Source organism: Dermochelys coriacea, chromosome 10, assembly GCF_009764565.3.
Source record: "Dermochelys coriacea isolate rDerCor1 chromosome 10, rDerCor1.pri.v4, whole genome shotgun sequence".
Classification (NCBI taxonomy): Eukaryota; Metazoa; Chordata; order Testudines; family Dermochelyidae; genus Dermochelys; species Dermochelys coriacea.
Genome location: NC_050077.1, coordinates 15,761,307 through 16,008,189, shown reverse-complemented (window position 1 = coordinate 16,008,189; position 246,883 = coordinate 15,761,307). Strand labels below are relative to the sequence as shown.

Below are 246,883 nucleotides of genomic sequence, written 5' to 3'. Positions count from 1 at the left end.
ATTATTAGCTTTAAAATTATGAGATTTTAAAAGAAATCACAACTTTTAAAGTATGTGTTCAGTTTTTTAAGCCTTTGAAGTTTGAGGGGAGCCATCTATCCCCAATTTGCACTGTATCATTTCAGGTTTATAATTCAGCCTTAAATACACATACATAAATGCAGGGCTCACTGCTGGCTACTTGGATGAGGATTCCACTTAGCTTTTCCTAAACTCTGAGCTGGGAAGCTACCATTCTATCCTTCTCCTTAGAGACTAACAAATGTATTTGAGCATAAGCTTTCGTGAGCTACAGCTCACTTCATCAGTATGCATCCGATGAAGTGAGCTGTAGCTCACGAAAGCTTATGCTCTAATAAATGTGTTAGTCTCTAAGGTGCCACAAGTACTCCTTTTCTTTGAACCTGAAACAATAGCTCTGAGATGTGTGAACTGCCCCATTCATTTCAAAGGGTTCTAACACAGATGCTCAAGTAAAATTACAGGTTTCAGAGTAGCAGCCGTGTTAGTCTGTATTCGCAAAAAGAAAAGGAGTGCATCCGATGAAGTGAGCTGAAGCTCACGAAAGCTTTTGCTCTAATAAATTTGTTAGTCTCTAAGGTGCCACCGGTACTCCTTTTCTTTTTTCAAGTAAAATTGTTTGCATTTCAACACTGACAAAATACGTTTAAATGTCAACTATTTCACTGCTCATCAAAGCATGTAAGAAAAGAGAGGGAGGATGATATTAGGAATATCTACAATCCATAATTAATTACTTTTTTAACACACAAATGAGTGAGCTCTGGAAAGTACTATCCTCCTTCCCCCAAAAAGTAGCCAACCCCAATAAACTAGTTAGTTTATTTAACTCTGTAGTGTAGACCAAGCCTTGGCAGAACCCAGCAAGGTATCCGATGCTTAAGGCTGTGAGTCTTTCATGGAAGTCACGAATTCCATGACATTCTGGGACCTCCATGACTTCTGCAGCGGCTGGTGCGGCTGACCCCAGGGCTGCCAGAGCAGCTGGGGCGGCTCCGGGGCTAGTTGCACCGGCTGCTGCTCAGGCGGCCCCAGGCAGCTGGTCCCGGGCACTGCCCTGGAGCAGCAGCCCAGGAGCAGCAGCAGTGCCCCAGGCTGCACCCCTGTCACCAGCAATAGTGGTGGAGCCCTGGACCACCCCCCACTCAGAGTAGCGGTGATAGTGGGGCCCTGAGGCACCGCCACCTGCCCAGAGCTGAAGTGGTGGCAGCAGGGCCCCGGGCTACCCCCACACAGAGCATCAGCGGTGGCAGGGGGACCTCGGGCCGTCCTCCCCACAGTGGCATGGGGCCTTGGGCAGCCTCCCCGCAGCAGCAGCAGCAGCAGGGCCCAGAGATCCCCCACCCCAGGATCAGCAGCGTCCCCTGAAGCACCCCCCCACCACTCCCAGCACCTAAGATTTACTTAGAGGTATTTTTAATAAAAGTCATGGACAGGTTACCAGCCCATGACTTTTTGGTTATTGCCCGTGACCTGTCCATGACTTTTATTAAAAATACACATAACTAAATCGTAGCGTTACTGATGCTCCATAAGAGCAGGTCAAGCTCAGAAAGCCCGGTGGAGCACAGAAGCTTCAGAAGCCAGCCTAAGCAGAGCTCATTGGTGTATTTGGTTGCTACTCAGGTTATGTCTACACTACAGAGACTATGTTGGCATAACCATGTCAGCATAGCCCACTAATGTAGATGCAGTGTACACCAACAGAAGGTGTTTTTTTGCAGAAACACTGCCTCCATAAATGGCATTAAGTACGTCAGCAGAAGCCCCTTCTATCAGCATAGCTGTGTCTATGCTGGAGGTTTTGTTGGGTTAGCTATGTCAGTCAGGGGTATGTGTTTTTTCACACCCTTGACAAATGTACTTATGCCGATAAGGACAAAGTCTCAGTTCTTTAGGTTAAGCCCAAGGAACACAGAGACCATGCATCTTGATAGTTTGAATATATATTCATAATCTACGGTGAATGCGAACAGAGAGCACCAATAGCTTTTTTTTTTCCAGATTTGACTGTTTCATGCTCCCATGCAATCTCCTATTCTTCACCTGCCCTTTGTGTTCACTTGCCTCTATATTTTTCCATCCTTTCCATCAGTTTCCTACAATTTACATTCTTCCTTTCTGACCCGCCCTATTCTCCTGCATCCCCTCAGTTTCTCTCTTGCCTGCACATTCCCCAACATCCCTCTTCTGTATTCTTGCTAGTCCACTTGTTCCCTATGCACCCCTACAGACTCCTTTCTACCCTCTTCACGCAGTCTCTCTCCTACTCCCCACATTCTCCTGTGCCCCTTGAGTCTCCCTCCTCCTCCTCCTCCTCACATTCCCTTGCCCCTTCACAGTTTCCTGTCAAGTTTCCTAACCTTAGAGCACCATGGGAGAAGCCATCTTTGTTGGTGGCATCCTGGCTTCTATTCCATTGAAAACAATGAGAGATGTCAGCTACTGAAGAAAATGGGGCTCTGAGTTTAGCTTACTTACAGATGAACTGAACAAAATGGGGCATAGTTCTCACTCTCTCTCACACACATATACACACAGACACATGAAGCAGATAATGGGGTTCTGAGGGATTCACAAAGAGTGGAGAATGGGGCTCAAACTGGGGTGGATCCTGCTGGATGTAAAACTACAAATTTTTTATTTGGTTGAGAATATAGTATTCTCAGCTTTCATTTTTCAGTCTCTAGTCTTTGTGTAACCAATGCAATGACATATATATGAATTTGCAGAGATAGCCTGAAAGAATAGCTCAGAGGCAGTGAGGAGAACTGTCCTGTTCCTCTTTATGGGTACATCTACACTGTGGATGGGATCTGTAATTCTCAGTTTGGTTAGACATACACATGCTAGCTCTACTTGAGCTAGAATGCTAAAAATAGCAGTGTGGCTGCAGTGGCTTGGGGTACTGCTATTTTTAGCTCACTAGCTCAAGAAGCAGAGCTAGAATGTGTATGTCTACCTGACCTGGAATTACACCTCCCAGCTACAGTGTAGACATGCCTATAGGGTATTAATTCAGATGAATTACAATAATTTAAATATCAATGTTAACTGTTTGTTAACCAGAACATGTAAGAAAAGAGAGAGAGAGAGATCATTATGAAAATCTGAACAGCCTTTTGTGAGTGACCTCTTGGTGTCACAAGTAGCTGGTGCTTAGGAGATAGTGGCACTTTTATCCTATTAGTTTGACTTGTAAAGCCAAAAGGCCAGAAGAGAAGATCAGAGCTAGGGTTGCCAGGTATCCAGTTTTCGACTAAAACACCTGCTCAAAAAGGGACCCTGGCAGCTCCGGTCAGCACTGCTGACTGGGCTGTTAAAAGTCTAGCTGGCGGTGCAGCAACGGCTGGTAGGTTTCCGGCCCGGCTCCATGCGGCTCCCAGGAAGCAGCCAGAATGTCTGTCTCCTAGGCAGAGGGGCAGCCCTCAGGCTGCTAGGTTGAGGCACACCTGAGCACTCCGCGTGCTGCCCCTGCTCCAAGCGCCAGCTCTGCAGCTCCCGTTGGCTGGGAAATGCAGCCAATGGGAGCTGGGGGGTAGCGCCTGCAGGCAGGGGCAGCACGTGGAGTGCTCACGCGTGCCTCAACCTAGCAGACTGAGGGACATGCCCGGGAGCTGCTCAGAACCCCCTCCCACACCCAAACTCCCTGCCAGAGCCCGCACCGCACACCCCCTCCTGCATCTCAACTCCCTGCCCCAGCCCAGAGCCCCCTCCCACACTCTGAACCCCTCATGTCTGGCCCCAACCCAGAGCACACACCCCCAGCATAAAGCCCGTACCACTTCACACACCCCAACCCGACAGCAGCCCAAAGGCCCCTCCCACACTCTGAACCCCTCGGCCCCAGCCTGGAGCCCTCTCCTATTTCTCAAACCCCTCATCCCCGGCCCAACCCCAGAGCCCACACCTCCAGCCTGAGCCCTCATCCCTCCCGTACCCCTGCCCCAGCCTGGAACCTCCTCCCGCACTTCGAACCCCTCAGACTCGGCCCAAAGCCCCCTCCTGCATCCCAAATCCCTCATCCCCAGCTGCACCCCAGAGCCTACACCCCCAGCTGGAGCCCTCACCTCCTCCCACTCTCCAACCCCCTGCACTAGCCCAGTGAAAATGAGCGAGCGAGTGAGTGAGCGTGGGGGAGAGAGAGAGCGACAGAGGGAGGGGGGATGGAGTGAGTGGGGGCTGGGGCCTCAGAGAAGGGGCAGGGTAGGGGCGAGGCAAGGGCATTCGGTTTTCCGCATTTAGAAAGTTGGTAACCTTAGTCAGAGCCCAGGAGGGACCTGGGGCCCATCAAGGGCAAACCAGTCCCAAAGAGTCAAACCTGGCATCCTAATTCTGGCATCCTAAGTCCTGCTTTTTCCCATGCCTCACCATACCCCACTCCTCAAAATGACTACCCGCAACAGCCTCACACCCCACCACGACTACCTACTGTACTCAGCTTCAAAACCCTGATTCATACCAAATCACCCAAATTCAAAATTTTAACTTTGACAATACTTTTCATATTAAAAAAAAACACTTTACCATTTGCCAGTGTCCATGTGTCTATAGAGATTATAGACCAGATCCTCTAATCAGGCTGCACCCAGCGGAGCCTATAGGTGTAGTCAGACTCCACTGAGAGGGAGTTGAGCCCAAGAAGCCCAAAGAGCATGCATGATCATATTTTGAACATGTGCACAATCTACCATGAGTGGTGTCTCATGTGGGCAGAGCTTATTCTGTTGGCAGAGCTTGGAAAAATTCCATCACCATTTTTTCTCCCAATCTGATCCCTGACTTTCATAGAGATTCTGACCTCACTTATGCCAAGTGAAAACTCAGAGTAATTTTATCATCCTGAGTGGAAATTTTCTGGAATTACAAGACAGCAGATTTTGGGTTCCAGGCTTGCTAAAAACTGTAGGTGAAATCCAGGCTCCACTGAAGTCAATAACAAAATTTTCATTTACTTCAAGACCAGGATTTTACCCCCTTATCTTTTGTTTGCATTTTGTCTAAATAGTCTTTGTCCACAGGTGTGTTGTTGTCACTTGTAACCTGGATCTGCTCCCCTTCTGGGTAGTCAAAACTGGCAGGGAATGCCTTGGCTCACTACTGATAGAAATAGTGAATGCCTTCTTCCTTATACACACTACTAAAACATTCAGTAAACCAGTCTGCTCTTTAAAAAACAACACTTGATTGCCAACAATGTAGCAAATTTACCATCTTCTGTTTAATCTCTCCTTCCTGGGCGATGTCATTGAGAAGATGATAGTGAACAAACTCCAGCAACACTGGCTTCTGCGGGCATCCTATATTGTTCAGCCTGGCTTCCTGTGAGGCTATGGCACAGAACACCACTGGATGACCTTGTAGCAATTAACAAAGGGGAAATAACAATGCAGATACTTCCAGATCTGTTAGCAGCCTTTGATATTGTTGATCATGATCTTCTGTTGACTCTTCTGGATGCTATGGCAGGAATCAAAATTATTGTGCTCAACTGGCTTCTTTCTTTCCTCTCCAAAGAGTTATGATGGACATTTGTCCCTTTCCCCCCAGAGCTTTGACATGTGGAATTGCAGAGGGTTCAATCTTGTCAATGGTCAACATTTTTGTACATCCTAGGGGATATCATGAGATGCCACAGGCTGTTTTGGCAATAATATACTGATGAGGCACAGCGCAGTATCCTTTATATTCAGGCTGGTCTACACTAGCAGGTTAGGTTGACCCAGCTATGTTGCTCAAGGGTGTGAAAAATTCACACCCCCTGAGAAATGCAGTTAAACTGATCTAAGTCCCAGTGTTGACGGTGCTAGTTTATGGAAGAATTTTTCCGTTGACCTAGTTACTGCCTCTTGGAGAGCTAGATCTGGTTGGTTGGCAGTCACTGCTGAGTGACATAGTGTACATCTTTGTTCTTTTGAGAGCCAAGTACATGGCCTCCACAATACTTTCATCCTCTCAACTTTGTGGAAACTAGAATTCAATCCGGACCCACTGAATGGCAGTTAGAAAAGGTTTTTACTTGGCAAGCTGCAACAGGAGTCTGTGAACAGAAGGTTATGCATTTAGGGATTAATAACAAGAATTTTAGTTATAAGTTGGGGACGCATCAATTAGAAGTAACGGAAGAGGAGAAGGACCTTGGAGTATTGGTTGATCATAGGATGACTATGAGCTGCCAATGTGATATGGCTATGAAAAAAGCGAATGCGGTTTTGGGATGCATCAGAGAGGTATTTCCAGTAGGGATAAGGAGGTTTTAGTACCATTATACAAGGCACTGGTGAGACCTCACCTGTGTGCAGGTGTGCACACCTGTGTGCAGTTCTGGTCTCCCATGTTTAAAAAGGATGAATTCAAACTGGAGCAGGTACAGAGAAGGGCTACTAGGATGATCCAAGGAATGGAAAACTTGTCTTATGAAAGGAGACTTAAGGAGCTTGGCTTGTTTAGCCTAACTAAAAGAAGGTTGAGGGGAGATATGATTGCTCTCTATAAATATATCAGAGGGATAAATACAGGAGAGGGAGAGGAATTTTTTCAGCTCAGCACCAATGTGGACACAAGAACAAATGGGTATAAACTGGCCACCAGGAAGTTTAGACTTGAAATTAGACAAAGGTTTCTAACCATCAGAGGAGTGAAGTTTTGGAATAGCCTTCCAAGGGAAGCAGTGGGGGCAAAAGATCTATCTGGTTTTAAGATTCTACTCGATAAGTTTATGGAGGGGATGGTATGATGGGATAATGTGATTTTGGTAAGTAATTGATCTTTAAATATTCAGGGTAAATAGGCCTAATCCCCTGAGATGGGATATTAGATGGATGGGATCTGAGTTACCCAGGAAAGAATTTTCTGTAGTATCTGGCTGGTGAATCTTGCGCATATGCTCAGGGTTTAGCTGATTGCCATATTTGGGGTCGGGAAGGAATTTTCCTCCAGGGCAGATTGGAGAGGCCCTGGAGGTTTTTCGCCTTCCTCTGTAGCATGGGGCATGGGTGACTTGAGGGAGGCTTCTCTGCTCCTTGAAGTCTTTAAACCATGATTTGAGGACTTCAATAGCTCAGACATAGGTGTGGTTTTTCGTAGAAGTGGGTGGGTGAGATTCTGTGGCCTGTGCTGTGCAGGAGGTCGGACTAGATGATCAGAATGGTCCCTTCTGACCTGAGTATCTATGAATCTATGAAACAGCAGTTTGTTGTATGTCCGTACAACTATGGTAATTTCACAATGGTACAGCTTTACAAAGTAATATGATCCATTTTAAAGGCCTACTAGTGGTTGATTTTGTCATTTCAATCTGTTACAGCAAAGCATTCATTTTAGAAGTCTGACAGTAATATTATCCTTGATTAAAACTCTATGGAATATTGCAACATATCAACAATAATTATTACTAAAAATTAGCAGTATTCTCTGAAGATAATTTAACTGGAGGAGCATTCTTCAAAGATATTTGTTCACATTGCGGAGGTAGAGCCAGTTTAAGTATCTCTCTATTGTTCAGGTACACAGAAGTCTCCAGTTGTGTACAAAACAACAGGCTTTTAATGTACAAACATTTATTTAACAAAACTAACTTCCAGCAATGACATCTGTCTGTTGCTATCTTCTTACAGCAATATAACAACGGACGATATGAAGGAAGAAGCTCAAAGGCTTTTCATTTGAAGAGAATTCCCGAATTCAGTGAAGTGAGTGGACGGATGGTGCAGAAAAGAATATGTTCTTAGTGAGGATTTTCTTTTTAGCTGTAAATGTTATTTTAGAGTTTTGAAGGGGACTTTATGCAATATTTCAGCAGGCAGCTTCCAAAATTTGAGGAAATGCACCAGTTCATTGAGACATACACATCTGATGGCTAGCATGGATAAATGGAATCCTGCTGATGCCACTCTGCAGATGGTCCCAAAACCTATGACCTCTACTTGGAAACCTTGCAGTTCAAACAGCTAATGGCTGTTTTGATCTGTGGAATGGCAGCTCGTGGATGACAGAAGAATTCAGATTTTTAAACTGCAGCATTTTCAAAGACTTACAATATCACAGAGCAGGCACGCTGAAGGATGAAGGTTTCTGACAGGGCACAGTAAGCTCCCTGTCAGAAAAAAAAAATCTGTTGAGTGTGAACATTAAAGTGAACCAGAGTACCCATTTTGAACCTGTATAATGTTCCATGAAAAGACACAAGCCATTAGTTGTAATGTTCAATTACAGGGTCCTGAAAAAGTGTTCTAATTAGTCACTTTCTCAGTTTGCTATCTGCTGACTTTTCAAGTTGAATAGTCCCCAGAGAAAGTGGTGGTTCCATTAGCTGCTTGTGTAGCTTGATACAGATGGCTGATGAGGACTACATAAGGTTCCTGCTCCTCTCTGATTTCTAAAAACACAAATCACTAACCACTTTTTTTTAATTAAAGAAAACACCCTAAGAAATACATAGTTAAACTATCAGGCAGTTTAGGTTAAATTTAAGTTTTATAAAAGTTTTGGGGAAAGTATTCTTTATTAATATTTATTATTTGCTTGCTGATTTTAATAGATGTAAACCAGTTATTGTGTTGATTAAACATGCCCCATCAGTATTTCCAACCCAAACATTAGAGTATTGTGCTACCAAGTCAGAAAGAAAAAAACTAACTACAAATACTGTTCAAACTAAGAGAAATTAAAAAAAATAAACTATATAAATTAGGGAAAAATAAATTAGATTTAAAAATATTCTTTCTGTTTTAGTAGTTCCAAGTGTTGTTATTAACACAAGTAGAAGTTTTGCTATAGGAATATATGATTTTGTTTCCATTCTTTTAAAAGACAACTACAGCAAAAATGTGAAGACCAAGATTTATTTTCTAGAATTAATTTTGTGTGTGTGTGAAGGGGATGGGGAATAAGTGGGGTAGTATGGAGGGATATTATACATAGAATCATAGGACAGGAAGGGACCTCAAGAGGTCATATAGTCCAGTCCCCTGCACTCATGGCAGGACTAAGTATTATCTAGACCATCCCTGACAGGTATTTGTCTAACCTGCTCTTAAAAATCTCCAATGATGGAGATTCCACAACCTCCCTAGGCAATTTATTCCAGTGCTTAACCACCCTGACAGTTAGGAATTTTTTCCTTATGTCCAACCTAAACCTCCCTTGCTGCAATTTAAGCCCATTGTTTCTTGTCCTATTCTCAGAGGTTAAGAAAAACAATTTTTCTCTCTCTTCCTTTTACAACCTTTTACATACTTGCAAACTGTTATTATGTCCCCCCTTAGTCTTCTCTTTTCCAGACTAAACAAACCCAATTTTTTCAATCTTCCCTCATAGGTCATGTTTTTTAGACCTTTAATCATTTTTGTCGCTCATCTCTTGATTCTCTCCAATTTGCTCACATCCTTCCTGAAATGTGGTGCCCAGAACTGGATATAATACTCCAGTTGAGGCCTAATCGGTGCAGAGTAGAGCGGAAGAATTTCTTCTTGTGTCTTGCTTACAACACACCTGCACCTACAGAATGATGTTCACTTTTTTTGCAACAGCGTTTTGTATGTTTGTAATTGATTGTTCCTTCCTAAGTGGAGTACTTTGCATTTGTCTGTATTGAATTTCATCCTATTTGCTTCAGACAATTTCTCCAGTTTGTCCAGATCATTTTGAATTTTAATCCTATCCTCCAAAGCACTTGCAACCCTTCCCAGATTGATATTGTCCACAGACTTTATAAGTGTTCTCTATGCCATTATCTAAATCATTGATGAAGATATTAAACAGAACCAGACCCAGAACTGATCCCTGCGGGACCCCACTTGTTATGCCCTTCCAGCCTTACTGTGAACCACTGATAACTACTCTCTGGAAATGGTTTTCCAGCCAGTTTTCCACCCACCTTATTGTAGCTCCATCTAAGTTGCATTTCCCTGGTTTGTTTATGAGAAGGTCACGCAAGACAGTATCAAAAACTTTACTAAAGTCAAGAGATACTACATCTACTGCTTCCCCATCCACAAGTCTTGTTACTGTGTCAAAGAAAGCTATCAGGTTGGTTTGACATGATTTGTTTTTGACAAATCCATGCTGACTGTCACTTATCACCTTATTTCTTCTATATCTTTGCAAATTGATTGTTTAATTATTTGCTCCATTTTCTTTCCAGGTACAGAAGTTAAGATGACTGATCTGTAATTCCTCAGGTTGTCCTTATTTCCCTTTTTATACACTGGCATTCTATTTGCCCTTTTCCAGTCTTCTGGAATCTCTCCAGTCTTCCATGACTTTTCAAAGATAATCGCTAATGGCTCAGTAAGCTCCTTAAGTATTCTAGGATGCATTTAATCAAGCCATGGTGACTTAAAGACATCTAATTTGTCTAAGTAATTTTTAACTTGTTCTTTCCCTATTTTAGCCTCTTCTGATCCTACCTCATTTTGACTGGTATTCACTATGTTAGACATCCAGTCACCACCAACCTCCTTGGTGAAAACCGAAACAAAGAAGCCATTAAACACCTCTGCCATTTCCACATTTTCTGTTATCTCCCCCCCCCATTGAAGGTAATGGGCCTACCCTGTCCTTGGTCTTCCTCTTGCTTCTAATGTATTTGTAGAATGTTTTCTTGTTACCCTTTATGTCTCTAGCTAGTTTGGGCTTGTTTTGTGCCTTGACCTTTCTAATTTTGTCCCTACATACTTGTGGTAGTTATTTATATACATCCTTTGTAATTTGACGTAGTTTCCACTTTTTGTAGGACTCTTGAAGATCTCCTGGTTAAGCCAGGGTGGTCTCTTCCCATACTTCCTATCTTTCCTACACAGTGGGATAGTTTGCTCTTGTGCCCTTAATAATGTCTCTTTGAAAAACTGCCAACTGTCTTCAATTGTTTTTTACCTTAGACTTGCTTCCCATGGGATCTTACTTACCAACTCTCTGAGTTTACTGAAGTCTGCCTTCTTGAGATCCATTGCCTTTATTTTGCTGTTCTCCCTCCTACCATGCCTTGGAATCATGAACTTTTTCATTTCATGATCACTTTCACCCAAGCTGCTTTCCACTTTCAAATTCTCAGCCAGATCCTCCCTAATTATCAAAATCGAATCTAAACAGCCTCTCCCCTAGTAGCTTTCTCCCCCTCCTGAAATAAAAAATTGTCTCCAATACATTCCAAGAACTTGTTGGATAATCTGTGCCCTGCTGTGTTATTTTCCCAACAGATGTCTAAGTAGTTGAAGTCCCCCATCACCACCAAGTCCTGTGCTTTGGATGATTTTGTTAGTTGTTTAAAAAAAGCCTCATCCAGCTCTTCTTCCTGGTTAGGTGGTCTATAGTAGACCCCCTACCATGACATCATCCTTGTTTTTTACCCTTTTATCCTTACTGAGAGACTGTCAACAAGTCTTTCTCCTATTTCCATCTCAACCTCAGTCCAAGTGTATAAATTTTTAATATATAAGGCAACACTCCTCCCTTTTTTCCCTGCCTATCCTTCTTGAGCAAGCTGTACCCTTCTATACCAATATTCCAGTCATGCATATTATCCCACCAGGTCTCTGTGATGCCAACTATGTCATAGTTATGTTTATTTACTAGCATTTCAAGTTCTTCCTGCTTATTCCCCATACTTCTTGCATTAGTATACAGACATCTGAGCTACTGATTTGATTCCCCCCTGCAGTTCTGTCTTGTCTCTTCTTTTTTCCTGCTATAACAGTCCATGCTCCCCCCAAATTCTGAACCTTCTCCCAGGTTTCCATGTTTTTGACTTACCTGTGGGCTTTGGTCAACTGCCCCCTTCAAACCTAGTTTAAAGCCCTCCTCACGAGGTTAGCCAGTCTGTATCCAAATATGCTCTTCCCCTTCCTCGATAGGTGGATAGATGGTTAGCAAGGTTGGCTTATCAGAATATTAGAAATGCAGTACTCTTTCACGGAAGAGAATGGAATGTACATCTCTTAATCTTAGCCAGGAGGTGCTTAAACAAACTGATTTAATTACATTATCATAGGCACTGACTCCGTGGGTGCTCCAGGGTTGGAGCACCCATGGGAAAATAATGATGGGTGCTGAGCACCCACCAGCAGCCCCCCATCAGCTCTCCCCACACCCACAGTGCCTCCCGCCCACCGGCAGCCCCTGTGGATCAGTGCCTCCCTGTACCTCCTACCCGCCATGATCAACTGTTTCGCAGTGTGCAGGAGGCTCTGGGAGGTAGTGGGGAGGAGCAAGGATGCGGCGTGCTTGGGGGAGGGGTTGGAACTAGGTGGGAATAGGAGGGGTGGGGGTGGAGTGGGGCCGGGAAGAGGCAGGGCAGGGGATGGGGCTTGGGGGAAGAGGTGGAGTGGGGGCAAGGCCTGGGGCAGAGCTGGAGGTCGAGCACCCCCTGGCACTTTGGAAAGTCGGTGCCTGTGTACATTATAGTTTAAAACAGTTATCAAAATGAGTTACAATACTGTTCACATTTCAACTGAAATACAGTATAGGCATGGACAAAGGAAGCAGAGAAAGGTTAGTATGTGAGGGAATGTTAATTATATGGGCCCAATCCTGCCAGTCCTTTTTCATAGAAGTAGTCCCTTTGATTTCAGTGTGATTACTTCTTTGAGTAAAGGTTGCAAGTTCAAGCCTATTACTTGTATCAGTTTGTGAGAGATATTAACCCAAATATTATGATTAGGGCTATAGTTGTAGCCTTGTGGAACCTGTATGGAATAGCAATAGCCTTGTGGAATTTACTTCCATCGTTGGGCAAATTTGTTAAACATCTGGGGATGCTGCAAAGTCTGGTCTCCCTGGCTTTGTCTGACAGGACAGCTGAGTTGGAGGAGTAGGAGTGGGGTTGGGTTAGGAGTTTAAATTCTGGGGGATTTAGGAGACGGAGGGTTTTGTTCTGTGGATTTAGATTTGGGTGTTGTCAAGATCTTCAGGGATCATGTCTTGTATCTCTGTTGTGAGGCATGTAGCACACTTTTGCATAATAAATATAAATTGATAGCTTGGTACAGAACTCTGGATGGGCACAACTTAAATATGTTTATATAAATTAAATAATATAAATATGGGGTGAAAACTGTGTCTTTTAACCTTTTCCCAACTCTTGCCAACCTCTTCATTAAATTGTGCGTTTGTCAAGAATCAGTGCTGACTGATTCTGATTTTCTGTTTTGTCTTTCTTTACTATAGCTCTAATTACCTTTGTCTTCTCTTGAAGGTGACCCATAATGGAAAAAATGCTTATGCCTACTTTGCTTTTTTTATACTGAACAAAGATCTGAAAGGGATTTTTTTTTGTTCGCCCACAAAAAAAAAAAAATTTTATTGCTTAGATTTTTACTTTTGAAATTTCAGGAATGTAAATTCGAGCCTTCCCTGGTTTTGCTAAAAAATGCAGTGCATGTCTCAGAGAGGAAGATTAACACTCTCAGCCTTGAAATGAAGGGGCAGATGTTTTAAAACTTTACCACAAGACCTTTTCACCTTTTCTCCCATTTGTCTATTAGATGTTTGAATAAAACAGGTGTTAACAAACAAAAACCCAAAGAATTTTAAACAGTATGATACAAATAACTTTCCTTATCAGTTAATCAAGTTTCACTTGGATGGTGTCCATAATGTTATAAATCTAATAGTTTTTCAGTCATCTACAAGGTTTCCAGGAAAAATAGGGTAGACATAATTTAAATTTTTAATATGAAAAACAAACAGAAAACCACCTTTCAAACAAACAATGGAAAAATCTTTCATGTCTTCTTTGTAGATTACAAATTAAAAAAAAGTGAAAGTCCCCCCCCACCCCTTTTTTTTTTTTGAAGGTCACCTTTAGAACCACCTTCTTCTGCATATAGCACCTGATTTTACAAGATGTAAATATGTGCTCTACATCAGAATCAATGCTGTGGTTTTGTCTTTATTTTATTGGTAAATGTTTTCCTTTTTAATACTACTTAGCACTTAGATAATATGTGTCAATATGCTTTACAAAAGCTCCAGTATAATATAAAGTCAAGTTCAAGGTCTTGGTTCTTATCTTCTAGGCTCTCAATGGCCCGGACCCAGCATATCTAAAAGATCACCTAAACTTTTGTGATGAAGACTGTGGTCCACACTTCTGCTCCCCTGGCACAATGGAACTTTCTAGCATAAGGATAAAGCTCATCTGTGTAGGGGGCAGCTGCTGTGGTGCCAGAACTGAGGGCAGCCAGCTCATCAGCCATAGCCATCAGCAACTGATAAGGGAGGACAAGAGGGGCCAGGTGAGAAGGCACAGAATATGGGTAGATGGACAGCATGGGGCACAAGAGGCTGCTGGGGTCACATAGACTGGGATTCAGAAGGGCAAATTGGGGGGACCAATTGGGGTGGGTGCTGAATGGGGGTTTTGGTGCAGGGCCACATGGGAGCAGGGGTGTCTGAGTGTGGGTGCAAGGACAATGGGGGTGGGGGGGTGCATGGGAGCAGGGGTGGCTGAATGGGGCTGTGGGGACACATGGGGATGGGGAGGGGTGTGGGGGGTATGTGATGACTGAGCGGGGGTGCAGGGACACATGGGAATAAGGGAATGCATGGGGATGGGGAGGAGGGTGCAGGGACACATGAGGACAGGGGAGGAAGGGTTGCTGAGTGGGGGTGCAGGAACACATGGGAATGGGGAGAGGGTGTTGGGACACATCAGGACAGGGGCAGATGTGCTTGACCGATTGGGAGAGGCATTGGGGAAGCTCCCCAACTCCCTAACAATTCCTACCACCCCCTTCCGAAAAAAAACCTGTTCCATAGTTCTGGCACTCACACCCAACAACCCTCCAGGTTCACTTGTAGGCTCTTTTCCAGCAATTATTTCCCTCTCCCTCAGCTCCTCCGTTACCCTGACTTCCCGAAGCCTTTGCGCTGCTTCTGAAGGGTATGAAAATACATTCTGTATTGTAGTTTAAATGAATTATTACTCAAAGTTCTGTATTAATATGGCTAGTAAGGAATCTATTTGTCAAAAAATATTTCCTGAATATTTTTTTTCTGTATTGTTACAGACATACTTGTTGACAGGTATTATGAAATAAATTACCAAAATAATTGAAACTGGTTTGATTATATTGTGTTATTTTGACAAATAAAATATACAGAATTTTGCAGAATTTTAAAATATTGTACACAGAATTTTTATTTTTGTTTTGGCATAGAGTTTTTAATTTTTTGGTACAGAATTCCCCCAAAAGTAACAGGTGGAGCAATATGGGGAGCTGAGAGCCTGGGCTTGGCACAGAGCCGACAGAGCGGGCTCTCAAAACCGGGCAGTCAGGCTCTCAGCTCAGAGCTCCATGTGGTGCTGATAGGGGATATAAGTAATGCAGTGTCTACACAGACACTACATTGTCCTAACTACATCGACCTAAGTGCTACACCTCTCGTGGAGGTGGAGTTATTTGGTCGGTGTAATGGGGGACTTACATCGGCGGGAGCAATGCTGTAGTGTAGATTCTTGCAGAGTTAGGTCAACATAAGCTGCCTTACATTGACCTAACTCTGAAGTGTAGACCTGGCCTGAGTAGGTTTGATTTATTATGGGCAAGAGAGAGCAGTACTAACACAGAGAGAGACACAGGAGGCAGTACATTACATATGCTTGTAATTTGTGCATAGTTGAAAATATCTGTGCTTCATACTGTAATGCTGTTTACTTGTTTCAGAGTAGCAGCCGTTAGTCTGTATTCACAAAAAAAAAAGGAGTACTTGTGGCACCTTAGAGACTAACAAATTTATTTGAGCATAAGCTTTCGAATGCATCCGATGAAGTGAGCTGTAGCTCACGAAAGCTTATGCTCAAATAAATTTGTTAGTCTCTAAGGTGCCACCAGTACTCCTTTTCTTTTTGCTGTTTACTTGAATCACAATCTTGTTTAGTCAGCACATAAATCAAGGTTTTGTGTCTTTCTTTTAATACTTCTTTTTTTTGTACAGATGTGGTAAATTCATTAGGAGCTGTTGGTGCTCGCTACCTCTCATTATCAGGCCATAATGTTTAATACCTTGGCATATGTTAATATCGCTGGGGATGCTGAATTAAATTAACTGAAGCATGGTTTTGGATAATTAAGGAAACATTCACTGTAATTAATAGTTACTGGAGGCACTGACCCTTTTTTGGGATCAGAGGCAAATTTTTATAATTGACAGGTTTCAGAGTAGCAGCCGTGTTAGTCTGTATCCGCCAAAAGAAAAGGAGTACTTGTGGCATCTTAGAGACTAACAAATTTATTAGAGCGTAAGCTTTCGTGAGCTACAGCTCACTTCATTGGATGAATGTAGTGGAAAATACAGTGAGGGAGATTTTATATACACAGAGAACATGAAACAATGGGTGTTACCATACACACTGTAACAGATTATACTTCATTTGTTTACAATAGGATTATATATGATCATTTTGGTTAGAATTTGTAAGGGATTAAGCTGTTAGCAATTTAAAATAATCGTGTGCTCAAAACTGGGAAAAGTTCAGTTTGGGAACATGGTTCAGGACATCACCATGTGTTTGGTAAAAAAGATTCCGTGCCACTTTTTGTGGAGTGACAGATACTAATAATTCTCACAATATTTTGATGCATTGAACTCTGCAAATATTATAATGGTTATATGTATTATTAATTTCTGCTACTGCCCATTATGTGCTAGGTGCTTTCCAAATAAAAAGGAACACCTCATGCACCAAAGATCCCAAATTGACCTGTCAGTATCTATATTCTCAAGTGTGAGTGGGACTAGTCTGTATCTCAGTACCCCAGTTCCAATGAAGGCAGCGTGCACTGGAATTATTCTCAGGTTTCAGAGTAGCAGCCGTGTTAGTCTGTATCCGCTAAAAGAAAAGGAGTACTTGTGGCACCTTAGAGACTAACAAATTTATTAGAGCATAAGCTTTCGTGAGCTACAGCTCACTTCATCGGATGCATTTGGTGGAAGAGACTAACAAATTTATTAGAGCATAAGCTTTCGTGAGCTACAGCTCACTTCATCGGATGCATTTGGTGGAAATTTCCACCAAATGCTTCCGATGAAGTGAGCTGTAGCTCACGAAAGCTTATGCTCTAATAAATTTGTTAGTCTCTATGGAATTATTCTGACGCCCAAGCCCCTTGAAGGACGCAGTATGGGATGGGATATCCCAACCCCCAGCATTACAGGATGTAGTATAGGGTGAGTATAATCTGCATGTCAATCTCTCCCCCCCCAGGAGTGTGTGTGTGTGTGGGGGGAATTAGCCAGCTCCCTGCCTCCCAGACATAGGTATAGGAAGCAAATTAGCCAGAGCCTCTATCCACCAGAGGCCTGTGGGGATGTGTTAGGGCCCTGGCCCCTAGGGCTGTGTGTTTGTGTGGGGGAAATGGCTGGAACAATTTGTATAGTGGGGGTGCTGAGCACTCCCTAGTTCCAGCACCTCGGGGCAGAGGGGGAACTGGTCAGCGCCCCCGATCCCTAGGGGTGCGCGGAGGTTGGCCGTCCGGCAACCCCCTTCCACACGAGGTCGACCGAGGCAGGCTCCTGGCGCGTCACGGCGGGACCCAGTAGAGGGCGCAGCCGGGCGAGCTCGGCCTGGAAGGAGCCGGTACGTTCCAGCCCCCTCCGCCCCCGTTCGCTCTGCCAGGCTGCGGGAAGCGGCGGGGCGTTGAGTCCCAGAGGTCCCGGCCATGTGGAGAGCTGGCGGGGGCGCTGCGGGGGAACGGCGGCCCAGGCTCCGGCCTAGGGCCACGGGGCTCCACCTGCCGCCGCCCGCCATCGAGTTTCCCGAGGAAGGGCCGGAGCCGCAGTACGACGGTGAGTGAGGGGAGCCGCCGTCCCCGACCCTGGCAGGAACCCGGGGGCGGGGAAGTGCCCCCAGCTGCCGAGGGGGAAGGGCACTGCAACGGCTCCCTCCCGCCCCAGAGGGATATTCCCTGCGGGGGCAGGGAACGGGGGCTTAATGTCCCCTCCCCGCAGCTCCTGGGGCACACCGGGAGAGCAGTGCAACTCCCCACCCCCTCCTCACAGTGGTGGGGCGAAATTGCGCCCCTTCGTCTGAGGAGAGTGGGGTACCCGCCCCCCCATGGCCCCACTGGGGGATGATACAAAAATCTCCCCGTGGCCCCTGTCATTGTCTGGTGGGGGAGGGGGGGTGATGATGAAATTGGCCCCTAGTTCTTGCAAGGCGTCAGGTGCCTGGTGGTAGGGAGGGTGACGCAAGAGCAGCGCAGCTGTCAGTCATTAATTCCGAATTCCCCCTTTTACTAAAAAGAAAAGGAGGACTTGTGGCACCTTAGAGACTAACAAATTTATTAGAGCATAAGCTTTCGTGAGCTACAGCTCACTTCATCGGATGCTGTTATGCTCTAATAAATTTGTTAGTCTCTAAGGTGCCACAAGTCCTCCTTTTCTTGTTGCGAATACAGACTAACAGGGCTGCTACTCTGACCCCTTTTACTAAGTGTCTGCCCACTTTGTCCTCCTGAAGTATTTCTGAGGGGGTCCTGGAGACTGTGTGTTTTCTGTAGGGTCTCCGTGGCCCCTCGCTGCGTCTTTCCTCTGAGTAGGGATGACTCGGGGAATCTGGATGTTTGATGTAAACTTTTAATGTGGAAGATCATTACTTCTCATTCCCCCTTAGAGTTATTTGGGTCTCGGTTTTTCCTCCATTTTCCTTTCCTTCTCACTCTCTTCTTGGCTTGTGTAGGGTGCTGCTGTCATGTCTGCTCGTTTTTTTTTTGTTTTTTTTTGTTTGATTCTCCTGGGTAGTATTTAAATCTTCTATCAAAATCATTATCCTGATCTTTTTAAAGGATAAGATTACTGTGAATTCTACAAAGCAGTGGAGACTGTGTTACTGAGCTGCATTGTGAATGTTTCATTTATTAATTAAGCAGATTTCCCCCCCCCCAACAGTATTTAAGGGGGGGAAAAAAGCTTTGAAATATTACTACATAAGAGGCCATACTGGTCACGTTAACGGTCCATCTAGATCTTGCCAAGTATCGTGTCTTCCAGCCGTGTCCAGTGCCAGATACTTCTGAGGGAATGAACATAACAGGGCAATTATCACATGATCCAGCCTCTATTATCCAGTATGAGCCTTAGGGACACCCAGAGTATGGGGTTGCATCCCTGACCTGAGGTTAGTTAATAGCCATTGAAGAACCTATTCTCCATTAACTTATCTAATTCTTTTTTTGGACCCAGTTATACTTTTGGCCTTCAAAACAGCCCCTGGCAATGAATTCCACAGTGACTGCGTTCTGTGAAGACGTATTTCCTTTTGTTTGTTTTAAACCTGATGCCTATTAATTTCATTGGGTGACGCCTGGTTTTTATATTATGTGAAGAAATAAATAACATATTCGTATTCACTTTCTCCACACCATTAATGATTTTTCAGACCATTATCATATTCCTCGCTTCATTGTCTCTTTTCCAAGATGAATAGTCCCAGCCTTTTTAATCTTTTCTTGTATGGAGCAAACATATATTTCTTGAATGGTTCACTCTTAGCTCTGAAGTTTATTATAGTTGGCATTATGGAGGGATGATTGCTGGATGTTCATGTCATAGCCAACTCGTCGTCTTCAGCAGTTAAGGTTTGACCCTGGTATCGAGTATTGAGAATATTTGCAAGAAAATTAACTGGAGATAGTGCTTGTCCCAGTCGTTTTTTTTAATGCTTGTAATTTAACTCTGTCATTTAATATTTATCTTTTTAAGATCTCACTTAGTTCCTTCAAAATTTCAACAACATCAACAATAAAACAGCTGTTTCCCTGCATTTTGTTCAAGGCTACAGAAATAGGCTTCAGGGTACTCAGCATGTGTTCAACATTTCTCTTAAGCCCAGTATTGAGAACTTTGTCTGTGCATTGACATCTATTTTTTCACAATTTTGTTCACAAACTGTCATCAGATTAGGCAAGTTCTTGATATAGTGCTCAAAACAGTCGACTACTGAGTTCCATCGGGCATCCTGTGGGAGTGTTAGTTTGGTTCTTTCCACTTTTTTCAGAGCAACTGCTGCATAGTAGTTGTTATGGAAGTATTTTGCAATTTCAACAACATTAGCTTTTATTTCTGGAACACTGAAGTCTTTGGCTAGGAGGTGCATCAAATGAGCACTGCAACCATATGTTGTTAGCTTGGGATCTCTTCTAAATAATTTCTTCTAATTTTGAATATATTTGCAGCATTGTCTGTGACCAAGCTACGTACTAGACATTTGAATTTTTTTTTCAGTTTGTTATAGCTTTTACTACTACTTCCTGTAAGTATTTGCTGTGTGTGCATTTCCTGATGTATCAGTTGTTTCTGTAAGGAAGACATTCCCTTTTTCTGTTGTCACACAAGCACATACAATAGGATCATTGTGGACATTGTTCCACCCATCAAGACTCAGGTTAACAATTTCACCCTCTAGATGTTCTGCATACTGCTCAATTTCTCTTTCATACACTTTATCCAGCAATTTGCCTGCGACATCTGCTCTGTTGGGTGGACTGTATCCTGGTCTTAATGACTGAACCGTGTTAATGAAGTGTGGGTTCTCAATCATACAGAAAGGAGAGTTTGTTGCATAAACAAACCGAGCAATTTTTTCATCAATTACCTCTTTCTGTAATCTGCTGGTTCTTATCACAAACTTATCTATGGTGATTTCTGGATGATGGAGATTTTTTTTTTCTTTTTGCTACAGGTGATATACTGTGGCTATGTGACATATATGATGTGATTGAAATGCTATCATTGGCAGATAACGCTGAAACTATAGAAAATGATAGTGATCTTGAAGATAGTCTTCAGAAACCTGTATATTGAGGATGGATTCTCCTAAACAAAATAAATCAATACAATTATTTAATTATAATTACCATACTTCATTTAGTATGACTCATTGCATTCATTGACACACAATACTACTTTAAAGGTGAACTTGTAAGAGGAAGATCTGCCTATTTCAGCTATTTATTTTTTATCACAACTGCATCTAAAATGATAATATCATAGAGTAACTACTATATTTGTTGTTCAAACATGAGAATTCAAGAATAGTCCAGAAGGAAGACAGCTGGTCCTTAAGAAAGGAGTATGAAATAAAAAAGTTTTCCAACCTGAAGATCCTGCATGTTCAGACATGTTCCTTTCATTATCTTCAGCACAGCTTCCTCATGAGAAGGAACACTTCTCATGATGTTGTTTCATTCCGGCAACCAGGCCTTGCATTTCTTTCTTGCACTGTTTGTATTTTGCACGCATGCCTGTCTTACCCACAGGTAGAGGAACTTCATTAAAATATTCCCAAACTGGGTCTCTTTTATGGCCTGCTGCCATTATAGATTTTTCCTTCTAGTGAGAGAATGGTATGGTAGATTTCAAATCAATGAAGGCTACACTCAGAAAGACCTCAAGACTTCTGGAATATGCTGCTCAAACAGTTTCACTTTTGTTTGTACTGTCTGTCCCTCCCTTCTCCAGACTTCTTCTTGTCCAGATCTATTCTGCCTCAACAATCTTCTATTCATTGAACTTTTTGAAACTTTTCACTTTCAGAGAGAGGTAAGGGATTGACTCTGTGTACACAAATTTGCAGAGGGACAATAGGGTGAGGTCTGTTATTTCTCACCTCTCTATATTTATTTATTTATTTTATTACCATTTTTGCTGTTAACAAGTATGTTATCTTTGGAGACACAAATCTGCAGTTTGAGAACTGCAAAACTAAGCAGCTCTGATGGTATCTTCTAGACTTAGCACTGAGTCCCATTGGACAGATGGAAAGATTATCCTAAATAATCTATACAGAAGCCCCTGGAACTGCATAAGATTGGGTCCCTAATCCATGAACTATTGGAACTCATTTACAAAACTTTTCTTAAACATTACATGAATATATATTGTCTCATACGATAGAATTAGAATTTATAATCCCTGTTCCATGATGAGATACATTATAGCTCAAAGATATCTTAATTAAAACTATCTTTAGCTAGGTTTTTTTCCTCAAAAAGCATTTTATCCAAAAAAATCCGATTTAAATTAAAAAAAAAAATCAATTTAAAAAAAATTGATTTTTATCCACCCTGGTTCCTAACATTCTGATTACTAGCTTTTTTTGACAGCTCCTGCACATCGAGAAGATGTTTTCAGAGAACTACCCACATGACTCTATGATCTCATTCTTGAGTGGTAACAGCTGATTTAAACCCCATCAGTTTGAATGTAGGGTTGGGATATTTTCCAATGTGCATTACTTTGCATTTATCAATATTGAATTTCATCTGCCATTTTGTTGTCCAGTCACCCAGTTTAGTTAAGATCCCTTTGTAACTCTTTGCAGTCTGCTTTGGACCTAACTATCTTGAGTAATTTTATATCATCTACAAACTTTGCCACCCACTGCTTACTCATTTTCCAGGTTTTAGAGTAGCAGCTGTGTTAGTCTGTATCTGCAAAAAGAAAAAGAGTACTTGTGGAACCTTAGAGACTTAAAAATTTATTTGAGCATAAGCTTTCGTGAGCTATGCATCCGATGAAGGGAGCTGTAGCTCATGAAAGTTTATGCTCAAATAAATTTGTTAGTCAGTTAGGTGCCACAAGTACTCCTTTCCTTTTTCCAGATCATTTATTAATATGTTGAACAGCACTGGTCTCTGTACAGATCCCTAGGGGACACTATTTACCTTTTTTCATTTCCAAATGTAGTAAATTTTTATCTTCAGAAGGAGGATATTGTTGTTAATATTTGTAATGAAATTGTTACATCATGTCTCACTTGAAAACAGGGCTCTTGGCCTAAAAGGCTGTTCTTGAAAACTCAATTTTATGTGGTATACTAAACAAATATTAGGAAAGGAAGCTTTGTAATTAAATTAGTATCTCCACTCAGATTGGGAAAGCCTTATGATGATTGTGTTGTCACATACGCTACAGTAAAGTAGTTATAGTTTATATTTATTTTAAAAATACATTTGTAACCATGGGGCAGACAACTCTGTGTGTTTAGACTTGCAGTGTGGGTGGATCCTAAACTGACTTTACTGTGCTGTTATAAATTCCATTTTGAAGGGATCGAGTGTTCCTGTTCATTTAAGAGTAATGAGTAATCTCTGAAGGTTTTTAAAAAGTATTTTTTTCCTCAGAGAACATTTATTTCCTAAATATTATGGTGAAAGGCACATTTAAAATGCCTAGATAGATAGATTTTTTTTCTCTTGTCTTTTAGTAGCTGCCAGCAGTTCATAGAACTACTGCTCCAATGATAAGGAATGGTTGATGCCGGGGCAGGCAAACTTTTTGGCCTGAGGGCTGCACCTGGGTTCAGAAATTGTATGGAGGGCCAGTTAGGAGAGGCTGTGCCTCCCCCAATAGCCAGGTGGTGTGACCTGGCCCCCCGGCCCCTATCCGCCCCTCTCCCTGCTTCTCGCTCCCTGACGGCACCCCCCCCCCGACTCCTGCTCCCCCTAAACCCCTCTGTTCCCTGATGCCTCCCCCGGCACCTCTGCCCCTGACTGCCCCCGCCGCTCCATCCAACCCCGCCTCCTTCCTGACTGTCCCCCCAGCATCACTGCCCCTATTCAACCCCCCCGTTCACCGCCCTCTGACTGCTCCGACCCTTATCCACACCCTGGCCCCCTGACTACCCCCCTGAACTCCCCTGCCCTCTATCCAACTCTCCCTGCCCACTTACCGCGCTGTCTGGAGCACTGGTGGCTGGCAATGCTACAGCCGTGCCGCCCAGCTAGAGCCAGCCATGCCACTGCGCAGCTCAGCGCACCGGGTCAGGCCGGGCTCTGCAGCTGCCCTTCCCCAGGAGCTCACAGCCCCGCCGCCCAGAGCATTGCGCCAGTGGCACAGAGAGCTGAGGCTGCAGGGGAGGGGGAACAGCAGGGGCGGGGTGGGGGCTAGCCTCTCGGGCCAGGAGTTCAGGGGCTGGGCAGGATGGTCCCGCGGGCCGTAGTTTGCCCACCTCTGATCTATGCCATGTTTACAGGCCCCCCCTTTTTTTTTTAAAACATGTTTGTGTCTAAACTCACCATACTGTCTAAATTCACTTGTATGGGGCATCCATGTCTTAATGGAACAGAGTGGCAGAAGGCCATACACAGAGAGTGGCATTAGAAGTGTCTGCACAGTGCACTCTGAGACATTGTTCTGTACAGAAAGCTGTAACGAAGAACTGGCCAAACTGGTTACACAGTTACAATTAGAGGTCAGTCTACACAACAAAAAAGTTTGCTGCTGGTAACCACTTTTTATCGTGTTTCACAAAGTCAGTATAGTATGACCCTTAAATTGTTTTGTTTTATTTTCAGAATCTGATTTACCAGAAGAACTTCGAGTTGTGAATGGTTCAGAAAAATGTTATTTCACTTCTACAATTGCGAACCAGCTTCTGCTTGTTTCTCTACTAGAACATCTTTGCCATATGTATGCACAAAATCCTGTTCATTCAAGATCTTTGTTCCAAAGTTAGTGAGAGTATCTACAATTTTTACTTTACCTTAAATTGATTTATTGTCATGTGTGCCTAAACATAAAATGCTACGTTTGTTTTCTGAGTTATGAGATCAGTTTGTCAGTTTACATTGGACTATTGGAAAATTATGGATCTGATACTGGACAAGACTGAGTGCCACTCGGACGGTTGGGAGCACCCTCAATTTGACTGGGAGTTTAGGGCATTCTCTACCTTCTAGAAATATGCAGGATCAAGTTGCAGAGAATTATTACTACTCTACTAAGAATTTTGTTTCACCAGCCTCCTAGTACAGTGCAAGAGAGGTAATAGGTGATATCACTAAGATGATTCTGAACTCATTCCACAGTCTTTATTAAAATCTGGTATTTGAACTATAAAAACAGGGAAAGCACAGCTATAGGAAAGGAATATAATGTAATAGAAATATTCATAAACATGTACACAAATTATATAATTCTCAGTATAAATTATGCAAAAGCAATAAATGTACCTGTATTATGCTAATCAAAACAGGATTCAAATCAAAGGAATCTTAAAAAAAAAAAAAAAAAAGTCAGTAAGAATATACCCTTAATTTCTATTTTCCAGTTTCTATCATCTAGTTTTAGTTTTAACACTACTCCAAGGTGAATATTCAGATAACTTTTCTACTTTACCAGCTCTACTTATTGTTGGAAGGTGCTGAACTAAAAAAATGAATTAGATTTCCCATGAACCGTGTTTTTGTGTGTGTCTATATGCACCCCGCTATATGTGATGGTGATTAAATTGTAGAGCCAAGTGATGCCCATTGTGGATCCATTTGGTATGTAATCATGAATCTTTTACCATCTCACCTGTCCTCTTCCCATTAATCCATTTCATTTGGGGCAACTTCTAATATTCCACATCTCCGAGCAGCTTTCAAAAACTGTCATTTAAAAAAAAAAAACAACTGACAAAGAAGTATTTCTCCTTCCTCTCAAATGTGGAAATTTCTGAGCAAAATGTGCCTCAATCCCAGGATGACCAATATTCAGATCTGCACTAGTGCCAGATTTAAAGTTTGATATCTGATGACTGTGCGTAGCTTGAAGTGCTGTTGGAAAAGTGGGGTCTCAGCACTTACTCCTAGTCCAGGATCCAAAACATCAGACCTAAAATGGCTGACACTTTGAAAGCAATTTTAGGCCAATTGTAAAACTTTTTAATAGTTCACTGTAGAATTGACTTGATAATTAAGATGCCTGGCTTTACAAGGGGAGTGATACAAAAATATTCCTGATTAAAAAGTGTGAAAACTCTATCCCTAGACAAAACCTTAGTTTTGAGAATACATTACAGTAACCTAAGCATAAAAAAGCTTTTCACTAACATTTATTTATTTAACTACAAACAACACACTAAGCAAACAGGAACATAGGAAACAGGTTATGGTTAAACTCAAATTTGGAGCTGAAATTCCATTTCTTTTGGGGTTTTCCTATTGGAATTTTCATGGTAGTAAAGGTAAGCACATACATAAGTGTTTGCAGGATCACAGCACTAGTATGTAGCAATTAAAATCTTTTATTACTTGATATGGCTTGATGTATCATTGATATTTTTGGTATAGAATTTTACGTTTCTGTGCATTTCCTAGGCATATTCTTAAAATAGTAAGAAAATAACAGACGAATATTTTCCTTTTTAAAATTTCTGACGACATCTAATTATACCCTTCTATTCTTTGTGTTTTAGCCTTTTAACACAACTGTTTATAAAAGTGCTCCCCTTATTTTGATGCAAGACATTTTGATTGAAATTTTCCTTTTTTGTGCATGTAGCTTTTGTTTTTGAATACTTTCTTTGATTAAACACAATACTAGTGCAATTAAGAAATGTCATTTTTAAAATGTTTTTCATATACAAGACTTTAGAATTAAACTGTTGAAATAAGAGTATATATATATATTTGTATTTACATGTGTGTGTTTGGACAAAGCAGTACACTGTGATTGTTGATAATTTGTAGACTATTGGTTTTTTTCCTCTTAGATTAAAATCTTCAATTCTACACAGTACATTTCCTTTACTATCTATTTCAAGACTAACGTACCTAAACCTACACCACTATCTTTATTCTCTATATCAAGACAAATAAAAACAAGTATTCTACCACTACTTCTAATATCTATTTCAGGATCTGTTTATCAGTACTATACCAATGTCTCTACTGTCTATCCCAAGGTAAATAACCACAAGTTCTCTACCTCTCCTTCTCTTTGTCAAGACAAATATACATAACCGGTACTCTGTCACTATGTCTACTATGACCCACTCAAGTGTTCTTTGTGTATTGATAATCCAGCACTTGACCCCTAAGAACTCTTGACAGGTGGAAAGTTCCCATTAATTTCATCCAATAGAGGTGAAGTTTACAAATGAGCTGGAGAGGAAGGGAAATGATTGGTTGTTACCTCATCAGAGTGCACCATTTAGTGACCTAGAATCCTGCCTATAACTTTAATATTAAATTCAACAGTTGTTCAACAACTTCCATTAATTACAATGTAATTTCTGTAAATATAGCTTATGTACATATTTTCAAAGAAATTTATCTATATGGATACCTTGCTGGGTTTGGTAACAGGCTGTTTTTGAGCTACAATGATCCAAAGAAAGAGGCTCAACATATTTCCAAAATAAGTTCCTTTTAGCTCATTAGGACTCCTAAACAGTTATAACTGCTTGGAACTCCTAAACAGTTCTGTGTGTGTGTGTGTGTGTGTGTGAGAGAGAGAGATATTGTTTGTAACTGTCACCAAAATTCCATCTCTACTCTTCCAGTGTGTAGTAATTTTATCAGGCCCAGGTTTTTATTCCTCATAATGGACTGCAGAATGAACAATTTTGAGAGAAAAATTGATCTTAGCTTAACTGTGGAGCTATGACCAATGCATTCTTTGTGTATTTACATGTACGTGCATATACATGTGCATACATACTGGGGGAATTAGCAAAAACGTTGATACTGCCACTCTTCACTAATAGCATAGCGCTGATAGCCCATGGTAATATGAGTCCTCATAATTGTGAACAGACTGGAATGCTATTAGCATTGAACTCTGAAAATACAACAAGGGTGCTTTATTTGTGGCAGCCAAGTGGGTGGCGTGGTGGTCAGATAGATAGTTTATTCAGTTAGGAAAGGAAGAAGATGGACACAAGAGACTTTTACCCTGAAGGTAGGAGGTGAAGGAATGTGGATTAATTTGGTCGGTGGGAGGGGATTTCTACAGGGTAGCTGTAGTTGGGGTGTAATTAATTTTGGTTTGGTTCGGTTCCTCACCAGAAGTGAGGAAAAAGGTATTAGGGTACATGTAATGGAATGCATTTTTTTTCAGATTCAGAATCTCTTTCGGTTATTGTTTAAAAATAATTCCTTATGTGGCTGTTCATGCTCCATCACCACGTGCACTCCAAGCTCCATGTTGACTGAATTATAAATTATCTTCAGTTTCAGTAATAAAGCATTTACTTCTGAATAAAAAGTACAGGTCAAGATGGTTATGTAAATACCCACATGTGGTGTTAGTGTTGGCATTTGTTCCCTCCCCTGTGCTAAAATACCAGTAATTGTTGCTCGGAACTTTGCTCATATTTATTTATATTGGGTGGGAAAGAGACTTAAAATGCAATTGGGTACCTAGTTACTGTTCTTGTTCATTGATTCAGTTGATTACTATAAATTGGACCAGGCTAAGAAGTAATGAGGATTAATGTATAGTCTGAGTATACTCACGAAAGCTTATGCTCAAATAAATTTGTTAGTTTCTAAGGTGCCACAAGTACTCCTTTTCTTTTTATTTAAAGTTGCAATTGTTTAGTTGGGTTTCCTGTTAATAGCCTCTATCCTGTTTCTTTTTACAGTAATCTGTCGGACATTCACTAGACTGGGCTTGCTCTCCTCTTTTGCCTTCTGTGATGAATTTAGTACTTTAAGATTGCAACATAATAGAGCAATTACTCAATTAATGAAAGCAGCCAATCAACAAATACTTGAGGTATACTTTAAGTTTCTTTAATAACCTTTACATTACTGAACCTACATGTTAGGATTTCTGAAGCAACTTTCTTTATGGAACTGTTTTCATATTTGGATTGTGTATTTTCGGAAGTCATATAAAATGGTGCTTTGGTTACACTTTGGTAGTTTGGGTGGGTGTGAGGGGAAATATCTAGATTTATAGATACAAATAGTAATGAAGTCTACAATATTCTTGCTTTATCAGGTCAAAGCTTTATTTTGTTCAGATTGAAATTTAGACATATTGATTTAAATCTGTTACATGTTTTCTTATTTAGAACATTTAGGAGAATAATTGGAATTGCTGTCCTGCTGATTTACCTTCTCGTAATGAAGTTCATATTTAACCATTAACTGCACATCAGGTTTCTGACTGTAAATAGCTTTTTAAAAAAGTTTTATATTTTGTTGTTTTATAGGAGCTTGACAGTGGAGATTCTCGCACAGTCAGGTATGTGTCCAAAGTGCTGTGACAAGTATTAAGATTAACTTTCTGTTTGAAGTTTTGCACTATAAAAATAATAGAATTCAGCTTTGCATGAAAATATTGCATTTGCGATCTTGGGTGTTATAAATTTGATAAAGTGTATTCAAAAACATAAGCTTACTCTTTAAAAGGGTAAAGATGGAGAGAGATTTCATATTGCATTTTCTTCATGTAGGGCATTGGGTTTTACTTGATGGGCTGCTATATTAAAGTTAATTTTTTTTAAATAGCTGAGACATGATAGCCCATTGCCGGGACCAAAAGCGTCCCCTTAATGTTTGGCCTTTGATGATGCTTGGTTCTCCGTATGGGATTCACAGTTAAATTTCTGGGTCTGTAAAGGAAATACAGACACCAGCTAGAGGTTATACACTCCACGCTGGATCTTCTGACCCTTCTCCTGGAACTACCGGAGAAATAGTCCCATTCATTTTTTTCCATTAAATAAAATAAGAGTTGTTATAAATGTTTCCTGCTAACTTTAGAATTTCAATGGAGTTTGGGTGCAGGCTGAAATTCTGACATGGGCATGATTATCATTATCTTGCATCTTAGGGAATGCTTTTTCAGGAATCTGGAATGTATTATGACAATAGTGGCTAGAGTATTGTTTTCAGTGGAGACAAAGACATTCTGTATTTATTTTGAAACGGTTTTTGGATCAGATGAGGGTTCTCCCCTTACTATTATTCTTTGAAGAGGGGTGAGATAAATTTCACAAAAGTTGTTGAAGCTTTTCTTTTTAAAGTCAAAATGTCCTACTTGGCAGCTGAAAAAAGGGGATTGAATTATTAAAGAGAAAATAGCAAGCTTTGCTCCTCCAGCTGTTGCAGAGTTAGCAAGTTGTGGCTGAGAGAGATTCTGTGAAATCATTCTAGGAAAACAGTTATTGCTGATAATGGCCTTTTGATATAAACAGTATAAATCATTTCTAATTCTCACTCTGCTAATCTGTAAAAAATAATTCTCATGTAACGTGCCCACTCCTCACCCCGAACTTTCACCCCCATTATCCAGTAAAGGCTTTGCTACTTTGCCTAAAATACACAGTAAAATATTTTCTAGTTTATTGTACAATGATGGTAAATATTTTAAACTAAACTAAAGTTATCAAAATAGGATCAAAGTTCACCTTGTGGTGCAGAATTCTTAGAAATTTTTTACCAAATTTTTCAGAATAGCAAGTAACTAATCTGCAAATGGGTTTCCTAGTAATTAATGCTAATTAAATATATTTTTTCTGTATTGCTTACAGCACTTAGGTGTTAACTCAGTCTCATGTAATCTCTTCAGCAGGTCATCTTGCACCACCATTTCAATAAGACTGTGTCTGTATTTGTACTTTTTGTCCAAATTTATGTCGTTCCTGGGTGTGAAAAAACACCCCATCCCTGACTGACCATAAGTTATATTGACAGAACAGTGTGGACAGCACTATACTGGCAGGAGACGCTCTTCCCACCGACATAGCTACCACTGCTCATTGTGGGTGGTTTAATTATGCCAGTGGGAGAACTCGCTTCCGTCAGCATAGAGCGGCTACCCAGGACATCTTACAGTGGTGCAGCTGCATTGATACAGCTGTGCCACTGTAAGGTCTCTAGTGTAGACATAGCGTAAATCTCCCCCTTGAACTTCACAAAGTATTGCTGTTTGGAACATTAACCTTCTTATTTACACACACTGTTAGCTTTCAGTTTGCACTATAGGGATAGTGTCATAGTACTTAGGTATTTTTCACAATGTAAATGAAGTTTCTGTGTCATTTCTATCTGTGACTTATTTAATTTTAGCTTGTGATTTAGTTTAACCAGTCATAAAATGCACTTTTTTTTTAATTAGTGAAAATGAAGTTCTCTTTGAAGCACAAACTTCACGTTACTTAAATGAATTTGATGAGATTGCAAGACTGGGAAAAGGGGGATATGGTACAGTGTACAAGGTATTTTTATCCTCTACTTTAACAGCTTTGTTAATAACTGTTTGAGATGGAATTAGTTCACCTGGGTTTTTTTGTTCTTAATAATAGGCAATAAAACAAATATGAATCAAAACTGTGTAAGAGGTTTTAGTTCTTCCTTTCAGAAGGGTGCTTTCTGAAGATTCCAATGCATTTTTGTCTAAAACAGAATATATTGTATATTTCATTTTTGTGGACAGTCTTATTCTTATATCTTGAATATGAGAGAACCCTTACTTCTCATATGAAGTACTTGCATTTATCTATATAAAATAAGCAGGGAAGCTTATTTTGTTTTAACTGTGGTTGATTAAGAAAGAAAATTATTTAAATTTTGAATATGGGTTCTACCAACCACTGGTGCAGAGTAACTATTATTTTTACTAACTATTTATATTGTAGTAGTGCCCAGAGGTGCCATTGTAGTGAGTGTTATATAAATGCCTAGAAAGACGGTTCTTCCCTCCCAGAGAGCTTACAGTCTTAGGACTTGATTTGCAGTAATGCTGAGCACCCATAGTTGATGCTGGCTTCTCTTGGAGCAGCGGATGCTGAGTTCTTCTGAAAATTAGGTGTCAAGTAACTAACCTCGTTTCCTCTGTCAGCCATATTATTATGTTGGTGGATATTTTATAAATCTAAAATACCTTCATTTTCTAAAATATATTTTATTTAGTTTCAGACTCATAAGTCATGTAACTGTCTAAACTATCTGTTCAACCTTGTATGTAGCTGTGACACTCTGAATACCTTTCCCAGACTTGAGGATGAACTCTTTATATCTCTAAAGCTTGTCTCTCTCACCAACAGAAGTTGGGCCAATAAATGATATTACCTCACCCTCCTTGTCTTTCTGAGTCATGTACTACTTGCCAAAGTTGTTTTAAAAATATTTAGTTGTGTTGTAATAATAAGCAAAGAACTCATTTCCTATCTAATGTTACCTCTCTAATGTTATAGCCCAAAGTCAGTAGTTAAAAATACAAAACATTTGTCAATATATCATTGGTGAGGCCATTCAGATCAAGAAGGAATGTTGTAGGTGGGGATCTGTAGTCTCAGTGAGCAGCACCCCATATTGAAGGGAAGGATGGCTGCAGTGATGTCTATTTCATTTTATGAAAGTTTTGACTCTTGTGCTGCTGTATATTAGGCAAAACTTGGGCACCTCTGCACGAGACATTTAGGGCCCAATCCAGAAGACCTCCTCTAATGTCATTGAGAGGTTATCTGAATAAAGAGTGTAAGATTTTGATTCTTAGGAAACAAACTGTTGTGCAAATGAGTTTTTGACACATTGATCTAAATTTGTGACATTTGCTTTTTTCTAACTTTTCCCTTTTTAAAATTATTTTCAGGTCAGAAACAAATTAGATGGTCAGTTCTATGCAATTAAAAAAAATCTCTTTAAGAAAGTAACCAAAAGAGATTGCATGAAGGTATGAATTTATTTTTCCATGTTCAGATTCTCTGTTTAACTCAGTGCTTACTGTAATTGATTCCTAATATAATTAGCAGTGGCATTAATGTTGGTTATGGCAAAGCAGTAAGTGGGCATATCTCCTATTTTATAAATTTTGTATCTCATCATATGTTTCTAAACAGATTTTATATTATTTTAGTGTGTTGATTTAGCCCCAGTCTGAGTCTAATATAAAACATTAGTCTGCAAGATCTGAATTTTATTATCCTTAATGCTGCAAAATAATAATCTGTCCTCAAATTCTTAAATTCCAGTAAGAGGTAAAATAACAGTATCTAGAAACCTTTGTTTTTTTTCGCCTTTGAGTTCATCTTACAGTCAAATTAAAGGATGATCATAAAGTTGCTTTTTCGTCTTTTTTTCAGGTATTACAAGAAGTTAAAGTGTTGGCTGGCCTGCAACATCCTAATATTGTAGGCTATCACACTGCTTGGATAGAACATGTTCAACAAGCATGTCCAAAAGGGGAGTATTGTTTGTTATCATTGTAACTTCATACTTCCCATAAGCATGTCTGTTCTATTAATTTGCAGAACACTCAACTCTCAGAATTGATGAAGGAACCAGAAATTTTTCCAAACGGTTTTTCTAGGAAGCATGACAATGGTTATCAGGTGCCCTTACCTACTGCATTGTCCTGATCAAGAGATTATCAGGGGTATAATGGTTAATTTAGAAATGCAGGACATCTAAATCTACCTATTAAAATATTTGAGTAGGATTTTGGGCGCTGCATAGGCTCCAGTTGAATCCAGTTTAAAAAAAAAAAAAAAAAAAAAAAAAAAAAAAAAGCAGCTCAGGCAAAGCATAGCAGTGTGGCTAGTTGTAGAAGGGACCCTGGGGGAAGGACTCACTTGAGACCTTTGGAGGAAAAGCACTGTGTATTAAGGAGGTTGAAAAGAACTTCATTTGATAACAGATTCTGAAATCACAGATCTGTGGTGGAATCTGGTGATCCCTTTCCAACATTCTCCTCTTCGTAACTGCCTCAGAAAACTTGAGAAAAATTGATGCAGTCCAGAACTATTTTAATGGCAAAATGTAAACTGCCTCTTACTTTGTTTTCCATATTAGGGTTTTTAAAATATTTGGTAAGATAAATTAAGGCTTCTGTGTAGCTTCTGAGCTTTCTGTTGGCAGAATCTGATTTTGAGACATCAACATCTGTCATTGACAGGGAGGCACGGTTTCTCTCCCCCTCTCCCCCCCCCCCCCCACACTTCTTCTCTACTATGCATCTCCTTTTGTTTTCCTTTTTCTTCGGTTTTCCCTATCTTCTCACGTCTCACCACATTACTTCTAGAATGCCTACTTCATAGCGCTATAACTCTCTCATCGTTCTGGCAAGGAGGTCTTGATGATCCTGTTTCCTTCGCATAGCACAAAGGTGGGCAAACTATGGCCCATGGGCCACATCCGGCCCATGGAACTGTCATGCCTGGCCCTTGAGCTCCCGGCCGGGGAGACTAGCCTCCAGTCCCTCCCCTACTGCCCCCCTCCACCGCAGCCTCAACTCGCCGTGCCGCCAGTGCTCTGGGCAGTGGGGCTGCGAGCTTGTGCCGGGCAGCGCTGTGGCATGGCTGGCTCCAGCCAGGTGGCACAGCTCCCAGACATGCTGCTCTGAGCGGCATTGTAAGGGCCGGGGGTTGGATAAGGGGCAGGAGGTCCCGAGGGCAGTCAGGGAGCAGGGGGCGGTTGCATGGGGCGGAGGTTTGTGGATAGGTCAGGGGATGGGGAACAGGGAGGGTTGAATAGGGGGTGGGGTCCCGGGGGCCGGTTAGGAGTGGGGAGTCCCAGGGAGGCGGGGCGGTCAGGGGACAAGGAGCAGGAGGGTTGGATAGGTCAGGGGTTCTGAGGGGGCAGTCAAGGAGTGGGAAGTGGGAGGGGGCAGATAGGGGGCGGGGGCCAGGCTGTTTGGGGAGGCACAGCCTTCCCTACCCAGCCCTCCATACAGTTTTGGAACCCTGATGTGGCCCTCAGGCCAAAAAGTTTGCCTACCCCTTGCATAGCAGCACTCCTGTGTATGTGTGTGTGTTACAGGCATGGAGGGAAGAATGCCAGTAGGAAAGAATACTCTGGAAGGTGGTGCCACGGGAATGCACACAGGCAACTTACTCATTGAGATGGAGAATACCAATTGTTATTTCTATTTAAAATACTTGTGAGATATACCTTACAACAGTAATGCGGACCATATAAGTATCTAGATTGATTAATAGATTATATGGTCTCCATCAGCTTAGAAAAATAGATGTTCCACATTTGTCTCAGAAACCTCTATGTATGGTAAGCCACCGAGTTACTATTTTTCATAAACATGGCGTTTGATTAATGTTGCTTCCAAAATAAAATAAAGGTGAACAAATTTCAGTTGCTTTCCATCTCTTTCACTAATTAAAATCCCCCTATTTCAGCATTAGCTGACATACTAATAATGCTTTCCTAAATATGAAAACTAAATTTAACATGTAAACGAGAACTCAATACATCCCTTATAGTGAAAGTTCCTTTTCCTTATAACGCTTGGTTTTTCTTATTTATTTTTTTTTTTTTTTAAAAGAGAAGTGTAAAATGTTGCACTTTTGAGGGCTGTTGGTTGGTTGAGAAATGCCCTCTATCATTATGTTTCCAGGGGTAAAAATATAGCAAGAATGAATGAGGTTATGTATTGGTAAAACCCCTGCTCTTCGTTGTAAGTTTTAGTAGTTTAATCAGTAGCTATACCTGTAATGTTAATATGCAATGAAATGTTTTGTAAAATGTGACTTTTTCTGTTCATCTAATAGATAAGACAGTCCTGAAGTTGCAGTCACTCAAAAAGTCTTCTGACCAAGAAAGTGGCGAGTAAGTGTTGCAGTGTTAAATGATAATATTAATCTGGGTTTAACATAGGGTCTTTCTCCATGTAACACTAAATGTTGTAGAGTTAAACTTGTATTACAGCAATATTACTTCCTTGTATCAAGTAGTGAACTATTAGGCATCAGTTATTCTTGTATTTGTTCCCCCTTTCATCAGTTGTCTGAGGGTGAGAAAAGGTCTAACATTCCTCCAGCTTGGGAGTTAATAGGGTCTATCACAATAGTATCTAACATTATTACTAGACATGACTTCACAAATTGTGTGCTATTCACCAACAAGATTCAGTTCAGATTTAGCATAATTAGGGAGGTAGAGGGTTTCTATTCAACAGAAAAATGTGAGGATTTGCCATCAAAGATGAGGTGGGTGGGAAGGGAGGAAATGTAATAGCAACACTTACCAGCTGGAAGGGACAAGATGCAACAGACATCTGTCAAATGATCACGTGGGGCTGTAGCTGCTTGTCTCTGCCAAACTGAAAAGGTCAGTTATCAGAAATAAACACTCGGAAGAGTCTTATAAAGGGTGACTCTACAATGACAATTGGGCAGTGGTAAGGTTTTTGTAGGGAAGGGGCAGAACTCCTGCTTCTGAGGGCAAAACAAATATTGGATATTATCCCAGTTTTACCAGGGTTTGAAATAGCCATATCTCTTTTTATAATATTTCCAAAATAAAAGCTGAAGTGCAATTCTGATGTCCGCCTCTTGTGGTTAGTAGGTAACATACAAACTGTATATACTTATTGATTCCTTTTCTTCAGAGACCTGTGTCATATTCAAAATATGGAAAGCAGCAGTTCCATTATCTTTGCTGACTATACCTCAGAAGAAATTAAATCCTCTGGATATAACTTTCTTGAGAATCAAGATGATAAATCAATGCAGCATATGGATATAACGAAAGATTTTACCCATGGAGATGGTGAAGAAAGAATAAAAACGAATAAATGTGAACCACTCACTGACTCACAAGAAAGTTGCACAAATAGTACTGCCAGTGGACCAGTTCATTTTAAAAATCATCTATCATATGGACTTCATTCTAATCTGAATAAAGATAGTATCTTTTCAAGTGATTCTTGCACTGAAGACGAATGCTCCCAGAAACATAAGTCGGTGCACAGGCAGTGTGAGGTAAATAAACCCCTCTTTAAATACAGTTAACTGATCTCTGATGTAATGATGTGTGCAGAGTAGTCTTAAGTAAGTGTGCCCTTGATTATAACAGTGAATTCTATAAATGGTATGACTGGGATTGGAGCCAACGTTGAGTAATTTTATCTCAATGTTGCTTTTTTGAGTGGAAAACATAATTATAGGGATGCTCACCACAAGAGTTGCCAAAATTTAGCATTAAAGAAAAGTATAATATTTGTCACTTTGGCTCTCTTCAGTTAAAATCATACATATCATTTTAAAAATCAGAAATGCTATTCTTGCAAAAAACAAAACAGAAAACCCCCCAAAACCCAAATAAGCCAAAAAACCTCCAACATTCTGCACTAGTGACCAATCCAAACATTGCTGACGAATGCATCTAAATGTGGTGTGTGTGCAAGTTTTCAGTTATCTTCCAGACAGGCAATGTCACTTATGGAGAAAAAGAGGGAAGCAGAAGCACGTGGAAAAGTGGAAATCTCTTGGTGAAATATAAATACTGAGGAGAAAGAGACAACTGAGTGTTTGGGGTGGGGGTGGAGGTGCTTAGCCATTTCAGGAAGGTCTCAAGGCTCTGCTGCTGTCAGAGTTCCCACATAATGAAATCTTCATTTTGGCATGGGAGGGTTGTTTCCAGAGATCTGCAGCTTTTATGGAAGTGTCCTCTGGAATTCCTGAAGGGAGATGCAAGGAAAGAGAAGATAAGGGGCAGTACTTTTGGGAGTGTCAGAATTTACTGGCTAGTGATGATAGGCTGGGTCAGGAGCCAAGAGTTCTAGGAGAAAGGGTGTTATGTGTGTAGAAATTAGCTGGTTAAGATTTAGTGGGGCTGGGTTTAGATTATGCTGCAAATGGTGAAGAGGGAGCGTAAATAGGGGAATTGAGGAGAGGTCAAGGACAGATCAGGGCTTGTGTTAGTGGGAAGTAATCTTCAGGGGACAGGAAGCATTGAAAGCGAGAGAGTTGGGTGAGGCATGAAGTTGATGTGTTGTGTATTAAATGACTTGATTAAAGGTGCTGGGAGATACATGGGTGAAATTTGAACTTTTAGGAAGTGGGGTAGGGAGGAGAGAGTAGGAAGTTGGAGAGAAGGAATCAGACATGGGCCATATTTTTGGAGGATTATCAGGGAAGTAGTTGCAGGACAGGAAGCAAAGATTTTATATATGTAAAACAAACCAAATAGAAGATACTATTAATTAACACGTTAATTTATATTTAATATTCATATTTCTGAGGACTTAGCATGTGTTCAGTTGTACGAAATGCTGCTCTTTTTCGTTCCACCCTTGAAAAGTGCACATGGGCTTCCCAAGCAGATCCTGCTAGATAAACATATGCCTTGTGGGCTGCAAGTGAATCCACAAACATCAGGAAATATAAATTCTATCCCCATTTTCTCAAAAAAACCAAAAACACCACTATTAAAAAATGTTGTGAAAGTGGAGAGAGTATTTGAAAGTAGATTTGTTTTGAGTTTCCAAAGTGGTGTTAATAACAAAACTTCATTTTAAAAAAATTAAAATGCTGTTTAAAGCTGATCATTTTACCTTTAAACCAGTGATATGTCTTGCTTCTCAAAATATCTGTTGTGAAAGTTTTTAAAGATGTTTGCTACAATCATCTAATTATCAAATGAACTAACACACTTTGAGAAACTGAATACGTAATTACATAGTCAATGTGCTAATAAATAATACAAGCTCTTCTGCTGTTTCTGCTCCTATTGAAATCATTGGCAGAGCCCCCATTGATTTCAGTGGTGCAGGATCAAACTGCCAAAAGACGGAGAAACTATGTAATAATATGATACAGCAGCTGTATGGAACCAACTACAGTGTCTTTCCTTATCAGTTGGGATATGGACTGCAGCTGGGTATCTATCAGATACGACATAATTAATATCTTAAAGGGACATTGTTGGGTAGTTGAGGTCCAATTTTAGGGTTTTCCTGTGGGTATATTAAATTGATAAATATGTTCATAAATTGAAAACAGTAATTGAAAATAGCATTTCAGCTCAACAGTGATCGCACCCAACCACTGCAGGGTTGTACTAGTGCATCATCAGAAAATGAAACTAACTATAAGGGAAAAAATTAATTGATTAGTCCTATCTGAATGCATTTTGCTCTAACGGCAGTGAGATCCAGTGTTATCTTGATTCTGGTATTACATTTATCAAAACAAGTATATCTTCCAATATTGATATTCTTATAAATTATTTTCTTTGGTCAGAATGCTTCCCTACATAGTCCATCTGAAAAAGAAAAAAAAAAAACAACCTAAAATCTTTCCATAGACTTACCCGGATACTCCTTGATATCTTAGGAATATCTGTCATGTTGTTGTGTTAGCTTTTATTATTTTATCATCATAATTCTGGGACCAACATGGCTACAACTACACTGTATACAGCTTGTATTATGCTTTTTAAACAGTTATTACTTAGTACCATTTGAGGAATAAGGAAAGCAAAATAATGATACGTTCTCTTCTCTCACCTAGAACACAATAAATTTAATAGCACTTTATCTGCCATCCACTCCGTACTCAATCTTAGTTTAAAACTGCAGATCATTTGTCTTGAAACAAAATTGTATAAGTGATCATCCCTTATATTACAGTGAAAAAATATGTACCAATATTTTCCTGTTAGATGGAGTATTGTCTGATGCTTCATATACAGATGCAACTGTGTGATATCTCCTTGTGGGACTGGATTGTTGACAGAAACAAAAGATGTGGTGAGCGAACAGAGGAATCTTCCAGTAAGATTTATAGTTTGTTTTTACAATATAAATACTTACAGGGCAAAAAAAAAAATGTATTTTGATTTTCTATTTGGAAGTCAATATGTTAGATTTTATACTTTATTGCCGGCAGTTAATAACATGGATTTTGGTTATTAGGTCCTTTTCCCCCTTTCATTCAATCAGAATAACAGTAATTTAGTAAAAAGAAAAGGAGTACTTGTGGCACCTTAGAGACTAACAAATTTATTTGAGCATAAGCTTTCATGAGCTACAGCTCACTTCATTGGATGAATTCAGTGGAAAATACAGTGGGGAGATTTATATACACAGAGAACATGAAACAATGGGTGTTACCATACACACTGTAAGGCGAGTGATCACTTAAGATGAGCTATTACCAGCAGGGGATGGGGGAGGGGAAGGTAGGAAGCAATCCTTTAGTGGTGATAATCAAGGTGGGCCATTTCCAGCAGTTGACAAGAACGTCTGAGGAACAGTGGGGGGATGGGGGGGGAATAACATGGGGAAATAGTTTTACTTTGTGTAATGACCCATCCACTTCCAGTCTCTATTCAAGCCTAAGTTAATTGTATTCAGTTTGTAAATTAATTCCAATTCAGCAGTCTCTCGTTGGAGTCTGTTTTTGAAGTTTTTTTGTTGAAGGATAGCCACTCTTACGTCTGTAATCGAGCGACCAGAGAGATTGAAGTGTTCTCCAACTGGTTTTTGAATGTTATAATTCTTGACGTCTGATTTGTGTCCATTTATTCTTTTACGTAGAGACTGTCCAGTTTGACCAATGTGCATGGCAGAGGGGCATTGCTGGCACATGATGGCATATATCACATTGGTAGATGCGCAGGTGGACGAGCCTCTGATAGTGTGGCTGATGTGATTAGGCCCTATGATGGTGTCCCTTAAATAGATACGTGGGCAGAGTTGGCAACGGGCTTTGTTGCAAGGATAGGTTCCTGGGTTAGTGGTTCTGTTGTGTGGTGTGTGGTTGCTGGTGAGTATTTGCTTCAGGTTGGGGGGCTGTCTGTAAACAAGGACTGGCCTGTCTCGCAAGATCTGTGGTGGTGGGTCGTCCTTCAGGATAGGCTGTAGATCCTTGATGGTGCGTTGGAGAGGTTTTAGTTGAGGGCTGAAGGTGATGGCTAGTGGCGTTCTGTTATTTTCTTTGTTGGGCCTGTCCTGTAGTAGGTGACTTCTGGGTACTCTTCTGGCTCTGTCAATCTGTTTCTTCACTTCAGCAGGTGAGTATTGTGGTTGTAGGAATGCTTGATAGAGATCTTGCAGGTGTTCGTCTCTGTCTGAGGGGTTGGAGCAAATGCGATTCTGTTGTAGAGCTTGGCTGCAGTCAATGGATTGTGTGGTGTGATCTGGGTGAAAGCTGGAGGCATGTAGGTAGGAATAGCAGTCAATAGGTTTCCAGTATAGGGTGGTGGTTATGTGACCATCGCTTATTAGTACCGTAGTGTCCAGGAAGTGGATCTCTTGTGTGGACTGGTCCAGGCTGAGGTTGATGGTGGGTTGGAAATTGTTGAAATCCTGGTGGAATTCCTCCAGGGCTTCTTTTCCATGGGTCCAGATGATGAAGATGTCATGAATGTAGCGCAAGTAGAGTAGGGGCATTAGGGGACGAGAGCTGAGGAAGCGTTGTTCTAAATCAGCCATAAAAATGTTGGCATACTGTGGGGCCATGCGGGTATCCATTGCAGTGCCGCTGATTTGAAGGTATACATGCTATGTAGACTCCCTCCTCAGTCCCTACGCTACCAGTACTCCCAGCTATCTTCGAGACACCACTGACTTCCTGAGGAAACTACAGTCCATTGGTGATCTTCCTAAAAACACCATCCTGGCCACTATGGATGTAGAAGGCCTCTACACCAACATTCCACACAAAGATGGACTACAAGCCATCAGGAACAGAATCCCCGATAATGTCACAGCTAACCTGGTGGCTGAACTTTGTGACTTTGTCCTCACCCATAACTATTTCACGTTTGGGGTTGTTCTTGTCAGCTGCTGGAAATGGCCCACCTTGATTATCACCACTAAAGGTTTTCTTCCTACCTGCCCCCCTTCCCCCCCGCTGGTAATAGCTGATCTTAAGTGATCACTCTCCTTACAGTGTGTATGGTAACACCCATTGTTTCATGTTCTCTCTGTGTGTAAATAAATCTCACCACTGTATTTTCCACTGAATGCATCCGAGGAAGTGAGCTGTAGCTCATGAAAGCTTATGCTCAAATAAATTTGTTAGTCTCCAAGGTGCCACAAGTACTCCTTTTCTTTTTGCAAATACAGACTAACACGGCTGCTACTCTGAAACTAGTAATTTAGTAAAATGTGTGTAGTCTATACAGATGAGGTGTTTGTAGAAGAGACTTAAAGTTCACCCAAAAATGAAGGGTGAAGCTATGCATGAGAAGTAGGACTAATCTGGAGAAGTAGAGCTGCTGTTGAGAAGGCCTGTCCCTTTTCAGTGAGCAGTTTAGATTATGTACATTTTGTTCCTTTTCCAGAACAATTTCAGTTGATCAGAATGAGCTATGTTCCAAAAGCAGGTGTAATAATTTTTAATTGTGGTTGCTTGGTCTGTTAAACATTAGTTTTCAACGACAAGGAGATGGCTTAATAGTTGATTTCTCTAATGCAGTGGGGTTACAACGCAATTGAAAGCTTTAAAATTTGTTCTTGAAAAAATGAAAAACATCCTACAGCATTATTTTGATTGACCATAGTGGATTTAGCATCTGGTCCCAATCAGAGGAGTTCTTAGATGGTGATGTCAGCAGGCTTCATTGACTGTTGATATCTAGAGGGACAGGTCTTTTAAGGACAGAGCATTAAAGATATGCTCTACCCCTTTCATAGTTAGTGTGAAAAGAAATCTGCTTAACACAGATTATTCTATAGAACTGTAAATCTTGAAATGAAAAATGTGTTTTTAACTTGATGTCTTATCAGAAGACTTCTGAAAACAAATTTTTTGTTATATTCTTTGCATGGAGTGAGATTTCCTACCTGCTTGGTTTTTATTTGTTTTCCCTTTCCACCCTTCCCTCCCTACAACTGGTCTTTTTGGTCTCTTAAATTAAGCAAGATTGGGCCTGTTTGAGAATTGGATAGAAGAAGTCCAGTATAATTTATTCTTAGTTTGAAAAAACATTGACAAAGACTCACACAAGAGGATGTTAATGAAACCAAGTAGTTATAGGGTGAAAGGTAAACTATAACCATTGTTTAGAAACTAAGAAACAGAGTAGGAATAAATGATCAGTTTTGAGTGTAGCAAAAGGTTAATATTGGGGAGCCTCAGGGTTCTGTACTATGAGCAGTGTTTAATATATTTATAATCTGGAAAAAGAGTTGAACAAAATGAGGTGGCAAAATTTGTAGGTGACTGTTTAGGTTAGTCAAGGCTAGAGAAATCTGAAAACCTAAAAATGATACAAGAATCGGCCGTATGATAATAGATGGGTTAGGCTCTATAAAGAATAGAGTGTAAAATAATACAGAAAATATGCCATTATATTAAATTGGCATGCCCTTACCTGGAATATTGTGTTCAATTCTGGTCACTTGATCCAAGAGATATAGCAGAAATAAAAGGGGCTCAGTGAAGGACAGTGAAAATGATTGAAGGCACAGAAAGACTTCTGAATGAAGAGCGACTGAAAAGACAGATTATGTAGTTTAGAGACGAGACAGGTATGAAGGAACATGATAGAGGTATACAGAATGATGAATGGTGGAAAGATGTCAGCATTTTTCAGCACCATTTTGTTGGAGCAGAGATCAGTGAGACAGGCACATCAGTGTTGAGAATTTCAAAGCAGTGAAAGGGATTTAGCCATTTCTGCTCCATGAATAATAGCAGATGTGAGGTTAAATCTCTTGCATTACTTTGAAACTCTCAACCCATGATTCTAGGAGAGAGAATAACTTCTTACCTGGAAGTTTTTCACTTTTATTCCTTCATATAACTTTTTTGGATCCTCTTTAGGAACCAGAGGACCAGGAACTTCTATAATTTTAACTCCACCGGACATTTCAGTCAAATCGAAGAGCAACCAATTTAACACCGATAAAAGTAAATACTATTTTTTACATAAGACATAACTTTTGACAGTTTCCATAAGCCAATTATCATGGATGCTTAGTAAGATTCAGAAGAGAATTAGACATGCGAATAATGAGCACATTAATAATTAGATGAGAGAGGATATAAGCTGTCTTTAGAGCTCATACACCAACCGCTATCTTAAAGAAGAAATTTCCTATTTACTCCATGGGAAATCACTTTTAACCTATGCTAATTTTATTTAGACTGTCTTCATGTTTGCAGATAAACTGACACACCATTTTACCATAGATTTATAAAGCATTTTAGTTTTAGCAAAATCAGCTGAAATAATTAAAAATTTTAAATTGTTTTAAGGTCCTTACCACCTTGTGGATGTCAGCTGGACATTAAAATTTTTTCAAGAGTTATTAGAAGGAGTATACTATATACACAGCAAGGGAGTCATGCATCGAGACATTAAAGTAAGTTGAAAAATTATCATTCGAGGATGCAGTGTGGCCTAGTGGATGGAGCACTGGACTTGTATTAAAAAGACCTGGGTTCTATTATCAGCTTTGCCACTAGCATGTTGGGGGTGACCTTGGGCAACTTATTTCAGCTCTCTGTGCTTCAGTTTACCCATGTGTAAAATGGAATAATGATACTGACTTCCTTTGAAAAATGCCTTATAAGAACGAGGTATTATTATTAAAGACAAGAAAGACCATTTTTGTTATGGAGGTGCTGATAGTGGCTCCATAGCTAAGGCTGAGCTGAGTTTTGCACTTAAAAAGAAGATTCAACCACTTCATGTATGAAGAATATACTGCACCATCCCCAAAATTACAGCACTTTATGTCAAAATGTATTTGCTGAAAATTTACAAGTAAACCTATTAATTAATTAGAGTTAAAATTAATTAAAATAGGTTCCTTTAAGAAATTTAGCACTGTTTGTCAGAATATTATATGTGCCAAATGATCTCAGGTTAGGCATTTTCTATCTATAAGGCTATGTTTTAGTCATGGGTATTTAGTAAAAGTCATGGACAGGTCATGGGCAGTAAACAAACATTCATGGTCTGTGACCTGTCCATGACTTGTACTATATACCCCTAAATCTGGGGCATGTTGTGGGAGTGTTGGCGGGACTTGCAGGCTCCCTACCTGTCTCCACACCTCCCCAGAAGCAGCGACATCCCCCTCCCTCAGCTCCTAGGCGGAAGTACAGCCATGCAACTCTGTGCGTTGCCTCTGTCCCCAGCACCAGCTCTTCAGCACCCATTGGTCAGGAACCATGGCCAATGGAGCTTCGGGGTTGGTGTCTGCAGATGGAGGCAGCGCACAGAGTCCCCTGGCTGTGCCTCTGCCCAGGAGCTGAGGAATGTCATTGCTTCTGCGGAGCCCCCTGAAGTAAGCACTGCCCATAGTCCTCACCCCCTCCCGTGCCCCAACCCCCAGCCCTGAGCTCCCTCCTACACCCAAACTCCTGCTGCTGCTGGGGCGGGAGGGGGCGGTGGCCCGAGCCTGCCCCAGCAATGGCCGGTGGGGTTGGCCACGGGACCACCTGAGCAGTTCAGGCAGCCCCTGGGCCAGCTGCGTTGGCCTCTGCAGAAGTCCCGGAAAAGTCACAGAGTCTGTGACCTCCGTGACAAACTCACAGATTTATTTATCCAGCAGACGGATGAATCTTAATTAGACCTGATCCAAAGGGTATCTTTTGAAACTACATTTTAGTATTAATGGTCTTTTTTTTTCTGTTTATTTTCCTTCAGACTTTGTTAAGGAAAAAAATTATTGTCTTCAGCGAAACTCACCAAAAATTGCTCTCTTTCAAAATGGTTATCTGCTATTGTTCTCAATGGCATTGAGGCCACATGCTGCCCTTAACCAAGATGGCCCCTGGTTCTATACACCGTCTTCTCACAGTACACCTCTCTGCCTCCAGACCGCGTAAGGGTTCACCGTTTTCCCTGAGGGCAGCTTGACTTTGTTCCCATTAAGAACAATGAGAGCCAAATTTTTAAAAAATCTAACAAATTAGAACTTTTGTCCTTACATCCTCCTGAGTAACCTTGATTGATGACAATAGATATAGTTATAAGATTATTGTTGACTAATTGGCTTTAATTATGAGAATTGGTAGAATGTCTTACTTGGTTTTTTCCTACTTAAACTGAAAACATAAAGATATAGACTGAATGTGTAATTTCCCCATCCCATTCTCTTGGAAGTTAATTGGCTGTCTTTCTAGATATTGTACTTAAAATCATGATTACACATGAAAAGTATTAGGTGTTTAAAAAAAACCCTGGATTATTATTTGAGAGAAGTTAAGAGCTGCTTCAAAGCACACATACAGTATTAATATGCATCCCTGATTCATGTTTAATTTTTCATCACACAGTTTCAGGATCAGCAGTTTCTCAATTCACTTTCTCATGTAGGTGTGTGTCACTGCATATATCACACACATTAATCAAATCTTCCAGAATCATTTATCTTTGTGACTGTTTGTTTAAGTCATGAGATTTATTTACCAAAGTTGTGAGTAGTCCTGATAGTTGTATACAGAATTCCACACAGTTACGGGAAGTTGTTTTTTCAAGCATTGTTTGTTTTTTTCCCCATATATTCTTCTGACAGTGATTTTGCAGATGTCTTGCAGAGACGACATGTTTTGTGATAATCTTATGAGAAAGTCTTTTTGTATTTGAAATTCTCGGAGCAGAAGTCCAGTGGGTAGATCTCCTTGATTATTGGTTAGCTTCAATGGGTATGAGAGGTTTAACAACTTATTTAACAGTGATATACATCTTAGATTTGACCTGTGTTGAAGAAACAGAAAAAGGGGAGATTGCCCTTGTCTTGTTAAAATATTAACATCTGCATGGTAATCTACGAGGAGATCAACTATTTCTTTTCTCCCTCCCAAGCAGGCATCATGAATAGCTGCTCGTCCTTCACAATCTTGAGTATTTACTTTCGCTCCATTAATTAATAGTAAACGGATGCAATCTATATCGGCAGCTAAAACTGTGCCTGCTTTAGATGATGCAGTACATGCTGCAAGCTGAAGAGCAGTTTTTCCATAAGTTGGAAGAGTACAATTAACGTTTGCTCCACAGGTGATTAAAGTTTCTGTTACCTCCTTGTTCAAATGCTCTGCAGCAGTGTGAAGCAATGTCTTGCCAAACTCATCTCTGTCATCTATGTTGGCACCATTCTCAATTAGAATAGATATAGCTCGAGAGGCTCCAGAGTGTAAGGCTAAATGTAAGGAGCTGTGTTTGTAGTTACTATCCATTTCAGGGTCTGTTTGAACTCCCTTTTCACACAAGATACGAAGACATTCTTCTGCATTACTCTGTGTAATTGCCAGGTTTCTCTGAAGTCTGGTCAAGATGTCTGTCCCAGTTATATAAATATTTGGCCAGTGTAGTAGTAGGAGATGAAGTGCTGTGTAACCTCTGTTATCTCTAAAATATAAAAATGTAATAAGTTAATTCTCTTAACTTCAGTAAACATCAAATGGCTTACATAAAGATATCAAAGTAAAACATTTTAAACAGCGAAAACAGTTTAGACTAGCATTGCTAAACTGGAAGGACATGACCTGGCAGTGGGTTCCATGCCATCACTTGAGAGAACAGCAAAATCTCTGGATCACTAAAACTCAGTAGCTGGGGTTGGTGACAGGCAGAACAGCTCCCTACTTACCCCAGCAGCTAGTCACAGAGTTGCTCCTCCGCTTCTCTCTTCCCTGCCTTAATTATGCTCAACTCTGGAGCTTGGGAAGGGAGAAGACTTCACAGCACCTAGGATCTTTGCTACCCCAGAGCTGAGCAAAGTGCAGGCATAAAGAGGAGTATGTGGGGAGGCAGGCAGAAACTCCTACCATACTCATGACCTAAATTCCACAATCCTTTGTGGTCAAAAGATTGTGGGATGGGATGATTCTTTGCTGTTTTGTGAGTGGCACATCAAAAAAGGTTGGGAACCACTCTGTTTTACATTATTTATTATTTGGGACTAACCTATTTTTGTCCAGTCCTTTGTCTTTCCCGCTTTGTTTTCAGTTTGAGATATGTTTTCTTCCTTCATTTATTTGTAGCCACAGTAACTGGCCGTATAGTGAGCATATTCACATTTTCTACCCTAATTTGTGTACTGTCCATGTTACCCTATGTCCCTTCAGTTATGTATTTCTGCATATATCAAATTAACTAAAAATAAAAAAACTCCACATTCAAAATTATGACCTCCAGAGATCTTGCCACATAGCGTGGAAAATCCTGCACATCAACACCTGTAAAAAATATAAGATCTTAATCACTAAGGGAGCCGTAAAATTATATTCCACTTTAATATGCAATTGTGCATATTCTTGATGGAGTGCCATGTGAGAGTGACTACAAATGCCCTACCTTATTTTTGGGTCAGCACCAGATTCCAGCAAACAACGCAAGCTCTTTTCTCTTCTGTGTTTGGCAGCTAAGTGAATTGGAAGAATAGACTGATCCTGTTTGGAACCAAAAATATGTATTTGTTAACGTATTTCTGAGTTTTGTAATCTACAGTCTGACTTTGCTTGAAGGTGAATTAGTTTATCTAGTACAGTTTGTGATAAGCACGTGCTAGCTGGATAAGGTTAGGTGTAACCAGTCTTCCTTAGTCCCTTGATAAATGAGAGCAGAGGGAGACATTTGCCTGAATAATGTTGGCATACTTGCTGTCTACATCTCAGATTGCAGAATTTGGTCCACTAAAGCATCAAACCAATAGCAGAATATGTTCTGCAGAATTTAGTTGCAAATAATACTTAAGAATTACTTGTATTTTTTTTAAAAGAACTCTGATTTATCTGCCTGTTGAACATTTGAATTTTAATATTAATTTACTTGAAAGAGCGTAGTCAAGTGTGTCCATAGTTAAGGATTGAATATTAGAAATAGGATTATTTTTCTAGAGTTGGGCTTTTAAGATTTCTAATCATTCATTGTTTGAAAAAGATAAAATCAAGAAATTTGGGTCACCTAGTATGTGTGTGTTAGATATAAAGCTGTGCATGTGCATCTGTCTGAGTCTAGTGAGCAGATGGGGTAAACATATCATCCTGAAATTGTCAGACAGACTGCCTTCCTGGGATTTCAGTCAAGCTGGTTCCATGAGCTATATGTGGGTTTGTGCTACCTACAGATTTAGGAGTATATTAACTTACATCTTACGCTTCTGCTTTTCTTCTTATAAAGCAATAACTGTAACAACATTGTAATTAAAGAAGAAATATCCCGTGTCTGTCCATGTCTTCCCGAATAAGGATTTTAGCTATTCACCTTTCTTGTTCTTAATAGTAGTTGTCTTCACCCCAATTCTTTCTGACAGTCTTGTAGTTTTCTTGGTAGTGTACACTATATCTTACTGATACAGACTGAAATAACAGGATTGTGTGTTCTTAGGAAGGCAGAGAAACCATCACCCAACAATGTTCCCTGTGTTTGCTTCTGACTTCTTGCTTTCTTTCAAGCTCCCCAATATGCTTGGGACAACCTTCCAATCAATATTGGCAAAAACATATTTGGCAACACTTAAAAAGCCACTTAGATTGATGCATACCATTTGAAATGCCCCCCCCCCCAGTTTTGTATTAATTCTATCTACTGTATTCACTTGTATCCTCGGATACTAAGTTTTCCGTGGGCAGAATTTTTTTACTTATTTGGCTTGATGGTAAATTGCTACATAAATAATACCCTATTTTTAATATGAATGGGAAAGTTCATATATTTCTTATGGGTAGTACAGTTAATGAGTTCCAGGCTGACTATAGTAGTGCATTTGTGCAGTGTTCCTGTACATATCTGGTATGTTCTGACATCCCTTCCTAATGAAGACATTCCATAGAAAATGGCTGACTTCTGTTTAATTGGAATTTATTGTAAAAATGCATAAAACACTGTCTTGGGGTGGTCCCCTGAGAGTCCCCTCAGGCCTTAATCACTCCAGGTCTCCATCACCACCACTGTATTTTATTGTATTTCATATTGACAGTGAGTCACCAGCTCCATTTGCTTCTAGGGAAGGGTACAGTAGCAGCAGCTAGTCCTGCCTACTTCTGCCTTTCTTCAGGCTCCCAACTCTTCCTCCTGTACTTCCTTCCTGTGTGCTTATACAGGCCTAACTGCTGGGATTACTTCTATCCTGTTAGCCCCTTGGCTGTACCCCTACTCGGTTAATTAACCACTGCCAAGTGCCTGTCTTTCAATTAGAGCTCAACTAATATAAATGACAGAGATAACTCCTAAGTCAGCACATCCTGTTACAAACACACTGGCTAACTGGGAATCTTGTGTACTAACAGTTCATAATTAGAGGGAAAATAACACAGTTAAGCAATCTTTTTCATGATGCCCATATCTTTTTGGAGAGTTGATGCCTTACTGCACAGGGATACACACTACTATCTAATGACATGTACAGTATGTACAGGCTTAAATGATTGTTCAGGATAGAGCTGTGGCTAGGTAAATGATGAAAAGGAAGGGGACAGGATTAGTAAGCCTAGAAACACTGGAGCTCTACTGATGGTTATCACTAATTCCATACTGTATTACACCCATATTTTTAACCCATTCCTCTTACTTTTGGAAGCTTAAAAGAGGTTTTTTTCACTGTTCAACATATGTATGGTTACACATATGTGGTTTCTGACATCCTAGTCCAGTCTCTCCCATCTTCATCTGGCCTTTCATATGGGAACTTTGTACCACAGCTTCCTTGCTGTTGGGAGTGATTTCTCTTAATTTATGCTTTGGGCTGGTCATGTGCATCAGGCAAACTGGGAGGTTTGTTAGTGAAATGAACCACTTGGCAGTGTGGGTGCAGCCAGTAAGTTGAGAGAAAGGCGGAGCTTCCTGACCCTTCCTCCTAGCAGCTGAGATTGAGAGTTTTTTGTGTAGATGTTCTTGTTGATTGTCTGGTTTTAAATTAAAACTCATACTTCACAATATTTTAATCAGTAGGATTGCAGAATACAAATTAATTAAAGAAAAAGGGAAGGAAAGGAAAGGAGAGTATTGGCTGATTTTCTTCTATCACAGTCTTAGTACTCAATTGGCTTCTTATACTGCAGCAGCAGGGAGGAAAAAAGAGGGCCAGAATACAGCCTGTGTCGGAGAGCTTGAGCAAACAGGTACTATGTGTAAGCTTTCTGCTGGTCGGTGACTTCTGCAATACTTACGACAATATTAATGATGAAGTGAGCGGCAGCTTTAACTCTGAATTTCACTGCTGTTAGTTTAGATGAACACTATCAAGTAGCCCTTGAGTTTGACAGGCACCAAAACTTAACATATCTTAGAAATACCATTTTTAATACATTTCTTAATTCTGAAAAATATGACACAAATCAGTTACAATGATAAAATTACCATTTGTAAGTGGGGTCTCTACCAGCAAACCTAAGATGTTTTGTTTTTATGATCAGTCATTTTTTTAGAAGGTATAGTATTGAATTTCACAGATGTCTTGTAGCTAGTCTGTTAATTACTTGACCATACAATTGAGTCAAATCACTGGGTCATAGTAAACTACTTTCTGGGGTTGTGGAGCTTGTGGGATTTATTCTGCCTCATATATTTATGAATGGGTTTTTTTATGGATTAAAACTGAATGTCAGATGGCTTTGTTTCGGTCAGGAATTTTTAAAAAGAGGAGCCTAATTTCAGGCACTCGTAAATCCATATTTTTAGACCCAAAATAAATAGTCTTGGTTATCAAGAGCTGAACACCCAGTAGGATCTAACCAGTCAAATATAGAGTTAGAAGCTCCCATTTTTTAATATTAAACTTTTGATGCTTTTAATGAATTAGTTGAGGAATTTATTTTGTGAATTTTAAATAGCATCTTAACTCTGTGGATTTAAAAATAATGATAATTTAGGTCAAATGGTTACCTGGATTGACAGTGTTCTTCTGCACGCAGAGTTATCCCAAACAATCAGTGGTTCATTGACAGGTTGGTGTGCTAGTAAAGCTTTAATGTTGGTGCTGTCATCTTTCATTATTGCTTCATATAGTTTTGCTTGGAGTGGCTTAAATCCCTTCCGCCTACAGGAAGAAAGGGAGTAAGTGAAAGGATCAGAGTCAGTTGTGGCTGTGCTGGCTCCCTTGGTTATGTTACCCATGGTAAGATAAATTTAGTTTGTAGTGAGAATACATGGCCCAAAGGAAAGGCAGAATTTTGGACTCTGCCATGGGAACTGTATCACTCTTTGTGATGTTGAAAGATGTCTGGTTCTAGAACAGATTTGAAGTCTGGTTTTAAAGTTACAACTACGAGCAGAATACTAATTGATATTTGTCTGGAATCTTGCTTCATATGTTTGTTGGACATAATTATTGTGATGTATTTCTAAGTATATAACATTCCCTCAGTGCTTGTGTAACATTTTAGAGTTGCTATAAAATTATCAAGATATTAAATATGGACAATGCATTAAATCATTCAGGGCTTCACCCCCTCACCCCCAGCCAGGGCAGGATTATTCTGTACAGTTCATTTATCAAGCAATAGGGTTTTTACTTCTCTTTTGGGGAATTGTATTGCATCCTAATACATTTCACTGTGGAGATCATTTTCTGGTATGCAGCCTAAATTTTCTATTTAATTTCATACGATACTCTTCTAACACACTAAATAATTCTCCTTTCTTGGTTTAGTTTATAGGTATTTTAATTTTTTTTTAGCATTTTCTATCCTAATGGTCATATAGCCAAATTTAAATTTAACATATTAAGATATTTTAATCTTTCTTCATATATCAATACTTTCTGCCTCCTAATCCCTTGTGCTCTTTGCTAGACTCTTTGCAATTTATCAGTGTATTTCTGATAATGAGTTACCCAGAATTGAGATGTGGTCACTAGAGCCATTTGGAGAAGAGGGACTGTTATGCTTCAGTATAGAGAGTCCACATTTTTTTTTGTTTGCTGCCATATCATACATTAAATGGTCTAAATTTGCTGTGCACTATCATGCTAGATCTGTTTGTCAGGTTTCCCCCTCCTGCTGAAGATCAGTTTAATATTATTTCCCCCCAAGTCTATAAGCTTGTATTTTTTCCAATGTTAATTCTTGTTTTGTTATTCTTTGCCTATGTTTCTTTTCTCTTCAGAGCCTCTGGTGTTGCATGTGTGCCTCCACTGATGTTCGCATCATCATCTGATATAACAACACCTGTGAATTTCATTTTTGCTCTCTTTTACTAGGTCATTAATGCAAATGTTAAATAATTAGTAATTAACTATTATAGGTGGTGTCTGGTTTTATCATCCTGAAGACCACAAGGAATATTACAATTTGTGGAACTTAAATAAAGAAACGTTACTTCAGAATACTTAAATTTTATTTTTTTTTTAAATGAGAGATTGATGCAGTCTATTTTTGTAGCCCAGAAATGTCTTTCTACATGGATCAGACCACCATGTGAAAATAGGAGATTTTGGACTGGCTTGCAGAGATATTATACAGGAAAACCCAAACCACTGGTTAACAACAGAGAAAATAAATGGTAATTAAAAAAACACATTAGGTTTTCAATTAAAAAAATACCAATGCATTATTGAAAGGATTAATGTTTAAATCATTATCAGTTTTTATAAATGAAACTGGAGACACTGAAGCAATTTAAATTCTGTTTCTTTTTTGTAGGACTAAAACATACTTCAGGAGTTGGTACTTGTCTGTATGCTTCACCAGAACAGTTGCAAGGATCTCACTATGATTTCAAGGTAGCGACAATTGTTTTTTCCTATAGAGTTTTAAAAATACTTTGGTGTGAAGTACTGTCTGCCCACTGTTTGTTGTTTTGATGTACTTTCTTTAGGTTAAGATCATGATTACCTTTGTCTTTGCTCCTTAAATACATCTTTTTCAAGAAATCATATGGCTTTGAGTCTTTTCAGAGCTTAATTTTAAGAGCAACATTTCTCTAAAAAGAAAAGATTAAAAATGAATGACTTAAATGTAATGAAACAAATGTATACTTTTTTTTTTTTTTATTAAAGAAATGCTTGTTAGTGACTAGGAACAAAACTCTAGGCCTCCTGTTGGGCAGTTACACTGTAGCTAGTAAAGTTTCCTCACTACTGGCTGTGACATAGGTTTCAGTTCTGCCTTTTTGTTGTGCACCTCCTGTGATGAGGTAGTTAATGTGTATGCTAAGACTTTCTTTAGCAAAGTGCCAATCTGTTAGCCTTTAGGATGCTGTGTTCAACAACTGAATTTGTATCCTAGAAACTGTGTACAACATTGAAAATTTTATTTTGAATATAAATATAACTGTAGACCTTTTTACTTTTTTCCAGTCAGATATGTACAGTGTGGGTGTAATTCTTCTAGAACTTTTTCAGCCATTTGGAACAGAAATGGAAAGAACCAAAATTTTGACAAGTTTAAGAAATGGCCATATTCCTAGTTCTTTTAGCAGCAAATGGCCAGTACAAACCAAGTATGTTAAGTTGCTAACCAGTGAGATGTCATCACAGAGACCAACTGCTGCTCAGCTTCTTGAAAGTGAACTGTTTCATACTACAGAAAATGTAAGTTATTTTAATGCAGGATAAAGAAAACATACAGCTGAAAAAATGCATTTATGCAAGAGGAACATAAAAAATTGCATTGTGCTGACAGAGCTTTGTTCTCCCTCTGCCTGTTTGCATGCCTTTGTTGCTATTTTTACAACTTAGAGGATGGTTTGAATGATGGAACAAATGTAGTGCTTTTCTGATTACTGTGCTTAGGACCACTGCATGAGAGTGGGCTGTTGCACCAGTGTTTCTAATCTTGACTGGTTTCGAAATATAAAGTTTTACAAATTAACACGCAACAATGAAAATAAGTTAACATATACAAGGTTTTGTTAGTTTTATCTGTTTCGCCAAGACATAATTTTTCAGGATTCTCACTGTTGTGCTTCTACCACAAAGCCCATCAGGAGATCCCTTACCACTTTAAGAAAAGGAGTACGTGTGGCACCTTAGAGACTAACAAATTTATTTGAGCATAAGCTTTCGTGAGCTACAGCTCACTTCATCGGATGCAAAGCTTGTGCGCAAATAAATTTGTTTAAGGTGTTTAAGGTTTGTTTAAGGTTTAAATTTCTTTAAGGTGCCACAAGTACTCCTTTTCTTTTTGCGAATACAGACTAACACGGCTACTACTCTGAAACTTACCACTTTAGAATTTTGATCTTTTGAGTCACTACTATGCTGGTTCAAGGGCTGTGCTCTAACCTCAGAAGCCCCAGAACATTTCAGTCATCTCCCTATAAAACAGTGGTCCCCAAACTGTGCGCTGTTTTCCCCACTCTCCCCTACCACTCACCACTCACCCCTACTCTAGCTCCTCCCCCATGCCCAGTTCAGCACCCAGCTCTGCCAATTGTCAGGGGTGCTGGAACAATTTGTATAGTGAGTGTGCTGAGAGCTATTAAACCAAACTGTAAACCTTGTATATAATGGAAACCACTTCAAGCTGGGGGTGCAGCAGCACCAGCTCCAGCTCCTATGCCAGCTGTACAGTAATGGGAGGGGGAATGTAGACAGATTCCATACAGGGAGCGGGTGGCACGTGACAGGAAACATTTAGACACTACTGCAAAACATAAGCCACTTGGTATTGCAGCAGAAAGAAAAATCCATCCCCTAGTGCTGTAGCTAACAAATGTCTGCTACTGGCATCCCTATCATCAGTGAAACTTGCATTTCTTCTGTTTGTAGAGTAAGTTAAATTTTCAAGGGGGGAAACATTTAGTTGGCTTGGTATATTAGCTAATGGCAAGCAAATATAAGAGGGACTTTTCCAATATATGACTTTTCTTAAACTGACTTTTGCTTTCAGGTTATTTGTAGTCTACAGCAGAAGGTGATGCAGCAAGAGGAAGAAATTGAAAAGCTTAAGGAGAAAATAAACTTGTTTTCAAGAGAAAGAGAGATAGAAGATGAGCACAAGAGGCTTGGTTCTCCAGTTTAAGTAGAGCATCAGTCAGACTGTATATACATGAGTAGCTCAGAATAACCTATACAATTATGTAAAGTTTTTTATATAAATTTCAAAATAGCTGTCCTGTGTCTGTACTTTAATGGTATTTTTCTTTCAGGTATAATTTAGTTATGCCCTGTCATATGTGGTTTCTGTGTCATTTCACTTGTTACTGTAAGGTCACTTCTAGTATAGATTGACAGAGCCAGAAGAGTACTCAGAAGTCACCTACTACAGGACAGGCCCAACAAAGAAAACAACAGAACGCCACTAGCCATCACCTTCAGCCCCCAACTAAAACCTCTCCAACGCATCATCAAGGATCTACAACCTATCCTGAAGGACGACCCATCACTCACAGATCTTGGGAGACAGGCCAGTCCTTGCTTACAGACAGCCCCCCAACCTGAAGCAAATACTCACCAGCAACCACACAACACAACCCCTAACCCAGGAATCTATCCTTGCAACGAAGCCCGTTGCCAGCTGTGTCCACATATCTATTCAGGGGACACCATCATAGGTTTCATGTTCTCTATGTATATAAATCTCCCCACTGTATTTTTCACTGAATGCATCCGATGAAGTGTGCTGTAGCTCATGAAAGCTTATGCTCAAATAAATTTGTTAGTCTCTAAGGTGCCACTAGTACTCCTTTTCTTTTTGCGAATACAGACTAACATGGCTGCTACTCTGAAACTTATAATTACATGTCATGCTTCTTTATAAGATGTAAATGTTAAGTACATTTGTCTATGTAATAGGTAGAAGGAATTCTGAACAAAACACTCCAAAATTAGCTTGCTAAAATGTTTCACTGGGTTGTGGGGATGCCTGGGCACTGCAACCTGGTGTAAGGGGTCACAGCCCTACTCAGGCTTGGTCTAACCATGCCTCCATCATGATGTGGGGAGCTAACCGGGCCAAAGTTTGAGTGGCACTGTGACCCTCTGTGCCAGGTCAATTACCACTGACATGGATTTGGCCACACTGGCACAAAGCTGAGCTATGCCCAAGTTTTAGTTAGGAGTATATAGTAAAAGTCATTGAGAGGTCACAGGCCTCTGACCTGTCCATGACTTTTACTAAAAATACTCATGACTAAAATGTAGCCTTAGTTATTGGCATTCTCCCTTAAGTAGCAGCCCCCCACCGTACCCTTGCCCCCTAGCTGGGTTACTGTCCATTCTGGCCCCTGCCCCCCCATAGGCCCTGTGAGGCTGGAGCTGTTTTTTTTAGAGGCCTCTGATCACACACCTCTCCCCCATTGCCAGTGCAGGGGAGCGCCTAATGTTTACATCTAGCATTTTAGCTCTAAGCTTCCTCCTGGATCCCTGTGTGGGATAGCTTGGGGTCAAAACATGCCCTCAACCCTTACAACCACTAGTCTAACATACAGCTGTGGCACCAAAGGCTACTGTGTTTATTTTAATCTCATACAAATAAGATTACAAGCAAAAGGCAACTGTGATATCTTTATTGGTATAAGATTTTACAATTGATAAAAGACTTCAAAAAACAATCTCACTAAAATACATTTTAGAGGAGACTTTCACAGCAGGCATGAGGTGGAATAAAACTACAGAATACCCCTCTGAAGAGTGTATACTCATTTTAATAGTTTAAGGGCACTGTTGAAAGGTGCCAAATTCTCACAAGACTTCATCCATTTCTGTACATTGGCTGGAACAGCATTAGAGCTACTTGTCTGCTGAAGTGCACACCACGCCACAATGTCTGCTACAGTCAGTTCATTTCCCCCCAGCCAGGATGTTTTGCCAAGGGTGGTGTTCATGGAGCGCAAGACTGCTGCTTTTTCTTTATTGCTACCTTCCTTCAGCTGGAAGATGGCTGTATCCACCCAACTGTCTATCAGAGTTGAAGTGACTGCATTATGCTTCTGGCCAAATAAGGAAAACAAAAATCTAGCAATATTTCCTTCTCCTTCAATGGGACACATGGCTTGAATGCTGAACTTCATCTGGGGCTTGGGAACTGAAATTAAGACAAAAATAAGAACACTTGGCATCACAAATGTTTACATTACATACAGGGAGACGGTTCATTAGTAGTAGAGGCAGGGTTGCTAGTGCTGCTTATTTAAAGTCTTCCCTAGAAGATCCTGTTTTCAGTTATTTATAACTTGCCCTGTTGGGTTGAAGTTTCTAGGTGTCTGTCTCAGTCTCAAGGTTTTTTTTTTTGTTTTTTTTTTTAATTTCAGCTGTTTCCAAGAATGAGTCTAGAAAAAAATACCTTTTGCTTCTGTTAAGTTCAGCCTACCTTTTCAGGAAGAAGTTCTAGCACTACCTCCTTCCTCCACTGCCCAATACTATGGAGCAGGGCCCTGAAGTTTGGGAAAGAGGAGGGCTTTTGCTGTGATAATACATCCAAATTTGGCCAAGTTCTAAGCCTTTGAAAAGTCACTTTCCACATGCTCAGTAGGGACTTAAATTTTAACAGCTAAATTCCTTGAAGATTCTGTTCTCAGTAGGCATGCTGCAGTTTGAGGCTGAGCAGAACTTTCCCTGTAGTGAATTCTGTACTGTGCTAGGTCCAGGAAACAGCCTAAGAGCAGGTACCTAACTCTCTCTCGTGTTCTCCATGATTCGTTGGGCTTAGGCAACGTGGAGGTGACGGTTGGTTGATTCCAATGAAGAATGCCAATGGCTAGGAAAGGGGCAGAGGAGTCTTTTTGCCCACTAGACTCCACTCCACAGAGCCTGGAATGAAATCCAGCATGCTTGAATGTAAACAAATATTTGAAGCTCTCAGACAAAGTGTCCCATCCCACTCTCAGGCTGGTACACAGAGAATACTTACTACTTCTATCAGTTACTCCATAAACTCCAGGGGCAGAGGTCTGTCAGGCAGATGTGAGGGTTCCGGCTCTACTGATGAATAATGCATGGATTCAAGATGATGCTATCCAACAGAATTTGTTGTCGGGTTATTTGTGTATCCCTTTCTTGCTTTTTGAATACTGCAACCTTAATTCAGCCCACTTGTACATATATATTATGGTAATCTTTAATTATATAATCACACTTTTCCCCACAGGATCCCGGCTTCGTTTAGTACTCTGAGCAGCTCTTCAATATTGCTTTCTTATTGCTCAATGCATGGCCCCATGCCTGCCTTACTGCATGCTACTCAAGAACTGTTTTTAAAAAAAGAATGATTAATTTCCTTATGAGCTTTCCCATGGTGCTTACCACTATAATAGTGGAGTGCCTTCCCAAATAATCAATTTATCTTAACAACCTTGTGGTACCTTAGAAACTAACAAATTTATTAGAGCATAAGCTTTCGTGGCCTACAGCCCACTTCATCGGATTCATAGAATGGAACATATAGTAAGAAGATGGATATAGATATATACACACATACAGAGAAGGTGAAAGTTGCTATACAAACTGTAAGAGGCTAATTAGTTAAGATTAACTATTATCAGCAGGAGAAAAAAATCTTTTGTAGTGATAATCAAGATGGCCCATTTAGACAGTTGACAAGAAGGTGTGTGGATACTTAACATAGGGAAATGGATTCAATATGTGTAATAACCCAGCCACTCAAGTCAAGCAGTACTGCGATGGGTACCTGCATGGCCCCACGGTATGCTAACATTTTTATGGATGACTTAGGGGATGAGAGCTAAGGAAATGTTGCTTTAAGTCAGCCATAAAAATGTTAGTATACCATGGGGCCATGCAGGTACCTATCGCAGTGTCGCTGACTTGAAGGTATATATTGTCCCCAAATGTGCAATAGTTGTGGGTGAGGACAAAGTCACAAAAGTCAGCCACCAGGTTTGCTGTGACATTATCGGGGATACTGTTCCTGACGGCTTGTAGTCCATCTTTGTGTGGAATGTTGGTGTAGAGGGCTTCTACATCCATCGGGGCCAGGATGTTGTTTTCTGACATCAGGAATCATAACATTCAAAAATTGGTAGAACATTTTAACCTCTCTGGCCACTCAGTAAAAGACTTAAGGGTGGCAATTTTGCAACAGAAAAGCTTCAAAAACAGACTCCAACGAGAAACTGCTGAGCTTGAATTAATATGCAAACTAGATACCATTAATTTGGCTTTGAATAGAGACTGGGCGTGGCTGGGTCATTACACATATTGAATCTATTTCCCTACGTTAAGTATCCTCACACCTTCTTGTCAAATGTCTAAATAGGCCATCTTGATTATCACTACAAAAGTTTTTTTCTCCTGCTGATAATAACTCATCTTTACTAATTAGCCTCTTACAGTTTGTATAACAACTTCTACCTTCTCTGTATGTGTGTATATATCTATATATCTTACTATATGTTCCATTCTATGCATCCAACCAAGTGGGCTGTAGCCCAAGAAAGCTTACGCTCTGATAAATTTGTTAGTCTCTAAGGTGCCACAAGTACTCCTGTTCTTTTTGCGGCTACAGACTAACACGGCTGCTACTCTGAAACTTAACAACCCTGTGACCCAGGATGTAGTTTACAGATGGAGAAACTAAGGACAAGAGATTAAGATAATTAGTATCCACTAATTTCAGGTCCCAATTTGAGATGCCTAGGACCTGTAGCACTTTTATATATTCAAAATAGCTGCCACTGATTTCAGTTGCATCTGAGTGCTTAGCACTTCTACAAATCAGAACCCAAGGACTTAAGACAGGCACCCAGAAAATGAGAAACACAAAATTAATAACCTATGAAATGTTTGGATAGACTCCAAAGGCAGCACTCAACTGCCATAACCATGAGACCGTCCTTCCTCTTCCTGCAATCCCAACTCATTCGCTATACACCTTCCTACCTCTGCAACAAATGAGGCAGGGGTTCTACTGACAAGTCTCCACTGCACACCCCTGACTCATCCCCACAGCAGGTCCTGTGCACTAAATGAGGCAGGGGTCCTGTGAAAAAGTAGGATGTGATTATGCAATTAAAGACCATCAAATGCATACACACAAAGGGGCCAAATTAAGGCTGCCGATGCAAAGTTCCTAACGTTTAAGGGCTTGACTTTGCAATGTTAATAATGTTTTTAATATAGTTTCTGTGTAGTATGAAATAAGTTTACTTTCCGTCATTGTTTCACATCTCCCTAACTGGATAATGCTACTATTGCAGTAGGGTTTGACCCTTAACCTTATTTAGAGAATCATCAAATGAGAACGCAGTTCACTACAAAAAAGACTTTCAGAATAACAAGAAAATATTAAATTAGTTTAATAACTTTTTGTAAAATTGATAAGAATATGAACGGAAAGGGAGCTAGCTCCAACTCAGCCTGGCTAAAATGGAAGTTCGTGGTGGAAGAGGAGTAGGCTTTTATGCCTCATTTATTGAAGGTATAAAATAATGTCACTAATAAGGCTTGCAGTCTTTAGCTTCTCTTCGATTAATTTCTTCTGGATTCCTATCCCATACAACTTTACTCCCAGATTTGATAACTGCAATATGCACTACTTCAGGAATCCTCCAGCTAGAGCAGAAACAGCTGAGAGGCATGGGTTAAGATGAACAGAACCTGTGCTCATTCTGGATAGCTCCCTGTTCACTTGCAGATGCAATTACACCTGTTGTCATCTTATTTAGGATAGTCTAGGACCCACTTGAGAGATTCCTTGTTGACCCTAACAGGAGTGGGGCAAATACCTGCTGTTAGAAGCTAACTTTAGCTCTACGTAGCCAGTGGCAGACCACATATTGAGGCTCCAAATGGTGGAATTCATTTCCTTTGACTAGTCCATCAATGGATAAGCTCAAGTAACAGTGAGGGCAAAATGCGTTTTATGAGCTCAATCACTCTTTAAACAAAAAAAAATTCTACTCACCTGCTCTATTAAAGGGTCTTTCATGCATGCTCAAGAGCAGCACTCAACTCAAGCCTACTCCTTCCTCACTTTTCTGTGTGTACACACCTGCCTCTGCTGTTTCATCTCTGTTGCTGCTGTTACTGGTATATAGGGTTGCCAACCGTCTAATCACAAAAACCCAAATTCCCTTGCCCCACCCCGTCCTGCCCCTTCTCTGAGCCCTCACCCCCATTCACTCCATCCTCCCCTCCCTCCCTGGCTCTCCCCCACCCTCACTCACTTTCACCAGGCTAGGCAAGGGGGTGCTAGGGTGTGGGAGGTAGTCTGGGCTTTAGGAGGGAGTTAGGATGCAGGAGGAGGTGTGGGGTCAGGCTCTGGGAGGGAGTTTGGCAGGTCTGCTGAAACAATTTGCATAGTGGGGGTGTTGAGAATCATTGAACCAAACTAAACCCTGTACATAATGGAAACTACTTCAAGCCAAGGGGTGCAGCAGGACCCCCAGCACTACTAGTTCCAGCACCTATGGAGTTTGGGTGAGGGAGCGGGTGTGGGGTCAGGCTCTGGGAGGAAGTTTGGGTGCAGGCTCTTGGCTGGGGCAGGGGACTGGGGTGCAGGAAGAGATCAGAGCTTACCTCGGGCGGCTCCCAAAAGTGACCAGCACATCCTTTTAGCAGTGGGTCTCCGCACACAACTGCCTGCAAGCAGCGTCCCTACAGCTCCCATTGGCCACAGTTCCTGGCCAGTGGGAGCTGTGGAGTCAGCACTTGGGGCGGGGACAGCACCCAGAGACCCCCTGCACTCCCCCAACCCCAGGGGCGCAGGAATGGTGCCAGCCACTTCCTGGAGCAGTGCAGAGCCAGGGCAGGTAGGGAGCCTGCATTAGCCCTGCTGCTGTGCCAGACTGTTAGTGCCCAAAATCTTCCAGTTTGGCTGAAGTAGCCTCTGGACATAGAGCGTGATTCCAGGAGACTCCTGGCAAAACCAGGAGGGTTGGCACCCCTACATTTCTTTCCTAGCTGAGGAAGAGCATGCTCGTGGAAGCTCCTTCCAGAGCAGCAGATGAGGGATACACCTGAACAAGACACATTTGAGTGTACACAAACTGTTGTCAAAAGGAAACACAGAAAAAAGGCTCTGATATTTCTTTTTTAGTAACCCTAGGAATTACTTGTAGCAATAGTAGGTACAAAATTCACATGGAAGTGTGATTTTTCAAATTGAAAGACCCTTTAAATGCTATGTTCATCTGAAGCAAGTGCCTGAAATTAGACCTATTTAACCATTTGCAAGCCAACACTCCCCTTCTGTAAAATCAGATGCTGTTCTTACCATTCTTCCAAATGAGAGTGAAGCCCAGCTGGTACTCGTGACGTGATTGTTTCCTAGTCTGCTCACCGAAGCATTTCAAGAGGTTTTCTGGCACACATTTCACTGATGAGTGTGTATGAATAGCTGATAAAATCTTATAATGCTCACACAGCAGACTGTGCAGTACTAACAGTGACAATGGAGGTTGAGAAGGGTTTGCATTGATCACAATATCTTTCAGAGCACCATAATCCTGCATCAAAAGTAAATAATATTTAGCAGACATTAATGTGTAACAACTCATTGCACTGCAGAGACATTCAATAAGTACATTTTGGTGTGGAACAAGAAATTTATCAGGCCATGTAGTTGTAAATCGTAAACCTTATAGCATTCCATTTATTTTTTAACATTTACAATATCTGCTTAAGCGACTTCTTTCCCCAGGAGTAATATTTCTAAAATTAAAAACACAGTGCTCATTATGAGTCAAAACCTGGTTCTCGCTGAAGTCCAAGGTAAAGAGTCCATTAACTTCCGCAGAACTAAGATTTAGTACCATGGCCATAATTTCAAGATCAACTACTCCAGCTTAGAGTTCTGTGATCCGGAGGTTTCAAATAACCCAAACTGAACAGATGTTATTTTAAAGAGCAGTAGTAGGTCTTTGTACATATCAGTTTTGAGTATCCCAAATTTTACTTAGCCTGCAGTTTTTTACCCTTCTTATTCAAATCTGGATGCAAAGCAAATTACTGATCACAGAGACCTCTGCACGAAAGGTAATTCTTTCACTGGACATGTATATTGATGATATACCAGTCTGGACTTGCCTTCCCAAGCATTGAATCTAGGTCTGCTGTGTTTGCAGTCAAAGGAGCATATTCATCAGCTTGGATTATATTTGTTACATCAAAGTCGGCATCTGGTGTCTGTATCATTTTTGAGAGCCCATCGACAGCAGTTTTAAGTTCATACAAGCGTTTTAAGATCTCTTCTTGGCGGGATTCAAGTGCTAGAAGTGATGGGTCAACCTCTTCCTAGAGGGAAAGGATTAGATTAAATTACATTTTCACTCAAATCCAATACTTCAATACAATTAAGGTACATCATTGAACGAACTGTGCACAAGTCTCATAGGAATTTATTTTGACACTAGTCACATCAAACCTTTCATTTTAACACACTATGGAGAAGTTTTAAAAATATCCTAAAGGAAATTCTTAAACTTATTAGTAACCCATGTCACTTCCACTGACTTTATGTGAACAGATGACTGCAAAATGAATTGTAAATATGCTCCTTATTTAAATGAAAAGGAGTACTTGTGGCACCTTAGAGACTAACAAATTTATTTGAGCATAAGCTTTTGTGAGCTACAGCTCACTTCAACGGAAGGGGTTTACTGAAATCCTATTGGTTAAAATATCTTAAGTCGTTTATTAAACGATTTTTGATCCACATGTTACAGCTCCATCTACAGAACAGTGATTCCAAGACCTAATCAAAACCAGATAAAAACTGAAAACCTACATATAAGAATTAAAAATTAAACCCTGAAGAGTTTAAGGACTTCATGAATACAGAAGCCTAAAGAACCAAGAATGACTTGCCAGCCACTTACTTCAACCAGTGACTTTCATAGTGATGAAACTCATGCTGATGTTGCAATATCAAAAAGCTTTAAATAAAAGTGAGTTCTACTGCTCAAACATAAGGCTTGAAGTCAGATCTGGTTCTTCCCAGAACTGTTATACAAACCCGAGCAAACTATTTTATCCATCCATGGTAGCTGGATAATACCTATCTTTGTGAAGTATTTTGAAGATCCTTAAAAAAAGTGGCAGTAAAAGTTTTAGTTATTACCAGGCAAGATATGCAAGATTGTTTCATGTTAATTTTTAATCCAGATTATTGGTTAAAAAATGCCAAATGGCAACAGGCAGCCTATACAGTGCATAATGAAAGTACTTTGGTGCTAAAGGCAAACACCTAATGTATATCCTTGTGTGTTATCTAAGGTGTGGCCCTTAATTCTTCTAAGTATGAGGAAAGAAAAAGCTACTATTAGTACTAAAAGTGAGGTTTCACCAAGAACAGTATGAAATACATTGTATGGGCTGGTCTGTATATCCTTTCACCAAAACACCCACATTGATTTTAATTCACACCTGTTGGTATTTTAATGCAAGTGGATACCAAATCTAACAATTAAATCTGATTTTCATAAAAATAGCTATTTCAAGTATGTGTAGTAACACTGCATTTCTGTAGAGGACATGTAAATAGAGAGGGTGAGGTACAGTAAATAGACTAATAATTCTCCAACTTTTTCTGCTTTGCAGAACACTGAAATATTCCCTCATGAACTATCTGGTCCTTTGCACACATCCCACCCATGACTCCCCAGGTTTGACTATCAAAATATTTAATCTACAGACTACTATGTTTATTTTACACTGTCCCATTTTTGCTATGCCACAGATTTTTGTACTGACAATTCATAACTGCTTTGTAGATGTCAGGGAAACAGAAGGGTCAGGCAACTGGAAAGGAAGAGGTGGAACATTTGGCACCCAGGTAGGCAAACTGGTTTGAGACTGTGCGTAAAGAATGTAAAATTGATGTCTGCTAAAATAATCAGCAAATAGTTGACAATGTTGACATTTGTACTGCCATATTTAGGTTTTGAGCAGATAATCCATTGAGATGCATAGGGAATTAACATCTCTCAGACATATTGTTGCAGACTGGTAGCAAACTCAGGACAACAATACTATCACTTTACACTTGATTCACGTTCTATGGTTCACAGCCATAAAGGCAAGACACAACATCTTAATTTCAAAAAAATAAAACAGACTCTGAAACACCCTTCCACAAAGAGAGATGGAGTCCAGGGAACGCCGAAGGCTTTGCCTATGGCTCTCTATGGCCCCAAGAAAGACGTTTTACCTTCTTCTCTCAGTTTCCCCCCTAGTAAAACAGAGACTAGTACGATCCGCAGAGGGCTTTGAGAGTACAGGTCCCACAACATTCAGCGTTCACACAGGCAGACCCCACGCCACTACGGGCAGGCAAACTTCACTGCTGACAAAGGAGGCCCAGCGTTATCAAGACGCTGCAGAGCACGCAGCCGGGCAGGCCGGGACAGAGCTCCGCCAGACGAAGGTTTCCCGGAAGTGGCCACACAAAGCAATGGTTGGCTTCCCCCAGTGCAAAAACTGAGGAGACCCCCCTCCCCCCCCCAGGGCTTGGGGGTTCCGCGGGCTGTCTGGATTCTCACCCCCCCCCCCGCCCCTCCACCCAACGGAGACGGGTCCCTCCCTGCGGGGAAGAGTCCACAGGGCCCAGCTCCAAGGGGCGCTTAGACCCTTCCCGGGAGGAAGCGGGCCGGCCTCACCGGGACAGGACGAGGGACCGCTCCCTCTCGGCGCAGGGAGAGGCAGTCGCCATGGCTGCCACGCGCCCCGGCCTAGAAGAAGCCCAACCCCCGCCGCTCCCAGCCGAGCCAGCCCCCCCCCCCCAAGCAGGCCTCCATTCCGCCCGCGCGCGGCGGCCGCGCTCCTCAGGAGCCCTCCTCTCGCTCGGCTCCTACCTGGTGCAGTGGCGCAGCGGCCGCCGGGCCGCCGTGCAGGTTCTGCAGCCGGTACATGCAGGTGGGGAGCCGCTCGGCCCGCACCGCCCCGTGAAAGGGCCTCACCTTGTACATGGGCATCGCGGCACCACAGCAGCCCCGCGCCTACCCCCGACCCTGGCTGACTGAGTCAATCACACTACGCTGCCACCGCCGCAGGCACCGGCCCAGAAGCTGCCTGCCCTCCATTGGGCCGTGGACAAGTCCCTCACACCAAAGCACAAGCTATTGGTCCAACTAGAACCCCCTCCCCTCCCAGCTCCTTTACCCTCATCCCACTGGTCAGAATGAGTGACTGATGCAACCAGGTGGATCTCAATAGGGCGAAGAGCAGAGATCCCTCTGCCGATTGGGCAGACCTGTCAGCCAATCAGTATGCGGGAAAATGGAGCTTGCTTCCGATTGGAGAATATGATTTCTTAGTGGCCAATGATCGCGCGGGGGTGGAGCCCACAGGAGTTGTGCGGCTGTGGGCTCTGGCCCAGGAGGCTTAACGTGGGCGCGTTGCTGGCCTGTGTCCCGGGAGTCCTGCGTGCCGGGAGCAGAGACTCTATGGAGGCCACGGCACCCTGGTGAGGCCCGTTCCCCGAGGTGGGGGGGAGGTGCTCGTGACTAGGAGGCGTCTGAGGGCTCCTCTCCCTGCACCCGGAGGTGGCTTCCTCTTCCCCTCGGGGGAGGCGCGCGCGGGGCCCTCCTCCGGCGGCGCGCGGCCGTGCCGTGCTCCCACTATGTCCTTTTGGCACCCCAAAGCTGCATCATCCAGTCAAACTAACACACGAAGGGGGGAGATGATACAGGGCTATACGATCATGACTGGCGTGGAGACCGTAAATAAGAAAATGTTATTTACTCCTTCTCAGAACACACGAACTAGAGGGTACCCAATGAAATTAATAGGCAGCAGGTTTAAAACAAACAAAAGGAAATATTTCTTCACAGCGGGCACAGTCAACCTGTGGCACTCCTTGCCAGAGGATGTTGTGAAGGAAAAGACTATAGCAGGGTTCAAAAAAGAAAGGTCCATCAATAGCTATTAGCTAGGATGGGCATGGATGGTGTCTAGCCTTTTATTTGCCAGAAGCTGGGCATGAGTGACAGGGGATGGATCACTTGGTGATTAACTGTTCTGTTCATTCCCTCTGGGGCACCTGCATTGGCCGCTGTTGGAAGACGGGATACTGGACTAGATAGACCTTTGTTCTGACTCAGTATGGCCGTTCTTCTGTAGATGCTTGGCATGTCTACAGAAGTGCTTTTTCTGTCAATGTAGTTAATCCATCTCCATTAGTGGCAGTAGATAGATCAGTATAAGATTTTTTCCATTGACAGAGGTGTTTCTACTTTGGGGTTAGGTTGACCTAACTATGGTGATCATGGGGTGAAATTTTTCACAGCCCTGAGTGATATAGCTAGGTCAATCTAATTATTTAGTGCTGGTCTACAGTAGAAACTTGTATCAGTATAGCTACATCTCTCAGGGTGTGAAAAATCCACACCCCTAAGAGACATAGCTATACTGACCTAACCCCCCAGCATAGACAATGCTTCGTTGATAGAAGAATTCTTCTGTTGATCTAGCTACCACCTCTCAGGGAGGCAAATTACCTCTATGGATGGGAGAAGCCTTCCTGTTGGTGTAGGTAATGTTGCTGAAGCTGTGCTGCTGTAAACGTTTTAAATATAGACATACCCTTAGTCTGTGGTAGGCTAGTGCAGGGTCCGTTCACAGCCTAGCTTGCTGCAAACTAAATGTTTGTGCAGACAAACCCTAACACTCATGAGACTGCACTGTAGCTGGCAGCCTCTACTTACTTGGTTCTTAACTGTGTGTTTTTAGTTGCCATAATTGTGGTGAGGGAAGTAGTACTGAATGATAGCAACCTTTTTCACATCTAATTCTTAATCGCTTTTTTTCTTTTAGTGCACAGCCTGCTAAAGCCATCAAGCCTATAGATCATAATTCAGTTCACCAGATCTGTTCAGGACAGGTTGTCCTGAATCTAGGCACTGCGGTGAAGGAATTGGTGGAAAACAGTGTAGATGCTGGAGCTACTAATATTGGTAAACTTGTTATTTTAATTTTATGTGAGACTAACACTTAGTACTCATAGACTGCTCTGTAACTTCTGAGTACTCTGCACCTGCAAACGGTTCAGAACAAATGCTTTGCATTTGACCAGGTATGTTTATAGCCATTTTACAGATGGGAAAATTGAGGCATAGAGCACTTGGGGTCCCAGTTCTACAGATGGATCTGTGGAGGCTGTACTACTTTATTTCCATGGCTGGGTCCAAAGTGAAGTTGCCCAATGTTATATAAAATTAATGGAATTACTATTGTGTAAAGTTAAGCACAGGCATAAAAGTTTGCGGGATCAGGCCTGTTTTGGAAGCTTGCTGCAGCATGTCCTACACTGCTAGAAAACCAAATGTAATCAGAATCTGACATGGAATCCAGCCTAGTTACCACCATTTGATGGCTGTTCAGTGGACTATCAGAAATTAGTTTGGTTTAAGTCTAGTTCCCAATGGACAAGTTTGCGCATCACAAAAATTATAGCCATAATTAACCTTAACTGATACTCTTATCAGAGATACAAGGTTGGTGAGGTAATATCTTTTATAGACTAACTTCTGCTGGTGAAAAAGACAAGCTACACAGAGCTCTTCTTCAAGATTCTGCAAGGAGGCCAGGGATCTGAATGGAGATGGAGACTCAACTATTGGTGTATCATATGTGAAGTGCTTCCTACATGTTAGAGTTCAGACATATTAACAAAGCAGTATGAGGAAGCTTGTGTTGCTGCTTATTCTTAAACTCTTCCAAGAAGCAGAGGATTTTAGGGTCTAGGCTGGCAACTTTTATGAGTAGAAAACTCTATTACGTGCATGAAAATTTTAAAAAATTGAGCTAATCTAGCAGAAAGCACAGGTTGATTTGGAATTGAATAACTTAACTTTTGAAAGCTGTGAATCTTGTTTAATTTGATTCAGAAAACAAATGGCTGTTGAAGAGTTTACAATGCATTATTGACTTTGTGATGCTATACATTCTTAATATTGCTCATGAACACTGAATGAAAACAATCTTTTTTTACAATTTTTAGACCTAAAGCTTAAAGATTATGGAACAGATCTTATAGAAGTTTCAGATAATGGTTGTGGAGTAGAGGAAGAAAACTTTGAGGGCTTAAGTAAGTTAAATTCTTCACAATTTATGTTTGCTCTAAATGTTTGAGAATATTTCTATTGTGTATAAACTCTGATTTATCTGTCAAACTGATAACTGCAGTGAGAAAACCACTTTTTTCTTATAAAATTCAAGTTTAATCTCTTTAAGAGGTTACTTAATTCTTCTAGAATGACACATGTTCCTGCAAGAGTTGTGGTAAAACTAGTTGTATTATTCATCCTGATGTTATGATTATGGTACGTACACATTTGAAGACCGGAACCTAATTATGCCTTAGAGTGGGGTGAACAGTGTGTGTATGTGTGTGTGGGGGGGGAATTGTTGCATATGCTTATTCAGAGTCTCAAGGAAATTTTGATTCAGCTGTGTTCATTACTCTTTCATGTTCACTTTCTTTAAAAGTTCAAGCAGTCACATTTTACAAGTATAACTATTAATGAAAAATGAATTTTAAGCTTGAATATTTGCTGAAAGCGAGCTTGAAATTGTATATTTGACTGTAAAATTTGCAATTTGTAGATTTTTAAGTCATCCAGACAGGAAGCAGAAACAATACTATGTGACTTATGTAACTAACTTCAAAAATGGCAAATATTCTCAACAAACTGTTTGCAAAGAATCTGCAGACCAAAACTTATTCACTGAAGGCATAAATAATTTGGAATTACACTGGAGAATTTTGCAGATTATTTGCAATCAGAAAACGGGAGCAAAAATAGTGAATAGTTGGTTAATTATCTACTTGACTCTATTATAGTTACATGAAATATAGTATATGCATCAAAGTTTTCTGTTTCTTTGGGAAGATACAAAATATACCTTCATACATCAATGTCATTTTGGAAAGATATGATACAATTATACATATTTTAAATACATTTTTCCAGCTCTGAAATATTATACTTCCAAGATACAAGATTTCTCTGATCTAGTGCATGTTGGAACATTTGGATTTCGAGGTGAAGCTCTGAGTTCACTGTGTGCATTAAGGTAATAATATTGTGCTTCATTAGTTATTAATGAAACAAGACTTTGGAAACTTGTAATTGGGTTATTTCTCAACTAAAAAAGAACCCAATTATTTGTTTTTCTCCTTTTATTATCTTATTTTTTAACTGGGTAAATTTGTTGGAATTAAGACCTCTCTGCAATACAAAAATAACAGTTTAATTAATTTATTAATTTAAGTATTAATTTATTAAATTGTTAAATTATTACTTACTTTATTTAATTTATTAATGATCCAGACCCAACAAGTCTGGACTGGATTAAATTGTGTTATAACTAGATTAAAAACAAGTTTACCTTGATATAGTAATCTGCTTAGTTTAAAGAATATTTTTGTAATGCAGTTACAATGCATGTGGATGAGACCAAACACTGCTGGGTCTCATGTTATTCAGTTGAACTGCAACCAAATTAACAATTGTTAAAATTTATTGTTTTGTTTATTATAGATATTCTATGGAATATATGTTCAGGGACAATCCATTTAAGCAGCGATTTTTCTTCTTACCACAAATAACTATAACTTTAAATGGAAAATCCAATAAGTAGTACATGTTAGAACAGCAATAGCTATGGTTAGGTGGAAGGTTGTCAATTTTTAAAGCATCCCTATCTAGTAAAGTGCTGAAGGACATGTGGAAGTGCATTCCTGAATCCGGGCCTACATTAAGAAAAAAAAGACTGTTCATATTCTAGTTGCAAAAAACCCCAAGATGTCCTTTGGCTCTTTTAATGTGCAGTATCCTTCATTGTAAATACAATGATTTATCATGTAAACATAATTAATTAGTGGAGGCTTCTGCAATTATTGAAGACTGAGTATCTTGACTCCTGCAGTTATAACAGTTAGATGTTTATCATGATCTCCCAGCATCCAGAGACATTTTAATTTTGAATAACCTCCTATTAACTTAGAAGTGGTCAACTTTCACAATTTACAGGAATCTATTGAAATATGTAGGACTCAGCAAAGCATTCTGTATAAACCTATATGGCTGAATAAATTGATCCAAATATCAGTGACTGATAAGATAATGTTTTGAAATTGACATAGATTTATCCCAAATTGCAAAGACCGCCTGAATCCATTCAGGATCCACAATCCTTTTTAGCTGTAAGTTCTGTATAAAGGAAACAAATCGTTCAGATAACACATAACTGATGCCCTGATCCTCCAAAGACATATGCACTTCCTTAACATTAAGCATCTGATTAGTCTTATTAAACTCACAATTTTAAAGTTAATCACATACGTAATGTTTTGCAAGGGCTATGTTTTGCAATGCATTTTGATTCTCAGGTGCTGTGCAAAGGCAAAGTATTATTCTTCAAACATTTGCTTTTTTGTAGTTTGTGACTCTTTAAAACTTTGTTTTATGATTTCTATTGAACTAGTTGCATGTTGGAAATACATTGCAGTGTTCCCATACAGTCTTGTGCATCATAAGTATAACAGTGTTTTGTGATTGCATTAGAAAAATAGTATCCAAGTAGCATGAAATCAAAATCAAAAGCCCAACATCATGGTCTATCTACAAGATGTATGTAAGGGATAAAAACTTAGATTTTTGAATTGAAACTAGGAAAATTAGGAAGGCCTGCACAGTGTTGTTTGTGTTTTTATGAATACTCTTGGTTAAAAATCTTGAAGGGAAAGTGACATTTGCTTCTTAGAGAACTTATTTGTGGTACGAAGTTTCAATCCAGAACAAATATTTATCTATTAGAAATTGTTACAAAATGGAATTAATAATGTAAACTCTGATTTAACCTTAATTAAAGTTGTATGAATGGTGCTGGCATAATGTGAATAGAAATACCTGAAGTTTTTGGTACTGTAGACGGGATAAAGAAAAGCTACTGTTTAATTAATAATCCTATTGCCTCTTTTTTCCTCTTCCAGTGATGTTACCATTTTTACTTGTCACAAATCTGCAAAGGTTGGAACTCGTCTGGTATTTGATCACAATGGAAAAATTACTCAGAAAACTCCTTACCCACGACAACAGGGAACAACTGTTAGCGTGCAGCAATTGTTTTATACCCTGCCAGTGCGGCACAAGGAATTTCAACGAAATATTAAAAAGGTGTAGTGAATTGGAAATTCTGCTTTTAAAAAATGTGATAACCTGCAAATCTAAATCTTGTAAAAATGAATACATATAATTTAAATACATATAATTTAAATAATTCTTTCCTTTATATCTTGGTAGACCTTAGTGCTAGAGAGAGTTAATTAGCTCAGACATTTTAATCTAGAACTTTATCTCTTTCAACATAAGTAATAAGATGTGGTCTAAGGTTCTTCTCTTTTCAATCTAACTTCTCATTAGTGGTACTAACATTTACTTTAAGTGTTGGTTTGATGCATCTAAATCTTGCATACTTTTTCCATCTGTTGACTCTACATTTACATTATAATATTATACAGATCTTTGTGAAATAATAAAATGGACTCTCCCTTTTGCCTTCCTTACATATTTTACACAGATTTTATGTAGAACTACAGTAACAAAACTTTCAAATTTGAGAAAGAAAGCAAGATAGGAATGAGCATTGCATAATTAAAATTTGAAAATGTAGTGTTTTAAATTATCTGCATTAATATATATCTTGTAAATATGATTTCATCTTCCTCTTATTTTTTGCATGTAAAAATCAAACTGTTTGCAGGGTTTCTGGAATTTGCAGCTCAATCTCAGAATAAAGCTATACAGCCCGGTTTGGAAGTGAGGAAAAAAATGTGATGTACACAAAGATAGACATTTTAAAATGTCTAAATAGGATAGCCTATTAATGTGTTTTCTGTTTCATAAAAATATTCAACTTTTGTTTCTTTAACAGGAATATGCAAAAATGGTCCAAATATTACAAGCATACTGTATCATTTCAACGGGAGTTCGAATTAACTGCACCAATCAGGTTGGCCAAGGGAAAAAACACTCAGTGGTGTGTACCACTGGAAGCTGTAGTCTAAAAGAAAACATTGGAGCAATATTTGGGCAAAAACAGGTAATACTGCACGAAAGGGAGAAAAAGCAGCTGCAAGAATATGTTAAAATCTAATTAAATACAATATGAATAAAGATGCTGTATAAACCATTATGCAGGAAGCTGTCTTAAGGTATAGGAGGGAAGGGTGTAATAATCATTGTGCTCTAGCACACCCTATAGTTTGAATAAGGCAAGAGAATGCAGTTTCCACAGACTGCTTTTTTTGTTTCTTGTCATAGTTTTACCTGCTTTGCAGAAAGAGAAATACAGAATGGTAGGATGAGCATAAATCTTAATACCTCTGTTGAGACTGGTAAAATTAGTATTCTAATAAGTGCTTGAGAGAGATTAAGGTTGGTTATCTGTTAATTTTGTGACATATGGACCACAGGTATCCTCTCCAATCCCCAAAAGCATAATTATAAAAATGTTAGCATGGTGTGCTGTGGAAGACTCGCTTTGCAGGGTGGAAAGTAGAAAGATGTCTGAGTTCTGCAACCTTTCGCTATGAAATTTAGAAGCTTATTCTTTAAAGTTGTGGGCTATCTTCCAAACTGGAATAGCAGTCAGCAGATGTAGAAATTTGCAGCTTCATGCTTAATAAATGTTTGCTATAAATAAATCTGTTATAACTATCTCATGGAAAGAAGTAGAAAAAGGAAGACGAAAGCAGTAAATGCACTCTTGCCTCCAGCCCTATGTCATAGCTACCAAGCATTTTTACTCCATTGGCTGGTGGGGTTGCTAATGAGTGATATTGTACTAAGTATCTCCTCCCATTCAGGGGTCCATTTGTGCTGTTCCCTGCAATGCTTCTAACTCCTGTTCCTCCTGAGAGTGAGTGTCCAGACCAAAATGTAATTGGATGTCCTCCATGGGTCAGCCAACTAAAATGTTAAGTTACATGCATCTGTTTTATATACTACTGGACCTTTAAGACCAAAGTGCTGAATGCAGAATCAAAAACAGAAATAAGTCCTAACTGAGAAACTACATTAAGATTTATTATTGAAGAAAATTATATCTGTGTTTCAGGTAACTTGTGTTTCAAATGGGATGTCTTATCAATTGTATTATCATTCATTCAAAACATACGAATTTATCTGATGACATTGTCTTCTGATATGGCATGAATCTTGATTGGCTCATTTATGGCTGGGAAGTCTGAAGCTTAATAAATAATACCATTTCTTCTGTCTTAAATATATTTAGTGAGTGAGTGTTGGCATGAAAGGGGGAGCGGAACACTTAACATTGGAGTTGTGTGTCAAATACAGGTTCAGAGGAAGAGTTTATTAGGGATTTACACTTTTGCATATGATCTTTAACAGTGTAACTGTAACCTGCTGTGTGTCTGAGGGTACTTCCTTCGTTCAGTCTGGCCAGTCAACTTTTAAAAAATATAATTACCATGTGCCAAGTTGGTTGTGATCCTGACAATAATAAAACAAGGAACTGAAAAGGCAGCCATAGTTATAATTGTTTAATCAATTATCATCCTTCTGACTGAAGTTAAACTTTAACAAAGGCAAAAATGAATGAAAAACCCACTGACTTTAAATCACTAAAATGATTTTTGATGTTCTTGCACCAAGGAATAGCTATGAATTTAAATTTCTTTCAGTTGCAAAGCCTCATTCCCTTTGTTCAACTACCTCCTAGTGAAGCTGTTTGTGAAGAATATGGCCTCAACTCCACTGATATGCCACAGAATCTTTATACGTAAGTAGGAAGCCACTGCTGTCAGAAATGCATTTTAAGATGGTAATTGATTTAAAGAAAGTCCAAGGTTTCAGGTGGTTTGTAGTGACTAGAAAACTTAGAAAAGCACAGTTGATACTTATCACATTACAGCTGTGGAAATAAATAATTTAGCTTGTTTTAAGTAGTTTGTTTCCATGTTACAACTCAGGATTAAGATGTAACCAGTTAAATGTAAGTGGAGAGGGAGGGATGGGGCTAATATTTCTTGGTTTACCCTAATTTTCTGCTGAATTAGTCACCACATGTAGTGTTCTGAATAATTATACATTATGGGTCAAATTGTGCCTTCAGTTATACCTGTACGTCATCACTGAAGTCAGTACAATTGCCTGGGTGTAAGACAAGGTAGAATATGGTCCAACTTGAGTAAAGTTCTTTTAAACTAAAAAGTGCAGTTTTTTTAGAATTTATAATGGTTAATATACAAGAGATTTATGAACAGCCATATAAATGCTTGAGTTTACCGTGTCTTCAAAATCAGTATCACAGTTGACTCTCAAGGCAGAAGAAGCATGAATGCAGCTTTTTCTGAAGTCAGTGAATGCTGCTCTTTCAGTTGGCCGGAGAGCTTGCTAGTGGTAAACTATTAGCTTTTGCTAAGCTGGGGTGAGGAGCAAAGCCACATGTAAGTATTTACTGAAAACATGTAATAGTTTTGGCTTTTAGTCTGGTCAGAAATGTTTCTCTATAGAACTAGCATTGACTCTTAAAAGTTTCTATTCTTCCTTTCTTCTATTGAGCCCTAGCCTTACAATATTAATATTAAACAGTATTACAGGCTTCGTTTCCCATTGTGATCATGGTGTTGGAAGGAGTACAACAGAGAGACAGTTTTTCTTTGTCAATCAGCGACCATGTGACCAATCAAAGGTACAGTTCTTAATAATATCGCTTATAGTTAGGCTTGGAAGGATTAGATTTTTATCAGTAGAAGCTGGTATTGTTGATTTCATCATACACAAACCAATACAAAAAACTTCATAAAAATAATCAGAATTTACAGATAGGCAAAATAAGAAAAATGTTGCTTGAGAACTTCGAGTGTAATTTAAAGATATTTACTTCATATATTTTCAAAGTTTGTGTTTATAACGGTTATAAAGCTTTAACTTTTTAAATCTCAGCCTCCACTCTCCCATAATTGTCTGATTCCCGCCCCCCATAACTTTCTGCAAATGTGAAAATTTAAGTAGATCAAAATCTAAATAAATGCTTAAAACCCCTAATTTTGTATAACCGTGAAAATTTTAATCAACAAAAATTAAAAAATACTTTAAAATAAACATCAATAATATTGTGTCAAAATTTATTTTAAAAAAGCAATTTCTGCCAACCCTGCTTACAGTTGCTTGATTTCCTCGTTTCTCTTTTCCAGTCTAGACCTAGTAATTGTTGTTACTACTTCTTTCTTTTGTATTGATCTAGTAAAGGAAAGATATAAATGTCTGGTGGTAGGTCAAAAGAGTCCCAGGAAATGACCAGATTAGAAACTTGTACATATAGGTCTTATCCTGCAAATACTTACTCACTTTAGCTTCTTTGTCTACAGTGGGACTATTTGTGTGAGTAAAGGTCTAATAATGTGAATAAGAATTTGCTAGATCATGCTTGAAGTCTGTTTATTACTGCATTAGATAACATGTATCAGTAAAGAATAGAAGTAAGTAATGGTATCACTTGTTCTCTGTGTTCTGTGCAGATTTCTAAAGTTGTGAATGAAGTTTACCACATGTATAATAAGCACCAATATCCATTTATCGTTCTTAACATTTGTGTAGATTCTGGTGAGTTCTTCTAATCAATCTCCATTAACCTTTGTAAAATGCTAGAAATAATAAATATATAACATATGCAATTGCATAACTTTAGAATCATTGGGGTTTTAAGTAGCTTTTGGACTAACTAGATTAGTACTTATTATTGTGTTGTGAAGATGTTTCTGATCTGTAATCGGAACATGTTCTATTATTGTTTGCACGCTAACCAGAAGTAACTTTCTATGTCAGTCTAGACCAGGGTGAAAAAGGCAGTCTGCTGGGTAGAATTAAATATTGTGGAACTTAAAATGTCTTGCAATGCAGAAGCAGTATTTTTCACCACCGTTGCTGGATCTACAGGTAGTTTTGCAGTTTTGTGTTTGCAGTCATATCCATATTACCAGTGGCTTTTGTTTTACTCTGTGAAATAAAGAGGGGAAAAATAAGGGAACTTCAGTCCAAGGATAGAAAGAACAAAAATATTGTATAATTTAATCTGAAATATAATTAATAGCTTTTCTTTATTTTTAGAGTGTGTTGACATCAATGTAACTCCTGACAAGAGGCAAATTTTACTGCAACAGGAGAAGGTTTTGTTAGCCATTTTAAAGACCTCTCTTGTGGGAATGTTTGGTAGCAATGTTAACAAACTTAACATCAATCAAAAACTGCTGGATATTACAGGTACATTAATGTTAACTGTGGAAGTCACTGTGGGTGTGGCAGATGTTGGAGAGCTCAGAACGATGAAAAAGATGTATTTTTAAAATTAACTTTCTGACAGCAAATATGCCTACTGACAAGCTTATTACCAGACTTCTAGTCCACAGTTTGTAGTCAGACTCCAGCAATGCAGAATATGTTGTCAAGATTGATTTGCTGTTAGTTTAAAACAAACAAACAAACAAACACAAAAAAACCCCACCACCATCGCCACACACATACACATCACACAAAAGATTTTCAGGCTTCCTTTATACATAATAAAAAAGCAACTTTGGGTGCAAGCCTAGTTTCTTTTTTATATTTTCCTTTGGTTGCCTTTAAGTAAATTTGGTGCTGGCCTATTTGCATCTCGGGAGATGAAGTCTCTTAATTATCCACTGATCAGATGTAGCACAAGCATTTGTGGTGCCAGGTTCCTCACTGCCCTCCATTGAATATGAGATTTATTAAAAATAAATTAATAAATAAAAAATGCTCCTGAACTGTCATCAAATGGTAACAGCTTTCAGCACTGCTAACCAGGGCTACGTTCAATCTGGTGACCTAGAGATTAAGGGTTTGTCTATAGTGGCTTGTTACCAATCTCTCACTTTCCACCTCCCTTCCCCCAAATGAGTCATTCAGTCCCCCAAATGTTTGATGTTCGTTTTGTTTTTTTAAATTGCATTTAATGAAAATCTACAATGTATTCCATTCATATTTTATTAGGTAACTTCAAAAAGATAGTAGCAGAAGAAACAGAAAAGCCTCAGACAGGAATGCTGCTTGATTTTGCAGCCCAGAATCCAAAGGGAGAAGAGAAAAGAGCAATGACTATTGTCAAATTAAGAGAGTCATTCTCTCTCCATCAAATGACAGAGAGCAGCTTTCAGAGCCCTAACAATGTCGGAAATCAACACAACTCCCCCGGGAAGAGAAAACTTATGTCATTTCTTAACACTTCAAGTCCTGTAAGGAGTCAAAAGTCCATCTCCAGCAAGGAGTCTGAACCTCGGAGGCAGATGGACTCAAATACATACTCAGTTACTAGCAGAGATTTGAGGAAGTTAGAAAATGACACAGATTCTGGATGTGGTAGCACCTCTGCGGAGTCAAATGTTGGCTTTAGTACTCCAGAAGTTGGTAGCTGCCTCAGCAATGAAAGTGCAGGCAGTTCACCTGAAGAAGAGTTCCTTATTTCAAAAGAGGAGCTTCAAAGTGTATATCTTGAAACTGTCGAACTTAGTGAGGAATTATTGGAATATGATGCCAAATTTTCAGGGGTTGAACATGAATTGACCCAAGTGGGTGAACAGAATGAACTGAGTGAGTTACCTCAGCAAGCCAATAGTTTTCCCCCAAATGTGAAGCGTTTTAAAATTGAGCAAGCTAATTTAAAGGCAGCCACCTGTCCAGAACTGAGGAGTGCTGAGAACAGTGCATCAGTGCCACACGTTGATGTACCAATTGAAATTAAAAAGAAAACTGTGCCACTTGAGTTCTCTATGAGCTCTTTAGCAGAAAGAGTAAAAAGGCTAATACAGCAGCAACAGAAAAAGGCAGAAACACAGAATTATAGAAGATTTAGAGCAAAGATTAGCCCTGGAGACAATAAAGCAGCAGAGGATGAATTAAGAAAAGAAATAAGGTATTTGTACCTTCTTGTTAAGGTATGTTAACCAAATGATAAACAAAGTTGATGAGAAATGTAGGTTAACAGTATTTACAAGAGAGCTTTGATCTGTTTGTTAATTTTGGAGATGTAGGTTTATATATGAATGACAAACCTACATTACTGTGTCAGCACCTTTTTGGCAATTTGTTTCATCAGGTAACTCAAGCTTCTGCAAACATATAGGTCCATGTAGAATATGGTAATGTGCATAATAAACAGCTAGTGTCTCACATTTTATAAACTCCTCTTTAGTAATAATCTGGAGTATGTTAAGTGGTGTATCCAAAAAAACACCAAACTTACAATTATTGAGGTATTTCTCTGGTGGTATTCTGCTGAGTGGAGCCCATTATTCATGTTGCCTCTTCTAAAATACTGTAAAGTTTGGGGTGGAGCAGCTTTGGAAAGGGACTGACAGATGGGGACTGGACAGTGAGGGTCTGAGACACAGATATTCTTGACAGTAAATATTTTGGTTGTCACTGGTGTAGAGAGGCCTACCCCTTCCTATTGAAAAGGAGGCAGATAGCTTTAAAATCTTTACATGTGAGTTATAGTTTATAATCTGTTTGTTTTTCTATATACAGTAAAGAGATGTTTGCAAAAATGGAAATCATAGGTCAGTTCAATTTAGGGTTTATAGTAGCCAAGCTGAACTCTGATCTCTTCATAATTGACCAACATGCTACTGATGAAAAATACAACTTTGAGATGTTACAACAGCACAACATTCTCCAAGGTCAGAAGCTGATAGCGTAAGTGTCTTTAGTGTGTTACTATTAACATTGGTTTGAAATAGCTGGAACCTAGTATAGTAAATGGATGTAGTGAAACTCCACTTCCAGTGAAGTAGATTGTAATGCTCTGGAACTTTCAGTGTGCCAAGTACAGTTTTAGTCACGTTGAACTTCTGTATGATGGGTTGGACCCCCCCCCTTTTCGGGGATGCCACCTGATGTACTGGGGTTTCATGAGCCCCACCTGTTCCACCAGCCTGGATTCCCTCTCCCTGTTTTGCTGAATTAGGCTCTCCGGCCTCTTGCAGCACACACACGCAGGTAGAGCCTCACCCAGCTGCAGGCACAGACTGAAGGCAGCTCTGTGTGAGAGGATTCACCTAGCACTCGTGTCCTCACCCCTTTTGGGGAATAAACCCAAAATAATACTGTCTTGCACTGTATAAAAAGAGTGCAAGCTCATAAAAATTCACCCTCTCCCTCAATATGACACAACTTCTTGCCCCCACCCCCAGTTAGAAATTGCACAAACTGGGTTTAATAATAAACAAAACAAATTTATTAATTATAAAAGGCAGATTTTAAGTGATTATAAGGGATAGCAAACAGAACAAAGCAGATTACTGAGCAAATAAAACAAAACACGCATACTAAGCTTAAGATCTCACAGAGACCGGTTTCAAGAAGTAATTTCTCGCTGTAAATGTTGTTTTAGGTAACTTGCAGAGTTCCAGTAGCTTAGAGTTCTAGTTATTTCTTCTTACAGACTGGATTTCTGTCTCAGTCTGGACTCACCCCTGCCTTTCCCTTCAGATTAGTTCCTTTGTCCCTTCAGGTTCTTTCAGCAGTCCTTCTTCTTTGATAGGCAGTGGAGGAGAGTCCAGATTAACCTCCTCCCCAGCCTTAAAAAGGATTTTCCTAAGGGGGGGGAACCTTTGTTTGATCCCCATCCCCCTACAGATGAAAAGTACCAGCAGTGTCCAAGGTGGTATTTTGTATCAGGTGTTCTTATCATCTGACCTGGTAGTGTCTCAGGAAGGAGAGAGATTAGTATCTTCACAGTCTTATTGTTTTTTCCTAATGGCCCATCGAGGCTGTGATGGCCAGTTGTCTGGTGGGTATCAAGATGTTGTAAATAACTTGAAAAAAGCCTTGAAGCTTAAGGAACAAGTTTAGTTGAAGATTAGTGTGGAATCTTAAGTAAATACATCAAGAAAATAAACATTTGGTATGAACATTTTATAGAAAAGTCTCGCTGGAATCTGACAGAAGAAAAGTGCATGAGGAAAGGAGAGTTTAGGCTTCAGTACATTAAAGCACTTAAGCACATACTTAAAATTTAAGCATGTGTGTAAGTACTTTGCTGAACTGGAATTATAGGACCAGATTCAAAGTCCTCAGAGTCTGTCCATTGAACTCGTTTGCCTTCAATCAGGCCTTTAGAGAGGATAAGGCAAGCCAAATGCTGGTACTGTGTTTCTGCAGTTCTCAAAAATTTTAAATTCTCCTGAACTAGGCTTTAAAGCAGTTGTCATGGCTTGGCAGTTGCAGAACCAAATTTCTGCTGAATTTCAGACTTGGTCACTCTGTATTAGAATTTTGGAATTTTATAAGCTTAATGCAATGTTTCACAGGAATTTTAATAATCATACTTATATAGCACCTTACATATTCAAAATGTTATCAGTATTAATTCCTACAGCACCCTTTAAGATAAGCCAGGCTCACTCTTAGAAGTGCTGAACATAAACCTGGGTAAAACCAAGAGAAACTATGGGGACATGGTTAAGGACAATAGTGCCTAAGTGTCAGAGCCAGGATTTAATTGTTTTTAATTCTGTTGTCATATTACACAACTTTGTAATTTGGTTTAAAATATATATATTTAATTTTTTCCTCTCTCATAGGCCACAAAATCTTAATTTAACTGCTGTAAATGAAACTATATTGATTGAAAACTTGGAGATATTTAGGAAAAATGGGTTTGATTTTGTCATTGATGAAAATGGTAAGTTTGGATCCAGAATCACTGGCACTAGAAAAGTTTACAGTTTTCCTCTTCTCGCTTGGTAGACAAGATTAAGTTGATAGAAGTTGTCAGTAGTATTGCAAAATAAGGTCTTAAATATTGACTTGCCATATTCAATGCATACTGTTTTTCTTTTATGATTCTTGAAAATATTTAATGGAAAATTATAGAATGCATATTTGTTATTTAAGAAATTGGATTGATAAAGAATTATATAGACTCCTCCAGTAATTCTTCTTAGCATGTGGTAGTGACCTAACAGACCCAATTGCCACTCCAAGAGATACTGAGTTTATTCTTCTTGCATTGCATTAGTAAAACCCTTGTTGGAATAACAAGGTTACATATAGGCAAACAAATGATCTGATAGAGAAGGGAACTAACAGTTGGGATTATTGGGTTCTCTTTTTGGCCCTAGTACTAATTTGCTCTGTGGTTTTGGGCAAATCACTTAATAGCTAAGTGCATCATTTTTTCATCTGTAAAATGGGGATAATACTTGTTTATCTCAGAGTCTTAGAACAAAAAGCACTATGTAGTGTAAAGTATTGTGTGCCGTAGAGGAAAATGTCTGTTATCCCTTGTGGCATTTTTCAAGAACATACAAGCCATGCCATGCACCATTATGCATTTTTAAATTTCAGAAATCTTCAAGGGTTGTTTTTTTTGGTTTTGCCTAAAATAGCAATGGTAATTAGATTTTGTTTGGAAAAATTTAATGATTATTTTTAGTTACACAACTTCAAAAATAACTTTAGACAGTCAGCTCTTTCAAGCTGTCCAGTTTTTAAAATGTTAGAATTTTTGTAAAATTAGAACATCTCTCAAAAGACTGTTTGCTAATTAAATTTTAGTACTCACATAGGGATCATTATGGATTGACTTACGGAAGGAGCATGTTTAATTTTTTACTTATTTGTCAAACAATAAACAAAGTGAAATGTTCACTTGCATTGATAAACTATCTTGCTTTTAAAAAAAAATCTTTCAGCTCCTGTAACTGAAAGGGTTAAGTTGATTTCCTTGCCAACAAGCAAAAATTGGACTTTTGGTCCACAGGACATAGAGGAGTTGATCTTCATGTTAAGTGATTGCCCAGGAGTCATGTGTAGGCCCTCTAGGGTCAGACAGATGTTTGCTTCTCGAGCTTGTAGAAAATCTGTAAGTGCTGCATTTGATATATATTTACTAGTATACACTGTATATTTAATTGGACTGTATGTTGCTAGTGGATTTTGGCACCTAAGACCCTTGGTCCTGATCCTGCTCTTTTGTTCCAGTGTAAATTAAGAGTAACTTCACTGAAGTCTCTAATTAGACCAGTTCTAGTACAGCTCAGGGCAAAATTGGGCCCTTTTTTATATGGTCTTAAATGAGATTTTGATTGTCTTGTAGGTCTCTCTATTTTAATGTCTTGCACAGTATCTTGTCTGCTGCTGTAATTGGAGAAGTACAGCTTTTGTGTAGCAATTTGCCATAAGGGAGAAAGAGGAAATATCATTGTTAAACTTTGTTTGCATTTTTGTTCACAGGTGATGATTGGAACTGCACTTACTGTAAATGAGATGAAGAAACTGATCACCCACATGGGTGAGATTGAGCATCCTTGGAACTGTCCCCATGGAAGGCCAACTATGAGGCACATAGCCAATTTAGATATGATTTCTCAGGAATAGCAGGCTCTTGTGTATTTTATTAGTGTTTTTTACTTTTAATTCATTGGCAATGTTATTAATCCACTTCTTTTTGAATTACAGATTTTATCAAAGAACTTTTTTATTTTGTCAAAGAAGTGACTGTTTTAGCCATCATTTTGCATATTTAATTACCATTTTGCATATTTAAACGTTACCTGAACAACACAGGCATCCTGTAATCTTTCTTTATTACTCCTATATAAAGACATACCAGAATTTACTTGTAAATACATTCCTTTTGTCATGGCTGGCCTTGCATATTACTTTTTTTTTTTTTGGTAGCTGAGATTTAAAAAATACACTTTTATATGGAAGTTCAAAACTTTAGGTGAACACTCTTTATAAAGACTATTATGGTATGACAAAGTAAAATTATACATCTTAGGCTATAGCGCCTCTTGTGTAATCGTTTCAAATAAATCACATTTGATGTATAGGTGAAAGTATTAAATCATATTTTCTCTTTTCGCTATTAATTGCAATTCAGTGTCAAGGTTTTTCTGATGTTCAGTTTAATGTTTAGTAGTGAGAAACGTTAAACAGTAGTATTAAGGAGAGGATGGTATGAATTGTGGACCTCTGACATCTGCCTCTGCTTCTTAAGCGGCATCTTACCATAAACATTCCTTCAGGAAAATTATTCCTTTTCTGAGAATGAAAGCAAGCAACCATCTATCTAACCCCCCTCCCCCATCAATGGTAAGGAATAATTAAGGCCATTCTAAAATTAGGACCTTCTTTCACTATAGAAACAAATACAGGTTACTGGTTACTTTGGAGCCAGGAGGCCAAATCCCGGGCTTATTGAAAGTCAATGGCAAAACTCTGATCTTCCGATGAAGTGAGCTGTAGGTCACGAAAGCTTATGCTCAAATAAATTTGTTAGTCTCTGAGGTGTCACAAGTACTCCTTTTCTTTTTGCGGATACAGACTAACCCGGCTGCCACTCTGAAACCAAGAAAATAGTGGTTTTGTTTACAGGGGTGTGCTAGGACACAGATATGTTTATATTTATAGAGGATGTTTGCAACCTTGCTTTTGTCCTTGCTAAGGGATAGCATGTGGGAATGCAAGGTAGAAGAAGTGCATTCACTGCGTGGCTATATTATTGACTTGTGTGAAGCTGAGCAGAAGCTACTTCAATCTACCTCTATTCCTTAGTTTCCCCGCAGAGGCTGTGGCATGAGGCGGGACCATGAATAAGTACTATGAGCTTATCAGAGTAAGCACTGAACAGCTTAAAGGGGGGAGAATAATCCCTCCAAACTTCTTCCAAAAGGCAGGGTGGGGGCTAGAGCCAGCTTCCTTTACGGAAGAACTTCAGGCCTCCTGCCCTATAGGGCAGAAATAATCTAAAACCATCCTCGTGGTGCACAAAAATCAAAAGGAAACGTGGGCCTGGGCCCCCTCGTAGAAAAATGCCTCCCCTGGCGCCTGCCTGGCACCACCTGTGCTGCACTCTGGGGTAGAAAAAAATCGTGCCTCCGCAGCTGCCGTGGGCATCGCGGGGGGCCAGAGGCGGCGGGGCACCTAGGGAGGGGCTGGGGCGCGGCGGCTACAGGATCCCGGTACTGGAGCGAGGCCGTTCCGGCAGCAGCAGGCCGGGGCCGCCGTCGTAGGCGCGCCTAGCATAGCCGGAGCCCCGCCCGCCGGAGGGGCTTGTACTGTCCCGGTACTTGGGGAGGGGGAAGTCGGCGGCGGTCCCTTTAAGATGACGTGCGAGTGGCGTTCCGCCCAGCAGGCGGTGACTATGGTTACAGACGCGGGACGCTGCGGCGGGCGCCGAAACCACCTCTGCTTTGCACGGGGGCGCCCCCGGAACTCTGGGGACTGAGCAGGGGGGCCCTGGCTTCCCGGCTGGGCGGTGGGCGGCCTAGCCCGCGTGGTGCGGCCCGGCCGGGGGCTGCGGCGTGCTGAGCGCGCCCGCCAGAGACCCTCGGGCGCAGCTGTTCCCCGGCATCTCGTCATAATTTTCCTTCCCGGTTTGTTGTGGGTGCGGGAGGACCGAGAAATCCAGCGGCGATAGAGTCGCCTCAGGTGTCGTGGCTAAATTGCCATCTCCTTCCAGAGAAGTTTTCTAGCTTGGAGAAATTAGTCTCCGGAATCTCCACACCCTGCTAGCCGTAAGGGAACGGCGGGAGGTTTGTAATTGTGTTCCGTCCACCACCATCGTCTCAACTAATATAATTTTACCCTTGCTTTAACCAAATACCCATGGGGGTTTTTAATTGCCCCCTCCGCCCGAATCATTCCTACCTAATACAAAAAGAAAAGGAGGACTTGTGGCACCTTAGAGACTAACACATTTATTAGAGCATAAGCTTTCCTGAGCTACAGCTCACTTCATCGGATGCATTTGGTGGAAAAAACAGAGGAGAGATTTATATACACACACACAGAGAGAACATGAAACAATGGGTTTATCATACACACTGTAAGGAGAGTGATCACTTAAGATAAGCCATCACCAGCAGCAGGGGGGGAAAGGAGGAAAACCTTTCATGGTGACAAGCAAGGTAGGCTAATTCCAGCAGTTAACAAGAATATCAGAGGAACAGTGGGGGGTGGGGTGGGAGGGAGAAATACCATGGGGAAATAGTTTTACTTTGTGTAATGACTCATCCATTCCCAGTCTCTATTCAAGCCTATTTCCCCATGGTATTTCTCCCTCCCACCCCCCCCCCCACTGTTCCTCTGATATTCTTGTTAACTGCTGGAATTAGCCTACCTTGCTTGTCACCATGAAAGGTTTTCCTCCTTTCCCCCCCTGCTGCTGGTGATGGCTTATCTTAAGTGATCACTCTCCTTACAGTGTGTATGATAAACCCATTGTTTCATGTTCTCTGTGTGTGTGTATATAAATCTATCCTCTGTTTTTTCCACCAAATGCATCCGATGAAGTGAGCTGTAGCTCACGAAAGCTTATGCTCTAATAAATTTGTTAGTCTCTAAGGTGCCACCAGTACTCCTTTTCTTTAGACAACCACATGGTTCTGTGGTTTTCACATAATCCTTTGGGGTCACAAATATGTGGCATTACCTTATTTCCACAAACTGTCATGTTGTGTGTTATAGATATCAGGTGAATCTGAAACCCATTATTTTCCCAAAGAGTATTAGTGGAATCTAGTGCATTCCTGCCACCCTCATTTCCCTAGAACAGTGGCTCTCAACTTTCCACACTACTGTATCACTTTCAAGAGTCTGATTTGTCTTGTGTATCCCAAGTTACGCTTCACTTTAAAACTACTTGGTTACACAATCAGACATAAAAATACAAAAGTGTCACAGCACACTTATTAAAAAATTGCTTACTTATTTTTACCATATAATTATAAAATAAACCAATTGGAATATAAATATTTACTTACATTTCAGTGTATAGTATATAGACCAGTATAAACAAGTAATTGTATGAAATTTTAGTTTGTACTGACTTCGCTAGTGCTTCTTATGTAGCCTGTTTGAAAGCTAGGCAAATATCTAGGTGAGTTGATATACCTATGGAAGACCTCTATGTACCCCTAGGGTACCTCTGGTTGAGAACCACTGTCCTAGAAGCTCATGAAATATCTAACACTTTTACTTTAAATACTTTTAGGAAATTATTGCCATACAGCAATAAAACTTTAAAAAATATTATTTGGGGGGCAATGAGGGGAGAGAAATCAGATTTTTATCATGTTGTTTGCTTTTTATGTTTTCTTTTCAGTTAAATGAGTTCAGATTTTGAAAACTAAACCTCTGACGTAAAAAATAGGCAAAAGAACCTGAAGCCTTTTGTTCGGAGGCAATTCAGTGGCAATGGCTAAAGATAAGAAGAAAGATGGCAAAAAAACAGAAAGGTTGGCACCTGCCCCTCCTCCTGCACCTGAGACTTCATTTGAAGGTATTTCTTCAGTTCAGCCGTCGTATGTCCAGGCATCATTGAATCAAGTGGAGGAAGCACAAGCAAGCCCTTTCGAATCCCAAGAAGAATCAAAAGAGGTGGAAGAACCTCTGATCCAAGAAGCAGCTCAGTATTATGAGGAGCCTATTCTCACTCAACTTATTGTAGAAAAGTATGTTAAAAACATGTCAGTTTAGTTAAAAACACATCCACTAGTTGAGGATTTATTATTTAAGTACCTGTGGTGTGCTTGGTGTTGTACAAAACATACTCATGGACATGGCTCCTGCCTTGTGGAGTTTACAATCTAAAAGGCAGGTAGACATCAGACACAAATGCACTTGCAAGACAAAGGATAGTGGTAACTTAGAATGTGTTTGTGTATGCACAAAGTAGTCTGCTCCATTTATGACCCACTGTGTGGTAGAACACCAGCAGACTGGCTGTGCAAGGGGTGTTGGCATAAGTTATTGAAAAGGGAGTGCCCATGGGGATCAGTCCACATGATTAGAGTTCAAGTGGCCTTAATATCCCATAATAGCAGTGCTCATCATGGATGGAGAGCTGTATTGCAGCCCTGTGCCCTGGCTCTAGAATCTTGCTTCTCCATCTCATTCACACTTCACTTGCCTGATTCCTCTTGCTTTATTTGGGTAAAATGAATTTCACTGTAAGTGTACATGCAGTTTTCTATATAAAGTGAATACACTAGTGTAATTACATATTTGGTGCTGCTTAACATTTAGGGTGAGGTGCATAATGCGCATGGGGGTGCCCACTTCCTGCCAGTACTTTGGTCATGAAAGGGGAGCAAGCCTGATGTTCCACCCAGTAGCAAGATACAGTATATGCTTTCACCCCACCTATTCCAGAATGGGAGCTAACAGGTGCTAACAATGTAATTTGGCTTTTGTCGGAAAATACCGGTAATAGTCATCATTTTTTAACTTCTGTTGTTTCTGGCTTACTTGTAGTGATTTGATTATTTCATCATTAGTTTGTTTTCTTTGTAGCTATGAAGGAGAAAAAGTCCATGGATTATATGATGGAGAAGGTGTAGCATATTTTCAGGGAGGAAATACATACAGTGTGAGTAGATCAGCATTCTGTTTATGGGTACATTTTTGGCAAGGCACTAAAGGTACGACTTCGCAGCCTATGGTAGCAAGGCTCCAAGCCTGGGTCAACAGACTTGGGCTTGTGGGGTTTGTGCTACAGCAGTAAAGGTAACTGCATAAACCTTGCAGCTCAGGCCTGAAGCTTGGGGGGGGGGGGGAGTTCATGGGCTTCAGTGCCCAAATTCCAGCCTGAGCTACAAGGTCTACACAGCTATTTTTAGTGTGAAAGCACAAGCCCTGTGAGCCTGAGTCTGTTGACCCAGGATTGGAGGCTGGCTGCTGCTTGCTGTGAAAATGTACCCAAAATGTAATGTAACAAATTCTTTCCCTGGAAGAGGACGTACTGCTATTCCCTTTGACTTCAGTGGGAACCGCACAGCTAAAATTTATGTGTATTGAATAGTGGATTCTGTACTTTATAAGGGCTGCTGACATTCAAAACTTAGTTCTTTTAATGCTGATAGTTAGAGGGGTTTTAATTAGAACATGTTACTTCTCCTCAAACTACTTAATAGCTATAGATGTAAGTTGTGATACAGGAATAAAAACAATAGAATGTGTATTATTTTGAAGGGCATGTTTTCCGAGGGACTCATGCATGGACACGGGACTTATGCATGGGCTGATGGAGTGAAGTATGAGGTAAAGTGCAATGTAAATAATTTTAAAGTATCATACAGCTAATTACAATCTATACATGCAAATTATAGGAAAGCATGTAGGTTAGATGATTGCAGGTGGCAACAGCAAACTTATTGTAGAGGCTCTGTATTAAATTTAAAGAACACGCAAAATGTAACTAGAGTTAGTTTGTGTTTTTTCTTGTTTGTGGACTGTGAACAGGTGCCTTTCCCAGCTTGCTCTACAAACATAGGGCATGCACTGTTAAGTCCAAACTTGCCTCTTTCCTGTGGTTTGGCTTTTTTACAAAAAAATCAACAATAAGATAACATGTGGTGCAACTCAGAACTTCCCCTTGGGCTTGGCTGCTCCTAGGGCCCCTCCTTCAGGACAACTCAGCCCACACCCTAGATACCCTCTCCCGCAAACGTTTACTCTCATCTCCCTTACATCCAGGAGGAGTAATGAGTACTGCTGTATCACTTGAGAGAGTAATCAATTTATAATTTAATCTCTTAGGGGAACTTTGTTAAGAATGTTCAGATGTATAATGGCAGTTACACATGGCCTGATGGCAGCATGTATGAAGGAGAGGTGAAGAATGGAGTCAGGCATGGCTTTGGCATGTACAAGTGTGGCACCCATCCAGTTTCATACATTGGCCAATGGTATGAAGGCAAAAGACATGGAAAGGTAAATAAGAAAAGCACTGATGAAAGTATCATCTGGACCAGTGACATCTAAGATGAAAGTCAATATAGAGGGCTAGCACAGGGCTTCTGCATCACTTATGTGGGGAACTTAAGTGGGACTCAACTGGTACATAAGCCTTGAATTATTCTAATGAAATATCTCTGATGTAGCATATGTTAATTAAAATTAGTAGTCCTGGTGGTGCAAGGCCTTCTTTTTTATTAAAAGGGATAAGTTGTGGGAACACCCCAACTTTCTGCTTTAATATTAATTAGTAAATATATATGTTACCTGTCCTTTTAGGAATCTCTAATTAGATGGTCACCAAGCTGATCAAGAGGTGAAGAACCAGAGACTATTTCCTAAATAGTGGCAATAATGGCACAAAATACTTTGCTGAAAGAGCAGTTAGCCAAATCCCGCTCCTCAAATGTGCTGAAGATAATAGCTTAAGTATGCTAATAGTAATTATGACAATAGCTAAGTCTTTAGTCTAAGTACTGTGGGATTAGCATGCAGGCCTAAATTTTCAAAAAAAGCTAGTGATTTTGTGTGTCTAACTTCAGATACCTTAAATTGACCTTATTGTAAGAGGTGAAAATCAGCACTTCCTGAAAATCAGGCCTTTTTAAGATGTTTCGAGTTGGACATCAATAAGTTGAGGCACCCCAAATCACTGGTCACTTCTGAAAATTTAGGCCCTTGCGCATCATCTCTAAGGGGCACTTGAATAGCACAGGCTGCTCTAGCTGTTTATCAACAGGCCAGTCTGGACGCTCACTTCTGTATGGCTGTGGACTTTTTAGTCTATCATAATCATAGTACTTGAGGGTGTTAAAACAATGTATTAGTGGATGTTTGTACAGAGTTTGAAATATGTAAATCTCTATAAGGACTACATTTTATTATTTATTTATTATCCAACCTTCCAGAACGTTGTCCCTGTTTCTGCTCAGTCATGAGCAATGGGAATCTTTGAGTATCAGATGTGTCTCAGAATCCTTTGTGACATTTGTCATGTTGCCTCATTTGAAGCACGTCTGTAACTGGTACAAAGGATTCTGGGGTACATTTGAGATCTGTTATTAAAAGTACCTATTGCAGATAACTGAGCAGACCAGAAACAGCATAATGGAGGAAGAAATGACACTGATAGAACTGTCCAGAGAAAGAGAACAGAACAAATAGGGCAGCATCCCAGTTGTGTCCTTTGCCTTCTGAAGGATGCCATTGCAGAGCTGGCTCTAGAAGTTAATGTGGAACTCTGGATGAGTCAGAATATAGCTGCTCTCACTGTCTGTTTACTGTAGTTAATAGATTCTGAGGTCAGAAGGGACCACAGTGATCATTTAGTCTGACCTCCTGCATAACACGGGCCATACAACTTCATTGAAATAATTCCTGTTTGAACTAGAGCAGATCTTTTAGAAGAACATGCAACCTTGATTTTAAAATTGCCAGTGATGTAGAATCCACCCCAATCCTGATAAATTGTTCCAGTGGTTAATTACCCTCACTGTTAAAAATTCATGCCTTATTTCCAGATTTAGTTAAGTCACATACATAGCAGATTCAGGCCAGAACGTGGAGCTCAAACCACTTTAGTGGCACTGATGAATGATCTCCTCCTGTCAGTGGACAGAAGATAGATGTCCATTCTCATCCTCCTGGGCCTGTCTGCAATAGTCAACAGACAATGAGGTACTGCTGTCTCACTTGAGAGAGGTTGCAGGGGCCCAGGGTAATGTGCTGATATGGTTTGAGTTCTCCCTGGAGGACTCAAACCATGTAGTGATGGGGAAACTGCACCTCCAGCCACTAGTCCTCTTGCTTGTGGAGTCCCAGAAGGATAATTTCTCTCCCTACAGTCCTTTTCAACATCTACATGCAATCACTAGGTGAAGTGGTCAGATATCAGGAACTCAGGTGCCAGAAATATCTAGATGACACACAGCTCTACCTATTCTTCACCACATATAACTACACCACTACCACCAAGATGGCCTTCAACTCATGAAGAACAGCCAGCTGAAGCTGAACCCAAGCAAGACAAGTGATGCTGGTCGGTAGAGGAAAACATTTGGAAGAGCCTGTAGCTATGGTGTAATCTCCTTTGGTTGAAGATACACACCCACAAAAAGTCAATTTGTTCTGTAGTCTAAGAATACTCTTGGGTTACTTGCTGACGCTGAACTCTCACATAGTAGCATCTACAAGTAATGCTTTCTGTCATCTCAAATTGGCTAGGAGACTGGCAGATGATGATCTGACCTCAGTTATTCATGCCTCACTCACTTCTCGGCTGGACTACAGCAATGTGACAAACCTGGGCATGAAGTTTTCAGCACGTAGGAACTCCAACTAGTGCAGAACCGTACAGAGTGTCTCCTCCACAACATAGGTCACTGCAAGCACATCAGACCTGTCCTTCACTTTCTTCGCTGGCTTCCTACAGAATTTTGAATTAAGTTCAAGGTCTTGGTCCTTATCTTCAAGGCGCTCCATGGCCTGGGCCCAAGATATTTAAAGAATGCCTAAAGCTCTGGGATGCCGACCATAGTCTCTTCTAGCACAGTGGAACTCTTTGAGTAAGAGTAGAGCTTGTCTGTTTGGAGACAGAACTTTCTTGGTAGCTGTGGAATGAACTCCCCCAGGAACTAAGGATCATTGTTTTGCTCCAAGCATATGCGTTTCTTTGACCTTGCCTTCTCTAACATAAATCATAGCAACACGTGTATAAAAATCCAAACCTCTACCAAAACAAAACGCTTCACTGCAAATGCTTCTCAAGATGGGGAGAGGAGGAGAGAACAAACACATAACCAATGTCATTCATATCACTTGATGTGTTACTGAAAGCTGCTCACATACTATGGTGATAAGGGCAGTATAAGAACCTACGGTATATAGAATAGAATAGATTGGTGAAAGCATTTCCAAAGGGTTTGAGGACACTTGCCATTGTTTTGCTAAATGTAATTTTTAACATTTTTGAACATCTAAATGCTTGGTCTCTCTTAGCATGTAGCTAATGTTGGTGAAAATAACCGGATTTAATTTTTTTAAATTTTAGACTCTCAGTTGCTTTTAACATAAATTGAGTCTTTTTTTTCTTAGCGACTATGAAGAGAAGGTTGGAATACAAGTGGTAATTGGTATATTTGGCATATACAGGGGTGAAGACAACTTTTTATGGCAGGGGAGGTGTTAGAATTAAAAAATAATAAAATTATAGCTCTTGACTATCACTTTGGGTAGTTTTGTACCATAACTAAATGTATCCACTTTTAATAAAGAGAGGGAAAACAAGCTTCTTATTTCAAACTCTGCTTTTTCTTTCTTAATCCAATCCCTAAATTTTGGGGTGAGCTGAAGCCCACCCAAGTTCCTACTTGTCTACGTCCATGGTATATAATGTTATGTGAAAGCATTCATGTGAATAGGTATTGATTAATTAAACCGCTCATACTCTTTGTTTCAGGGTACTATTTATTATAATCAGGAAGGTACTTCCTGGTATGAAGGTGACTGGGTAAACAACATCAAAGATGGCTGGGGGATAAGATGGTAGGTATAACATGTTTGTTCAGCACATCTTTAGAATTAATTTATTTTTATTTGGCAGACAGTCTAATCCTTTGTTCATGTACTGGCCTGATTCTCTACTGCCTTGCAGTTTGTGTAGTCATTCAGAGATATACAAAAAGGTGAAAATGCTACCAACTCAGAATGGTAGAATTTTATATTTCTCTTGCCGTTCTTTGCACAGGAATAAATGATTATATAAAGTGCCAAGAACGGTGAAGAACCAGGCCTAGTATATGGCTTTAATTTTTACTTGGGTAAACCTTTTTCTTCTTCATTCCTACTAAGAAAACAATTAAAGATAAAACATTCAAAGACTGGCAGCAGTAAACTGAAACATCTTTTCAAAAGAATTCTTCTTGATTGCATGGTAATACCTGCTCCCCTTCCTCCCCACACCCCCTCGTCACAAACAAATGAATTCTTTTGTGGGATTGTGCATGAGAGAGTGTTTTGGTTGATTGTTTATGGCATGCTCTCCTCAGACAAATTTTAGGATGACTGAGATTTTTGGTAATATCTTCTGAGGTTTGACAGATTGTGAAATCTTCATGCACTGATCTCAGACTTCACCACACAAATGCTGATGTGGATAAATTGATAATTGGGAGAGTTAATCAGCAATGTTTACATTTTTTACATCTGTACTCTGTTAGAGCACAGCCTTCTAAACCTACTGGACACCTTCTCCAATTACGGACAGCGAGTTAGCTTTCTCAAGACATGCCAACAAAGCAGGATGTCAGTGCCTATTTTTGTGTGTGTTGGAGTCTGACTTCAAAAGATACACACTGAGTCCAGTTTTCAAAGTCTGCTAAGCCAGCTGCCCTGAAGTTTTGCATGTCCCCTGAGACCTTTAAATTATTGGAGTCCTAATATATTATCATTGATATTTATTATTAAGTGTAATTAACTGGGAATGTTTTCCTTTAGGTAGTATATGTTGCAATCTTAAACAAAGGAAAAATCAGAATGTAGTAGTGTCAACATTGAAAATCTGTCCCAGTATTACTGGTTTCAGAGTAGCAGCTGTGTTAGTCTGTATTCGCAAAAAGAAAAGGAGTACTTGTGGCACCTTAAGAGACTAACAAATTTATTGGAGCATAAGCTTTCATGAGCTACAGCTCACTTCATCGGATGCATTCAGTGGAAAAATGCATCTGCATGCATCCGATGAAGTGAGCTGTAACTCACGAAAGCTTATGCTCAAATAACTTTGTTAGTCTCTAAGGTGCCACAAGTCCTCCTGTTCTTTTTCCCAGTATTACTGTTTTTTCCCCAGCAATAACAAGTAACTCTTGTTATCAATCGGTGGATTTAGGCACCCTAATTGCCATTGTACTGTTGAAAATCTTGTCCGTTATTGTTTGTGTATATGATAGCTGAGTAATTAACTTCTTGATTCATTTGGTTTCTTGCAGTTATAAATCTGGAAATATCTATGAAGGTCAATGGGAAGAAAATGTGCGCCAGGGGGAAGGCAGGATGCGATGGCTGACGACGAATCAGGAGTATACTGGGCAGTGGGTAAATGGCATACAGGTGCTACATCACTTTAATTCAATACCTGACTCTCACACTGGTACGATTTAGCTGCATTGATTCATACAGAAGTAAAGAAGCTCAATTAAATTCTGCTAATTGTAGATACAGGAGTGTTCTACTCATAAATTGCTTTTCATGTTATTAGTTATAACTAGCAAAAGTCCAATATTAAACCAAGCTGCTGACTTGTTCTTATGAAAAGGTAACTTAATTTTACACACCAACCAAAAGAAAATATAAACCCTTCCCATAATAAAAATCAAATCTTTTTGGCTGCAGGATATTTAGAAAGGGGCTTTAAAGTGAAAGCTTAGGGTTGGTGTAAGAGGAGGGCCTTACCCAATCAAGCACTGGACCCTGCCACTACCTCATTTCCCCCTTCTTGGGCTTCCCTTAAACTGCACCCAGCCATTCAGAAGTCAGATAACACCTCTTCTTGGGGTCTGGTTTATTAAAACAACATCATAAAATATCAACTTAAATCAAAACAAATCTTTCCCTGACTCTACATTTCCTTAGGCTGGACTCAACTGTTCTTTCTCAAAACCCAGCTTCTGCTGCTTGATGTTTCCTCAAACCTCTTCCTTGGGAGACTTCTGCTCCTGCCTCTCCATCTGGCTGGTGTGGAGTGCCCCCTTCAAAATCCTTTCCCTGGACCCTGGGTCCCTTTCAGAAGTCTTCATACTCTCTGCAGGTCTCCCTCTCTTCCTGAACTGAGCTGAACTGAAACTCCCTTTTATCAGTCTTAAAGCCTATTATGTTGGGGAGGCAGCTGGCAAGGTGGGTCTGAGCCTAACTCTCTTACAGGGCCAGTCTGATGTTTCTCCCCACCCCCCAATTAATTATAGAGAAACAGGTTTTATATTTCATATAAACTTCAGTGAAAATAAAATTGTTTACATATATAGGTCATTTGTATAGCTGATTTTATTTATGCTAATGTAGACCTCACTCAATTAATTCTTAAAATACTGAATTTATATACTAGGCTATAAGACTGTTAAAAGTGAAAATATCACCGAATCTAAGCGGTGACCTGAACATCTAACTCCCCAGTGTCCCCTCCTGTGAAAGAACCCATGGAAGTAGGCTGGGGTTGGTGTAAAACTCCATTAGATTCCCCTCACCGAGTCTTCCCCCATCATTCTGTTGGGGTGAGCGTTGGGGTGAGCTGCTTCTTTTCACCTCCACATAAAATGAGCAGGGAGTTTGGCTCCAGAGCAGCGCAGGTCTCCTAAGAACTGATTCTGGGACCCTGCCCTGGCTGCTTGGCAGGGCTCACAGACTAGGGAATGGCGTCTCTAAACTGTGGCCAATTTTCTATAGGAGACCAGGATGTGTTGAATTAGTTCATCCCCAGTGCTGCTACCATGCCTCCTGGTGGACTTCGTGCCCTGAGTTACCTGGTAGGAGCTAAGGTAACCTGGAGCTAAATCAAGCCCATTTAGTTGAATTAGCAACAGTCACCCTAAAAAAAACAAAACAAAAGTCTAGGTAGTTCCATTCCTTTGTATGAATTTAGATCTGCACCAATAGTAGCTCTTTGGAAAGTTCTTGTAATGGCTTGTCTTTTTTCAGCATGGCTATGGTACTCACACCTGGTTTCTGAAGAGAATGATTGGGTCTCAGTATCCTTTGAGGAATGAATATGTAGGAGATTTTGTAAATGGGGATCGTCATGGACTTGGAAGGTTCTTCTATGCCAGTGGAGCACTGTATGATGGAGAATGGGTTTCCAATAAAAAACATGGCCTTGTGAGTATCAACAAGTGATGGGAAAAAAAAGATAAAAATGCAATTAGGTCTCAGTCTGCTCTGTATAGCAAATATCTAAGTTTCTGTAAGGAAAACCATGTTTTCCTTAGTGTATTGGAATGCACACGCTGATGTCCATGCCCAGTGAAGTTGATAGGAGCCCTTCCACTGACCTCACTGGACACTGGATAAGTTCCAAGTGAAGGAGCATGTCTTGTATATGGTGAAATGTATTTTAACATAAAGCTTTTCAGTGTAATAGGCGTGTCTGACATTATCAGCCTTTTGGCTGATAAATGACCATTGCCTTCTGTTGGCCTTCTGGCTAAGGTCACTTTTAATGTCTGATGCACCTTCTCACAGGGGACTCCAAACTGCCTGTGAACAGGGGTGGACTCCAGCTAATAGGTTGTTTCCCTCTCCAGCTATGGTGATCACAAAGGGAAAAAATCTGGGGACACATTGTTAAAGTATGTTGAAAAGCTGCAAACAATTTAAGCATAGTGAAAAGATCCTTATTCCTCCGATGTTTCAGAGTAACATTTAGCACTTATATAGCACAGCAGCAGATTTTCATTGGTTGATCTCAAAGTACTTTACACATGCAGATAAGTATCATCCTTCACTTTGTACTATCTCATATATTGCAGTTTAAACCTGATTTAGATCAGAAGGAAATCCAAGTGCTTGCAAACATATTTCTTTTCTAATGATCTTTTATTAAATGTGCAGATTTAAATCAAAATGAAACAAAAAAGCCCCCCCCCTCTCTCCCTCCCTCTTCCCCACCCCCACCAGGGGAGATTTGTCTTCAAGAATGGGCGTATTTATGAAGGAGAGTTTATAAATGATCAAATAGCAGAGTACCCAGCTTTTCAAGTGGATGGAATGAATACGCAGGATCTGAGTGGCATTTGTACACAAAGTCCCTTTGGCACTGGTGAGCAGTTTGAAGTCATGGTGAGGAAAGTAGATAATTTCTAGTCGGATAGTTCACATTTTATAAAAGTTACACATTTATTGTGTGAGACTGTTCTTTATTCATTGAAGAGTCATACACATTTCCCTATGAAGGATCATTGATAGATACATGAGAAATTTTAATTACTAACACAAGGTTTCACAGGAAATTGAAGTTTTAAATTGTAATGTGTTCATAAAAGAATTAAAATTTAACATCATAAATGACAATTGATTTCCTGTTGGTTTAGTTTCTCTAAGTTCCTTTGCACCAGCCCAGACAGTGGTGACAGGAAAAAGCAAAGGTCTTATGTTATCGTTCCTCCTATAAAAGTGCTACTTGGCTGGCTGCTCAGTTAAGAAATAGAAAAGTAAGGGCTTGTCTGTACTATATGGTCACTGCAGCAGCACAGCTATGGCTCTGTAGCTATGCCGCTGTAGCTCTGTTGTGTAAATGCTTCCTAAAGGGCTGGTAGGGATTTTTCTGTTGCTGTAGGTAATCCGTCTCCTCGACTGTCAGTAGCTAGGTTTGTGAAAGCATTCTTCCATTGACTTAGCCGTGTCTACACCAGAGCTTAGCATAGCTGTAGCAGTTAGAGGGGTGAATTTTTCATGTACACCAGAATTTTAAGTGTAGATCAGGCCTAAGGGCTCTCACTCTGTTCTGGACCTTGCAATGCCTAGATAGAGAATGATGTAACACACATGCATAAGATTAGGGGGGGAAATCCTGAGGTGTGGCCAAACTGGATAGGACAAAGGTCAGTATGTGTGTGCAAAGGTGATTTTAAAGCTCATCTTTGCACTGTCCTGATTTGGCAGCCGCTGTGTACGTATGGGTCCCCCTCAGATAAATTTTTATTTTTTGAGTCTATGCCTATATTCTCTCAGTGATGTGGGAGTTTAAACAGTGTTTTGTTTTTCATAATGTTTTGCAGTTCCCTTTTAATAGTTTTCTAAAATACGATTTCCTAACAAAGATTTTTCTAACAAGGTCAACTTCTTCCACCCACCTTACACCTAGGAAATGATGTTGTTTAATTATGTATTCCTCTTTACTTCCATGCTTCTTTTTTTGCTCCATATTATGGCATTTAGAAGATTCTTTAAAATGAGTGAGTTCTCATCCAAGCCACATCCTTAATGCATCTAGATGCCTTTGGAAACACTGCAACATGGACATTTAACAAGACATGATGTTAACATGTTCTGTTGCACTTATGGAAGGCGGATATGGGTCTTTAATATGTATTCTGTTAAGATAATGCTAAACAATTAAATTTTACCAACTGGGGTACTATTCTTCTTTTCTTTAAGTCAATGGAACTGGGAACAAGATAATTGAGGATATTATTTTATCTTTGTATATATTTTATTTTTATTTTATTAGCCAAAGATAAATTGTTACTTTTGTTACTTGGTAGAAACCATCAGAATAGTTGATGGCCCAGGTAATACCTCTGTGTTGGGATCAAACATTGAACTAGACATATCTTCATTGCTGAACTGGTTTCCAGAGAAAGACAGACAGGAAGAAATGAAACAGGTAAGAGCCTGCACACTGCTGACATTTTTCAGTTTTGTTGCTGATATGTTTCATGTTACTTATTTTATTTTATTTGTGTGTTCTATACAAGTCTGTGTATTAAGCTATGATCTGAAAGTCTGCAGGCAATAAAAAACAAAACAGAAGCAAATGGACTGAGCAATGCCAAAGAGTTGGTGTTCTGTCTTGTTGAATGTCCCATAAAAAGCAGTTAAACAGGTTACGTTAACTTTACTGAAAAGGCATTCAATATTTCCCCTACAGGACATGGGAGAGGTTAGGTTGGGGCCTTTGTGATAACATTCCATAATGGTACCAAAGGAGCATAAAACTCCACACGGTCAGCTACGTTATGTCAGATTGACAAATCTGAAGATTAAATTCTTGGCTAGGGACTGTCTTTTATTCTGTGTTTGTACAGTGGGACCCTGGTCCCTAATTGGGGCTTCTGAAATGCATACAAACAACACAAAGTCCTTATCTATCCACAAAACTGGTGCAGTTCAGGCAACAGCAGGGCAGGTTTCCCCACAATTCCCTGACAAAGTCTCTTGTCCCTGACCTGTGGCAGCGACAGGATAGTTCAGGCTCCATGCCTACCTAGTTTGTAGTCTTTATGGTGCAATTGCCAGAAGGGTTGCCAGATAGCGAGATAGCAGTGGTAGGTTTTGGGATGTGGATACTTTTCCACTGGGAAATGGACTGAAAGGATCAAACTTCTTTCTCATAGGACAGCAAAGGGCAATCCTATGTTAACAACTTTTGGCAGTACTGTCCCTTGCTGGATTTAGTAAATACGTCAGCTGAGCTGAGGTTATTACTTGTCATGAGATTAAAACTAATGCATGCCATTTACTGTTTTGTGTAGGTAGAATATGCGGTATTGAGACATATTACAGAACTGAGAAGAATCTACAGTTTTTACAGCAGTTTAGGCTGTGATCAATCTCTTGACAACACCTTCCTGATGACTAAACTCCAGTTCTGGAGATTTCTAAAGGATTGCAGGTTTCATCATTACAATGTAACCCTTGCTGATATGGACAGGATACTGAATGGTTTGTATGCCTGTAGATTGACTATCAGAAGTATATAATGGTTAGAGTTAGGGACTAGGAGTCTGAGAATTGGGTTCTATACACAACACTATGGCTGACTTGTTCAGTGCCCCTGGGCAATTTTCCTGTTATCTGTGAAATAGGCATAAGATGATTCACTCATGTGCTTTGGGATCCTCAGGCAAAAATAAGCACAAAATAATAACACTCATCAAAAATGTTTTAAAGTGTTATCTTAAAAATCATACTTCTGTCTGAATTATATTCCTTATTGTTACAAGTAACACTTAAGGTGACTATAACTGAAAGAGATTAAAGAGGAAAGAAATCTTTTTTTTTTTTTTTGTTCAGTTTGTTTACTTCGTGTGTTCAACACCAATTTTGTGTATCGTATGCGTCACTGTTCTTCTGCATAGCCAGTTAATCGGTCAGCTTCACCTTCTTGCTGTTGTGGGTCTTTGTGACAAGTTGTAGAGGCACAACCTGATCCTTGCTACACAAGGGGTTAGCTCTAGCTTTGTTTTTCCTGCCCTATGCTCATGTGCCTACGGGAAGAGCTCTAAGAAGGGTTCCTGAAAAGGCAGAAATCCAATGGGGCCTTGCCCATCCAAGTCCAATTTCAGGACCAGGTCCTGAGTGATTTGCCCAAAACTACAGGGGCATTTTGAATTCTCCCCTACCTTCATGACCCTGATAGGTGATGCCCTGTTGGCTTGCTGACTTGGAAGTAGTGCTACCTCTAGTCTGTTTCTTCTGTGAATGTTGGATCAATGTGGGAGATCATAGGAAGATGAGAGAGGCATATTGGCACATGTGGTGATAAGCTTTTTGTTGTTTATAGATCAAACTGATTCAGTTAGTATTGATAATAGAGATTCTTTTCTTCTATCTTCTTGTTTTAGAAGATAAAACAACACCTGAGGAGGTGCATTCTCCATATGAGACTTTGCTGCTAAGAACATTTTTGACTTACCTTATTCATCTAGCAGTCCATATCTATGACAAAGACCACAAGTAAGTGCTTTTACTTAGTTTTAGTGAGAGTTGCCCAAGTTTCAGTGTTTGACTATTATATAATTACTAGATGGTAACCAGTCTCAGAATAAGCATGATCAATCTTATTCTTCCTCTGTCCCCTCTCCTTTTTCTGACCTTTCTTCTGCTCCTTTCTCTCTCCTCTGCTAATGCCCTGTCCACAGCTCCCTGGGGTGAGTGGTTGGATTCAGATCTCAGGAGAAAGTTCTCCCCTCCTTTTTCTGACTTTTTTTTTTTTTAACCAGTATTGAATTATTTAGGGACTGTACATGGCATGCATACATCAGTTTCAACTAAAAAGTGGAGTCTGGCCTTGTGATTTGGCTTCAGTCTGGGGCACTGCCATGCAACCCTCCCCTCAAAAAATAAAATAAAATAAAAAATTCCCAGCTTACCTTAAAATTCTTACTCCTAAGAGTGGTGGAGCACAGGCTTCATACAGATATAGTATAACTTCCAGAATGTCATTGGCATATGAGTGCCTTTGGCTGGTGAGTAATACTTCATAATGGGTAATTATATGAAATTTTATTTGTATTGCTTTATGTAAAATATAGTAGATAATCTGTTCAGAGGAAAGGAGGAAAAAGGAAATACTGACTTTCAGATGGATTTGTGCTCCTAAGATATTTAGGCATTTTGAAAATCCCATCCAATATGCGTGTAAATTGTATAAAAGACATCCATTGCTTTGGGCTTCAGGAAAATAAATAAATTTTCTGGAGCTTCACAATGTGACAGCATTGCAAATAGTCCCTCAGGATAGAACATAGTTAACTGAAGAATTTGTCAAGGAAAATTCCACACTATAACTTTTACAGGATAAATATCCAGTGTTGCACTTGTGAATCAAACAATGTTCCATAATACCTACTGTGCAAAAAAGGAAGTTGTAATATAAAACTTTGTTTTAACTGTAGAGATAAAGGTCCATATCTCTTTAAGTGTTTCTCAAAAATGATGATGAAGAACATTATTCCCAATGCCTGTCATATACAAGGTAAGTAATGCAACACCTTTCTGTGCTAAGCAGAATCAATTGCTGTTAGTGGTAATTAAACAAGTTTTATTTGAACTTCTGTATTTTCCCACTTCACTTCTACAGGGATTTTATTCTGTGAACAACAACAAACTATCTGTGCAATTAATTACATAGATAAATGCTGGGAGATATACAGGACTTATTGTAGACCAAGCACCATACCTCCTTATGAACCCACAATGAAAATGAGACACTTCCTCTGGATGTTGAAAGTAACAATCTTATATACTTTGATTTATGTGTCTAGGTACTAATTTATTTGACTAGTTCACAATGACATTTTTAAACTCTTGTCACCAATGACCTGCTATTGAAAACACTTAAGAACTTGAGTAACTATTCACATAAGATATCCTATTGGCCTCAAAGATATGGTTCACAAGAATAAAGTTGCTCACATGCTTAACTGTATAGAGGATCCAATTCCAAATTCTTTGATTCCTCTATGCCTTAAACTTATTTTGAGTGTTTAATGTTTTTAATCAATTTAAATATTTTCACTAACGCTTTTTAAAATCTAGATACTAATTGTTACTGATTAAAAATTAATGTCTGCAGAAGTCCAAGGCTGACAGATTCAGAAATAAAATAACATTCAATAAACAATATTTTTAAACAATGTATTTATGTAATTTGAAGTTTGGTAAAGCTTGGACGCAGGATTATTTCCCAGAGCCTTGGAATTTAGGGACTGATCCAAATCATATTGAAGTCTCCCACTGATATCAGTAGGTTTTGGATCAGACCCTTAATGATTAAAAATCAAGCCTGCTTACACCTCTGGAAATCAGCTGCATGCTTGCAAGACTCCTCTGTATTCCTATGGGGAACACTTACTGATTCACCCCTTCTTTTATGCAGAGTGGAATTAAAAAAAATAAAACTGGCAGACAGAGAAATGGGTAGCTGTTAGGTGTATCAAAGTCAGCAGGTGCCAGGGGATAGTTAATTGATGAACTTTCCTGAACTTTGGGTTTAACATACTGTAAAAGTGAGTACTAGCTATATTGAAGTCAATGGCAAAAGTCCTATTGACTTCAGTGAGGCCCCGATTTTATCCTATATAGCATGAATTATTTTGTGAGAGACCAATCCTGCTTCCATTGAAATCAAGGGGAATTTTGACATTGACTTCAAAGGGAGCCAGATCAGGTCCGTATTTGTAAATGTCTCAAGTACTAGTAACTTTTGACCTTTTTGACATACAGGATTTAAATATGCTAAGCAAACAATTAACTGCTACAAAAATTGTGGAAATACTGGTAAAGGACAATCCTTTTGTACGCGATGGAGATGACTGCAACTTACAGCATGAGGTATGTAAGGAAAAAAGTACAAACAGTTCATGATGCAAATCGTCAGCAGGTAATTGCTACAGGATCAATTACAATTATTTTTAGAAGCTGTCAGCAAGTAGAATTGTACCATCATACCTTCCAGAAGAGAAGAAAAATAGCGTTGTTTATATTCAAGAAATGGAGCTGATCATTAAGCATCCCATCTTGATATTCCTTTGTTCATCATATATCATCTGGGTTATTTTATCTCACATATTTGTCATTGTTCCATGGTTTGCTCATTATCATGCCTTTCCTATTACTGAATAGTTAGCCACAAGTGTGTTCTCTATGCCCTATGACTGCACACTGGATGTCTGAGATGTTTTCTGAGAGTACAACAGTGCATAGAATGAAATTCAGCTCAGTCTGGTGCAGGACTCTTTGCACCACTTATTTTCCATGGGGGAATTACACAGGAGAGCACAGATTGAATGGCTGCACTGGGAGGTCTCTGCACTTCTTGCTACTTAGGAGCCTTTAGACTGGAGCATCACCTGAGTGATGAGATCCTTAATCGTGCAGATCTGCTGGCCCAGGAACCCTGAACCTGGGGTGTAAAGCAGCAGTGCCTGCACTTCCAGCCTACAAGGCTGGAGTAGTGGCTGTGTAGGCTCTCAGCCAGCCTGCAGGTAGAGACTTTCATCCCCTCAATCCCTGTAGGAATCTTTGCATTCAAGTGTGTGCAGGGTTGGTGAATTTCTCTCCTAAGGTATTAGTTTTCACCCAACGGCAGTCTGCTGTAATCTACAGTATTGAATTTGTTATAAATACCTGTTTGTGGTGGCTTGGATGGACGTAGTTTGTTTTATTATTAAATAATCCATTACATGCCCATTACTGTAGACTCTAGGCACAATGCATACAACAAAACACCGTCCATTCCAGACAACAATATAACCATTCCCCTGTCCACCAGATAGAAAAATATCCCTGAGCCTTAATGCCACATGTAGCAAAAACTTAGCCAGGAGGATGATGCAATACTCTATTATAATTCAGTTGTATGCAATGTGAAATACTGTATTTACTAAAATTTACAGTGAAATACTGAAGTACTATATTCTATTATGACATTAGCAAGCTCATGTCATAATAGAATATAGTAATGTAATAGGACTTTGGTTATGATTAGTTTTCCACAGAGAAGAAGGGTCATGATCATTATTGATTATTAGGCCCTGATTCAGTAAGCTCTTTAAGCATGGTACACATGAACAATCCAATTTAAGTCAATGGGACTGCTTATGTGCTTAAAATTAAGCATCTACTCAAATGCTTTGCTGAATCAGATGCTTAGTCCTCAAAGAGGAGATTCTACAGAAATGAAATAATTATTATTTTATTTTATTTTATTCTAGTTGGTTTTTCTTGAATTCTTTGAAGCTCTTCTTGACTGCGCCCTGTTATATGTTACCAATGATATGATTAAGCAGCAAGTAGATCTTGTAAATCAAGAAGGAAATGGTTATAGAACTGAAGATTACACAGAAGGGGCACGGCATATTCTGCAGCTCCCAGAATACTCCTCATTTCAGGTACTAATGATGTAGAACTTCGTATGCTATGTTATAATTTAATATATATATTACAGTAAACATCTAGAGGTCTCATTAATGGACCAAATAGTTCTGGGTTCCATGCAAACATGTATGAATTAGATCCCTCTATTCCATGCAAACATATAGTCCCTGCCCCAAGGAGATTACAGTTCAAGAAAATAAGTGACACACAAAGGCTGGGAGGAAAGGGATCCAAGCAAATGTATACAATTTTTATATACACTTACACTTTTTTCCTGATAAATTCTGCATATGTAAAGTATGTGCAGCCCATCTGCCCCTTAAGCCACTATTAATTGGCTGATTTCCTGTAAGCATTTTGGCAGAGGAAAGTGGCCTTTCAGATCAGTTCAGAGAAGGCGTAATTGGCAGCATGGAAAAAGGCACAGATATTTGTGTGGGAAGCTGACAAATGGGTGGACATTGTTGGAGAGTGAAGTTTACATGACAAGAGACAAGTGTCTATCTTCCGTAAAGTGCAGCTCTGTTCTAAAAAGTGACCCTGTAAAAATGGCATTGTAGATTCTGTTTTCAATTAGTCTCACTGTTTCACAGTCAGCTAGATAGTTTTTTTTTTTTTTTTAAAAAAACAGTTAAAGATTCTACAGATCAAATGATGCTTTCAGTGACATCTGTGCAAAAACACTGACAGCACTGGAGATGGCCTGGGGTAGCAATGCATAATTTGGTTTATAGAATTTGGTAGAGGGCATAATTTGGTCTGTAGAATCTTTTATTACTAGCAGTGATGCACAATGCAGAAGGAACCCAGCTTGATTCTCAGAGCCTAGGCTGAATTTGCAATGCTGTTAGTTAGGAAAAAAAAAACAAAACCCTCTTTACTTGCAAAGTGAGCAATTTCTACCTGGAAATTAGTGGGAGACCATGAAATCCACATATACATTTTTAGAGAGTGTTGTGAAAAAGGACTTCACCAGAATAGGGTTCCACCATAGGTGCTGGAACTAGGGGTGCTGGGCAGGCTGCCGCACCCCCTGGCTTGAAGTGGATTCCATTATATACAGGGTTTACAGTTTGGTTCAATGGCTGTCAGCACCATAGGCGCCGACTCCGTGGGTGCTTTGGGGCTGGAGCACCCATGGGGAAAAATTGGTGGGTGCTCTGCACCCACCAGCAACTCCCCACCCCAGCTCGCCTCTGCCTCCCCTGAGCGCCCCTTCCCCACTTCTCCTCCTAGCTCCCAGCACTTCCCACCGCGAAACAGCTGTTTCGTGGCTGCAAACACTGGGAGGGAGGGTGGAGGAGGGGGGAATGCGGCACGCTTGGGGAAGAGGCAGAGCTGGGGTGGGGATTTGGGGAAAGAGTCCGATAGGGGCAGGGAGGGGACGGAGTTGGGGCAGGAACTATGGGGCAGGGGTGGGAGGGGGCGTGGGGTTGTATCGAGGCAGGGCCAGAGACCTGGGGGGGGTCGAGCACCCACCGGCACTGGGAAAAGTTGGCGCCTATGCTCAGCTCCCCCATTATACAAATTGTTCCAGCACCCTGGGTTCCACTGTATGTAATACCCAAACACAATAGCTACATTAGACACACAGAATGTTTATTGCTTCCATTAGCCATTTGATGCTTTGTTGTCATAGCTGTCTAGCTATGTTGTAAGCTATATGTATGTTGTAAGCTGTATGCTGTAGCTAAGTTGTCTAGCTTCAGAAGGCATAAACCATTTGCCCATGTAATTTCATGCTTGAGTTTGATTTCTAACATGATAAAGTTACAATACCATTTTCAAAACTGTACTGGATTATGCTGAAAACGCCATCTCTTTTGTGTTGGTTTTGTATTAGTCCATTCATAGCAGAAGTATGACCAGTGCTGAGGTAAGCCATGAACCCTCTGAGACAAATCACTACTACATTTCTACAAGGTCTTCAAGCAAGCTAGCACAATCACCTGATAATAGAATAAAGAAATCTGAGGTCAGTAAAACAGGTGCTCTGAAAAGGAAAGTGAAAGGACCATCATTTTTTGCTTTTTCAGGCAGGGGGCAGACAGGCTTGACTCTCTCTCTTTTTTATTTTTTTTTTAAAGTTGTATGTAGTTTTGAGATCTAAAACACATTTGAAGAAAATCTGGCCCCACTGAAGTCAAAGTGAGTTTGCCCTTTACTTTAATGGGGCCAGGATTTCATCTGTTGTTAATAGAATATACGTGTGTGCTGCATGCATGTGTAGATCTAAAATAGATATATTTACATTTGTTAAACAAAATATTTGCTTCGATTACTATCTCCAAAGACTTGTGTTTAGAATACTGTCTCCTCTACAGCAGCTGATGACATAATTAATAACTAAAGCTGGAAGGAAGCACTGAAGAGTTAAATTATAGATAAACCTTCGTGGGGCACAGAAGTTATAGCTGGGACTAGTGTGGCAATGGGGAGCCAAGCTTCAGATTTAGTTGCATGCAGGGAGCTGGGAACTGGTCAAAGAGACTTGGAGGCATCAAGTAAGATCACTCTAATTTTAATTTGTTGGTATTTCTGAAAGCACATATTTTCAATGTTTAATTTCTGAAAATGGGACCTTCTCACCATATCTGTTTCCTGTGTATATTTTGGGTCTCAGCTGCTTATTTAATGATTAAAAAATAAGCTTTTACTATTCTTTCCTCCTGTTAACACTACAGAGTTAATAAAGGTGCACAAGCAGGAGTATGTTCATTCTCTCAAAGAAGGAATTCCAAAACTACATTCCAAAATGGCAGGGTTAAATTCTGCCTCCAGAAAACCTCTGCAACTCTGTTGTTACTGCACAAAGCTATGTCTCCAATGCAGTTGCACTGCTGTAACTGGACAGAATTTGGCTTGCAGAATTATTATTGTTGATGTAAATATGTATGTGTTTTAGTAATAATAACCACCTCCCCTCATATTATGAGGTGGAAAAATTTCCACTTGACTCTCAGATCCTATGATATGTTTGCAGCTCTGGCATTTAGTAAGCAGACTAAACTTCATAGAGAGTCACTGAGAGACAATAGACATGGAACCCCTCATTGCCATTTGACAGTTGCTTGTCAGAGGGGAGGACAATAATGTAAGGCTGCATAATATGAAATTTGAAAGGAGGAAGATCATATTTTCTCACCATTTTATTTCTCTTCACATCCTCCACTAATCTCTCTCTTTCCTTAGCTGCACTTGTAAAAAGTTTCTGGAGACAGTTTCTCCTACTGAGTAATATAATCAGTAGTGGAGATTCATTACTTTACTTCAACAGGACAGGATGACTAACGGTATCAATCAGTTACCTCAGAAGGACATGTGTAAGGAAATGACCTCTATTTTCAATAGGGCTCCAAGGAACATGGCAGCCATCATCTGTGAGCCTGTGGTTCAAGAAGATTCAGCTAAAAAGCCTATTAAAAAGCTACTGTAGATGGCTGCTTTGGTAGGGTAGCATGGTCTAGTGCACTGAGGATAGAGCTGGAAATCAGGCACTTCTGTGGTCTCTTCCTAACTCTTCTGTTGTTTTACTGTGTGGCCTTGGACAAGTCACTTAGGCCCTGATTTGGCAACTGGCTCAGCACAGACACATCCTTGCAATTTAAGCGGGACTCCTATGGGCAGTGGGGTGTGTCCACGTGGAGCCAATTGCAGGATTGGGGCCTTAATCCCTCTGTTTCCCCCTCTGTAAAACAGGTATAATCCTAGGTTTCAGAGTAGCAGCCGTGTTAGTCTGTATTCGCAAAAAGAAAAGGAGTACTTGTGGCACCTTAGAGACTAACAAATTTATTAGAGCATAAGCTTTCGTGAGCTACAGCTCACTTCATCGGATGCATTTGGTGGAAAAAACAGAGGAGAGGTATAATCCTATTTCCTTGTAAGATATTACAGGAATATTGTTAGGTTTGATTAGCTAATATTTGTACAAGAATTTGAAAATGTAAAACACGACATGTATAGTTCCAAGTATTATTAAATATTGACTACAGCAGGCAGGATTGTAGAATTGGCTGTACTGAGGGCGTCTTGTGTCTTAATGTAGTAGCTGCTGCTATTCCAAAATGCTTTGTGGATGAAAACATGTGCGAGAAAAATGTAGAAATTCATAATTATATTTGTGATTTTTGTTTTCATTCCAACACAAGGTTAAATCCAAGGACTCTGCAGTAGAATACAGAACTTCCAGACAGACTTTTAAATCCACTGAAAAAGAGAGAGGTGAGTACTACAGAATAGCTGTTGGCATCTATTACTGATAGTGGGGGAAAGAGAATATGGCTCTCACAAGAACAGTCCTCCTCCCCTGAGTTAATTAAAAATGTATCTTAGACTTCATACAGTGGGGTGTATTTTATTATGGAGTGAATGACTGCATTCAGTTTTACATTTAAAGTGGGGTTTAAATCCTTTAATCTAACATTTAATTTCACACATTTGTACCATTTCAATCAGGAGGACAAGCTTGAATTTCCAAGCTCCTTTTCACACTACATTGAGTTATGGTTTCAGAATCCTATCCCTCCTTATTGAACTTTTCCCCGTGAGTCTAATGTTTCTTTCGGATCCCTAGAGAGAGTCTGAACAACCCCAGGCTGCTCATTCCCCACACTAGCTAATCCTGCACCAACTCAGTGTGCTTTTGTCTAGACAAAATGACCACACTTACTGTTTTCATCTTCATCCTAGAAGCCATTGTAGAACATGCTTCCGCCATAGCCTTCCGGGCACCAAAGGAAGGAGCTGGAACAGGTGAGAGGAAGGCTTGCTGTGGGCAGCAAGGGGGGGCAGGTGCTGGTGGAGGACTGGGGAAGTTTTCCTCAGGTCTACTGCTGGTCAGTGGTTTGTCTGGAGAGTTGATCTAGGGAGAGTGACCACCTAAGGGAAAGGGGCGTGGAGCTAGGTACCAGGGCAAATGCACAGAGTATGCAGGGAGGAGGAGGCGGCAAGTGGAGGTGGGGCTGAGGAACACCTCCATGCCACTGGGAAACAGAATATTTCCCTGCCTTCTCCACCTGAGGGACTTGGAGTGGAACCCCATGGAGTCCTGATGTTTTGAGCCGAGCATGTTGAGTGACAGTGGGCACTCCTCCTGCAGAACTAGCAGGTCCCTGGCTCCTCACGCACCAGCCAGTCCATGAACTAGGTAGTGCTTGTGGGCTGCAGCTTGAGCAGTCTTAGGAGCCTGACAATTGTTAGGTTCTGGAGGTTAAAATGCCCCTCCATGGCTTGCTATGGTTCACAGCACAGGGTATTTCTACCCCTGCCGGCACCATGCTCCAGCAAGCCATTAGAGATCATCTCTGGTGCCTGGAGGTGCAGCTCTTCCCCGTTAGCCTCGCCAGCACTCTTGAATTCCCTCCCTCCCTGATTTTTCTTACCCAGCACACTTTTACCATTTTTTTCCTACCAAAACACTAAAAATCCAGGAAATAGGCAGTTAATGGCACCGTTAACGTCTAGACCAGCCTAGACATACCTTAACCAGCCAGCTGAACTGATAAACTCCCCCACCCTTTCGCTTGCAGCAAATAGCCACCTGTACGGCCCACGTACTCTGAATTATATTTGCAGGCACACCCTTAACTCAAGACTTCAGAATTTTTAATGTATTGATCAAATATATTAATCTGGCTGGGGTCAGAGTTAAGATTTTCAGTGTGACTGAGGGATGGATGTGTGCATTGTGGGTGATTGTCTGACGGGCAAGGGAACATGTTACAGAGGTGACTAGCCAAGTGCATGTGTTTGAGTCTGTTTGATGATGGGGTGGTAAGCTCTATGAACAAAAGGCTGGTCTGAATGGGAACATTGGCTTACCTGGTGGTTTCCTTGACTTTTAGGGATTGTGTTGCTAGTAAATTCACTAGAGCAATGTTAACTTTGCATGAATTTGTCTGTGTAGAAATTTTTACAATCCTTTTGTTTCCATCAAAAAAACACACACATCCCTAATACAAACAGGACATGCTTTACTCTACAGTTTACATCACCTACTGACCTCCTGGAATGAGTAGTAGTAAAGCCTTTTGCAAGAGCACATCTGGATACTCTGCAAGAGTTTGTTCAAATACTATAGCTAAATGTCCTCCAAGTGTTTCCTGAGTTTGAGACTGCCTTCTGTACCACTCTATTGTCAGTTCAGCTCTTGAGCATCACACAGCTGAAGCTTGTGCTCATAAATTGTATTGTAAGGTTCATGATTAATGATAAAGTAGCGTATTGTAAAATAATATACTTTTCAAGCAAAAAAAAAAAAAGCTTTTCCCTTTCCCTTCTCTGTCCCAGCCACTTCGAGATGAAAACAGAAGTGTAAAACCAGCACAGTTGTTTTCTGACAGAAATTAGCTTTTCCCCAGTACAAAATTCTATGCAAACTGTAGCATTAGTTGGACAGATAGGTGGCAGTTTATATTTACCTAATACCGAGACATAAAAGGTTTTTAAAGTATTTAAATGATTTATTAGTATATATGATGTTTCTTGGGGCATCCAGGGCTGAGAGTCCTCTTACCACCACCTGCTTCCAATGTGAGGGAATCTTGTCTGTACTAGCTGGGTGATAGCTTCCTAAAACAACCAGCCTGTCAGCCACTCTAGCCATTTCCTGTGGACTACACGAGCCTAGCAGGTTGACAACAGGTGCATCCCAGCCTCTGAGTCCCTTCATTGTGTCCCCCTTTGGTATCCAACCTCTAAACAATCACTGGATGTCCACAGAAATCCCAGATCTTCTGTTCCCAAAGGAGCAGTGTTCCACAGTTTACTAGTTTTACCCAAGACCACCATTCCTGTATTACACACAGCACTTGTGTTCAATTATAAAACACAAGGGAAATGATTTAAAAAAAATAGAGATTCAAATAAAAATCAATGTGAGAGATGGGAACGAAAGGTAACATATAAAGCATAATACCATTTTTAGAGACTAAACTTAACTCACATGGCATTCCCCTATCTCCTACAAGATAACCTACCCCAAGTTCTTTCCCCAGCATTTTCAAACAGTTTGGTTGAAATCCCTTCTCACAAATTCAAGTGTGCTGGCAGCTTGTCCTCACAGATTGAAGGAATATCAGGATGTCTTTCTGCACCCTCCCCTCCCCACAAATATATCAGAAAAGACCTTTGATGTTCACCTCCAAATAGTCTCCCCACCTCCCTCTGCTGTTTACCTCTTCCTCTTAATTTCTCTCTCAAGTCTCAGCTAGCTCTTCATTAGCATTTAACATAGAATGTTAATAGATTCCTATTGATCAATACAAAATAGTCCACTGCAGAGATAAATGTCTCCCACCATCCATCTGGAGAAGTTTGTCTGAAGACATGCTGCCTTTGAGTGATCTGCTTTTAACTACAGATCTAGAGAACATTTTTAATAGGTACACATAACTCCTCACATATTTTCCATACATACATCTTGCAGTAGTTATGATGACCACTGTGACACAGGTTTCCATTAAAGACCTTGCGTTGACAGGCTTTTGGTGAATCCAGAGGATTTCTGTACCCCTGTGTATCCCAGTGCCCTCTGCCAGTTGGCAGCATGGGTTCTTGGGTCACAGTATGTAATTTTATTTTCTTCCCTTGCAGTTCCAAATGTCACATTCTCCTCAAACAGAATGTACCAGCTGTCTGCTGATGAGAAAGATGAAATGTTAGTTCAGTCTTTGCCAGATTTGGATGCAGAACAAGGCAAAGTGCTCAGCAACCACATGAAAGAATTTGCAGGTAAAGTAGTTTTGAAGATCTGGTACCAATGGAAAAAAATTTAATTGAATAGCTCTTAATCCTTTAGGTTATTGTCACAAGAGGGCAGTAAAAGAATACCTAATACAATAGACAGGTTTCAGAGTAGCAGCCGTGTTAGTCTGTATTCGCAAAAAGAAAAGGAGTACTTGTGGCACCTTAGAGACTAACAAATTTATTTGAGCATAAGCTTTCGTGAGCTACAGCTCACTTCATCGGATGCATTTGGTGGAAAATACAGAGCGGAGATTTATATACACACACAGAGAACATGAAACAATGGGTTTTATCATACACACTGTAAGGAGAGTGATCACTTAAGATGAGCCATCACCAGCAGCGGGGGCGAGGGAGGAAAACCTTTCATGGTGACAAGCAAGGTGGGCCATTTCCAGCAGTTAACAAGAACATCTGAGGAACGGTGGGGGGGGGGAGAAATAACATGGGGAAATAGTTTTGCTTTGTGTAATGACTCATCCATTCCCAGTCTCTATTCAAGCCTAAGTTAATAGTATCCAGTTTGCAAATTAATTCCAATTCAGCAGTCTCTCGTTGGAGTCTGGTTTTGAAGTTTTTTTGTTGAAGAATAGCCACCCTCAGGTCTGTAATCGAGTGACCAGAGAGATTGAAGTGTTCTCCAATTGGTTTTTGAATGTTATAATTCCTGACGTCTGATGTGTCCATTTATTCTTTTACGTAGAGACTGTCCAGTTTGACCAATGTACATGGCAGAGGGGCATTGCTGGCACATGATGGCATATATCACATTGGTAGATGCGCAGGTGAACAAGCTTCTGATAGTGTGGCTGATGTGATTAGGCCCTATGATGGTGTCCCCTGAATAGATATGTGGACAGAGTTGGCAACGGGCTTTGTTGCAAGGATAGGTTCCTAGGTTAGTGGTTCTGTTGTGTGGTGGCTGGTGAGTATTTGCTTCAGATTGTGGGGCTGTCTGTAAGCAAGGACTGGCCTGTCTCCCAAGATCTGTGAGAGTGATGGGTCGTCCTTCAGGATGGGTTGTAGATCCTTGATGATGTGCACACGATCCATTGTCTGCAGCCAAGCTCTACGATATAACCGCATTTGCTCCAACCCCTCAGACAGAGACAAACACCTACAAGATCTCTATCATGCATTCCTACAACTACAATACCCACCTGCTGAAGTGAAGAAACAGATTGACAGAGCCAGAAGAGTACCCAGAAGTCACCTACTACAGGACAGACCCAACAAAGAAAATAACAGAACGCCACTAGCCATCACCTTCAGCCCCCAACTAAAACCTCTCCAACGCATCATCAAGGATCTACAACCTATCCTGAAGGACGACCCATCACTCTCACAAATCTTGGGAGACAGGCCAGTCCTTGCTTACAGACAGCCCCCCAGTCTGAAGCAAATACTCACCAGCAACCACACACCACACAACAGAACCACTAACCCAGGAACCTATCCTTGCAACAAAGCCCGTTGCCAACTCTGCCCACATATCTATTCAGGGGACACCATCATAGGGCCTAATCACATCAGCCACACTATCAGAGGCTCGTCTACCTGCGCATCTACCAATGTGATATATGCCATCATGTGCCAGCAATGCCCCTCTGCCATGCACATTGGTCAAACTGGACAGTCTCTACGTAAAAGAATGAATGGACACAAATCCCCAGCCGTCAAGAATTATAACATTCAAAAACCAGTTGGAGAACACTTCAATCTCTCTGGTCACTCGATTACAGACCTAAGAGTGGCTATCCTTCAACAAAAAAGCTTCGAAAACAGACTTCAACGAGAGACTGCTGAATTGGAATTAATTTGCAAACTGGATACTATTAACTTAGGCTTGAATAGAGACTGGGAATGGATGAGTCATTACACAAAGCAAAACTATTTCCCCATGTTATTTCTCCCCCCCCCACCGTTCCTCAGATGTTCTTCTTAACTGCTGGAAATGGCCCACCTTGCTTGTCACCATGAAAGGTTTTCCTCCCTCGCCCCCGCTGCTGGTGATGGCTCATCTTAAGTGATCACTCTCCTTACAGTGTGTATGATAAAACCCATTGTTTCATGTTCTCTGTGTGTGTATATCAATCTCCGCTCTGTATTTTACACCAAATGCATCCGATGAAGTGAGCTGTATCTCACGAAAGCTTATGCTCAAATAAATTTGTTAGTCTCTAAGGTGCCACAAGTACTCCTTTTCTTTTTGCTAATACAATAGAGAGAGTTTCACTGTTTAAAAAAAAAATGAAATAAGATGTTTAAGGTTCTCTTTCCATGTTTTAAAGTTTCCACAATTAAAAAACTCTAGATTTATTTTAAAGAAGAGTACTCCAAATTTACATAAAATGTTGCCATTCTCACTGAAGGTACATATTGTTATTTACACATGAAGAACTGTTCTGTCATCATTGGCTAGAGGAAGAAAATCCATATAAGAAACCAGAAGGCATTTGTGGCGGTTCTCAGGGTACCCAGGACTGAGAGTCACTCCCTGCCTTTAGCAAAATGGTGTCTGTCTTGTGGTAGCTGGCTGTCAGCTCCCTGACACCACCAGCCCTTCAAGCACTCTCCCCTGGGCTAACTTCACCTTGCAGGTTAACAATAAGTGCACCCTAATCCTTGAGTCGCTTTGAATGTTACTCTTGTATTATCCAGCCCCTGACATTAGCTACCCACCAAAATTACAGATCCTCTCCACCCAAAAGTGAAGCGTTTCACCTCAGTTCACCAGTTTTGCCTTAAGCCACTCCTCCTGTAAACTACATAGCACTTGTGACCATGTATAATAAAACAGAAGGTGGCTTATTTGAGAGAGCATAAATATTTAACTAGAAACAAGAGAATGGTGAAAACAAGTGTTTACAAAAGAATCATAAAACACAAGCCTGGGTCTACACGTATCAATAGTTACTTTTCCTAGCTAATAAAGTAGATTTTCCCCCGAAAGTGCAGTCTTCTGCAAAGCTGGCTGGTTTCACAAGAACCAGGACCAAATGTTTATGAAAGCAGCCTTGCTCGGCAGGGGTTTCTTCAGTGTTGGATCCAGAGTGCTTCTCCCTCTCTGTGTTGTACTGAAAACAGCATTTTGTTTCTGTTCAAGGTGTGGGCCAAGCTCTGTCTGTTGTAATGTTCCTTTACCAGCTCCAACAGGTTTTGATTGTTTAGTAGTGCTGATATTGATTTTCCATTGATAGTTGTAGGAGGGAGCAAAGGTGGTGAATTGAGCCTTTCATTACCTCGCCAGCTGATTAAGGAAGAGTGACAACTCCCTCTTGCTTGAACGCACCGTCACTTAAAGCACTGCATCAGCTCAGCTGTGCCACTGTAGAGCTTAAGTGAAGACACTCCTACAGACAGGAGAGCCTCTCCCGTTGGTGTAGTTAATCCACATTAGCGAGAGGTGGTAGCTATACTGATGGGAGAAGCTCTCCCGTCGACATAGCGCTGTCTACATTGTGGGTTAGGTCAGTATAACTATGTTGCTCAGGGATGTGGATTTTTTCACATCCCTGAATGACATAGTTATACTGCTATAACTAGTGTAGACCTGGCCTCAGGCACATTACCCCTTTGTTATTTCATTTCTACACCCAAGTCCATAAAGCATACTTTCAATATAAATATACTGTTCCTTAAATATTACCAGTATGTATATTGCCCAATGATTGTCTTGACAAGTTACGAGCTTTCTGTAGATACCTCACATGATATTGTATATAGATGAAAACTCTGCAAGATCTGTGTTGGGTGCAATGAGTTTGTCAGATCTGAAGTGAGAGCTGTTTACAAAGAATGGAGGACTTTTAGCCAGGGGGTCTTTGTATCACAGTATTTACATAATCTGTCAGATAGAAAAGAATTTGTATGTGGGGTTACAGTTAGTGCACCACATGGCACTTCTCATGAGCCTCTCTTGAGCCTCGCATTTCTCATTCACCTACATTGACTCCCTCTTGCCTACTTAGGGAGTCCTATCTCTGTTGTTCTTCCTAACTATAAAAGTCTTATATGGATGGACGGGGGGAGGGGCACAAACACAAGAGTACAAGCAGACAAGGTGGTTCAGCAACCATCTCTGTTATATTTTTTTTATAACAGCTGTAGCATGTTATTTTGTATGTATATAAGAGCAAGTCAAGTTGGACTTGAGATTGGATACCAGAATCCCAAATTGGGATGCCCTTCAAGCATGGTGCATTTTGTGTTGTGTCATAAGAACTCAGCATCCGTGTTAATTTTACTTTTGCTTTAAGTGTTTTTGAATTCTCTGTATGTTTTTATTTATATACCTTTTTTTAAGGGAAGGACACTACTGTTAGAGGGGCAAGTGCCAGCAGGAGTAAAACTGACCTCACCAAGCCACCAGGGGTTTCCCCATATCCTAGACCATACTATCTCCTCCTCACAAAAGAATATGCAGAAAGGGATGATACTTGCCTGAAAACATCAGTTGCTCTTTTGTGCCACATTGTGTCTTCTGGGACCCAATGCCTGCAGAAGTGAAAAGGGGATTTGCCTCTTAAAGGAGCAGAGGCTGGGCTCTATAGGATCAGCTGAAGACAGAGTTATGTCCATTGTTTTGCAGCACTTCTGACCTACCACACTTTGTCTTACCTGGCATCCTAATACAATCATTTTCCTACTCGCCTCTCATGCGTATAACAGCTGTAGATATGGATTTGCTGTAGCAGTAATTTAATACTAAACTAACACATTTATGCTGGAGTTCAAGTGGAAACAATAGGGTCTGACTATTCATGGCCTTCCAGTACAGAAGTCAGCAAGTGGCAACTATGCAGCAAAGGGAATGATGCTACCATATAGCTGCTACAGTCTACCCCATGTATTTTTGAACATTTCCTCCAACATGGCTCCCTTCCACACCATGCAGAGGAACAAAGCATATGCCTCTTATGAGCCTGGAGACCTAAAAAGTAGCCTAGCAGCTATACAGAACACACTTTTATTGTGGTAGCCATATCAGAATTTTGGAACATCCTGGATGGGGAGGAGTTGGGATGTATTGATTAAAATTTAGAGTAAGCCAAATATATTCTTAAGTAGGTTTAAACTACAATTAAAATGTAATTAGTTCTGTTACAGATAAATTAGAAAAAGCAAAAAACGAACAGAAGGAAAAACTCAACCTGTGGCTGAATCAGATGTACATCTTTTTTTGTGAACAAGTTCTTTGCTGCCTACAAGCATGCTCAAGTGGTGAAGGAAAATGTAGAAGAAAATAGGAAACGGAATGCTGAATTAGCCATACAGTTGAAAATCAAAGAGGAAGCAAAGTGAGTCTTAATTAATTTAAAAGCTTCATTTTACACCTAGAGACATCTAGAGTAAGGCCCTACACGAATACCATGTTCTTAAAGTTTTAGGAAATTGTCACTCTGCTCTTTGATAAATCAAAGCCACTAGCTACTTCCAAAATACTGTATTGGAGGACTGATTTATATAGTTGCAACCAGTAGATTACAGTAATCAATGTCTTTTCATTTGTCATAGAATGTTACAGAGGTTTCCTCAGAAAGAAATTGAGATGAAAAAGAAAATGTTTATGTAAAACACGTAACTACCCCTGGCACTTGGGGAAAGGCCCTGCATAAGAACTCTGATTACTTTCTTCTTTTCTGAAGCATATTTGGCAGCTATTTCTGCCTATCAAGAGCTAATCTCAATTATTTTAGCTCATTGCAATCTGAAAATATCACAACAGCGCATTGTCAGCAGGGGTTCACATGGGGTTTAACATTTTTCAAACCCCTGTGTAGAACACTCAGCTACTTTTGAAATCAGTCAGTTCCTCAGGGCTTAGGTTTCTTACATGGATGATTATTTTCCCGATGGCAGTGACTTCAGCTCACAGAAGGAATGAGTTTCAGGCCCTAGCAACTGATCCACATTGTATCATATCTTCCAAGGATAAGGAGGCATTGCAGATCCAGCTGACTTTCCTGCCATGGCCATGTCAACATTTCACTTTAATGAACCTTTTGTCCTGCCAACGTTCGTCCCACATAGATCATAATGAGGCCCTGTTCTGTGTTGAAAGTCATTGGTGGTCTAATTAGAGCAGACTAGGTGCTTGTCTCCACACACAAGTTGTATCACTTTACACAGGTACAGTTAAGGTGATATAACCCCTATGTGTGGGCATATCTATACTGTTATGTTCTACCTCTACAAGGACCTGTACACAAATATAACTGTCTACACTAGGGACTACACTAGATTGGTAAAAAGATCAGATCCCTAGCCAAAATAGTTATGCCCACTCAAACTTTGTGTATAACCGGTCTAAACAAACTTTACCAAACTCAGAGGACTTGGAGGTAAGGTCCCATGAGAAGAAAACTTAAGACAAAAAGTAGGTCAGGAGAGCTGGCAGTTTCTCAAGGAGACAATATTAAACATATACTATCCTGAGGGGAAGGAAATATAAGAGGTCAATATGGCTCCCTCAGAAGCTCTTTAATGACCTGCAAATCAAAAAGGAATCCTACAAAAAGTGAAAAAAGAGTACAAAAGAATAGCACAAGCACATAAGATCAAAATCAGAAAAGCTAAGGCACAAAATGAGTTACCTCTAGCAAGGGACATAAAAGGTAATAAGAAGAGGTTCTTTAAATATATTAGAAGCAAAAGAGCTACAAAGGAAAGTGTAGGTCCTCTACTTAGTGGGGAAAGAGAGCTAATAACTGATGACATCAAGAAAGCTGAGGTGTTTAATACCTGTTTTGCTTCAGTCTTCACTGAAAAGGTTAATGCTGACCAGAGACACAATGCAATCAATATTAACAACAAGGAGGATGGAATGCAAGCCAAAATAGGGCAAGACTAGTTTAAAGAATAATTAGATAAGTTGGATGTAGTCAAGTCAGCAAGGCCTGATGAAATTCATCCTAGTACTTAAGGAACTAGCTGAAGCAATATCAGAATCATTAGCAATTATCTTTGAGAACACTTGGCAGATCAGTGAAGTTCCAGAAGACTGGAGAAAGGCAAACATTGTACTATCTTTAAAGAGAGGAACAATTTGTTCCGGTATCTTTCCAGTTATCAATCAATTTTGTAGCATCTGGAGGATAACAGATTTATAAGGAACAGCCAGCATGGATTTGTCAAGTATAAATCATGCCAAACCAACCAAATTTCATTCTTTGATGGGGTTACTGGCCTAGTGAATAGGGGGAAGTAATAGTTATGGTATCTCTTGATTTTAGTAAAGTTTTTGAGTCTTACGTGACCATCTCATAAGTAAACTAGGGAGGTGTGGGCTAGATTAAATTACTATAAATTGGTACAGCTGATTGAAAGAGTAGTTATCAATGGTTTGCTGTCAAACTGGGAGGGTGTATCTATGAGGGTCTCACAGGGAGTCAGTCCTGGGTCCAGCACTAGTCAATATTTTCATTAATGACTTGGATAATGGAGTGGAGAGTATGCTCATAAAATCTGCAGACGACACCAAACTGGGAGTGGTTGCAAGCACTTTGGACAATCGGTCTGAATTCAACAAGCTGAAATTCAATAGTGACAAGTGAAAAGTACTGTACTTTACTCAGGAAGGAAAAATCAAATGGACAACTACAAAATGAGGAATAATGGGATAAGCAATAGGGCTGCTGAAAAGGATCACAAATTGAAAGGCAGTCAATGTGATACAGCTGCAAAAAGCACTGTGTATTCACTGATGTGTCAAATACAAGACAAGAGGTAATTGTCCCACTCTGCTTGGCACTGGTGAAGCCTCAGCTGGAGTCCTGTGTCCAGTTCTGGGCACCACACTTTAGCAAAGATGTGGACAAATTCAAGCAGGGGGCTGGACTAGGTGACTTCTCAAGCTCCCTTCCAGCTATACATTTTGATGATTCTATAAAGCACTGAGAAAGCCCACACAACTTTTTTCTTTTTACAGCTGTTAAGTGGGAAATGACTATGGGTAAAATTTGCATAAGTACCTAAAGCTCCTAAGTCAGTAAGTCTCATTAATTTTCAATTTGATACCAAAGTCTCTTTTGAAAATGGAATTTAGGGACTTAGGAAAATTTTACCCAATGTTTTCAGTGCTTTGCATTGCTATGATGTAACTGGTCTGAAACTGAGTGAGCCTTGGCATGACCTAGAGTCTTTGTCCACCATACCTGCCTAATGGGTGTTCCTATCACAGACATAGGCAAAGCAACTACACATTCCTTTCTTCATATGTTTGCAAAGCAATGTTGGTTGAATTAAGGCTCCAAAAGGGATTCTCTTTTGAAGTTGTGTGTGCTCCAGCACTTGTTTCCTAACCTTCATAAGAAATTTTTTTAATTTCAGGACATCCCTCATTTTCAGTTGGTCAGATATTTTTAAGTGGCATTTGCTTCTGTGGTGTGGGCTTATTCTATAGCTTTATGTTCTGTGCCTGATGAGAAGTAATAGTCCTCTCTTCCAAAAAGCCCTCCTGGTTCTTGCTGTAGCTGAGCTCTACTGGCTCTTGGAACATCTCTCAAGGAGTGAGACTCCTGTACAGAAGGTCTCTTTAGAGAAGGGAAAATTACTTACCTGTAACTGCTTCCCTGAAAATATCTTGCCAGATATCATCTGCTGACTTCCTGTCAAAACTTGGTTACTTATTGACATTTTTTCCCTTGTACCTTTTTCATTTTCTTTACTGAAGCACTTAAAAAGTATGCTCAGGCTACCCACTGAGATAACTAGTGATTTTTATGGGGTTTAGTTAAACCAGCATAACCAGGTGGACACTTCTTAGTTTAAAACTGCTTATATTGATTTAGCTTGCAACTGTACATTTACAGGTGCAAGTTAAACCCACAGAAGACTGTCCACTCAGTTACACTAGTTTAACCAAACAATTTAATTAAACAAATGCAACTTTGAGTGGAGATAAGCCCTTATAGTGATCTGGCATTAGTTTTCTTTTATGGGAGCTTTGCCTTCTGCATAATCAAAAGAATTGACTGGACTGTTCGGAGAGTAGTATTTATGCTCTATATTGGGTGGCATAGAATTACTATTAGGGAATCCTATCTCACATGTTCCACAGCTACCACTACCTTCAAGGGTCAAACAGCAACTGTGTGCCATTGTGCCAATGAGATGGTATGTTCAGAGAACCAGGATCACAGGTAAATAATTTTTTCCTTTTTCTTTTAAGAATGTGCTTGAGTAGAAAATTTGGATTATGCAATGATGCATGAAGCTTAACAATAGTTGATTGTGAAGTAGCAACTACACAGAACGCACATTTTAGGAAAGGATTAAAAGGATCACATTTTTCATTAGGTAATTCATTCTGCATGCAATTGCAGTATGGCTATAGTTACTTAAGCAAAACAAAATCATTTTAGCCTAGGATAAGTTTGCATGAATTTGCTGCAGTGGTAAACAAGTATAAACTTTTGTTTGTTTGTGTGTTCTTAGGCTTATCGCCATAAGGGAAGCAGAAGAGGCCAAAAAACAAGAAGCCACTGCTGCAGAAAAAGCAGAGACAGATAATGAAATGGTTAAAGAGTCAGGGGATTCAGCTCTACAGATGCCACTTCCTGCAAAGGAAGAAGTACTGATTCTGCCCCAGCCAGTCATTAGCAAGGTTTCTGCAGGTGTGAAGAAAAAGAAAAAGTAACTTAGGCTGACTGTTGTAAGAGTAAAGTCTGTGCTTGTTAACATTTTTAAGTATTAGATTTCCTTTCTAGGTCTGTATAATCTAAACATTAAAATATAGGTTCCAGGAAATGAATGCCAATACAATTATTTGTATTTGTTTATATTGGAGGGAAATTTAACTCTCCATAGTCTTCCCTCACATCCAAACCTCCCCCACACCTCCATTTACTGATATCGTGAGCCCCCTAGAAATTGTGGAGTGTGATTATATAATTGATTGTTACACAAGACTTGTGTAAACCTTTTGAACATACAAAGCCATTCTGTAAATGTACTGTATGCCATATTAGGAGACATTTTTCCATTAAAAGTTAAAAGATCATTAGCGTTTCAGGTTTGTTTGTTTGTTGGCTAACTCTTGTAACCATGTGACTGCATAGTCTGAATGGAATTTAAAACTATACAACCTGCATGAGGTTTTTGCTTATACATCTATTTTATGTACATTGGCATGTAAGGAACCCAGATATTTCGCTCATGTAAAGTAAACCTTTGGGCTTAATCCTGCATCATGTGATTTCAGTGGGACAACTACTAAGATCAGGCTCTTATCCTTTTTACTTCTTTTATTGTTAAAGCAGCAGCCTCTGTCAACTTATACAGGAGAGGAACAGGTTAGTTTACTTGTGTAGTATGGAAGAACTGGTGCAGTGTAGCTTTACATGCTTATGATTCTGAGACTACCATTTTAGGTAACTCAATATCCTTTACTGTGGGTGCCACTTCAGACTCAGATGATAAGAGTTAACATCAGGTACCTCCCCCTCTCTTTTACATGCTAATGTGTAGAAAAACAATTTAAATCCCCACACTCAAGTCCACTCTATTATGCAAGTGAGCATAGAAAGGGAACAAAAGGGCCCTTAAAATTGTAACAATTATTAATTTTATTGTCCAGTAAAATATTAACATAACAATATTAGAGAAATGGAATGGTACAGTTGAATTATCAGACTGGTTTTAATTAGTTTGCCCATAAATATTTTAAAATCTAAAAATCTTATGATCAGAGTTTACAGCTTCAGTAGAAATTTGATTCTTACAAAGCAAGTATTGCTTTACTATTGTCATTATTCCAGTCAATAATATGACTAATAACCCTTCATGTTAAACAAAAATGTGTCTGACATTTGTAGATTTTTTTTTTCACTAAATCAACCCTTTGCAGATCAATCCAGGAAGAAAATATTATTGAACTGTGTTGCACAAAGCTTCTTTACTTCTTCTGTTTAAAAAAAAAAAAAAAAAAAGAGAGAGGGATTTCAGAAACTGCACACAGTATCACAACACATTATCTAAACACCCTGATTTAAAAGAAGACTTAACACTAACTGTATCCAGGGGAAAAAAATACATTTGTTAGGATTTTCTGCTTTTAAAACATGTTCACTCTTTTAAAAAACAAACAAGTGTCCTGGTGCATATCAACTCCTTATTTCTATTTTTAGAAAGAGAAGGGTGGGTCAATTTTGTTCAGCAGGCTCAGTCTGAAAATTCACATATCAGTCTTTTCATGCCAAATATGGAGTTAGCTTCTATCCTGTTTTCACAGGAAAAAAAAAAAAAAAACTTGTTAAACAAGTCTTCCTTAATTATTAGAACAGGGATTCTCAAACTGTGGGTCGTGACCCTACAGTGGGTCATGACCCTGTTTTAATGGGGTTGCCAGGGCTGCCATTAGAGTGCTGGGGCCCAGGGCTGAAGCCAAAGCCTAAGTACTTCAGCCCTGGGTGGTGAGGCTCAGTTTACAGGTTGCCCGGGGCAGGGCTCAGGCTTCGGTCCCCCATTCTGGGACCATGTAGTAATTTTTGTTGTCAGGGGTCGCAATGCAATGAAGTTTGAGAACCACTGGATTAGAAGAAACATTGATTAATCTTAATCAGCATTATTTCAGTAAGGAAACTGATTTAAGTCTTTTGTTTTGTGCTCCCCTACTTCCTTTTCACAGAGAAGATTAATTTCCAGTACAATATTTTTAGCGATTGTTTTGTAATTTAGGTGCAACACTACAATTACGGTATAAACCAGGGATCAGCAATCTTTGGCATGAGGCCCGCCAGGCCAAGTCCTCTGGTGGGCCAGGCTGGTTTGTTTACCTGCCATGTCCACAGGTTCGATCGATCACAGCTTCTAGTGGCTGTGGTTCGCTGCTCCAGGCCAATGGGGGCGGCGGGAAGCGGCAGGCAGCACATCCCGCAGCCCCCAAAGAAAGACCAAAGGTCCATCTAGCCCAGTATCCTGTCTTCCGACAGCGGCCAATGCCAGGTACCCCAGAGGGAATGAACAGAATAGGTAATCACCAAGTGATCCATCCTGTGTTGATCATTCCTAGCTTCTGGCAAACAGAGGCTAGGGACACCATTGCTGCCCATCCTGGCTAATAGCCATTGATGGATCTATCCTCCATGAATATATCTAGTTCTTTTTTGAACCCTGTTATAGTCTTGTCCTTCACAACATCCTCTGGCAAGCAGTTCCACAGGTTGACTGTGTTGTGTGAAGAAATACTTTTTTGTTTTAAACCTGCTGCCTATTAATTTCATTTGTTGAACCCTAGTTCTTGTGTTATGAGAAGTAGTAAGCAACACTTCCTTATCTACTTCCTCTATACCAGTCACGATTTTATAGACCTCAATCATATCTCCCCTTAGCTGTCTCTTTTCCTAGCTGAAAAGTCCCATTCTTATTAATCTCTCCTAATACAGAAGCCGTTCCATACCCCTAATTATTTTTGTTGCCCTTTTCTGAACTTTTTCCAATTCCAGTATATCTTTTTTGAGATGGGGCGACCACATCTGCACACAGTATTCAAGATGTGGGCGTACCATGGATTTATATAGAGGCAACATGATATTTTCTGTCCTATTAACTATCCCTTTTCTTAATTATTCCCAGTATTCTGTTCACTTTTTGACTGCTGTTGCACGTTGAGTGGATGTTTTCAGAGAACTATCCACAATGACTCCAAGATCTCTTTGAGTGGCAACAGCTAATTTAGACCCCATCATTTTATATATATAGTTGGGATTATGCTTTCCAATATGCATTACTTTGCATTTATCAACATTAAATTTCATCTGTCATTTTGTTGCCCAGTCACCCAGTTTTGAGAGATCCTTTTGTAGCTCTTTGCAGTCTGCCTAGGTCTTAACTATCTTTAGTAATTTTATATCATCTGCAAATTTTGCCACCTCACTATTTACCCCTTTTCCCAGATCATTTATGCACTTTGTGCATTTGACAGCACTTTAGGTATAGCAAGTTTGTCTCCCCCATTTCTGTGCATCTTCCGCACAGAAGCAAGGAGAGAGAAAAAATTATAAATAGAGAAGTAGGGTTGTAAAAGCAGAACAATTAGCAGGAAGGTCAGGCAGGGGCAGATCTAGAAACAAACTTTTTCATCTCATAAAAAAACCTGTTTAGTTTTCAAATTGATATTGCTCCATAATGTTCTAATTTTTTATCCAAATAAATTGGGCTAAAGGTAATATTGATGCATGTTTCTTCATGTACTTTGTATGTCTTAAATTATAGTGTAAAAACAGAAGCAGAAAAACACTTTGGGAGAAAAACAGAATTTTAATACTAATAATCTTAATGACTAATTCCCTTTATGAACATATTTTGCCTTGACTTATAAAAGACAAATTCAGAAAAGTGGACATTTTAACCTCCTGGAAATATAATAATGCATTTCATTTATTAAATATTCCAGAATTAAATTTCAGCCGAGCACTCCCATTAATGGCAAGGCGTAAGATAATGGGCATTGAGTCATCATTAAGAACATCAACTTAAAGTCTGCTGAATATTTATGATGATTTTGTTGCCATGCAAAACATGGAAGAGGACTTAAAGCCCTAGGCAAGCTGATCTGGTCTAGCACAGAAAAAATCCCACATTAAGTGTATCTTATATAAAATACAAAGCTACAAATCCACTGATAAGCATTTTAGTAACACCAACAGCAAAAATAAAAAAATCCTTACCATTAACTTCAATCAGGTTTGCATTTTTTTGATTCAAAATAACATACAGTTCCCGTTGATCAGACTTTTTCCCAACCACCCAGTAGTCACTCATTGCCTTCACAATGATTTCTTCATCCTCATCAACTCTGAAAGAAATTGGATAAAACAAACCTTAGGAAAATTTGTACTGACATCAAAAATAATGAACTCGATAGGCAAAATAAATAAGTTACATTACAAACAACAATATTGAAGTAAAGAACAAGAAATAATCAGCAAATAGAGCAGCTTTAGTAATTGTTTAACTGTCCTAAGGGTTATGAATAAACTAGATGTGAACTGAATAGCTGATCTCGCAGGTTGCTGTGACATTGCATAATTGACAGAAAATCAAAAATAAGCAGGTATGCTCAACTCAGGAGATATAAATACTGCAAGCCAGTGCCAGCATAGCCTGCACAATCTCCATTTGGGAGAATTTAATCACAAGGAAGTAAGCCAACCACTTATTTAGTCTACTAGTCAACCAAACATCAGTGCTTTGAAGAAAACTGTTTGGTGTCCACAGTTGCCAACTTTCATGTGGTAGCACTCTGACTTTGACAATAAAGCCAAAACAAGCCAATCCCTAAGAACCCGAACACTCTATGTGACTAGATCCCCCTGGCATGCAGTCTGGGACTATGGTGGGCCCGCTGTGCACCCTGACTCTTTCCTCCCTAGCCCCTGCTTATCCCCCATAACCCTGCTACAAGCTCACGCCAATTAAGCTGAAAACAAGCTCAATTTCTGCGTTTTTTTCACGGGTTTGGCGTGTCTGTTGGTGTCTCTACAGCCAAAAGGAAAACAGTGCTTGCTGTATATAGTACACAGCATTATATCGGCTTCATATGGAAAATGGAAACAGGGAAGAGACTAAAAAGCAAATAAGCATTCAAGAATTTTTTATCATTAAACCAAGATTAAAGCAGGTTGGATGCTGGTTACTGTCTTACACAAGACTGGCATACGACACAGTGTTAATCAACATAGTTTTCTACAGTAATTGCAGACTTAGAAAGGCCAGTTATAATACACCACCTCTCTTCCTCTTCATTATTTTCAAATCCATCTCACATAAGTGACCAGATAGCAAGTGTGAAAAAATCAGAGTGGAGAGTAATAGTTGCCTATATAAGATAAAGCGCCTAATATAGAATCATAGAATATCAGGGTTGGAAGGGACCTCAGGAGGTCATCTAGTCCAAGCCCCTGCTCAAAACAGGACCAATCCCCAATTTTTGCCCCAGATCCCTAAATGGCCCCCTCAAGGATTGAACTCACAATCCTGGGTTTAGCAGGCCAATGCTCAAACCACTGAGCTATCCCTCTCCCCATATCGGGGTATCTGGTCATCCTAATTGCACAGTTTATTCATGTGGAGATGTTCTTATCTTCCAGCCATCTTTTCTGCTGTATGTGAATATCCTAACTCTGAAAATCATAAGAACATAGTCTCTATAAAACTCTCCTTTTTTCTGCTGCCCACTTCCTAGCTAGTGTTTCCCCATTTTGTCTCTTCTTCACACTCCTCTTTCATGTAAATTTTGCTCCTGTTTGTTCCCTCCTACCAGTGGCATGCTTTCTTCAAGAGCATTGATGGGAATATAGCATGGAATACAATAGCTCCAAGCAACACATGGAACAGCAAGCAACCAAACACAGACAAGCGTTGATTCCACCATCATAGGAGAAACTAATACATTTTTTTCAAATAAATACTTGGATTTAGTGTTTTATTATAAGCACTATTTTAAAGAGTTTAGTGTTTTAATTAGTAGGCAAATGTGGGATAATATACCCTCAAAATTAGGTTTCATCCTGATCTCTAATAGAGACTGACTTAAACCCTGAAGCATAAGGGTTGGTTATTAATTATAACAACTGTGGGTGTTCTCGATATCCACAGAAGTATCCAATCCCTTTTTGAAATCTAGCCCAAAATCTCAGGGACATGAAAATTCATGACAAAAACAGATCAGAAGGGTGGGACAGGACAGACATTTCAATGTATCAAACTGGCTACAGTGATACAGATAAAAGAAAAATCTGTTCTATATTACTTATTTCCCAATTTTATATATTCAGTAATTGTATGTATATATACATAAATGAAAAACCAGGATAATTCAGTAGTTGAACACTGCTAAAAGTTGAGGCCTATTTGACAGAAGGAAAAATGTAAATAAGATTACCTAGTAAAATCACTGTTGATATCACCTAGAATCTTCATGAGGTCAGGGTGAACGGATGTGAGTGATACACTGGGTGTTTTCCTCATGTGAATTGTACTTTTCTCTGCCAAGTTCATATGATTGAAATAGATAAACTTAAACTGAGGTTCCTTCTCAGACCTAGGAAAACAAGTTAAAGAACATGGTGACTACGTGGTCTTTGTGAAATGTGTGTATCTAAGTCGCTAATCCATGCACAACATGAAATCCATGATCAGGTACCTTATCATCATACTGAGACATCATACTGAGACATACATTACCATTAGGCTTGGCAGAATTTGATTATTTTTTTTTCTTATTTTGACCATTTATATCTTTTATTTTTAAGATTTTTTTTTTTTTAAAACTGTTGCTGGAAATTGAGGGGGCATGTGCGAAGGGTTGGGGTTAGGGCAGCTTGGCAGGGGGCTCCCTGCACAACTGAGAGGCCCATGACACCAGGATGCAAGGTGAGGGGGAGGCTGTGGTCCTGGCTCGGGGGAGCAGAGACCTCAGGCCAGGGCTGTGATGAGGATGAGAAAACCCTGGCCACAGGGTGCTGCTGAACAGTTCCGGACCAGGGATGGAGCCATTCAGCAGCAGGGTGACCTCCCCCATGGCCAGGGTCTTTGCCTCTTCCTCATCACAGTCCTGACTGGGGGTCTCTGCTCTGCCCCACCAAAACTGAACCCTTCCCCACACCTTGTGCCTCCAGGGATCGGGTGTCACCAGCTCTGGCAGCTCAGGGAGCTCCCTGCAGCCCTGCTGTCACATGACAGCAGGGCTACAGAGAGCCCCCTGAGCTACTACAGCGCTGGTGACGGGGGCAAAGAGGGCAAGGCTGCAATCCTGCCAACTTTTAGTGATCAATATTTTTTTTTAGTTGATTTACCAACATCTATCAATTTAAATTGAATCCTGCCATGCCTAACTACTTTTCAAGACCAGTGGCAGGGTTGACAGACTGTTTTTGGATCGTCATTGAAATGAAAAAACATTTAGACCTCCAAAACACTGACACCATAAGAGAGACCTACATAAATTCCTAGTACAGGAAAGAGAATAAAATTACATCTGCCTAATGGCATTTCCTGCTCTTACCAGGACCCACCCACTGGTGGGGGACATCAGAACATCTCCCTTTCTCTTTCACTAGCTCTTTGAGTTCTTCCACTGGCCCATGATCTCTCATTGGTGGGTTTGAACCCCAGCTGGTTGCTGGATTGGTTGGCTACTCTGGGGAGACAGCATATACGGAGTGGGGATCCTTGCTGCCTCCCTAAAGAGAAGTCAGCTGTTGACTTGGTTGGGTGCTGTATCACTAATTTGTTTCATAAGGGATTTCCCTAGAGCTGTACCAGTTTTTCATTGACTATTATATCCGAGATCAGGAAAAGCTTCCCCTCCTTCCCAGAATGGCCAAGCCAACGAGAGTTTTCCACCCTCCTTGGTGGATTCGGGCATGAGATGATCTCCCTTTCCCAGTTTGGTAAGTCAAGACTTAAATTTAAGTCATTGATACTGGTTTTGGTGATGGCTTCAACAATTATAATCAGGGAAGGTTTGCTGCAGCAGTTGGCACTTCAGGTTACATATTCAGTTGTTTGGAACCGTCTCATCTATGCTCGGCGTCATATGGCAGTTTACTCACTATCACCTTAGCAGACCAGCAAATGGCTCAAACATCTGTATATCTTGATCCCTATTATGTCATGCAGCTGCATTAATGTAAAAAGAAACCATATAAGGTTATCAGGGCACTGCTGCATTAAAATGTTAAGGGAGCGTTAATAAGATGATCTTCCTTTGCTTTAATCCCTCAATGACACAAAAAAACAAGTATTTAATGGATTTAATAGGTTGGCACCATTGCAAGCATATTTTATTTGACTCACTGCAATTCTGCCAGTTTAGTACAGTCACCACACACCAAAGTAAGCGTGTATGTACTTTTGGTATGATTGAGTCATCCTTAGAACAGCAATATTGTAGGAAACCAACAAATACTCTTCAAGACAAATATGCCTTTTGAAGAAAATATTCAGGATTGTAGGAGAAGCTAATAAGCACCTCAACTCTTCCCCCAAACAGTCAAGTGTGTACTATATAAACCTTGCCTGGGAATTTCCCCCTATTCTTGTACAGTGCTACCAAACAAACCATTTATATGGAACAACTGATTCATTGTTTCAAACATCCTAAGTGACAACGTTATCATCCTAAATACACACCTTCACTTATATTAGCTTGACAGCAGCAGACAAATGCCACTTGTCTAGGGAATTTAAACTCTTTAAAGTTTATAATCCTTCAATATAATGTGTCGGTTGGTTTAAACCATCATGAACTATACACTAACTAGGCTGCTTCCTTAAGCCTCTATCATGTAAATGACCACAGCTTCTCTCTGCTGGCCAACATACCATATGTGCTTAGATTAGGGCTGACATCTATGCTATCACAATCCATTACAGCGGTGCTATTATAGAAAACAGCACTTCTCTTTTAACATAAAAAACAAAAGGAACTAGAGAAAAGCAAACCCACTATGTAAAATCCAGCAATGATTTATCCTGGGCTTTTAAGAGTTAGACAAAAGGAATAAAGATTTCAATAACAGAGTCCCAGACCTCTATAGCCTTGAACTGTTAGTTTCTTGCAAGATGGCACAGTACTCTTGGTAAAGTATAAGACTTACAGCTGTATTTTGCTATCTAAATTTTTTGAGCTAGTGTGCATGTTGTTATAGATGAGGTTTATAGAGCTGCATATTAAGGTTGCCTGACACTTCCCATTATAACATGCTGTTTTAAGTTGCTTATAACTTTGCCAAACTTTAACAATTTGGGCTGAAATTTTACGTCAGGTGTCTGCCCCAATCTGAATTGCACTGGAAAATTTTGGTTCAGCTGATTCCAAGAAAGTGGTACGGAAAAAATGGTTTGCCCATATTAAAATGATTCTGGAAATCTTTTCTTTGAGAAATTATTGAAATTTGGCAGGGAATGGTCTTTGTGTTAGTAATGTGCTTTTTACCATCCCCATGAAGATCTGTCCAAATTTGACCAAGTTATAAGCCTTTGTAAAAATGTGGTTTGCATATGCTCAAAAGAGGCTTAGATTTTTAGCAACTAAATTCCCTGAAGAGTCAGTTGCACACTGGGCATGCTCCAGTCCAGGGCTGAAGGAGTGAAGCTGGACTTTCCATACCATTGCAGCTCTGTGCCATGCTGGGTCTGGGCACATGAACAGAAAGCAAGGAGACTGTCCCTCCTATGCTCTCAGTGACCACCCCTGCTGGACTCAGGGAGCACAGAGGAGGAGGCTATGACTCGAATGCAGGATAGATAAGAGCTGGGCCTGCCGTGGGATGGAGGGAAGATGGTTGGTGGGGTTGGACGGGAAAGATTGGGATTGGCTGGACAAGACCACAGGAAGCTGGGAGGGGGAGACAAACTGGCTAGGCAAGGGGACTAGGACCTGGAGCCAAGGAGGAAAAAACAGGGAGGGGAAAGAGACTGTGAACCAGTAGGTGAAGGAAAGGAGGTGAGGGGGGAAGGGAGACGTATCTAATGTGGAGCCAGGGTGTGGGGGAAGAAATGAGATTGGCAGAGCAAAGAAATTGGGACAAGGGGCTGTGAGCAGAGAATGGGACACAGATTGGACAAGGAGTCTAGGGAGAGAGACTGGGACTTGGAGCCAAGTGTGGATGTGGGAGGTGGCAGCAGAAGCAAGAGGTCAGTGTATGGGGGAGAGAGAGAAGATGGATGAAGAGCGGGAGCAGGGGAACTGTTATTGGTTGCATAAGGAGATTCAGGACAAGGAGCTAGCGGTGGGAGGGGGGGATTGGGAATGACTAGGCAAGGAGACAGACTGGGATGAGAAGCCTGAGGAGTGGAGACTGGGACTGGCTAAATGAGAAAAATGGGACTGGGATAAGGAGCCACAGGCAGGGAGAAGACAGGATTGGGACAAGTTGGAGGGGATAGAGTAGAAGGGTTCAAGCTTAAGGAGTGGGGAGGGATGAACAAGCAGAGGAGAATGCAAACCCACTAGACACACTCCAGATCTTGGAATGGAACCTAGGAGTCCTCAGTCTCACCATTCCTCTGCTGGCAGTAAGTACATGAAACACTGGCAAAGCTTACCATCTCCCTCTAATGCTGGTCCACATACAAGATGACAACCTACTACTGCTATCCATTACTATGTTAGCTCACATGGCCTGTGTGGTGGATCTAAACGTTCCAATCCTGCCGATCATCCAGGTAGTTTTCAATAGGATGCCACATGATGGAATTTCTTTTTTCAGTTTGCTTTTTAAAGATCTAGGAAATGCTAAAAGAACATTAAAGGCTGCAAAGTCAAGCACTAATCAGTTAGGAAAAGGGGTAGAGGGCCTGTAGGAAAAAAGTATTTGATCATGTAATTAAAAACAGTAGCATAATGCATAAGTACAAGGGGCAGAATTAAGGTTGCAGAAGCAACCTTAATTCTGGCATCTCCTAACTTTTGAGTGCTTGACTTGCCACCTAAATAATGTTATTTTAACATCGCTTTTTTGTGTCTACATGATATACAATATACAGGGAAAGGTTATGTAACGCACTGGCTAATGTGCATGCTGCTCTTTTACACTCCATACAATGTCAGATATCTGCAGCTGCCACCCTTGAGAGACTGACTTACGTAGGGTGATGCCTAATACTACTCAGAGATAACATTCTTCTTGAGCTCAAGTGGCAGTGGTCCTTCTAATATCAATATGGTCCATATCATAATATCTGAGCATCTGATACATACAAGGAATTTTCCTCATAACTCCTCTTGGAAGTAAGTAAGTATAATTACCTCATTTTACAGATGAGAAACTGAGGCACAAAAAAATAAATAAAGTGATTTGTCTAAAGGTGTCAAGACAGCCTGTGGCAGACCTGGGAATTGAACAAGGTCTCCCAAGTCCCAGCCTGGTGCCTTATTCACAAGGCTTTGCCTCCTCTCTGTAGAGAGGAACGTCCCAGGTTCTGATCTTGATACTGCATACTACACTGTCTGCATGTGCATATCCATGGATTTGTAATAAATTAAATTACACAGCCAATATATTTTATCTAAACTGAAAGTCCTCACCTGGTCTACTCAAAAATATAAATGTCATGGCCCTTATTTACCTAAATGAAAAATATCATCCCAGTGTATTTTTTTTTTTTTTTTTACACTATACACCATCAGTTTGGGAAAAACAAAGTCTCAGACAGTCAAGAGGAAGGTCACCACAAAGCTTGCTACACTGTCTATAGTCTGCTGTGACTGATTACCTGCTGCCCAGTTGGGCTTACAGGAAGGCACCTGCTGGGCGAAAGGAAGGGAAGGGTTTACAAAAGGGAGAGACAGCAGCAGCTGTTCTCCTCTCTACCTCCCTGGGCCGAAAGAAGTCCACAGGTAGCAGCCTTTCCCCTGCTGCTCTCTCCTCCATTATAAGGCTCAGGTGCCTGCCCTTCAGCCCAGCTGGGCAGCAGCTAATCAGCCTCAGGTGCATTGGAACCTGCTCCCACTTAAAGGGACCAGTCACACTGGCAGTGTGATGAAGGTAGGTAATCAGAAAGGCTCCTTTCCAGTTTTGGGGTTAGCCTTTGGGAAGATGTTCAAGAACAAGCCATCCTCACACAATGTTTCAGTGGCAACCTAAGTTTTAATTGAAGTCAGCCAAAAATGTTCACAAAGTGGAGGAACAAGACAATAAATGTACAGCATGTGGCCCATGCAAGAAAATCCTCTCACTCTTTGTCTATAAGTTTCTACAAGTGACCCTGGCGTTATGCAGAGCATTGAGGGAGCAGAGGATTATCGTCTACACTTATCTCTATTTGTATGATCCATTTAGAATTCTAGTCTTGCAAGAAAACATGCTGCCACATCAGTACATCTTCTCTAGCAGTTCCATTTTTTTTTTTTTTTTGCAGACGGAGTAGAGGAAAATGAATTGAATCAGTTTAGGCAGCACAATGGGCTCTTAAAGCTGCCTTAGCCAGGCAGCTGGGGATTCCCCTGGAAGCACAGAGATGGCATTAGCTGCTCTATGACACACTCTATCCCCTTCAGCCACAGGGATGGCCAGAACATTGCTGCACTCCGGCTGGTGTAATGGTACCATGGTTACTGTAATTTACAGCAGGCGTCAAATGTTACCCAGCAGCCCAAAGGATCAGAGGAATACAAAAGTGGTTTAAAAATGCCTCTACCCTGCTCCCAGTTGGGCCCTACACTGAACACAGCTTGGCTGGATACAAGGATAGGAGTAAGAGGCAACACTCTCTTACCAAGCTCATGAGTAGGGTGCCTGAAGAAATAAGATTGCCAAGGCATTATCACCTTTACCTTTTGAACAGAACCTCCTCTTGTCTGCCCAAATAATGATGGGGCCCCACAGCTGAAGCAGCCTTTGGGCCAGTAAATTTTCTAGTAAAAGGTACCAATAAACTGCTTATTTTATATATCTAAGATCTTAAAAGATTAGGTAGCACCTAAGCCTCAGCAATTTTATTTTTTTCAAACTAACTAGGAAATCAAAGTTAAAATGCCCCTTCCTCCCACTTTCCTGCATTCCATGGGCCCTATTTCAAAGAATCAGAGACAGAAACTCCTTCAGAGTAATTGGATTGTCTCAGAAGTTACAGAATCTACTGTTATTTAGACTCCTTATTAAAAAGGATCTGAAGAATTTCCAACTACTTGAGGTCCTGTCCACGTTAGCTTCAGAACAACAATAGGTACAACCAGTGTCCTGGTTCTGATCTGTGGATAGGACCTTAGAATTAAATACTAGATACTTCCACCAAAGGCAATGGGGAGATGCACACTCAATTTAAAATTTGCAAGACTCGGGAAGGAGGAAAAATAAGTCCTCGTTCTCCTGCTCGCACTCTAGAGGATACATCAATGTCCGTTATGCTGCTGATGTTACACACCCCAACAGAACCCCCATTGCAGACTGAAAGTGGACTATTGGAATCAGGTAATTTCTGTCTGCACATGAAAAATGACCATAAAACCCCATAGGAATTGCGTGACCACTGAGTCTGAATGCCCCTCTGCCCTAGCTATTTGGGGTAGGCAGGATATTCTACAGTTGTTGGACTTATCCTTTTAATTATTTGCAGGTTTCCTTTAAAACGGTTAATACTTTGATAATTAGTTGGGTAGGAAAAGAGTAGCAATTATAAGATTGTAAGAATAAACATGTGCAAAAGGCCTTGCCAAAAGCAAAATGAACCTTAATCACACAAGCACCTAAAAAAATTGTTACTTTTATAAAAACTAGTGCAGTTTCCCCAGGGCACTTAAATATGTGACAATGGAAGCTCTATAAATGTCTAAGATACATATGGAGAGATATAACATCTGATAAAATATACATGTTAATTCAAACATAATGCTCTTAAAATACGTACTCATATTGTTACCCTTATTGAAGCAGTCATTAAAACAGACTTTGAGCTACCTGGTGAAGGTTTGCAATAGGAACATAAAGATAGTACAAACCCTGATATCCTTTTGTTGATGTTGTATTGTTCACATATGTCTGATGCTAATACTGTGAGTTGAGGCCCAACAATGCTGTCCAGTTTACGGCAAAAATCCAGTGTAGGTTGCATTGAGGCTATGAAGCAGTTTTAAAAAGATAATGAGTTTTTTCCTAACAGTACATGAGGTCTATACTATTTTGTGCCAAAAAGGCAAACATGTTCTTTTGTAGCTAACTTTAAACATTTATAAGAATCTTGGACCATATTCTGCTGTCAGTTACACCCAAGAAATCTCATCAACATCCAGGGGGCTTCCATGGAGTAACTGAGGGCAAAATAGCATCCCTTTTATACCATCAAGCAAAACACAGTATAAATAATCTAATTGACTAAGAAGTTGGTGAAAGCATCCACACAGAGCAAATCAACATACAAGACTATAATAAATGAATATTTTGCAATAGCAAAATCAGACTAGATTTATGTTTGATAATGTTTTGGTAAGGAGATAGTACAGAAAAACAAAGTTGTCAAAAGAAAAGCATTTAATCTCCATGGTTTATTTCAAATCATACAAATATATACCTACCATCAATCATAAAACAGACAGCTGCACTCATGGCCTGAAACAAACCAAAACAAAAACAATTACAAATTAAATTTTCTTCCCTCAACTTCACCAATGCATTCACTGTTGAAGTCATTTATTGTATAGCAGTTAAATTTTGAAAATGCCTTAAGTCACAGTAAAGCTAGCATGTTAACAGTAAAACCTTTGCTCCCATGAGCCTGTATATGATACCCAATTTTCCATATTACATCAGTCCTACACAAGGTTTTTAAATCAGCTATTCATGGGGGCTTTGAGAAGTACTGTGCTACTCTGCAGGAATTTAAATGTAACCTGGCTAGGGCATTGCCTACACACAAAATTTGTACTTAATCTTTAACTAAAATCAGTTTTAAAATTCATTTAGTTAAACCAGTCCTAACCCACATGTAAATCTTTTTATAACACATATATAACCTTTTTAGCTTAGGGTTGGCACTGGTCAGAAGCCAGGGTAAGAGCTCTGAGAAAATATTACACATGGCTAGCATATTTTGCTTTCTGAGTTCACTGCTGGTAAAGCAACATGGAAAGAATACAGACAGACTTTTGCCAAGTTTGCATCATTTGGATTAAACCAAAACCTCCAAAAGAAACCCAGAGAATTCAGAAAAAGATTATTTGAAGTTTTAAATTTGAACTTTCAGACAGCTCCCTATCTGACTGTTGTAATCAGGTCCTGCCATATGCACCTTCCTGCATGGATTCAGAAATAAAACAGCAGTGTTTTCCTCCTGGCTGGATTCATAATACACTGGAATAGAAAGAGTTTGATACCTTATAAACAATTAAATGAAGCTCTTCATAAATGCCATCTGTGTTTACAAATATTTTGGGGAATCTGCATTTTGCTTCTGGATCATTGAGATTTAAAGGTCCAGTAAGAAACCTAAAAACCAGAATTAAACAGGACAGATATAATTCATTTTTATATTCAATAGAAAAACAATTTATAAGCACATGAACAATTTTTTAAAACAACTTTTTAAATACATGCATACATTTGAACACAAAGAATTTCTGTCTACCCAGTTACTTATATAACTCCCTATCACCGTAGTATCTGAACATGTGTCCATGTCAAATTACTAATTTCAAATCAATTGAAAGACGTAGGTCCCAACTTCAAAGAGACTACTCATGTTTAAAATTAAGCATGAGAGTAAGAATTTGAATGATCAGAGCCTTAGTCTAGAGTAAGCTTTGTGAGAATGCACAGAGAGAGGGTTCTTTTAGATCAAGATAAACAGAATGTTGTGATTCAAGACTGAGTTGCAAGTGATCAGTGGCCTTTCAACAGGCTTTTCTTGATCAAAGGTGACTATTGCTCAGGGAACCAACAGTATTTACCAACAGGGTCTCAAAAAAACCCTCAAAAAACTTAGTATGTTAGCATCAAAATAAATTTGGAGCTAGGGAAATAAAGGTTAAAAATATGTAGCTGATCAGGGAAACCCAAAAAATTCTCCAGTAGCTTTTAAAAGGAATACCCTATCAGTGATGACTACAGAATGTACTCTCTGGTACATCTCACTCTTCTGCTCCCTAACAATATATACAAATGTGAAAAACATCAGAATTTTGCAAGACTGAAGTGAGCCTAGAACACACCCTGATTTTACGCTCATGTTGAAGAAGTGGAAAACACCTAACTGGGGTTTTTTATTAAAGAAAGCAACATTTTGTGCTCTGGAAACGGGGGGCCAAGAAGGACCCAACCCTTCATTCAGAATAAGGTCACACACTGTGACAGACCATTGTTTTGCTCCTGTATGACAAATCTTATTGCTTGGGGAAAAGGAATTGGAGAAATACTAAAATACTTTCTGTACAACATGCTAACAGCAGCAAGAAGGAAATAGATATGCAGTAGATCTAAAGCAGGTTCTTCACATCACAGGCCAAAAATCTACATGGATTTATCCTCTGTGCAACCCCACTGAAGCCTATGGGGATTATCTGGGTGTTGAAATGAGTCCCAGGAATTCATTTACACTCCTACCAAAACAAACCATTCAGTTTTTATTCTATGTGCCAAAAGCCTAGCCTTCCTTCTGAAGGGAAGAAACAGTATAGCGTATGACGGATGATAAGAACTACCTTCCGTAGTGTTGTAGATTTCCTGGCATTTCTGCACGTATTGGGGAATCTCTTCCTGCTAACTGAAAACAAACAGGAAACAAACAGTTTGGGACATTTCTTTCCATTTCTCTTTGTTCTGCAGTAGCTAAAGAAACTGTCCACAGACTGCAGACTATACCTCCTTTGCTAGGAAAAACACCATTAATGCATAATGGGTGGGGCAAGAATAAACAATAATATTTAGAAAATTGGGCATTTTGGTTTTACATTTATTAATCTGAAAAAGTTCCATGTTAAAGTTTTAACTTTGATATATAGCTCTTTTAATGTAATTTTATGGCTCCTGTCATCATGGTATCTGAGCAAACTCTAATGAACTTATCCTCACACCACCATTGTCAAGTTGATAAGCATTTTCATTGTGCAGGTGGGAAACTGAGGCAGAAGACGATTAAGTGAGTTGTTCATGGTCACACAAGAAGTCTGTGGAACAGCCAGAAACTGAAACCATACTTCCTAGGTCCTAGTCTAGTGCCATAACTACAAGACCGTCCTTGCTTCCTCATTAAAATCTTAACATTTCTTATACTAACCACAGCACAGGCTACATCTCACGCTGATGTAAAGCTGGGCATGGTTGAACTGCATTTTATCTAGGTAACATGTTGGTCACTAGTCAACCATCCTAACTAAAGCTCTTAAAAGAAATCCTCAAATGATATCAAAACTGCAGTTTTAATACAGTATAGCTGTAGTTCAACATCCATATAATGTTTATCCATCTCTAATTTTCAGTTGTTGAATATTCTATATTATTTTTCTATTTGTTGTTTATAGTCAAGTCTACATATTTGCAACATTTTTGTTGCCTGCAGGGGAGTTGGCTCCCTTTTGGGGTACCTGTTGTAACCTGCTGCACAATTTGAATCCTTACTGCTTTCTAACATTCAGGTTTTCTACTGCTAAGGGAACTTGTGAACACCAACAGTGTCATCCAAGGCCTAGTTAAGCAGCCTTTCTGAAACTCCCTTGGGAAAGTACTGAGCTATCCCAGCTCCCGCTTCCTTAATATGATGCCAGTAGTGCAGACTCGCAATGAACCTAAATAAAGCAGAATCTGTAGTTTTCTGAAACGTTCACGTCTGTAATTTCTAAAACCTTACAAGAGCTCATTTAATTCAGTTATGGGAGGAAAGATGGTCTTGTGGTGAAGGTACAAAACTGGAGTGTGGAGACTTGTGTGCTAGCATGGCCCTGTCACAGGCTTTGGGCAAGGTTCTACTAAAGTCAATTAATATTTGTGCAGTGTATTGAGCCTCAGAGGCTATATATTTTTCATATTATACAAAATGTAAAATATTATTTAAATTATACTCTCTTCACTATACCCTGTCGATGTACCCATATAAATCACGTATTACATTTTTGTATATAACCATTACGCCTATTAAAATCTCAGAGGTGGCTGAAACCAATAGCATCAGATTAATCTGTAGCAGCATTAAATCTAAGTGCATGTTATTTGCTAATAACTCCACATGAAAATTATGCTCAATGACATGCTGTTCTCACATGTAATTGCAGTATACAAAAAAAGATCAGTAGAAATGCAAATTATTTAAGTCCCATTAGCCATTGTTAATAAGGATTGACTTTATTTGTTTATATATGAGTGAATTTAGTCCTCATAAAAAAAGAGAATTATGGAGCATGAAGGTCGGTGTTGTGCAATCCTTGCACAGCAGTACCTTGCACAGCTCGTGGGCCGTCAGCAGGTCGCACATAAGTGTGGTGGTTTTACCATGTGTATGAACAGATGTTCAAGACCATCGAATTAATTTTCATTTGACAAAACCGGCCACTTTCCCCCCCCCTTCTCGGGGAGAGAAATGAACAACTCATTCACAGTTAGCTAAAGTCCAAGCAAAATAAGAAATCTTTGCAGATTTGTTTTGTGCATCTCGCAAACTTAAATATCATGCAAAGTATGAAGACTACACATAGTATATTTAAAGTTACTACATGAAAATCTGTACAAGATAAATGACATACTGTACTAACCATTTATAAATGATTTGGGACTGTTCCTCCTTTCACTGGATGCAGTGGGAGTATAACTTGGCCGATAAAGAAAACACATTTTAAGCGCAAAGAGGAAGAGTTAAGGCTGACCTTTCAGATGTATTTGAAAATTTTAATATATTTTTCATCCTCTAATTAATCAAAATCAAGTGAATGGATTTCACTAAAATGTTAAAACAAGTCATCTTAATGGTGATGCCAAGGATGGAAAACTCTATCCCCAAAGATGAATGTTTTGGAAAATTACAAGTGTGTGAAAACAAGAGGATTACAGAATGGAGATGGTTTTGCGAAACTGAGCCACAGTAGTTACTAGCAGCAACTTGTACTATAACAGTACAAAAGGAGTGTTTTCTGCTCTCTGTATATAGAAAATTCAAATCTGATTAGTTTAATGGTTTTTCAGTTCAGGTGGTAGTTGTAAAAACATGACGACCCGGCAGAATGATTTACAAATGAAAATCAAGAAGATTGATTTCCACTTGGCAGACGTGAGCTGCTGTTCAGAAACTGTTCTGCTCTAAGGAATCTACAGACTTGCATTGTTTGTTTGGATATTTTCTCAATGCACATAATACCTAGGCACATATACAATTTTATAACACAGATAATTTTTGTTGAATAGAAATCCTGAATGTCAGCAAACCTGGACAAAGGGGAGAAGCAAGTCCAAGGTCAAGGACACTTCACTGAAAACACCAGTACCTTCTTAATCAAAAGCAGGGGACTGTTAGAACAAATGCATCTGTTAATTGTAACTGAGATGACATCATATGAGAAGAAAGGCAGTCTTTTTGAGGGAGCCAGGTCTCAAACTAATAGTTAGAGTTTCATAGTAGCCAATTGGAAACTATTGTATACTACAGAGCATGAGCAATTCCCTGTAGGATACTACTTAGTAAGCAGGGAGCCACACTCTGCATTAGCTGAAGTTTCTAAACTGTCTTCAGACACAGCCATGCTGGAGGTGACAAAGGCTTGGATCACTGGCAACTGTCATGTGCCGCTCTCTATTTTGCTGGTTTACAATGCCTCTGTTCAGACCTATTCTAAAAAAGTAAAAGTTGATTTATTTACTGTATTTTTGCTATTAACCAATTATCACAACTAGATTTAGAACTGAACTTGATTTAATAAGTGCCTTTTATACTCCATCTATACTAAAGCACTTTACTAGAAAGCAATTAAATACTTGGAGTGCATCAACGGGATAGGCAAATATACCATATATATATATATATACATACACACACACACACACTCTCCATCACAGCTCACATACTTGGCATGAACTTTACTGAGAAAGGGAATGTGAGCAAGGATCACAATCTTATGCACTTTGCATTTCCATAGCACCTTCCATTTGAAGAGCTAGAATACTATGCAAATATTAATGAATTAAGCTTTCCAACAACTATACAGTAAATATCACCTTCTTTATCTGATGGACAGGAACACCAAGACACAGAGGTGATATGAGTTACTCAATGTCACACAGGAAGTGAACTCAGATTTTCTGAGCCCAAGCTCTGCACTTTAATTTTTTTTTTTTTTAAAGAAAAAAATAAGGGGGGGGGGGTTTTGTGAGATCTTTAACATTCACCTGGCCTGTCACCAAAAGTGGCAAAATTAAGGCCTCATATAAAAGAAGTTTATATGAATACAGTACTGCATTATATTAGTTCACTGTATGGTTAGCATTTGATCTGATCCCAAGCTTTGGTATAGGATTAGAATCCATGATGTTCTGGCTTGGAAGCTAGAATGTTACCAACTGAACTGTACTGACAGTTCTATGACAATATTTATTCATATTTGAATAGACATACCTAAAGAATTACCTATCCTGGACTCTAAGTACACTTACCATCCACTAAATATACATTACAAAACCATTAGAGAACCTGAGCAGCAGCAGACCACCCCGGCTACATGCAACCACCAGGCAGAGTCATTACAAAACAAATCAATATATCACTACATCTTCAAATTACAAAAAAAAGCACCCCCAAAAAATACGTGCTCAAAAAGTAAGACTTTGTACTGTGCCCTAAAGGCCAAACATTTGGGCTTTTTTTGGACTGGCATATATGCATAAAGAATTAATTCCTAAATTGGAGAAAGCACTTTCAGAAACTTCCCCTCTTCTATATCAAAGGAGCTCCAGCTCAAGTACTTACTGCTATAGTGTATACAGCACAAGAAATCTGTGCAAAATATATGTGCTGTTCAAAAAACAACACATATCCATACCTCTGGCTCTATGTGCCTTGGAAAGAGGGATGTTGTGAGATATTTGTATAAAATTCTCATGTCATCTTGTTCTAAACCGCTCCTGGAATGAGAGGAAAAAAAATAAAGAAAAACAATTTCTCTAATGGCCTTCCTTCATGGCCAACATCTTTCTAACCAAGAGCTGGACAGGCCACAATTTAGAGCGTTCTGGCAGAATTAACTCAGTTCTCTTACATGACAATACACCAATTTATTTTGTACAGACAATTCCAGTGTATGTTTAATTTTTAATAGAATGCTCATTCCCCTACAATACTAATAACATATCCAGGTTAACAAAGAGATAAAATCATGAGCTATAAAAAGGCTTTTCCTAATTTATTAATCCATATTTGATTTCACAAGCAAATTATGTGCAGTAAATACTGGAATCTAGACAAATATAGGAAGACTATGATTTTTTAAAATAGTTTATAAATTATTTCTCACCTAAACATTGTGCACATTCTCTCCTCACTTCTTAGGAGCCTTTGAATAGGAAAACCTTGCCTAGCTACTCCTAAGTGAGATAGTATGCCATGTTAATAAACACCCTAAAATCAAACACAGCTGAAGAGGAGTTGTCCGTTTTAAATTACATTGATGCAGCAAACTCCATAAACTTCGTTTCCGCTAAAAATGCAATCTGTTGTAATATTTTCTGCAAATGAAGTCAGGATGGATCAAAAGTAGTTCTGATTAGCTGAAAAATGTACTGCTGTTCAATATTACTTTTCGGTTGTACATAACTTGCTTGTAAAATCAAATATGGATTCGTAAATTGTCTTTAGTTTTAAAAAGTATTTTTAAAAGCTGCTAATAGTGTTAATGATGTGAATAATTACCAGGAACCCTTATGATTAATAAGATTCCATACAAAATAATTCAGACGTTATGGTAATTCTGATAGTATCTTGTTCAGACTAGGTCCTTTTCCCCATTATATGTTTCACTTTTGATATGAAACTTATCAGTTTCAAATCTTCAGCAATTATTAACTTAGTATATTGGTTCATGCTATTAGAAAAAAAATGACCCATTAGAAATTGATACTCAGTTCTGTTTTTTGTAACAAACACACACATCACATTAAGAGCATGTGGCCAAATTTTGCTCCGATTTACAACTCCACAGATGTCAGAAGCGTTCTACAAATTGTGAGTTAGCTCAGAATATGGCCCCACGCAGTTTAACATAATGTGTGTATTTAAGTCGAATGCTAATGTCAGATTATCACATTTATGAAGTTTATGAATTACTTCTCAAAACTTTCCTTCTCTTCATGTAAAACTCCTATGATTCATAGTGTTTTCTCTTGGCCATGTTATTAGGGTTGCTAGGCATCTGGTTTTCGGCCAGAATGCCCGGTTGAAAAAGGACCCTGGCCGTTCTGGTCAGCACAGCTGACCGGTATGCTAAAAGTCCAGTTTCTGCACCGTCTGGCAATGCACAGCTCCCGAAAGCAGCTGGCATGTCCCTCTGGCTCCTAGGCGCAGGGATGGCCAGGGAAACTCCACGTGCTGTCCCTGCCTGCAGCACAGGCACCGCCCTGAGCACCAGCTCTGCAGCTCCCAATGGCCAGGAACTGCAGGCAATAGGAGCTGCAGGGACGGCACCTGTGGATAGAGGCAGTGCACAAAGCCTCCTGGTCCTGGCCGCTTCTGTGCCTAGGAGCCAGAGGGATATGCCGGCTGCTTCCGGAAACCGCTTGAGGGAAGAGCCATCCGGAGCCTGCACCCCACACCCTCTCCTGCACCCCAACCCCCTGCCCTGAGCCCCCCCCACACTTTGAATACCTTGGCTCCAGCCTGGAGCACCCTTTGGTACCCCAAATCCCTCATCCCCAGCCCCACCCCAGAGCCCGCACCCCCATCTGGAGCCCTCACCCCCCACACACACACTCCAACCCCTGCTCCAGCCTGAGTCCCCTCCCACACCCTGAACTCTTCATTTCTGCCTCACCCCAGAGCCCACACCCTCAGCCCAGAGAAGGTACCCCCTTCTACACCCCAACCCCCTGCCCCAGCCCGGCATTCCCTGCCACGCTCTGAACCCCTCGGCCCCACCTCCCATCCTGGAGCCCCTCCTGCACCCCTCATCCTCCACCCCAGCCAGACCCCAGAGCCTACATCCCCCAGCCCCTCCAGCACCCCAATCCCTTGTCCCAGCCTGGTGAAAATGAGCGAGGGTGGGAGAGAGCAAGCGACTGAGGGAGAGGGATGGGGCAGGGCAAGGGTGTTCAGTTTTCTGCAATCAGAAAGTTGGCAACCCTACATGTTGTGTGCTTAAGATTTCTGCATTAGTGAACTATGCAACATCTGTTTCAACTGCAACCAACATCCTCACTGCAGATGCTGACTTTAAGATAACAGAACAAAAATTCTCTGGTGTTGACTACCATCACCTCCCATTGATTCAGCCACTCAGTTGGACCAGGCCCCAGGATTTAAGCCCATCATTACTGATTGAGATCATTATGGCTTAGATGAAATGACTATAAGGTTCTGTTAAAAGGGATGACACATTGTTTATACATTGTGTGTGGATGCAAATTGTAACTGGTCATTCCAATCTACAAGAACAATCCTCCTTTTTCAGGAAAGATTGCGTGGGCCTTAAATATTTAAGAAAAAAAGGAAAACCGTTTAAAATATTAATTCTATGTCTCTTCACTTATCAACTGTAATCTCCAGCATCCATAAAGCATTCTCTTTCTTGTTGACACTCAAATTGTGCACTGTGACATTCTTGACAAGTGAATAAATGCAAATATCTAGCCATCACTGGTTATTTTTTTAAGACTTCTGTAATTTTCTTGGAGAAAAAAAAAAAAGAAAAGAAAAGAAAGTATGCCTACAAAGTTACACAGTGAGCTTGAACTGTGTTAAAACTGCGTCTCTGTCTCAATAATTTTGTAGAAAACATTGCTTAACAAATAAAAACTTGTTTGTCCTCTCCAAATATTTTCACACTGAGTTATTGCCACAGTTTTTATTCTCCAGATTACATTGTAAGTGAAAGACTTTTCCATGGGTGGCCAGCTCTTCCAATTTCAATGTGCATGTTTCTCAAAATGGAAACTATCCACAACTACTAGGAAAGGTTCTATACTCAACTGTTCTACATTCATAGATTCTAAGACCAGAAGGGATCATTGTGATCAACTAGCACAATAGCACAGGCCACATAACTTCCCCCAAAATAATTCCTAGAGCTGTTCTTTTAGAAAAACATCCAATCTTGATTTAAAAATGGTCAGTGATGGAGAATCCACCACGAACCTTTGTAAACTGTTCCAATGATTAATTACTCTCACCATTAAAAATGTATATCTTATTTCCAATCTGAATTTGTTTAGCTTCAATTTCCAGAGACTGGATTGTGTTACATCTTTCTCGGCTAGACTGAAGAGCCCATTATTAAATATTTGCTCCCTATGTAGATACTAATAAACTAATCAAGTCACCTGTTACCTTCTCTTTTTTAAGCTAAATAGGCTGAGCTCTTTGAGTCTATCACTATAAGGCATGTTTTTTAATTCTTTAATCATTCTCGTGGTTCTTCTCTGAACCCTCTCCAATTTATCAATATCCTTCTTGAATTGTGTACCTCAGAACTGGACACAGTATTCCAGCAGCAGAGACACTAGTGTCAAGTACAGAGGTAAAATAACCTTTCTACACCTACTCAAGATTCCCCTGTTTATGCATCCCAGCTTCCATTAGCTCTTTTGGCCACAACATCACACTGGGAGCTCGTATTCACCTGATTACCTTGCACAACCCTCAAATCTTTTTCAGAGTCACTGCTTCCTGGGATAGAGTTCTTCATCATCTAAGTATGATGTACATTCTTTGTTCCCAGATGTATACATTTACATTTAGCTGTATTAAAATGCATATTGTTTGCTTGCACTCAGTTTAGCAAGCAATCTAGATTGCTCTCAGTCAGTGAGCTGTCCTCTTCATTATTTATCACTCCCCCATATGTGGAGAATCTAGTTTCATTTATCACTAGCAATCTTAGTTCTATCTTTTCCCACAACATGAAAGGTCTGCCCTACAGAAGCTCCTTGGAGGCAGAGACAGTCTTTTTGGTGTGTGTCTGTACAGAATCTAGCACAATGGAGTCCTGAGCCATGATGAGGACTCCTAGGCACCCTAAGAAAATACTACTACTAATAAATACAGCAATGTCCCCCACCACCTTTCTACCCATTAGTCTGATACCTACCAGATGAGCTGATCATTGTAGAGAAAGGTAGTATATTTGACTATGTTCAGGCTTTCCTCCATCCTATTAATAAATGATTGGATTTTCAAATAAGTCATTTTGTCCAATGGAAAGAAGCTGATTCCACAAAAAACATCCAGCAGGTCACATGACTGTAAATGCAGTGTTTGCAAGTACTGAAGGAACAAATATAAAGGAAAGGAGGGTAGTTAATGGTTTTCTGAATATTTAAAAAGGTATAATAAAGCCTTTAAAATTAACATTTCAACTTAACCTTTTCTGTGTTAATTTTTGGGAGCTTTTGCTCCGTACCAAATCCTTAAGTGATAGCCTGTATATCATACTGCACGTTGACACAATTATTTAGGATGTTAGTTCACAAATCCATTTTGGAGGCATGGAGAAAATAGAGCCTAGCTAAATCTCATTTATACATATTCAGTATGATCAATGACAACTAAAATCATTAGCGAGGAGCAAAGATGTGCATAATGTCTTGCAGACAAATAAAAAGACAGGCTCCCTGCCCCAAAAAGCCAACAATCTAAGGCCCCAATCTGTAAGTTGTTGTATGTAGTTCTCCCCTGTACCAATGTGTGGCCCCCAATTACTTCAATGGGGTTCTGTGCAGGTGCAGGGGACCACCTGCTTGGAACAACTTGTGCAAACAGAAATCTAAATGCCTGACCTTGAAAAGCATCAAGCAACATTCTTCCTCTTTTTGCTTAAAAATAATCCTAAAAGAATTAAAACCCTAATGTGCTGTCCACTGCAACTCCTCTACTGTATAAACATAAGAGAAACCTGTTGGAGTAAGACGTATAGAAGGCTCAGAACAAAAATTTTATTTGCTGTACATGTTTTTGAAAATGTGGAAAAATATTGGAAGAGCTTGGTGTTGAGTGAATCTCCACTTCTTTCTTCTAGTTGTGTTGTGTGCAGGTCATACATTAGAATAACGGATTATGATATAAACCATGCCGAAATACTGGCATGCCAAAACTTGACAAGAAGTGATTGGCTACTTTTTAAGCACTATATGCATCTTTGTTTCAGCATTTCTATTATCCGTATTATTAAAAAGACAAAGTAGGGAGTAATGGTGCTGCTTTAAGATCACATGAAGAAGCCAAATTAAGATTGTTCAGGGTACTTCAGAAAAGCCAGAGAACAGTGATACAAAGGTAGCGTGGAACCAGAGAGCATCCAACAGTACGACCAATTGCACTACAAAACAATCCACCAACATATGCCACATTAGCAGATGCATGGATCTGATGACAATTATGCGTCTGTGATGAACTATCCCACAATGCACTTAAGCATGTTATACATTGAAGTTGTTTATTCATTTGAAGTTCTGCGGTATAAAATATGTAACTGCATACAAAATGTCATACTTACAGAAGTGCTTGGGATATGGCACATTACATTTATCACAAGAGAAAACACACTGACTGTTCTAGTTGGCACAAAAAATTGGGTACACAGCTGACAGTTACACAGCAGTGCTCCATTTACTCACAAGGAACAAAAGATTCTATGATCCTAGAAGTTATTTCACTACCCTACTATTTCTTCTAGTTATCGATATTCAGACGTACTATTTGGAGAAACCCTGCAGCGTACACATGATGTTCTACATCACATCTAATGCTGTATTATACGAAATCCAAAAAACGACACTATAAATATTAAAGTTGAAAAATCAGATACACAAAGGTAGGGGATGCAAGAGTTATAGTTGTACATAGGCCCCCTCTCTTTCATCCATGTGTTAAGATAGCCCTGCCCAGCATCAGGTAAGAAGTCTGTGGCAAAGCCAAACGAAAACTGCTCTCCTTAGTCCTGGTCCAGTGCCTTAAACTGAAGGGAACATTCTATCTCTTCTCTCCCACATTTTTTGAAAGTAATCTGAAAACAAAAATCCCATCAGTGAAATTCCATCACTGCATGTATTATCAGCAAAGTTGGAGCTAGAGGACTAACTGGTAACAGTAGTACAGTGTTCTTTTCCACATGGGGATTTGAGACACACTTTGCCATTGTCCGACAAAACTAAGTGGATGTGATTTGCCAAAGGCTTTGTAATTATGTCATGCAAATAACTCTATTAAAGAAAAAGTTCAATCATACTCGATTATAATTAAGGTTTTAACAATTTTCTAAACGTGGATATTAAGATGATTTTATCTGTAACAGATGATCATCCTATTCTAGCCCATCAAGCTATCACTCTGATTATTCAAATCCCTTCTAAAGAGTCTTACATGATGCATGTGAGACAATAATAATATTAAAAAAAAACATTTTTCAAACATTTTTATTTTCGCTCTAGTCTTCCCATTGCTGAGAGAGACACACAAACACAGTGGAAGCTCTTCCGTGCAGGCACTTGTGCATTTTATTTCCTTTTTGGTATCAAACATTGTCTGTACTCTGATAATAAACAGTAAGAACTTACCCGATGGAAGAATTTCTCTAATCTCTCTTTTAGAACCCTTACACCTCCATCTTCTATGGCTTTAAGGAATGTACCATTAAAAAGCTAATAGGTTAAAAAAAAAAAGCAATCTTAGTTGGGCAATTGTGTAAATACAGTACAATAGTTACTCATAACTTGATTAAAATCAGAAAAATAAGAACTAAATTGCTACCTACATAATTCCCGTTTCCCCAATTCCATACAAACTAACTAACCTAGACGACATGTAGCCTCAGCAGATTTGGGATTACCTCCTGTCAATCAAGATCTGTAATTATGTGAAGGAATTAATTTAAGTTTTCACAGAAATTGGGAATGGTTTTACTACTCCTATTACAGTGAACTCAAGAACAGCACTGACGACCACAAAAGCACTCTGTCATATCCTCCCCACTGCCACTACTACAACTCAGAAAGAAATGGACAGTATGGATCAGACTGGCACCCCAAAAGGAGTGAGTAATTTGTTATGCTCAGATAGTAGGGTGCAGAGGGTGGTCTATCTCCCTCTCTCAAAGGATAATCTTGTTATAAATCTATTACCCTTACCTTGTACATGCTATAGCACTGCTGTAGGACTGAACTGTAAACCTTGTCCTGTAAAACAGCCAATAATAGGTCATCATTCCAAGAATAGGCATAGTTCCAAATATTATGACTGACCTACAAATGCCATGCACATTCTTTTAACTATCACATGTAAGCCAGAATATAGAAAGACTAGAACATCTCTTACACAAATCAAAAACAAAAGCTCCTAGCAGTTACTGGCTATGGCTGAAAAAAGTAACTATAGACAGTACTCCTATGAAGTATTTTCTCAGTATACACATGAATTATTTTCTACTTCTCTTTCCTGGTTAAATGTAAATCTAACAGTATTATTATTATTAAAACCATAATATGTACTGAAAAAGGAACATGACTAAAGTAACAACCTATAACTGTCATAAATGCTGGGCGCTAGCTGGTCATTAGCGAAGAGTAGTTAGCTCAAAATCAGCTTTCCCTTCACTCTGCATAGGAGTTCAGGGCAGGTGAGGACTCCACATCTAGTCATCACTGGGCTGACATGTTGACCCAGACTAGATTTTTAATTTGTTTTCTCGCAAGAGGAGTAAGACTGGTTTGTTTTATTGGAATGATTTCTTTAAGAACACAATAAAGAATAAAAACATGATGCACAAACTTTAAAGAACATGATGAACAAACATTTTTTAAAATTATTCCATCTGGCCAATTACTCTGCCTGCTTACAGTTAAAGTGAAATGATGATATTGCAATGCTGAAATGAAGCCTCCTGGCAGACATGATATGTTTGATTTTCCAACAAAGATGATCAATAAATAGTCTTAGGATTGTAACAGAAGCTGCTATAGTTAAATTTAGTAAGGAAGATTTCTTTATAATCTCTTCAAACTGAATCAATGTTGGATCATTAATTGTATTGGCCTGTTCCTTGAAATTTCAATAGATCTCAATTTTTGTTATTTTTAATAACATTTCATTTCATTACATAATTTCACTGCTGTTCTTATTGTGTGGTTCTAAATTCCTTTTTGGATATTTTTTCCTATATCTGTCTCTTTCTTCCCTTTTAGAGTTTGTTGCAAAATGCTCTGTTCTACTTTATTTCCAGTTTGCAGTCATATTCTTAAATCAGTTTTACAACAGCCAAATGTTATAGATATAAGCTGAACTAAAAGACACTGCTAGCTATATATTTTTTTTAAATTACAACTAAAATATTTAATTAGAAAAGTAAAGGGAAATTAGAAAGAATAATTAAACATTACCAGTAACTCCTCTTCTTGATACTCAATGACTGGTTTTCCATCTTTGTAGTATTTTTCTATTACGGGATTCCGTACTACCTAGAAAGTGGAACAAACTGGCATCAGACAATGCAGAATGTATTTAGCAATTTTTAACATTTTAGGAAAGTATATATCATGCATATAAATACCATGACCATCCAGAAATTTTCTTCAGGTTCATTGAAGAACTGTCTATTCTTCTGAGTATGCAAAGATTTTGCAGGTTTTGATGGACTAAAGGTCCTGGAAAAATAATATATTTGGAACAAAATTTTAGGAAACATACAATTTGTTATACTGTAATAAACTATGCAAACAGTAATACTTTACTACCTTGTGAACTGTACTATAGCTTCACATAATCCAACATTTCTAATTTTTTCATTCTTTTCTACTTCATTTGGGTGATAAAAGAGAATCTTCTTTTCCTCCTACAATTTGAAATAAGAATAAAGATGACTAAATTTTAAACAGAATAGCAGAGATCCAAAATAAAGTAATTTTTCAAAATAAACTGTAGCTTCTTAAGTTTACTGAACAGAGTTTAAAAACTGTCTTATTACCAAATAGGCTTATATAATAGTAAATAAAAGTCATACACTGCACATTAACAAGGCCTGCCATCAAAAAAGTTCTTTACAAATGCAGTACATTACACAAGTTACACACAAGAATCACTTCATTTTCCTTTGGAATTTAGCTGAAGTGAAATGCAACTGTATAGTTGTACACAGGACCACCACAAATTTAAGGCAGGAAGTCAAAAATAAGTTTGCTTCTCAATATGTATATTTAACTCACACTCACAATGAGAAGTTTCAGAGTAGCAGCCGTGTTAGTCTGTATTCGCAAAAAGAAAAGGAGTACTTGTGGCACCTTAGAGACTAACAAATTTATTAGAGCATAAGCTTTCGTGAGCTACAGCTCACTTCATCGGAAATAATGTATCCGATGAAGTGAGCTGTAGCTCACGAAAGCTTATGCTCTAATAAATTTGTTAGTCTCTAAGGTGCCACAAGTACTCCTTTTCTTTTCACAATGAGAAGAAACTAGACCCCTTCAAATATTAAAGTTTGCCTTATTTCTCAAAAGAAAGCTTTTTATTTTTCTCAATATCTAGCAAAGAATTCAGGTGCACTACAAAAGTTAAGCACACTTGTTTTAAATTGTTAGCCTCAGGATTCAGCAGAATTTATAAAGAGAAAGCTAGTACTGTGATATTAGCCATGCAATTTGCTGTTGTCTACAATTTTCAATTTTAGACATTTCAAATAAATTCTAGTAAACAAGTACATTCTATAAACATTATTTTAGAGGTGGACACTATTAAATTTCATAAAGTTAAATGCTCCACTTTTTTTGTTGTAAATATTTGGAAAAGTACATTATAACAAATCATTGTACTGACAAAAATAACCAACTGCTACTAATATAGCATCTTACATCCCACAGCACTTTATAACCAGCGCACAAAATATACTAAAGGTATTACTTCATTTACTGTTGAAATGGAGACAAATCTGGAGTTATGTGGCAGTTGTTTAACAGTGCACCACAATAGTTCATCAGACATAGTGATTGGGGCCATACAAGTACCTACGTAGATTAAATCAGTATCCTAAATCTAACAAATGAAACTACAGGAAGATAGGTAGATAGACTGCAATGTATCAGATGGCTGTTTTAAAGATAGTATGTCATCTGTATTGTTCTGTGATAGCTTGGCAGATCAGTCTTCCATTACTATTGACAGTTAACTTACTAGCTTCATCTAGCTGCTCAAATGCTCAGTATGTATATTTACATCTTGATATCAATTTGACTCACTCAGAAATAGTACATAAACACTGTTGTTAACAGATACCTTTTGTGAAAACAGAAAGGATTCATCACGTGCATACCTACTCTCAGAGATGTTGGTTAATGAGTTAATGGTTTATAAAGCACTTTGTAAATAAAAGTGCTGTATAAACATTTAGCATTATTGTATGCACCTGGAACATCTAAACAGATGAAAGACTTCTGAAGGATCTTTTAAAAACCCTAAACTTCTAAAGCCCTGATCCTGCAAGCTCAGGTGCTCAGAACAACTTCTGTGCCATGGATTCCAACTCATTTATCTGCATATGCATTTATGTGCATTCTTTTATTTTATGTTGGGAAATGTTGAGAGTTTAACCTTGTTGCTGCAGGAATTTAATGGGTCAAGCAGCCTTGTTTCTAAATGCTAAAGTTTTAGCTATAGGGACCCCTCATCTTAAAATCATACTTTTTCCTGAACATTTTAATGTATTGTTAGAGTAAATACCTAAGATAACGGCAGCTGCATTTTCTCTATTTTTCAGTTTACTTTAGGCTTTGAAACAATACTTGGTGTCTAGTCAGTTTCAAGACTACACCTGCTTAGTCAGTTTCAGTTTCCCCTGTCTTTTGTGTGGGACTTTTACAGGGCAACAAACCAGAGGAAAAATCATTTTAAAAACAGAAGTATGTCATTTTAAAACCACAAATATTGGTAAGGTGATTCAAGGACAGTTGTAATACTGGAAACTTTTAGCTCATACTTTTAACCTGAACGGTCCCTTTATAGCTTGTAAAGGAGTACTTGTGGCACCTTAGAGACTAACAAATTTATTAGAGCATAAGCTTTCGTGAGCATCCGATGAAGTGAGCTGTAGCTCACGAAAGCTTATGCTCAAATAAATTTGTTAGTCTCTAAGGTGCCACAAGTACTCCTTTTCTTTTTGCGAATACAGACTAACACGGCTGCTACTCTGAAACCTGTCTTTATAGCTTGTGAGGCACTTAAGAACAGCCCTTCTCCATGAGTGCTCCATAAATAAGGATATTAATATTACAGGACATTTTGCTGTCCAGTGTCTAGGGATAAACAGAAGGGCTGGAGCAGACACCTGACAGCTGTATTGCATTAGCCTGTCTGACAGTGCAAACGTGAGAGTCCGAATGTCTTGGTGGTGCAGCGGCGTCGCAAGGCAACATCTCTGGTGTTTCACGGGGGTCCTAGAACTGCGGGAAGTCGGGCTGGGAATCACCACGTGAATGTTAGAAAGATGAGGGAACAAAGGGCGGGGGAACACCCCCCTCCCCCGCCGCCCCTCAGACAGACACACAGATGTGGCCCACTTCTCTCCCCTCAGGCAGCCCCTCCCTACCCCATCCAGACACGCAGACGTTCCCCTCCCCCCCCCAAGACAGACAACGACCTCAAGTGAAGAGCAACAGACGCCCCCACACGCTCCCTTGCAGCGACAGACACATCGCCCCCCTCCCCTCCCGCTAGGCATCACCCCTCCCACGCCAGCCAGACCTGCGCGGACGCACACACCGAGCCCAGGCTGCCCCACGTACCTCTCCCTCTCGGGGCCCCAGCTTGGGGTTGTAGATGAAGAAGCTAAGCAGGGCCGGAGCGAGCTGCTTCTCCTGCCCGGCTCCCCCCGCCGCCGCCGCCGCCGCCGCCATACTGGGCGCGAAGCGAGAGAGTCTGGGGCTGGCAGCCGCCACACACCATCGGGGAGCAGCCGGGGGCCCTCAGCCGGCACCAACCCCAGCCTCCCACGGCACTTCCGCCTTCCCCCTGCCCCGGAAGGGAAGGGCGCTGACCCGGATCCGCTCTATCTGCGCCCGCGGGCGGCGCTGCCGGGAGGAGCCAGCGCGACCCCCTCAGAGCTCCGCCGTCCGCACCGCTGCCGAGCGGAGGGCACTTGCCGGAGGCCTCCCCTCGCTCCCGCCCCCCCTCCGGGGCTCCTCCGTGGGGACCCCGCCCCGCCCCCGCGGACCCTCCGGGGCTCCGCCGTGGGGACCCCGCCCCGCCCCCGCGGACCCCGAGCATCTGGTAGGGCCCCTGGGAGGGGGGGACCCCCAGCGAGCTGAAAGCGGCTGCGCGGCCAGGCTCCCTTTCCAAGGGCAGCTCAGCAGAAGCCGGAGGGTCCCGATGGCTCCAGTTGCCTCTTTCCTGGGCTGTGAGGCCCTGACGAAGGAAACAGAGGCAGCCGGAGCTGAGCTGCCTCCCTTCTCGGCCGGCCGGGAGGAGGAACGTCGCTGTTGTGACACACTGGCGGGGGGGCTCGGGCCCTCCAGAGCTGGGGGCTGGCTAGGTCCCGAGCTGGCGGGGGATGCTCCCCGGGCGGTCTCGTTTGCCTCGGGCAGTTGTGCTGGTCTTGAAAAGTGGCATTGCCGGGAAGAGCGATTCTCTCGCTCGCTCGCTGTGGCTCTGGTCATGGGTCAGGGTTGTTCAGGCGGGGGACTGGCCTGAGCAGCGCGGCTGGAGAGTGGCGTTTCGTGCTGTAGTGGGATGCTGAGGATCTCTGGGGGAGCGTTTCCTTTACGGCGCTTTCAGGGATTTTGTGTGGACTAAGGAAGCTTAAAAATATCCAGAGCCGCACGGTCAACCCTGGTTAAGCTTTGATAAAGATAGAGGGTGAAATCTTGGCCCCAGTGAAGTCAATGGGAGTTTTGCCATTACTTAGCCGGACCAGGATTTCATGAACTTGAACGTTGAAAAACGTTGTGGTTTTATTCCTTCTCCTCCTCTTTTAATTATTTATTATTTGTATTGTGGGAGTGGCCAAAGGCCCCTATTAAAACCACTGAGCTCCACACTAGATATACAGGTAGACACTGTCCCTGTCCCAAACAGCTTCCAGTCAGAGAATCATAGAATATCAGGGGTGGAAGGGACCTTAGGAGGTCATCTAGTCCAACCCCCTGCTCAAAGCAGGACCAATCCCCAGGAGCTTACAATATTATCCTCACACATGAATGTGATTAGTAAATTCCGAAAGTTTTGAGCCAAATCCTGTCCTCAAGTACACTTCTGAAACCCTGTTTCCACACTGGCCTATCTGGGGGGGGGGGAATATCAGGTAGGAGAAGGGAAGTGATACTACCTCTGTATACAATATTGATGACATCAGAAGTGGAATACTGTGTCCTGTTCTCATAGCCATACTTTTTAAAGTATGTTGGAAATTGGAGAGTGTTCAGCAAAGAACCACAGTAATGATTGAGGTCTAGAAAACATGCCTTACAATGTCAGACTAAGGATTTCAATCTGTATATTTTATAGAGAAGATTAAGAGATGATTTGACCACTCTGTGTTAGTATAAAAAGAAGATGAAGCTAGACAAATTTAAACTGGAAATAAAGGGAGTATTTTGACAGTGAAGATAATTAACTACTCAAACAATTTTAGAGAGATGTGGTGGATTCTCCATTATTTAAAGTCTTTAAACTAAGACTGGATGCTATTCTCAGAGATGCTCCCATTCAACTACAGTTTATTAGGCTTGATGCAGAATTTTCGTGGTAGCCTTTGCAGTTGCAGAAGGTTAGAATAGATAATCATATGGCCCTTTCTGGTCTTAATTGTGTAATTAAGAGCAGAATTTTTCCAGTTTCTTTATTACGTGTGATGATGTCTGAGATGGCAAAATCCCAGCTTCAGTTAATCAAGCTGTGTTCACGAGTCAGGCATTTAAAAAAAAAACTACTTTGTTGCTTGTAGACAGATCTGGAGTCAAAAAAAAAAAAGCATGGTACCTCACAATGCCATTTTTACAGAGTACTGCACTGTAAGTTTGCAAGCAAATTGTGCAAGATTAAATTTAGAAGATCATATTTTCTGTGTCTGTTTCCCCTCAACTTCTCAGTTAGTTATTTTCATCATTGTGTTGTGTGCTGTCTTAATCTATTCTACTATTTTGTCCAAATTGTCTAACTTGTCAGAGTGAGTCTGGATAGCATTAGTCATGCTCAACTGCAGGTGATGGTTTCCCTAAAAATCCAGGGGCTGTTTCACCATTTCATTAGTTGAGTGTGGAGTTACGCAGGCATAAAACTGCAGTAATGTAGTGCTAAATCAAGTCTTTGGTCTTTACCCTAAGTAAGGGGCATGGATCAGCATTCACCTCACGCTCCCCGTTAGTGCCTGGGCTGGGGAAGCTAATGAACTAACCAGCGGACCAAATTCGGTGGTGAATCCTGGTTATGTGCCACCTGAAGTATGTTGCATATACGCTAAGAAGAAGACCCTAAGTAAGTGTTGTAAATGGGGTATTGGTACACGTTACTTTTTATACATGAGAAAGGAGTGTAATACCCATTAGAAGTGCAAATCTTAATGTAAACTTAACTATGTTGTCACTACTGACACCTCCACAATAAAATATTTCACCAGAGATACAAAAGAGTTGTGACCATATTTTCCCTACAGTCGAGGCTGCAATTAGGAGAGGAGACGTAGTAATGCTTTGGTACACCCAAATCTTAGCAAAGGACCCAAGACTTCCAGTGAGCCTCATCAGATTTTTAAACTGCTGTTTGTGGTGTTACAGAAGCAGAAGCAAGGGGAGACTGACTTCTTCCAATGCCAGGTCCTCCATGCAGATCTCTCTCTCTCAGCTCATCTTGAGCATGTTTCAGAACTGGCAGGAGAGGAAGCTGGGCATGAGGGCTACAGAAACACTCAGGGATTGAGTGGCACTGAGAAGAGTTGCCAGAGTAAAGACAGAATTAGGTTCTGAGAGTTTGGCCAAACATACGAAAAAAATATCCAGTACCACATGTAAGTAATCAAAAAGGCTGATCATTCCAGTTCCTTATTCTTCCACTTATAAAAAAAAATTAACATTAAAAACTTCATTCCAAAATGTTGCAGCTGCCAATTCATTTGAGAGATCTGACACAGCCTAGAAATAGTCAGAATCAAATATTTCCAAAAAAAATCCCAAAGGAGCATAATAGGTGGTGGTGGAGATTGGAACAGCAAGTCAGATGGGATGAACATTTCCCTTTATTGCTTGTTTAAAAACAAAAATGGAAATTCCAACGCTGATATGTTTGGTAATTCACATTGAAGTATGATCAAGTGCATTTTCCACCGGTGCAATTATTAAAAGTTTAGTAGATTGTGGATAGGTACTGTGTTTTTGTTCTGCATTTGTACAGCATCTAGCACAATGGGGATCAGGTTCATGACTGGGGCTCCTAAGCACTATAGCAATACAAATATTTAATAATAATACGGAAGGAACTATGTTGCAGAAGCATATAGGATAGGAATGTGGGTATGTATGGTTGTGTGTGATTTCTAAGATCGGTAGCATGTGAATGGTATGGATACTAATGTTTCCTTAACTAGTGATTTTCTAGATGTCTAGTGATTGTATTGACGGGAAATGCACTTCTGCAATCTTAACTATAACTCAACAAAGTTTTTTGTGAGGGATTTATCAAAATCTATGTTGAGTCTGTGATAATTGTTAAAACATAATGTAAATTACTACAGTCCTAGTGTACACATTAACAAGGCAGATGGAAACTATTATTGTGGTTCCAGTTTCATCCTATCTTAATTGTATGCACGGTAATACCACTCCTTGGCATTTGCAGAGTGTCATTAGATAGCTGTGAGTTTGAAATCTGATTCCTAGCCCTTCATTACATAAAATTAAACTATTGTACGCAACCTTTAGTCTGATACAGGAAATAGGAATATTTTTTATCATGTCATACTTTTAGAGGAGTTGACTGTTTCTTGCTACTATTTTGAGCATCTCTGTCAGCTGCATAATAGCAGACTTAACAAAAAGAATACTATAAATCACTCTGGGTGTTAGAGATGACAACTGTAAATAAATACAGCTGACAGGTCAAATAGTTATTTCATTGACAGTCTGTGGGCTAAAAGTATAACCAAAAGTGGGTGAGTCAGCAGTTTGGTATTGCTATAGCAAGTGGTTACAAAATAAGGCCCTGATCCTGGAATGAGCTCAAAGCAGGTGGAAACCTGAACCCACACAGAGCTGCTTATAACACTGTGGCTCAAGGCATTTTAGCTCTGAATGAGAAGATAATACATTATAGAGGGAATAGTTGGGCTCCATCTCCTTTTTCTGAAATGTCATGTATGTAACATGCCTCCCCCACATTTTGCATAAGTGTGATTTTAATTTTACTAAGATGGAAGTGGTAAGCTGTAAAAATAAAGTAAAAAGAAAAATAGTGATAATGAAAAGAAACATTCAGAAACCTTTCTGTTTCCCTTGTAAAGCCCAATATCGGGTTGGTCTGTCATTCCAACCCCTTCTGTTGATTTCTGTGACATTTGTTCTGAGGAAATTAGGAGATAAAAGATAATGAGCAACAGAAATCTTCAGATGTAGAAATATGTGGGCTTTCACAGTGTTAGTCTTCCAACAAATTTTGCATCATTCTCCAAAATCCTCCCTTTATATTTTTTTAAATGTAGTTTTTGGCTTGTACTACAAAAATATCCTTCACTGTGCAAATCAATGAATTGCTGCTTTGTTAATGTGGGGGGGGAAAAAAAGCTTGAATTTGCATTAAATCTATCATGGCTGACTGAGCTTGAATTAGGGGTTGTTGGATTTAAAAACAGCAATTTGACTATATCACATAAGGAAGGGTCTTTATTAGGTATTGCTCATAATAATGCTCATATTATATAATCTCTTTACAAGTCTGAAGTCCATAGAGGGTAAAACCATTATATGTTTCTCTTTAAGCTTATCAGTGAGTTAATGCCAGAGCTATGTCATGATTATATAAATGCTTAGTGTTGAGGAAGAAGACCCAAATGTAAGAATCCAGTCTCAGGAAGTGATATTTAGTAATTAAACAGTGTAATGTGTTTGTGGTATACAAAATTGTTCCTTATAACATCTCCAATAAATGTTTATCATTCTAACTTGATGACTCACTGTTTAATAAATTATATAACTGCTATTCCTGTTCGCTAATTATCTCTTCAAAATGTTAAAATCCCTTCTTGGTATCCATCCAGTGCACTGGGTCCCTATGTAGTAGATTAAGAATTACAATATAAATTTCAATATATTCACCTCAGCCCACACCCTCCTCAGCAACCTTAACAAAGAGGAAATAAAGATGAGCTTTGCAGTGTGTTCAGAAGGTTAACAAATTACTTACTGACTGTAAATCCATGTATCCTGTTTTCTGTGTCTAAGGAATCCAAATCTATATTTATTTTAATTTTTGTTTCATGTTTATCTGGCACTAGTTGCTTTTAAGACAGATTTACAATTTGTTGGTAATAATTATACATGAAATCTAAAACAAATCTGCATGAAGTTTTAATCTGGTACACATGCAAGACACAGGAGGTGGGCAAACTTTTTGGCCTGAAATTGGTATGGAAATCGTATGGCGGGCCATGAATGCTCACAAAATTGGAGGTTGGGGTGCAGAAGGGTTCTGGCTAGGGGTGTGGGCTCTGGGATGGGGCCAGAAATGAGGAGTTCAGGGTGCGGGAGGGGGTTCCGGGCTTGAGCAGGTGGTTGGGATGCGGGAGGGAAGGGTTCTGGCTGTGGATGAGGGGTTGGGTGTGCAGGAGGTTACTCCGGGCTGGGACCGAGGGGTTTGGAGAGCAGGAGGGGGTTCAGGGCTGGAGCAGGGGGTTGGGGTGTGTGAGGGGGTCGGGGTGCAGGCGCTGGGTGGTGCTTTCCTCAAGCAGCTCCCAGAAGCAGCGGTATGTCCCCACTCTGGCTCCTACGTGGAGGCACAGCCAGGCGACTCTGCGCACTGCCCTGTCCGCAGGCGTTGTCCCTGCAGCTCCCCGCAGGTGTTGTCCCTGCGGTTCCTGGCCAATGGGAGCTGCAGGGGTGGCACTTGGGGCAGGGGCAGTGTGTGGAGTCCCCTGGCTGACCCTACGCATAGAAGCCGGAGGCGGGATATGCCACTGCTTCTGGGAGCTGCGTGGAGCGAGGCAAGCCCCTGACCCTGCTCCCCAGCAGGAGTGCCAGAGTGGGGCAAGTCCTGGACCCCGCTCTCCGGCGGGAGATTGAGGGCCGGATTAAAACATCTGGAGGGCTGGATATGGCCCCTGGGCTGTAGTTTGCCCACCCCTGTAATATCATGTATGACTGCAGCACCAAATTCTAACCCCATACACCTGCATGTATCTTCTGTGGAGTGGACTTCAGTCAGAGTTGCACATGCAGAACTGAAACCCAAATTTGGCCCATTCTAAATGACAACTGATCAGTAATCTTAACCATCTGATACATTCAGGAGAAGTGAAAATAGTCAACCAGTATATGTCTGAAGACAACTGAAATTCATGTTTGCATGATGATAAGAAAATCCAGTAAGCTTATAAATTGTTGCTTATAAATCAATATTTTGATTCCCTCGGACACGGTTGGAGGAAGTCGGATTGTCTACTAACATTAAGGTGAAGGGCTTCCCCCCCCCCCCCCTTGGTATATTGCATTCATTTTCCCCCATTTAAGTAGAATGACAGCAATATCCAATGAGAGAATGCACAATATGGTTCTGACTGGGGGTGTAGCATGTGCTTAAAATACATTGCTGAATCAAGAGCCTATATAAAGAAAAGAAGTAATCTTGTAATACAAACAGGTAAACAAAGTTCAGACACCTTATGGACATTAATTTATCCTCACAATGCTTCTGTGAGGTAAGGAAGTAGTATTGTTTTTCTTTTACAGTTGGGAGACAGAGGCTCAGAATGATTAAGTGACTTGTCTAAGAGTCACACAGTGGGTCTGTGGTACTACTGGGCACTGAACCCGTTTTAGACACAAGATCATCCTTCCCTATGAAGTTACAGCAATAAATAGCATGATTTGGAGAGGATGTAAAACTGTGATAGAGAGATCTGACTTTAAAAGTTTCCTCCATTTCAAAAAATTCTACCAGTTTCTCTTTACTTAAAATGCAGGCTCCCACTGGAACCAGTAATGTTTCTCAAAATGGAAGACGGAGTGGTTGCACTAAACAGTACTATAGAGATTTTTCAAAGAAATGTTATACAAAGGTTTCTTTGAATGCTTATGCCTTGAACACTGGAATTTGGAGATAGTCTCAGAGTGTGCTGAGATATTGTATCGTATCCTCTCTCATTTGGTGTCCTAATGTCCTATGAGCCATATCCAAATAGAACTACTAAGAATCATATGATCAAATTAAAAAGTACGTTTTCATTTGGTAATCCCGAGCAAGATTATACACTCAGACATTTCACAGTCCTGGTACGTTGGTCAAGGGGAGGGCACGCTTCAGTGCTTGCTCTCAGTTGGAATAATCAAGGAGTGGTTGCAGAACTTGCAGTGCTTCATGAATTTTTCTACTCCTTGGCCTCTCAATTGGGCACAAGTACATTTGGAAATTTGACTGCATCAGTGAGCTTTTGGTGTGGACCATAGTAATAGCTTCTTCTTACCTGGAGGCACAGACAGTTCTGATTCCCACCTGAAGAAGGGAGCAGTCTGACCAGGACCCTGGGTAGTTTGTGTGTCTTACGTGCATGTACAGCTAAGGATCTAGTCTAGAGAAGGGGTTCCTAAAGTGTGGTACAGGTGTTTGGTGGAAGTGGTACACCCAAAACTCTTGAAAAATAGACAAAAACAAAACTCTTCCTGTTTCAAATGAACAGTTGTCACCAGCGATGAGCTGCCAAAAGCTGAAGAACCGGTTCCTTCACTCACTCTGGGTCTTCGGCAGCACTTTGGTGGCAGGTCCTTCACTGACTCCGGGTCTTCAGTGGCACTGAAGGACCCACCGCCGAAATGCCACCGAAGACCCGGAGCGAGTGAAGGACCCGCCGCTGAAGTGCCGCCGAAGACCCGGAGCGTCGCCAGATGAGTAAAAATTAAAGAGAGATTCTCAGGGGAGCCTCTCCAGCTGAGAGCTGAGGTGGGCCAGACAGGACGGAGTTTGCCCACCCTTTTAACAACCGGTTCTAAACCAGCTTCAAAATTTAACAACCGGTTCGCGTGAACCGGTGCGAACTGGCTCCACCTCACCAGTGGTTGTCACACAGGTTGCAGAGCACCAGAAAATGGCCAAGATGCAAACTATTCTTTAATGGCTGCTTTCAGACATAATGAATAAGTCTCATCAACCATTCTTCCATAGAAGTCATGTTTAGCGATGTATTGTGCACTGTGGCAGTGCAAATGGGTGCTGTACTCTCATCTGGCACTCAGCTGGCTGGCTTTCGACTAGGTAGGGAGTCCTGACATCAGAGGGCCCCCCACATGGGAAGCTGCTGCCAAGTGGGAGCTCCATCTGAGCTGTTTGGTCTGCAGAGGCTGCAGTCTGTTCCTTATAGGGCTGGGAGTCAGGATGTATGGGGAATTCCCTCTTGTCTCTCCAGGGAAGTTGAAGGGTGGGGGCAGTTGGTCGGGTCCGGTAGGTAAAAGCAGTGTTGACAACCTCAAGAGATCAAAAATCATGAGGTGAACACTGCAAAATCATTTGGTTGGTTCAAAAAAAAAATGATTTAAAAATAGAGATTATATTTTGTTTTTTCAGTCTGTCTTTTGATATTTGAATTCCATCTTCCCCTCCCCAGGCTGTGTGGCAGTTAGTGTTGCCCACTCTCCCAAGTGTGTTGGGTAAACTGATTTTGGCCCCTGCTGCAGGAGCTATCACCCACACATCTGCCTGCTCTCTGTCCAGCAATTAAACCTGTCCCTCAGTCCCCCCATCAGTTCACCCCTCCCCACCCTGCCATCCCCTATGTCCCTCAATTCAGCCCCCATGATCAGTTCAGCCCCCATCAATTCAAGCCTCCATCTGCTCCCCTCTTCAGTTCAGGCCCCATCAGCCTCATCCCTCTTCCCTCTGGGTTCCCCCCCTCAGGCCTTTGTTGGGGGGCTACAGCAGGGTCCCCTTTCCCACATCCCAAGCTGGTAAGCAGCTCCAGCTGCTCTTCTCCCCTACTCAGCCCCTTCCCAGATGGGGTGCTGGATGGGGGAGGAGCAGAGTCGCTGTCTTATCCTGGTTTCAGAGTAGCAACCGTGTTAGTCTGTATTCGCAAAAAGAAAAGGAGTACTTGTGGCACCTTAGCGACTAACAAATTTATTAGAGCATAAGCTTTCGTGAGCTACAGCTCACTTCATCGGATGCATTTGGTGGAAAAAACAGAGTGGAGATTGATATACACACACAGAGAACATGAAACAATGGGTTTATCATACACACTGTAAGGAGAGTGATCACTTAAAATAAGCCATCACCAGCATCCACAGCCTCAGAAACAACTCTGACATCATAATCAAAAAGGCTGACAAAGGAGGTGCTGTCGTCATCATGAATAGGTCGGAGTATGAACAAGAGGCTACTAGGCAGCTCTCCAACACCACTTTCTACAAGCCATTACCCTCTGATCCCACTGAGAGTTACCAAAAGAAACTACAGCATTTGCTCAAGAAACTCCCTGAAAAAGCACAAGAACAAATCCGCACAGACACACCCCTAGAACCCCGACCTGGGGTATTCTATCTGCTACCCAAGATCCATAAACCTGGAAATCCTGGACGCCCCATCATCTCAGGCATTGGCACCCTGACAGCAGGATTGTCTGGCTATGTAGACTCCCTCCTCAGGCCCTACGTTACCAGCACTCCAAGCTATCTTCGAGACACCACTGACTTCCTGAGGAAACTACAGTCCATTGGTGATCTTCCTAAAAACACCATCCTAGCCACTATGGATGTAGAAGCCCTCTGCACCAACATTCCACACAAAGATGGACTACAAGCCGTCAGGAACAGTATCCCTGATACTGTCATGGCTAACCTGGTGGCTGAACTTTGTGACTTTGTCCTCACCCATAACTATTTCACATTTGGGGACAATGTATACCTTCAAGTCAGCGGCACTGCGATGGGTACCCGCATGGCCCCACAGTATGCCAACATTTTTATGGCTGACTTAGAACAACGCTTCCTCAGCTCTCGTCTCCTAATGCCCCTACTCTGCTTGCGCTACGTTGATGACATCTTCATCATCTGGACTCATGGAAAAGAAGCCCTTGAGGAATTCCACCATGATTTCAACAATTTCCATCCCACCATCAACCTCAGCCTGGACCAGTCCACACAAGAGATCCACTTCCTGGACACTACGATGCTAATAAGCGATGGTCACATAAACACCACCCTATATCGGAAACCTACTGACCGCTATTCCTACCTACATGCCTCTAGCTTTCATCCAGATCATACCACACGATCCATTGTCTACAGCCAAGCTCTACAATATAACCGCATTTGCTCCAACCCCTCAGACAGAGACAAACACCTACAAGATCTCTATCATGCATTCCTACAACTACAGTATCCACCTGCTGAAGTGAAGAAACAGATTGACAGAGCCAAAAGAGTACCCAGAATTCACCTACTACAGGACAGGCCCAACAAAGAAAATAACAGAACGCCACTAGCCATCACCTTCAGCCCCCAACTAAAACCTCTCCAACGCATCATCAAGGATCTACAACCTATCCTGAAGGACGACCCATCACTCTCACAGATCTTGGGAGACAGGCCAGTCCTTGCTTACAGACAGCCCCCCAGTCTGAAGCAAATACTCACCAGCAACCACACAACAGAACCACCAACCCAAGAACCTATCCTTGCAACAAAGCCCGTTGCCAACTCTGTCCACGTATCTATTCAGGGGACACCATCATAGGGCCTAATCACATCAGCCACAATATCAGAGGCTTGTTCACCTGCGCATCTACCAATGTGATATATGCCATCATGTGCCAGCAATGCCCCTCTGCCATGTACATTGGTCAAACTGGACAGTCTCTATGTAAAAGAATGAATGGACACAAATCAGACGTCAAGAATTATAACATTCAAAAACCACTTGGAGAACACTTCAATCTCTGTGGTCACTCGATTACAGACCTAAGAGTGGCTATCCTTCAACAAAAAAGCTTCAAAAACAGACTCCAACGAGAGACTGCTGAATTGGAATTAATTTGCAAACTGGATACAATTAACTTAGGCTTGAATAGAGACTGGGAATGGATGAGTCATTACACAAAGTAAAACTATTTCCCCATGTTATTTCTCCCCACCCCACCCCACCCGCCACTGTTCCTCAGATATTCTTGTTAACTGCTGGAAATAGCCTACCTTGCTTGTCACCATGAAAGGTTTTCCTCCTTTCCCCCCCCTGCTGCTGGTGATGGCTTATCTTAAGTGATCACTCTCCTTACAGTGTGTATGATAAACCCATTGTTTCATGTTCTCTGTGTGTGTATATAAATCTCCCCTCTGTTTTTTCCATCAAATGCATCCGATGAAGTGAACTGTAGCTCACGAAAGCTTATGCTGTAATAAATTTGTTAGTCTCTAAGGTGCCACAAGTACTCCTTTTCTTTTTGTCTTATCCTGGTTTCTCAGAGTCGGGAAGGAGGGAACTGAGCTGGGCTCTTTGCTCTCTCCTGTGGGAAAGGCAGAGAGGAGAGACTTTGACGGCTTCTACAAGGGCTGGACTTCACCAGGGGGCTGATGCCTCTTGCGTCATCACCAGAGGGGCTCCAGTACCCTCTGAAATCCTGTCAGTCACAAAAAATCACTCGCATTGGCAGCACCGTAAAAGTCTGGCTACAGCCGCAGGGTAGCTGGCTGGATGTCAGTTGAGCTGCCTCCCAGCAGCTTGCCCAGCCCTCCCATGTGCAGCTTGCCCAACAGTGCAGGCCTCCGCGGGCCAAGCTTGGGATAGGGCTGGGCTGGAGCAGCTGAGGAGACAGAGGCCTGGAGCTGAAGCTGCCTGATGCCCAGGTAAAGCCTCACTTGCAGCCAAGACTTCCCCACTTGCACCCCTCCTTTCTGAGCTCCTTTTTCTCCTTCATGTACGCACCTACTTCTTCTTAAGGGCACTATTTTTTAATTCTTCAAGGGCTACTCAAAATGTTTTGTATTTTTCTTGATTTCAGTTTTGTGCAAAGGGCACTTTTGCTCATCTGCCACAATAATCCAGAGAATGAATTAGCAGGAATGTTGAAGTTACATGAGACACGTTTAAAGAGTCAAGCCACTGAATGTAGTTCAGTGGCATATCAAAATATAACAAGATATCATTTGTAAATGTAGTTGTGCCTTGTGATCTGAATAATACCCAAGACATAAATAATAATAGCGGGTGAACCATTGTTTTTCCTTTTAATGTACTGTCTAAAAACCTGAGGTGTTTAAAAAGGATGTTATTGAACATTTTAGTGTTCCTTAGGCAATTATTTTACTGTAATATCTGGAAATACTTAGGCTAAGCCTATTAAGGCCTAAATAAATGTGCACAAAAAGGAGAAATTTTCAGGTTGTACTACTTGAACCAATAAAGTTTGGAAACAGCTGGTCTAGAATATGGTCAGCTATGTGTGTGAGGATCTGGAAATTGCATGTCAAAAACCTAAATTGGGGAACTCACGTAGGAGATTTTGTGACACAGAGTTAAAGATATTGTCTGTGTGGATGCTGACATCCCCAAAGACCACAAGCCTGGTAAACTTTGTCATCATTCAGACACTGTCTTGATCAGCTCTTCTGGGAAGCCTTTGGTGTCTGAATGACTGTAGATTGACGAGCTTGGTCTTGTCTCTGGGCTCAAATATTATGTGGACACACTCAAAGCATTTAGTTCTGAGGGATTCTCTCCTGCATTTGAGTTTGGAGGGGAATAATGGACTTGCTCCTGTGCCCTCAGGTTCTTCTGATCTGGGTCTGTAATACATATCCTACAGGTTGAGATGAACCAGAGCTGGGGTGTGCAATGGCAGCAGGGTATGTTCTTTATTTTACATCTATTTCTTGGGCCAGGATAATATGATTATTCAACATCACGGCACTTTACTTTATTGCCAGTAAAATGGAGAATGGGTTTGTTTTTGTTACTTACATGTGAACTAGTCCAGTGTTCTTCTGTCATCAGACTGATTCCACTGCCAAGACATATTTCTTTTTCTTGTGATTGTCATGTGGCATTCATCATATGCTATCAAAAAGTCCATGGACCAGATCCTCAGCTGGTGTAAATAGGAGTAGCTCAGTTGAAGTAAATGAAGCTGCGGTGGCCAGGTAAGGATCTGGTCCCACATTTCTTAACATTGTTATGCTAGTGCTTTAGTTAAATAAATGTCCATTTCTTGTTGAATGTGTTAGTACAATTTATTAACAATAAAGGGGAAAACATGGCAACCTTATCCTCCCTCCACATGTGTACACAGTGTCCAGCTCCTCAAACAATTAAATGAAGCTGCGATTAAATGAAGCTGCTGTTCAACCAACCATATAAGCAGCACTTTGAATTTGTGTGTCTGTTTAAAAAGGATAAGATGACTTTGGTTGTATGATATTGTGCTCCCAAAGGAAGAAGAGATTAGAGATGTGGGAGAAAAAGGAACACTGGAAAAGTGCATTATATTTGAATTTGTATTAGTACTGCTGATTTAGGACATTGTGAATGATATGACTCCAGAAAAAAACCTTCATGTAGTACAAGAAAAGCTTAATTTGTGTAGAAGTTTGTGTTTCAGTGTGAAATGCATTTGAAACCATTGGGATATTTTCCAGTATATTACTTTCAATTGGCAACATACTGCTTGGAGGGAAAGATAATATGTGTGTGGCCCAAAACAACATCCCAATAATAGTAAGTAGAAGTGTTTGTAAACTGGATTAATTTAATACAGTTTCTGTGACTTTGCTGCTGTAAGATGTATATAGGTCCCTCTCCTAGGTGCTTTCAAAGATTCTGTATTTCCTTCCTCGGCAACAACTGATTACCTCACAAATGCTCTAGCCAGCATTTTCCCTCAATGTATTTAGTATTGGGAATGTCATCATTGCAGACACTGGGGGGAAAAGCATGGAATCCTGAACTCAGGTCTTTGCAGTAAAGTGGGGAACAGATTTGCAAATACAGTAGTTGGTTCTAAAATATAAACAAATACGTAATTTTAAGCTCGATTCTTTCATCAGCCCCACTCATACATCCCCTTTGAAGTTGCTGAGGTCAGCCTCCAGTGAGGCTTCAAAGATATGACCTAGGATAGAATTTCATTCTTAGTCTATTACTAATTTTGAATGTTAAGCATTTTGAGTAGACAAGACAAAGGTTTACAGTTCAAGTTTGAAGAAAAAGGTGCCACACCGAACCGGATGAGTTGTGAAAGTCAATGAGTCCATCAGAGATACACCAACTAATGCAGTGATTCTCAAACTTTTTTTACTGGCGACCCCTTTCACACAGCAAGCCTCTGAGTGTGACCCCCTTTATAAATTAATTTTTTTAAAAAAATATTTAACACTATTATAAATGCTGGAGGTGAAGCGGAGTTTGGGGTGAAGGCTGACAGCTTGTGATCCCTCACATAATAATCTCGACACCCAGTTTGAGAGCCCCTGATCTAATGCATCTGTCCTGTTTTCCTAAAGAATGGATGATTATTTGTTCATAAAAGTATTTCTCCAGCAGTGCATAAAATAACAGGCTTGGGGAAGGGCATTTTTCTGACACTGCAGGCACAGACTGAAAGTCTCTTGTGATTGGTATACAGGAGCCCTGAGCCATGTCAGCAGTAATTCCCCATAGATTCCTCCACACATTCAGCCATCCTCCCTGGAGAAAACTAGAGACCAGCCACCAGCGGGGAGGCACTGGAGCCTTAGAGTAAAAGGGCTTAGGGAGTACAATCTCTGGGCTTCTATGAGCTTGTCTACACTTACAGCGCTGCCTGTGCTGACAGGAGAGCTTCTCCCATTGGCATAGGTACTCCACCTCCTCAAGAGGTGGTAGCTATGTTCACAGGAGAAGACCTCCTGTTGATATAACATTGGACAGCCTTGAGCGACATAGTTATGCCAACATAAGTTTGTATTGTACACCAGGGCTATATCTGGGGGATTTTCTCACAATTCCATGGTTAGGAGGGCCATTTGCCTTCTCTGCGATTTTGAAGACTCCATGATACGACAATTTCTCTGCAGCCTCAAGTATGTGTAGGTTTTCTTCTGACTTTGTCCCTTCCTCAGGAGAACATGGTCCTGAGCCTAAAGTACTAAAACAAAATCAAGCAGAAAATTGTTATCTCCTATTTGGATAGTTTATTGTCCTTGTCAAGGGTCTGCATGATATTATGACAGCCCCATCCTGAAGCTCTTTCTTAGGCAAAAGTCCAAGAATGTTTTTTAATTGGAAGTCAGTCAGAGATTTCTTTCCCCCATGTCCTCCTGAATAAAAGCTGCAGGACTAAGTTTTTGACAGTCAACAGTTTGGTTGAAAATGTTGGGCTTGACCCAACAAGAGAACTTCCATTGACTTCAACATAAGGGCTGCCCATGGAGGACTGGTGGGGGAGTGGGAATCAGTATCTTTCAGAGATTAACATTTTTAATTTATGAATTCACACATGTTCCAGTGTGGTGGTCAGAAAGATCAAACACAGGCAGCAGCATGTGATGAGAAATTTATTTTTATTGGATAATTTTAAGGGCAGTGTCTGCTGTAATGTGTTCCTAGAACATGGTAAGATAGTCCACATTACCAAAAATCATTATTAACTGGTGCTTTGATACCTCATTAGAGCAGCAAACAAATAACAGACACTGTGAAGATTAATAAATAAACAAGGGGACTCCCTGATTTAGAGAGTTTTAGAGTATCATCCCTTGGAGATTCATTCTCCCCTTCCCTTTCTGTTTCTTTCTCTGTTGCCTTCAGTCCTTCAGGAGTGCACCATTTCCTGGAATTCTACCAAAGAATAATGGAGAAGTAACAGTAGCATTAATAAAAATAATACATTGAAAAAAAAACTGAACACTACTTTATCAAGAGCTTTGCAACTGAAAAGAGCATAAAATAATCAAGTGAAAGGAGCCTAGATGGGAAGTAAAAAACTAGAAGAAATATATAAGTTTTTGAACAAGCCTCCTGATCGTTATAAAGTAGGTTTCTCCTCCATCTCAGACTAACTGACAAGCATCATCCTGAGTCACGTAATTTTGGGACCATAGTCACCAGTACTGGGGTTTATTACCTGAATTGTTTCTCTCAGATTAATGCATCCAAGAAAACAGTCATGAAAATTTTCCCTCTTGAGGTTCACTATTTTATGGATCTTTTGGACTATTTGGGGGGGTTCACCAGACTAATTTCACAAGCCCGTTTTCCTGTAGTTTAAACCCAGACCTTTTCCCCAAGGTTGCTTTCGTTTTTAAAAGAAATACATGTTTTCCTATCTCAAGGAAAATCTGTGTTATGTATTAAAGTCACCACGAGCTAGGATGGCACAACTGAATGTCCTCTTTGTGGTATTTATACTATATTAATATTGTTCCCAATTCCCTTTGTCCCTCTTTTTCATAATCTCTTCTAAATGAAGTAGGAACCCAATAATATGTTAGTTTGAGTTAACGTCTGAAGCCATGATGTTTGAGTGGGTTTTAAATGAAGCAAAATAAGTTCAACCATCCCTATTTTTAATTGACTTTTTTTAGTTCATTTAGAGCATGATATTTCAGTCCTTGGGCAAAAATCCTACTAGAATTTTGCCTGGGTTTGATTGGGCCTTCATAGAAACATGGCAGCTTTTAGAACCTTGCAGGCCCTTAGATTCTGTGGGGATCCCTCAATCCCATCCACATGGGAGTAGATAAATTATTCATGAAATCCCATGATCTTACCCATGCACATTTTCTGTGGTACTAGCTTTCATTCCCTCTAGGGCAGGGATGGGCAAACTTTTTGGCCTGAAGGCCACATCGGGGAATAGAAATTGTATGGCGGGCCATGAATGCTCACAAAATTGGGGTTGGGGTGTGGGAGGGGGTGAGAGCTTTGTTGGGGGTACGGGCTCTGGGGTGGGGCTGGGGATGAGGAGTTTGGGGTGTAGGAGGGTGCTCTGGGCTGGGACTGAGGGGTTCAGAGGGCGGAAGGGGGATCATGGCTGGAGCAGGGGTGCGGGAAGGGGTGCAGGTTCTGGCTGGGGATGTAGACTCTGGGGTGGGGATGGGGATGAGAGGTTTGGGGTGCAGGAGGGTGCTCTGGGCTGGGGTCAAGGGGTTTGGAGAGCGGGAGGGTGATCAGGGCTGGAGCAGGGGGTTGGGGTATGGGGAGATGCTCAGGGGTGCTGGCTTCCAGAGACGCTTACTTCAAGCAGCTCCCGGAAGCAGTGGCATGCCCCACTCTGGCTCCTACATGGAGGCACGGCCAGGTGTCTCTGTACGCTGACCCATCCTCAGGCACTGCCCCTGCAGCTCCCATTGGAGTGCCAGAAAGGGCCATTGGAGCACGTAGGAGCTGGGGCAGGGCCATGCCGCAGCTTCCGGGAGCCACGTAGTGTGGCCCCCAACCTTGCACCACAGCTGGAGCACTGGAGCAGGTCCAAGCCATGTGATGTGTCCCCCGACCTTGCGCCCCAGCTGGAGTGCCAGAGCAGGGCCTAGCTGCATGGTGCGGCCCCCGATCCAGCGCCCCTGCTGAAGCGCCGGAGCGGGGCAAGCCCCAGACCCCACTTCCCAGCAGGAGCTTGTGGGCCGGCTTAAAACAGCTTGTGGGCCGGATCCAGCCTGTGGACCGTAGTTTGCCCACCCCTGCTCTATGGGAAGGAACAGGAGAGTTGTGGCTCTCCCATCATGCAGCAGGCTGGGGAACCTGCACACAAGGATATTCCTTTCATGTTGCTCTCTAGGGCCCCTTCTCCATGGCAGCCTGTCCTCTTCTTCAGCCAAGCAGCCATTAGGTGCCTGTTCATCTTTGCGCACCGCCTGTCCCAAAAGGGGAATAGAAAACACAGAACCTGGACATGTAGAAGTTACTGCTGCATTGGGCATTAAATCACACTGGAATCTCCAGGTGTTGGGGAAAGATGCTACTGCGTAGGGCAGCGATTCTCAAACTGTGGGTTGGGACACCAAAGTGAGTCACGACTCCATTTAGTGGGGTTGCCAGCGCTGGCATTAGACTTGCTGGGGCTGAAGCCAAAGCCTGAGCTGAACCGTCTGGGGTCAAAGCCTGAGCCTCACCGCCTAGGGCTGAAGCCAAAGCCAGATGGTGGGGCTCAGGTTACAGGCCCCCCACCTGGGGCTGGAGCCCTTGGGCTTGGGCTTTGGTCCTACAGCCCGGGGTGGTGGGGCTTGGGCTTTGGCAGGACTTGGGTGGGCTCAGGTTTTGGTCCCCTCTCCTGGGGTCATGTAGTAATTTTTGTTGTCAGAAGGGGGTCGCGGTACAATGAAATTTGAGAACGTCTGGCCTAGGGTGATCATTCCCCCAGGTCAGACCCCATCCTCACCCAGACACTCTACCTGAAATCCACAGCATCCAAACCTCACACGTAGAGGACCTTTTGTGGGATCTGGGGAAGGGAGATGATGCTACTTGATTGTCTCTGCCCCCTATTAAACTCACCCTGCATTGCTTCTGTGCAAAACAGACAATGGTTCGAATACTTCTCTCAGTTAAACTTTTGCAAATCCGGAATAATTTCGCTGACATTAATGGAGTTATTGCTGGTGTATGCTAGTGTAAATGAGCCCACTTGTATGTGATGCTGTGGTGATCTTGCCATTGTCTGAGTCTTCCTCTCATAGGTTTTACATTAATGTCAGTGTAGTCTCTAAGGTGCCACAAGGACTCTTTATTATTTTTGCTGATACAGACTAACACGGCTACCACTCTGAAATCTGTCCATTAATGTTGTCACTCCTGATTCACACCAGTTTAAGTGGGAAGAGAATCATCCCACTGTTCTGAACATAGAATTCCCATTGAAGTAAACAGGAGTTTTGAGTGAGCAGTAATTACTAGGTTCCATAGGATGTGTGGTCTGATCTTTTCAGCCTGCTTCTGCACAAGAGATTTCAAAGATGGGTCTCCAACATCATGCCCTCATTCTCCCCTCACACAGGTTATAAATCACGCGTGACTCCACCGAAGTCAGTGGAGTGACACTGATATAAAACCAGTGTAAGTGAGAGAAGAATGAGGCACCATAATCATACATTCTCCTGCACATTATTCAATATGTAAATAACTTCATACCTTCAACCCCAATTTTGCCATCCCCATCATGATCTGCAGCTGCCAAAAAAGTCTTGGTTTCTGAAGTAGTTAATACTCTGGCTCCGCACTCAAACCGCTGGAGGAAATACCTAGAGGAAAATATCCTTTGGGTGTGATTATCATGGAAGACAATTCTTTTTATGCCAAGTGCATTATCAAGCCAATCAGTTTCTATAAACAGATTATCTACACCTTGTTGCCAAGTCATCCAAAAAGAGCCTGTATTGTTTTGGAATTTAAAGCTTCATTTAATACATTCCTGCTTGATAAGTGCAGTCTGGGCATGTTTGATTGTACACTTTGCCAAAGCGCAGCCCTGGGGAATGACATTTTTCTGTACCTGCTCTCTCCTTTTTGCTAGTTTTTAGACCTTATTGTTTTCTCTCTAAAGATTCCCATAGGACATCATTCAAAATCAGTACAAGGATTTACCATACTTATATTCAGTATGACCCGCCTTCAGCTTCAGCAGAGGATGGTTTAGGACACAAAGTAATGCTGACCTCTATGAAAGTCTCTTACAAGTCAAAGAAACAAAGAAACCTCTTACTTGAGTTCATCTTCCTCAATAAAGCCGCTTTGATCATTGTCTAAGAGCTGGAAGATATCCTTGATCTGACTGCTGCTCTTTTTGGACATTCCGCTGAGCTGAAAGAATTTTTTGTGGCTGAAGGAATCGAAGGCTGGAGATAAACAATAAAAGCCAGGATGACCCAGGTCACTTCCATTAGCACTCCTTGTCTTAGCTTCAGATCCTGAACAGTCTGATCATGTTACTTTGATATATTAATTTTATTGTTTTAGATGTAAACAGTAGTTAAAAGGGGGGGGTGGGGAGGGGCTGCCAATACAAGAAACTCTAGGTGCCCTGTCAATTTAGTTAATCTTATAACGTAATAAATGAGCGTCTGGAAACATTAAAAAAATCCTATGTGGATAACATATAAATTCAGCCCACCATCAGCCTTAGTCCTGAGCAGTAACAAATTAACTCAGCCAGCCACTAAGACAACAAAAAAATCTCTTTTTCATTGTGAACTCTCTGGAAACATATCTTCAATATTCCTTGAAGACTGAATTAAATTTGTTACATATTTTACTGAATAACAGATTTATGTTTACCTATAGATTTTCTTACCTTGGCAGTCCCTCAGGGCAGCAGCAATATCAGAAGGGCTGAGGATGTCAGTGATGCTCATCTTAAACCTGGTCACAAAAAAAAAATTTATTGCAGACAAGTACAAGTGAATTGCAAACACATCCACAAGTAAATATGTCCCCCCAGTAATCTTGTTTGTTTAGAGTTTTATAACAGACCATTTTTAAATTAAATATTGTAACATGAGTATTTTAAGAGAAGAGAAGCTAATTAGTAAACATTGAAGCTACTTTCAGAGTAGCAGCCGTGTTAGTCTGTATTCGCAAAAAAAAGGAGTACTTGTGGCACCTTAGAGACTAACAAATTTATTTGAGCATAAGCTTTCATGAGCTACAGCTCTCTTCATCGGATGCATTCGGTTGATTGAAATTGATTGAAGCTACTGTTACTTAACATTTTTTATATCCCTATTTTAATCAATTTGCTTGCATGAACATCATTTTAAGTTGGCAACACATTTTTATCTGTTACCTACTCAATATTTAGGCAGGTCAGACAGATTTAAACTCTCCATGTAATAGTTAAAGTAACCTAACCACTAGTTTGTTGGAATGTGTGGCATTTAGCAATACACAAAAATAGGGCATGCAGAAGAAAAAGGAAACAAAAGAAGGTTTTTTTTTTCACCAGCAAGCTTAAAAAAGAAAACAAAAACCAGTACTTATCTACATAAGCTCCATCTTTATATAACCTCCAGAGATAAAACTGAACATCTTACACCATGAGCTACTGTACTTGCTACTGGCTCACTCTTGCACAGATCTGCTCTTTAATCTCGAGCTGGCTGCTCACCTTTTTGATTTTCCCAAGTAGGTGAAAAAAAAATAGCTGAAGAGATATGAGACAAAACAGTAGTGTTGTCTGGTTTGCCAGCCTGTCTTATATAAGATTCAAAAGGTGACAATAACCACTACTTAGGTTACCTTGTCATGGATCAAATGCTCAATTTGAGACCGAGCTCAAATTTCCTGTCTAACTAAATAACCTTTTTTTCTATTTATATGGTAAGAGAATACAAACAAAAGCAGCAAATTTTTAATAAATCCACATATGTGCTTAATTACATTTTCAACTCTGCTATCAAGACATAGTCTATAAACTCCAAGGACTTGGGATTTCCAAATAGCATCCAGATTTTAAAGTCACCCGCTGGAAGGTGACTCCAACTATCAGATCCTTAGAAAAGAAAAGCCAGTTTGGTTTCCCTAAGTCTGTTGACTTTGGGGAGGCTCAGAGGAAGTGAGAGATGAAAGATCTGAAGTGATGTGTCAGTCTGACAAAGAGAACTTGTCACTAGGATAGGGGAAAGGAAGACGTCCTTTGGGATGATCTTTCTACAGCAAGCTGGATTTTCATATATCTGAGCCATTTCCGAAATTACAGTGCTATCCCTGGAAAGGGACAGCGGGGAGACCAAAACCATCCCTGACAGCAAAAGCCAGCTAAACTAGGGTAAAAGTAAACAGGTTAGTTTTGTTATCCATTTCTTCCTTGCAAGACAGGATGGCCTATCTAAATAATCCATATGTAAATCATTTTAAATACATGGAATAGATAACAGATGTATTTTACAAATGACAGATTGGATCTTAGTGTGGCTATATACAAAAAACAACACAAAGGAATTTCCTTAAAGTGAAATTAGAATTGCAGGCACATAGCGGTGGTTTGAGTCCATATTAACTTTCAAGAACATTAGAGTTGAAAAGAAATCTCTCAAATGTTAGAAAACCTGGAACTGCAGAGTTCAGGTTATACTTCTCAAGCAAGATTCTGCTCATGTGATTAAGGATTATTCATGTGAGCAAGGGTTACAGGATGAAGACCACAGCAAAAGCACTTGAAGTGTTAGTTTGTACTTACACGTTTGTCAGGTTTTAGTACAGTAATTAATCTATGCATATATTATCCTCTTGAAGTGCATGCCTTACTCTTCTTAGTATTGGTAGGAATTGCTTAACATGCTGAGCAGAGAATATATCTCACAGGAGACAAAAGTCATACATTAGAAAGGAAATGACTATTAAATTATTATTACTTTTTTATATTGGTAACACTTTATATTTCTTGATTCCAAATACAGGTACACAAAAATTATGGTGCAATTACTCTGGCGTGATACTCCTCTGACTAATACTACGTAGATCACTAGTAAATCCACTGACATTCATGAAGTTACACCAGTATGAGATGAGAATCAAGCCTAGATTTATATAATTAATTATAATTTTTGTGTACCTGAATTTGGAATCAAGAAATGTAAAGTGTTACCAATATAAAAAAGTAATAATAATTTAATAATCATTTCCTTTCTTTATTGCCACACATTTTGTAAGAAGTCTTAAAATCACTAATAATTAGACACTTGCTTTAAATGCCTCTTTAATTTTGAACAATTAGTAACAAAATAAGATCTATCAGCTTGAATAGGGGCAGTTGATGTGAAATGACCTAAGTCCCATTTCCACCAGTTGAGGATCTGGCCCAAAGTAGCTACTCAGATATTGTTGTATAGGGACTAATTGTATTGTTTGCAAAACAGGGTCAATTCTATACACCGTGGGTAGAATATGAACAATTGCACTGTAGGCTAAATCCTGAAAGCTTTACTCAATCCATATTCAGTGAAAATTCCCCTTGAGGTCAGTGAGAATATTGCCTCAATAAGGACTAAGTAAAACTGAATATAGACTTCAGGATTCATCTCCATAAACAGGGTCTCATATGAACTATACCAAATACTGAACGCTGTCAGCAGGCTCTTTTCCTGTCTCTGGTCAACTGGAAAGCTATTTATAGTAATCATGGCTCTTTGAAACATGGGCCAGATCCTCAGCTGGTGCAAATCAATGTATTTCATATTATTTTAATGGAGTTATGCTGATTTTCACCATTTGAAGATCTTGTCTTGGTGTTTCATGGTCTGCCTATCCATCCTTTTAGCTCAGTATTTCATACTCATGTTAGTTTTCCATTTAAAAATTGTTATAGTCAATCTGTCAAAGGAAGCTGGGACTGATGTATTATGTATTTTCTGCAGGTTTTTCTCATAAATTGTCCCTTTCCCTTTCAGGTGGGTTTTGCATCTTTTTCTGTATCTTCCATTTTAAGTCCTCTTATGTCTTTTTAAGATCATGTGAAGTTTCACGTTATAACTTCCTTGCTGAGCTTCCTTCTCTTCATGTACTAGTGGGTTGCTTCTGAAATCTTGTTTGGATCTATTTCAGCATACAAGCATTTTCTTGCTAGAACTTGCACTGTATTTTTTAATCTGCTAAGGTGTTGCCATTGACTTCAGTGGGGCCAGGATTTGATTTCGGGACTTTACTGCAGGCTTCCTTTGTTTCCACTTGGATTCCTTATATGCTGCTGGCTGAACTCTTTTATTCTTAAGCATTTGATTTGCCAGTGGATACTAATTTGCAAGGAAAAGGAAATATAAATTGTATTGAAGACAACATCAAGACCAAGGCTATTATGGAAGACCTGACAAGATCTGGAAGACTTATGGTGTTCTGCCAGCTACCAAATCAAACCTACTCCCCTCCCCACCTTTACACTGAATTATGTCATGTAGCTAGTGTAAAAAATGAACAAAATCTATTTTAATGTTGCAGTTAGCAAAAACACTACACTAGTGGATTAAATTTCTTAGGGAGACCACCACATAGACATTTGCTTGTATAACATCCATGTTCAACTCCACATCTAAGGACCAAAAATTCAAATGACTGTGCCTGACTGTCTCATAAACTCTGCAACTTAGAGAACACAACATTTAAAAACCATTCACCCCAAGCAAAATATTCATAAACAATAAAATAATTGAAATGAGTTGTACAGCACAGTAAAAGATATAAAATAAAAGTAGGGCAACGGCTAACACAGAGTGACTGCAACAGTTAAAGATGGGGTTCTGTAATGTTTGAAATTCAACACCGAGACCAAATGTGATGCTAATCCTATCTGAAAGATGGGTTACAAAAGCCTAAAAGAGCTGAATTTCAGAATGAAGTTGATGTCACTGTATAGTGATACAGGTGAAAATCTAGAGTTACTGGTATTTATTTATTTATTAATGACATTCTTCATTTGCTTTCCCTCCACTACAGTTAGAATGAAATCATCATGGAGGAGTGTATCATATAAAGAGATATTTTAAATAAATAAATTATTCTACAGTACCCGAATATGTTGGTTTTTTTCAGATTATCTGATATCTCTTTCTCTTAACGCACCTACTTACATTTTAGAAGTGTAAGGTGTTTATAAAAATGAACTAAACCAAAAGGACAAAGGGAGATATTTTATAAAAATAATGTGCTGTCAGCGTACAAGTATAGAGTGGACATATGACACTTTAAATAATGAAACCATCTCTGAGCAATCGGTGATTTACATTAGCTAAGGAACTGGCCCTAGAGCAGTGAATTCTGTTTTCAGAAGTGCTTGGCCAGTTTTCTTATTAAGTCCAGAAAACAATTAAAGACATGTTAGTTGTTTCCTTTTGCTTAATAAGGATATTTCAGACCCCCCCATTGGCTTGTTTTTCTGGAGAGTTACCTGGTACATAACTTTCCCTCCATATTTGTTTTACTGTCTGCACCCATTTAAACACCGTGCTTTTGGGAAGAAACTGCTTTTTTGGCTTCCAAATTTCAGAATTAAATTGAAAAGTGCAATTCAGACAAATACAAAGCAATTCATATTGTGAAGTTCTAACCATGAAATGAATCTGCTTGCAATATAGTCTAAATAAAAGTATTAAAGCATATCTAGATAAAATATTTACAGAGCTATTTCCTAATCTAATTCCACTAACTTCTTCCATAAGCATAGGGGAACTTCCATTATACTAAAACACTGACACTCTTCGGGCTGTCTCTTTACTCTTTGTCTTCTGTTTGTTATAAGCTACATAGGCTTAATTAGCAAGTGACAGCCAACTAGGACATTAACACCAGCTGATGCAAGAGAAGCTTCAACAGCAGTCTCAGGTGAGACTAGAGAAGTGTTAATCTGAGACTGACTACAATAGTGTAAATGGATGCTCTATCAGACGTTTTAAAAACCATACAACTCCATCTTCAAACTCCAGTCATGTCAGAGGTGGTACTGTGGTATCATCATCCTCAATAAGAGGAGTACCGGTGGCACCTTAGAGACTAACAAATTTATTAGAGCATAAGCTTTCGTGAGCTACAGCTCACTAAATGCATCCGATGAAGTGAGCTGTAGCTCACGAAAGCTTATGCTCTAATAAATTTGTTAGTCTCTAAGGTGCCACCGGTACTCCTTTTCTTTTTGCGAATACAGACTAACATGGCTGCTACTCTGAAACCTCAATAAGAGGCTCTCCCTTTTGTCACGAGGAGTCAGAAGCTCAACAGTCCATAGGGCCTGGTCCTCATTTACACTAAAGCCTTATACACAACTCTGGCAGTGTAACTAATAGTGGATGTAACTGTAACTTATAGTGTGAAGGGTCCATAGTGTAAATGAGAATCATGCCCTACAATGAACCAAGTAATAATATGTCATTTCTAGTGCTCTCCCAGGGCATCCATTTCCATTATAAGGAAATAAATACTCAGTCCCATCCAGGTGGTTTCCAAAAGCCTTTACATCAGGTGGGATTTGGTACTTTATATGGACCCTCAAGGAAATAGAACAGAGACGTTTGGGGAATAAAGTATTTTATGTTCGATTTTTTTTTCTGCTATGACCACTATGACAATGCACTGAAAAATCAAACATGAAATCTTACTCCTACAGGTATCAATAGCAAAACTTCTATTGACTACGATGTGGTCAGGGTATCAGCCAAAGATTTGGGTAGGAGTTCAGGGTGTGTGACAAATGGAGGATATATTCTGAAGAATTGAAATGTCTAAAGAACGAAATTTATTTCTCCCCTACTGTCCTGTGGTAAGAATGAGGGTTATGTACTTTCCCATTCCTAGTAAAGACGAATTTTTTGAATAAAATATAATAGCAGAATAAATACTTTCATAAACTTCAGCAGAATTATTTCCTAAATATTTTAGTCCAGAGTGCTTTTTCATTTAAAAAGCAGAAGCAATTCAAGATGCTGTCTCTGCTAACATTTGATGTGCTCTATGATTATCATTAAACAAATTGTCTAGTGTCACCAGGACCAAGTAATGCTATATTATAACCCTGACACTACACATGATGGTTTAAGATGTTTCTGGTTGCTGTCAGCTGCACAATCAGGTAGTGTGATCTTTGCATTCCTGCATTATTCACATTTTCCTGTATTTCAACAGTAACTTTGCCTTAAAGGTTAGAAGATGTTTAAGAGCTTGGACGCTGCTTTTTAGAATATGTAATAGATATGGAGAAAGCTACAGTATATTGTTTCTAGTTACTTCTGCAGGGGACCCAGTTCTCTTCACCAAATAGTTCCATCTCACAATGACCAACAATATAAAAAGCAGTGGTAAATAACAGAAATGCCACTGCAGTAGTTCCAGCTATTTCCTTATTAACTAACCAGTCCTGCTGCCACTGAAATAACTGGCAAAAATCCTGTTGTCTGCAATGAGGCCAGGCTCAGATCCTAAATGATGTATAATGTAAAAAAATACTCTATATTTATATAGTGACCAATGTCATAAGTAATCACCCAGAGAGCTGACAAAAATCACTTGGCTAACAGATGTGGTCTCCTAATAACAGTGGAGCAAAATAGTGCTCAGTTATGGCTCCAATTCAGCAAAGTACTTAAGCACTGTCTTAACTTTAAGCACATGCTGAAGTGCCAGTGAAATTAAAGTTAAGCACATGCTGAATAGGGATACATTTACACGTTTTAAGTGCTTTTCTGAATCAGGGTCTATGGCCCCAATACTACAAGTTGTTCTGCCCACATAGACCCCAGCACCCATGCAGAGCCCCCTTAACTTTAATGGGGCTCCTTGCATATGTAGGTGCCTGCTCATGCAAAATTCCTTTCAGGTGTGGGGCCTATGGGGCTTATTTGAGATGCACTCTGAAGGCAGCAATTGGCAGCTTTCAGAATGAAGAGAGACAGCAAGATCATCTTTGTAAAAAACAAATCAAACGTTTTCTCCACTAACTGCTCAGCAATATGGTTAAAAGAAGGAAAGGTCTGAAAACTGCTCTATAGCTCTTCTTTGCTCTTCTTAACTTTCTGGAATGATCACTAAAGCTGATATTGGACCTGTCATCATACAATTTTCACAGTTCTTAATGAAATGGTAAGTGGTGAAACTGGCTCAGATTTTTATATTGCTAGCAGGATAATCTGTGTGGAAATAAATGTAAATAGTTAAGCAATGGAACAGTCTGCCTAGAAGTGATAGCACAGGACTGGAAGTCAGAAGTTCTGATTCTACTCCCAGTTCTGTTGCTGTCTCACTGTGTGGCCCTTTTACAAGTTACTTCATGTGTCTGTGCCTTAGTTACCTTGGCTGTAGAATGGGGATGGTAATACAGGAGCATTGTGAGGAGTTCGAATGTTGATAAAGCTCTGTGAGATCTTCAGAGAATAACTGCTGGGTACTGGAAGCATAAATTATAATAATGACTGAGATATAGGGCATATCCTGGAGATTAATAATTGCATAGAAAGAGCTGTTGGCCCCATGATTTGCCTGTAGCCTTTGATCCTTAGGAGATACCAACACTTCAGTTATATTACTCTTCTGAGGTTCAAAGGAATAATGCACATAAGTTTGTGTGACAAAAGATGCTGTTTCAATGTACAGGAAAAATCTAAAATATTAGAGTCTGATCCAGTGTCCATTGAAGTCAATGGAAGGACTCCCATTGACTTTTATGGGCATTGGATCACCCATTTAATACATTAGCCAATCAGATTGCTTGATTCATTGATGATGACGATCTCCTAACATTCTATTATTTCTAATCATTTCCCTCTTTCTCCATAATGTATGATGATAAGCTCTTGTCCTGCTCCAATGCCCTCTTTAGCAGCAACATATTTTTGATATTAAAGCCCTGATTTCGCAGACATTTCTGCACATGTCTAACTTTGTTGCCGAGGCAAGGTGGGTGAGGTAAAATATTTTATTGGACCAACTTCTTTTGGTGAAAGAGACAAGTTTTTGAGCTACACAGAGCTGGACTGGGAAAGGTACTCAGAGTGTCACAGCTCAATACAAGGTGGAACTGATTGTTTAGCAAAAGTAGACAACTTTGTTACCATAATGGGACTGCTCACAGTGGTAAAGTAAAGCATGTGCATAAGTGTTTGCAGGATCAAATGACTTTTTGAAGTGAAAAGATGTATTTAGGAGTAACCATCATGCTGAAATGTAATGATCCATATGGTCAGTGGGTACAGTAAAAGAAAAAAGTGGTTCCAAATAAATACTAAACACAAAGTCAGCAAAAGATCAATTATGTTTGAATTAGCTATCCATCAGGGTTTGTGTATGGTCCGCATCACCCTAGCATCTGAGTGCCTCTCATAAGGAAAAACAACTACAATGGTATCTCTCTTTCTTTCCAGTCCCTACCATTCTCCCTGCCTGGTTCCCAGTCCTAGTCTCCTTCTCCAGCCAGTTTGTCTGCCCCAATCTGGCTCCCCATGTCAGTCTCCCCTCCACCTCAACTCTCAGTCCCAGTTTCCTTCTCCTTCCTGCTAGCCTCCAGGTTCAGCCCCCCCCGCCCCAAGACATTTTGTCCCAATCTTCTCTACCTCCAGGTTCACCACTCTGCATTTGAATGCAGCGGCTACATGTTCTCAGCAAAAGGAGTTTTGAAAGCACAGGAAGGAAAGTCTCTCTGCTTTCAGTTCTGGTGCTTGGACCTAGCATGATCCACAACAGACCAGAGTTCAATTGCAAGGAAAGTCAGTCATCAGCATCAGTCAAAGTTCTGATACTTGTGGAGAAATTCTGCAGGAAGAGCCTGTCAAAGATGAGAGGACAAATCAGTGAGATATATGCCCAAAGCAGAACGGACTTAATATGTGTTATCATTTTTGGACCTCTATCTCTGTGCTCAGTATTATACAAAACAGAGAGGAAAACACCATGCGTGAAAACCTGGCCCTATTGAAGTCAATAGCAAAATTCCCATTGAATTCAGTTGGAACAGAATTTTACATGTCTGCCTGAGAAGTTTACCATGCAATGATTAAAAAAAAGAAGTAAAACTTAATTACAAATGTGTTTTAGGAGAGGAAGAGACTATTTGCATCCAAATATAAAAAGTCCTTAGCTGAAATCCTGGCTCCATTGAATTCAATGGCAAAATTCCCATTGACTTCAGGGGGTCAGGATATCATCCCTGGAAATTTAGACTGATGATATGACCAGTAACAATTTAGCCATCCTAACTTTTATTTCAAAATGAGATTCATATGATTAGCTTCTTTAAGATTAGGGATTTAAGAAGTCAATAGCATTAGAATTTAGAGCACAAAAGCCAAACTCCAGCAGAACTGCTGTTTTTCATTCTTTTAAAAGCCTGTTAGTTATCCTCATACAAAATAAATATTTTCAGAGCTATGTAACTGACTTGTCCTTGTGCTCCACCCTTTTTGGACTTCCTATTGTTCTCTTCTTGCAGTGGACACTAGGCAATAAAATAAACCAGGAACCCAAGTGTTTTTTCTTAAATATTTTTCTTGTGGTTTTCAGCCTAAACACAAATGGAAAAAAGTGAGTAATTGCAGCCTAGGTTTCAAAAATACAAATCAGAATAAGTCTATTTCTAATCCCATGCTGCAGTGCATTTTGTGATCCTGAAGTCCAAATTTGTTTATAGTGTTTTGATCCACTTACTTCAGCTCATCTTCCTCAATGAAGCCACTCCTATCAAGGGCAAGGATTCCAAAGACTTTGGCCAGCTGTTCTTGGACTTGGAGTTCAGACCCACTTTGATGACAAAGGTTTTGTAACTGAAGGAATCTGCATCTGAGGGAGGTCAGCAAGAAGTGATAGAGAAGAGAGGTTAGAGATTAGGAACCTGAAAAGACGCCCCAGTTTTTTCCATTTGTTATATTCACCAAACTGCAAAGAGGCTGTTTTGCTCCTCAGCACAATGAAGCTCCTCAATAATTCATTGATTTTCTTAGTCTATTTCAGATGAACTGAACATTTCAATCATTGATCTCTCTGAAGCTTAGGGAGAAAAGCGAATGACTCTGGACTCATTCCTGCAGAGATTTACATGTTCAAGTAGTGAAGTCACTCATACAAGTAATTTTCACTGAACTCAGTGTGTGAAATCCTGACCCAACAGATGTCAATGGGAGTTTTATCACTAACTTCACTGAGGCCAGGATTTCCTCCCGTGTAACTATTTTTCTGATTAAAGTGACTCACATGCATAAGTGTTGGGGGAATTAGGCTTTAGGCCAAGTACAGGTTAAAATTCACATGTATTCTACCTCCTTGCCTTATTGGGGGGAGAATACAAGTAGAAATGTAGTTTGTAAAACAAATTTGGAGAGATAACTTTGTGATGGACACTAGAGATGATAAAGCATGCTAGGGTATTTCAGGCTATTCGGTTGCCTTTTCTGTTTCTACTGGAACTGAGTGATTGGAAGGCAGGGAAATGGGAATTTGAAAGGCAAAGAGAAAAGGCAGGAGGCTTTTAAAAGGCAGGCGTTACTGTGGCAGCTCCGTAGGCCAGCAGCGATTTCAACATCATTCAGGAGATCAGTGAGGGCCATGTCAAAGTTATAGGGAAGAGGAAAACAAAATAAGCTGGTGCTAATACAAACAAACCGTGATGATGGGCAAGTACTATTTCCAAGCACAGGCTGTTGGAGAACTTAGTGTGAGATAAGTCTGCAGCTCCAGCAATGGCCTGCAGAGCCACTGAATGTTGATCTTGGCATATTGGTCTCTGCCACAACCAGATGGGGACATGTCCTTAGATCTGCAGGAGGCAGCAGCAACACAGGCCATGGTCTTGCCCAGGGCAGGTGTTCCCCTGAAGCACTGAATGTGGTTCTTTCCTTTAGCAAGTCCTTTCATTTGGCCACGTGTTTTTCATCATGGGTTGTAATGGATTCTCTCCAGTTGATCCTTCAGGTTGATGATGCCAGCACAAAACCAAACACCCTGTAAAAACTACAGCTTTTGAGGTTCAGTTTGAGATACAGAGTTATATCCAAGTAGGTTTTTTTTGAGTGGGTCAGTGTGAGGCCTGGGGAAAAAACCCACCACCACCAAACAAAATCCCAAACCCAAAAACAACAGGCAAAAAGCTCAACTCACCCTGTTGATGGATTTTTCCCAAGTTGAGAGGAGAAGGAGGCAGAAAAATAATAGTGCTCTTGGCTTGATTTTTTGCTTGGCAGAGACCTTGACATATAGGCTTTAGTTTAGACCTGTAAGATCTTTCACAGAAGTAGTAGAACCATGTCAGGACTCAGATGTCAGAGGGGATGAGATACTATAACTACTAGCTAATCAGATTGATATTTATATCATAGAGGATTGTACATGGTGTTTTAGACAATATTATAAGGTTTAGAGCTATACAAGGTAAAACCACTCTGGTCACTTGTACCTAATTTTAGCAAAGTAAGTGATTTTTTTGAACTATGGATGAAAAAGCTTTTAACAATGTGATATTGCTTAGGCTACAGTTACTGATAGATATGTCTGTACCGCTAGACTTTGAAGTCTTAAGGCTTGATCCTGCTAACCTTTATGTATGTAATGGTTCTCCTGTTAGCAGTCCTATTGACTTAAGTGAGACTGCTCATGCGAGTAAAGTTTGTGTGTAAAGTGTATATAGCATCTTTCCTTCTAAAGAAACCCAAAATGCTTTTTAACAAGCTAGATACAGAGTTCTGTTAATCTGCTACTGAAACATGTCATTTTGATTGTAAGTTCTTCAGGGGGAAGAGACTTTGCCTTTTCATTTCTGTAAAGCTCAGTGCAAATTCATTGCATCATATACACTTTAAATAATAATAACAATAATAAATGCAGCCACTTCTGGAGGTGGTGTATGTCAGTTGTTTAATGTCACACAGGAATATACAGCAGTTTAAGAAAGGGAGTGAAAATAATTTGATGTTTGGGAAGAGTCAGTAAAATAAAGACTGACACTTATCTGTTATCCCATGAAGTTGCCCCCTCAACCTCTTTCTAAAATAGCATGAGTCAAAGACAGAGACAGAAACTTCACCTTACATTTATCAGCTTGGGTTAGTTACCTCTGCAGTGCTGTTTACATTTTAAAAAGGAGCTAATTGTATAATTCCAAAATCATATTATGTGGCAAACTAAGTGTAGGGGCAAGGTTGTGGAAGATTGGCGAGGAGCTAAGTGGTGGACTGAGTACGTGACTGGATGTAAGTGGAGGATGCAGGCTGTTTCAATGAACTTTGTCCGACAGACCCTACCAAAAGATATTGTAGCCTAGCTCAGCATATTTTTAACTGTAAACAAATTAGTTTAAGTAATAAGCATAAATCATACATATAAGAATGTAACCAGCTGTGAGCTCACGTAACCCCGAGATAAGCGCGGAGAATATAGCACCGCAGAGGACTCCCCCTACGGCGGAGCCCTGCCTGGTCAGCTGTCCCGAATGGCCAGAGTCCCTTGCAGCCCCTCCGTGCATCCTAGGAGCTCCCCGCGCAGTTTGGAGCGTAAATTCTTCCTTCCTTCCTTCAATAAAGCATAGTTTACTATTCTTAGGCCTGAGTGTCCTCCTTTCGCTGGTATCTCCCCCCCACCCTTGCAGGCATACTAAGCATCCTGGAAACAAAGATTTGGGGGCTCTGTAGTATCAGTTTGATACTGAATGTGTCCTTTCTCAGGCATCTTGTCCTGAACTGGCAGGAGGCATGAATTTGATGAACTAATCAGTCTTCCCTATCTCTAACTTCCATAATCCTAGTCTTGTCTATTTGTAGCTCCCGTTAACAGTAATTGGAATTACACATGTGCTCAGGGAAGAGCTGGGGTAATGGCAGGAGTTGGTTATCATTCAAGAAGGAACTTACTGTACCACTCCTGTCTGGAATTCACACTACTACAGCTGTGAGTGCCCCTACATCTGGCAGCTACATCTGGAGTTCTAGTCCAGCAATTCTCAACCAGGGGTCCGGGGCCCCCTGGGACACTGTGAGCAGGTTTCAGGGGGTCCACCAAGCAGGATTGGCATTAGACTTGCTGGAGCCCAGGGTGGAAAGTTGAAGCCCCACCATATGGGGCAGAAGCCCAGGGCCCCAAGTCTCACCAACCGGGGCTGAAGCCGAAGCCGGAGCAACTTAGCTTTGAGGGCCCCCCTGTGGCATGGGGCCCCAGGCAGTTGCCCTGCTTCCTACCCGCTAAAGCCTAAACAGTTGTTGTGGCATTGGGGGGCCATGAAATTTTTATAGCATATTGAGGGGACCTCAGAAAGAAAAAGGTTGAGAACTCCTGTCAACATTAGAACCTTTGTTGTTATTTAGGGATTGTTATTGAAACAAAAAGTCAAATGTGATGTAAATCTGCAAAGTTTTGTTGACTCCCACTGGCTTTGTTTGTTTTTTAAAAAAGAAGTATTTACCAAAAAAGCTTGTAAAGTCGTGTTTTGATGAGACAAAGTTGGTGACTAACTCCAGTTGCCCTGTAGGTGGCACCAGAGGCAGTCAAGTCCAGCTGTCACACAAACTCTCTGGAGAACATTTAGCCTAAATAAGAGATGAAGAACTTGGGAACTGCATTTCTAAAATATGCCAAAAGTGTCTAGAAAAAATAAGATGAGAGTAAACAAAATAAAACCATTTTGTATGATTTGGGCAGTACATACAGGGCTTAATTTGTGCCAGGGTTTGCCAGGGTTTGGCACTTCTAGGCTTGGCAGTTCATAGCCCCAGCACCTCTAGGTTTGCCATGTCAGTTATGAAAGTAAAAAAAATTGCTTGAGCCCCAGCATCTCTTTCATTACAAATTAAGCCCTAAGTACATAGGGGATGCATAATTTTCAAATTGTAACAATTCAGCATTGAGAATACAAAGTGGACTAGAGGATTTAGATTGAAAAGAAAAAAGTCCCCTTAAGTTTACAAAATGACTGCCAGACTCCTTTCTTCAAGATACTGAAGATGTTCTAGGAGGGTGTACAGGTCTGTCCAAAGGAGATCACTGGAAGCAGGAGGTTGATTTGTTTTAGAAGCCCATTAATTAGTACCAGCTGTTCTAGTGCCTCCTGGGAGGTCTTCAGAGGACTTCTATCTGATTAAACAATGTTCGCCCTTCAGAAGGCAGACATTCCTACTTCCTGAATCTGGTCTGGGTTCCCCCATGGATGCTGCCAGAGTTGTCACAACCAGCCTGAAAGGCCATGGGAGTGGCAATACCTTCAGACTCCTAATAGAAGTAACTATGTAAGGGCATCTACTAGGCTCCCGAGTGGTAATGTAACTGTCATGCTATATGGATTATCTCCACTGGACCTTGATACAGTCCCTCTGTACCTACAGCAGCTCCTCCTTTTTCTGCTACCCAGGGTGTGGTACACTGGGAGAAGAAAATCCTGAGCTGTGGAGCACCCATTTCCCATTGACTATCTCAGTCAGTGTACTCAGTGGAAGTGATGTACAAATAGGCTACCAGTTACCCTAAATTGTTGTTATGCAACCTCTGTGTGCTTGCAAGTAAAATAATTTGGAATTAGAAATACAGAGGGTTTTATAAAATTTGAAACATTAAATTAGTCCCAATTCCACAGGTTCTGCTTATTAAAATGTTTAACATATGTAAACAAGCATGAAAACAGTTTTGTAAGGTCTGTCTCCATTCAAAGAATTAATATTCAAACAAGATGTATCTATTTCAGTAGCTCATTTCAGGAAATAAATCCAACCCTCTGATCCTTCTGTCCCCTCTGTTTGTATGTAGAGATCCAGGTTTCTGTGGCGCTGCAACATCAAAACTTTTTTACATGGGCAGGCTGTTGATGCAAAAAAGAAACTACCACTCTGGGTGTGAATGTGGATTGAATTTTTTCAGATACTCTTTCTATTTCTCTTCTCTTCTTCTCCTCAGATCAGCACTTTTGCATTATTTCCCTTCTCTTCTTATTAGAGATGAGTCCCATGCAAAATGCCACCAAATGTTATGGGTATTGGAGATCCAAACCTGGATCTGACTTTTCAAACACCCCCTGGCTGGGATTTTCCAAGGAGCCTGAGGGAGTTGGACATCCAGCTCCTACTGAATTTCAAGGGGCTTGGACCCCTAACTCCCTTACACTTCTTTGAAAAGCCTGGCCCCCAAATTGTGGATTGAGAGGAAGGACAGTTCAGTGGAGATTAGCTGGAGACTGGGGTTCAAATCCCTTCTCCAACACAGACTTCCTGTATGACCTTGGGCAAGTCACGTAATCTTTCTGTGCTGCAGTTCCCCATCTGTAAACTAGGGATAATAGCACTTCCCTACTTCCCAGAGGTGTTGTGAGGGATTACAGATTAAGGTGCTCAGATAGTATGGTAACAGGGGCCATATAAGTAGGTAGGGGTATGTCTATACTGAAACTGGAGGTGTAATTTCCAGCTCAAGGAGACATACCTGTAATAGCTCTGATTGATTCAGTGCAGTAAAAATAGAGTGTAGCCCCAGTTGCATGAGCAGTGGGAGGGGCTAACTGCCTTGAATATGATGCTGTCCAAGACGCTAGGGATGTACTCAGGGTAGCTAGCCCTCTCACCGCTGGAGCTCCGCTTTATTTTTAGAGTGCTAGCTCAGTCAGAGCTAGTGTAAGTATGTCTCCTCAAACTGGAATTCACATCTCCAGATTGAAGTATAGATGTGTCTTAAGACTGCTAGATCCTGTACTATGAGGTGTCTGAAATCCAGGTCTGTCATCTGTATCTTGCAGCCCACTTTTGCTTCTTATTTGGTAAAATATAAAGACCTTGGTTTTACATCCTTTATCCTGGGGCCCACAGAAAGGTGTCTTAGGCAGTGTTATGGCCTGATTCCAAACGCTGAGAACAGGCTATCAGTGTGTTATGGAGTGTGTGGATTGATCCTTTCTGGTTTTGTGACAGATAAACAATTAAAAATACACTGAGAAAAGGCACTGCTAAAATGTATCTAAGTACAGGATGGTGTTATATATTTAATGCATATTCTTTTCAATAACATTCACTTCTCTGTTCCTCACAAATGAATAAACAAAGGACCTGAACCCACAGTATTTACTAAGGCAAAATTCCCATTGAGTTGAGAAGGAGACATCAGGTCCTTCTTCCTTTCTCCCCAATTGTCCTTTTGGCAGCAGTCTACAGTCCAATGAGCCCTGACTGAGGAAGGCTTGCAGGACTGGGGTACTGTTTTATATTTCAGAAGGAATAAATTGTATAAGGGAAATGTTGGGTATGTTATTTAAGAAGATAAACATTTTTTTGGATGCTGGTGAGTGGGACAGATGGTCTAGCAGATAAAACAGGTCTTTTCTCAGGCACAGTTCCTTTAAGACCCTAGACCAGATTAATCCCTACACTGGTGCCATAATTGGTGCAGAGACAGAGAGGAGGTGGCTTCCACTTCACCTCTGCAGGAGTTGTGGGGCTGGTGCAGTGCCCCAGAACAGCTACTATCGACCACTTCAGTGGTGAAGAATAGCAAGAACACAGAACTGCTCTGGTTACTCTACCTAATGTACAATTCTACCCCAACACTGAACTACCCTGGAACTGCCTAAGGATAGAATCACATAGAAAGAGTTCATCTTGTGCTACAGCCCAGCTATCTAACTGTGGGGAGCTCTGTCTCCTCTGGATTTCCTCTCACTCTGCTCATAGTTTTCTGGGTTCCCTCTGAGGGCTTAGCCCTACTTAGTTTCCCTACCTCATGCACCTCTGTGAGTTCTGAGCGGGGAGTTTAATCTTCACTGGTTGTCAGGCACAGCCTCTGCAACCTGTTACAATTTAAGAAAATCTCTTTGTAAGGACTTCTGTGGAAGTCATACTTCCAGCGCTGAAAAGTTCTCAGGAAGCAGTTCAGAGAGGAAGGCCCTCTGCTTAGATGCCCTGCCATCAATGTGATTTCCCCAGAGATCTTGGGTCACCACAATTTGGAAAGCGCTGCCTCCTACGCCCATTAAGGAAATTAGAGTCTGTCACGGGCTGAACTGAAACTCACTGAAAGAGGCCATTTAAGACTATTTTACTTTATCTTTTATTCAATTCCATTGTGATATGGAAGAAGATCCCCTCCTTCAGATCTTGCAGTTAGCATTTTAATGTAGCAATAAGCTATTAGTACATGCTTTGAGTGCACTGCAAGGCATGAAAGCTAAGGCTCAGTTATATTTGCCTCTAATTTCTATTTATTTAGTTGCTGCTGGTACTTACCCAGGTCTCTCTAGTGCCCAAATTGATAGGTACTTGGGAATATGAAATCTGAGTGCATCATTGTGAGTTGTCAATGCGTCTGTCAATCAGTAATTCTCTATCCATATATTTCAGTGAAATGATTCTTTTCTATCAATAGGTAGATAGGTAACAGACATCATGACCTGCATTATTAACATAACTCTGAGAATACCGATCCCAGTGCCAGTCAGTAGAGAATAAAGCACTAATTTTGCGTAGATCCTGCATGCACAGTGTCTATGGCTTCTTGGCGTTTTGTTTTGATTTCTCACTGATAAAGTGGTAGCATGGCCACTTAACATTTTTTAAATGTTTAAAATCTGCCACATTGTCAGAAATGACTGTATAACTGCAGCAGATTTTCTCTTGAAAACAATTACATTGGCAGGAATTTTGACATGGAGTAGGAACATAAAAACAAGTGGCCTGATTCACAGAGGTGCTGCGCACCCCTTATTGCCACTGAATTCAGTGAGAGCTGTTGTTGCTCAGGACCCCTGAAATTGAAGCTCAAGGCTCAAACCTGCATTTCTTGCATACCCATTGGGAGATTTGGCAGGCAAGGAATGCATTAGAAGGCCCTTGATCTGTGTATGCTGGTGATATATGTCTATTATGCTTATGAAAAATGGACATTAATTTGTACTGATTAACTGTAATGCCAGTTTTGTGTCTATGGACTGCTACAGATATGGATATGCTCTTTATCTTTGTCTTTCTTAGATAGGTGAATGAATAAAGGTAGAAGGAGTCTATGTAGTCTTTTCAATATTTGCAATATTGCCATCTAGCAATTAACACCAGCAATAATTTAAACCAAGATTTAGCATCAAAGCAACTGGGGATAGAATTAGGATTTATATTCAGGATAACTTTGTGTTATGCTCGACTGCTAATGCATCAGCAAGACCGATTGCAAGGATTCCTCTTCTGCAGTCAGTCTTAACATTTGCCAAAAAGCTGTTACATGCCTGGGTGTAAGTGAGCTATGCTATGCATTACATGATCTGCTTGCAATTTATGGAGATGCCTGCACCAAAAATTACATAAAAGTTCCAACATGCTCTGTTTCTGCAGTTTTTCAAAACAGCTGCCAAAAAGAGGTGATAGTTATCATTCGATTTCAGCAAGGAATATTAAAACTGCAGTGTACTTTTGGTCTGGAACCAAGTCATGGGAAAATAAGTAACTAAATGTTGGTGGGGAAATTTTAAACCCACTCCTCTGAAAATATAAAAATGCTCCTCTTCCTGTATTTAACCATAACACTTTATCAATGGACTAAGTAAATAATTGAGACTTAGCAACATCACAGTACATGTGCTGTAAGATATTTATCAAAGGAATGAGTAGCTTCAGTCATTTTCAGACATAAGCTAAACTGCTAATATTAAAGATATACTATTAAGGATACTAATATTAATGTACATCAGTCAGTGTTCATTATGATAAATGAAGGAGTTGGGTAATAACCACTCTATAGTCGTGTATCACTGGTGATATTTTTACAATGTGGCATTGGATAACAGACTTGAGGAATGATGCTGAGCACATTTTCATCTGTAGCAAGCAGAGCATTTTTACAAGGCAGGAAATGGTTAACATAGCTGTTTTACAGCTGGGTGACAGGCCCAGAGAGATTAAGTGACATGCCCATGGTTACACAGCAAAGCCTTGATCCTGTGGCCCACCCACATGTAGCTCGTTGCAGGATCATGGCCTTTGATACTACAGAGATGGGATTAATTCCTAGGTTTCCTGCTCCTCAATCCTACTAGAATGCGGCTGCCGCACAGTAGATGTTAATATAAAGATAAAGGAAGATAATTCCTCTTGAGAGAGTTACATTTTAGGCCATTAGCACTTTTTGACAATATAGGCTATAGCCTACCACTTGCTTTTTAAATTAACCAGGAATTTATTCCCTGCTATGAGCCAAGTGTCAACTCCTCTTACATTTTTTCTCTAAAAGTCTCACAGCTGGGACTGAACATAGATTATTTTTAGATACCTTGTTAGCATCCCTTTTCCTCAAGGATCATAGAATTAAGCAGAAACAAAATCCAACCAAATCAGCGCAATTAAGCACTAAAAGATGTCATATTGTTTAATATCATCAAAAGTGTGTCTGGGGTGGGTGAGCTGGAAAGTGGGGCTGGGGAACTGGGAAAGGAATATATGAGAAGAGAAAATAAAAGACAAGAGGTTTTTTTGCAGAATTTTTTAATAATTGTTTTCCTTCTTCCAGCCACAACTTCAACATTGTGAGTGGTCAAAAAATCACAAAGTGCCTGCTTTTACACTGAAAACAATGCCACATGACCAAAATACATGTACATTGCAAGATCTCTTCACAGTCCCATATGTGGAGATAACATACAGGCATTTTACTAATGCCATGAGACAATATAAAAATGTACAAATATGTGCTGAGTGTGAGGTGCTTGTTGGAGGAGGGAATTGGAAGAGACTGTCCATTGTTGCTTTTGGTCTAATGCTCTTTATGCCTTCACCAGAGCCTGGAATTCTGTTAGAGAAAGAAAACGAGAAAAGCAGGGAATAAAACTAGATGAAAGTGGTTATTAAAGCCTTTGGAAAGAAAACTGTCCAAAAATCCTAAACGAGGGCCCACCATGTTGTTATAACAAACTACTTGAAGCTACTGCTAAATTGAAACACAGGGGGTGTAGCAGATCTTCACTCCTTAAAACAGATTGTATGCTGACATGAGGAATGTCTATCATTCATATTTCTTAGGAAACCCTGAGTTAAAACTGAATTTTATTCAATCCACTGCACCAGGGTTTCCAGTTGGAGTGTAAGCAATAGCCAAAATGAAAGAGGATGGATTAGGACAGGATTGTCACCTTCAGTATGAATTTTCTTACTTTTGTATCTTCCAAATGAGGCTAACATTCCAAATGAATGTTAGCATTGACATAGTTTCAGAGTCAGAAGTGTTATCGTTAAGGCGCTGCCTGAGATCTGTGTAAGATGATGTCCTATTTGGGGTTTATAAGTAGAAGCTACAAGAGCTGCTGCTGAAGCACATTCCTGCTTCTCCTCCCGAACTTCAGCTAAGATTAGCACGTGTGTCTGTTAGGGTTGTTGCCACCTGTCCTAGTCTGGCCCAGTTTTCAGCAACTTTATCTCCAGTACATGATCCATGATGCCCTATTTGCTTCTTTGTGAGTTCAAAAAGAAATTGCCCAGCCAGCCCATATCTTTCCTCTTGAGTTTTTAAAAGTAATTTGGTCTAGTTTCCCATCGAAGTGCTGCCCAGTGAAATTTGCACTGATCAGATTATTCTCTAGCACAAATATCGTCAGACAAACTCTGAATGAGTGCTGGGTGTTTAAATGCATTACAGCATTTATAGCATCCTTAAAAAAAATCACAATCAATCTTTTTACTGTATTACTGAGTACAGGTCGAGTGTTCACCTGTGGTCTGATGTGCAGAGCACCCACAACTGTAATTAAAGTTCATAGGAGCTGCTGGTCCTCAGCACCTCTGAAAAATCAGGCCCCTAGAGTCGATGGGCCTGATCTTGCCTCCACTGAAAGCAATGGCAAAGCTATCATTTACTTCAGTGGGTGCAGGATCAGGCTCCATCTAGGACCTAATTCTGCTGCCATGGATAGTGACAATGAAGCTACGCTTTTGTAAAACCTGTTTCAGAGGGAAACTGGGCCCTAATACTCCACCTAATTATTAGTGCTGTAAATTTACTTTCAGCCTGAAAATACATATTTGAAGAAACCAAAACTTACTGAAGATCACATTGAAAAACTTACCATCCACTCCAATTTTGCCATCACCATCAGTGTCACCTGCAGCCATGAAAGTCTTGGTCTCAGCAGCAGTTAGAGCTCTGGCACTTGAGGAGAAATTCTGCAGGAACAGCCTGAAATAAAACAGAGACATTACTAAGTGTTATATGTATTAGGGAAGTGCTTAGAGCCCACAGTTAGGATGTGGCCTCATCTTTCTGGGTGCCGTACACAGAATTCTGTGACACACTGTTCTCTGAGATGGTTTTGGTAGTTCTTTCTCACCTAATTTAACAGCTTAACCCCATAAATGAATAAGGTCTAATCAACATATGTGGAAATTCCTAAATTTATTTCACAAGCCAATGTTAAGACCATGTTCAGAGACAGCCAAGATGCTCACGTTTCTTTAGAAGCAGCAGAGAACAGGATGCAGAGAATATCCAGAAGCCTACCTTTTCTAACAAGTAACAGTAGCTAAGCTATACTTACTGAAGTTCCTCTTCCTCAATGAAGCCGCTCTTGTCCTGGTCAAGGATTTCAAAAATTATCTTTACTTGGTCAGTAGACTTGCCTTTTAGACCGACTTTGGAGAAGAAAGATTTGTAGTTGAAAGAGTCAGCATCTGGAAGAAACAAAAGCCTGTTATTTAAAACCTTTTCTCTTAAGGTTATTACGGTTGTATGTATTTCTAAAGCACCCATCCCCATAATATCTGTGTGCCAGGCTCAGTGCTCCAATTCAGCTGCTGTTGCTTTTGTTCCCCAGTGCAGCACACTAGACACAGAGGTGAAAATAAGCCGGTCTGGTCTGGTATGGCGTACCAGCAAGAGCCAGTATGCCGTGCCGGACCTGACCAGCTGCTCCGGCAGTAGGGGTTGGGCAGCGCTTTAAAGGGCCCGGAGCTCCCCGCAGTGGCAGGACCCCTGGGTCCTTTAAAGCACCACCGGAGCCCGGCTGCTGGAGCCAGGCTCAGGCGGGGATTTAAAGGGCGCAGTGCTCCTGCCACTACGGGGAGTCCAGAGCCCTTTAAAGTGCCACCAGAGTTCTGCCACTGCTACAGGTAGCAGCAGCAGGGCTCCAGCAGGGATTTAAAGAGTCCAGGGCTCCAGCTGCTGTGAGTAGTCCAAGGCCCTTTAAAGCGCTGCCAGAGCTCCTGCAGCGGGACTTGGGTGGTGCTTTAAAGGGCCCAGAGCTCCCCTGCCACTGCGGGGAGCCCCGGACCCTTTAAAGCGTCATCGGAGCTCTGGCAGCAGGGCTCGGGCGGGGGCTCCCCACAGTGGCCGGAGCACCGGGCCCTTTAAATCCCCGCCTGAGCCTGGCAGCTGGAGCCCTGGGGCTCTGGCAGCTGGGCTCTAGCAGGGATTTAAAATGCCCGGAGCTCTGCAGCGGCTGGAGCCCTGGGCCCTTTAATTCACTCCTGAGCCCCAGGTCTCCCAGCTGCCTCTGCAGTGGGGTGATTTAAAGGCCCCATGGCTCCCAGCCAGAGCCCCATGGCCTTTAAATTGCCTCTTCCTGTTGAGGCCACACCCCCAATCAGGACTCCAGCATACAGGTAAATCCTTTAAGTTACTTTCACCCCTGACTAGACTTGATCTAAAAGGAGCTTCCCCTTCTAACGACTGTAGGCCTATGATTGGATATCCTGTGGCCAGATTCATGTTTCATGTTAGAATGGACATTCTGCAAAGCCCCTGAAACTTATTTCAATCTACCTCACAGGCAATTACAATGAAAATGTAGAGTATGTGTCTCTGACATAAAGCCTTTAGGCCAAACCCTGAAGCCTTTACTCCAGCTTCACTCAGTCCTTACTCAGGCAAAGGCTTCAAGAGAAAATAAATTTCATCCAGGGTCTTCAACTGTCTCATGGAATATACATAAATGGGGGCCCAATCCTGCAAGGCAGGACCTCAATGAATGAATACTTAAGGACAAATCCTCAACTGGTTTAAAATTGGCATAGTGCAATAGAAATCAGTGGAGCTACACCAAATTTATACCAGCTGAGGATTTGGCCCTTTAACTGCAGTTTGCTGCTGCACATTTAAGGGAATGGTACCCATAAAATAACCTGTTGTAGGTCTTTTTGACGGCTACCTTGTAATGCAGGCGGCTACAAAGAGATCTTACAGGGAAGGGATCTACAGAGAAAATGATAGCCGTGTCATATTAAGATGTAAAAATAATGTATGTCTCCTCATTTCAGAGGGACCGTTCCTTACCCTGGCAGCTGGTAAGAGCAGCTTGAATATCTTTAGCAGAAAGGATGTCAGTCATAGCCATTGCTGAACTGCAAAATAAATGTGAGCTATTTAGTCATTAAAATAACTTCTTCATCTCTTTCACGCAAAGGCTCTGTTTGAAGTTGCTGGTGTGACAATGTCTGATAAAGGATGCATTATTCATCTAATTGTAAATGGAGCATACAGTAACAGATGTCTGCAGCAGGTGCTTCCACTTGAAGCTGAGGAATGAGTGAGGAATTCCACATGACAGGGTGTAGGGCTGGAGTAAGATATGATGTCTGAAGAGCATGGGAAGAGAGCAAGTCAAAGCTGTCTAGCACCCCAAAAGTGTATGACTTCTGCGAGGATTTCCCTGGAAGTAGATTATTACTCATTTAAAAGGTATTATATATACAGTCAAAATGTATCTACCGAGTACATAAAACAGAAGGCCATTTTTATCCTTGGTAAAGTTCTTGGAGCTATTTTGCCTAGAATATTTTATAATCAGATCATAATTATCAGTAAATGAATTGATATTTTTAAAAATTGAAAACAAATTATAAAATGAAGATTTATTCTAATTTAATTTTAAAGGAATCTAAATGCACAGGAACAAATTCAATCTGCGCCTAGCTCTACTGAGGTAAATTGAATTACACCAGAGATGAATTTAGCTTCTTGCATTTATGTTCCTATAGAAGACTAATTCCCATCGTCGCTGTCTAGAAAACTGTTCTTCTTAAACAAGTTGGGCTGCCTTGTCTCAGCACAGAGTAGAATGAATTGGATTTTTATCCAAATGCCTTCATTTTGGTAAATTGATGTGCTGACAGTAAACCTTTGAAGACTGAAGGAGGGAAGCCAGTTTATTCTAAAACATCAGAAGATCTCCTTCTCCCCACTGACCAAAGATGACTCCGGAGGCTCTGTCTGACAAAGCTGTGCTGAGGCCCTAAATCCCAGTCTATTCTGTTTACGGGAATGTAATTTAATATTAATAAGTTGCACTGCTTTAGTATTCTCCATTGAAGATTTCAAATTATATCACAATTATTAATGAGTTAAGATTCACAACATTTCTGTGAAGTAGGTACATATTGCTTATGGATGGGGAACTGATGCACAAAGGAGTGACTTTCTGAGGGTCACAGAGATGTCTGTGGCAGAGCCAGGAACAGAATCCAGATCTCCCAAGTCCCATCCCAGTACTTTCCCCAAAAATCTATCTTTCCCATATAAAATACTTATAAAAAAATTAAAGATGTTTCCCCTTTATTTTCCTTTCTGGGCACATGGATGTGAGGGAAGATGGGGTGGCTAACCAATTATGACCTATGTGCCCTCTTAATCAGATCTACATAAGTTGGAAACTTGCTCAGGCAATCAGTTGGCTATGTCAATCCAAACTGATTTCTGAGAGAGGAAATAAACAGTTAATCATGTAGCTCTGGGTCGTCCTTGCTTGCAGGTACTTCAGAGGCTGCAAAGAAGCAATCGGGCAAATTCCCCACGGGTCTCAATGGGTGCATCTCCAATTAAGTTTCTCCACTGGTGTTTCTTCCGCATACGCTAGCAGAGAATTTATCTCAGTGACTTCTTGTGAATACTTGTTACCATTGCTCTCAGCACTCAGTAATAGGGAGTTATGCCAATCACCCACTTCTCACTGCTGATGATAGAGAAAATGAAGGGGAAAAGTTAAAGGGGGGGGAAGTTGGAGCATGCCATCATTTCCGAGAGGTGCACCATACTGCCATTTCCCTCCCACTAGTCTGATCACTGATTTCATTCTACTCTAGATTGTAAAGATATGTCAGACGGCAAGGATTATAAGATTTTGTTTTGTTTTTTAATTGCCTAGGTTCTTTCAGTTTATGAAGCGTTTTCTTATTCTTTTTCCAAAAGCAGAGGTTCTAATGGTCTTACCTTTGTGGTCTTCTTACCTGGACAAGGAGGCAATCTAGTTGGAAGGAAAGCACTTGCTGTGTGTCTCCAGCAGAGCTGAGCTTGCTTATATATACTTTAAGTTGTATACCATATACAGATTTTAGATTTCAGCGTCATGAAGGGGGAATGGTGTCGAATGAACTTGCCTAACTAATCATCTTACACTATTTTTATCTCAAGAGAATACATATGATATTTGCAAACGAAATAAGATAAGTGGCAAGATATGTAGAAAGGACGGCGTTGTATTAAATTTCTTCTGATTTCAGCAGAAAACATCAACTTCTTCATATGGTTTAGGCCACAAACGAACAATCTAATATATTTGATCCCAGTACTCAGATGAACTGAAGCGGGACCAAATCTTGACGAGATGCATTAGATTGATGCATTAGATAAACATTTTAATGTGATAACTTGTTATATTATTTGTAGACAAGGCTTGGGGTAAAGGAAAAAAAGGAAATTAAAGTTTACTCATGTAAGGAATATTGCCATACTGAAATTTTGGGTAGCATACAGTTTAAGGAGAATAATAGTCATTCTCACAGAGATTTTAGGGCTGTTGTCACTTTAAAAACAGTGACTGTAATGCTGAAATAGGTAAAATAATATTATGCCAGTCCATCTGAACAGCAAAAAGCATCTGTTTCTGTAATGGTTGAGGAATTTGGTTTGTTCCTAATCAGAACCTGAGAGTTCTTTAAAGTTAGGAAGCAGCACCCATGTTTAGCTGTGTTTTGTCTGAGTGATAGGAATGGCCTGATCTACTTAGCTGTCTCTGAGATGAAAGCCCCTGAGCTTCAGCTTGAGGGATCTTTGCATTTAAAATAAAAAAGAGAGGAAATTTTCTGAAGCATCACTGCAGAGGATACTCTGAAAGGGATGTCTTTACAATTTTTAGCTGTTTTCAGATCTCTTTTAGGTATCTAATCTTAATTTTTTTTCCCCATTGCTGTTTTCCAGAGTTGCTCTGTGCTATGGTACACTTTTCAAAAATGAAAATAACTGAGAAACAATTGAATTGTCTGAATTTTCTTTCATGAGATGTAATGTACAAATATGGCAGTGCCTAGGTTTAGTTGATATCTTTCAGAAACTGTTCATTTCTGCTAGAAAAATTACCCTCCATTTTTTTTTCAAATCAGAAAATGGCCCATATTGTGCCAGCAACTGATATGAAATCAGGGGGGAGTCCTGCATAAAAATGGATGGCATAATATTAGCTAATGAAACTAAGTTAAGGAGAAAGGCAAAATCTGCTAAAACTCTGGGATGGCATGAGTATAAATGAGAATTTGAACCACGGGTGGCTATGTCAGAGGATGCTTTCAATTTTTGAAGCAATAGCATCTCATCTTGCTCAGAGCTAATTCCACATATGTTAACCCCTCACCCCCCTTCTTCTATTTAAAAATAGCATTGATTACTATTATTTGTTTTAGTGACTGGGTCCCATAACCATTAGTCTGCGCTTAAGTGTGTGAATCACTTGAGGACACAAATGTGTTTTTGTTTTCCAATGGGTTGTAGCCAGATGATTCCTTTTGTTTGCTGTAATTTTAAGGACAGATCCTGAATCAAATGATTTACAGCCCCAGACAGTTGAACTGTGGTCAGACTCTGGCAAATTTTGGAGCCTGGTTTGCACTGAAGTTGGAGACAGCAGAGATCCAAAACACGTGCAGTGGCTGGCAGGATAAAATGCCCAGAGATCATGTAACACTATTTACAGCCAGCCTCCAACAGCCATTTTAGCAGCAAGTGCTACTTTAGAGACTGCAAAACACATCTGTCTGTCTGGGTGATTTTTATTTTTTTTCATCAAAGCCTGTTAATAGCCTTCCAGCAGCCACCCAATTTAGCAGGGGGAGGGAGACCTGTATAGCATTAGGAAACAGCAGGAAGTATGGAAAGGATGATCCCCTTCAGACAGACAGATTCCTTCTTAGGGACAGTTTAGACCAAGGGACCTGCACCATTTCAATCCTCTTACATCTGTTTGCCTGCTATAGGATTTCTTGTTTAATGCATGAAGGAGCAATGGTATAAATACTATTCTCTTTCCATTTTAGGCCTCCAGTCTTGATTATGATTTTAACCCTGCTAATGCCAAAATTACCTTCTCCCCCTAGGTCAAAAGGCCACATTTTAGACTAGAGGACATTAAGTTGCTGTCCTTTGGAAATCAGGATCTGTGGGGCCATCAAAATCCTCCCCTCTGCCCCCCTCCCCGTTTCCTCCCCATCTGTGTAGTGTGCTGTGCCAGTTGCATAATATATTCCTGTTGTCCCCTTCGCCCCAGAGGTGGCTGCATTTCACTGGTGCAGTGATTCTTGAATGTCGTAGTTAGGCAAATACTGCAAACATTTTTTTGTGACTATACACTATAATTTTCAATTTATTTGCCTAGGCCTCCCTTGCATCTCTTTTGTGTTTCATTTCCATGCATGTTCCTGAAAAGTGAATTTCAGATTTTTTCTAAAGCTGTATTTTATAGTTGCACACATGAAATGTGACAGACCCTGGTTGTCAGTGGGCAGGATCAAACCTGGGACCTCTGGAACGAAATGCATGAATCTCTACTACATGAGCTAAAAGCTACATACTCTTAGCTAAGGCTGTAGCAGACTCATTTATCTCTAAGTGGTGTAGGTGCCACTAGAGGGGGACAGAGCACCCACCCAGCAGACAGGTGTTACACATATAGCTTTTAACACTGGATTGAAAATGTCTGTGCACTCATCAAATCAGGGAATAGAAATCATACCACGTGACTTACTTCACCAATCATATACAACAAATACTATTTGAATAGTGAAAACAAAGTATTCATTCAGCTTGTAAAATATTTTGGGATCCTACAAGACAAAAGTGGTCCCAGTGGCCTAATGGATAAGGCATTGGCCTTCTAAGCCAGAGGCTGTGGGTTCAATTCCATCCCATCTGTGGTGAAGTGCTTCTTTGTTTAATAGGCAGCAGGTTTAAAACAAATGAAAGGAAGTATTTCTTCACACAACACATGGTCAACTTGTGGAACTCTTTGCCAGAAGTTGTTGTGAAGGACAAGACTATAATAGGGTTCAAAAAAGAACTATATAAATTCATGGAGGTTAGGTCAATCAATGGCTATTGGGCAGGGATGCTGTTCGTAGCCTCTGTTTGCCAGAAGCTGTGAATGTTCATTCCCTCTCGGGTACCTGGCATTGGCCACTGGCAGAAGACAAAATACTGGGCTAGATGGACCTTTGGTCTGACCCAGTATGGCCTTTCTTACATAAATTACATAAATTTATTATACCAGTGCACCATCCTGTTTGTTGAACAGATATTCTAGGTTTGAGAGCACTCAGTTGTTCTGTTTTCTATTGTATAACATTGTATGGAGAAGTTTTTACTTTCTGTGAAGGTGACTGTAGAGTCACAACTTTCAGTCACTGCCAGGGACTCTAGCAGGCAGACTGTAACTGTATCATACATGGGAACATTTGTATTAAAGTATTTTCCCTCAAGAAGGTGGTGAAAGAGAAGCATGTAAATAGCTGCCTTGCTGGCAGGAAGCAGTGCATGAAAAATCAAATAAGATTTGGCTTATTTTGTGCAGACTTTAATTAACTATAACAATTGTGAGATAACTTACTGTATGGTGATAAATTGATGTTACTGTCTGAAGCCACATACTTACAATTTATGTGTTTGATTTTAATAGGTGCTGAGCACTCAGACCTCGCATTGACTTCAACCAAACTAACCATATATATATATATATATATATATATACTAATTACAAACCTTTCTACCTAGAGTCAGACCTTACTCTTCTTATTTATGTGAATCAATGGGATTACTCCTTATTCATACGAGACAATGGGATTACTTGCATGATACAAGCAATATTTCTATTTAGCCCCTCATCTGTGATTTGCTAAAGATGAGTGCCAACCCTGGATCCAAAACTTTAGGGAAACTTGGATCCAGATTTGAATTTCACATCTGGGCTCTATCATGCTAATGGTCTCAGATCTGATCACACCTGCACTTGGAGGTTTTCATGTCTGAATCCACTGTATAGATCATTCCCATTTCTAATGCTTACTAAAGGGTATGCATGTGAAGGAAGTAAGAAAAAGGCTTTTTCAGATAAAAACTTCCTAGATGAATGATACATTAATCCATTTCATCCATTGGATTCATTCATGAATCCATTTAATAAAACATTTGAACTTCAGGGTGATTGTTTCTGTGGTTTGAAAACCCTACACAGAACACATCAGAAAAATACAGCAACCTGCCTGCCATAATACTAAAGTCAAAAGCTACTTCATTACCTAGTGGAATGCCACCTGCAAGGATCCTAATAAGATGGCTAATGTAAATGTAGGTGAGGGATAACCTTACCATTAGTTGTGTGGGAAAATAATTTCAACTACACCAAAGCAATCTTCAACACATGAAGAAAATATTTTATACCTAAGTCATAAGCGAAAGTTAATGATTAAAAGAAAAGAGCTACTTGATATTTGTCTGGCCAGTTTTTTCCTCCTAAGTATAAAAACAATAGGATAATCAAAGGAGGCCATTATTCATGCACAGGCAACCTACAGAGCTGGTTGTAGCTTTGCCGTGTGCCCACACCTTAGAGCAAAGTTTTCTTTAATAGCCTAGAGAGACTCTCAACATAAGTCACTACAAGTGCACTGAACCTGCAACTTTTACTTATGTAGAAATCAGCTGAAGATATTGGGACTATTTGCATGAGTGTTGCAGAAATCAGCATAATATTGACCACAGTAGTAAGGAAGCTCTATGGGGCAGGGACCTTTTTTGATTCTGTGTTTGTACAGCACCTAGCACCCTGGCAGCCTGGGCCATGACAAGGGCATACAGGAACTACAGTAATAAATAATAATGTAATTGTATGTCAGATTTAGAAAGTTACCAGAAAATTACAAAAATGGATGTGGCATAGTTGTCAGCAAACCCTTCCAGACATAGATGGCCTGATTCTCAGTTACACAAGGCTGCTTACACTACTCTGGCATGTAAAGAGGCTTTAACAGGGGAATAAATTACTTTTACACTCACTTTAATGGCAGGTTTCAGAATAGCAGCCGTATTAGTCTGTTTTCGCAAAAAGAAAAGGAGTACTTGTGGCACCTTAGAGACTAACAAATTTATTAGAGCATAAGCTTTCGTGAGCTACAGCTCACTTCATCGGATGCATTGAGCTGTAGCTCACGAAAGCTTATGCTCTAATAAATTTGTTAGTCTCTAAGGTGCCACAAGTACTCCTTTTCTACTCACTTTAATGTCCCTTAATGCTACCTGAGCAATGTAAAGGGGCCTCAGGGCAACTGACAATCTGATCCAATAGGCCTACGGCCACATTTTGTCCCATATCAACATAATTATTATAAATAATTATTCCTGGGATCAGTGAAACTGCATTGGAAAAGGTGTGTTGTCATTGAAAAGGAAATGACTGCCTCAGCAAAACATTATTAGTCAGTCACAGAAGACTGTCAGACATATTAATATTTGAAATGAATCCAGGTTTATTTTTTGGGAGGTATCACAATGTAAATCAGGGGTAACTCCATGGAAACCAGTGCGGCTAGAACTGTATGAAATCAGAATCAGGCCCACTATTTCAACAATGCCCTCATCTGATGCTGATATTATTGCTGAAATGCAACGCATTCGTTTTTCCTATAACTGAGTTTCCTGTCACGCCTATACATTTCCAGCTTACTGAAAGCATGTTTGCTATAATAAAAATGTTTCCTGCAATAAAAATTAACCTTACAGATGCTGTCTCCGGTGCACAAAAACTACCAAAGCACTAACAATAATCAGAAAGAGGAACATAGAAAAATAAGATGAATTAAAATGGAAGCTGATACTACAGATGTAATGATATCGGATATGGAAGCATTAAGTCTTTAGAAACAAGAATTCACCCAGCATTTTAATGCTAAGCCTGGTTTATTCAAATAGTGCATCAATAATAATGATTCAGTTGTTCAAATATTTAAAGGATCAGTGGGATGAAAAAACAGAAAAGGGCATTGTCCTTTCTATACAGTACTGTATTTGTACTGTAGCTCAGGAGCATTACAACTTGTATTGGTGTCCAGATCTCCTGCTGATTTCAGGCTTTATTATGGACTGCAGAACAATGTAAACAGAAAATATGAGTCCCTATTATTTAAGGATGTTGAGTTCCCAGTTGTGGACAAGCTAGGTGACTTTCATAGTGGCTTCTACTAGCAAATTGCTCTAGTCAGTGGGAATAAAGTAAAACGGCTTACTCTTCTTGAAGGGAACATATTTCTTTTCAAATATGTTGCTCTGCTGATTGATTAAATGCATTTATTAGGTGATAAATGAATCTTTCTGTGAATTAATTTACACAAATTGTGATTGCCATAGATGCAGTTAGATAGTAGCACTGACTGCATTTTGCTAACATTTCCAAGATCTAAAAGAGACGTTTTCTTAAGCTAGGACTTTTTGGGGCAAAAGTTTAACTGAAGCTCTACCATGTGAAGCCTCCCTCATTATTATCAGACAGCTGCAGCCGCACAGGAGCTAGCAAACAGAGCTGTAAACAGGGGAGTTTGAGTGGGAGTTTGAAAGGGGAGTTTGTATTGTGGTGCTTGTTTGGGGTTTGCTTTTGCTGGGGGAGTGGTCTTTTTGGTGTGGCTTGTGTTTCCCAGTTTAACAGGACTTAGGTGGGAAGGCGATGACAGATATGGAGGCAGCTGTGGGAGTGACTCCTGTAGTGGAAGACACATTGAGGATGACTGGATGTGGAAGCTGTGGTATGTATATGATCCTGGAGGGGGCACCCGGGAAGAGTTTTTTCTGCATGAAATGCCGTCTGATAGAGCTGATGGAGGAAAAGATCCGAGGTTTGGAGATGCAGATGGAAAGTCTCGTTGAGTTTAGGAAGGGGTTTGAGCAGATGATGGAGCAAAGATACGAGGTATCTGAAGGGAAAAGCTCAGACTCACAGATGGAAGCAGGGCTGGGGAATTTTGAGAGGAGACTGCTTGAGGAAAGTGGTCAGTGGAAGCATGTGACTAAAAGAACCAGGCAGAGGAAAAGATGGGCTAGTGAAGGAGAAATAGAGCTTAGGAACAGGTTTGCAGAGTTGGAAAATGAAGAAGAGGCTCAGCAGGTACTTGTTGAAGGTGGAAGGGTAAGGAAGAAGAGAAGAGAGGCTAATCCTATAGGAAAAGCGGAAGAGTCAAGGAGACTACACCAAATATGAGCCCCAGGAGGATACAGGATGGGTTGAAGAGGATTATAAGGGAAAATAGGAATGGAAAGAACTTGCAGCCAGAGGGAACAGGGGAAAGACTGGAGAATAGCACTGTCACCAGGAAAAGGCAGGTCTATGTGATTGGGGACTCTTTATTGAGAAGAATAGACAGGCCTGTAACTAGAGCTGATCCAGAGAATAGAAGGGTGTGCTGTCTTCCGGGTGCTAAGATACGGGATGTAGACCTGAGGTTGAAAAGGATCCTAAAGGGAGCGGGAAAGAATCCCCTAATTATCCTTCATGTGGGAACAAATGATACGGCTAGATTCTCACTGGAAAGTATTAAGGGAGACTATGCTAGGCTGGGGAAGACGCTTAAGGAAATTGAGGCTCTGGTGATCTTTAGTGGGATCCGTCCTGTTCCTAGAGAATGGCAACAAAGGTGTGACAAGATTATGACTGTCAACAGATTGCTTAGGCAGTGGTGCAATAAGGAGGGCTTTGGGATGTATGGCCACTGGGAGGCATTCACAGACAGAGGACAGTTCTCTCGGGATGGACTTCATCTGAGTAGGGAAGGAAATAGACTTCTAGGATCGAGGCTGGCACAACTGATAAAGAGAGCTTTAAACTAGGAATTAGGGGAGATGGTTGGGAGATGTCCAGGTAATCTCCATGCCAGATTTTAGCATTGAGAGGGAAGAAGACGAAGTAAGAAAGGATACAGCCGTGGGTAGGAGAATGTATATAAGGAGCGAGGGCGGTGTGGATACTAGTCTAATAGGTTATACTGGCTGTAGAATGACTGTGCCTAATAGGGTACAAAATGTGAGCGAGGCCAAACAGCAAAAATTAAGATGTTTGTACACCAATGCGAGAAGCCTAAGTAACAAAATGGAGGAACTAGAGCTACAGGTGCAGGAAGTGAAACCAGATATTATAGGGATAACAGAAACATGGTGGAATAGTAGTCATGACTGGACAACAGGTATTGAAGGGTATGTGCTGTTTAGGAAAGACAGAAACAAAGGTAAAGGGGGTGGAGTAGCATTGTATATCAATGATGAGGTAGAATGTAAAGAAATAAGAAGCGATGCAATGGATAAAACAGAGTCCATCTGGGCAAAAATTACATTGGGGAAGAAAACTAGTAAAGCCTCTCCTACGATAGTGCTTGGGGTGTGCTATAGACCTCCGGGATCTAATTTGGATATGGATAGAGCCCTTTTTAATGTTTTTAATAAAGTAAATACTAATGGAAACTGCGTGATCATGGGAGACTTTAACTTCCCAGATATAGACTGGAGGACCAGTGCTAGTAATAATAATAGGGCTCAGATTTTCCTAGATACGATAGCTGATGGATTCCTTCATCAAGTAGTTGCTGAACCGACTAGAGGGGATGCCATTTTAGATTTAATTTTGGTGAGTAGCGAGGACCTCGTAGAAGAAATGGTTGTGGGGGACAATCTTGGCTCAAGTGATCATGAGCTAATTCAGTTCAAACTAAATGGAAGGATTAACAAAAATAAATCTGCAACTAGAGTTTTTGATTTCAAAAGGGCTGACTTTCAAAAATTAAAGAAATTAGTTAGGGAAGTGGATTGGACTGAAGAACTTATGGATCTAAAGGTAGAGGAGGCCTGGGATTACTTTAAATCAAAGCTGCAGAAGCTATCGGAAGCCTGTATCCCAAGAAAGGGGAAAAAATTCATAGGAAGGAGTTGTAGACCAAGCTGGATGAGCAAGCATCTTAGAGAGGTGATTAAGAAGAAGCAGAAAGCATACAGGGAGTGGAAGATGGGAGGGATCAGCAAGGAAAGCTACCTAATTGAGGTCAGAACATGTAGGGATAAAGTGAGACAGGCTAAAAGTCGAGTAGAGTTGGACCTTGCAAAGGGAATTAAAACCAATAGTAAAAGGTTCTATCGCCATATAAATAAGAAGAAAACTAAGAAAGAAGAAGTGGGGCCACTAAATACTGAGTATGGATTGGAGGTTAAATCTAGGCATGGCCCAATATCTAAACAAATGCTTTGCCTCAGTCTTTAATAAGGCTAAAGAGGATCTTAGGGATAATGGTAGCATGACAAATGGGAATGAGGATATGGAGGTAGATATTACCATATCTGAGGTAGAAGCGAAACTGAAACAGCTTAATGGGACTAAATCGGGGGGCCCAGATAATCTTCATCCAAGAATATTAAAAGAATTGGCACCTGAAATTGCAAGCCCATTAGCAAGAATTTTTAATGAATCTGTAAACTCAGGAGTAGTACCGAATGATTGGAGAATTGCTAATATAGTTCCTATTTTTAAGAAAGGAAAAAAAATGATCCGGGTAACTACAGGCCAGTTAGTTTGACATCTGTAGTATGCAAGGTCCTGGAAAAAATTTTGAAGGAGAAATTAGTTAAGGACTTTGAAGTCAATGGTAAATGGGACAAAATACAACATGGTTTCACAAAAGGTAGATCGTGCCAAACCAACCTAATCTCCTTTTTTGAAAAAGTAACAGATTTTTTAGATAAAGGAAATGCAGTGGACCTAATTTACCTAGATTTCAGTAAGGCATTTGATACCGTGCCACATGGGGAATTATTAGTTAAATTGGAGAAGATGGGGATCAATATGAACATCAAAAGGTGGATAAGGAATTGGTTAAAGGGGAGACTGCAACGAGTCCTACTGAAAGGCGAGTCCTACTGTCAGTTTGGAGGGAGGTTACCAGTGGAGTTCCTCAGGGATCGGTTTTGGGACCAATCTTATTATTACTGACCTTGGCACAAAAAGTGGGAGTGTGCTAATAAAGTTTGCAGATGATACAAAGCTGGGAGGTATTGCCAATTCATAGAAGGATCGGGATATTATACAGGAGGATCTGGATGACCTTGTAAACTGGAGTAATAGTAATAGGATGAAATTTAATAGTGAGAAGTGTAAGGTTATGCATTTAGGGATTAATAACAAGAATTTTAGTTATAAGTTGGGGACGCATCAATTAGAAGTAACGGAAGAGGAGAAGGACCTTGGAGTATTGGTTGATCATAGGATGACTATGAGCTGGCAATGTGATATGGCTATGAAAAAAGCTAATGCGGTTTTGGGATGCATCAGGAGAGGCATTTCCAGTAGGGGTAAGGAGGTTTTAGTACCATTATACAAGGCACTGGTGAGACCTCACCTAGAATACTGTGTGCAGTTCTGGTCTCCCATGTTTAAAAAGGATGAATTCAAGCTGGAGCAGGTACAGAGAAGGGCTGCTAGGATGATCCGAGGAATGGAAAACTTGTCTTATGAAAGGAGACTTAAGGAGCTTGGCTTGTTTAGCCTAACTAAAAGAAGGTTGAGGGGAGATATGATTGCTCTCTATAAATATATCAGAGGGATAAATACAGGAGAGGGAGAGGAATTATTTCAGCTCAGCACCAATGTGGACACAACAACAAATGGGTATAAACTGGCCACCAGGAAGTTTAGACTTGAAATCAGACGAAGGTTTTTAACCATCAGAGGAGTGAAGTTTTGGAATAGCCTTCCAAGGGAAGCAGTGGGGGCAAAAGATCTATCTGGTTTTAAGATTCTACTTGATAAGTTTATGGAGGAGATGGTATGATGGGATAATGGGATTTTGGTAAGTAATTGATCTTTAAATATTCAGGGTAAATAGGCCTAATCCCCTGAGATGGGATATTAGATGGATGGGATCTGAGTTACCCAGGAAAGAATTTTCTGTAGTATCTGGCTGGTGAATCTTGCCCATATGCTCAGGGTTTAGCTGATCGCCATATTTGGGGTTGGGAAGGAATTTTCCTCCAGGGCAGATTGGAGAGGCCCTGGAGGTTTTTCGCCTTCCTCTGTAGTATGGGGCATGGGTGACTTGAGGGAGGCTTCTCTGCTCCTTGAAGTCTTTAAACCATGATTTGAGGACTTCAATAGCTCAGACATAGGTGAGGTTTTTCGTAGGAGTGGGTGGGTGAGATTCTATGGCCTGCGCTGTGCAGGAGGTCAGACTAGATGATCAGAATGGTCCCTTCTGACCTTAGTATCTATGAATCTATTAAGAATTCAACCATGGCTATAAATGACTAGGTATTATAAAGGAAATTTCTATGAAATGTCCAGAAATTGACCATGAGGTTTTGATACCATTTCTGCAGACACTGGCAAGTAAAATTGGAGTGATGCTCGAGTGGCTCTATTATTTTCTAAGATAACTCAGAGAGCAGCATGAGTTACTAGATCACAGGCCCTGGTTCTCATGGGAGACCTCCGTCACCATGATATCTGCTGGGAGAGCAATACAGCTGTGCACAGACAATCCAGGAAGCTTTTGGAAAGTGTAGGGGACAATTTCCTGATGCAAGTGCTGGAGGAACCAACTAGGGGCAGAGCTCTTCTTAACCTACTGCTCACAAACCGGGAAGAATTGGTAGGGGAAGCAAAAGTGGATGGGAACCTGGGAGGCAGTGACAATGAGATGGTCGAGTTCAGGATCCTGACACAGGGAAGAAAGGAAAGCAGCAGAATACGGACCCTGGACTTCAGAAAAGCAGACTTTGACTCCCTCAGGAAACTGATGGGCAGGATCCCCTGGGAGAATAACATGAGGGGGAAAGGAGTCCAGGAGATGGCTGTATTTTAAAAGAATCCTTATTGAGGTTACCAGGACAAACTATCCTGATGTGTAGAAAGAATAGTAAATATGGCAGGCGACCAGCTTGGCTTAACAGTGAAATCCTTGCTGATCTTAAATACAAAAAAGAAGCTTACAAGAAGTGGAAGATTGGACAAATGACCAGGGAAGAGTATAAAGATATTGCTCAGGCATGCAGGAGTGAGATCAGGAAGGCCAAATCACACCTGGAGTTGCAGCTAGCAAGAGATGTTAAGAGTAACAAGAAGGGTTTCTTCAGGTATGTTAGCAACAAGAAGAAAGTCAAGGAAAGTGTGGGCCCCTTACTGAATGAGGGAAGCAACATAGTGACAGAGGATGTGGAAAAAGCTAATGTATTCAATGCTTTTTTTGCCTCTGTCTTCACAAACAAGGTCAGCTCGCAGACTACTGCACTGGACAGCACAGCATGGGGAGGAGGTGACCAGCCTTCTGTGGAGAAAGAAGTGGTTCGGGACTATTTAGAAAAGCTGAATGAGCACAAGTCCATGGGGCCGGATGCGCTGCATCCGAGAGTGCTAAAGGAGTTGGTGGATATGATTGCAGAGCCACTGGTCATTATCTTTGAAAACTCATGGCGATCGGGGGAAGTCCCGGACGACTGGAAAAAGGCTAATGTAGTACCCATCTTTAAAAAAGGAAAGAAGGAGGATCCTGTGAACTACAGGCCAGTCAGCCTCACCTCAGTCCCTGGAAAAATCATGGAGCAGGTCCTCAAGGAATCAATTCTGAAGCACTTAGAGAAGAGGAAAGTGATCAGGAACAGCCAGCATGGATTCACCAAGGGCAAGTCATGCCTGACTAATCTAATTGTCTTCTACAATGAGATAACTGGCTCTGTGGATGAGGGGAAAGCAGTGGAGTGTTGTTCCTTGACTTTAGCAAAGCTTTTGACATGGACTCCCACAGTATTCTTGTCAGCAAGTTAAAGAAGTATGAGCTGGATGAATGGACTATAAGGTGGATAGAAAGTTGGCTAGATTGTCAGGCTCAACGGGTAGTGATCAGTGGCTCCATGTCTAGTCGGCAGCTGGTATCAAGTGGAGTGCCCCAAGGGTCGGTCCTCGGGCCGGTTTTGTTCAATATCTTCATAAATGATCTGGAGTATGGTGTGGATTGCACCCTCAGCAATTTGCAGTTAACACTAAACTGGGAGGAGAGGTAAATATGCTGAAGAGTAGGGATAGGATACAGAGGACCCTAGACAAATTAGAGGATTGGACCAAAAGAAATCTGATGGGGTTCAACAAGGACAAGTGCAGAGTCCTGAACTTAGGACGGAAGAATCCCATGCACCGCTACAGACTAGGGACTGAATGGCTCGGCAGCAGTTCTGCAGAAAAGGACCTAGGGGTTACAGTGGAGGAGAAGCTGGATATGAGTCAACAGCGTGCCCTTGTTGCCAAGAAGGCCAATGGCATTTTGGGATGTATAAGTAGGGGCATTGCCAGCAGATCGAGGGACGTGATCGTTCCCCTCTATTCGACATTAGTGAGGCCTCATCTGGAGTACTGTGTCCAGTTTTGGGCCCCACACTACAAGAAGGATGTGGAAAAATTGGAAAGAGTTTAATGGAAGGCAACAAAAATGATTAGGGGACTGGAACACATGACTAATGAGGAGAGGCTGAGGGAACTGGGATTGTTTAGTCTGAGGAAGAGAAGAATGAGGGGGGATTTGATAGCTGCTTTCAACTACCTGAAAGGGAGTTCCAAAGAGGATGAGTCTAGACTGTTCTCAGTGGTAGCAGATGACAGAACAAGGAGTAATGGTCTCAAGTTGCCGTGGAGGAGGTTTAGGTTGGATATTAGGAAAAGACTTTTTCACTAGGAGGTTGGTGAAACACTGGAATGCGTTACCTAGGGAGATGGTGGAATCTCCTTCCTTAGAAGTTTTTAAGGTCAGGCTTGACAAAGCCCTGGCTGGGATGATTTAGTTGGGGATTGGTCCTGCTCTGAGCAGGGTGTTGGACTAGATGACCTCCTGAGGTCCCTTCAAACCCTGATATTCTATGATTCTATGAGGCAATTGCTGTTTTTCCCTGAGAGGTCTCTTCTGTGGGTTGCCACCAAGTTCTGTTCTTTCACCCCTTCTATTCACTGATTAAGTGAGGCTGCTTGGGCATATAGTGAGGCATGTTGGGTGAAAGAGCCATGAGGCTACAGACAAGCATCAGCTCTACTTCTCCTTTTCATCAAATCTGAACATTGAAGTCTTTCTGGTCTCCAGTTGTCTACTGAAGGCTTTAACTAGATGAAGATTGTCTGGCTAAATCTCAGTCCTGCCAAGACAAAGGCATTGCTGGATGACTGGGAGGAAATGTCCAGAGGAAAGTGTTACCTCTGTTTCACTAGAAACCAACCCAGGGTTACACTTACATTGATTTTATTAAATGCCACTATTGGATCAAACAGAAAAGGAATGGAGCTTATTCATGCACGCACACATTCATACCTTCATGCACCCACACACTCACGCAGGCGGAGAGTTACTGGAGATAGCAGAGGAAGCCGAGAAACCAAAGCATAGTAGATCTGGTATGTCCACCTGTGGTCACGGATCAGGGCCAACGAGCAGGTCAAGAAGAATAGAGCTGGTGAGCATGCTTTCTTCCTTTTATTGGAACTGGGCAGCTCTGAGTTTTCCTTCTGTGCCCATCACCAAGAAGCATTCCCAGACCTCATTCTTTTCACGCATACCAGGTTCTTCTTTTCTTTAAGGCACCCCGTGATTGCCTTCTCAGGGCAGATTACATCATACACCTGGCTCCTGGTTCCAGGCTCTTTTCTCCTTGCAGTTTCTCTCGGCCCAGTCTCACACACACTCCCTTGTTCACACTCCCTTATCCCTCACATACACACCATTTTTCATACTCCCTTATCATGTGATGGAATGTTGCAAAGCTCAGAGTTATACAGGTAGTAACTGAAAAGGTTACAAAGCTTACAAAAGTTACAAAATTTAAAAGGCTATGCTAATAATGACTAAAAGTAGCGGAGTTTGCAAAAGGTTACAGAACGAAATGATCATACTAGCAATGACTGAAAAGTTACAAATTTTACAATTGCATTCTACTGGATTGAGCATAGGCTTTACACAACAGAAAGTATAATGTTGATATAATGGGAATTGGTTCACCTTTTGTTAACAAGGTCCTAGAGGTTTTCCTGTATACTAATCTGCTTTTGAAGGGTCAAGAAGTAGATGTAGCCAAAAGCATTTCCTATAATCTGTGCTTGGCAAGGAAGTTCTAACGTTATCACACAGGTACAGATTTTACCACAGTAATGGGTACCTTTGTCACCATCTGAATGGATTACTGCAATATTTTCTTTATGGGGGCATGTGTGAAGGCCACTTGGAAGCCTGGGCTGATACTGATTGCTCTGCCCACTCATTTTGCCATGTTTCTTGAAGAAAGGATGTGACTTTTGTGCTCCACAGTCTCATCAATCCCTTTCTCAATGAAATTTAAGATGTTGGATTTAGTCTGAGAAGCCCTGCTGGTTTTGGGTCCTGACTCTCCTAGAAAACATCTACTTTGTGTGTTCTTTCCTGAGAGAACAGCCAAGGTGCTTAAGGCAGGCAGTGTTGCCAACTCAGCGATTTTGACTCCTGCAAAAGCCAGTCTCATTTAGGTGATTTCTAGTCTTGCCCCAGGGGAACCCCCACTAATTGCTTCTATTCCCCATTTGCCCAGCTCCTGGGGAACAGCATCTATCAGGGCTGCTGCAGGGGCCAGGCAGACCTCTCTCCTTGCTCTTCAGGAGCCAGAGATGTTTTTGGGTAGAGACAGGGGAGAGGGAGCAGCTGACACCATTTTCACAGAAGTGGAGGGGAAGGAAGAAATAGAAAGAGCCCAGCAGCTCTGTTCCCTTCTTTCCTCTTCCTTACTGTGGAAAAAAATGGGTTGGCTCCTCCCTGCTCTTCATGCTTCCCCAGATCAACACCAATAGCACCAACTGGATATAGTTCAGCACAACTCCTGATGGGAAGACAACTCAGAACTACTGTTCCAATTTTGGAACAGAACCTCCAGAGTGGCCAGGCATGAAAAAAAGTAGCCAGACCAGATAAAGAGGCAAAAAGACCTTACAAATACTCTTATAAAAGACATCACTCAGCTAGAGAACTGCGGGGTCTAGAACCTAGTGATTGTGCTTGTGTCAAATTGGATAAAGAACTCCATCTGTTGTAAAGAAAAAGAATTGACCACCCAGGTTATATGTGATCAAGACCAAAATAGTTCAATAGAAACTGTTGACATCTACATTTGTTCCTCAAAAAGAACAATCAACAGTGCAAATTCTACATATGGCAGATGCAGAACAAGAAGACGACTCCAAGATTCCAAATCGACCAGAGATGGTCATTGCAATTAATGGACAGCCAGATGACCAAGTTGTTACATGTTCAGATCTTGTAATTAGAAAACCAGCATGTTTCAGAGACACTTTGCAGACTGAGCCATATTGAACTTAAAGATAGTGTGATAGTATAAATTTTGTAAATGGTAGGAAGGTAAAACTTAAAGGGGGAGAGGTAATGGTATGCTAAAATGTATGATACTGTTCAGCCACTAGAGGGCGCCATGTGCAACATACTTTAATAAGCTCACATCAACCATTTCTGGTGATATGTTAAATGTCTTAAGATAAACACATCTCTAATGTATTCTCAGGGAAGGACACTCTGTAGCCAGTCCATATCTGGTACAGAAGCCTGACCTGCTAGTAGCAGCCCTATCATGTACAAGGTGTACATCACACCCTGCCCATTCCTGCAACACCATGTCTGAGAAGAGTGAGGGGGAGTGAAGAAGGCCTGAAGCTGTCCCTTCCCTGGCCTAGGAAGAGGGAAAGGGAGACCATAATGCAGCAGACCCCCAGGTCTGGGAGTGGGTAAGAACCCCTGGAACTGCAGGAGGAGCAGCAATATGCAGAAGGGTAAGATGCAGATGTGGGACAGGGCGGCAAAATTGATGTGGGAGTAGAGGGGGTATGTAATTAATTGCTGGGATGGGCAGTGTCACAAGGTGACACTGGCCCTTTAAGAAGGAAGAGTCCAGTGCACTTGTGACTCATTACCAGCCTCCCAATTTGGCTTATAAGTGGGAACCTGGGCTCAAGGGAGCAGGGGGAGAGACTGGGCAAGTTGTAGACCTGGAGAGCAGCCTGAGAATCAGTCAGGAAAGGGGACGGTAACAGTAGCTGCCACGTACATGGTGGTAGAGTTAAAAAAACAATATAATCTTATGATTTTTGGACATTTGGAATTGGTAATACTGGGTAGCAGCACCTATATGTGAACATCATGAAGATGAGATGCACTAAGCATGCTTTATGAACTCTTATATAAAAATTCCCATGGGATTCATAGAATCTTGACTGAGTTTCACAGGATGTAATTCAGGGTAGGATTTATTCTGACATTTTTACTCAAATGTTAATTATTTCTGTACAATATGAGGTTACAGAAATTAGATCATCATCTTAAGCCTGTACTAACAATTTTCCCAGATCTAATATTTCAAAATGCTGTGGAAAAGGTAATTTCAGAATACCAAATCTCAGCTATTTCCTGAAAGATCTAATACTTAGAGCTTTCATTAATAGTCATGTTGAAAAATGCTTGCTTGTCAGTGCAAAAAAAATTTCTCTAAGGTTGAGGATCACATACCTTTAGAATGGATGGAGTAGTTGACAGTTTAGACAGCAGTTTCAATTATGCAATGAATCTGATTATGAACAATAGAATTCTTTGGCATAGGAAACTGTGTATTATTAGAAGTTAAATCTACCAGGATGAGCATCTCAAGTCATGTTTGGGAGAAATGTCAGAGAAGGTCTAAAGTTCATGAATACTTGGGCATCCAAGCAGTCAGATATTTTGGTATTAAGCAAACAACTGGATACCACAAAGTAGATAAAGAAGCGTATGTCAAAAAATATTGTTCTGTCTGCCAGCAGAGAGAGCCTACTGAAATGAAGTTAATAAGCCCTCAACAATCAAGGGACTGAGTGCAGTAGAAATGTCATTGGGATATTGATGGCCACAGTAAAAAGGATATCAGGATCCCCTCCCCCCCTTTTTTTGGTAAACTTCTTCCAAAATCTCAAGCAGTTGTTAATAAATCTGGAAATTGACCATGTGCCATATAAATTATCTGTAGTTGCCATTCTGTGATGCTCCAAACTGTTCTGGGCACTTTGCAGTAGAAATAAAAGGACATGGGTCCTGCCCTGAAGATCTTAAATTCTAAGTACAGCCATGATGCATCACTATGAGTGTCAAAAGAGAAAGGGGAAAAAGAAAGGTAACAGCAAGAAGATCATCAGGATACTCAGTTAAGGCACGTTCACACCATGCAGGAATAACTGTTTGAGGGAATCCAAATTCAAGATGGAGATATTCAAATCCACTCTGGCTGCAGTCAACAAAGCGGGTTTTCTGTCATCAACAGGATGAGCAGGATGCCTACTGAGGCCTTGACTACCCACAAAAGCTGCACTGATTTAACTAAATCGGTTTAGTTAAAATGCTGTAACCTGTTGTGTGGACACTATTAAATTGATGCATTCGCCTTGTCTGAACACTCTTAAATTGGTTCAAGAATGCCTTATAGCAATTTATTTAAACTAGTTATTTAAACTGATGCAAATTTTGCATGCAGACAAGGTGCTGGACATACCCATTCACATCTCACGGATGATTTCTTCAGTTTACCTTTGGACTGCACCATTCCCAATACAGATCATTCTTGATGCCTCTACCAGATCAAGGTATGTATTAAAAATTGGATGGAATCTGGAATTCTCACCAATAGAATGATCCATACATATAATTCTGCAGAGGGTAGAAGCTGATAGCTCCTCTTTTGCCTCTTATTAGCCTAGTTGATACTCCTTTTATAGACAAAACTCCCATTGACTTCTCTGGGAATTCTGTGGTGTAATGAGTGCTGGAAAGGGCTTCATGTGTGCACAGAAATCCTTTAATAAGTCTTCTAGGTGATCTGCAAAAAAAGGAAAAAAAATAATTGGGTGAGTGCCCTCTTTTGCAGATTTATGTTGCATAAAGAATGCCTGAAAGATGGTGACAATTTTTTTTTCTGCTCATTTTTACCTTGTAAATATCAGAGATGTTGTCTTTCCTGGTTTTGCGGGAGGTTTCAGATATAGATTGAATTTTCTCAGCCTTTATTTGAAGGGGCAGGGGTGCTAAGTCTTTAGCAAAGACTTCCTTTCTTCCAAATGTTTCTCAGTTAAGGTCCAGCATTTAATTCAGTGACATTAACAAAAGCATCCAAAAAGCATAGCGTGTGAAATCCTGGGCCCACTAATAATTATGATAAAACTCGCACTGACTGGACTTGGGGGGAGGGTTTCACCCACAGTTTTTAACAGTTGGAATAAGAATAACTTCCCTTTTCAATTAAGGTTGACAAGCAGGTTTCACTTGCATGGTATCCTTATGTTATAAGGTATCAGTTTTCCACAGTGCTTAATTTGTAATGAAAGATGTGCCAGGGCTCAAGCAATTTTTTTACATTTATAACTGATGCAGCAAGCCCAGAAATGTTGGGGCTATGAACTGCCAAGCCTAGAAGTGCCGGTGCAAGCCCAGTCACAAATTAAGCACTGGTTCTCCAGTCTCCATAGAGTCTTCCAGGAAAAACAGGATAGATCAGGGATCGGCAACCTTTGGCACATGGCCCACCAGGGAAAGCCTCTGGCGTGCCGGGACGGTTTGTTTACCTGCAGCTCCCACTAGCCACAGTTCGCTGTCCCAGGCCAATGGGGGCTGTGGGAAGGGCAACGAGCATATCCCTTGTCCCGTGCCACTTCCTGCAGCCCCCATTGGCCTTGGATGGCGAACCGCGGCCAATGGGAGCTGCAATCAGCCAAACCTGCAGACGCTACAGGTAAACAAACCGTCCCAGTCTGCCAGCTGCTTTCCCTGGTGCCAAAGGTTGCTGATCCCTGGGATAGATGAACTTTTAACAACAAATCTTTCAAGCCCACTTCATACCTAATAAAGTAGCTCACACCCATACACAGAGAGACACACACATAGACACACCCACACATAAATTCAAACCCCAAGGCACATACCCAATTTCTCACCCCTTTAAACGCTCTCGCACCAATCCTCCCATTGCTTTGCACCACCCCACTGGTGCAGAGCACCCTTAAACCAGATGGATATGGCCCCTCAAGGATCTCCTGTGCATAGAGGATTCCTCAGGTGACATAGAGCTGCAGATGCTGACAAAGAAGGTGTGGCCTGGGCTCCTCAGGATTTCCTGGGGATCTCCAGCTGCCTTGGTGTACCCTCGTGGCCATTGCCATTGTAATGTACAGATTACATTGCAGGTTGGTGCTGGCTCAGGATCTGGGCAGCACAAAGGGCATCTTTATGTCTGCTAATTCAGCTTTGCTGAGTGCTCCCCAGTGAATTACCAGGCTGAGGTTCTGGCTTTCTATTTTTTTTTCTCTTTCTCAAAAGAGCAGAATCTGGTCCTTACAGAGATAACATCTCATTAAATATTATTGAGGAAAGTGACTTTTTTTTGTGTGTTATGTAAAATAATGAGAAAGCACAATTTAAACAGAGCACTGTTTTGTTTCTCCTCAAGTGACCTTATCTTGTGGACCACTAAGGGAGAGCAGTGTATTGTAGGCCAGCTGACACTACTATTTTTTTTTAAGACCCCACTAATGGAGATTAGGAATAAAACTAAAGACCCTAACCTACTTTGGTACTTGACCAATCCATTAGCCAGCTGAATGCTCCCACTTAATGCTTCTAATGACATGGGTTTGATTAAAGAAATTCAGAAGTGAGCTAATATATTTGCTGAGCCTGTAATTATCTATGTCATGAAACCAAACAGCACTACACCTGCGCTGTAGAGAAGATGTGGAAGGTTTAGAAAGTGTAGCATATTGCAGCTGAGAAATGATTGCAAATGTTCACTATTAAAGCTACAAAAGGGATTTGCTATGTATCTTACTGATTTATTTTCTCTGAGAGGCTTTTTCAGGGAGGGGAGTGAGCATGGGTTACATAAGGACTGCTGACTCCATTTAGAATTAAATGGATTTGAGTCAACTGATGCTTTTCTGACATGATTCCCCCTCACCCCTCTCCTCTCCCCTCCCACCCCCCCAAATCAGTAGGTTTCATTATACCTCTTAATTTAGGACCATTTTAAGTTGTCTGATGAATCTGAGAATTCAGCTGGTCCTCTACTGTTTCAGCTACTAAGGAAATTCCAGTGGGGATCTGCTGGATCAAATGTCTTGCATCTCAGTTGACCCAAATCCCCCATGCTGGCTTTAGCACCATTAGGGAACTTTGCAGACTTGGTGGCTAATAGGTTTGTTTACCTGCTCAAAGCACAGGCTTTCATTAAAAAAGATAACAGGCATTAGAAACCTCAGAGGATTTCAAAGGGACAGAGATGTTAACATTTTTATTTCTCATTATTGTCCAGTGTGTTTTTTTAATAGCACTGAAATAAGCAGAAATTACAAGGAGATTAATGAAAAAAGAAAAGGAATACTTGTGGCACCTTAGAGACTAACAAATTTATTAGAGCATAAGCTTTCGTGAGCTACAGCTCACTCCTTTTCTTTTTGCGAATACAGACTAACACGGCTGCTACTCTGAAAGGAGATTAATGGGCCCCTTTCTGTTTCTGGGACACTTTCAGAGTTAACTCACCAAAAAAAAAAAAAAGACCACGTTGATGAGAGGAAATCACTGTGGATCTCAGAAATGACTGTATCGGCTTTTTAGGCTGTGGATTACATGCCTCATTTACACTGTACTCGTTCTGAGCAGAGTTGAATGACACAGTGGTAAAAACTCCAACGCCAGCTTGTGCTGCTGCTAGCATCGAGCGGGAGCTGCCTTGGTGCTATTGCTATGGTGGGAAAATCTGACAAAAAACCGGAATGTTGCCACAGCAATGGAGGCTTTCAGAAAGCACAGACTTTCAGGCAAGCTAAGTAAACCTAGTTCATGTTAGAACGCCTTCATAGATCCCTGACAGGGGTGTAATGTTACAAACATCTCAGCCTAGTTAAGGCTGACACATGCTTTCAAGCATAGTGAGAGTTTAGGGCTATATTTAACAAAAACTCTGAGTTCTGCGCGTTGGTGATGTGCCTGTGTGTCTAAGAACCTGAGACTGACAAATTCTCTGTAGCTTCACTTTCTCATGAGTTGCTCTGAGCAGGACTGCTGTTTCATCAGTTGTACTTGTTTGAGGCAAGGGATGTGGCCTCAAGGTGAACCTGTTGAAGGTATTTTATTTAATCACAGCCAATTTTTAAGTCTCCATGGGGCAGGAGAGAGTGCCTTCACTCTCTCATCTTAGTCCAGACAGTGAATGCAGCAGCATTTCCTTTCTCCTCAGAGGAATGAGCATGTATAGGACAGGGCTTACTCCGCAGGTACAGTGCCACAAGTTATGGAAGGGGGGTATGGGGTCATTACAACTTCTTGTCTCTCCTCCAAGGATGACATCAAAATTTGGTCCATTAGTTCCATTTAGTGAAGTAGCACTAAAATGACCAACTGAGCGAATGCCAAGAGAAAAAAAGATGTTGACACCAGAGGGAAGGCGTGGTAAAAGGCAAAATGGCAAGCTTTCCACTGTCAGTTACCCTTAAAGGGAAACACAATTTCTGTCTGAGTTCTGCTACCAGGTAGTGCCAGATCAGCACAAAAGTGTTATAACCATATAAACAGACCACACCCATTTCTATGCTCTAACAGGTTTCATAGTAGCAGCCGTGTTAGTCTGTATTCGCAAAAAGAAAAGGAGTACTTGTGGCACCTTAGAGACTAACAAATGCTCTAACAGCGAGTGATCTATCAGCAGCATTTTTAACCCCATCTATGCAAGATGCAACAAAGGGTGTTTCTTATGCAGATCTGATAGATACCAAGAACCTATTTTTGTCTTTATCTCATGATAAGTAGCATTACACAACAGGGTGCAGATTTTCAGAAGAGCTCAGTGTATTGAGTGCTGAGCTCTTCTAAAAATCTGTGCGTAGGTGTCACAACGAATGTGCCTTCATGCTGAGCTCTTTGGAAAACTCAGCCTGAATTACAGGTTCTGAGCACTTGAAAAATCTGCTCACTCTCCTATCATAGGACTATGTATTCTCTGCATTTTGCCCACTTCCAAGCATATGCAACTGATGTCTTAGACTCCATCACGTTGACTCCTTTGTGGCTGGGCTTGTCCGATGGGCTTGCATTCACATTGAGCACCTGTGGGCTGTACACTTGTGTGACAATGGTTTGACACCCCCACATAGTTTTCATAGATGTGCAGGCACCAAGTGGACCACAACCTATATATTTTTATTTTTCAGTCTTGTTTTGCTGGTTGCCTGTTCTGATGGAGCAAGGTGCCATCCTAACAGGAGATCATGAGTATAGCCAGCCCAGTACCCATCTTTGACTTTAGCTCAAGCTGGAGTTGCTCAGTTCTCCTGAAAATCAGGCCCAACATGTCTCAAGTTGCGCACCCAATCAGCAGTCACTTTTGAAAATGGTGAAATGTGGGGCTCTTGTGTCAGGCTGCAGGCACAGAAGGCAGCTCTGTGCGTGCACAGTCAGAAAGCTTTCTCGACATTCACAACTGACTAGTAACTTAGGGGGACTTGGCCCCATTGAAGTCAGCAGGAGTTTTGCCATTTACTTCAATGGGGACAGAACTGTTTTTTTGTAAATGGAAGTTTACCTTCTGCAGGCAAGTTCTGCACTAGAGTGAATTCTGTCAGTTCTGCAGCCACAGAGTTGCAGAAAACATGATGTCTGCATTAGCAACCGTAAGGTCTGTAGAACCACTCTCTTAATTTCCATTTTTAAACCAGAAATAGCTCAAATTCTTTTAGTGTTTTGCGTTTTTTAGAGATTTAATTTGTCATAGCACTGAAGCATAGTATGTATATGTGAGGCAAAAACATGTCTTATCAAGAATGAATTTAGAATCCTCAAACAGCTAATCTGTTCCTTATTAGAATATTCTTTTTACTTGCTAGTCTTGTAAAGCTTTTTAAGTGCTCTGCATTGAGAATGTGCCCTTCTAATTAGATATTAAAATGTAAATCCCCCCAGCTGAACTACATGCAAAATATTATCCTCTAAAATCAGTGACACTTAGAAAGGATTTTCTCCTTGTACACTGAAAGGCAGATAGGCTCAGTGGGTATCTGATAGCCATGTCAAATCTTTCATTATGGCTTTTGGTTTTTTAGATGGTGGGGGCGGGGCAAGAATGGTTAGAGCAGGGGGCTGAGTGTCAGAATTCCTGGATTCTGTTTTGCCTCATCCATTTACACTGAGACCAGGGGCAGTTCTTCACAGTACCCACTTTGTGCATCACTGCAATCATCTGAAAACGGCCATAGTAATACTTAGCTACCTCACAGGGATGTGACAAGGGTTAATTAGTGTTTATAAAGTACTCGGAGATCCCCAAACTTAAACTGCTATAGAAGTGCAATGTATAATTATTATAATCAGTCGTTTGTCATTGACATTAATTACGCCATCTCACCAGACACGGCTTCTCTGTGTAAATGGAGCTTACCCCTGGGCAGTCCCATAGCCCATCTGAGACTCCCTTGTACACCTTTTTCATCCCTCTTTATTCCCTCACCTCCAGGTTCATGTGGCATAGTGACCATCACTTCTGTATTGGCCAAAGAATAGATAAGACTGCAGAGTGAAATGGTATTGGAATATCTGGAGTGTTCCCAGACCTGAGCCAGGGAAATTCAATTGCTTTTTGCAGAGAGCCCTGGCTGCAGCAAGATTTAATCTTCCCAGCAGAGAAAACATTTAGGGTTTATAGCAGGGGTGGCCAAACTTTCTGGCCCTCCAAACTACCCGGGAGCTTGGGCTTGGGGCTTCAGCCCCATTCCTGCTGAAGCCCAAGCCCCAGCAGATGTGGTCTGCAGGGCTGAAGCCCCAAGACAGCATCATCCCACTGCAAGGCAGAGATCCTGAGCTCCCCCCTCAGTCTGCTAGGCAGAGAAGGGTGTGTGAGTGTGTGTGTGGGGGAGGCCTGTAAGCCACACTTTAATGGTAAAAGAACTGCAAGCCACAGTTTGGCCACCCCTGATTTATAGACACAAATATATGACATTTATAGATGCCTGCTCTACAGAGAGTGTCCCTATTTCCATTGAAGTCAATAGCATAACTCCCATTGACTTCAGTGCAGTTGGATCTGGACCATAGTCCTTGATAGATATGTTTCCTATTAATAATATGGTCTAATTAGTGCTGTTCAACTGCTTGAGGAGCTGGATCCAAGAGTAACATAAGGTGCCGATCATTAGCATCAATTCTTCCCTGTTCCTCTACTAATTTAATTGACATGAACACAAGAATGGTCATACTGAGTCAGACCAATGGTCCATCTAGCCCAGTATCCTGTATTCCAATAGTGGCCACTACCAGATGCTTCAAAGGGAGTGAACAGGGCAATTTATAAAGTTATTCATCCCCATCATCCTGTCCATGCTTCTAATTAAAGGTTAAATGGTATCTGTATTATTTTTAGGCTCTAAAAACTACCCATGATACCTACTACCCGTCTTATTATTGTTATTAGTGAAAGTGTGTATTGTGATTGTGCCAAAAGACCCCATCAGCCTTTGGGCCCCATTATGCTAGGCTCTGTACAGACAGTTATAGAGACAGTCCTTGCCCACAGAGAGCTTGCAATGTATCTTTCTCCAGCATAGTTAACAAGCATTCAGATTATTTATACTAATGAGAAAGGCAAGCACTAATCACAGAATAGGAGATTGAGTTCTAACCTTGGCTCTGACCCTGACTCTTTCTGTGGCCCTGGGCAATTATTATAATTTATTTGTATTGTGATAGCTGCATGAGGTCCCTGTCAGGAGGTCAATGCTGCCATTTTGCTAGGTGCTGAAAACACACGCATAATAAAATGATAGTCTGTGGCCCTAGGAGCTTACAACCTAAAAGCCAGATTGTGTTATACTCATGCAGGTTGGACAGAACCTTACTCTACAGAGAGTAGTCCTATTTGCTTTCATGGGACTCATGGAGTATGGTATTATTCAATGCAAATAACAGTCTGGCCCTACATAAGTTACTTAACTTCTCTGCTCTGGCACCTCATTTGTAAAATCGGGATAACAGTACTTATTGTAAGGATTTGTTAGTTAATATTAAATGAAAGTGCTATGTAATTGCTAAGTATAGGCCAAATTCTTCTGTTTTAACTCAGCTATAATTCCCAATGAAGGCAGAATTTGGCCCTATATTAATACTGGGATGAATGCTGAAGAAAGTCCTTATTCTTTATGTAGGCAGAGATCCCACTGGAAGCTAATTGGACTTTTGCGTGATGTGATGGGGTGTTCACCCCACACAAGGCCTAGAAGGTTAAGATGACTAAGTGGGCCAGTTAGCTGCCCAGGCTGCACCTGGAGAAAGAGACAGGGAGTAGGAATTAAGCAGAACAGGGTCAGCTGGGTAGGAACAGGCCCCATATAAGCCGGGAAGCTGGCGACAGAAGGGGGCTGGAGGGAAGGAGTCTTCAGTTTCCCTGGGAGGAAGGCTTGTGGCTTGGCAAGCCCAGAGAAGTGGGAGAGCCAGAAAGGTAGGCAAGACTCGGGAAAAGCAATGAGGTATGAGGTAGGTCAAACCTTGGCTGCTGATGAAAAGGCCCCTGACCTGGGATCCGGAGGGGAGAGCAGGCCCAGGTCCCCTGCCAGTCGTTGACCAAGTGGCGATGATGAGCAGGAAGACTCCCTGAGCCCCTTTGTCAAGAAGGACTTTGATACCCTGGAATGAGGGAGCATGTATGATGACCTGGCTGGATGGCTGAGTCATGAAAGGAGACTGCAGTGCCTTGAGTGAGAGGGGGTCCACAGGGTGAGAGGACAATGGGAGAGGCACCATCAGGGTAGAGTGCAATGCCTGGCTGGAGCTAATCCCCAGGATGGCCAGCAGGAGGCACCACCAGCAGCGAGTGAACTCTGTGACACCTGAGTAAGGACTGATAATGATCTTAGGCCCAGCATGTATATATCATGGATTCTCCCAGTTATCAGCATGATACATGCTGCGTTTTGAACTGCAGCACTCCCTTCTGAGCCAGTAATTGAGTCCATAAGGATAACAATAACAGAGTTTAGGTTTAATTCAGAAAAATAAACATTGTTAGTCTTCATCAGTAACTTAGTGCCCTCAGGTTCATCTTGGGTTGGAGAGTGAAAAGAATATTGTTATATGGCAAAGAATTGCATAAATATATTTGTGCACTTTCTAATTTTGTCTTATGGTGTTGGGTTGCGTTGGGTTAAGTTGCATAATGGTAAGTAAAGTAACTGGATACAATCCAGTGCCAAGCAATGCATGAAAGAGGCACTTTCACCCCCAGTGGGTGGAAATCTGTATCAGCAGAAAACAGATATTCCAGTACTATTGGTGAGTAGTTGGAGATCTGCATGCACTTTGATACCCACATTCTTTTAAAATGAATCATTCTTTAATGCAGACACAAGATACTGAGCTTACTGAAGCTAACAAGCCACATGCTGACATTGAACTAGATTAATCCAGGATCTTTACTGACTTCTGTCTATGTACTGTGACAAAGCTCTGTCCTTATCTCCATGTGTCCCACATTTCCTGGCAGATTTCAGTAGCCTCAGAGGCTCACTGTGACCATCCACATAACCCTTCTCTTTCTAGAGCCAAGGGTCACAGTCTACTGTGCCTTTTTCATCATAAGCAAGCAAGGGAGGTGAGGAGAAGTTATCCTCCCTTGCACAGTCTCTGTTGTCTCCCAGTCTCAGTGATTAATCGGGGGGGGGAGGGGAGGCAAAGGGAGGCACCCAGGCCCGCCCTCTATTCGAGGCTCCAGCCCAGGGACCTAAATAGTATCAGCTATGGAAGCTGACCTTTTAGAAACATGACACAAACAATTCCCTGGGCTACTTCCCCACGGCAGCCCCCACTTCCTCGAGCTGCACTTCACCCTTACCTCAGGGCCTCCTTCCTTGTGCCTGATATGGTGTGTACTGCTCAGTCTCTTCAACAGTACAACTTCCTCCCACAGCTCCTGACATCTGCACCCACCTGACTAACTGGAGGCTTTTAACTAGGTTCAGCCAGTCCCTGATTGGCTTCACGTGTCCCAATCAACCTAGCGTTCTCCTTGCCTTCTAGAAAGTTCTTAATTGGCCCCAGGTGTCCTAACTGACCTGGAGCAGCTGCCATTTAACTTATTCTGGAGCAGGGATTTGTTTAGCCTGGAGCTAATATATCTATCTCCCATTACTTTTCTATAGCCATCTGGCCTTGCCCCGTCACAGTACTTATATGGCTCTCATCACTGTAGTATAAGTGTAGGCCGAGTAGGAGCTGTGGTTAAAGTAGGGGTGACCCAACATACTATTCTGGCCAGCACGTTTGTGGCAGAAACAGAATTAGAACTCAGGTCTCAACACCTTCTTCCAAACTCCATTTACTAGACTATGGTGCCTGCAAAGCTGCCTTGCTTTTGTTTTACTATTTGAATCCTCAGAAGAACACATGACCAAAACTCAGCAGCCAGTTCAGCCACTCTTTTTCCAGAGGCTGGGACCTGGGGGCCTGAATTTTAGTCTGTGATCCTACAGAGTTCTGTTCACCATATATGCCCACTAGAAATTCAAGTTCACAGCAGTTATGCTGTCAATCAGGAAAGTGAAAGAGTTGGAACAAATCACACCCCAAGAGAAGATATTCAAGAACAAATGATGGCAGTTCTTACGCAGGCAAAATGTCCAATAAAACCAATAGTAATTTTGCCATGGACTTCAATAGGAGCAGGGCTTTGGCCCATATCAAATTTATCTTCCCACTATGTAACCTTACAACATGATCTTCAAAGGATTTCTAAATTATTTTAAATTTAAAAGCATCATCCCTTATATTCCTCTTGTACCTTTCACCCTGAAGGACTCTGAAGCACTCTAAAAATAAACTGAAATACCAAGGATCATTAAAGTGAAGTCGGATCCTTGCCTGTGGAAAGAAATTAGCCCCTTCAGTTTCTAAGAAATTATGTTTTTTAAATAATTTTTTTAAAAAAATCACACATTGGATAGAAAATGATTTTCTACCTTGCTTTACCAGACACTTGCCCACCAATTGCTCTGATGGAGGAAAAACACAGCAGTAATTGAGAGAGAGCTAAGATTCCAGAATGGATTTCCTGTTTCTTTGGGTCAGTTCTTCCTAAGACCATGTGACCCTTGATGTAGCAGTGATATTTCAATATGCAGAAGTGCAATAATGTATGTAGGACACAACAATCGGTTTATTCCAGGAGATGAGGTGGGGGCCTGTCGACCTCACTGACTAACCTATTGCAAAAGTTAGTTAAAATCATGCACTGAGAACATCAAAATTCTGTAAACTTTTTTAATGTCTATCCTCTAACCTAAAAAAAATGCAGCTGATTCATTTAACCTTCTCAAGTGAAGATTTTGATACCTAACTTTGGCTCAGAATAACTTTTTTTATGGCTGAGTTACAAAACCTATCAAAAAAGGAGTTTGTAATGGAAAAGCTAACAGATCTTTAACTGTTGTGGTACTTACTGGTTGCTACTCAGATATTCAGTGGGTAGCTTTGTCCTACAACAGGAGACTCCCTTCTAAACCCTTGGGTTTGCTTACTTGCTTGCATTAACTTCATTTACAGATGGGGAATGGAACAGACTAAGGGTATGTCTATGCTATGAAATTAGGTCGAATTTATAAAACTTGATTTTTAGAAAGCGATTTTATACAGTCAACTGTGTGTGTCCCCGCTAAGCGCATTAAGTCGAGGGAGTGCATCCACAGTACCAAGGCTAGTGTTGACTTGTGGACCCTTGCACTGTTGGTAGCTATCCTACAGTTCCCGCAGTCTCTGCCACACATTGGAATTCTGGGTTAAGCTCCCAATGCCTGATGGGCAAAAACATTGTTGTGGGTGGTTTTGGGTACATGTCGTCAGTCACCCCTCCCTCCGTGACAGCAAGGGCAGACAATCGTTTCTTGCTTTTTTTCCGTGCAGGCGCCATACTGCTTTCAGCAGACAGTGTAGTAGGACTGCTAACTGTTGTCATCGAACCACCACTTACGCTGCCACTCTGCTCTCCTGCTCTTGTCTCGATAGTGAATTTCTCCATGTTGTCTCTCATGGGCTCCTGCTTCTGCTGCCACTCTGCTCTCCTGGTGGTCTCGCAGGGCTGCTTCCACTGCAACTCTGCTCGGCTGCTCTTGTCTCGCCATAATACGGCAAGTGTGCAGCCCACTCAGCTGTTGTGTCCTGGCAGCAGACGGTGCAGTAGGTCTGCAAACCATCGTCATTGAACGACCGCTTTTGCTGCCACTCTGCTCTCCTGCACATGCCATAACACAGCAAGCATGGAGCCCACTCAGATCACTGCATCAGTTATGAGCATTGTAAACACCTTGCGCATTATCCTGCAGTATATACAGAACCAGAACCTGCAAAAGCAGGCAAGGAAGCGACTGCAGTGCGGTGACAAGAGTGATGAGGACATGGACACAGACTTCTCCCAAAGCACGGGCCCCGGCAATTTGGCCATCCTGGTGGCAATGGGGCAGGCTCATGCCTTGGAACGCTGATTCTAGGCCCATGAAACAAGCACAGACTGGTGGGACCGCATAGTGTGGCGGGTCTGGGACGATTCCCAGTGGCTGCAAAACTTTCACATGCGTAAGGGCACTTTCATGGAACTTTGTGACTTGCTTTCCCTGCCCTGAAGCGCAAGAATACCAAGATGAGTACAGCCCTCACAGTTCACAAGTGAGTGGTGATAGCCCTCGGGAAGCTTGCAATGCCAGACAGCTAACGGTCTGTCGGGAATCAATTTGGAGTGAGCAAATCTACTGTGGGGCTGCTGTGATCCAAGTAGCCAATGCAATCACTGAGCAGCTGCTATCAAGGGTGGTGACTCTGGGAAATGTGCAGGTCATAATAGATGGCTTTGCTGCAATGGGATTCCCCAACTATGGTGAGACGATAGACAGAAGGCATATCCCTATCTTAGGACCGGGACCACCTTGGCAGCCAGTACATAAACCGCAAGGGGTACTTTTCAATGGTGCTGCAAGCACTGGTGGATCACAAGGGACGTTTCACCAATATCAATGTGGGATGGCCGGGAAAGGTACATGACGCTTGCATCTTCAGGAACTCTGGTCTGTATGAACAGCTGCAGGAAGGGACTTACTTTCCAGACCAGAAAATAACCATTGGGGATGTTGAAATGCGTATAGTTATCCTTGAGGACCCAGTCTACCCCTTAATGCCATGACTCATGAAGCCATATACAGGCAGCCTGGACAGTAGTCAGGAGCTGTTCAACTATAGGCTTAGCAAGTGCGGAGTGTTGGTAAAATGTGCATTTGGACATTTAAAAGTGCACTGGCGCAGTTTTCTCACTCGCTTAGATCTCAGTGAAACCAATATTCCCATTGTTATTGCTGCTTGCTCTGTGCTCCACAATATCTGAGAGTAAGGGGGAAGACATTTATGGGAGGGTGGGAAGTTGAGGCAAATCACCTGACTGCTGATTATGCACAGCAAGACACCAGGGCGGTTAGAGCACAGCAGGGCATGCTGCGCATCAGAGAAGCTTTGAAAACCAGTTTCATGGCTGACCAGGCTACAGTATGACAGTTCTGTTTGTTTCTCCTTGATGAAAACCCGCTCTCTTGGTTCACTCTACTTCCCTGTAAGCCAACCAACCTCCCCTCCCCCCTCGATCACCGCTTGCAGAGGCAATAAAGTCATTGTTGTTTCAAAATCATGAATTCTTTATTTATTCATCACACAAATAGGGGGATAACTACCAAAGTAGCCCAGGAGGGGTGGGGGAGGAGGGAAGCAGCGGGTGGGGTGGTGGATGAGGGGAGGAGGGAAGGACAAGGCCACACTGCACTTCAAAACTTATTGAATGCCAGCCTTCTGTTGCTTGGGCAGTCCTCTGAAGTGGAGCGGTTGGGTGCCTGGAGCATCCCCCGCACCCCATTTTGGGGCATCTGGGTGTGGAGGCTATGGAACTTGAGGAGGAAGGTGGTTGATTACACAGGGGCTGCAGTGGCAGTCTGTACCTTTCCTGCACCTCAGCCATTCGCCAGAGCATATCAGTTTGATCCTCCAGTAGCCTCAGCATTGCATCCTGCCTCCTTTCATCATGCTGCTGCCATCACTCCTGTTGCTCCAGCCATCTGTCCTCACTTTCATTTTGTGCTTTCCTGGACTCTGCCATTGTCTGCCTCCACGCATTCTGCTCGGCTCTTTCAGTCTGGGTGGACTGCATGAGCTCAGAGAACATTTCATCGCGAGTGTGGGTTTTTTCACCTTCTTATCTGCGCTAGCCTCTGGGATGGAGATGTTGGTCGCAGCGCTGAAACATTTGCAGCTGCAGGAGGGGAAAAAAGGAGATTGGCCATTTAAAAGGAGGGGCTGAAGTTTTTGGGTTAATGTGCAGCACAAACCCCCCCCCCCCCAATTGTCTGGGATGATCGCTTCACCCCTCCCCCCACCGTGTGGCTAACAGTGAGGATAATTTCTTTTCAGCCACAGGCAAACAGGCCAGCAGGAACAGCCACCTCTGAATGTCCCCTGTGTAAAATTCCCCTATTTCAACCAGGTGACCATGAATGATATCACTCTCCTGAGGATAACACAGAGATAAAGAACGGATGTTGCTTGAATGCCAGCAAACACCGGGACCACACATTGCCATGCTTTCTTATGCAATGATTCCAGACTACATGCTACTGGCCTGCTGTAGTAAAGTGTCCTACCATGGAGGACGCAATAAGGCTGCCCTCCCCAGAAACCTCTTGCAAAGGTTTTGGGAGTACCTCCAGGACAGCTTCATTGAGATATCCCTGGAGGATTTCCACCCATCCCCAGACACGCTAACAGACTTTTATGGTAACCATACTGGCTGCGAATGCATCCCAAGTCATCAGGGCAAATTAATCATTAAACACGCTTGCTTTTAAACCATGTATTATATTTACAAAGGTACTCTCACCAGAGCTGCCTTCAAGGTCCGGGAGCCCAGGTTGGGAGGGTATCGGATCCAGGGTGATGAAAAGGTCCCGGCTGTTGGAGAGAACGGTTTCTCCGCTTGTCTGGTGTGCGCCATCTTCCTCATCCCCAAAATTCTCATGCCTGTTGCATGAAACTCACCCCTTGCAGCAGTCCACTTACACAGGTGGGGCAGAAGTAGGGGCACTCCCTAGAACTGCATGCAGCTCATCATAGAAGTGGCATGTCTGGGTCTCTGACCTCGAGCGAATGTTTGCCTCTTGGGTTTTTTGGTAGGCTTGCCTAAGCTCCTTAAGCTTCACACAGCACTGCTGCAGATACCTGTGATAGCTTCTGTCCTTCTCTGTCCTTGGAGATTTTTTCAAATATTTTGGCATTTAGTCTTTTGGAATGGAGCTCTGATAGCACAGATTTGTCTCCCCATACAGTGATCAGATCCAGTACCTCCCGTTCAGTCTATTCCGGAGCTCTTTTGCAATTCTGGGACTGCAGAGTCTCCTCTGCTGATTAGCTTGCCACACTAGCCAAACAGGAAATGAAATTCAAAAGTTTGCAGGGCTTTTCCTGTCTACCTGGCCAGTGCATCAGAGTTCAGAGTGCTGTCCAGAACGATCACAATGGAGCACTGTGGGATAACTCCCGGAGGCCAATACCATCGAATTGTGTCCACACTAACCCAAATTTGACCCGCTGATGTCAATTTCAGTGCTATTCTCTCATCAGGGAGGAGTACAGAAATTGATCTTAAGAGCCCATTAAGTTGACAAAAATGGCTTCATTGTGTGGACGGGTGCAGGGTTAAGACGATCTAATGCTGCTAAATTAAACCTAAACTCAGTGTAGACCAGGGCTAACTGGCAATTCCTTGTATGATAGATTTAGAAATGCATCTGTATGGCATTTAATGATTTAGGACCTGATCCTGAGTAACTGCAACTTCCATTCCCCATAGAGGGGGATTGAGGGCATTCAGCACCTTACTTAAATTGCACTTCTTCATGAGTGGGTGTAATGGGGCCAGACTCACCCCTGTTGCATCTCCTGCTGGTCTCTCAGGGAATTAGCTCTTCCAGCCTCTAGAGCACCCTCTGCAGGCCAGTGTCCTGCTTGCCCCTGCCCATGTCCATGTCCCTTCCATACCCTAGTGTCCCCTTTTTCCCCCCAGGGTGCTGCCCCCTGGCAGTACCCCCATCATCTCTGAGTCTCCCCCTCCAAGGGGAACCCCTACCCACTATCCCCACCACAGTCTTTGGCTACTGCCAGTCACCATTGAGCCCCCGCACACTGGGGCGGACTGCAGTGTATAAGCCAATCATCACAGGGAAGGGGGGGTTGGACCTGCTGCCTCTGCCTACTGATGGGCTGCCCCCTACAACCCCAGTACCTATCTTAGGCTGTCTGCCAGGCCTACAGCCTGGGGCTTTTCTAGTCTGGAGCCTCCCAGCTCCTCTGGCCTTCCCCAGCCCTGCTTCACCTTAGGTACCCAGGTATGCTCCCCAGCAGCCAGGCCCTTCTCCCTTTAAAGGCAGAGAGAGAGTCTATTTGCTCCTGGCCCACTGCCCTCTTATAAGGGCCATCTGAGGCCTGATTGGGGTGTGGCCACAGATGAGCATGCTTCCCCCAATCAACCTGGGAACTGCCTGCTCCAGCCACAGCCCTCTTCTGGGCTATTTTAAGTCCTTTAAGGCCGGAGCGGGTGTGTTGTGTTACATTTGCTTGGAGATTGTCTGGAATGAAGATCCTCTTAATATCGTTAAAGGGAGTGATGCAGATCAGGTAATCTCTGCTAGAACAGTAGAGGAACTCACCTAGGTGATAAACTAGGCTGGCAAGGATGGCTGTGAACTAAAGAGGAATCTGTAAATCCCATTCCTCTGACCAAACACAAGTAGCCAGCCTTGTCACAGAGCTGTTCCACAGAAACTACAAGGCAAAGAATCCTCCCCCATCTGTAGAATTTCAGCAGAGCCACTCCAGAGTCCCTTGGGCACCTTGGAAGTTGCTGTAACACCTGCTGCTCCTGCAGGCACACTCCACAGGGAGCAATGTTAGTGGATTTGCACAGTGGGGCAACCTTGCTTCACTCTCAAACCCTTCCCACTGTGTGGGTACGTGCAGGACACTGACCATGGAAGTGGGCTCTGCAAGGCTGTGCTGACCTCACCATTTGGATTCTTTAAATCCTGCCATACTTGGTAGTGCAATCTCACAGGTTAGGGCCCTCTGTGGTCATAGAGAAGGCAGGATGTGCCCCTAACAGCAAATGCCATAAAACTAGACTGTAATAGAAGAGAGTGAATTGAGTTGCTAAGGGTATGCCTGTGACAGATTAAAAAAAATGCAACTAATCAAATCCTGACAAGGCATTAAGGAGGAAAGAAGGGAAAGCATTTCTGAGCTGTCTGAACTAAGGCTAGATGCATGCAAAATAAGGAGAGATTCTTATGTATAAACACAATCTGATTTTTTTAGCTGGCATTACATAAAGATAAGGCACATGACTGAAATGCTACTCTATAACAGCCATTGACTTCAATGGGAGCGGGACTAGGCTCCAAATGTGCTGTTGATCAGAGTAGTAGCATGAATGTAGGAGGACAGAACTAAATAATAAGATGTGAGACACATGCTGTGAGATGAAATGCAATCTAAATTAATGCAGAGGGCCTAATCCTGTTAATCTAATACTCATCCAAGTAGTTCTATTGACTTCTATGGGAAGTGACTTGATTATGTAAGTAAAGCAAATTATAACTTGGCTAGCTCTATAGACAAGAAACACCGCACAGTGGGCATGGTTAAAACATATTTAAAATCCCATTGAAGTTGATGAGAGCCTTTCTATTGATTTCAATAGGCTTTATATCAGGTCCCACATCCATTGAAGATAACAATACAAATTCACCCTCTCGACAGACAGCTGGACAAAGAGCAATGGTCACAAATTGAGAAAATAAATGTTCAGGGAGAGATCAGTGATGTTTAATTGGCTGGCTTTCCCTATGGAGGTTGAAATGAAATATCTGTTCATCAAGGGGATGCCAATACTTGACATTACAATAAAAGCAGACTGTCCCTCCCTGAATTGCCCTGTATAGTGTGGCTCTGCTTCTTCCCCAGTGCATTGCTTCTGAGCCACAACTGAGCCTTTTCAAACAGTCTCAATTCATTTACTCCTGAGAGAGACCTCATGTTCGCATTTTAGACAATAGTGAATTAGATCCTTTAGCTAGACTAATGCAGTGCACAGATGCATGTTCTCAAGGAGTAATATTCCTCCTATCTTAGGGCTAGATCCACCTCCCAGTGCACTGGTAGTAAAATCAGACTTAAACAATAGCTAACTACATTTGCCGACCGAAAACCAGTGAGGCAGACAGAGTGATGAGGCACAATCACTGCTGACATTCAAAAAGTTAGATAAGTAGAGCCCTGCAAATCTGCGGATATCTGCTTTATATCCGCGGACCATGTTTGCGGATCACGGATCAGATGCAGACACAAATTTTGTATCTGCATGGGGATCTATAGATGAGGGATTAGTGGAAACATGTAGGACGGGATCCTGGTAAATGCAAGGTATTGGACTCCATGACCCAACACTGTCCCCTGGCTCTGCTCTCTGTGATTCCTGGGAAACTGTATCATGGAAGGAGTGAATGGGAGAAACTGTATAAACTGAAGAGAAACTAGTGAAAAATATGAAGAAAAAAGTATGGGAACTATGAAATGATTCAGAATATAGATATAAAATGAGAGTGAAAAAAATAAACAAGACCCTGCACATCAGACTGCACTTTTGGGATAGCCCTGTCTTCACAGCCATCATCTCGGCTCTTTCGCCAGTGAGACCAGTCGAAGGGTGGCAGGTCTGTAAATATTAAGGAATCTTGAGCCACAAGCTCTTGTAGACTTGACACCTGTATGTAATGGTGTCTCCTTGCTGATTTTTTCTGTGCCTCAGCTTCAGTTACATTGTTTTTCTTAGTAAGACTTGTTAAGATACAAGCCCTCTAAACCTAGGTGATTTGTCAACTTTGATTTAGAAAATACTTGCCTAAGGACTAAGATGTAGTTTTGTGAAACATTCACCCAGCTTGGCTTCCAGCCACCAGACCATCTGTATCCCTGCGCAATCTCTTGCCATTTGTGTGTACAGGCTCTCTGTGTTAGAGATGCTTCAAAGAAGGCTAGTGAGTGCCACCTTGTGGCTTCTTTGGATGAGGACACAGTCTCTGTGGTTGCTTGGGAGTGGTGGATGTTCACTGCAGCAGCCCACGGAAAAAGGTGGATTCCGTTTGTGTGTGAAAACATAATACCCTAACAAGGTGCTGCTGGGGCTCAACCCATGAGTCACTGTGTATAACTGGCAAGAAGAGAGCTCCGGCACTTTATCTGCCTATAGTAACATTCCCCTTCATTTAGGGTGACCAGATGTCTCAATATGTGAGGCTTTGTCTGATATAGGCACCTATTACCCCCCAATCCCCGTTGCGATATTTCACACTTCCTATCTGCATCAGACTTGCTATCAAATAATTTGGGAAAACTTATGTCTGCTACTGTGCTAAGCTGTTTTATGGGAGCAAAGGAGAAGGGCAGGCTCATCAGCATGTGCTGATTGGCCACCCAGTCCTGCTTTGCAATGGGAAAATCAGCATGAGAGGAAAATGTCAGCAGCAAACTCAGTGAAGTCAGTCTGGCAACATCCCTGTTGTGCTATCCCCACCAATCTCTCTGTTGTATCTACCTGTTGTCTCCGCTATCATACTTAAATTATAAGCTCCTTGGGACAGAAGCTGTCTTTCTGTTCTCTGTTTGTACAGCACCTACCACAATGGGGGCCAGGTTCATGACTGGGGCTCGTCGGGTATGCCTACACTGCAATAAGATACCCACTGCAGGCCCGGGTCAGCAGACTTGGGCTCACAGGGCTCAAGTTGTGGGGCTGTAAGATTGCTCTCTGACCACAGGGTCGGAGACCCCAGGCTCCAGCCCGAGTCCTAATGTCTACACTGCACTTTTATAGCCCTGCATCATGAACCCAGTGAGCTCAGGCCAGCCAAGGATATTTTATTGCAATGTAGATTGGTACACTGCTACCAAATTATAATAACAATAGAGCGAAAGGTTTGAGTCCTGGCAGAGGAGGCCTTTCAGCTTTCTAGTGCCAAGAAAGCAAAATTATGTACTTTTAGTCTGATTAACTTCTATTGGAGATCAAGGAAAGCAATGATGAAAGAATAAACGACAGAGAGAACACAGTATGTTATTCTCTAATCCCATCTCAGCCTCACAACACCACCCCTAGAAGACAAGCAGAGGCTCTCCACAGGTCAGTGTGCAGTACAAAGATAATAGAATTGCAGATTCACTCCTACATGTACAAACAAGGGCCCAACAGTCTTAGGGCCAACAGTCAATGGGCAAACCCCCTGGATTCCACAGTCTCTCAGCAAAGAACTGTTCCCCTCCACTGGTTTCAGAGTAGCAGCCGTGTTAGTCTGTATTCGCAAAAAGAAAAGGAGTACCCGTGGCACCTTAGAGACTAACAAATTTATTAGAGCATAAGCTTTCGTGAGCTACAGCTCACTTCAGTAGCTGCAGCTACTTCGTAGCTGTAGCTCACGAAAGCTTATGCTCTAATAAATTTGTTAGTCTCTAAGGTGCCACGGGTACTCCTTTTCTTGTTCCCCTCCACTGTGACTCCTGGACTCCCTTCCCCCTGCCAGCACAACTTCTGCAGGAGCCTTTCTCCTACTGACTTCTTGACCTGTTCCTGTATGGAACATGCACTGGAGATATTTAACATTACCACAGTGGCCATTAAGTTTCTGCTCTCTCACCTGGCTCTGCTGCCCAATTAACTAGCAGCGCTTCTTCCCAGGGGCTGGATTTTCCCACTCAGGATATGAGTAATTCCCATTGTTGTCAGTGGACCTATTCATCCACTCCTATCGAAATCTCTCAGAGATCCCCAGTGGCTGGGGTTTGCCCCACTCAGAAAAGACCCCAAGGTTGCTCTGGTACAGAAGATCCTCATGGATCTACTTATATCCTGCCAAACTGCAGCATCCAGTGGAGCAGATGGCACTGCAGACATGACTGAGTCTATTCTGTATAGCAGAGTGACTATGGTGAACATGCTTTAAGGAGCACAATGAATTCTCAAGATGAGCTGGATCTGCAAAGTCTTCAAAGACAAAAAAGAAAAGGAGTACTTGTGGCACCTTAGAGACTAACAAATTTATTTGAGCATAAGCTTTCGTAAGCTACAGCTCACTTCATCGGATACATTCGGTGGAAAATACTTATGCTCAAATAAATTTGTTAGTCTCTAAGGTGCCACAAGTACTCCTTTTCTTTTTTGCAAATACAGACTAACACGACTGCTACTCTGAAATCTTTCATAGACAAAGTTATTGACTATGCTTCTTATATGGAAAGGTTAAAGAGAAAATGAAAGAACACCACAGTTCCAAAATCTGGTAAACTTTATTGTTCTGGGGATTATTGTTAATTAATTAGTTGGTTGTTGTTGTTTTATTTATTATGTACTCATTAGTGCTTGTGGTGTGTTAGATGTTTTCCAGACATACAAGAAGAGATGTTCCCGGCCCAAGGCGCTTACAGTAGACTAGAACTTTTTTCAGTTTGACTTGAGGAGAAAAAATAAGGAAAAGGTAGGATTTTGCCAACTGAGTAAAGTCAAGTGGCTGGGTATTGGAAACATATTTTGTAAATATTAATGGCAGGTTTCTTTCTTTGTAAAATAGGTGGGAAAGGAGGTAGGAGTGGAAAAGAACATTGATTTCATGCATCCATCCATGCTGCAGCAGTTCAGAGAGTCACCTCTGGCAGGCACAAAAGCTGTGTCCATGAATTTCTGTAGTGTCGATGACAGGTTTAAGAGTAGCAGCCATGTTAGTCTGTATTCGCAAAAAGAAAAGGAGTACTTGTAGCACCTTAGAGACTAACAAATTTATTAGAGCATAAGCTTTCGTGAGCTACAGCTCACTTCATCGGATGCACGAAAGCTTATGCTCTAATAAATTTGTTAGTCTCTAAGGTGCCACAAGTACTCCTTTTCTTTTTGTAGTGTCGATGGTAGCTGATTTTTCTTAAGATACCGATCACATACCATACTGTGATAAGGGAAATAAGGACAACCCAGGGAATTACAGACCAGTCAGCTTAACTTCTGTATCTGAAAGATAATGGAGCAAATAATTAAGCAATCAATTTGCAAACATCTAGAAGATAATAAGGTGATAAATAACAGTCAGCATGGATTTGTCAAAAACAAATAGCGTGAAACCAACCTGATAGCTTTCTTTGACAGGGTAACAATCCTTGTGGATGTGGGGGAAGCTAGACAGGGTATAACTTGATTTTAGTAAAGCTTTTGATACTGTTCCGCATGACCTTCTCATAAATAAACTAGGGAAATGTAACTTAGATGGAGTTACTATAAGATGGGTGCAAAACTGGTTGGAAAACCGTTCCTAGAGAGTAGTTATCAGTGGTACACAGTCATGCTGGAAGGGGACAATAAGTGGGGTCCCGCAGGGATCAGTTCAGGATCTGGTTCTGTTCAATATCTTCATCTGTGATTTAGATAATGGCATAGAGAGTACACTTATAAAGTTTGTGGATGGTACCAAGCTGGGAGGGGTTGCAAGTGCTTTGGAGGATAGGATTAAAATTCAAAATGATGGTCAAACTGGAGAAATGGTCTGAAGTAAATAGGATGAAATTCAATAAGGACAAATGCAAAATACTCCACTTAGGAAGGAACAATCAGTTGCACAGATACAAAATGGGAAATAACTGCCTAGGAAGGAGTACTGCAGAAAGGGATCTAGGGTCATAGTGGACCACAAGCTAAACCATGTAATGCTGTTGCAAAAAAAGCAAACATCATTCTGGGATGTATTAGCAGGAGTGTTGTAAGCAAGACACGAGAAGTAATTCTTCCACTCTACTCTGCTCTGATTAGGCCTCAACTGGAGTATTGTGTCCAGTTCTGGGCATCACATTTCAGGAAGGATGTTGACAAATTGGAGAGAATCCAGAGAAGAGCAACAAAAATGATTAAAGGTCTAGAAAATATGACCTATGACGGAAGATTGAGAATATTGGGTTTGTTTAATCTGGAAAAGAGAAGACTGGGGTTGTGGGTTGGGGGGGGACGGACATGATAAGTTTGCAAGTACGTAAAAGGTTGTTAAGGAGGAGGGAGAAAAATTGTTTTTCTTAACCTCTGAGGATAGGACAAAAAGCAATGGGAGGTTTAGGTTGGACATTAGGAAAAATTTTCCTAACTGTCAGGGTGGTTAAGCACTGGAATAAATTGCCTAGGGAGGTTGTGGAATCTAGATCATTGGAGATTTTTAAGAGCAGGTTAGATAAACACCTGTCAGAAATAATCTAGGTAATTAGTCCTGCCATGAGTTTAGGGGACTAGACCAGATGACCTCTCCAGGTCCCTTCCATTTCTATGATTCTGTGATTCTAAGGGTATGTCTACACTGTAAAATTAGGTCAATATAAAAGAAGTCGATTTTTAGAAATCAATTTTATACCGTCGATTGCGTATGTCCACATTAAGCATATTAAGTCAGCGGAGTGTGTCCTAACTACCGTGGCTAGCATCGATTTATGGAGCAGTGCACTGTGGGTAGCTATCCCACAGTTCCCACAGTCTCCGCCACCCATTCTGGAATTCTAAGCTCCCAGCGCCTGATGGGGCAAAAACATTGTCGCTTGGGGTGGCTTGGGGTACATGTTGTCAGTTGCCCCTCCCGCTGTGAAAGCAACGGCAGACAATCGTTTCGCACCTTTTTTCTGTGCGGACGCCATACTGCTTTCAGCAGATGGTGCAGTAGGACTGCTAACCGTTGTCATCCACCACTTCCGCTGCAACTCTGCTCTGCTGCTATTGTCTCAATAGCAAATTTCTCCATGTTGTCTGTTGTGGGCTCCCAGGTATGTGGTTCTTCCTTGGGAAATGTGCGCGGTGCTAACTGTTGTCCTCCACTGCTTTCACTGCAACTCTGCTCTCCTGCTCTCATGAATTCACCTTGCAGGTCCTCTCGTCTTTCTCTATAAATATCTATTCTCGTGGCATCCGTCTTCAGACACCACTTCCACTGCAACTCTGCTCTCCTGCAGATGCCATACCAGGGCAAACATGGAGCCCGCTCAGATCACCACGGCAGTTATGAGCATTGTAAACACCTTTTGCATTATCCTGCAGTATGTGCAGAACCAGAACCTGCAAAAGCAGGCAAGGAGGCAACTGCAGCACGGTGATGAGAGTGATGAGGACATGGACACAGACTTCTCCCAAAGTACAGGCCTCGGCAGTTTGGCCATCCTGGTGGCAATGGGGCAGGCTCATGCCTTGGAACGCTGATTCTGGGCCTGGAAAACAAGCACAGACTGGTGGGACTGCATAGTGTGGCGGGTCTGGGATGATTCCCAGTGGCTGCAAAACTTTCGCATGCGTAAGGGCACTTTCATGGAACTTTGACTTGCTTTCCCCTGCCCTGAAGCGCAAGAATACCAAGATGAGTGCAACCCTCACAGTTCACAAGTGAGTGGTGATAGCCCTCGGGAAGCTTGCAACACCAGACAGCTACCGGTCAGTCGGGAAGCAATTTGGAGTGAGCAAATCTACTGTTGGGCTGCTGTGATCCAAGTAGCCAATGCAATCACTGAGCTGCTGCTATCAAGGGTAGTGACTCTGGGAAATGTGCAGGTCACAGTGGATGGCTTTGCTGCAATGGGATTCCCTAACTGTGGTGGGGCGATAGACAGAAGGCATATCCCTATCTTAGGACTGGACCACCTTGGCAGCCAGTACGTAAACCACAAGGGGTACTTTTTAATGGTGCTGCAAGCACTGGTGGATCACAAGGGACGTTTCACCAATATCAACGTGGGATGGCCGGGAAAGGTACATGACGCTCGCATCTTCAGGAACTCTGGTCTGTTTGAACAGCTGCAGCAAGGGACTTACTTTCCAGACCAGAAAATAACCGTTGGGGATGTTGAAATGCCTATAGTTATCCTTGGGGACCCAGCCTACCCCTTAATGCCGTGGCTCATGAAGCCATATACAGGCAGCCTGAACAGTAGTCAGGAGCTGTTCAACTATAGGCTGAGCAAATGCAGAGTGGTGGTAGAATGTGCATTTGGACATTTAAAGTGCGCTGGCGCAGTTTTCTCACTCGCTTAGATCTCAGCGAATCCAATATTCCCATTATTATTGCTACTTGCTCTGTGCTCCACAATATCTGTGAGAGTAAGGGGGAGACATTTATGGCAGGATGGGAGGTTGAGGCAAATCGCCTGACCGCTGATTATGTGCAGCAAGACACCAGGGTGGTTAGAAGAGCACAGCAGGGCTTGCTGCGCATCTGAGAAGCTTTGAAAACCAGTTTCATGACCAGCCAGGCTACGATGTGACAGTTCTGTTTGTTTCTCCTTGATGAAAACCCACCCCCTTGGTTCACTCTACTTCCCTGTAAGCCAACCGCCCTCCCCTCCCCCCCTCGATCACCACTTGCAGAGGCAATAAAGTCATTGTTGTTTCAAAATCATGAATTCTTTATTAATTCATCACACAAATAGGGGGATAACTGGCAAAGTAGCCTGGGAGTAATGGGGAAGGAGGGAAGCACCAGGTGGGGTGGCGGAGGAGGGAAGGACAAGGCCACACTGCACTTCAAAACTTATTGAATGCTAGCCTTCTGTTGCTTGGGCAGTCCTCTGGGGTGGAGTGGTTGGGTGCCTGGAGGCCTGCCCCCCAGCATTTTTGGGCATCTGGGTAAGGAGGCTATGGAAGTTGGGGAGGAGGGCGGGTGGTTATATAGGGGCTGCAGTGGTGGTCTGTGCTCCAGCTGCCTTTCCTGAAGCTCCACCAGAAGCCAGAGCATATCAGTTTGATCCCCCAGTAGCCTCAATATTGCATCCTGCTTCCTTTCATCACGCTGCCGCCACCTCTTCTCTTGCTCCCGCAACCTCTCATCTTACTCGTCCCTCCTGTCCTCACGTTCATTTTCTGCTTTCCTGGGCTCTGCCATTGTTTGCCTCCACACATTCTGCTGAGCTCTTTCGGTGTGGGAGGACTGCATGAGCTCAGAGAATATTTCATTGCGAGTGCATTTTTTTCGCCTTCTTTTCTGTGCTAGTCTCTGGGATGGAGATAACAGGAGCATTGAAACATTTGCAGCTGCGGGAGGAAAAAAAGGGAGAGTAGTATTTAAAAAGACATTTTAGAGAACAATGGGTAGACTCTTTCACGGTGAACCAAGCTGTTAACATTACATAGCACATGTGCTTTTGGTACAAGGTCACATTTTGCCTCCTGTATTGCGGACCTGCCAGTTTGGTGTGAGAGATCACACACGCAGGGCTGGCCAACAGAATTTGGCTTGCAGGCAGCCATGGTAATCCACAATCTTTCGGCTTCTTCAACCTTCATAACATATGGGAATGGTTTCAAAGAGCAGCACCCTCCTTTCCCATACCAAGCACCCATTGGGTTGGCCATTTAAAAGGAGGGGCTGTGGTTTTCGGGTTAACATGCAGCACAAACTCAACGAAGCACCCCCCCCAATTCTCTGGGATGATTGCTTCACCCCTCCTCCCACCGTGTGACTAGTATCAGGGAAGATCCCTGCCAGCTAAATGCAAACAGCTCAGCATTGAACAGGCCCTCCCCCCACCGCGTGGCTAGAAGCGGGGATGATTTCTTTTCAGCCACAGACAAACAGCCCTACAGGAACGGCCACCTCTGAATGTCCCCTTAATAATATCCCTGGAGGATTTCCGCTCCATCCCCAGATACATTAATAGAATTTTCCAGTAGCTGTACTGGCTGTGAAAGCATCCCAAGTCTTCAGGGCAAATTAATCATTAAACGCACTTGCTTTTAAACCATGTATTATATTTACAAAAGAAGACTCACCAGAGCTGCCTTCTCTGGCTTCATGGTCCGGGAGCCCACCTTGGGAGGGTATTGGCTCCAGGATGATAAACAGTTCCTAGCTGTCGGGGAGAACGGTTTCTCCGCTTGCCTGTTGTGCGCTATTCTCCTCCTCCTCCTCCATCTTCCTCGTCCCCCCAAATCCTCATCCCCATTGCTTGAGACTCACCCCTTGCAGGTGTCCACAGACAGGGGTGGGGTAGTGATAGGGGCACACCCTAGAATTGCATGCAGCTTATCATAGAAGCGGCATGTTTGGGGCTCTGACCCGGAGTGGCTGTTTGCCTCTTTGTTTTTTTGATAGA

The 246,883-nt window shown here is 41.1% G+C and overlaps 9 protein-coding genes and 1 long non-coding RNA gene across 19 annotated transcripts; 4 read left to right on the top strand and 6 right to left on the bottom strand.

Annotated features, from left to right (window-relative positions):
• Nucleotides 1-17,544: 17,544 nt before the first annotated feature.
• EIF2AK1 (eukaryotic translation initiation factor 2 alpha kinase 1) lies at nucleotides 17,545-55,437 on the top strand. Of its 5 annotated transcripts, none has more exons than XM_038419504.2 (16): nucleotides 17,545-17,808; nucleotides 24,318-24,473; nucleotides 28,376-28,509; nucleotides 28,952-28,983; nucleotides 30,862-30,961; nucleotides 32,338-32,418; nucleotides 32,828-32,927; nucleotides 35,249-35,306; nucleotides 36,088-36,460; nucleotides 39,144-39,231; nucleotides 43,256-43,342; nucleotides 43,691-43,797; nucleotides 52,766-52,886; nucleotides 53,027-53,106; nucleotides 53,683-53,916; nucleotides 55,217-55,437. In XM_038419504.2, exons 1-16 carry the CDS (start codon nucleotides 17,682-17,684, stop codon nucleotides 55,346-55,348), a joined length of 2,010 nt encoding a protein of 669 aa, XP_038275432.1. In that variant the 5' UTR covers nucleotides 17,545-17,681; the 3' UTR covers nucleotides 55,349-55,437. The 5 variants fall into 5 exon arrangements, with proteins under 5 accessions (XP_038275432.1, XP_038275431.1, XP_038275434.1 ...); XM_038419503.2 differs by having other exon boundaries at nucleotides 39,144-39,255; XM_038419506.2 differs by lacking the exon at nucleotides 43,256-43,342.
• On the bottom strand, nucleotides 45,679-62,634 carry ANKRD61 (ankyrin repeat domain 61). Of its 3 annotated transcripts, none has more exons than XM_043493438.1 (4): nucleotides 62,501-62,634; nucleotides 51,270-51,423; nucleotides 47,742-47,836; nucleotides 45,679-46,793 (listed from the first exon to the last, which is right to left on the bottom strand). In XM_043493438.1, exons 2-4 carry the CDS (start codon nucleotides 51,375-51,377, stop codon nucleotides 45,851-45,853), a joined length of 1,146 nt encoding a protein of 381 aa, XP_043349373.1. In that variant the 5' UTR covers nucleotides 51,378-51,423; nucleotides 62,501-62,634; the 3' UTR covers nucleotides 45,679-45,850. The 3 variants fall into 3 exon arrangements, with proteins under 3 accessions (XP_043349373.1, XP_038275440.1, XP_038275439.1); XM_038419512.2 differs by lacking the exon at nucleotides 62,501-62,634 and adding an exon at nucleotides 53,219-53,683; XM_038419511.2 differs by lacking the exon at nucleotides 62,501-62,634 and having other exon boundaries at nucleotides 51,270-52,772.
• AIMP2 (aminoacyl tRNA synthetase complex interacting multifunctional protein 2) lies at nucleotides 56,819-66,323 on the bottom strand. Of its 3 annotated transcripts, none has more exons than XM_038420451.2 (4): nucleotides 66,183-66,323; nucleotides 63,313-63,519; nucleotides 62,501-62,732; nucleotides 56,819-57,352 (listed from the first exon to the last, which is right to left on the bottom strand). In XM_038420451.2, exons 1-4 carry the CDS (start codon nucleotides 66,195-66,197, stop codon nucleotides 56,967-56,969), a joined length of 840 nt encoding a protein of 279 aa, XP_038276379.1. In that variant the 5' UTR covers nucleotides 66,198-66,323; the 3' UTR covers nucleotides 56,819-56,966. The 3 variants fall into 3 exon arrangements, with proteins under 3 accessions (XP_038276379.1, XP_038276378.1, XP_043349374.1); XM_038420450.2 differs by having other exon boundaries at nucleotides 66,078-66,287; XM_043493439.1 differs by lacking the exon at nucleotides 66,183-66,323 and adding an exon at nucleotides 65,435-65,612.
• Nucleotides 66,324-66,544: 221 nt separating this feature from the next.
• PMS2 (PMS1 homolog 2, mismatch repair system component) lies at nucleotides 66,545-84,147 on the top strand. Of its 2 annotated transcripts, XM_038420263.2 has the most exons (15): nucleotides 66,545-66,688; nucleotides 68,038-68,177; nucleotides 69,224-69,310; nucleotides 70,197-70,299; nucleotides 72,221-72,404; nucleotides 73,162-73,329; nucleotides 74,936-75,033; nucleotides 75,846-75,945; nucleotides 76,775-76,859; nucleotides 77,364-77,516; nucleotides 78,267-79,185; nucleotides 79,800-79,967; nucleotides 81,857-81,957; nucleotides 82,970-83,139; nucleotides 83,511-84,147. In XM_038420263.2, exons 1-15 carry the CDS (start codon nucleotides 66,546-66,548, stop codon nucleotides 83,652-83,654), a joined length of 2,763 nt encoding a protein of 920 aa, XP_038276191.2. In that variant the 5' UTR covers nucleotide 66,545; the 3' UTR covers nucleotides 83,655-84,147. The 2 variants fall into 2 exon arrangements, with proteins under 2 accessions (XP_038276191.2, XP_043349111.1); XM_043493176.1 differs by lacking the exons at nucleotides 82,970-83,139; nucleotides 83,511-84,147 and having other exon boundaries at nucleotides 66,555-66,688; nucleotides 79,800-79,951; nucleotides 81,857-81,922.
• Nucleotides 84,148-85,429: 1,282 nt separating this feature from the next.
• LOC119862388 (radial spoke head 10 homolog B2-like) lies at nucleotides 85,430-123,220 on the top strand. Its single transcript, XM_038419041.2, is given in 23 exon segments — nucleotides 85,430-85,816; nucleotides 87,388-87,736; nucleotides 88,578-88,653; nucleotides 89,256-89,324; nucleotides 89,823-89,996; nucleotides 93,478-93,563; nucleotides 95,003-95,123; nucleotides 96,705-96,881; nucleotides 97,680-97,821; nucleotides 99,266-99,387; nucleotides 100,256-100,445; nucleotides 101,348-101,459; nucleotides 102,401-102,480; nucleotides 102,586-102,734; nucleotides 103,731-103,838; nucleotides 105,221-105,397; nucleotides 107,227-107,358; nucleotides 109,532-109,604; nucleotides 110,073-110,135; nucleotides 112,977-113,114; nucleotides 118,239-118,306; nucleotides 118,308-118,429; nucleotides 122,568-123,220. Coding segments are annotated over 22 exon segments (2,838 nt in total). The 5' UTR covers nucleotides 85,430-85,816; nucleotides 87,388-87,479; the 3' UTR covers nucleotides 122,770-123,220.
• A 453-nt stretch (nucleotides 123,221-123,673) lies between these two features.
• On the bottom strand, nucleotides 123,674-155,894 carry CCZ1 (CCZ1 homolog, vacuolar protein trafficking and biogenesis associated). Its single transcript, XM_038419044.2, has 15 exons — nucleotides 155,516-155,894; nucleotides 152,480-152,577; nucleotides 152,296-152,389; nucleotides 152,126-152,203; nucleotides 150,878-150,925; nucleotides 150,308-150,391; nucleotides 147,844-148,019; nucleotides 143,590-143,671; nucleotides 139,273-139,334; nucleotides 137,950-138,061; nucleotides 137,152-137,185; nucleotides 136,579-136,696; nucleotides 129,016-129,174; nucleotides 126,800-126,927; nucleotides 123,674-124,035 (listed from the first exon to the last, which is right to left on the bottom strand). Exons 1-15 carry the CDS (start codon nucleotides 155,624-155,626, stop codon nucleotides 123,980-123,982), a joined length of 1,440 nt encoding a protein of 479 aa, XP_038274972.1. The 5' UTR covers nucleotides 155,627-155,894; the 3' UTR covers nucleotides 123,674-123,979.
• Nucleotides 155,895-171,432: 15,538 nt separating this feature from the next.
• LOC119862647 (parvalbumin, thymic CPV3) lies at nucleotides 171,433-177,044 on the bottom strand. The gene is made up of 5 exons (XM_038419676.2): nucleotides 176,986-177,044; nucleotides 176,173-176,240; nucleotides 175,585-175,717; nucleotides 175,014-175,123; nucleotides 171,433-171,725 (listed from the first exon to the last, which is right to left on the bottom strand). The coding sequence occupies exons 2-5, from the start codon at nucleotides 176,231-176,233 to the stop codon at nucleotides 171,700-171,702; spliced, it is 330 nt and encodes a 109-aa protein (XP_038275604.1). The 5' UTR covers nucleotides 176,234-176,240; nucleotides 176,986-177,044; the 3' UTR covers nucleotides 171,433-171,699.
• An 8,013-nt stretch (nucleotides 177,045-185,057) lies between these two features.
• Nucleotides 185,058-186,889, bottom strand: LOC119862455 (parvalbumin beta-like). Its single transcript, XM_038419186.1, is given in 4 exon segments — nucleotides 185,058-185,115; nucleotides 185,994-186,066; nucleotides 186,069-186,125; nucleotides 186,829-186,889. Coding segments are annotated over 4 exon segments (249 nt in total).
• Nucleotides 186,890-195,918: 9,029 nt separating this feature from the next.
• Nucleotides 195,919-201,636, bottom strand: LOC119862640 (parvalbumin beta). The gene is made up of 5 exons (XM_038419668.2): nucleotides 201,477-201,636; nucleotides 199,545-199,612; nucleotides 197,812-197,944; nucleotides 197,344-197,453; nucleotides 195,919-196,073 (listed from the first exon to the last, which is right to left on the bottom strand). The coding sequence occupies exons 2-5, from the start codon at nucleotides 199,603-199,605 to the stop codon at nucleotides 196,048-196,050; spliced, it is 330 nt and encodes a 109-aa protein (XP_038275596.1). The 5' UTR covers nucleotides 199,606-199,612; nucleotides 201,477-201,636; the 3' UTR covers nucleotides 195,919-196,047.
• LOC122456131 lies at nucleotides 199,632-210,293 on the top strand. The gene is made up of 3 exons (XR_006274811.1): nucleotides 199,632-200,491; nucleotides 206,954-206,960; nucleotides 210,282-210,293. It is a non-coding gene; the product is annotated as an uncharacterized LOC122456131 (long non-coding RNA).
• Nucleotides 210,294-246,883: the final 36,590 nt, after the last annotated feature.

Bases quoted from the DNA above. Each gene is read 5' to 3' on its own strand.
- ANKRD61 (XM_038419511.2), bottom strand. From the start codon at position 51,500: ATGGGTAACATAACCAAGGGAGCCAGCACAGCCACAACTGACTCTGAT. The intron at 47,837-51,269 runs GTAACCATTTGA...GGTTCCAAACAG, and splicing joins GAAGAACACTGTCAATCCAG to GATCAGTCTATTCTTCCAAT. The intron at 46,794-47,741 runs GTAGGGCATTTG...TTTATATTTTAG, and splicing joins GGTGCTGACCCAAAAATAAG to AGATAACAGAGGTTACACAG.
- CCZ1 (XM_038419044.2), bottom strand. From the start codon at position 155,626: ATGGCGGCGGCGGCGGCGGCGGCGGGGGGAGCCGGGCAGGAGAAGCAG. The intron at 150,926-152,125 runs GTAATGTTTAAT...GCTGTTTTACAG, and splicing joins ATCAAGAAGAGGAGTTACTG to GACAAGGTTTACAGTTCAGT. The intron at 143,672-147,843 runs GTAGGTATCAGA...CTCTCATTCCAG, and splicing joins TACAATGATCAGCTCATCTG to GAGCGGTTTAGAACAAGATG.
- AIMP2 (XM_038420450.2), bottom strand. From the start codon at position 66,197: ATGCCCATGTACAAGGTGAGGCCCTTTCACGGGGCGGTGCGGGCCGAG. The intron at 62,733-63,312 runs GCAAGTCCAGAC...CTTTTGATGCAG, and splicing joins TAGATTCAATGCTTGGGAAG to GATTATGGTGCTCTGAAAGA. The intron at 57,353-62,500 runs GTAAGAACAGCA...TCTTAATTTCAG, and splicing joins CACTCTCATTTGGAAGAATG to TTCCCAAGCCCCAGATGAAG.
- EIF2AK1 (XM_038419503.2), top strand. From the start codon at position 17,682: ATGTGGAGAGCTGGCGGGGGCGCTGCGGGGGAACGGCGGCCCAGGCTC. The intron at 32,419-32,827 runs GTATGAATTTAT...TCTTTTTTTCAG, and splicing joins CCAAAAGAGATTGCATGAAG to GTATTACAAGAAGTTAAAGT. The intron at 53,917-55,216 runs GTAAGTTATTTT...TTTTGCTTTCAG, and splicing joins TGTTTCATACTACAGAAAAT to GTTATTTGTAGTCTACAGCA.
- LOC119862640 (XM_038419668.2), bottom strand. From the start codon at position 199,605: ATGGCTATGACTGACATCCTTTCTGCTAAAGATATTCAAGCTGCTCTT. The intron at 197,945-199,544 runs GTAAGGAACGGT...TGTTTCTTCCAG, and splicing joins TGCTCTTACCAGCTGCCAGG to ATGCTGACTCTTTCAACTAC. The intron at 197,454-197,811 runs GTAAGTATAGCT...GTTTTATTTCAG, and splicing joins ATTGAGGAAGAGGAACTTCA to GCTGTTCCTGCAGAATTTCT.
- LOC119862647 (XM_038419676.2), bottom strand. From the start codon at position 176,233: ATGAGCATCACTGACATCCTCAGCCCTTCTGATATTGCTGCTGCCCTG. The intron at 175,718-176,172 runs GTAAGAAAATCT...GTTTATCTCCAG, and splicing joins TGCCCTGAGGGACTGCCAAG to CCTTCGATTCCTTCAGCCAC. The intron at 175,124-175,584 runs GTAAGAGGTTTC...ATTTTCCTCTAG, and splicing joins ATTGAGGAAGATGAACTCAA to GTATTTCCTCCAGCGGTTTG.
- PMS2 (XM_038420263.2), top strand. From the start codon at position 66,546: ATGATCGCGCGGGGGTGGAGCCCACAGGAGTTGTGCGGCTGTGGGCTC. The intron at 77,517-78,266 runs GTACATTAATGT...ATATTTTATTAG, and splicing joins AAAACTGCTGGATATTACAG to GTAACTTCAAAAAGATAGTA. The intron at 83,140-83,510 runs GTAAGTGCTGCA...TTTTGTTCACAG, and splicing joins CTCGAGCTTGTAGAAAATCT to GTGATGATTGGAACTGCACT.